The 233,870-nt window shown below is 43.6% G+C and overlaps 4 protein-coding genes and 2 pseudogenes across 15 annotated transcripts in view; 5 read left to right on the top strand and 1 right to left on the bottom strand.

The window, feature by feature from the left end:
* Window positions 1-16,592: 16,592 nt before the first annotated feature.
* CFAP221 (cilia and flagella associated protein 221) lies at window positions 16,593-126,744 on the top strand. Of its 7 annotated transcripts, none has more exons than XM_074399856.1 (25): window positions 16,593-16,698; window positions 18,398-18,583; window positions 21,574-21,674; window positions 29,887-29,973; window positions 30,135-30,233; window positions 31,898-31,998; window positions 56,865-56,968; window positions 78,524-78,683; window positions 82,405-82,528; window positions 82,611-82,722; window positions 82,916-83,024; window positions 86,151-86,238; window positions 89,119-89,208; window positions 92,961-93,059; window positions 96,108-96,213; window positions 98,167-98,300; window positions 100,420-100,500; window positions 101,114-101,221; window positions 101,311-101,445; window positions 106,194-106,352; window positions 107,330-107,421; window positions 112,079-112,111; window positions 114,061-114,153; window positions 119,300-119,395; window positions 126,445-126,744. In XM_074399856.1, the coding sequence occupies exons 2-25, from the start codon at window positions 18,445-18,447 to the stop codon at window positions 126,551-126,553; spliced, it is 2,559 nt and encodes an 852-aa protein (XP_074255957.1). In that variant the 5' UTR covers window positions 16,593-16,698; window positions 18,398-18,444; the 3' UTR covers window positions 126,554-126,744. The 7 variants fall into 7 exon arrangements, with proteins under 7 accessions (XP_074255957.1, XP_074255962.1, XP_074255961.1 ...); XM_074399855.1 differs by lacking the exon at window positions 16,593-16,698 and adding an exon at window positions 16,750-16,887; XM_074399857.1 differs by lacking the exon at window positions 16,593-16,698 and adding an exon at window positions 16,944-17,115.
* Window positions 126,745-133,090: 6,346 nt separating this feature from the next.
* LOC101049172 (heat shock cognate 71 kDa protein-like) lies at window positions 133,091-135,383 on the top strand. The gene is given in 3 exon segments (XM_039479873.2): window positions 133,091-133,539; window positions 133,541-133,842; window positions 133,845-135,383. Coding segments are annotated over 3 exon segments (1,947 nt in total). The 5' UTR covers window positions 133,091-133,171; the 3' UTR covers window positions 135,122-135,383.
* An 8,023-nt stretch (window positions 135,384-143,406) lies between these two features.
* TMEM177 (transmembrane protein 177) lies at window positions 143,407-152,844 on the top strand. Of its 3 annotated transcripts, XM_074399854.1 has the most exons (3): window positions 143,453-143,480; window positions 144,281-144,452; window positions 145,070-152,844. In XM_074399854.1, the coding sequence occupies exon 3, from the start codon at window positions 145,092-145,094 to the stop codon at window positions 146,025-146,027; it is 936 nt and encodes a 311-aa protein (XP_074255955.1). In that variant the 5' UTR covers window positions 143,453-143,480; window positions 144,281-144,452; window positions 145,070-145,091; the 3' UTR covers window positions 146,028-152,844. The 3 variants fall into 3 exon arrangements, with proteins under 3 accessions (XP_003931607.2, XP_074255955.1, XP_010340467.1); XM_003931558.3 differs by lacking the exon at window positions 144,281-144,452 and having other exon boundaries at window positions 143,407-143,480; XM_010342165.3 differs by lacking the exon at window positions 144,281-144,452 and having other exon boundaries at window positions 143,453-143,862.
* An 11,386-nt stretch (window positions 152,845-164,230) lies between these two features.
* Window positions 164,231-165,429, top strand: LOC141584476 (large ribosomal subunit protein uL22-like; annotated as a pseudogene).
* A 49,072-nt stretch (window positions 165,430-214,501) lies between these two features.
* On the bottom strand, window positions 214,502-216,499 carry LOC101050565 (NEDD8-activating enzyme E1 catalytic subunit-like; annotated as a pseudogene).
* An 11,978-nt stretch (window positions 216,500-228,477) lies between these two features.
* Window positions 228,478-233,870, top strand: part of PTPN4 (protein tyrosine phosphatase non-receptor type 4) — a 227,740-nt gene continuing 222,347 nt past the window's right edge. For 2 of the 4 annotated variants that reach the window (XM_074399850.1, XM_074399853.1), the window contains exon 1: window positions 228,690-228,895. In XM_074399850.1, coding sequence (XP_074255951.1) covers window positions 228,871-228,895 — 25 coding nt within the window. In that variant the 5' untranslated portion in view covers window positions 228,690-228,870. The other 2 variants (XM_074399851.1, XM_074399852.1) reach the window with 2 other exon arrangements.

The raw sequence follows: 233,870 nt of genomic DNA, 5'->3' as shown, positions 1-233,870 counted from the left end.
CTCTCTGTCCATTCCTCTGTCGCGCATATGTGCACACATGCGTGCATGCATGCACGCATGTATACACAGGTGAGGCCAGCTTACATGATCAGTGCATTTGGAATAAGGAACTGGCATGAGTTCAGTCCCCTCCTCTCTCCTTCCTTTGACAGTGTGCCCCCTACAGAGAGTCTGTAACTGGATTTCCCTGGGCCAGGCTGTGATTTGTGGTTGAGGCTCTACTGGAACTCATCCAGTACCACCAGTGACAGGATCTATCTAATTCTGGGGTTTAGTTAGGAAACCCACTTGCCTACAGTATAAACCACATTCTACAATACTGACTTTATTACTAATAAAAGTGATATTTGGCTCTACCTGTCTTGATCTCATTTCTCAATTGGTTCAAGATTCAGGCTAGAAAGAAAAACGTTATTTCCTAGACCCCTTGAACCCCAGCACCCTAAATGTCCATCACAAAGTGCCTGAGGTAAGGACTTGCAGTTTTTACTCTACAGACTTCTGTGTTGTTTGAATGTTTTCTGTAATAATGCTGTGTAGGGCTATTCTGGGTTGAGATAAATAAAAAGAAAACAATACCAAAATGCAATCTAGGCTTTATACCAGAGCCTCATGATCTCTGATGAAAAAGCAAAACAACATTAGTTCTGGGCAATTCAATAAATTTCTGGCCGGTAGCAAGCCATTCTTGCTTAAATGGGAAGCTCTGCCTCTCAAGGAGAGTTGAGAAAAGGGATTGAAGTGCTCCTTGAAAGGTCGTTAAAACCTGCCTGAGACAACAATTTTACAATCGGGGTAGAAGAGAAGAGGTAGGAAAAGTAACCATATATTTACCACCTGTCGCGAGCTGGGGAGTCTGTTAGGAAGCTCAGATGTGTTACCATATTCAGTCGTCCAAGACCATATAGGAGATGGGAACTGGAGGCTTAGGAAAGATAAATCCTTGCCTCCATCAGCGCAGCTAATAAGGGGAGGAGACAGGATTTGAATCCAGGACTGAGCCCAGGCCTGTGTCATAAAGGAAACCATATATTTCACCCCAAAATATACTTATTTGACATAATTTGAAATGGCTGTTCAGAGGGCCTCCAAACAGAAGTAGCCTTGCAAAGCTGTCTTTTGTTGGGGGGACTGCATTGGAGATGAAGTCTCCCTCGCCCAGGCTGTGGTGCAGTGGTGCCATCTCAGCTCACTGCAACCTCCTCCTCCCCTGTTCAAGCAATTCTCTTGCCTCAGCCTCCCAAGTAGCTGGGATTACAGGTGTGCACCACCACGCCCGGCTACTTTTTGTATTTTTAGTAAAGATGGGGTTTCACCATGTTAGCCAGGATGCTCTTGAATTCCTGGCCGCAAGTGATCCTCCCACATTGGCCTCCCAAAGTGCTGGGATGACAGATGTGTGCCATCACCCCCAGCCTATATATTAATCTCTTGAAATCACTTGCTATTGCCACGAATAGCTACAAATTAACCTAACAATGCCACACTGGACACTATAACCCATACACTGTAGCTTACCACGTATAACCAAACACTAATTAATGTTATTCCTGTAAACCAATGAGAATTCCTGACAAACAACTTTGTATCAGCCCGTTCCCTGTCCCTCTTTTTTGCCTCTAAAAATTCACTTGTAACTGCTGCTAATTCAGAGCAATCCATGAATCTGTGCTCCTGGATTGCAACCCTCAAGCTTAGCCCAAATAATTCTTCTACTTATATTAACTTTGCCTCAGTTTCTTCCTTTGAGGCTGACATATCTGGCATAAGTTGGCAGGATTCAGCGTGACTCCCCCAGACCACCTGGTGTTTCTCTCTGAATGCAGCACTTGGTACCACCATGAACATTTCCTCTTCAGAAGTCCCACTGAGTGTTTCAGATGTTCTCCTGCTATTTGGTTGGTAGTTAGACTTTTGGGGTCTGTTTTTCAGACCCTCTCTTTCCTTTAAGAGTGAGGGCTTCAGTCCGTCTTTGGACAAGAGGTTTAGGTAAAGAACTCTGCAGAGAACAGCCTTTTACCTGCCTTTGTCTCAGGACTGGGGTCAAAGTTTTTCTGCCTTTATTTCGCAGCGGAGGTTTGGGCCAAAGGATTGGCATTAGGCACCAGCGGTCTCACTTCACACAGCATACTTTAAAAATTGCAGCTGCTTTCCTATTTTTGAAATTTGCGCTTGATTTTTCATTTATGACCAACTGCTTTGAATTAACCAGCAGCTGGTTTTATGTACACTTAGGGGGCACTGTCTTGTGGATGTCTAGGAGAAGGGACCCACCTAACCCAGGATGGTCATAAGCAACTATGACCAAAAGAAAAAGTGGGAAGGGAATCTCTTGAGACACCTAAAGCAATTTATTTGCACACACAATCAGAAAAAGCTGGCTTTAGAACTAGGCAACTAAAATTGGAGACAACTAAAATTGCCTCCAGTGGCACCCAAAAGCCTTCTAAAACAAATTCTGAGAAAAATGACCTTCACTCAGGAGGTAAACCAAAGATGTCCATCACCAACACCTGAAGAAAATCTCCAGGTCTTTGAGCCCCTCCCTGAAACTCCTATTGTTTCAGTTCCAGAGTCACTGTGAATCACATCTAGTTCTGAACCGCGTGCTCAGTTAAAAGACTACTCAGTGAACAAGATGAGTCTCCAGAACATGCCTTTGTTGCCAAACTGACAATTGCATAGGGTAATAAAACAGTTAATTACAATATTAATGATCTTTTAAAGGGGAAATGAGTGAAAATAAGAGTGTTGAGCTTATAAAAATGCAGGGCCAACAAATTTTTTCTAAACCAGAAGTAATCCTTGACACTTACGTTGAAATACTAATATTCAGGGAATTTGCTAAGAAAGATCAGATCTGAAACAAGTAAAAATCCTTTAACTGCTCAAACTATCTGCTTTGTATCACCTGCAAGATTTACCAAAAGAAAAGAAATAAACAAAAGCATTCCACCCCATGGTCTAGTGGTGAGACTCTGGAGCTCTCACTGCTATAGCCGATGTTCAGTTCCTGGTCAGGAAACCAGTTTCTTTTGGTTTGATGTCTGCATAAATTTTGATTTTAGGGATATTACTTTACCACTTGGGAGGGTGTCTTTGGGAAAAAAAAATTCAAAAGCCAGAAATATCAGTTGTTTGTCCTGGCTAAAATCTAATAATAAGAAATTTGAAAGGATTTTTTTTTAAAGGAGCTCTATGGCCAGACTGTTAAACACACACACATACACATACACACACGTACACACATGCACACACGCGCACACACGTACACACATGCACACATGCACACGCATGCACACATGTGCACACACGCACACACGTACACGCATACAGACACACACACACATGAAGGCCTTTCTGCTTTTTGTCTTTGGAGCTTGTTTTTAGAATTTTCTTTTCCAGTGGACTGAAATCATGTGCGTGGTCCTCGTGTTTACTTCCCTTCTTAAGGGTTGTTCTCTTATTTTCTTCTACTCCTTCCTATCCTTTCTTTCTCTTTGCTGCCTTCAGTACCACAGAAGAGTCTAGGGGTGACATCTAATGATTCCAACACTTTAAGGAACAGAGGAAAAGTACCACTGCCCTCTTTTGGTGGCCTTCTGTCTTCCTGCAGAATCTAAAGAGCTGTAAACAGATTTCTCTCACATCTAAAACTCTACTCTCTTTTGTATTATGTGACCTGATCTCTTTGGCTTTTGAAGATACCAGAGATTGCTTTGTAGTGTGAGAGAGAACTTGACCTTGGTGTGTGTGATGACGGGCAACAGCTGTAATTTTGGAAGTGGCGGAGAGCACTTGTTTACAGTAAATTGTTGTTACTATAGGAGGCTACTCATTTCTTTGTGATTAGATAAGAAATAGCAAAGAGCACTATAAAAGCGTCACATGTGCTTCCCTCTCTTGGAGGTCCTGGAAATCAGTGTAAAAGTGAGATCCTTGATCTTCAAGGGTCTAAATGTTCTGCCTTCAGTTGTGCCTGCTTTTCACATATCTAAATCATTAGGTCCTAAAAACTGTAAATGCTTCCTTGGCCCTGTTCCTTAATGGGCTCCACCCTGATCCCAGTGGTCCAGCTGGAAAACAGACACTGAAATAAAAGCCACATATATAAATAAACTGGATCTCTTTATAAAATTCTATGGTAAATTCCTATAATATTATATTACCTTAATATACCTAGACTCCTTGAAAACACTTAAATACTTAAATTGTGCGTGTGTGTGTGTGTGTGTTTGTGTGTGCACGTGTATGCATGTTTGGAATGTAAATTGCTGCCTTGCTTTCTCTAAAATTTGGTAAGTGCCTGGACCATGTGGGACAAATAACCTTTAACTTGTTCCATTTACAAAGGCATAGTTTGAATCCAACTGTCCTTTTAAACCAGTGAATTTTACTGGTCTTGTGGCCAAAATTCTAAAATTAATGCTATAAAGTTTTTGTGTCTATCTGTATCTTTACATGTATGTGTATAAGTCTGTCTATAGACTGTCTACATGAGTATCAGATTGACTTATAAATAAATGAGTATTGATAAGTTAATAAGCCAAAATGCTTTTCAAGTTCACATGGCTTTAATATCTTCAGTAAATAGAGTTTAAATGCTGTTGGTGGTAAAATAAAATAGAAATGCATTCAGATAGTAATGTAGACATTTTTGCCTGGATTTCGTGGTCAGAAAGGTTTATAATAGCTCTGCTAGATATTTTATTCAATTCCCTGGGTTTACCAGGAACTGCTTTTGATCTTCTGTCTTCTGTGTGTAAGGGGACACAGGGACTTGGGACTGTGTACATAGACACTCAGCTGAGACCCTAGAAAATAAGGCCAGACAGAAATGTGGCTTGTACTAACAAAACTTTGCTTTCTTTTTTCTGAGCTGTCTCCCCATGTGTGTCCTTGGTTAAGTCATAACCTTCATTATGGCTTACTGGCTTTGGCAAGTCACTTAAAAGGTAACTTTGGTTTTTTAAAAAAAAGTTCAAAAGCCATAAATATCAGCTGCTTGTCCCCACTAAAATCTGATAATAAAATATTAAAAAGGATTTTTTTAAAGACCTCAATAGTCAAAAGTTTACTTAAAAGTTTACCTTCAAAGGCCAAAAGGGAGATTTTCCCTTGGCCCCTACAGTTTGGCATAGCTGGTAGGATCAAAGCTCTGTTCTTCTGGAAGCCACAGTTAAGAGAATCCAAGACCTGATTAGCCCTCTGAAAGTTCACTGAACAATCAACTCACAAAGCACAAATCATTTGGAGAAAAGGCATGCAAAATGTATTAACATGTACACAGAGAACCACAGAGTGATTGCCTACTCCCCAAGAGAGTACAGAGGCTTATATAGTGATCTAGTGAGTAGGCTTATGATATAGGGAATAGGGTTCATCAGTGACTGAACTCTAGTCACTAGATCACAAGCTAGAGTGGCCTTTATTGTTGATACCACAGGGAATCCAAAGCAAGAAGTTGGAGGATACAAAGGATTTTTAATTTCATTTCTGGTCAAATTTTTGCTCTCTAATTTAGTAAAGGGCATTTTTAAGGCTAGCCATGACCCTATTATGTGTCTTTCTCTTAATTTAATCTTATCAACTGTTTAGAATAAAAGATTTCTAAAATTTGTTTTTAAACTTAAGAGTCTAATTTAACATATCTTTTGGTCACTGATTAATTTTTAGTGGTATACTTATTCCAATAGCAACTCAATCCAATACAATTTTTAAAGAGGAAGGAATCCTCCTGCCCTCCAGAAAACTCACTCCCAGGAATAGGCTGAGATGGCAAAAAGCTCCTGTTGCCACAGATGGTTAAGAATGGTGTTTGCCTCCAGTAACCCACAAATTTGTGGAGGGTTCACCAGTCACAGACTCATTAAGCTGTGACACTGTGTAAGTCCTCCTGGGACTGGACTTTCCCCACAAGAGTTGAGACAATGAAAGCCACTTATGGATGGAACTTACTAAGGCAAATCTCCCAAGAGCTTAACATACTCACAGCAAAAAGTTTCCAGTTCTCAGCCATTTTCAGACTGGCCACCTGATGGGACCCAAAAATCATGCCCCCCAAAGGGCAGAGACCAAGAGAGAGTGCTCCCACTTGGTCACAAGTCAAGCTCTCAAGGACATAAACAAGACAAGAGGGGACTTTATCTAGTACCCCCTTTATGACAAACAGAAATACAAAAACAAAGGAAGACTCTTTCTCGGGAAAAGGGATCAAACGATTTGAATATTCATACCACAAAGTGCCAAAAAGTAAACCAGACCAAGACCAGCCACACAAATCCTTTTCTCTCTGTAATAAAATTTTTGCAGAGGAAACAATGATTTTTACCTTCTGCTCAACCTAATTGCATAGAGAGAGAGGCTGGGAGCCTGGCTGGTAAGAAATTCTGACCCTTATGCCTGCTGATCAGGTGCTGGATTCCCTTCACTATGGTTTCCAGAGGAGCAAAGTGGCTTTGATGATTCTGCTCACAGAGCCAGACTGTCGGGGCCAAGGGAAAATTTCCCCTTTGCCCTCAGAAGGATCACTGAAAAATCAACTCACGAAAAGACGGATTAAATTGGAGAAAAGGCATACAAATTTATTTAGTGTGTATACATAGAAGCCTTTAGAATGAAGACGCAAGCTACCAGGGAAATTGTCCGTTTTTATGCTCTGGTTCCACAAAGTATGGACAGCCGAGTAGAAATATGATTGGACAAAAAGGGTATGAACTCATGTTAACAGACTGAGCGGATACGACCAGCAAGGCCTATCTACCTGGATTCTTCTTGGCTTCTGTGACCAGCATTCCTTTCTCCTGGGTACGGGGCAGAGAGTACTCTGCAGAATGGGGGCCCTATGACCTACAAGCAAATGAGTAGGTCAGATGGTTTCTTTTTTTTTTTTTTTTTTTTTTTTGAGACAGTCTCACTCTGTTGCCAGGTGCCAGGCTGGAGTGTAGTGGCACAATCTCGGCTCACTGCAACCTCTGCCTCCCGGGTTCAAGCAATTCTCCTGCCTCAGCCCCCCTGAGTAGCTGGGACTACAGGCACATGCCACCATGCCCAGCTAATTTTTGTATTTTTAGTAGAGATGGGGTTTCACCGTGTTGGCCAAGATGGTCTCCATCTCTTGACCTCGTGATCCGCCCACCTCGGCCTCCCAAAGTGCTGGGATTACAGGCTTGAGCCACCGTGCCCAGCCCAGATGGTTTCTTTATGGCCAGTTTTTACACAGAAAAGCAGAGGAAAAGTTAGAGTAATATTTTTAGATTTTGTATTTGGCTTTGGGGAAAAGGGGTTCTGGTATCTATGCTCTGCCTTGGGGAAGAGGGCCAGTTTCAGTGGCTGACCTTTGGAGAGAACAGGACTGAGAGACAGGCGGGCAAGAGAGGGTCAGAGAAAAACTTCTGCTTCTGAGGCCTTCATTTTGGGGTATTGTTTTCTGAGTCCCCAAATCTTGTATATTCCAAAATAGCCAGAAAAGAGGAATTGAAATGTTCCCAACACACAGAAATGGTAAATACTCGGTGTGATGGGTACCCCCAAACCTCAACTTGGTGATTATGTCATCTAAGCATGTTACAAAATGTCACACGTACTCCATAAATATGTACAAATATTATGTATCAATAAAAACAAAAACAGAATAAGGAATCCTTTCTCTGTGTTTTTGAGATGTATGCAAATCTTTTTAAAACCTGAACACGCCCACTGCCAGTCTGCATCCCAAGAATGTCTTTCTTGGAGGCCTTAGATCCATCTCACTGAAATGAGAACACCCAGGAGATGGCCCCCATCTCCCTGTCTCTGTGGGGGTTCGCCTCGGCGTTTGGCTCCTCGTTGTAATTTTCTGCTTCTTAACAATTAGGAAATCGGAAACATCTTTTTCTCTTTGACAAAGACGCCTACATGTTTATAAAATGTTGTACCTGCCTGGCTATGTAAAAGGGTGAGATTTCTATCTGTCTTGACAAATTCTTGTGGATTGCCAGTGATGCACATCACAGTCTGGCTTGATGCTTCTTCAATAATAAAACAGCTTCATTGTTTTCCTCATTTTGTGGAGCAGATTCACCAGGTTGGCAAAAGATCTTATTTTAAATTATTTTTCCGATCACGACTTATGTTTCTTTGCATTTTTCCAACAGCGATAAACACTTGTTGAAGAACTAATTTTCAATCGATGAATAGTTACTGAATGCCTACATCTGCGCTATGCTGAGATGATAGAGACGTGAGGAAATTGCCTTTGGCAGCCCCAGACCCATATAAAGCCAGGGTGCTATGATAGCACCCCCACCCAGGAGGCCCAGAAAGATGACTGAGGCTAGTGTTCAAGATTTAAGAGACTTGCATAATCACATATTTAGTAAATCTAATGGATGGCTGACATTAGCAACTGCAGAATGTATGGTGGATGATATTGCAAACTGTGATAAATTCTAAAACAGCATACAAAAAGAGACCAGGCCAAGTTTGGAGGATTAATGCATTAGCTTGAGTCATATCAGCCATCATTTTTGCAGGTGAAATACATTTGAATACCAACAATGTTGTAAGGTTCAAGTTAACAGAGACATCTCTTGGTTTTACTGTCCAGCCTTCATTCCCCCTTCTTCCGGTATAAGAACCTCCTTTCTGCCACTCTCAGACCATGTAACTTGGGTGGGGCTTTCTCCATGAGCAAGTCCAGGAGTGAGCACATGACTCAGGCCTGGTTAAATAGCTTCACCCCATCCCCTAACCAAGTAACCACAGTGATTTCCTTAAGGATGGGCACAGGACTCAACCTGGATCAACAGGAGTAGCACCAAGAAAACCTGTATGTTAGCATTCTGATCAAGCTAAAAGCAAGATGGTAGCCTTTTCTATAGCATGAGGGGATCCTGGCTGAGAATGAAGCCATCTTGACTGGGGAGAACCAAGAGATGGAGTGGAACAAAATCCTGATACCTTCATGTGGCACCTAGATAAAGCTGTAACTGAAGCTTCTCTCTCTCTCTCTCTCTCTCTCTCTCTCTCTCTCTCCCCCGCCTCCTACTCTGCCCCCTTCCCATATATTTCAACTGTTTAAATCAATTTCCATAACTTGTAACTGAAAGAACCCTGACTTAGAGAAGGCTTTCTGGTGAAGTGATCTTTGAGCTGAAGGGGCTGATTTGGGGCCAGGTGTGAGAGTAGGGGGTGGTGAGGGGGAAGGAGAGCTCTGGGGAGGAAGTGAGAAATTGGCTTCCCCTGCGTGTCTGGGCCTAAGGTCTTCACCAAATGACTACACAGGTGCAATGAACTTGCTCTGCCCCTTTGGGTTTTGAACAAACCAAACAAAACGATCTGCCCTCTCCTGAATGTCAGCTTTACTGGGAGCTGAGCTAATGTATCATTGATAAGCCATAAATAATGGGACAAGCATGATTTCCTATTCAGTCCTGAAGTACAAAGGTATAACGCTAACATTTTAATGAGGTTTTTATGGCCCAGGCTGACTGTTTACACTTTGGAGTGGACTGGCTTTCTCAGGAAAGCAGGTTTTTCTTTACCCTTCTTATTTCCCTCCCCCATTTGTCAGCATCCTTCTGAATATTTATATGCATTATTATAGTCAACACAGATCAAATAAAAGAGAGCAAATAAAAACCATGCCTGCAAGACACTGTTACTAGTCCTCCCACGGCCTTATCTTCACTGGATGGAGCAAAGAAAGGTCAGGTGCACCCTCTCCACCCACAGACTTCCCACATTTCTGTCTGATAAGACCTTTGAAATAAAGACAAGAATGGTGACAGCAGACAAAGCTCGTTTCAAAAGTCCTGACCCAAACTGGCTTAAACAGCAATTAAGCTGTGTCTTGGCTCACACAATGAGAGTGCAAACACAGAGCATATTTCAGGGTGGACTCATGCATGGACCAGCCTCTGTTTGACCATGGCTCTCTTGGCTTTGCCCTCCTTGGAGTTGGATAACCTCAGGTTGGTGACCAGGTGGCTACAGCAGTTCTGTAGCCACACATCCACAATTACCCCTAGAAGAACAGAGACTGTGGTATTCTCTTAAGATGCTTACACTTGGTTGGGCACAATGTGGCTCATGCCTATAGTCTCAGCACTTTGGGAGGCCAAGGCGGGCCGATGACCTGAGGTCAGCAGTTCAAGACCACCCTTGTCAACATGATCAAAACATGTCTCTACCCAAAATATAAAAATTAGCTGGGTGTGCCAGCACACACCTGTAGTCTCAGCTATTTGGGAGGCTGAGGTAGGAAAGTTGCTTGAACCCGGGAGCCAGAGGTTGCAATGAGACAAGATCATGCCACTGCACTCCAGTCTGGGCAACAGAAACTCTGTCTCAAAAAATAACAACAACAAAAGAAATGATGTTGACCCTCCTCCATCCAAAGGTAGAGTCTGTTTCCTCTTGTTAGACCTGGGTGGGCATTCGAAACTGCCTCAACTAATGGATGAGGTGGGCGTGAGGATGCATGGCTGGCTTCCAAGGTTAGATCATAAAAAGAAATACAGCTTAAGCCTGGCTCTCTCCTGGGACGCTTGTCCTTGGGACCTGCGGCCAGGTTGTGAGGAAGTCTGGCCACATATGACTGTGTTGGCTAAGAGCCTCGTCAGGCTTCCAGCTGGCGGCTTTAGTATCAACCACCACATGATGCTGTGGGCAGCCAGAATATCCTTTTTTTGCCATATTTCAAGTTGATTATTTAGAGAACTGCATATAGGAATAGTTGTGAATGCTGTCCTTTTATAAAGGAAATTTTTATCTATCTCTGATAGTAAACAGCAGATGCAAGCAGAGGTTTTTCTCTGAAGCCTCTTTATCTGCCTAAAGATGGATGAAGGTTTGTTACCTTCCCAAGACAGGTTAACATAGGCAGTCACCTATTCTTTTGATGACTGTTACCTGAGAGACCTTATCTGGATAATAAGATAACCTTTGCTCACAGTGCCGTGCCTCCCATAGTTTGTCACCAGCATTTCCCAGGAGCCTTTAATTCTCTTTATATAACTCAAAATACTATGTAAGTTTCTAGACCTCATTGGGTTATTGGGTACTCACTTTCCTGTGATAACTCTGTGCATGTAAATAAATTGGTATGCTTTTTCTCCTCTTAATCTGTCTATTGCCTGTCTATTTCAGACCCAAATCTTCAGAGGGCAAAAGGAAAACATTTTCTTTGCCTTTTTGATGGCTTTAGATGATTCTACCTTCCAGCTTTCATATCTTCCACCTGGAGCCCCAAACATCCATGGAGCAGAAACAAACCATCTCTGCTGTGCCTTGTCTAAATTTCTATCCCAGAAAAAAAAAATTAAAAAAAAAAATAAAGCGTTATAGTTGTTTCAAATCATTAAGTTTTTGAGTAATTTGTTACAGAGTAATAGATAGTAAACACAACATAATTTTTTAATTCTGCAAGGTAAAACCTGTTAACAACACAGTCAAATGACAAGCTGGAAACAAATTTTGCAACAGTTATCACAAAAGAAAAGATGAATGTTTCTTTTTTTTAAAAAAATTTTTTATTGCATTTTAGGTTTGGGGGTACATGTGAAGAACATGCAAGATTGTTGCATAGGTACACACATAGCAGTGTGATTTGCTGCCTTCCTCCTCCTCACCTATATCTGTCATTTCTCCCCATGCTATCTCTCCCCACCTCCCCACCCCCATCCCTCCTCCATTTCCCCCCAACGGACCCCTCCACGTGTCCATGTGTTCTGTGTAGTGCTCCCCTCCCCGTGTCCATGTGTTCTCATTGTTCAACACCTGCCGATGAGTGAGAACATGCGGTGTTTGATTTTCTGCTCTTGTGTCAGTTTGCTGAGAATGATGGTTTCCAGGTTCATCCATGTCGTCCCTACAAAGGACACGAACTCATCATTTTTGATGGCTGCATAATATTCCATGGTGTATATGTACCACATTTTCCCTGTCCAGTCTATCATCGATGGGCATTTGGGTTGGTTCCAGGTCTTTGCTATTGTAAACAGTGCTGCAATGAACATTCGTGTGCATGTGTCCTTATAGTAGAACGATTTATAATCCTTTGGATATATACCCAGTAATGGGATTGCTGGGTCAAATGGGATTTCTATTTTTAGGTCATTGAGGAATTGCCACACTGTCTTCCACAATGGTTGAACTAATTTACACTCCCACCAACAGTGTAAAAGTGTTCCTATTTCTCCACATCCTCTCCAGCATCTGTTGTCTCCAGATTTTTTAATGGTTGCCATTCTAACTGGCATGAGATGGTATCTCAATGTTGTTTTGATTTGCATTTCTCTAATGACCAGTGATGATGAGCATTTTTTCTTATGTCTGTTGGCCTCCTGTATGTCTTCTTTTGTAAAGTGTCTGTTCATATCCTTTGCCCATTTTTGAATGGGCTTGTTTGTTTTTTTCTTGTAGATCTGTTTTAGTTCCTTGTAAATTCTGGATATCAGCCCCTTGTCAGATGGGTAGACTGCAAAAATTTTTTCCCATTCTGTCGGTTGCTGATTCATTCTAATGACTGTTTCTTTTGCCGTACAGAAGCTGTGGAGTTTGATTAGGTCCCATTTGTCTATTTTGGCTTTTGTTGCCAATGCTTTTGGTGTTTTGGTCATGAAGTCCTTGCCTATGCCTATGTCCTGAATGGTTTTGCCTAGGTTTTCTTCTAGAGTTTTTATGGTGTCAGGGCTTATGTTTAAGTCTTTAATCCATCTGGAGTTAATTTTAGTGTAAGGTGTCAGAAAGGGGTCCGGTTTCTGCTTTCTGCACAGTACTGGGAGATAGTACCAAGGTGCAGGGCCTGATATAGAAAGAAACCCAGGAAAAGCCTCCCTGAGGAAGAAATCCTTAGTAGAAATCAGACAAGTTTCGGGTTATTTTGTTGCTACAGAATAACCTACTATCCCAAAACTCAAAGTCATGAACCAACATCATTTATTATATCTTCACAAATTCTGGTGTCAAGAATTCAGGTAGGACTCTACTGGGCAGTTAAAGCAGTCACAGACCCACCAGACTCAAGGGGAGGGGACAGAGATCCTGCCTCTTCATGGGAGCAGTGTCAAAGAATTTGCAGCCAGCTTTCACTCTCTATGCCAGGCAAAGGGGAGGTGGGGGAGCAAAATGAAGCAGTGGGAGGAGAATGTGGAGTAAGGGGCCAGCAGCCAGGTCCTGCAAAGCTCTAAAAGAGTGTTATGGATTTTTTTGCCAGCCACTGTGGCTTGCACTTATAATCCCAGCGTACTCGGGAATTAAGGCAGGAGGATAATTTGAGTCCAGGAGTTCAAGACCAGCCTGGCCAACATAGCGAGACCTTGTCTATACAAAAAGTTTTTTAAAAAATTAGCCAGGCATGGTGTCATGCACCTATAGTCCTAGCTATTCTGGGAGGCTCACTTGAGCCAGGAGTTCAAGGCTGCGGTGAGCTATGATGGCACCACTGCACTCCAACCTGGGCAACAGAGAAAAACCCTGTTTCTGTGGGGGAAAAAAAGTGTTAAGGATGTTAAATCTTATTTTCTGTACAATTTGAAGCCACCAAGGAGTTTTAAGCAAGGAAATTAATGGCTCGCCCTGTACTATTGAAGCTTAAATCTTCCATGCCTTTTATCACACTTGTCTCATTGCACTCATTTGGCAGATGCTGGGACACCTTTGTGTTCTGCTATTGTGAACTCTAAGTGAAATAAGTGTAGACCACATAAATAAATGGATTAATAATTGATTATCTAAAACAGCTATAACTGTAGGGCACCATCAGTTTAATGATTCTCAAACTTTAATGTGCCTATGAATCTCCTGGGGCATCTTATTAAAATGCAGGTTTCGGTTGAGTAGCCTGAACAAGGTCTGGTATAGCCCAAAACTCTGCATTCTTGACAAACGCCTGTGCCACAGTTTACACCTTGAGAAGTAAGTGTCCAGAAGTCATTATGTGACAGATGGAAGAAAGAGAAAATGAAAGGCAAGGACCAAACAAATAGAAGTGAAATGATATTATCCAGGCCCAGGGTCTTTCTGTCTCCTTGTTCTCCTGTCCTTGTCGCCTCTTAAACACTCAGACTCCTCATGGTCTCTGATGGAATAATCACTTCCTGACACTAAGAAGTCCAGAAGGAGAAAGCTACCGTGTCTATGTGTGTCTTTCTTAGGCGAAAGAAAGTCTTTTCCAGAGGTCCCCAGAAATATTTTCCTGTCCCTATGACCAGAATGGGGCTACATACCCAGTCCTTACTAAGTCATGGGCAATGTGGGAAAGGGATTGGGAATTCCATGATTGGCCTGGATTGCTTTGCTTTGTTTTGTTTTGTTTTGACACAGGGTCTCTCTCTGTCACCCAGGCTGGAGTGCAGTGGCATCATCATAGCTCACTGCAGCCTCCAACTCCTGTGCTCAAGCAATCCTCCCACCTCAGCCTCCTATGTAGCTAAAACTACAGGTATGAGCCACCACATAGGGCTAATTTTTAAAATTTTTTTTTAGAGATCAGGTTTCGCTATGTTACACTGCCTTGTCTCAAACTCCTAGGCTCAAGTAATCCTCTGCCTCAGCATCCCAAAGTGCTGGGGATTACAGGCATGAGCCACCACATCTGGCCTGGCCTAGATTAATCAGGGTCTACCTTTAGAACTGGGAAATGGGGAGAAATTTAAGTAAAGCTGTGGTTCCATTAGAAAACAAGTGGAAGTAGGCAACCAGCAGTGTCCACTACACTATAATATTCAATTGGGTTAACTGCTTATATAGAGACCTACGGGTTATCTATATACAATAGGAAATTTGGTAATTTTTCTTAAAAAAAATTAAGTACAAATTAAAAAGTGTTACCAAATATCCATTAAGAAGCATATGGAATCTAAGGCAGGAAAATTGCTTGAGGCCAGGAGTTCAAACCCAGCCGTGGTAACACAGCAAGATTCCCATCTGTATAAAAAATAAAACGAAGTATATGAAAACAAATACCTCATGATTTGCGCTGGATGGAGAGGTCTGGGACTGTGGGAAACATAGTACCTGTTCTGAAATCTGCAGCCTTGGGGCAACAAAACAGAAAGAACTAAAGCGACCTACTCTATAAACAAATGAGTTGTTTCACCCCTTGGCCAACAGTTACTGAGTAATCAATATGGACAAAGAATTGTATCAAGGTAGGCGGGCGCGGTGGCTCACGCCTGTAATCCCAGCATTTTTGGATCACCTGAGGTCAGGAGTTTGAGACCAGCTTGGTCAACATGGCGAAACCCCGTCTCTACTAAAAATACAAAAAATTTACCAGGCGTGGTGGCAGGCGCTTGTAATCCCAGCAACTTGGGAGGCTGAGGTAGGAGAATTGCTTGAACCTGGGAGACGGAGGTTGCAGTGAGCTGAGATTGCGCCACTGCACTCCAGCCTGGGCAACAGGAGCATAACTCCGTCTCAAAGAAAGGAAAAAAACAAAACAAAACAAAACAAAACAAAACAATTTGGGAGGATCCTAAGACAAAGTGACAAAGTACAGTTCCCTCCCCTAAGAATTCTGCAGTTTCAGTCACAGACACGAATCATGTTGGGTGCAATACAGAAAGAGATAAAGATGGTGGAACAAAGTGTTACAGAAGCCCAGAGGAGGAAAAGAGTCCTTCGGGATTGGAGGGTTAGGAGGAGAGTGGGGAGGAAACCTTATCTAGAGCTAGCCTTGAAAGATGGGAAGGTTTTTAGTAATACTGGTGGAGGACAGAGAGGAATTGAAGAATGGGAAGATGGAAAAAATGAACATTTCCCATTGGGAAAGAGCAGCGAAGGAATATATGCATCCAGCACAAGTGGCAATGTAGGCAAGACTGGACTCTTACTATATCATCAGCATGAAGCCACAAATAACATCAAGTAAGTATCAAAGCCGGACAAGGAGGGAGTGAGATAAGGACAGCTCCTGGGAAAAGAGAAGTCTGAGCTGTCTTTGAAAAAAAATAATGTTCATGGATGAGCAGGGTGGAATGGACAGGTTAGGAGGTCGGGGGAGCAAGGGCGGTTTCATGTTTACAACCCCTAAATATCAGTATCCAGGACAGACACGGCTTCTTCAATGAATACATTTGCACCAAGTAAAAAAGAGATGGAGGAAGAATCTGTTGATGAAAAGAGACCTAAAAGATACATCAATCTATTCCAACGTGTAAATTGCATTTGAATTCTGATTCAAACTTGCAAATTCTAAAAATAAATATGACATCAGACAATTGAGTACTGGATATTTGAAGATGTTAATAAATTATCATTTTTTAATGTAATTCGGTTACTTTTTTTAAAGAATCCCTATCTTTTGGAGATATATTTTGAAATATGTATGGATGAAATGATATCTGGGATTTTCTTCAAAATAATACAAGGAGTCAGGGAAAGATACGAATGCCACGGGTGTGGCCAGGATTTGATCATCGTTGCAGCTGGGTGTTGGAGGTCTATTTTACCATTAGGTCAGCCTTTGCTTGTGTCTGAAATTTACTGTAACAGAAAATGTAAAACAAACTGCAAGAAAGTGGCGTCTTGAGTGATGCCTGTCAGGTGAAGCCCCGCCCACTGGCGCGCGCGGCTCCGCCCCGTCCGTCCTCGCTCCCGTGCTGCGCTCTTGCAGGGTACCAGTGTGTGGTGTTTGCAACTTTCTCACGTCCCCTCGGGAATCCATTCGCCTCCCAAGCCATAAGTCGCGCTATTGATTCATCGCCAGACCAGGTAAACTGCTCCGAGCTCCCAGAAGTCACCCGCCGCCTCTGGTTCTGGCCCGCAGCCTCCCGGCTCCCCCCGCCCTAGGGCGTTTGGTCGCGCCCGGCCTCTAGCCCTGGGAGCGCGTCCGCGTCGCCATGGCGACGGTAGGAGCCGGCGCTGGCGCCAGCAGAATCCCTCCCGGGAACTACCCCCACGGTGAGCGGCCTGGGACCTGGGGCCGGGTGGCTCAGGGTCGGCCACGGGGGCGCTGCAGCTGAGCTCCTGAGGCGGCCGAGCCCCGCAGGATGTCCAGCCGCAAGTCGGCCGCGGCCGGGGTCCGAGGAGAGGCCGGGCCCAGAGGGTGACAGAAGGATAGGGGGCGGTGCGCGGGCCTTAGCAGGCGTGGGGTGAAAGGTCGCGGAGGGAAGGAGGCGCTTGGCCGGGGTGAGAGCGCCTGCAGGGTAGAGGATGGGGCGAGGGGACGAGGGTGCTGGGGTGCGACCCGTATCCAGGCTTACCTGGCGGTGGGCGAGCTGGCGTGTGGGCGGCGTGGAGACGGCCTAACTCCTGGGCCTGCCTGAAGCACAGGGGATGTGAGGCTTTGGGAGGAGCTGGGCTGTAGGGTGAGCCTGGGGCGGCGTAGAAGGGCTGAAGGGAAGGGGAGCAGGTGAGGAGGGGCCCTGCAGCCTTCAGAGATGTAGGAAAAGTGGTGCGAGGGGAGGGGAGGGGGAAACTTCATGCTGAAAGTGATGGTTAAGCGCCTCCTTCCCGAGATTCACTGCATGCTGCGAGATGCTGTCTGTCTTCTCTGGAGTCTGATGCTGTGGGCCAAAAAAACACACAATGATCCACACTATTTAACATTCCATTTCAGGGGCTTCACCGACCAGCCCCATGGCCTGCACAAGGGCCCCAAGTTAAGAGATTTAGTTGTGGAATATATAAAGGAATGTGAGATGTAAACTGTTGTTAGAGGGCAATAAATTATTAACACCAAATGAGTAGTAGAAGCAGTGATTGCTAAAGAATTAACATTCTTTATGTGTTGGTATCGCCATCAACTTCATGAAGAAAGTGGAACTTAAGATGAGTGTGTTAATGGAAGGCAGGTGGGGACACAGGGTTTAGCATGAACTGAGATTCACAGAGCTCCTGGAATGTCCCCATGTCTATGTGCCTGGACTGCCTTAGGCTTCACCACCTTCTCATCACCCCCTCCTCATCACCCCCTCATCACGCTGTTAGCAGAGGGATGGAGGAAGGTGACTCTGAAATGCCAGTGTTGTGTCATCAGTGCCTCCACGTGTTAAAGGCTTCCATAGTCACATAGTCTAAGAAACTCATTTGGAGAAATCTCTCAAAGAAGAGTCTTACTTTATGTTTACATCATTATTTTCCAGACTTGTTTGACTGAGAGCCTTTATTTTTCCCTTCTAGAGCCCCTGCAATGAGCTCAAGAAGCATCTCAGACATACATTTCAGTAAGAGCTCTTGGGGAGAATCAAGGACCACAAAAGGGTTTGGAGCAGTGGCACAACATTGGGTTGTGATGGGTTAAGTAAGAAGATTAATGGGGCAGCCATGTGTGGGAATGGAGTGAGAGGAGAGACAGGGAGGGCATGAGCCACAGTAAAGCAAACAGAGACGAGGTGCATTTATCAAAGAAAGAGAAAAAAATGTGCATAGTTTCTCATGGGTGATTATACTGCTGCTGTTTCCTCCCCAGGACATGACCTTTGGCTCTAAAAAGAGGATTCCATTTTTCATGATAAAATGGCAGTGGTGAAAACCCCCAGCAGAGGACTGAAAAATGCTAAAGAACCCTTTAATAATGCATCGCCCCACCTCTTGAAGAACCTAGTGGAGGAGCCCAAGAAGAGAAGAGAAGTACCTAATCACCTCCTGGAATCAAGTAAGTGTCTAGAAGACAGGTTTGATTTACAACTCACATCTTCCGGAAAGCATAATAGAATTTTTAGAGCTGATTTAGCTATCTCATTTTATAGGCTTCTACTAATTTTTACTACTAAGAACAGTAGTTCTGCTTAGATCCATCTGCCTAACTGGTAGATTTTTGTGGTTATGTAAATTCATCAAGTTCTGTTGCTTCTACTTCCTCTAATGTCTTTCCCGTCTGCTCCCCCTGTCTTGTTTCTCCTGTTCAGCAGGCCACTGGGACTCCTCCCCAGCCACAGTCTCCTCCTGTCAGTTTGCTTTCCAAAATCCTGGCTGGCTCTTATCCCTAATCTGCTCAAACTCCCAACAGTCCCCTTTGCATGCAGAATAAAGTCACAATTCCTTTGCTTGACACCCTTCACTGTCTGATCTGAATCTGCCCACCCAGCACCATCCCCATTGCCATGCCCCACTCATTTCTAGATCTGGCTACGTGAGGTTCCTTCCTATCCTTTGGACCACACACATTTTAGACCTTTCTGCCTTTTCATGCACGTATCGTGTGGCCTAGAAAGCCTGGGAAATCCTATAGCTATTATGGAAAAGGATAACTATTTTGCCGACATTTTTCCCATTCAATCCACACAACAGTATGTCATGAGGTATTACAGAATACTCCTACTGTTTATTTAACTTTTACTATTTGATTTCCTCTAATTAGAAAAACAATGTGATATAGAGTAATATTAAAACTTAAAGCTCTGAAGATTTATCACTCTGAACGGTAAGTCTCAAACTGCTTTTGGTATGATGTCAATGTCCCTTTCAAATGGCTGAGCTCACAAAAGTGTCCAGGTCTACAGGAATTTTCCCAGCTCTTTATTTATTTACATTTTACTCTTGAAGAAGGCGAAACTCAAAGAGACCACATGATTTCCCCAACATGGTACACCTAGTAGGTGGTGAGCTGGTGTTCAGCCACCAGAGCCCTGGGTCCAGCTCTTGACCAACATGCTTGGTTGCCTTCCACTCATCTTTCAAAGCACATCTCAAATGTGAGAACATAATATTGTATTTGGATATGGTTCTTTTGTCACTGTAGAACGTGTCAAGTGAAAATTGGTATACTTGACCATTTCTGAGCATTAGCAGAAAAATGCCAGTTTTATATCTACTTCATGGCTCTAAAATAAAATCTTTAAACATTTTTTAAAAAAATTACAGAATAGGCTGCGTGCAGTGGCTCATGCCTGTAATCCCAGCATTTTGGGAGGCCAAAGCAGTTGGATCATTTGAGATCAGGAGTTTGAGACCAGCCTAGCCAACATGGTGAAACCCCAACTCTACAAAAATACTAAAATTAGCCAGATGTGGTAGCAGGCACCTGTAATCTCAGCTACTTGGGAGGCTGAGGCAGGAGAATCACTTGAACCCAGGAGGCTGAGGTTGCAGTGAGCCAATATTATGCTACTCCAGCCTGGGCTATAGAGCGAGACCCTCCCTCTCAAATGAATAAATAATTTAAAAATTACAGAATATGGTAATTTCGGTGCTTAAAGATGACCAAATAATAACCTGTAGAGATTATCAATGCCCCTGCCACACCAACCTTAACCCATTCTAGCTGTTCAGTTTGGTGCAAGTTAATGTCAGTGACAGCTCACCTGGCGAGAAGAAAAAAACACCAAATGTTTCCCAACCACTTCAGATGTATCCTAGAATCATAATGATCAAAGGGATGGGGTGAGGGGTCTGTGCCTCACAAGATTTGATGTAGTCAGAGTCAAAAGGTTATTTGTAAGAAGGTGGACAGTACATTCATAAGGAAGGCAGATTACTGGTTGGAATCAGACAGACCTGGGCTTGATTTTTGGTTTTTGTTGTTTTTTGTTTTGTTTTTTTTTGTTTTCTTGAGACAGAGTATTGTTCTGTTGTCCAGGCTGGAGAACAGTAGTACAATCACAGCTCACTACAGCCTCCATCTCCTGGGCTCAGGTGATCCTTGCAGCTCAGCCTCCCATGTAGCTGGGACCACAAGTGCACACCACCACACCCAGCTAATTTTAAAATTTTTTATAGAGATGTGAGCTCACTCTGTTGCCTAAGCTGGTCTCCAACTCCTCTGCTCAAGTGATCCTCCTATCTCAGCCTCCCAAAATGCTGGGATTACAGGTGTAAGCCACCATGCCTGGCTTTGATTTTTGATTACCAGCTGTGGGTAAGTTGCTTAACCTTGTTAAGTCATACCTCCTTCATCTGTAAAGTAAAAATAATACCTACCTCATAGGACTGGAGTGAGGATTATAAACAAATGTATGCATAGCACTTCCTAGCACAAAGCACTTCCATATAGTGGGTTCTCAGTATCTCCTCCACATGTCTGCTCCTGCCTCAATAAGAGCTGGGAAAATTTTTGTAGACCTGAACACTTTTGTAAGCTCAGCTGTTTAAAAGGGACATTAACATTACACCAAAAGCAGCTGAGACTTACTGTTGAGAGTAATAACTATTCAGAGCTTTAAGTTTTAATATTACTCTACATCACATTATAATTCTAATCAGAGGAAATGAAATAATAAAAGTTAGATACACAGTAACCAAATTAAGTGTGTGGTGTTTGGATACTTTGAGTTGCGTATTCATTATGTAATAGGTCATCCAGTGCTAGGCAGAGCAAAGACAGGTCATATGCTTTTTATGAGCTGACATTTTATGACAAAGACATGTACAAAACGTGTGAAGAGCAAATTATTTTAGTAGGTAACAGACAGTCTACCTGAATTTGTATTGTAATGAGAGTATCTCCTAAATAATGTTTAAAAATAGAGAAGGAGTTCAGTTTATTTAGAACAGATAATTAATCTTGTTGACAGCTAGATTCAATATCTGTAACTTTCATATGCTTCAAATGCCCTAAATCAAAGAAAGCTATGTTAATAAGGATCAACTGTAATTTAATATTTTCTTTGATATCTCATGATGTGCTTATCTACATTGTTTTTATAGAAGTTTATGCGAAACTTGTAAAAAATAAGGTCATACAGGCAAAACCTGGCATAATACATTTTGGAGGCTATCAAGTAGAAAAACAACACCAACAGATTCTGGTAGGTACTTTTTAAATGGGATAATTAATCATCATAATGAAATGACACAAATGTTCTGCATTTATATTATTCACTTATCTAAGTAACAGCATAATCAGCCATAGTGCAAGTATAAATTGGGCCAGAAAGGTAGTTCTATGATGAGAAACTTTAAGGTTGCATCAGTGTCTTGGACAAGTTATTTTACCTTCTGCTAAAGGCTCCCCCTATACTCTTTCCAAATAGGTGTCATTGCTGAGTGAGTCTTAGGGACCAGGTTCTGTGCTTTGTGATTTACATGATTTAATTTCATCCTATGCTAGCTCTGTGGAGGCTGCATTATTGCTCTCATTATAGATAGATAGATAGATAGATAGATAGATAGATAGATAGATAGATAGATAGACAGACAGACAGATAAGGAAACAGATATTCCAAAAGGTTAAATAATTTATTCAAGGACACAGAGCTGCTAAGTGTCAGGCAGAATTTGGCTCTTGGGCTGCCTTTCTTCAGATGACTCTTGCTCCAGTCCTGTAGCACCAGGAAGAGGGGTGTCCCTTTCCTATGTAGCTCCAGCCAGGGCTTTCTTTTACCTGCTTGGGTCAGATGCTCATGCCTAATCAGTCACTCTGGCCAGAGAGGATTTGTCTAAGTCCAGGGCAGTAGGGGTCAGCCCCAATGAACAGACTCCTGAAAAGACAGCTGAAAGGCTGGACTGCAAAGTAGCCAAAACCTATAGCAACTGCGGTTTAGCACAGAGCCACACTGAGGCCCAGCCCTTCCTGGGTCCCCTTCATTGATCTAGATGTTGACTGGGGTGGGCTCTGCCATATTACATGGTCCCACCTAAGCATCCTGTGCATAAATGGACCTGAACCACCTCGGTGACTTCACCATGATCCCCTAGTCATGTCTGGCAGGACTTCTCAGAACTACTCCAGCTGGGCCCTAGATCCGGGCCACCCTGGCCCCATGTGTTGTTGGGGAGGGGTGAAGGTGGGCTCTCTTTACATGCACCCTCTGAGACTCTGCCCTTGTGTGTGATGCCCCCCTGCTGGCCCTGTCCTCAGCCACCACAAGACTCTACTTTTAGAGTAGAGCATTCTTAAAAGCCGTATCTTAAGGTAGATCATTTTAAGAAAGTTCTAAGTATCACGTTCGATTGTTTAGAGTAAAGCAAAACCCTGGAGGAAACTGACAAACAGTAAAGCTATTGGGAAGGAAATTTCTGTCAGGCAGACCCCAAAGAACAGAGGAGAACACGGTTTCCATGAATCCTTACACAATGAAATAAGTAGTGAGAATAGATCAGGGGAGGAAGCTGTTAGGTGCCAAGTATTTCCTCTTAGGAAAAGGGTTAGGATTTGAAACTGTTATTAGTAACTTCACCCATCAACCTCCAAGGTCACACTTTTTACAACACAGCATCAAAGACCAAAGTTAATGATTCATTTTGAAATCTACTGTTCCTGGTTATGAAGTTTGCTGTCTGTGTTGCAGTAGGATAGATCTAAAATAATTATGACTCATTATTGCTCACTCTTTATAAATGAAATACATGTCAGAAGCTAAAATAAAATTTTATTACTTGCTCCTTATGCTTTCTTTCTTTTCTTACTGTTTTATTATCATTTATTACTATAAATTTACCCATTTACAGTATATATACAATTCAATAATTTTTAGTATATTCTCAGAGTTGTGCAACCATTGCCACAATCTAAGTTGAGAACATTGTATTGTTGTGAAAAGAAAGCCCACATCCACTTTCAGTCATTTCTCATCCCCCATTCCCATCCCACTCCCACCCGGGGCAATCACTCATCCAGTTTCTGTCTCTATACGTTTGCCTCTTCCTGGACATTTCATATGAATGCAGTCATACAATACATGATCTCTTGTGACTGACTTAGTTCACTTAGCATAGTGTTTTCCAGGCTCATCCAACCTATAGCATGTAGCAGTACCTCATCCGCTTTTATGGCTGAACAGCATTCCATCATGTGGATAGATCACATTTGGCTTGCTTTTGTGGATGTATTTTCAGTTCTCTTAGAGATATACATAGGAGGAGCATCGCTGGGTTGTACGGTTTATTAGCTTTCTGTAGCTACCATAACAAATTACCACAAATTTAGGATATTAAAGAAATAACTAACAACAAAGTCATAAAGCCTTACTCCTGTATTTTCTTCTAAGAGTTTTATAGCTTTAGCTTTTATATTTAGGCCTATAGTTTATTTTGAGTTAATTTTTATGTATTGTGTGAGGTAGGGGTTCAATTTCAATCTTTTGCATGTTCTACTGTTACTTATTGAAATGACTATTCTTTCCCCATTGAATAGTCTTGACACTGTTGCTGAAAATCGATTTATTTTAAATGATTTATTTCTTTTTTTTTTTTTTTTTGAGACGGAGTTTCGCTCTTGTTACCCAGGCTGGAGTGCAATGGCGCGATCTCGGCTCACCGCAACCTCCACCTCCTGGGTTCAGGCAATTCTCCTGCCTCAGCCTCCTGAGTAGCTGGGACTACAGACATGAGTCACCATGCCCAGCTAATTTTTTGTATTTTTAGTAGAGACGGGGTTTCACTATGTTGACCAGGATGGCCTCGATCTCTTGACCTCGTGATCCACCCGCCTCGGCCTCCCAAAGTGCTGGGATTACAGGGTTGAGCCACCGCGCCCGGCAAGGGTTTATTTCTGAACCCTCAGTTCTACTCCATTGATCTATATGCCTACACTTAAGGAAGTACCACACTTGATTACTGCAGCTTGTGGTAGGTTTTGAAATCAGGAAGTGGGAGTTCTCCAGTTTTGTTCTTTTTCAAGACCATGTTGGCTATTCTGGGTTCCTTGCAATTCCAAATTAATTTTAGCATCAGTTTTCAATTTCTGCAAAAATATTTTTGGGATTTTGATGGGAATTGCATTAAATCTATAGATTAGTTTGAGGAATACTGCAACCTTAAGAATATTAAGTCACAGTTCTTTTTTATAATAAATGTTTTATAACTTTTACTACTAGCCTTAGGATATTTTCCATCTGTGTGGGTTCAGAAAAGGAGGGCTCACCCTCCTTAAAATAGACTCTCCTCAAAATTATGTAGTCATAATTAGCTTGCTAAGAGTCCCGTAGTTTCAAGAAATATTGAGGTTTTTTTCTTACAGGGTGGCAACTATTAAAGTTAATAATTAACTGTTAAGTTTAAAAGTTGCTATTCCAAAAAAAATTAACAATATAACACTTTTGGGTCACAACATAGCTTTTTGAAACTGGCCTCTTTTATTTTTTTTGCTTAGCATAATGTTAGTGATTCCAATAATGTTACTAAACTTAAAATTATTTTAGCCTTCTCATAATTTTAATCATATTATTGCATACTTTACTACTTATTTCTTTAATTCCTCTCTTTTTATCATTTATCATTTATCAGAATATCATTTTGTTTTCTCTAATGAAGTTGCAATATCTGGTTGATGTTACCTTGTTTCTAATAGAGTTAAGGGTTTTCTTCTGTTTAATTCCACCCACAGTTGGTGAGAGTCCCCATTATATGCCAGACAAAAGTGTTGAAGCATTATGGGAAATGCTAAAGTGAACAAAATCAAGGAGTTTTCCAAGTAGCAGAAAGGGTTTCAAAACCACCAAACAACTTGAACATGAGACTAGGCAAGCAAGGTGGCATGAGGAAGTCAGAAGAAAATGTTCTGTGGAGAAAAGGCACCCTCTCGCCTCCATGGGAGGGTGTTAAAAAGGCGTATGGAGGAGAGGCCATTGGGGATAGCCCAAAACCAAGTAGGAGGTGGGGAGAAGGCATTCGGGGCCCAGAGGAAGACATGCAGGGGCTGGAGTTGAGCCACGGCGTATTTGGAGGCTGGTTTGCCTGGATGGCAGGGCTCTGGAGTGGGTAATGGAGAGGGTGGGACATGCGGGTTGGGAAAGCAACATAAATGTAAGGAGTGTGCATGTGATTCAGAAAGCAGCAGGAAGTTAAGGAAGCATTTTTGAGAAGGGTTATGATGCACTTGAGGAAGATCAACTGAGTGGAATTTTAGAGGATGGATGTTGTTCTCAACCCTTTCTTTCATTAGCATCCTCTAGGTAGACATCAGTGAGAGAAACTAAAAACTAAGGAATAATGTTTTGTCAGGTAGGATTGAGCTTTGGCAGGTTGCGGCCATCGCAATGTCTAAGATTGCTTTGTCCTCCCAAGAATCAATTTTCACTTCCTTTCCTTGTGTGATTTCACCTCTGTTGAGAATGCGTGGGGAGCAAGGGAGTATGGTTTAGTTATTAAAAAAGATATGAAGCCTGAGCTCAACTTCACTCTGCTGCAGAACGGAGGCATGCCTGTCTTTCATGTTGCTGCTTCCCCAGCACCTGGTGCAGTGTCTGACATGCAGAAGGCACCCAACAAGCACTTGTGAGTGAAGGATGTGGAATTCACTTTATTATAAGAGTTGTGAGTTTCCTAGAATAATGGCAGAGGCTCACCAATTCCAAGTAAATACAATGTTAAGTCTGGGTGATCATGCTGCTTCTATCAGACATTAAATCAAGCAGAAATAGATAAAAGTGATTTCATCTCAGTAACATTCTGGGAAATCTTACGAGGGCCAGTCCCCAGTTTCTACCAGCAAAGTGAAACGGAAGCCTAAGGCAATTACCTTGAAATTCTTGCCAAACAAGGGGGAGAATCCAACACCTGCTTTTATCTTGGTTTTGCTACAGGAAGCTGCAAATTGTCCAAGAATGAAATGACGGACTGTATGTTTAAAACCACAATAAATTGTTCATTAACATTTGAGATCAATCCAGATCGGATTAAGGATCTGAAACATTTTGCTTGCATTCATATTGAAATCAGTTTTTCAGTTTACCTTAAAATTTGAAATAAGGGTCTTTGGTTTTCCCAAAACCAAGTCCCCTTAAATTTGTTTTTACCTTTGTGGAGTGATTTGGTCTGGGAAATAATTATTAATACTCCATCTGCTGGGCACAGTGACTCACACATGTAATCCCATCACTTTGGGAGGCCAAGGCAGGCAGCTCATGAGGTCAGGAGATCGAGACCATTCTGGCCAACATAGTGAAACCCCATCTCTACTAAAATACAAAAAAAAAAATAGCTGGGCATGGTGGCACACACCTGTAGTCCCAGCTACTCAGGAGGCTGAGGCAGGAGAATCACTTGAACCCAGGAGGCAGAGTTTGGAGTAAGACCAAGATTGTGCCACTGCACTCCAGCCTGGCAACCGACTGAGACTGTCTCAAAAAAAAAAAAAAAAAAAAACAAAGTAAAACCACATCCATTTTCCTTCAAGACAACCAATGTTGCAGTTGCCAGCCCAAAACAAAATTGTTAGCCTAAAAAGTCTTATCTTAAATAAATGAACAGTTTCTTCTGGCCTTCTCAAATAATAATATTTGTTTTTCCATTAGTTTACATTAGAGACCTATTGTATTACAGCCTTAGAGACCCGCGAGATCTTGCATCTCAGAATCATGGCCATGATTCCCAATGGCTTCTCCTCAGTGTGTGGGGATGGGGGAATTGAAGCCATGGTGTAAACATAGTACGTTTTTCTAGAGCATCAATTTTATGCTTACATTTTAGAGAAATGCAATATAGAGCAAAGTTTTAGAGCAAATGCATGACCAAGATGCATTTAAAAATAAAACACTTTAAAAGAACTTACGAGGCTGCTTGAATTTTGTCCCCAGATCCCTCACGTATGAACCTTCTCTGAGAAGCTGTGGCACTGAACTTGCAGGCAGAAGTGTTGTGTTTGAAGGTTAGCCCCCATCCACTCCAAGCCAAGCCTTCACTAGAAGGCAGGTTCTGCCGTCCCCTCTACAAGGGGAAGAATAGACTCTTGTGAGGAGACACAGAAGGGAGCTTGAAGCAGCATGGGACTGGGAGCGAAGAGAGCTGTGAACCCTCTTGGGGAAATTCCTACAAATCCTGAGTAACGGCTGTTAAACTTATGATTACCCGATGTGTGGTTGATGGGTTTTGTGGGGTTTTTGTGGAGCCAGAAGCAGTTCTGAAAAACTTTAGAAGGGGCTGAATTTCACATTGGAGTAAATATGGTGCCCTGTGGGGGCAGCACTGAGGAAACGGGGACCCCCCCTCCGCCAGGGCCAGCAGAAGGTCAGCTCCCAGGGGAACAGAGATCCTGGAGGGACTAGGAGGTCTACCGATCCAAAATTGAAACACAGGGTAGGATTTTAGGCGATTTTTATGTTGCCTGAGAGTAATGCTGGGTTACCTGTGTTTTGTTATGTTTTCATATAAACTTTTCATATTAACTTAACATCCACTTTCTAAGCACGTTATTCATTTTCCCAAGGTTTGTTTTTTCTTTGGATGATGATGATTTTTTCCAGTTTTAGTTATAAATGGAAAGGCAGGACAGCCATTTTATCCCTGAAAGGATATTATTTATAACGATCTAAAAATAAAACTGATCTGCTGATAAAGTATAAAAAGCAAGATAGGGAATGCAGGCTGGGCACTGAGATGCACTGAACTGTGAGACAGTAGGATGTAGTAGAAAGAACCCTAGCCCGGAGCCAGAGACCGGGTTCTAGGCCCTGGTCTTCCACTCACCCTGTAGCATGGACAGTACCAGGCCACCCACTGTGTCTTCATGAAATAAGAAGATTGCACAAAATGGCCTCTGCAGTCCTCCTGGCTCAGACAAATCTTTGACAGGACACAGAGCATGGATGATTCTGAGAAGCAATGAGTACTTGCAACCAAAAATTGAGAACTACAAAATTAATACAATCTTCCTATTTTGGAAGTCAGTCTTTTGGATGTTGACTTCGTTTTCTAAAGTGTAGACACTGAACTGTTCATTTTTTGCTATAATTTGTCATGTTTCGTTGTTGTTTTAAGTTCGTTGAAAAAGTTCATTGGCACGATGTCCCCCTGGAATTGTCTTAGGCATTATTTGGTTGAAATATCCCTGCCCGCACCATCACTATGGTCTGCTGACTGCCTCCTCTGCCATCTGCCACGTGGATCACAGCTCACTGCAGCCTCAAACTCCTGGGCTCAAGTGATCCTCCCACTTCTGCCTCCTGAGTAGCTGGGGTTACAGGCGTAAGCCACTGTACCCAGCTCTTCAGGTCTGCAGTCTCCACCATTCTCCAGTTCACTTCAGATCTCAAGCAGAAGCTGAACATTTTCTTCCTATTCCTGAACTCCTATTAACTAAATTTACATTTTTGTTTGAGTTTGTTGTTTCTTATTTCTCTGTTGATGCAAATGAACAATTCCAGATCAAGAATCTTTTAAAGGTGGATGTGGGAAACTATAGTCAAATAATGTATCTTTTACTGACACAAATTGGATCTATGTTGTTTTATTCTTTAAGAAAATAATCTAGTATTTTCTTAGTACTTTTTTTGTGGCAGAGTTTCGCTCTTGCTGCCTAGGCTGGAATGCAATGGTACTGTCTTGGCTCACTGCAACCTCCACCTCCCAGTTTCAAGTGATTCTCCTGCCCCAGCCTCCCGAGTAACTGGGATTACAGGCACCTGCTATCACCTCTGGCTAATTTTTATATTATTAGTGGAGACAGGATTTCACCATGTTGACCAGGCTGGTCTCAAACTCCTGACCTCAGGTGATCTGCCTGCCTCAGCCTCCCAAAGTGCTGGGGTTACAGGTGTGAGCCACTGTGCCCAGCCTTCTTATTGCTAATTTTTTACTCACTTGACAACATAGATATCATGTCATGAATTCTAGCCTGCCCCGTTCGTGTTCAAATGGGTAGTGGATAGATTTGGATTTGCTCTGACACACTCAGGTTGGAGGAAGGGTCAGTTCTCTTTGTTTGTCCATAGGTGTTAACTGGATCTCCAGTCTTGGGAGTTTAGGTTCCTGTCTTCCTTGGGACCACTCAGGAATGCTGGAAAACAGAGCCAACCCAGTAGCTTTGAGGACAGATCTCTGTTCTGGTCTTCTGCCATAATGTCATTTGCTGGAAACTGACCTAAGCCAGTGAGCTTATTTCTAATTATAATTATTGAAATGGTGTATGCTGTGTTTATTCTTTAAACGGTATATGATGTAGTTCACATCTTTTAAAAAGTTAAAAAATACAGGATATCTCCTCAAATCCTTTTAGAAATAGATGAAGTCTACATAAATGAGATGAATATGCAAATAACTAAAGTCATGTATTTCCTCTAAATACTTCTTTTTCTCTCCCAGCACCTGATCAATATTTCCAATGAAGACACAAGTGTTCATGTTTTACCCCCGCAAACCAAATACTTTGAGATCGATTATGTAAGAAAGGTAAGCATCACTGGTTCCCTGTCCTCCCACAGTGTTTTGCTGGCTTGTGGTTGTCTATGTCTCAGGCCTGTGTGGGATGGGTGTGTGGTGTGTTGTCACCCCTGCTGCTGCTCTCTGTGCAGTTCAGGGTTTGTCCCAACAAGAGCCCACCTGTCTTCCAGGAACACCGCCTGGTCCCTGGCTTGTCCCTCACGGTCACCGTTACATTTTCTCCAGATGAGTGGCGATACTACTATGACTGCATCCGCATTCACTGTAAGGTAGGTCTCTTACAATTGCTTTTTATTTTGATGGTGGTTTAAAATTTATATTCTCCAGGGTGGAAGAAAGAGAGATGGAATAACCACAGAGAGCTTTCTTGGCCCAATGCCGGGTGTTCTCCAGGTCACCAGTGTGACTGGCATGCAAGGCTTGTTGCCCAGTAACATGGCCCCAGCTGGGAAAGCGTTAGACTGCAGAGGACCTGGACAGAGTCAGGAGACGCGGTCTGCTGCAGGCTTCCCACTGCCCTGTGCCTAAAGCCTCATCTATCATGTGGTGCTGGCAGTTGGTGAAGCCCTTTTCAAATAACTTTAACATACTCCCTTAAGTGTAGGTTGAAAAATTAACAACCATCCGAATTGTGATTATAAACACCAGCTACTGGCCTATGCCTGGGACTGCCTGCAGAGGCAGCCCTGGTGCAGGGGATGGGGGTGGTTCTGGGAGGTGGGAACTGTTTAAGTTCTTCTGAGACCTCCTTCCTAGGTCACCTAATTCATCCTTTGGCCTCCAGCCAGAGCAGCTGTCATTCCTTCTCTTAAAGCTGTCCTCTCTGCTCCTTGCTTTGCTGCGTAGTCCAGACCCAGTCTTCAGCTTGAGAAGCCCTTAGGTTAACTAAATTCTTGATATTTCAAAGCCAAAACAGAAAGTATACATGAGTAACAAATGAGTTTCTACTTTTTTTCTGTTCAAGCAATGCTTTTATTTCTTACAATCTGTACAATAAGATGACTTACCTTGAAAGCATTTCACTTTTTCTTTCCAAAAAAGTCATAAAAATTTGCAAAGTTAACTTATAAATTGCATATTGCCTCTGACTCACATCATCGTAGAGCTGCATTTCCACAGAGGGAGGGAAAGAACCTCACGCCCAACATCCCCACAATCGTATTTTAGATCCAGAAGCGCATTTCCTTAGGAGCGGGGTAGACCATTATTATTTTTTGGAGTTTCCATTAAAATAAAAACAAAATCAGAATCTTGCTTCCAGAAGGAATGTTCTGCACTGAACAAGAAAAATCCCTTGAACAGGCATTGTATAAATTGCCAGGGTGCATTTCCTGCTACTCCCCAATAATGCTAATAATAATACTTCACTTTTGTGCAATCCTTTTGACTTTTTACTGCCATCATCTGCTTTAAGTCTTAAAAATGCCTTTAAGGAAAGATGTGATTATCTCCATTTTGCAAAGAGAGAAACTATGCCTGGAGAGGTTAGAGGTCCTTCTGAAGGTTAACGTCATATGAGACAAGAAGACGCTTTCTGTGCTCTCTTGCCAATGCGTTGCCTTCCATTCTGTGCTATCCAGATCGGATGATTCTGTGCAGGTTTCTCTTTTTCTTGGGCCACTAAAGATTGTGTTTCTGTATAATTTTCTGAAATAGAAGCAGATAGATTACTGTCTTCATATCTCTCGGAGGCATCATTATCTTCGGCTTCTTTGGATAATAGTGAACCTCATTTCAATAAAGAGTACTTAAAATTTTCTATACTTTGTTTATGGCTAAGAAAACTCAATATTTCTCATGTAGTTAAGCACTGAAGTTTCTTAAGGACATATTTCTTAGTGATAGTACACGAGAAGAAATAAAGCATCTACAGGTTTGTCTAAAAGTTGTGGTCTTCAGAATGTTAAACTTGACTTTTTCTGGTTAATTTCAGGGAGATGACACTTTGCTCATTCCTATTCATGCTTATCCAGTCATGAACTCACTGGACTTTCCTTCATTTATAAATCTGTCAAATGTTCTACTTGGTGAAAGGTGAGCTACCAAAATATATAGAATATAAAAAATTAAGAGATACTCATATAAAAACTTAGACTTGTGTTTTTCCTAAAGGAAATGCATCCTTCCACCTGAAATAGACTGGATTTGTCATTGTAAAAGGCCAAAAAAAAAAATCCAAAACAAAAACCAAACGTGAGTCAAAATATCATAAGCAAGAAAGGAAATTTATTGGTTCAATTAACTGAAAGGTGCCAACCAGGTAGATCTTCAGGTGCCTCTGGGTCTAGGGATTTAAACCAGGTTGCAGGAGCCTGACTCTTCCCATATGTCAGTTCCACTATTCTCAACAGGTCCCCTTCATGGGGGCAAGACAGCCTCCAGAAGCTCCATACACTAGCCTGGGGATGGGGTGATTGGAGAGGGTGGAGGGGTTGGGGGCGTTCAAGCAAAATCCCAGGACTGAGGCTTATCAGACCAATCTGGATTATATACCCATCCACTAACCAATCTGTTTTGAGATAAAGGCAAAGACAACAGAATTTCACCACAGAAGCTAAGGCTCAGATTCTCTCCTTCTTTTTGGGAAAATGGTGAATGATTCCAATGTAATTAAAGGAGCATCTTGTTCTTTCAGTAAATACTGAATGTCTGCTACCAGGCATGGTGCTGTCTGTCCCTAGATGGATATTGAGCTGTTAGACATTGATATATAGTTGCCCTTTGATATCCATAGAGGATTGATTGGTTCCAGGACCCCCTGCAAAGTCCATGGATACTCAAGTCCCTTCTATCAAATGGCATAGGCTGGGCTTGGTGGCTCACACCTGTTATCCAAGCAATGTAGGAGGCTGAGGCAGGAGGATCACTTGAGCTCAGGACTATGAGACCAGCCCGAACAATAAAAAGAGATCCCATCTCTACAAAATAAAAATTAAAAAGTTAGCCAGGTATGGTAGTGTGTGCCTGTAACCCCAGCTACTCGGGATGTTGAGGCAGGAGGATCGCTAGGGTCCAGGAGTTTGAGGCTGCAATGGGCTGTGATCACACCACTACACTCCAGCCTGGGTGACAAAGTGAGACCCTGTCTCTAAAAATAGAAAAAATAAAATAGCATAGTATTTGCATATAACCTATGCACATTCTCCTGTATACTTCAAATCATCTCTTGTAATGCTGATATAATGTAAACACTATGTAAATAGTCGTCATACTGTATAGTTTAAGAAATAATGACAACGAAAAACGTCTATACACGTTCAGGGCAGACATAGCCATCCATTGCTTTTTCAAATATTTTTGATCTGTGGTTGGTTGAATCCATGGATATGAAACTCATAAATACAGTGGGCCGGGTTTATAATGGCCATGCCAGTTGTCAAAGTATTTAAATACTTCTGTACAGGTTGGAAAATACATACTGTCCTGAGTCCTCCATCCCTCCACCCCACCTACCTGGACCCTTCCCTGCCCCCACCTGCCTCCTCCCAATGATTCAGCAGCTAAGGAGTTAGTACCTAGAAGTTTGGGAGTGGAGGGGGACTTCTGCAAGACCTGGCTCCAGCTTGATTGATTGCTGTCTGTGAAGTGCTGATGGGTTGATAACCGTGTAATAACCATTCCCTGAGTTTACTTGAATAGTTTTGAATTGTGCATATGTACCCCTAAATTATACATTGCTTAGCTTTGCCAGTTTTTGATCTTTATGCAAATGGAATCCTGCTGTGTAAGTTCTTTTGTAACCTGCGTTTATCATTCAACCTTACGTTTTTGTGGTTCAGCCACGTCAGAGGACAGAATCGTAGCTCGCTGCTCTATTGTGTCCACTGTATGAATTCACCACAATTTTTTATCCACTCTACTACTGATGGACCTGTGGATAGTTTCCACTATTTTATTTTGTTTTGTTTTTGCTATGCTGAATGCCTCTGGGGTACATCCTTGTAAAGTACATGGCTCCTGGGCACATGTTCTAGAACTTCTCTGGGATATATACCTACCTGGGAATTGCAGGTCACGGCACAGGTTGGGTTACTACGTAATGACAGTCTGTTTTCTAAAATGGTTGCCAGCCTTTACACACCCACCTGTGATGTGTGAGGATTTCTGTTTCTCTCACATCGTTGCTGACAATGGGGGTGATCTGACTTCTGCATTTTTGGTGACTTTCACATTCGTGGCCCCATGCTCTTCCATTCTCTATTTATTTTCCCCAAACAAATTCTGCAAGAACTCCACCCCAGTACTTCCTCTCTCCCATTCAGCAACCCTCCCTGTGTTCGCTCACTCCTCCTCTATTAAATGGTCTGTACAAGGACCCCAAGAGTTCAAAAAGGTGAATGCTTCTCTGCAGGGCCCACTCACTGTCTGAATTTTGAGAACGGATATTTCCTTTGAGTGAGTAAATAGAGCAGTTTTTACCAACATTGAAGTGGCAGGAAATAACTAACTCTATAGTTCATTAATTCGCTTTTATTTTCTTCTTTTTCCCACTCCACAAATCACTTTTTGTTTGGATCATAAGCCAGGGTTATGAGTTGAAAATAATGATTTATAAAACTGGTGAAAATAATATGCCTAATAATGCAAACATCGGTCTTGGGTTTTTAAAACAAAAGTCTACCAACCTCCTTAGAGGCTATTCCCTAGCTACTTGGTATATAACACCCTTCGTTTGTAACCAGAATGAAAAGGTCAGCTAAACAATTTATTTAACTGACTCATTGTATATAATGATGTGGTATTCTTAAAAAATCTTTCAAAAGAAAAGCACACTGCTGTTTTCCTCCAAACATTCTGGCAGCAGGCATTGCTTTTCAAGACTTTATGCCCTTAATGTAATGGCTTCTAATCAACTTTTAACTACTCAAACTGTCCTATGCTACATTCAATCCAAAATGTGTGGTAACAGGACAGGGGGTGGCTGCTGGAAAAGGCTTTCACCTAAGATGTTTTCTGCTAATCCTAGGCTACCTTGGGGTTGAAGGTATCATTTGGGTGGGTTTTTTGTTTTTCTGTTTGTTTGTTGTGTTTTTTTGTTTTTGTTTTTTTTGTTTCTGTTGTTGTTGTTGTTGTTGTTTTGAGATGGAGTCTCGCTCTGTCACTCAGGCTGGAGTGCAGTGATACTATCTTGGCTCACTGCAACCTCCATCTCCCAGGTTCAAGCAATTCTCCTGCTTCAGCCTCCTGAGTAGCTGGGACTACAGGCACACGCTGCCATGCCTGGCTGTTTTTTTGTATTTTTAGTAGAGATGGGGTTTCACCATGTTGGCTAGGATGGTCTTGATCTCCTGACTTTGTGATCCACCTGCCTTGGTCTCTCAAAGTGCTGAGATTACAGGCATGATCCACCGCGCCTGGCCTGGGTGCGTTCTTTATCAGTATTCATTCATTCCGTCAGTCAACAAACCTTTATTGAATGTCTGCCATGTGCCAGGCACAGTGTTAGGTTCTGAGGATGCAGAGATGATCAAGACCTGGTATCATAATTAAATAGACAGTTTCCCTTCCTAAGTCAGTATATGCTGAGAAGAGGTGATTCCCTGGCTTGGTTGAGGTGAACTGGGGGCAGGTAGGATGCGAAGCCCAGGCAACATATCCAGGAGGAGAACATGCCTGCACTGAGTTTGGAAATTTGACTAGAAATTAGCCAGCAAAAGGAGGATATGGAATAGAAAAGAAGAGGAGGTGTTCCAGGAGTCATCATCTGTAGAAATTTTTTAAACAATCAACTCTACTAAAAGTGAGTTGGCTTTTACATGTTACCATGCACTAACAATTCTTAATATTGCCAATGATCAAGTACTCCTCTCTGCAAGGGCAGACTTGCTCCCAGCCACCACTTCTGATGCGTGAGAAGTTAACACTTTACATGCCGATCTCGCCTGTGGTCTCCAAGCTTGCCACTCTCATTTTTGTTCGTGTCACAGCACTTTGTTTCCTGTGAGACCCACCGAGCCATCCCACTCTGTGTTGACTGCGGTCCAGCCTTGTTCCTTCTCTGCCTTAGCATGAGCATCTCCCAGCCCCTACTGACATGAGCACCCCCTACATGGCTCCATTCCTTTCTGCAGGCGCAGCTTGTCAGATCAATTATGGGCCTAGAAATGTGTACCTCTAAGTGCTGCCTCTCTGCTCGTGTCCCAGCTACCTGGTGGCTTCTGGGTCCTACCTCACTGGTCTCTCCTACCTGCACACCCCACTCAGGGGCAGCTCCTGGGGCAGCACCTCTTTTGGATTAACTATCTACTTGTCATGGGTCTTTTCAGAGGTGGGACCTCTGACTCTGCTTCCAGGGTTTTTTTTTTCTTCTAAGTTTTAGATTTTATTTTTATTGTATTGTATTAAAAATACACATAGCATAAAATTTACCATCTTAACCACTTTTATGACTATGTATCTTACCATAATAGGGCCTGAAGTTTTTTGAAGACTTTATATTCTTAGAGAAGTTTTTAAGTCACAGAAAAATTGAAAGAAATATACAGAGATTTCCCATGTCTCCCTGCCCCACGCATGCAGAGCTTCTCCTTATCAATGACTGCCACCCAAGTGGCATATTTATTACAGTCAATGAACCTACACTGACACATCATTATCACCTAAAGTCCATAGTTTAGGGTTCACTCTTGGTGCTGTATATCCTGTGGGTCTGGACAAATGTATGGCATGTGTCCACCATTATAGTATCACACAGAGTATTTTCACTGCTCTAAAAATCTCATGCTTCACCTATTCATTTCTCTCCAACTCCTACAACCCCTGGCAACAGCTTTTTTTTTTTTTTTTTTTTTTTTTTACTGTCACCATAGTTTTTCAAAATGTCATATAGTTGGAATAATACGGTATTTAGTCTTTTTCTGATTAGGTGCTTTCACTTGGAAATATGCATTTAAGGTTCCTCCATATCTTTTTAGAGCTTGGTAGCTGATTTCTTTTCGGTGCTGTATAATATTCCATAGTCTAGGTGTACTACAGTTTATTTATTCATGCACCTACTGAATGGTGTCTTGGTGGCTTCTAAGTTTTGATAATTGTGAATAAAACTGCATTAAACATCCATGCACAGGTTTTTGTGTGGACATAAGTTTTCAATTCCTTTGGATAGATACCAAAGAACATGATTATTGGATTGTATGGTAAGAGCATGTTTAGTTTTAAAAGAAGCTACTAAACTACCTTTCAAAGTGTCTATAGTGACCCGCTCTGATGATTTCTTTTCATTGGTGCAGTTAGATTACTGATGTTCTGAGTGATTATTGATATCATTAACGTTACTGTATTTGTTAGTTTTGTATTTGTTGCCACTGTACTTTATTTCTCTTTTTGTCTTCCACTATTTATCTTCCTGTAGTTTAACCACATATTTTACGTGATTCCATTTACTCTCTCTTTTTAATAACATATCAGTTATATTTCTTTGTTTACTTTTTTTAGTGGTTGCCCTAGAGTGTGTAATATGTATTTACAACTAATCCAAGCCACTTTCAGATAATATTGTACTGCTTCACAGAGTGTGAGTACCTTATAACAGCAAAATAATCCTAATTTCTCCCTCTCTTTCATGTATAATTGCTGTCACCTGTTTCATTTATACATAAGCATTATGTATACACATATATGTGAATATTTGTGCATATAAGAAATATATACAAGAACACACAATTTAAATCATTGTTGCTATTATCCTGAACAAACTGTTAGCTGTTAGATCAATTAAAAATAAAAATATAAAAGTTTTAATTTTACCTTCATTTATTCTTTCTTCAGTGTTCTTTATTTTTATTTTTATTTTAAGTTCTGGGATACATGTGCAGAATGCATAGGTTTGTTACATAGGTAAACGTGTGCCATGGTGGTTTGCTGTACCTATTAACCTGTCATCTAGGTATTAAGCCCAGCATGCATTAGCTATTTATCCTGATGCTCTCCCTCCCCGCACCCAGCCCTGACAGGCCCCACTGTGTGTTGTTCCCCTTCCTGTGTCTATGTGTTCTCATTGTTCAGTTCCCATTTGTATGTGAGAACATGCATTGTTTGATTTTCTGTTCCTGTGTCAGTTTGCTGAGGATGATGGCTTCCAGCTCCATCCATGTTTCTGCAAAGGACATGATCTCATTCCTTTTTTTATGGCTGCATAGTGTCCCATGGTGTATATGTACCACATTTTCTTTATCCAGCCTATCAATGATGGGCATTTGGGTTGATTCCATGTCTTTGTTCTTGTGAATAGTGCTGCAATGATTGTTCTTTCTTTCTTTATGTAAGTCCAAGTTTTGACCCAAATTATGTCAAGTTTCTCTAAAGAACTTATTTTAACATTTCTTGTAAGGCAGGTCCACTGGCAACACATTCCCTTGGTTGTTTTTGTCTGAGAAAGTTTTCATTTCCCCTTCACTTTTGAAGGATAATTTCACAGGGCACAGAATTCTGAGTCAGTGGTTTTTTTCTCTCAACACTTTAAATATTTCACCCCCCTGCCATGTGTGTACCTATGCGACAATCTTGCATGTTCTTCACATGTACCCCAAAACCTAAAATGCAATAAAAATAAATAAATAAAATTTCTCAATTCCTAATATAAAAAAATAATAAAATAAAATAAAAATAAATAAATATTTCACCCCCTGTCTTCTTGGTTCCATGGTTTCTAAGGATAAGTTAGATGCAGTTCTTATCTTTTTTTCTCTGTAGGGAAGATTTGTTTTTTTTTTTCTGACTTCTTTCAATATTTTTTTCTCTCTCTTTGGTTTTCTGTAGTTTGAAGACAATATGCCTAAGCATAAAATTTTCTTTGCCTTTTTTTCTTTTCTTTTCTTTTCTTTTCTTTTCTTTTCTTTTCTTTTCTTTTGCATGTATCCTCTTTGGTTTGGTGTCTGACATCGATGTATGGAAATTATCAGTCATTACTTTAAATATTTCTTCTATTTCTTTCTTTCTTTCTTCTCCATCTGGTAGTCCCATTACATGCATATTATACCTTTTGTACTTGTCTGACAGTTTTTGGATATTCTGTTTTTGTTTTTGTTTTTCAGTCTTTTTTCCTCTTTATTTTTCTGTTCTAGAAGTTTCTATTGATATATCCTCAAACTCAGAGATTCTTTCCTTAGCTGTGTCCAATCTGCTATTAAGTCTTTCAAAGGCATTCTTGATTCTGTTACTATATTTTTGATCACTAGAATTTCCTTTTGGTTCTTCCTATTTTTTTTTTTTTTTTTTTTTTTTTTTTTTTTTTAGACAGAGTCTTGCTCTGTCTCTAGACACCAGGCTGGAGTGCAGTGGCCCGATTTTGGCTCACTGCAACCTCCGCCTCCTGGGTTCAAGCAATTCTTCTGCCTCAGCCTCCCAAGTAGCTGGGATTACAAGTGCACGCGCCACCACACCCGGCTAATTTTTGTATTTTAGTAGAGACGGGGTTTCACCATGTTGGCTAGGACGGTCGTCATCTCTTGACCTTGTGATCCACCTGCCTCAGCCTCCTGAAGTGCTGGAATTACAGGCATGAGCCACTGCACCTGGCCCCTTTTGGTTCTTCTTTAGGATTTCCATCTCTCTGCTTACATTTCCCATCTGTTCTTGCAGGCTGTCTACTTACCCATAGAGCCCTTAGCATATCAATCATAGTTGTTTTAAATTCCCTGTCTTATAATTTTGGCATTTCTGCCGTGTCTGGTTCTCATGCTTCCTTTGTCTCCTCAAATTGTTTTTTTGCCTTTTAGTATGTCTTGTAATTTTACCTTGATAGCCAGACATCGTGTACTGAGTAAAAGGAACTGCTGTAAACAGACTCGTGTAATGTATTGGTAAAGTCAGAGCAGGGGGGTATTCTACAGTCTTATGGTTAAGTCTCAGTCTTTTGGAGAGCCTGTACCTCTGGATTGTGAACTTCACGAGTACTTCTTAGTTGTCCCCCACCCACTTAGGTGAGACAGAATGACCAGTGGGTTGGAGCTGAGTATTTTCAGAAGACTAGAGCTAGCCAGAACTGGGTATTTCTCTTTCTGATTTCACAACATGAACCAAGACACACTTGTACTTTCCAAAAAGTCTTATTCAGGTATAATTCACATATTATAAAATTTGCTAATTTAAAATGCATGATTCACTCTTTTTTAGTATATACAACTGTCACCACATGCAAGTTTAGAATGTTTTTATAACCCCAGAAAGAAACCCATATCCATAACCCATATCCCACCCTCAAACAGCATCAGGCAAACACAAATTTGCTTTCCATTTCCATAAATTTGCCTATTCTGGACATTTCATATAAATGACTGACTGACGTGCATTACCATACCTGGCTAACTTTTTGTATTTTTTGGTGGAGATGGGGTTTCACCATTGTTGGCCAGGCTGGTCTTGAACTCCTGAGCTCAAGAGATCCACCTGTCTCGGCCTCCCAGAGTGCTGGGATTACAGACATGAGCCATCACACCCAGCCTAACAACCACTTTTACAGCTAAAAAAGAAATACTGTACATGATGACAAAGCCCAAAGCTGATGGGAGACCATAAATTCAGCAAAGGTGAATTCAGAAGGGTTTGTTTTCCCTTTCACATAGAATCAATTTGGACAGAATTGTCAAAGGTTGTAGGATTTGTGTTTAATACCACTAATTCTGCTTTCTTACTTTGGGGTTGCCCCATACTTCGGGGATGCTGTTGCAGTCTGGGTAGAGCCTCTCTTAGGGTAGGATGAGACCTCAGCACATTTTCCACAAGGTCCTAAAGTGGACTGGTATGTGTTCATCAGCTGCATTTTCAGTGGCTGGATTTGGTGGTTGTAAATTTCCCTTACTGAGATAAAATTCCATGTGGACACTTGCAAGCCACCTATAAACAACTTTGGTGGCTTAAGATCTGGTAAAATGTGTTTTGACAGACTCTGTAAATAACAGAATGTTGCATTCCAGTTTCTGTCCAACATTTCTAAGTCAAACACAGCACCTATGGCGTACAGAGGACTCTCGGTTCTCTTTCCCTTCTGTAGGTTGAAACTGTGCTTTATAAGTAGATATCCTAACCATTATGGCTTGTTAACATTTGTAATCATTCAATATCTTAAAGAGTATTGTAGGTAAAATACAATCTCAATCTTCCTATATCTAAGTAAATATGAATATGCTTTTATTAGACATGGAAATTTTCTATTTTTCCATTCACATGGTTCTAAAAAGATGCATATTAATTAATTCATCATGCTCTGTAGTTTCTGCAGCAGCATCTTCCTGGTACCAGATAACGAGTCAAAACTTGCAGGTCCAGTCAGTTGACCAGTTGCTCTCCCATCAATTCATTTTCCTTGCACCAAGCTGACTTTGTTAACCAATTGGTTAGTATGCTCTAGAAACCTGCCTGAAAGTCACCTGGGGAAGTGATGAGAAATCCTGGAGAGGATCCACTGTGGATCTGGTAGCTGAAGATCTGGTAAAATGATGCCATGGGCAAGGCAGCTGTGGGCTCCCACAGCAAGTGGAGCATGTATTCATCCCAGGGCTGTAGAAGCTGTGTAGACTGCAGGGCCACATTAACGACACTTGCAGAAGAGATTCCTGGAGACTCCATTCCAAAGACAGGATACTTTAGCTTCTTGAAGTTTTATGTCATGAGTTCAGAAATTTACCGAAGCATGCTTCTCCTTACTTAGCGAATCTCATGGCTCCTTTTAGAAAGCATGGGAACAACCAAGGTCCCAGAATATGATGTTTGAGTGCAACCAGATTCTCTCACTGCCCCTGGAGCCTAAAGCATCTGGGCCACATGGGAATGTGCATTCTTAAGCTAGTGCTGAGAAGGAAGATTGATGGGAGAGTTTACCCCCACAGAGACAACAGCCAGTCTTGAATTGTGCCACTAAAGAGCCTCTAGGAGAGGGGGCCGAGAACCAGCTGTAACTGGGTTAGAATGCAGATGTCTGGGGAAGACGGTCAAGTTGATGTTCATAAGTGTTTTTCGAAGCCCTCCCTACTTGAAGAGAAAAAATTCACTTTTTTCAGCTCGTCAAGGGAAACATTGCTTACTCATATGAGGGACTCATTTTATGTGCCCCAAGCTTGAAGTTGATGGGAAGGAGTGCAGCGTTTCATGAAAGCATCTGACCAAGGTGACTTGAGCTCATGACACAGTTGTTCTTTACTTTCACCCCTACTTGAGTGTAGGAATCCGTAGTGAGCTTATATTTCAAACTGATATTTGGATAAAACAATTCTTGTCATTTAACAACAGCCTAACTGGGTGCACCTGTAATCTGAGCTACTCAGGAGGCTGAGGCAGGGGGGATCACTTGTGTCCAGGAGTTCGAGGATGTAGTGAGCTCTGATGGGGCCACAGCACTCCAGCCTGGGCAGCAGAGTGAGACCTCATCCCTAAAAAGTAAATAATTTTTTAAAAGCCTAAATGTTTATTATGTGAAAAATTCTTCCATACATTGTTGTGTAAAAATTCTTTAATTTAATATACCTTTGCTGACCTAATAGCAATCTAGTTACTCATCTTGACCTAGTCTCTTTCATGAATTTTAGCAGGAAAAGGAAATCATCCAACCTCAAAATTGTAGGGATCTGTAATGCAATAATAAAAGGGTATACATACTCCTTCCTTTCGTTTAGCAGAAGTGGATGCCACCTTGAGATAGTCAACAAAGGGACATTTTCAGTGAAAGATGTGGGTTATTCTTTTAAAAATTTTCTCACAAAATGTTAAATTCTAGACTTGGGATTCCTAGATAAAGCAAGGGATAGACTGAAAATCTAAAATGAAGAAAGCCAATGTTGACCTTATAAAAGCCTAGCTTGAAAATTGTAACACTCTTCTGTCCTCTCTTAGACTATGTGCAAATGGGTAAATTGGTTTGCATGAGGCCAAGGGGTGGAGTGGAGCAAATTTAGGAACAACGTCTAAAGCAGATGTATGTATGTGCCAAGGGAGTGGTGACAGGTGGAACTTTTTCTTGTTTAGGGTTTTCTATCTAGTCTGTATAAATTCTTGGAATGATTCATTACATTCAAAAGCATGTACACATTGTGGCTTCTGTGAAACTGCACTTAGGGAGGCCGAGGCGGGTGGATCACGAGGTCAAGAGATCAAGACCATCCTGGTCAACATGGTGAAACCCCATCTCTACTAAAAAAATCCAGAAAAATTAGCTGGGCATGGTGGTGCATGCCTGTAATCCCAGCTACTCAGGAGGCTGAGGCAGGAGAATTGCCTGAACCCAGGAGGCGGAGGTTGCGGTAAGCTGAGATCGCGCCATTGCACTCCAGCCTGGGTAACAAGAGCGAAACTCCGTCTCAAAAAAAAAAAAAAAAAAAAGAAGTAAGAAACTTTAAACTACTATTAGAAAAAATGTTCATGGATGAATTCCCAATTCTAATATTTAAGAATATAACATAGGGAATTTCAGTGTCTACCCACAGTACATTCCCGGAAGGAGCAAAGCTGACAATTGTGGATGGTTTTTGGCCCTGGAGAGACACCCCTGCACTGAGAATGCTTTCTGGGTGCTCTTCCTGCTTTCCTGATTAATACAGCTGTCAAGCCTCACACCTAAACACTGCACAAGTAGCCACCTTTGGTCATTGCTGCTGCAACAGCGGCACAGATTTGTAGTATCTGCACATACAAGCATGCACACACATACTCACATACATGCACTTTTAATGTAGTTTCCAGCATGTGATTATGTAATGCTTGTCAAAAATATTTAGAATAGAGTAACTACCAACTCGTTCACTGAACTGTGACTATAATTTCTTAAATAATTTTTCAAATTAAATCTGCCCCAATTTTCTCACCCTAGATTCTTATATACTGCAATTTCAAAACCACAAGTATTTGAATTTAAGTTGCTTTCTTTAAAAAAAAAAAAAAATGATGTCTTACTCCAGCACCAAGTGAGCTTCTTGTTTTAATTATTGCTGGTGGGTAAGCCTTTGGGACCAGTGAACTGGCAGCTGGGGATCCTGCCGGCTGTTTCAGGTCAAATATTATTATGGTTCATTTAGCTCTGAGGACGTGTGGTTTGAAGATAGTCAGCATGTGGTTTTTTCTGCCTCCTACTCTAAGAGAAAAGAATAGCAGCAGTTTTTAGTGTGTACTCTTATCTTTCCCCAATAAATGCTATATTTTTCTCAACCAAAAAGGAGATTAGTCTGCAGGATGCTTTTCATCTCCCTTCACATCCACCTTAGCTGCCTCCTTACCTTAGACCACGGCTTTCACTCCTGCTGCCAGCTTGCCCTGTTCTCCGGCCCCAGCCACAGACCCTGCTACCATCTCCAGTTGGCCCCCCGAATCTCCTTCGTCACCCCACCTTCCTCCACATTATCTGCAACTCTGGTGGGGTATAAAGAGCTATTTTCAAATGTGTTATATTAATACTTTCATTTTAAATGAAGTTAATATTTACTTTTTAGTAGGCATTTTATACTGTACAATTTCATTCATACGAAGTACTTAGAGTAGTCAAATTCATAGATACAGAAAATGAAATGGTGGTTGCCTGGGGCTGTGGGGAAGCAGAATGGGGAGTTGGTGTTTAATGAATATAGTATTTCAGTTTTGCAAGATGAAAACATTTTGTGGGTGGATGGTGATAATAGTTTCACAACAGCATGACTGTACTTAGTGCCACTGAATGATACACTTAAAATGGTTAAAATAGCCAATTTTACATTATATATATTTTACCACAGCTGTTTTAAAAACCTGTGCTTTTGAAATATGAATAGGGCACATATGATCTTACAGATGACAGATATCATGTCATCTCGTCACCTGTATCTTGTTCTGAATTCAGTTCCCGTCCCTTTCCCCAGAGAAATGCCTTAACTTCTTTTACCAAGTATGAAGAGGTGGCCTTATTTAACTCAGGACTTTCCCTGGTGTTTTCAGAATTCTTCCTTTTCTTAAACTGCTGGGCCAGAGGCGAAGGTGGAGGGGTGGGAGCGGCTTTACCAATAGGTGGGACTAAGTCAGATTGAAGAGGGAACTGAACTAAGGGCTCGGAAGTCAGAGGTCAGACTGGGAGAGAAACCATCAAGCTCCCTTGACTCTTTCATTCCACCAACTTTTTTTTAACCTTAAAGTTTTATTTGATAAATTTAACTTCATTTCTTTTTCTTCAACTTCTATTTTAGGTTCAGGGATACATGCACATATTTGTTACATGGGTAAACCCATTTCGCAGGGGTTTGTTGTACAGATCGTTTCATCACCTGGGCACTGTGCCTAGTACCTAATACCCAATAGTTATTTTTTCTGTTCCTCTCCCTCCTCTCACCCTCCAGACTCCAGTAGGCCCCACTGTGTGTTGCTGCCCTCTCTGTGTCCACATGTTCTCATCATTCAGCTCTCACTTGTAAGTGAGAACATGCAGTATTTGGTTTTCTGTTCCTGCATTAGTTTGGTATTTGATTCCCTTTACCTCTAATATTGATCTAAGCTTAATCTAAAATGAGGGTGGTGTTTAATTCTCTAAGTGTGAAAAATAATTAAGTGCCTGTTACTTGCACATTTCTTTATGTAAATTTGTGATTATCCTTATTTAACTATATCATTAAAAATTATGGGTCTACTGTTCTTCTGATCTGAGGCCCCACTCCCAGTGAGATTATGTCTTTGAAAATAAAATAAGCAACACATGAAAGTTCAAAAGAACATAAATTGTCTTAGGTAAAAGAGCATTCGTTGAAAGTTGAAATCTATTATTACCCTCAGTTCTTTATAGCTCTTCAAATTGTTGCCCGTTTCTTTAGGGATTGAGGTCTAATCAGACAGCTAATATTGTGCCTTATTTCCTTCTATTTTTATTGATCACATTCCTAATACAGCAAATTATATCTAAAGCTTAAAGGAAAACAACTGCCAGTTCCCTGATTTCCTTCCATCTCTCTATGTGTATACTGGTACTCGAGAGGAGGTTGCTAACATTTTATAAAAGGTCTTGGCATTTGCCTCAGCTCTGGCTGCCATAGCAGATTCCCATAGACTGGGAGACTTAAAGAACAGACTTTTCTCACAGTTCTAGGCTGGAAAGTGTGAGATCAGGGGCTAGCATGGCTGAGCTCTGGTGAGAGTCCTCTTCCAGCTTTCCTCACATGGGGTGGTAGGGAGGGGCTCCAGTCCCTTCCTCTTCCTAAAAGGACACAGATCCCACTGGGGGTGCCAACCTCATGACCTCATCTAAACCTAATCACCTTCCTAAGTCTCCACCTCCATCATGGGAATTGGGGCTTTGACATATGAATTTTGAGGGGACTCAAATAGTCTATAGTGGGATGTTATAGTCCTTTCTTGATGGTTGCTTATTAGAAGAAATGTCCTCTGAAAAGCTTAACAAACAAGGCACAGAGGGATCAGTTTCAAAGAGAGCGGCAGTAGGGAAGGGGACTGCAATGCAGACAATGCAATGCCAGGAGCTGTTCTGTAGTATTGCAGACCTGTGAGAGGGGCTGTAGTATAGCAGGTAAGAGCTCAGGTTCTAGAGACCTGGCTTGAAACTCCGCTTCACCATTTATTAACCATGTGACCTCGGACCTCTCTATAGATTAGTTTATGTATCCATAAAATGAGGACAAGGATAGTACTTACCTCATAGGGTTGTTAAGAGAGTAAGATGAGATATAAGCACAATAGCTGGTACATATTAAGAGATAGTACAAAAAACAAAGACTTCAACAGATGCTGGAAAGGATGTGGAGGAAAAGGAACACTTTTACACTGTTGGTGGGAGTGTAAATTCGTTCAACCATTATGGAAGACAGTGTGGCAATTCCTCAAGGATTTAGAAATAGGAATTCCATTTGACCCAATCTCATTACTGGGAATATACCCAAAGAATTACAAATCATTCTATAATAAAGACACATCACACATATGTTTGTTGCGGCACTGTTTACAATAGCAAAGACCTGGACCCGACCTAAGTGCTCATCAGTGATAGACTGGACAAAGAAAATGTGGCACACCTACACCATGGAATACTATGCAGCCATAAAAAAACGAATTTGTGTCCTTTGTAGAGACATGGATGAATCTAGAAACCATAATTCTCAGCAAACTGACACAAGAACAGAAAATCAAACACCACATGTTTTCACTCATAGGTGGGTGATGAACAATGAGAATACTTGGGCACACAGAAGGAAACAACACTCATTGGGATAGGTGGAGGGGAGAGGAAGGGAGGGACAGTGGGGGACAGGGAGGTTGGGGAGGGATAACACCAGGAGAAATGCCTGATGTAAGTGACAGGTTAGGGATGGAGACAGCAAACCACCATGTCATGTATGTACCTATGCAACAATCCTGCAGGATGCAGGATGTACACATGTACCCCAGATCCTAAAGTACAATAAAAAAAAATTGCCGAATTAAGATTGCATCCAGAAATGGGGTAATCATTTGCTGAAGAAGAAATGAAGCAGGAAAGAGAAAATGTTCTTTGGTTTCCTTTTTCTGTATAAAAACCACCCTGAAAGTAGTAGCTTAACATATTATAACAAGGGTTATTTATTTTGTTCATGGATCTATAACTTGGGTGTGGCCTGATGGGGAATGCTCCTCTCTGCTCCATGCACAATCAGCTAGGGCTGCTCAACTGGGAGCTGAAAGACCCATTTCCAAGATGCTCCTCTCACATACTAGCTATTGTACAGAATCTCAGATGGCCTAAGGGCTGGGAGTCTGGTTCTGTCCTCGTAGGTCTCTCCACATGCTGCTTGGGCTTCCTTACAACATGGTGTGAAGGCTCTAGAGTGAGCATTCCAAGAGAAATGGAAGATAACAGTTGCTTAGGCCTTGGCCTTAATAACAAGTACAGCATCATTTCCACTGTATTCTATTAGTTAAGTAGTCCTAGAGCCCAGAATCAAGGAAGGACACATAGACCCCACCTCTAAATGGAAAGAATGTCAAAGAGTTTGTAGACTTATTTGAAACCTGCCACAACATGTTATCCCAAAGCTTGCCCAGGCTCTGTATTATTTCGTGAGTCTTCTGTACCTTCAGAGGGGAAAGAATGGCACACAGATATATCATTGTTGTCCACATCCTTTGATCTGTGAATGATTCTCTTATCAATGAGCAGTTAACAATGGAAAAGTCCTGCTAAATGGATTTAACCCTAAAATGAGATCATTGAGCCTATTAACTCCAGGCTTCACTTGGTATTGATACCACCACCTGTTGTCGTCTATGTTGTAGTTTACCTTATCCATACATCTCTATGGGAAGGCTTTCTTTTATCTTGATATTTCCCTCAAATTTCATACAAGTATAGTAACTAATGATTAATTTATTGTGCCTTCTGAATCTAGTCATCATGGAAAAGTTATCATTTGTCAAGCTTGTTGTCAGTTAACCTCTTTTTCCAGAAAAGAAGCCAAATCCTGTTAAAGTGGCCTGTTCACTCTCCTCTCTAGATATCTGAATTTTTGACTTAGAGAGTATATTTGATTTTGTGTTATCTAAAGTAAGTTCAAGGTCATTTGTTCTAGAGAAAGGACAAGCAATAAATTTGAATTTCTATTAAGTCATTTTATATATGTAGTTTCTATAAGGCAAACTTGTACTCTCTTCTAATAGACATACAATTTCTACATGACTGTAATATAAAATCTACTATTTAAAAGGTTTGGGTTCAATTTTATTCAAATAGGGAATAATTATTTTAAAGTACTTAATATGTTTTTATGTATAGCCTTAGCATAATCGATAAAATGTGTAAATAATAAGGTAACAGGGATAAAAGTTGTGGTTACTTCCAGAAGCACTAACATCTGCTTGCCTTAATATTTTAATTGTCTACTTCCTTTAAGTTACAGAAGAACTCTAATTCAATATCCTATTTGGTTCTGAGAAATAACAGGCATGAGATATAGAATTTAGTTTAAAATGTTAAATTCCACCCAGATTCTAATAGGATTCTGTCTCTTTAAATATCAAAAACTTCTAAATAAACTTCATATTAGATAAAATTCCTTTTGACTCAAATTCATCTGGACTGTCTTTGATTTATGATTATGGAGACTATACAAACTAATTTGACATCCATAATATGCATAACATTAGTGAAAGCAAAAGTTCAGCAATTCTACTGAAAATTGTACTACTTGCACTGCTATATCTGCTTCTGAATTATGGTACTTGGAATTTTATGCCCTTAAGGGATTGTTTATTTTTCCAGACTGGTTAATGCATCAGGAACTTGGCTTCAAATAATTATTAAACAAACACCCTGGCACCTTTTCCATGGGACTTAACAGAGCTGTGAAATTAATTGAAAATTGAGTATAGATAACAAATGGGAAATGCCCCAGGAGTTTTTGTTTGTTTCAATTCAGGAAAATGCAAACATACAGCTTTTAGCAGAGGAGCCCTGAGCATCAAACTTTGCCTTGCTGGGACAGCTTTGAGCATACCCCTGGGTTACTGACCTAGGGCAACACAGCCTGTGTGGCTGTGTGAGTCACTGGCCTCATCTTCAAAGACCATATTTGGGCAGTTTAATACTTCACATTGCACATTACCCAAGGCCTACCTAGGTTCTGAGGGGCATAAATACCTCACATGCATGTGTAATTGTAATGTTAGTTTTATCTACCCAGCGCTGGTAGAGTAGCTGACACTCTGTGGGGTCTGAGCATCTATTAGGATGAATTGCCTTACCTTCATATATTCTGTTTTTCAGAATTAGGCAACATCTCAGAGAGTGAAGATTGACTGCATACCTCTAACAGAGCCTGATTTAAGACAGAATTTGTGAGTTTGGTAGAAAATCCTATGAAGTATTCATTTTACCTTTGACTGAAGACCATACTCTGTATGGTGACCCTTATTCAGAATTTATAGCAGAAACCTAGGGCCCCTGAACATGAGTATATTAAGTCTATATAGGCCTATACCCTATTGGGGATCTCATGTGCTCACAGTACAGCTACACTCCTCTCAAAGAGATGCCATAGCTAAGGAACAATGTTTTAAAAACAAATACCAGTGCATATTAATTAGAAACAGGGTACTGCCTGATATTAGGAGCTCTGCATTCAGAGTGTGGAGCTCTGGTCAAGATGAAGCAGCATGCTCACACTTCAATGAACATCTTTTGTGTGAAATACCAATTAGTGACAAACAAAATATAAAAAGAGACCTCCAAAAAGACAACCTCAGGCTCAGAAACAAGATGGACAACTCCACAGAGCAGGAACAGCATAGAAATGCTGAGTGGGAGGTAGGGTGCAGCCACAGGCTTGCAGGCTCCAGGTTTTGAAGCAGTCAGGCAGTGTTGGAGACCCCTCCATGGGGTAAAGGAGACCGCAAGTGTCTCACTGATTCAGGGGATCCGCACCTGACCTAATGAAGAGGTGAGCTGCCCCACCTTTGCACTACCCATGAAAGGAAGTTGGAAACCCTCTGCTGACCTGCTGCCTGGGCCTGGGGTTTTGTCCCTGGTTGTGGACAGAGAAAAGTGTAGAGGGCAGTACAAATCAGCTTGTGGTGCAGAGGTGAGCCATGTTACCTGCTGGCCCAGTGACTGAGTTCATTGTAGCACTAAAATAGCTAGCTGGCAGGAGCCCCAACATGCAATTATAAAATTCAATATAGATTAAATCCTTTTATTCAAAATGAGCCTGCAAATCCAAATTCCAAAGCACATGAATAAATCTTGTGCCAAGAAAGACAGCCAAAACTCAACAATCAGAATATAATTGAATGAAATGAATTTTTAGAAACAGCTTAATAAAACTTTAAAATAGATGCACTTTGGATTCTCAATGAGATGACTGAGGGAAACTTCCATTTTAAAATATCAAGGAATTATGAAACAAAAATAGGTGGAAATCTTTAAAAGGATCAAATAAAAAGAACCAATTAGAAATCTTAGAAATTCAATAAAGACACCAAAAACTTAAATCTCAATAGATTGAATAAATTCTGCGCTGAACATAAGAAAAGACTGATTGGAAGATAATAATATAGGAATTCACCCAGCATAGAGTATATAGAGGTTACATTTTACATGAAGGGAAATTAGGCAGTATGGAAGCTAGACTGAGAAGCTCCAAGATATATGTGTCTCATAAATTAGAGTTCTGTCAAGACAGGTGGAGGAAATGGTACAGAAAAATATCAAGTTTTTCAGAATTAAAGATAATTATGAAGATTTGATAAGTGCATTCAAATATTAATATTTAGCAGGATAAAGATAAATTTCTACCTAAACACATAAGAGTCAAGCTGCAGAGTGTCATGAATAAAGAGAAAACTTGCTCGTAATCCAAGCACTCTGGGAGGCCAACGCAGAATCACTCGAACCCAGGAGTTTGAGAGCAGCCTGGGCAATAAAGTGAGATCCCATCTTTATAGTAAATAAATAAATAAGAAAAAAAAAGAGAAGGAAACCTTAAAAAGCTGCCAGAGAGAAAAGAGTGATAATCTACAAAAAAAAAAAAAAATGACAACAGTTCTTCATCAGCAACAAACAATTGAGGAAAGATGTGGAGTAAATATTTTCAAAATGCCAAGGGAAAATAAACAGTCAACCTAAAATTTTTCCCAAGGAGGAAAATAAACAATAAGTTTATATACATAAGAATTTTCCACACAAAATCCTCACTCAAAAAAAAAAAAAATTAAAGCAGCAAGAAGAAAAACATATTCAGAACATAGCCATGGGAATTGAAGGAGAATGGCAAACACCAAAATTAATTATATAGGTTGGTAAATTTAATTAATGAGTAACCATTTTTAAAAATCAGTATTTTTTGTTGTTTAACCTAAAACTGCAACTCAGCATATACAATATGGAGGGATAAGAAAGAGTTTTTGATAGGCAGGTAGGGCTGACCACACTGTATTTGGAAGGATAGAAATATGAGATACATTTAGACATTGTTGGAAATTTTCATAAGTAAGACATATCGTTTTGGGATTTGGGGGTTTTTTTGTTTGTTTGTTTTGAGACAAGGCTGTGCTCCAGAGTGCAGGCTGGAGTGCAGTGGTGCAATTTCGGCTCGCTGGAACCTCCACGTCCTGGGCTCCAGCCATCCACCCATCTCAGCCTCCTGAGCAACTGGGACTACAGGCACATGCAACTGTGCCCAGCTAATTTTTGAATTTTTTTTAGAGATGGGGTCTTGCTACATTGGCCAGGCTGGTCTTGAACTCCTGAGCTCAAGTGGTCCACCAGCCTCAGCCTCCCAAAGTTCTGGGATTACAGGCATGAGCCACAGCACCCAGCTGTCAATAAGACATATCTTTCAAAAATTTACAGTAATAATTAAAATTATAGAAATGCAATCTAGAGCTGCCAAGTCATAGGAGGAAAAAAAGTAGAAACAAAAAAGCAGTCAGTCCAGGAAGAGGCAAAAGAACAAAAATGAACCAAAGATGTTTTTTAGAAAACACGATTTTTGTGTTAGAAAACGCAAAACAAGGTGATAGAAATATGTTCAAATATATCTATGATTAATTATAACAAATGAAAACAGAGTAAACTCACCTATTAAAAGGAAAACATCCCATCTGCTAAATAATTTTTAATCCAGCTATATGCTGCTTTCTGGAGACACATCTAAAATAAAACTTTTCAGGAAGTTTGAAAATGAAAGAATGGAAGAGGTACATATACCAACCAAACTTTAAGAAAAAGAAAACTCATTCATGATTCAATGAAATAAAAGCTTAGAAGCAGAAAAGAATTCCCTTGACCTTATAAGGCATATCACAAACTTTCTAGAAACATCATTCTTAGTAGTAAAAATTAACATAGTTCCAATAAAGTCAAAATAACAAAAGAATGCCCTCTTCACTTCCATTCAGTATTATACTAGAAGTCATCAGTACAATGATCAGAAAAATATATGAGAGTTATAAGAGTTGGAAAAGTAAGAAAGTCTCTCTTTTTTTTTTTTTTTTCAGATTATATAACTTACACTGGGATTATAGGTGCAAGCCACCATGCCTGGGCTAGACTGTGTGATTTTCTACATAGAAAATCTAAGGAAATCTACAGATAAACTTTTACAACCCATAAAAGACTTTAGCAGGGTTTTGGAACAAAATCCAAAAGTAGCATTGCAATACACTAGTAATAATGAATTATAAAAGAAAAACATTCTATTCATTATGACAGAAGCTATATTCATTATGACACAGAAGCTATTAGATACCTGGTGCTATGTTCTGAATGTTTGTTTCCCCCTCAAAATATATGTGTTTAAATATAACCCCCAAGGTGATATATTAGGAGATGGGGCCTTTGGAAGGTGATTAGGCCATGAGGGCAAAGCCCTCATGAACAGGATTAGTGTCCTTATAAAAGGGCTCCATGGCCCCTTCCACTATATGAAGACATAGGGAAAAGATGGTCATCTGTGAACCACGAAGAGGGCCTGCAGCAGAAACCGAATCTGACAACACCTTGATCTTGGACTTTCCAACCTCCAGAACTGTGAGGAATAAATTTCTGTTGTTCAGAAGCCACCCAGTTTATGGTATTCTAACAACCCAAACATACCAAAACACAGGAAAATACTTAACCAAAATGTGTAAGCTCACTATGGAGACACTTACAAAACTTGATTGAGGACATAAAATTAAACCTTGGCCAGGTACAGTGGCTCACGCCTGTAATCCCAGCACTTTGGGAGGCCAGGGTGGGCAAATCACAGGAGATAGAGACCATCCTGGCTAACACAGTGAAACCCCGTCTCTACTAAAAATACGAAAAAATTAGCTGGGCATGGTGGCACACACCTGTAGTCCCAGCTACTCGGGAGGCTGAGGCAGGAGAATTGCTTGAACCTGGGAGGTGGAGGTTGCAGTGAGCCAAGATTGAGCCACTGCACTCCAGCCTGGGCAATAGAGCGAGACTTCATCTAAAAAAAAAAAAAATTAAACCTTAATAAATTAGAGATATGCTGTGTTCATAGTTAGAACAGATTTCAATTTTCTCCAAAAAAAGATTGATAAAACTGACTACCTTAAAATTAAAATTTTATGTTCAACACAAAACACCATAAATAAATCAAAAAGTAAACTATGGCTTGGGAAAGATACTTGCAATACATATAATTAACAAAATTAATATTAGAATTTACAAATGAGGCCAGGCATGGTGGCTCACGCATATAATCCCAGCACTTTGGGAGGCCAAGGCAAGAGGATCACTTGAGCCCAGGAGTTCGAGACAAGCCTGGGCAACATAGTAGAACCTCATCGCTACAAAAAATTTAAAAATTAGCTAGGCATGGTGGTGCACACGTGTGGTCCCAGCTACTCAGGAGACTGAGATGGGAGGATCTTGAACCCGGAACATCAAGGATGTAGTAAGCTATGATCATGCCACTGCACTCCAGACTGGGTGACAAAGTGAGACTCTGTCTCAAAAAAAAAAAGAATTTGCAAATGAATAAGAGAACAAAACAACTGAATAGAGAAATGGGCAAAGGCTATGCACAGGCAATTCACAGGAGAAAGAACCCAAATGAATACATAGTAATAGAAGCTGAATCTCAAAAGAATGAGAATGATAGTGGAATGAGATTTCACCTCCATCAGGTTGACAGAAATTAAAATGCCTAAGAATCCTAAATGTTGGCAAGCAACAGAATCTCTCCTATTCTGCCAGTAGAAGCATAAATTCATAAAGAGCTTTGAAAAATATTTTAGTCCTATCTACTAACTTTAATATTTTTACTTTGCTACTAACCAGAAATCCCATTTGGGGTTATACCTAAAGTAATTCTACTGCAGGTGGACATGGAGTCATGTAGTAGGATCTTCGCTGCAACATTGCAATAGTGAAAAAATGCAAACAGCCCAAATGCCCATCCACAGGAGAGTGGGTGAACAAAGCGTGGTATAATTATATAATGGAATTCTCTTCACTAGTTAAAATGAATGAACAGGCCTTTACATATTTCCATGGACAAATCTCAAAAACATACTGTTGAGCAAAAATAGCACATTTCAGGGCAATATTGTTAAAAACAAACAATATACTACATATTTTATGCATACCACATATTTTATGCATACAAATATAAGTAGTAATATTACTAGAATGCATGAGAGTGGTAGAACAGTGAATACAGGGTAGGGGTCACATATAAAATTTGATTAAGGACATAAAATTAAACCTGAGTAAATTAGAGACATGCCATGTTCATAGCTTGGAAGAGATTTTAATTTTTTCCAAAGTAAAGATTGATAAAACTACCTTAAAGCAAGGAAGAAGAGGGAGAGAATTGGGGAAGGAGCTACAGGGAGCGTCAACTCTTTTGTAATGTTTTCTTTCTTTAAAAACATAATGCTGACATACTCAAAGCAAAAGATTTGTTAGAGCTCGGAAGTAGATAAAGGGATCTTTATGTTATTGTTCTTTACATTTTCCTTTATATTTGAAATATTTCACAGATTTTTTTTAAAGACAATGACTGTTAAATCCAAATGAAAATATTTGGGACATAACTTATAAAGCCACATCTGAGCTATATCATATCCCCAAAGTTGCTACTGAAAAAAGGGTTATTTCACTTCACACCAACAAATATTTGTTGAGTTTTGGTCTGTGTGATGCTCTGGGATATACTAAAACCCAAATGGACTTGGTCTCTGCATTCATAGGACTCTGAATCTCCAGGGAAGATAGACACTGGGCAGGTAGGGAAGCCTGTCCTTACTGGAGAAGTCCACAGACAGATGGGTTTAGATGGGTCCTGCCCAGAAGGTAGAGCTCATCAGCTGGCCTTGCAGCTCTGCTCAAACCAGATTGCAACTGTTCTCCTGGGAATATGAACTGGGAAATGAGAGGGGATGGGCAGTTGGCAGGGAGACCAGCAGCTAAAAGGATAAGAGGCAGGGCCAGCCTCGCAGCAGGAGGGCTGTGATGGGATGAGGGCTCGGAAGGTATGGGGTAGAGAAGAGATGTTCAGAGTCGAAGATGAAGCTGGCTGGTGGCTGAAGCAGAAGGGAAGGGTTGCAAAAAAAAAAAAAATCAGGAATGCAGGGAGTGGCTGGGTCACTTGAAAGGAGGCGCTTGACTTCCTACTGCTGCAAGGGGGCCCGATAACCTGCCCCAGCACTGCATAGGATGCCGAATTACCCTGGAGAGCTCTGCTTCCCTAGGCAGTCGACTCTGGCTGACTTGGGTTGCCCTGACAGGAGGAGGGGACATTATGGGAAGCATGGAGCACTCCAAGAAATGCCACCGCTGCCACAGCTCCTGTGGTGCTGTAAGTGACGAAGTTCGCCTTGTCTTGTGGTGCCAGACCATTTCTGAGTACTCAGACCTCCTCCACATTCTAATAGTTGCTGGACTTCTGATCAAATGAAGAGTACCTGCCCTCTTTCCATCAAGCACAGCCCAAAGTGTGGCTTCTTCCACACTGTCCCGTGCAGGCTCTATGAAAGGCCAGGGGTCCCCAGGCTTTCTATAAGCCCGTCTCTTTGGCCTTTTCTTGGTTTGGTGAGGCCAAGCTGTGTGGTACAAATTGCCTTTTCCCTATCACGCCAATTCTGGAAAATAGACCTAACAGTACTCAAGAGGTAGCAAGGACAGTGGTGTGAGGCGTATGGACACCCAGCACGATCAACTGTGCTACATCCCGGGTCTGCCACTAACTAACTACGTCACCTTATGTGGAACACATACCCTCCCTTGTGCCTCAGTTTCCTCCTCTGTAAGTGGGGATAATCACAGCACCACCTTGTAGGATTAAAATAGTTAATACATGGGAAATGCATGGGATTACTCCTGGCACACGGGAAGTGCTAGATCAGCACTGGCAGTCATCATTGTTGTTTATTACATAACTTGAGTCTCCATTCCTTGCTACCAAAAGAACTAGTTATAAAGAAAAATAATATTTTTGTTTTCTTTTTTGTTTGTTTTGCAGCAAAACTTATGTTATTCCTTTGCAGTGCAGCTGTCCTGTAGATTTTGAGTTCCATATCACTTTGATTCAGTCTCATCAAGCCTTTGCTATTGAGCCAACATCAGGTAAGGAGTGTCACGATTTCAAGTTTCCAATTTCTTCTGAGTTCTCAGATCAAAGAGAGGATTTGAAAAGTAGGTGTCAAGTTCTAAAAACAAGAATAAGCTGCGTTCGAATATTATGTTTTCAAACATGTAACAGTAATGAATTTTACACATATCTGACACGATATAAATTGGAACTGGACATTTCAGAATAAAAACACTTTGGGATAATTTGTATCATGTAGATAATTTTTAATAATGTTCAGGTAAGTTTCTTCCAAGATCAAAACTTGAAATCAGAAATCGATCCATTCCCATTCTAAGTTTGGCTCCTGGTACATCCTTGGTTTTATATCAACCTTACAATTCAATTTCAGATAAAATATGGGCTGTGCACAGTGGCTCATGCCTGAAATCCCAGCACTTTGGGAGGCTGAGGCAGGTGGATCACCTGAGATCAAGAGTTTGAGGCCAGCCTGGCCAACATGGTAAAACACCGTCTCTGCTAAAAACACAAAAATTAGCCAGCATGGTGGTGGCACCTGTAATCTTAGCTACTCGGGAACCTGACATGGGAGAATCACTTCAACCTGAGAGGCAGAGATTGCAGTAAGCCTGGATTGCACCACTGCACTCCAGTCTAGGCAACAGAGCATGACTCCATCTCAAAAAAAAAAAAAAAAAAAAAAAAAAAAGGAATCTTCTTTCCAAAGCTTTCAGAATCTTAGTGAAGGGTCTGATGAATTTGTCTCATTTGTGGTGTGGACAGAATGTCTTTGCATGCCCCAGAGGACATAGATCTCTAGGCTGCTAAGGACATTTGAAAGTGAGATTTTACACCTAAGGTAATCTCTGCTACCTAGTTCCTGTCTCTTGATATTTAGGTTTGGGATTTAAATATCTGTCCACAGTGGTCTACTGTGGACAAATATTTAAAATTGTTAAATTTAAACAGTTTAATAATTGCTAAAATTGTTTTAAGTCTGGGTATTCATTTGTTTACAGCTCTTTCAGTGCTGCAATTACATATTTTTTCCAACAAATGAGTGTTTAAAATAGAAACTGTGAATTAATTCTACATTATGAACTGTACATAGATTATTTTCTAGAGGACCAGGAGCCATTCTGAGATTTTTTTAAATATAAGGTAACCACTGTTTATATTGCAAAAAACAGGACTTGATTCTCTTTCCAGAGAAAAGAGGCTTATTATTTTCAGCTGTTTGGGCCTAAAAAAGAAAGGAAAGTAAATGATCACTAAAATTATACTAAACAAGATAATATTTCAGATGTTAAGTATAGCTGATATTCTCACAATAGGCCTTTCTGTGGGTCCCTGCCCCTCTGATGGTCCATAATTCTATTAAGTTCCATGGGTAGGAGGGACTACTACAATTTCTGAGCAGTCATGATGGGAGCTGCTCTAGACAGGTCAGCGTGCAGGTTTACAGGTATGACTGAGGTGGGTACTGACAGGAGGCCAGGAATTTGTGGTGTTGGAATGAACTCATGAAGGCCTTGACACCTTCAACTCAGCTGACATCAGTAGCCAGGAAAAGGAAGAAAAGCTCAACACGTTATGGCCTAGCCATACTTCTTTAAAAATTGTGAAATAAGACTCAGAATATTAATTTACCCAAAGGATTTTGAAACACAGCCTATTCAAAACAGGGTACTCTATAGATATGGAAATATAGCATTAAGCAGAATTGACTGACACCTACGTATGACACAGTTTAAAAAATCATGCAGGCCTCTCCTCCAGTGCTCAGATTATAAAATGCACAGCCACATAATTCAGACAAATGCATGATATGTGAGATACTTTGTTTGATTCATCAGATAAGATTTTGTGGTTGTTTTGGTATTTTATTAATTAATATTTTTAATTTGTCTTTTAAGTGAAATTAAATTGAATATACCAGTTTGTAGTTGAGAGAGGGGGGAGTCCTAGGGACATAAATTTGGGTGTCACTGGGTGTTGTACATTTGTACAGCCATTGGACTGGACATGAGGTCACCTTGGGAGTGAGTGTGGATAGAGAAGTGGACTGAGGATCACTCAGGCACTCAGAGGACAGCAAGGGGAAATGGATCCAGGAACAAAGAAAGACCAATGAAGAAAATCAGGAAAGTGCAGTGCAAGAGAAGAGAATGAAGGAAAGAGGGAAGGAAGCCTGGCCAGCCGGGGGTCTTGAACTTTGGGATCCCTATTTTGCTGTACAATGAATGACCATACAATGGTCCATCCAAAGAAAGATGTGCATTGTACGGATAGTGTTGCTGATGTTGCTTTTCAAACGGGTCTCATGGGCTCCACCCGTCAGCCTCCTTGGTAGCTATTTTATGAGTCTCAGGGCATGGCTGGTCCACCAGTCTCAGGAACATTCTTGGTTTGGCTTCCCACTTTGTTGATCTATCAGTACATCTTTAACTATTACACTTTTGAGGTTCCAGAATTCCACCTGCAGTGGAGAAAGCCTTGGCTGCATGGAGAGTGAGTGCAGCTCAGGCGGTCTTGTGCTCTCTGGTCTCCTGACTTGCCAGGCATCTGGCCTGACTCAGAGGCTGCACAGCTGACCAGTCATGGATGGCTTTTTGGCCACAAGGCATTATTGCCTCCATTTTGCAAACTGGGTTCAGATAGACTGAGATACTGGGCTAATTTTAGACAATGAGCATGTATATTTGTAGACACTGTTTCAAGCACGTGTTTGGGAACCAATTTCTAAAAGACGTCAGAACGTCTTTAGTCTGTTAGGTTATGAAGCCACATCTTCTCTAGGAACTAGAAGCATCATCTATGCACACCTTCCATGCATTTTGTGCTCAAGTTTGCCAAATGAAAAAAATTTGAAGCAAGCTATTAATAATTCTGTTTATAAGATATGCTCTCAGCTTTGACTCAACTGGCCATCCTTAAGATGCAGGTGTGTGCTGTAGCTGTCAGAAGCTGGACTCGCTGCTGGTGGTGCCAAGATATTCCTGAGATTAGGGAAAATGAATAAAGAATTTTGTGACCTTCCTGTACTGCTGACAAGAAATCATATGCAACCAAAACTTTAAGAACACTCTGTTGATAATTTTGAAAGAGCCAGCAATACACAACTTTGGCCAAGATATTTAATTTTTCTGGATCCGACTTTCAAGATGGCCGCCTAAGAACAGCTCAGGACTTCAGCTCCCAGTGAAAGTGCAGAGGGTGAGTGGAGGCCGCATTTCCAGACGAACTCTTATTGCCCACAGACCAGGAGATACCCAGGCAGAGGGGTCGCCAGCGTCGCAGTCCCAGCCGGTGCGGCTGTTTTGGCCCCCGCGGGGCTGATTCCGCCCGCGGCTGCTGTGACCACTCCCTGTTGCTGCTGTTCTCCGTAAAAAAGCCACTGGTCTGGGAGCCCTCTTAGCTGGCGAGCAGAGCCTTGAGACGGCAGAATAGCCCATTCATCTGAAATAGCGAGTCAGGCCAGGAGATTCCTAGGCAAAAAATCCGCCAGGAGCCGGCGCCGCGGTTCGAGCCAACTCCGTGAGTCGCAGCACGGGAGATCCCGGCGCCTTTTCAACAAGCGACCGGAACGCGGGGTCGTTCAACTTAAAAGAAAAGACTCTGAGTCAGGGAGCCAGGTGATCAGGCTCGGTTGGTCCCACCCCTCCACCCCCAACAACAACGAAAACAAAAACAGTAATTGGAAACCCTCTGGGTTGAGCCCTTCAAACCAAGCACAGCTGAACCCGGACAGTCCGGCTCCGTGGGGGAGGGGCTTCCGCCATTACTGAGACTCTCCACCACTACGGAGGCAGGCTGCCGTTGCCGAGGCAACCCGCCGTTGCCGAGGCAACCTGCCACAACAGAGAGAGTCCGCCATAACAGAGGCGGGGCCACCATTGCCCAGACAGTTCTAACTACGCCCATATAAAAAGGACTACAGGGAAGAGCTCAGGGCAGCTGAGCGGAGCCCACAGCAGCTCAGCAAAGCCCCTGCGGGCAGGCAGAGGCTAGGCTTGCTGCTAGCTGGGCGGGTCCGACCTGAAAAAAAAAAAAAATCAAAAAAGGCAGTAGTGCAACGGAAACTCATAAAGCTCCAACTCCCTGGGACAGAGACAGACAACAGGTGGATAAACCCACAAAAATGGGTAGAAACCAGCGTAAAAAGGATGAAAACTCCCGAAACCAGAACACCTCTCCTCCTAAAAGTGATCACAACTCCTCACCAGCAAGGGAACCAGACCGGATGGAGAAGGAGGGTGATGAAATGACAGAATCAGACTTCAGAAGATGGGTAGTAAGAAACTACAATGAGCTAAAAGAACATGTTCTAACCCATAGCAAAGAAAATAGGAACCTTGAAAAAAGATTGGACGAACTGCTGACGAGAATGGACAGCATAGAGAGGAGAATAAGTGAATTGATGGAGCTGAAAAACGCAACACGAGAACTTCGTGAAGCATGCACAAGCTTCAACAGCCGAATTGACCAAGCAGAAGAAAGGATATCAGAGGTCGAAGACCAACTCAATGAAATAAAAAGAGAAGGCAAGAACAGAGAAAAAAGCGCAAAAAGGAATGAACAAAATCTTCAAGAAATGTGGGACTATGTGAAAAGACCTAATCTACGTCTGATAGGTGTACCTGAATGTGATGAAGAGAATGAATCCAAGCTGGAAAATACTCTTCAGGATATTATCCAGGAAAACTTCCCCAACCTAGCAAGGCAGACCAATATTCAAATCCAGGAAATACAGAGAACACCACAGAGATATTCCTCAAGAAGAGCAACCCCAAGGCACATAATCGTCAGATTCACCAGGGTTGAAATGAAAGAGAAAATTCTAAGGGCAGCCAGAGAGAAAGGTCGGGTTACCCACAAAGGGAAGCCCATTAGACTCACAGCAGATCTCTCAGCAGAAACCCTACAAGCCAGAAGAGACTGGGGGCCAACATTCAACATCCTTAAAGAAAAGAACTTTCAACCCAGAATCTCCTATCCAGCCAAACTCAGCTTCATAAGTGAAGGAAAAATAAAATCCTTTGTGAACAAGCAAGCACTCAGGGATTTCATCACCATCAAACCTGCTCTACAAGAACTCCTGAAAGAGGCTCTACACATATAAAGGAACAACCAGTACCAGCCACTCCAAAAACACACCAAATGGTAAAAAAGCAGCAACACAATCAAGAATCTGCATCAACTAACCAACAAAACAGCCAGGTAGCATCAAAATGACAGCATCGAATTCACACATAACAATACTATCCCTAAATGTCAATGGACTAAATGCCCCAATCAAAAGACACAGACTGGCAAATTGGATAAAAAGCCAAAACCCATCAGTGTGCTGTATCCAGGAAACCCATCTTACATGCAAGGATACACAAAGGCTCAAAATAAAGGGATGGAGGAAGATCTACCAAGCAAATGGAGAGCAAAAAAAGGCAGGAGTTGCAATTCTCATCTCTGATAAAATAGACTTTAAAGCAACAAAGATCAAAAGAGACAAAGAAGGACATTACATAATGGTAAAAGGATCACTGCAACAAGAAGAGCTAACGATCCTAAATATATATGCACCCAATACAGGAGCACCCAGATACATAAGGCAAGTTCTTAATGACTTACAAAGAGACTTAGACTCCCACACAATAATAGTGGGAGACTTTAACACCCCATTGTCAATATTAGACAGATCAACCAGACAGAAAATCAACAAGGATATCCAGGACCTGAACACAGACCTGGAACGAGCAAACCTAATAGACATTTACAGAACTCTCCACCCCAAATCCACAGAATATACATTCTTCTCAGCACCACATCACACCTACTCTAAAATTGACCACATAATTGGCAATAAATCACTCCTCAGCAAATGCAAAAGAACAGAAATCATAACAAACAGTCTCTCAGACCACAGTGCAATCGAGTTAGAACTCAGAATGCAGAAACTAACTCAGAACCGCACAGCTTCATGGAAACTGAACAACTTGCTCTTGAATGTTGACTGGATAAACAATGAAATGAAGGCAGAAATAAAGATGTTCTTCGAAACCAATGAGAATGAAGACACAACATACCAGAATCTCTGGGACACATTTAAAGCAGTCTCTAGAGGAAAATATATAGCAATGAGTGCCCACATGAGAAGAAAGGAGAGATCTAAAATTGACACCCTATCATCAAAATTGAAAGAGCTAGAGGAGCAAGATCAAAAAAACTCAAAACCTAGCAGAAGACAGGAAATAACTAAGATCAGAGCAGAACTGAAGGAAATAGAGACACAAAAAACTCTTCAAAAAATCAATAAATCCAGGAGCTGGTTTTTTGAAAAGATCAACAAAATAGACAGACCACTAGCCAGATTAATAAAAAAGAAAAGAGAGAATAACCAAATTGATGCAATAAAAAACGATAAAGGGGATATCACCACAGATTCCACAGAAATCCAAACCATCATCAGAGATTATTACAAACAACTCTATGCACATAAACTAGTAAACCTGGAAGAAATGGATAAATTCCTGGACACCTGCAACCTCCCAAGCCTAAACCTGGAAGAAGCCGAAACCCTGAATAGACCAATAACATGGTCTGAAGTCGAGGCAGCAATAAAGAGCCTACCACCCAAAAAAAGCCCAGGTCCAGATGGGTTCACAGCTGAATTCTACCAGACATACAAGGAGGAGCTGATACCATTCCTTCTGAAACTATTCCAGACAATCCAAAAAGAGGGAATCCTTCCCAAATCATTTTACGAGACAAACATCATCCTGATACCAAAACCCGGCAGAGACTCAACAAGAAAAGAAAATTTCAGGCCAATATCCATGATGAACATAGATGCAAAAATCTTCAATAAAATACTGGCAAACCGATTGCAACAGCATATCAAAAAGCTCATCCACCATGATCAAGTAGGATTCATCCCGGGGATGCAAGGCTGGTTCAACATACGCAAGTCCATAAACGTAATTCACCACATAAACAGAACCAAAGACAAAAACCACATGATTATCTCGATTGATGCAGAGAAGGCTTTTGACAAAATTCAACAACCCTTTATGCTAAAAACCCTCAATAAACTAGGTATTGACGGAACGTATCTCAAAACAATAAAAGCTATTTACGACAAACCAACAGCCAATATCATACTGAATGGGCAAAAACTGGAAGCATTCCCTTTGAAATCTGGCACTAGACAAGGATGCCCTCTCTCACCACTCCTATTCAATATAGTACTGGAAGTTCTAGCCAGAGCAATCAGGCAAGAAAAAGAAATAAAGGGTATCCAAATTGGAAAGGAGGAAATCAAATTGTCTCTATTTGCAGATGACATGATTGTATATCTGGAAGACCCCATCATCTCAGCCCAAAATCTCCTGAAACTGATAAACAACTTCAGCAAAGTCTCAGGATACAAAATCAATGTGCAAAAATCACAAGCATTCCTATACACCAGTAATAGACTTCAAGAGAGCCAAATCAAGAACGAACTGCCATTCACAATTGCTACAAAGAGAATAAAGTACCTAGGAATACAACTAACAAGGAACGTAAAGGACCTCTTCAAGGAGAACTACAAGCCATTGCTCAACGAAATAAGAGAGGATACAAACAGATGGAGAAACATTCCATGTTCATGGTTAGGAAGAATCAACATCGTGAAAATGGCCATACTGCCCAAAGTAATTTACAGATTCAACGCTATTCCCATCAAGCTACCAATGACCTTCTTCACAGAACTGGAAAAAAACACCTTAAACTTCATATGGAACCAAAAGAGAGCCCGCATAGCCAAGTCAATTCTAAGCAAAAAGAACAAAGCGGGAGGCATCACACTACCGGACTTCAAACTATACTACAAGGCTACAGTAATCAAAACAGCATGGTACTGGTACCAAAACAGAGATATAGACCAATGGAACAGAACAGAGGCCTCACAGGAAATACAACACACCCACAACCATCTGATCTTCGACAAACCTGACAAAAACAAGCAATGGGGAAAGGACTCCCTGTTTAATAAATGGTGTTGGGAAAACTGGCTAGCCATGTGCAGAAAGCAGAAACAGGACCCCTTCCTGACACCTTACACCAAAATTAACTCCAGATGGATTAAAGACTTAAACATCAGACCTAATACCATAAAAACCTTAGAAGAAAATCTAGGCAAAACCATTCAGGACATAGGTGTAGGCAAGGACTTCATGACCAAAACGCCAAAAGCAATGGCAACAAAAGCCAAAATAGACAAATGGGACCTAATCAAACTCCACAGCTTCTGCACGGCAAAAGAAACAGTCAGTAGTGTGAATCGGCAACCAACAGAATGGGAAAAAATTTTTGCAGTCTACCCATCTGACAAGGGGCTGATATCCAGAATTTACAAAGAACTCAAGCAGATCTACAAGAAAAAAACAAACAAGCCCATTCAAAAATGGGCAAAGGATATGAACAGATACTTTACAAAAGAAGACATACAGGAGGCCAACAAACATATGAAAAAATGCTCATCATCACTGGTCATCAGAGAAATGCAAATCAAAACCACATTGAGATACCATCTCACACCAGTTAGAATGGCGATCATTAAAAAATCGGGAAACAACAGATGCTGGAGAGGATGTGGAGAAATAGGAACACTTTTACACTGTTGGTGGGAATGTAAATTAATTCAACCATTGTGGAAGACAGTGTGGCGATTCCTCAAGGACCTAAAAATAGAAATCCCATTTGACCCAGCAATCCCATTACTGGGTATATATCCAAAGGATTATAAATCATTCTACTACAAGGACACGTGCACACGAATGTTCATTGCAGCACTGTTTACAATAGCAAAGACCTGGAACCAACCCAAATGCCCAACGATGATAGAATGGATAGGGAAAATGTGGTACATATACACCATGGAATATTATGCAGCCATCAAAAACGATGAGTTCACGTCCTTTATAGGGACATGGATGAACCTGGAAACCATCATTCTCAGCAAACTGACACAAGAGCAGAAAATCAAACACCGTATATTCTCGCTCATAGGCGGGTGTTGAACAATGAGAACACATGGACACAGGGAGGGGAGCACTACACACTGCGGTCTGTTGGGGGGAAATGGGGGAGGGGCGGGGGGGTGGGGAGGTGGGAAGAGATAGCATGGGGAGAAATGACAGATACAGGTGAGGGGACGGAAGGCAGCAAAGCACACTGCCATGTGTGTACCTATGCAACAATCTTGCATGTTCATCACATGTACCCCAAAACCTAAAATGCAATAAAAAAAAAAAAGAAGAAAAAAAAAAAAAAAAAAAAAATTTTTCTGTGAACTTTCAGAGAAATATTGACCAAGATCTTATTAATGTCGGAGATCAGGCAAATGCCACAAAATGTTTTATGCACTTGTCTACTTGTCACTATGTTGTGATCCTGGACATTCCCTTGTTGTCACATATGCAAAGGATCTAACTCATATAAATGGTGAATTGCAGCATTAAGTGGCTGGCTAAGCAAGAGTTCCTTGGGGCTATTACTTAGAGTTCTTATATAACATTTCAATAAGTTCATTCTCTCTTTTTTTAATTGTGAGAAATATATAAGCCGCTTACAAATAATTCTATATTTTGCATTTTCTTCTGAAATCCAGCTTTCTTACAACTTTATATCGGTTTGGGAGTAAACCCAGAGCCTCTGCCCTTGCTTTGACCTCAAACCACTTTTTGGTTCTAGACGTTACCTGGGGGCCACCAATCCAGCAGGTAGCACCTTCCAGCAAAACATGAACCCCCATCCTTCAGTGTGAGCACAGGGACACCAAGAGCACTGTACCCTGCCTGTCAAGGTTCAAGGCTCTTTCATGGAGGGCCTGCACTGGGCAGCCTGTCCGGACTCACCCGTAGTCCAATCATGCCATCTCAGCTGAACTCAGCCAAACTCCTGGCCGAAGCTGCCACTGTGCAACCCATTTAGATTGCAAAAAGGAGCACACGCGGGCTCCTTTTTGCCTCTATTTTCTCCAAAGACCTCTTGGCCCCTGGCTGAGGTAGTTTATCACATAATAAGCCCTACCTGCAGGGTCCAGCAGCCTTTGGGAGTCCAGGGCAGAGCCATTACATCCACAGAGGAAAATGATGAGGGGAGGTTGCCCCTACTTCTCTGCCCTGCCTCACTGTACTCCTGTGGACAGCTGAGACAGAATACCCCCAAAGCCCAACACAAACTGTGCAGGGGACAGATCAGGATTGTCAAGGGGATAAATGGTAAGACCACATCTCCAGCAGACAGTGCAGGCCTGCGTAAAATGCTTCTTGCTGGTAGTTAGGACCATGATAAACAGCCTCATCCCAGAAAACGCATACTGGCTATATGACTGCTTAGAGCAGGCGTCCCCAAACTTTTTACACAGGGGGCCAGTTCACTGTCCCTCAGACCGTTGGAGGGCCGCCACGTACTGTGCTTCTCTCACTGACCACCAGTGAAAGAGGTGCTCCTTCCTGAAGTGCAGCGGGGGGCCGGATAAATGGCCTCAGGGGGGCCACATGCAGCCCGCGGGCCATAGTTTGGGGACGCCTGGCTTAGAGAAATGACAACATGCATGTCTTTGGCCAGGTTCACTTCCAACACGTGTTGGAAATTAGTGAAATAACCAGCAGAGGGCCTCTGACAACCTTCCAGGTCAGCAAATGGAAGAACAGCCGGGGGCCATATGCAGGGTTGGAAAAGAGTGCTCATGAGAGGTAAAATCGAGAGATCAAACCTTTAAAAGATTTTCCAAAGCACCAAACCCAGTAGTGAGGAAGGGAGAATAATTAGGGACACTTACTATATGGTATGTAAATGAGTTCCCTAGCTTTTAGAGGATATAGGTAAATTAATTAATAATGGCACACTGAAGAAGTCAGGAAAAGCTGGACAGGCAGGTGGCAATTTTCTGTCACATTGGTAGCAATACCCAGTTTTACCTGGTGCTCAATACACCCTTGATGGGTGGCAGTGGTTGCAGACAGTGTGGCTGGTATAATGTTCATAATTGCTTCTATTTGCTAATCGTTAGCCACGTGCCAGGTGCTGTGCTAAGCACATCACATACGCCATCTCATTTAATTCTACAACCTTGTCCAAGAGGACCATATGATGGGCTATCTGTCTGGACTGGTTAAGCTCAGTTGACCACAGCAGCAGTCAGTGAACTTGACCCAGAGGACCATGCCTGTACCTTAATGAAGCTCTTACCTCACATCTCTACTGCCCATCCAGAAGTGCTTGTTCCAGCAAGGCCAGGAAGAAGTCAGGGATGGTTTGGCCCAGCCTCTCACCCTGCTGGGAAATACAGTCTTCCAGGAGGCTGGAAGAGAATGTGGCTTTCGTGATGAACAGCAGACCCTTCTGCGGATCCCACAGTGCTGGTCTGGGGTAGGTGCTATGCCAGAAAACAGGCAACAGCAACAACAGAGGAAACAAAAGAGTCACTCTAGGTATATAAATAAGTATTAAGAAATGAGGGTAGCAAATGTAAATATTTCTTTAAAAATGGCTTTATAAAAAATGAAATGTGTTTGTTATTTTAAAAATTAAAACACTGAAGAAAAGTATGAAACCCAAGTGGAAAAAACATTACCAAGAATCTCACCACTCCAGAAATAACCATCACGAACATTTAACTATACCTGAAGATACCTCTCTGTGCTTATGAACAAAGAGGAGAAAGAGGTAGGCTGGAGGCATATGATAATGCAGAGACACAAAAAACTACAAGAAAACTTGGATCATATGATACGTAAAAATGTTGTTACTTGATATTGACTGACGAAAAAGTGAAGCTAACAGGAATTGGTGAACTTCCTTGGTATACGAAATACTCATTCCCAAAATTTGTTGCTAAAATTAAGAAAAGAGATAATGAGGCCAGGCACAATGACTCACACCTGTAATACCAGCACTTTGGAAGGCTGAGGTGGGCGGATCATGAGGTCAGGAGTTTGAGACCAGCTGGCCACCATGGTGAAACCCCATCTCTACTAAAAATACAAAAAATTAGCTGGGTTTGATGGCACGCACCTGTAATCACAGCTACTTGGGAGGCTGAGGCAGGAGAATTGCTTGAACCCAGGAGGCGTAAGTTGCAGTGAGCCGAGATTGCACCACTGCACTCCAGCCTGAGTGAGAGAGTGAGACTTCATCTCAAAATTTTTTTTTAAAAGGAGATAATGAAAGCATTAAGAGGTCAGAGCCACTGTCTTCTTCAACTGTGTGCTTCACCTTCAGCTGGAATCTTGGCCATGGAAAACAGGAAACGGGCCAGCCGTGGTGGCTCACGCCTGTAATCCCAGCACTTTGGGAGGCCGAGGTGGGTGGATCAGGGCTCATTCAAGACCAGCCTGGCCAGCATGGTGAAACCCTGTCTCTACTGAAAAGACAAAAAAAATTAACTGGGCATGGTGGCGCAAGCCTGTAATCCCAGCTACTCCAGAGGTTGAAGCAGAATTGCAACCAGGAGGCAGAGGTTGCAGTGAACTGAGATTGCACCACTGAACTCCAGCCTGGGCTACAGAGGAAGACCCCATCAAAAGAAAGAAAGAAAGGAAGGGAGGGAGGGAGGAAAACTGAACGTGTGTACTTTCTCCCTCCCCTCCCAACTTTGTTGAATCCTTCTGTGTTTTCTATAGCATTTGTATTCTCTTTTGTAACCATAAATGCTGCAACTATTTCATTTCTATTGAAATGGAGCCACAGATTTCACCTTTATTCTTTATCGTTAATTTAATTATTAAATTAATTAATTCTTTATTTTATTCTTTATTCTTTATTTATTCTGTACATTCCCAAATTATTCACTTCAGTTTTTCTGGCTGGCTGGATGCTGTCACCTAGTGGCTTGTTAACCAGTGGCCCCTGGGGCCACATGCCTGAGTGCTGGCATGTTTGACAGTGTCTCTCTGTTGTCTGCAATCTTGAAAGACAACCTGGTGAGGTGTAACAGTCTTGGTTTGCAACTTGGTCTATCTCAGAACTTAGTAGACATTGCTGATTGTTCCCAGCTTTGACTTTGCTAGGAATTTGGAGGCTGGGCTGAGTTGTTCCCCGTCAAAGGTGAATTCTGGATGCCCTCAGAAATTTTCTTTTCAGTCTTGAGGTTAAGCAGTTCTACAGGATATGTATTGGTGGTGCTCTGCATCATTTTTGTCTCCTGGAACATGGCATGTTCTTTTGATCTGGAGAAAAATGACTTTGGCTGTTTTGGGAAATGTTTCAACTAGTAAAACCTTGAAGGTTTTCGTGTTCTATTTCCTTTGTTCTCTTCCTCAGGAATACCAATTATGTGTGTATGTTGGTCCTCCTTTGCCTTCAGTATCTATGATCTGCTTTAAAATCATTTCATTTCATGTGGATTTCCCTTTCCTACCTGCTACATCCTTACCTGTGTTTTCAGCATGTGTGTGTGTGTCTGTGCATGTGTGTGGTATTTGTGTGAGTGTGGTGTATATATGTGTGTGTGTGTTTATTGTGGTTCCTTTGCTGCAGTTTCCACCTCGGTGATTGTGCTACTCTATGTGTTGCTATAAAGGAGTATCTGCAGCTTGGTAATTTATTTTTTTAAAAAAAGTGGTTTCATTGGGTCATGGTTCTGCAAGATGTACAGGAAGCATGGTGCTGGCACCTGCTCCTGGTGAGGCCTCAGGAAGTTTCCAACTATGGCGCAAGACAAAAGAAGAATAGGTGGTATCAGATGGTGAGAGAGGGAGCAAGGGAGAGGTGGGGAGGTACCAGGCTCTTTAAACACCAGCTGTCATGTGAACTCAGGGCACGAACTCATCATCAGGAGATCCACACACATGTCCCAAGCTCTCACCAGACCCCACCTCCAGCAGTGGGAGTTACATTTCAAAGTGAGATTTGCAGGGGACAAACATCCAAACCATATCGGTGACAGTTCCTTTGTGTTTGTTTTCTGAGCTCCACCAATTCTCTTTTCATCTCCTTCGAATGTGTTCTCACATTGCTTCCTTGAATTCTGACTGTTCCAGTGTCAAGGCCACGCTGTCTGTTTTCTGTAAGACTCTGATGAGCTACCTGTGTTCTGAGGTTGTCCTCTTATGTGTATTCTTTCTGTGATTTTGTTTCTCTTCCTCTCCGCCTTCAAAAAGTATTAATTTTTAATTTTGCAGTTTACATGTACAGTACCTGTGGTGTTCTATTCAGCAATCTACTCAGTGTCGAATAGAGCCTGCTGCCAGCAAAAGAATAATGTGGAAGAAGGGATAATCATTTGAATAGCTGATGTTTTCATCATGCTTACCATGTGCGGGACACTACTGTAGGAGATCAGTCAGGGTAGTAGGAAAAATTATAGGAAAGACACAAACCTTGGAAGGTTAGGAGGTTTTGCAAAAGCTTTGGGAAAGGGTTATGGCTGAAGGCAGCTGAATCCTCTTAACTTGAGCTAATGGCAGAGGGCAGATAACAAGGGAATGCAAAGGAATTTATCCAGATAGGTTTGTTTACCTATTTCTCTGGAAACCAGTCTTTGATCATCCATGTGCAGGACTGCCCCTGGATGTTAATTACCCACAAATGGTGTTTGCTTCAGGCCTTTGTCATTAAATCTGTACTGAATAAATGCAAGCATCTCCAGCTTACTGGGCCACACTTCAGACTGCACTCAGCTGTGCTAAGCCGTGTAGTCCCCCAGCCAAGCTCATAGGCAAAATACCTGTGTCTGTGAACTCCTTTCATCCGATGCTCAGCCAGAGTCTGCAGGATAGACTGGGCACACTACTCTGGATGCATAACTCATTTAATAGCCCCAACAACTCTTATGAAGTAGATTCTATTATTATGTTCACTTTGCAGATGAGGAAGCTGAGGCATGGAGTGTGAGGTAATTTATATAAGGGCACACAGTTAGGAAGCAGCAGAGCTGGGGTTGTAATGCAGGGAACCCGGCCAAACAGTCTGTGTTCAAGCCCGCTGGGAGAATGTCTCCCATCTCTGCTCAGTGGTCACCAGGGCTGGTGGCTCCCAGGAGAGTCGTCTGTGCTGTGTGCTGCTGTGCAGTGGTCACGACTTTCCTCCCTCCCATCAGGTTACTTCCAGCGCCTTCTGAACTGGGTCCGAGGTCGCAGACAATGGGCATGGTGTGGCAGCATAGCTGCTTCCTCAGCCACCTCTCCTGCTGGTCTGTGATGGTGGGGTTTGGTCTCTTTTATCTCTGTCCTTGCTCAAGGCCCAACTATACTCCTACATTTTGTCACTTTAACCAAAGAGTAGTTGGAGACTTTTCCAGGGCTAGGACTCTTACTTTAGGGGAAATCTGCACCTCTTGGTTCTCAACATGTTCCCATGCCTCAGTTTACAGGATTTGGTAGTCATGCTTTTTATTTGTGTTTTAGGGTTGCAGCCATTTCCCTATTGAATAGATTTTTTTCTTGCCATTTTTATCCTTTTCCTTACTGTTTTGTGATTTTGAAGGAGGGTAGTTGAGCTGAAGCTTTACTTCACCATCTTTTGCCAGAAATTCTCTGCACTTGGTTTCTGCAGGGCTCACCTCCTCGCTGTGGTCTTACATTCTTCATCCATCCATTTATTTCATAAGTAACTAGTGAGTGCCTGCTGGGCATCAGACACTGGTATAGGCATTGGGTTCCACAGAGAGCAAGACAGACCTGGTCTGTGTTGGGACCGAGATGCTAGTCGGGGGAGAAAGGTGGGCCTGCAAACAAAAGATGTTGTCCAGAGTAAAAATGGTTGTGAGAAAAATAAGACATGGCGATGTGACCAGGTGACTGCTCTCGACTGGGTGGTCAAGAAGAGCCTCTTGGAGGAAAAGTCATGTCGGTTTAGACTCAGTTGACAAAAAGGCACCAGACTTGGGAAGAGGGTTTCAAGCAGAGGAAGCTACCCACACAGGGCTACAAGGCTGGAGCAGACTCAGCAATGGTCACATTCAAGGGAGAGATGAGAGCCCAGTGTGACCAGGTGTGTGAGCAAGGGGAGGAGTGTGCAAGGCCTGCTGGAGAGGCCGGCAGTGGGTGGAGGAGGGTGGGTGTTAGAATTGGGCTCTGAGTCGGGTGGGAGTCTACTGGAGAGTTCGAAGCAGAGGGTGGCATAGCCTGATGATAGGTATTTTAAAAGGTCTCTTTGGCTCTGGAGGGGAATGTGGGTTGGAGTGGCACAAGGTGGGCACAGGCAGCCCCCTCAGGAAGGAGCTAAGGTTGGCTCGGTTGGGTGGTGACCTTAGAGATGGTGAGGGACGCATGGTGGAGTGGACAGGCACCAGCAGTGGGTGGCTGGCAGGGTGTGCTTTGCTTCCTGCAGCTCCAGGAGCAGGCTCTGAAACCCCTCCCATCACCCTGCCCTCCGGGGTGCCGTCTCTGCGATGCTAGGCACCAATGCCTGTGCACTGCACGTGTTGCTTCTGGCCAGCAGCTTATATGCTTGATGGAAAAGGAATTCCTGGCCTGGCTTAGTTTCTCAAGCACCCTCCACTCAGACTCCTTCTCCACATTCCCCGTTAGCACAGGCACAGCCCTCAGGCTGTCTGGTCTTGCTGCTGAGGTCTGCATTTTGGATATTTGATGGATGGGGATGAAACAAAAAGTAGATTCCAAAAGACTTAATTTTACCATGTGTTTCTAGTCCCAGTCAACAAAGCTTGCTGAAGGGAGAAAGGAAGAAAAGAATTAAAATAAGTGCTGGGGATTGTTAGTGTCTCAGTATCTGTACCACCTATGTCTACAATTGCTGTGAATGAGCAGGAGCTATTCTTCCTGGGAAATTTAGAAGTGAACATGTACCCAAAAGCCCTTGGGGCTTCCCTTTCACCTCTTGCCGATAAGTCTCCAGACCTATGCTTTAAAGCAGACTTTGCAGAGGCTGCTGTGTCCTTGTCTTCTGAGCTGTAAATTCACCTATGCTTGGCCTTTCTGTGGAGTAAAAGGAAGACCTGGTGCTCTGGGACACTCATACGAGTGGTTTGGCATCGTGAGGCAATTGCCTCTTCCTTTGTAAGAACTCAAATGGGTCAAGTCTAAGTTTTCAAAGAAATATTTCTTCTTGACCGGGCGCGGTGGCTCAAGCCTGTAATCCCAGCACTTTGGGAGGCCAAGGCGGGTGGATCACGAGGTCAAGAGATCGAGACCATCCTGGTCAACATGGTGAAACCCCGTCTCTACTAAAAATACAAAACATTAGCTGGGCATGGTGACGCATGCCTGTAATCCCAGCTACTCAGGAGGCTGAGGCAGGAGAATTGCCTGAACCCAGGAGGCGGAGGTTGCAGTGAGCCAAGATCATGCCATTGCACTCCAGCCTGGGTAACAAGAGCGAAACTCCGTCTCAAAAAATATATATATATATTTCTTCTTTTGGACATTTTAATGATAATTCACAATAAATTGTTACTTGTTTTATTTAGCACAAGGATTGGGAAAGCCACATTTATAGGACACACACTGTGTGCCAAGTATTATCCCAGATGCTGTACATTATTTTCTCCTTTCAGCCTTGTCTCATTTTACAGATGAGAAAGCTGAGCCTCGGCTAAGGTAGCCAAGCTGAGTTACACAGTTCATGTGTAATCCAGCAAGATCTAAGTCAGGGTCTGTGCGTCCCTGGGGTCTCGCTCTTGCCCACAGTCCTTGGGCAGCAGCAGAGGCTGGGGACTGGGGCCACTGTGAGTGGGATGGTGGTACCTCCCTTCTGTAATCCAGTGAATCAAAAGCCTTGTTAGAATGTGGATGATTTTAAAGCTATATAGCTATTAATTTCCCAACAGAAGCTTTGAGAGATTAAGTAGTTTACCCAAAGTCACCCAGCTAGAGGTACCATAAATCTTAGAATATTAAAATCAATACTTATAATGTTACCAGTAGCGGATGTCCAGGTTCTTGGCAATCTGAACAAGGAATTGGACAAAATACACAAAGCAAGGAAAGAATGAGGCAACAAAAGCAAAAATTTACTGAAAGCAAAAGTACACTTCACAGGGTGGAACCAGCAAGCATAGGGGCTCAAGAGCTGCATTATAGAATTTTCTGGGTTTAAATACCCTCTAGAGGTTTCCCATTGGTTACTTGGCATACACCCTATGGAAATGAAGTAGTGGCCCACAGTCAGGGGCTGACGTAAAGTTCCAAACTCAGACTCTTATGGTTTGGTTGCTTTCTACCATCAATCAGAGATACTTTCAGTTTCCCATCTGCCACACCAAGTGGTGGGGGGTTTTACACAGGGAGTAGCCTCCATTTTTTTTGTTGTTGTTGTTACCTAGGTGTGGAGAGTCGGGGTTTTCCTTCTGATTTAGTTCTAGGAAGTCAGCGTGAATCAGCCTTATGTTCCCTGCCTCCAGACTCTATTCTGCCTCAATAACACCTTAAGTATGTGAATCTAATGGCTCTGTGACAATTTAGACAGAGTGATCTGTACTTTCTGAGATCTTAGACGAAAAACTTATTTTAAAATCTAATAATTTTACAGTGTCAGTACAATGTTGTGACACTGTCTGGACATGGGAAAGAAGAAATTTTAAAAAACGATCCCCATCCTGGGCCTCATTGCCATTCAAGTTATGTGCTTTTATTTTTCCATCTCCTTTTAATAACTTTTCATATTTAAGCACATGCTTCATGTAATTGTAGTTTCGGCGAAGACACAGTGGTAGTTCCTCGTGACTTGATTTACCATGATATTATTTTCCAGTGCTGTTACTTTTTCTTTATGATACCCATCATATTGATAAACTACAGTTCTCTTCAGTTGATTTCTGAGTTTTTTCCTCTCCTCTCTGTCTCTGCTCACCACCTTCCATGTTGTGACTCAACATTACCCCTGGTTATGTTAAGAATGGTGATCTGAAATTGACCAGATGAAATTGACCTGAAACATAAAAGAGCAATTTGGGCTTTTTAAAAATGAGGTAGTCATTGTTGAGGATAGGGGGTACCCTTCTCACTTTAAAAAATATGAAACATACTCTCCTTTGTCCCACTGTTCGTTTCTGCTGAGCAGTAAACTGTAACTCCTTGGCACACCTTTTACAGCTGCTAACATTTGATAATCCACTGCTCCCTGTGTTAACTGGCATACTGTTAGCGGAAAAAGCAGTGTATTCTGGTTGCCTAGACTACACCTTAACAGTGTGCTTTATGTATTAGGTCTGAGCTGGCAGCACTTAAAAATAAATCAGTCAGGTCAAGGCAAACATTAATCCTTGCTTCCAGAGCTTGTCCTTGTTTTTTGTTTTTTTGTTTTTTTGTTTTTTTTGTTTTTTTGTTAATGAGCTAGAGCAGGAGCAATAGAATGTTCTTATTTTAGAGCCTCACATGAATATATAGATTAAAGGGGGCTATTTTCTGACCAAGTGGGTGGTCAAAGTATTGAAGCCCCACACATGATGGAGAATCACATTTTCTATCCAGCTGGTCTTAGGTTGGCTCACAGACCCAAGCTCTTCTGCTGATTCCCTCCTCCCTGCAGTGGATTCTAGGGTAGCTAGTGGGTATCATTGAAAGAGTTTGACTTCTGCTCTCAGGAAATTGATGGAGACCTATTTCTGAAACACTGTGCTGGGGATCTAGGAAGATAAAGAAGGTATGGGGCTGGTGTCTGCCTTCCGGGCTTGTGATCCAGTTGGGAGACGGGGAAACTTCAAAAGGTTACAAATCCGGGTACACGAGTTCAGTAGGGCTGATAGAAGGTTCCTGTGGAGGGAGAGGCAGGGGGACTTTGTATGTAGGTTGATAGAGGCTTTCAAGTTTGGGTTCATTCACTCATTCAACAAGAATTTATTGAGCTGGGAATGCGGTAATGAGCAGGTGCCTGCTTTCCTAAAATTTACACTTTAGAAGAAGGCAGATGGTAAATGTGATAATTTCAGAGAGCAGGATGAAGCTAAAAGAAAATCTGGAGAGAGAGCTCTTCAGGCCTAGGGAATTGCAAGTGCCTAGCACAAGGCAGCAGGAGCCAGGAATAAGGGGTTCGAGCCAAGGCCCTCTCTTTCTCAGATCCCTGCTCCCACCTCTCCTCACCAGGGGGTCCTTTCCACACGCTTGCTTTCCCATGCCCTGTTGGTATTCATGTCCTGACTTTGTATTTTATGTTCATTTGTTCATTTATTTATGTTTTGCTGTCCCCAAATAGAATACAAACTGTGAGATCTGGTATTTGTTTTGTTTGCTGTATCTCAAGTGCCTAAAACAGTGCCTGGCACACAGCAAGCACTCACATGAATGGGTGAATGGAAGGCCCATGTGGTTGATCACTGGGAGAAGGGAGGGGAGCACAAGATTCAGGAAGCAGAGAAGCGGGTGGATGCAAAGGAGGGCATGCCAGGCACTCATGGGGCACTGTGCGAGGCCTCCACAGGGACAGTGGGAGGACCAGGTGCACAGGGGCACATGGTCTCATCTAGAAAGCAAACCTAGGAGCCTTCAGTGGAAGTCAGAGAGAACATTCGTCCTCCAGTTTACATTCCAGTTGGGGACAGCAATAAGTAAGTAAGTAAGTAAATAAATAAATAAATAAATAAATAAATAAATAAATAACATTGATCCTTTCTTCTCTTTTTCTCTCCAAATTTGTTAGCACTTACTATGTTTCAGGCCCTGTTGGCACCAGAGATGCAAAAGAGGAATTAGGCATGGTGTGATATTTGACTCTGGGGAGAATAGCAGTAGATTCTAAAGATTTGAAAGGAGAGAATCAACACAGAAAAGAACTGAATCATTTGGACACAAACTTGCATGTGTGTTCCTAGCTTTTCCTGTTGCTTACAGCATTAATATTGACATCTGGTAATTTGCTTACAGATGATAGTTCTGGGAATTCATGTCTGAATCACTAATGCAGATTGATATGTATATATTTATAGAAGTGACACAATCAAATAATGACTGTCAAGGATTAATGTAGTAGTAAATAAGATCATGTAAACATGGAGAAGTTGATTCACAGGCATTTAATGAAAAAGCTACATAAGGATAATGGAAATACTGTACTTGTGCTTAGCATGGGAAGAATATACAGTTGACCCTTGAATGACATGGGTTTGAACTGCATGGGTCCACTTATATTCAGATTTTTTTTCAATAAAAGTTAAACTGAGTGTGCCTCCCTCTTCTTCCACCTCCTCCACCTCTTCTGCTGCTGCCACCCTTGAGGCAGCAAGATCAACCCCTCCTCCTCCTCCTCCTCCTCCTCCTCCTCCTCAGCCTACTCAACATGAAGACAAAGAGAACGAAGACCCCCTTTGTGATGATCCACTTCCGCTTAATGAATAACAAATGTATTTTCTCTTCCTTATAATTTCCATAATGACATTTTCTTTTCTCTGGTTTACAGTAAATAATACATATAACACATAAAATATGTGTTAAATGACTTTATGTTATCATTAAGGCTTCTGGTCAACAGTAGGCTATTAACTTTTGGGGGAGCCAAAAATTATATGTGGATTTTCAGCTGTGTGGGGAGTCAGCACCCTTAACCTCCACATTGTCCAAGGGTCAGCTGTATTTGTATGTGTGTCAGCCTCTGTGACTGGCCTTGGCAAGAAGAGAGGGTATCACATTTTCTCATTTCTTTCCTCTCAGGAATAATTCCAGCTGACGGGAAGAAGACTGTCACTGTTACGTTTACACCCTTTCAGTATGGGACTGCACAAATCAAAATGCAGTTATGGATTTCACAGTTCAACTCTCAACCGTACGAATGTGTCTTCACCGGAACATGCTATCCCAACATGGCCTTACCGTATGGCGTCTTTGCAATGTTTTTGTTTATCTGTACCCCTTTTTCAAAATCCAAGTGTTCTTTTCTTCCATTCTGTCTTCCTTATAACAGAATGTCATCAAAAACTTATTTAAAATGATGAGCCGACATAAAATATACTTTAAAACATAACAGAAATATAGAACCAAAAACTTATTTTAAATGATGAGCCGACATAAAATATACTTTAAAACATATCAGAAATATAGAAGCAAAAACTTATCTTAAATGATGAGCCGACATATAATATACTTTAAAACATAACAGAAATATAGAACATGTCTATGCTGGTAGCAGGAGTTGCTTCTGACAAGAAGGGAAGAAGTAAGAAAAAGGGATGTTTGAGGGACACGTTTTTCCACTGATTCCTACTGGTGCACCCTTGGAATTTTTTACTGCATACATGTCTTATTGCCTGTTCCAAGATTTAAACAATAGGGCTAGAACAACATAACTGTTTTTAAGGTTTCCATGTAGCCCCTGCCGTGTGCAATGTCCACTGCAAAGCTCAGTGGAAAATGGACCGCAACCTCAAGAGACCAAAATAAATCGTGTAACAAGTGACTTCACATGAGGCAGAGACAGAAATGTGCCACACACAGGAGGGTTTTCAAAGCACCGCCAGACTTCATGTCAGAGTGAAGATGTGGAATGGGATTAACTTGTACTTCATAACAAATCCTTTCTGAACTTCCATTTCCATTTGAATATGAGCTTGTACTTTTACATCCCAGTGCCTCTGGTTAACATCGTGGTTTTTTCTTATCCCCAGGATTTTTATAAAAGTTAAAAGTTGCTGGGTGTAGTGACTCACGCCTGTAATCTCAGCACTTTGGGAGGCTGAAGCGGGCAGATCACCCCTGGTCAGGCTTTCAAGACCAGCCTGGCCAACATGGTGAAACCCCATCTCTACTGAAAATACAGAAATTAGCCAAGCATGGTGGCATGTGCCTGTAGTCCCAGCTAATCGGGAGGCTGCAGCAGGAGAATCGCTTGAACCTAGGAGGTGGAGGCTGCAGTGAGCCGAGATCGGCACCATTGCACTCCAGCCTGGGCGACAGAGCGAGACTTCATATCAAAAAAAGAAGTTGTCACAGTGTAAATATCAATCTTAGAAGATTCTGACAATGATTTTGAAAATGATAGGGAAATATCTTGGTTTTCTTCCTCTTTGCACATGGATACATGTCACATATTAACATCATTAAGCGTATTATAAGTGGAGTAGCAACCTTATACCAAAATATGAAATCACTCCATGATATCGTATATATTTATATCATGATTTTCTTCACAAAAATTCAAAGCAGCCTAAATCAATTGTAGGATATTAGTGTGGCCTGCTGGTCCCAAATCCTGCAAATAACCATCATTGAAATAAAATTGCTCAGGCAACAAATAAGTAGAACTGAATATGAATTTTTAAACTGCTGATTTTTCTGCTGGCCAGGTGAGCAAAATGCTTTTGTCATTTCACATCAGGTGCAACAATACTCAAATGACTTTCTTAAAGCCATCACATGAGTGGGATTTTTTTTTTAATATCCTTTCATAACTGTGTGGGGTTTTTGTTTGTTTGTTTGTTTCGTTTGTTTGAGACGGAGTTTCGCTCTTGTTGCCCAGGCTGGAATACAACAGTGCAATCTCGGCTCATTGCAACCTCCACCTCCCAGGTTCAAGTGATTCTCCTGCCTTAGCCTCCCAAGTAGCTGGGATTACAGGCGTCTGCCAACAAACCCACCTAGTTTTTTTGCATTCTTAGAGATGGGGTTTCTCCACATTGGTCAGGTTGATCTCGAACTCCCAACCTCATGTGATCTCCCCACCTCAGCCTTCCAAAGTGCTTGGATTACAGGTATGAGCTGCTGCGCCCGGCTCCCATAGCTGTGTTTTTACATGTACGACAGCATTGTATGACAGAAGCACCATACAAATGCAGGCGTACGCTACTTCTAAATTATTATGTTAATAGCTTGATTCGTATACTCTTGACATTTTCAAGGACTATGTTTTAAGATCTGCATGTCTCTCCGAGCTGCAAATAATATTATAACATATAAATTCTACCATGAAGGGAAAAAAACTGTCTGTAGTTTCTCAACAGGGAAGAATACTGGCTGTAGCGTTCTCTGACATTGTCATAGATTGCTTTCTTCATTTCACTGTCGGGTGTGTGATAGACTTACTCTTGTCTAAATTTGACACTGCCAAATTCCAGATGTAATTCGTTTATCATTTTCTTAAACCTCTTCATTTCCATCATCAACGTTGAGGATGTTCTTTAGGAGGCTGCTTTTTGTTGCTCCCCGGTATTTAACAGCAGAGGTGGTGTCAAAGCTCCACTGAGACGGGGATGCTGAACTGCAGTTCACTACCTGGCTAAGCACCTCACCCTGAACATCAGAGCATGTCGGTGGGTGTGAGTCTCACCAAGGGACAGATTCTCCCATGCCCTGGATTATAAGGATGCTGTTACATGAGAGACATTAAATTAGAGGTTGCTAACATACGTTCCATATAATGCAACAGGCCTATTCAGTGGGTGCTCAGCAAATGCATATTAACTGTCAGAGTGAGTAAATGTTCACCTATTTTTTTCTTATTTTTATAAGGTCATGGAAAACAAGTGTTTATCCTATAAAACAATTGTCCACACATCCTTGCTTAAAGAAATGCTTGATATGTAACATCAGTTTTACCTAAACTATTATGCCAAATTGGTACTGAACAAATACATTTTTAAATGGTGATTTTCAAAATCGTAACTTTGCCTTGTGTTGCAGAAAAATAGAACTATTAAGATAAAAATAATTTCTAAAAACGAAATGCTTCATAAGTAGCATTTCTGAATAGAACATAGTTCTACTGCACCTCATAATAGATCATCTGAATACCTTCTGTGGGCTGTTAGCTGCAGTGTCTCTCACTACCCACATCCAAAGTCAGTTTCTAGTGACAGAAAAGATCCCAAACCTTAGTCTGAATCTCTTTTTGAAACATCTTGCTACAAACAATTGGTATAATCATTCTTTTACTAGGAAGATAAATCAAGGTAAGGTTTTTTTAAAGTGCAATAACTCAAGCTATTGAAAAACCAACAGGCTAGAAATGGATTATGCTAGACCATGAGACCATTTTCAGCATGTCATGTTTTCAGTCATTATGTTCTTTAAGAATGTAAGGCAAAACAACCATTGGTGGGCTATTTTGATAGCTCTGATTATACTCTAATACAGTGACATCACATTTATTTTAGTAGACCACTGTTGAGGTACACATTTATTTTCAGTTTAGATATAATAAGGGACTTCAAGTTGTGGTGTTATCAGAAGGAATATAAAAAATTAAGGACCCAGTGGCTCACACCTGTAATTCCAGCACTTTGGGAGGCCAAGGCAGGCAGGTCATGAGGTCAAGAGATGGAGACCATCCTGGCCAACACGGTGAAACCCCGTCTCTACTAAAAATACAAAAAAAAAATTAGCCAGGCGTGGTGGCACACGCCTGTGGTCCCAGCTACTCGGGAGACTGAGGCGGAAGAATTGCTTGAACCCAGGAGGCGGAGGTTGCAGTGAGCCAAGATTGGGCCATTGCACTCCAGCCTGGTGACAGAGCAAGAGTCCGTCTCAAAAACAAAAAAAAAAAATTAGGGACCTTGAGATAATGACTTATTTACTAATTTAACATTTGTTTTAACCTATAGATTAGAAGAGTTTGAAAGGTTGAATACTCTTTCTAAAAAAATAAACGTTCCTCCAGAAAAAGCAATGCCGCATATATATTTTCACCGACGACCGCCAGTGAAGCCGAAGCTTCAGAAGGTGAAGGTATGGCGGGCCTTGTCCTCAGTGTGATGAAGGGGTGACAGAGAGCAGAGTAACTGACTTCCCTATTGATTTGGTCTCTTAGGAAATTGAGTACCAGAACCTGAGATTTCCAGTAGATTTATCGAATCCGTTTGCCGTGGCAACTGTTTTAAACCAAGAACCAGGAAAACTGAAGATTAAAGAATTAAGAGAAGGTAACCAGTTGGCTGGCCATAAAGCAGCCCCTGAGCAGAATATGAAAGAGTTATTGCTTGTCCCATTGCTTACCTACAAACAACAAAATTCAGTTAGACTGCCCTTATGCCTCAACATTAGAAATGTGTTTTTCTCTCTGCAAATGCTTCCAATTTGATTACTGGTATAAACATTGTCTGCTCCTGCCTTCAGTTTTGGATCAAGGCACTGAAATTTCAAAAACAAGACAGATGAAGGAGGCACTCTTTGAACAGAAAGTCAGACAGGACATTCATGAAGAGATGGAAAATCATCTTAAGTGGTAAATATTGAGCAATTATTTGTATCAAGTGGCAGTACAGTTGTTCTTAGATGATATTTTATAAATGAGAGACAGTGAAATGTAATAACCTTTTAGGTACTTTGGAGAATTTGATGATTGTTTCTCTGCCAGTGGTCCTTCTATTTCAGTAGGAAGTTTCTGTTACGAATAAATACATGTGACCAAACCACGCTCTTTCCTAAATGTGACCAGACAGCAGCAGAACCCGAGTAAATTGTGGGAGATGCTCCCTGGTCCTGCTGGTTGCTGCTGCCAGCACCCCCTCACCCCAGGACAGATCTGGGTGGCTTGGGCACCCCAAATCTCACCCTCATCACCCTCCACCTTCCCAGGAGCCCCTGTGCCTTGGGCTGTGTGCCCCAGACGCCTTCTTGGTAGCCCAGTAGGGTAAGGCTCTGGGGGCTCCTATTGGAGGTTTTAAAAGTCAGATGTGAGAAGTCTTGTGCTTCTCTGCCCAAATTAGAACATTTTTCCAATTTTTTTTTAGCAGATCAGACCAAGCTTATGCATATGTACAGATTTAGCTGAAAAGTAAACTCTTTTTTTTTTTGAAAAAGGGTGTCACTCTGTCAACCCAGCTGGAGTGCACTGTCACATCATGGCCAGCTGCAGCCCCAGCCTCCCAGCCTCAAGTAATCCTCCCACTTCAGCCTCCTTGGTAGCTGGGAGTACAGGTGCATGCTACCATGCCTGGCTAATTTTTTTTTTTTAGACATAGGGTCTCACTATGTTGTCCAGGTGGGACCCAAACCCCTGGGCTCAAGTGATCCTCCTGTCTTGACCTCTCAAAGTGCTGAGATTACAGTTATGAGCCACTGTGCCTGACCTAAAGTAAACTGGGCTAAAAAAAAAAAAAAAAAGACTCTTGGAGAGTTCATTGAGAGGCTGCCTACTCCAGGACCCAGCCTCAACCCTTCCCGATGCATGAGAGCATTCCCTCAGCTGGAGCCCTCTGAAGTTGCCCACTGGGTTCTCCCCTATCTCCAGGGGAATGGCCCTTGTTTCCATCAGAAGTCCCTTCTGCTTCAGCTTAAGTCTATAGATATGGCCCCTCCTCAGTTAATGGGAAGTACTCCAGGGAACTGAAAATCTTATTTTTAAAAATACCCTGTCCTTATTATGAAAAACAGGTAGGTCATCATTGTAGGAAACCTGAAAACATGGGTTTTTTTTTTTACACATAGAGAAGGAAAAAAATCACAGTGATGCCATGACTCAGCAATGATCAGTGACCACTGTCAACACTGGTGTGTTCTTTTCTATGCATCTCTGTATCAGACTTGAAAAAGTAGTCTAGTTCTTCAACACAGCATCCCAAATCCTATTCTGAATGCTATGTTGTTCCTTAAATATTTTTCCCAACTTTTTATGTTGAAAGATCTTAAACCCACATACACTTGACCTCGGTTCACTAATTGTTCACATTAAGACTCATGCACTTCCCCTACTCCTCATACATGCACACGTACACCCACATGCACCTTTTCCCCCCTGAGCCATTTACAAATAAATTGCAGACATCGGGCAGCTTCACCCTAAAATACTTCAGCATGTAGCTACTGAGAGCAAAGACATTCTCCAACATTACTATAATCACTTCCAATGGATTTCACACTGATACAATAATATTATCTAATAATCAGTCTATAGGCAAATTTAGCTAGTTGTTCCAAAATGTACTTTCTACCTGGTTTTTTAAAAATATTTACTTTAAATATTTAAAGTATTTTAAATATTTATTTTAAATTTTATATAAATAAAATAGAGACAGGGTTTCACCATGTTGCCCAGGCTGGTCTCAAACTCCGGGCCTCAAGCGATCCACCACCCCTGGCCTCCAAATTTCTGGGATTACAGGCATGAGCCACCAAGCCCAGCCTATACCTGGTTTGTTTTTGTTTTTGTTTCTGTTTTTGGAGAGAGGTATCTAGGGTCCAAAGATCATACCATTTGTATCTAGTTTTCATGTCCCTTTAGTCTCCTCTAACCTAAAACAGTTCTCCAGAACATCCCTCCACCTCCACTTTAAAAATCATAACCGTAACTATTATTTATTTAAGACATGTGCTGGGTCTTGTGGTGAATACATTGCATATTAGTTTCTTTAAATTGTGATAGAATTCATCATTGTAACCAGTTTAAAGTATATAGTGCAGAGGTTTTTTAGCAAATCCACAGTGTTGCATGACCACCACCACTACCCAATTCCAGAACACTGGCATCAGTAGAAAAAGAAACCCCATACCCATTATCAGTCACTCCCCATTCCCCAGTCCCTGGAGCTGCTGGCAACCACTAATCTACTTTCAGTCTCTATGGATTTGCCCACTCTGGACATTTCACATAAAGGGAATCACAGAATACATGGTCTTTTGTGACTGACTTCTTCCACTTAACATGTTTAAGATTCATCCACATCATAGCATGTGTTAATACTGCATTCCTTTTTACAGCTGAATAATATCCCATTGAATGGATGTGAGACATTTTGCTTCTTCATTCATCTGTTAGTGGATATTTCAGTAGTTCCCACTTTTTGACTATTGTGAATAATGCTGCTATGAACATTTATATGCACTTTTCTATGTGACCATATCTTTTCAGTTCTCTTAGGTATATATCTAGGAGAGGAATTGCTGGGTCATATGGTAACTCTATGTTTAACTTTTTGTGGCACCACCAAACTGTTTTCTGTGGTGCCTGAACCGTTTTACGTTCCCACCAGCAACATCTGAGGGTTACGGTTTCTCCACTTGCTCCGCAATACCTGTTATTTTCCATTATTATTATCATCACCGTCATTGCCGTCCCGATGGATGTAAAGGGGTGTATTGTTGTGGCTTTGATTTGTATTTCCCTAATGACTTAGGAGATTAAGCACCCAGATGTTGTTATTCATAAATATTTAAAGTAAGTTTCACTTTGTAGAACACATTATTCATCTTCACTACGTTGCTGAAGCCTCTGTAACTTCTCTCTCCCATGTGTTCTCTCTCTAGCATCTCAGTGTTCCTTTTCGGTTGTGGAATATAGTGAAGATGTTCTATCCTAACATTGACTCTGATGTTCTGATGGGTTCTGGACACTGTTTTTTTTCTTCCCCAGGCAGGTGCACCTTGGTAAAGATCCTATGTCTTTTAAACTTAAAAAAGAGCTTACTGAGGAGTGGCAAAGAGCATGCGCCAAATATAAGGTCAGAGTTACTGCTAATTTGCTGTCTTTTGTTTCACTAGATGTTTTTAAATTCCTACTATATGCAAGATGCCAGGTGGAAGAAAACCCTCAGTTAAATTGGGAATGGGAAAGGCTGATGACAAGTAAATTGTCAACCATAAATCAAGACTGACTATAAATGTCACCAGAGACCTATACTAAGTATTGTAAGGCTTCAGAAGCTAGAAAGGAGAGAGAACTCATCTGATTGGAATGCTTCCTGGGAGACATCATATAAGTTTTTGAAAAGTAGCAAAGAGGACAAAGGCATTCACATGGAGGGAATGGCTCAAATTCGAGCTGGAATTTTGAATTGGGGTCCCCTGTGCCATGATCACCAGAGCATGAAAACAAAAGAGACCCAAAGTTGGTCACCAGGAGCCACATCAGAGACAGCTGCAAATGACAGTCCCAAGTCAGAGATCCTCAAAGGGGCTATGCAGAAAAAGGGAAACTGGGCTGAGGGGAGTGGGGCCACACCTGGGGTGCTACGGTAGCACCTGTAGGTTCAGGGATGTGAACTGTGGGACTGTGCAACATCCATGGTCTCACCATGCTTTGAATATGGTTGTTACCTACACAGCAGGTGCAGAGAACACTGAGGACAAGTCCATTGTGGCTAAAACACAGGATACACATGGGCCAGAGGAGACAGGAGTCGGCTGGTGCTCTGTGTCTGAACTTAATTGGTAGGACTTACAGAATGATCACATATTTATTAGTTGGCTCAGGCTGCCATAACAAAGTATCACACAGACTGTGTGACTTAAAACAACAGAAATTTATTTTCTCATAGATCCAAGATCCAGCATGGTAGATTCTTTTCGAGAGCAATGAGTGAAGGATCTGTTCCTGACGTCTCTCCTTGGCTCATCGGTGGCCACCTTCTCCTCACATCTTCATGTGGTCTTCCTCTGTGTCTGTCCTAATCTCCTCTGTTATAAGGACACCTGTCATACTGGATTAAGACCCACTCTAACAGCCTCATTTTAACTTGGTCACTTCTTTAAAGATTCCATTTCTAAATACCATCACATGCTGAGTTCTGGGGGTTAAGGCTTCAACGTAAGAATTTTGAAGGAACACAATTCAACCCATAACACAGATATTTCAGCTAGGGAATGCAAGGTTCATGTAGACCGACTTCACAGCAGTGAGTGGGAGGGATTGAGGAAAAGTGTTTCTTGTTAGATATGAACATGTTTCTCATAGAGAATATACTTCTCTTTCTAGATTTGGAGTCCACCTAGATATTTAAATAAATTTAAATATTTTTTCTTATTTTTCTTCATTTTTCATAAGACAAACAAAAGAATATAAAATCATTACATTGGTAAATCTTGGCATATAAATTTAGTTCTCCCTGTTCAGATTCTTTGCATGCTTTCTTAAAAACAAAACATCAAGTATTTTCTGTCAACCCCACAATGCAATGCTGTTTTCTAACCTTTTTAAAGGTGAAGTTGGCACAGTCATCCCAGATCAGTCATTGTGGGCACTGAGGCTGTGGCTGCAGGCAGTGACAGCCAAGAAGCAGTCCCATCCTTAGCATGGCTCCTGGGGCAAGGAGGATGAGCAGGCAGCCCAGACACCCTGAAATATGGGAGACCAAGCATCTCAGGGACCCCATTCTGTGTATCCAGGGGATTTCATCTGAGAGCTGAGTCCTGGCAGGTGACCCAGTGGCAAGGAACTCCTGGAGGCCCCAGGCACATGGCAGAAACAAAGGGAAGAAATGGTTGGGGAAGGAGGGAGTTGGCCTCAGAGTGGCACAGCCCTCAAGGATGGTGTGCTTTTACTCATCACCAAATAAGCAATGTCTTCATAAAGATATAATAAATCTCCCTTGTCATTATTCTAGCTAATGACCTATTTGCCAGTCCCTTCTTTAAATTGCCTATTTTATTTTACTCTTAATGCTGGTGGGGGTCTGGGGCTCCCCATGAAATCTGTCTCTTGAACTTCATGTGCACAGTCTCAAACTCAACTTCCCAATATGTGCCAATCAGAGCTAGGCAGCTCACCACCCTAGTGACAATAACGTACCTCTCTTATTTCTGAATAGGGTATTAATGTGATGATCAGAATAGATTTTTTCCAAATAAGTCTTTTGAAATGATTATAAACAGTGTACTTAAGAGCCAAGCTGGTTTTTGAAGTTACCAAACAAACAAATAATAGAACACATAGATAAGCAAAAACTAATACCATCTGTGATATATGCAAGTCCCCTTTCCCACATGGGCAGGCATGTATAGACACCGACCCCAGCCCAGCCAGCCTACCCGAGGAGTCACTGTTGGATCCTGGGAATAAGAAAAATGACCTAGGCACCATCAGGGAAGCAGGCAAGTGAGCCAAGGGGAGCAGCCTGGGGTCACTCACATCTGAGGAGCCGCAGGTTGTTTTCCGGCCCAGGAAGACCTGTCAGCTTCCACTACCCAGGAGAAGGGAGGAATCTCCACATTCCTTCCTTAAAACCTGATGCCTGAATAATCAACTGTGAGGAGCTTAAGACTTTACTGGAACATTAAATGTATTTTTTATGAAATCTGTATACTGCCATAGTTACACAGTTTCTTAAAATTCTTTCTTTGAATGTTAGGTGTCTTGGCAATAATTTCCAAAGACACTACCTTTTAGTTATAAAAAAAGATATCGAGTCTGTGCTTTAATCAGAGCTCCCTGTGTTTAAACAGTGTGATCATAATGATCTTTTTTACCTACTTGTGTTTCACCACTTTCAATGGGAACGTCACAGGTGGATTTGGCCAATTGCTTAATGGGTTTCTACAAGTTTTAAAGACAAAGTTTTATGCATTTATATTCAACTTAATTATTTTGATGATTAAAAACCCAGGTAGATAGAGGAGATCCTATTTCGGATGAGGAATTTCAGCGACTTAAAACAGAAGTTAGCCAGAAACGGGTCATTCGCAATCGAGAAGAGGTGGGTAACTTTCCTTTATTTAGAATCTGATTATCGGCAGCTCTTTAGATGCCTATTTTTTTAATGCTAAACAATTTTATAGAAATCCTTTACCAAGAGATATTTAATACTTTTTAATTTGCATACATTTCAGAGTGTTTTTTACCATGTTCTTGCAAGTAAACCATCAAAACTTGTAATTCGTGTTTCTCTTGAAATGAGCAGCATTGCATACTTTGACCACTCGTTTTCATTCTTCTACTTTCTCATTTTGGGTCTCCTTCTTTGTTTCCCTTCATTCTCTAAGCCCCTGTCCGCAGGTCCTCAAGGTGGGTCCCTGGGCCTCTGTTCATTGTCTCCCGTCCCTTGGTAGAAAGGATACAAAATCAGAAGTAAGAAGCCAGAGTTCTAGTTCCAGCTCTATGACAGATAGGGGACCTTGGCAAGCTTCTTGACTGTGGTGACTTAGTGTGCTCAAATGTAAAATGAGTACAGTGGTCCCATCCACCTGATTATCTCTATCTTGTAATACTAGTTCATTTTTACACTGCTATGAAGAAATACCCAAGGCTTGATAATTTATAAAGGAAAGAGGCTTAATTAATTGCAGTTCTGAATGGCTGGAGAGGCCTCAGGAAACTTATAATCATGGCAGAAGAGGACATTCTTCTTTACATGATGGCAGGAATGAGAAGAATAAAAACCAACCCAAGAAAGAAGCCTCCTATAAAACCATTAGATCTTGTGAAAACTAACTCACTATCATGAGAACAGGAGATAGTAAGTTAGTGAGTCAGTTTTCACAAGATCTAATGGTTTTATAAGATGATTCCATTATCTCCACTTGGTCCCTCCCATGACATGTGGGCATTATGGGAACTACAATTCAAGATGAGATTTGGTTGGGGACAGAGCCAAACCATATCATTCCACCACTGGTCCTTCAAATCTCATGTCCTCACAGTTCAAAACACAATCATGTCCTTCCAGCAGTCCCCCAAAGTCTTAACTTATTCCAGCATTAACTTGGCCTCAGTCCAAAGTCTCGTCTGAGGCAAGGCAAGTCCCTTCAACCTATCAGCCTGTAAAATCAAAAGCAAGTTAGTTACTTCCTAGATACAATGGGGGTACAGGCAATGGGTAAATATACCCATTCCAAATGGGAGAAATTGGCCAAAACAAAGGGGCTACAGGCCCCATGCAAGTCAGAAATTCAAGAGGGCAGTCATTTAACTTAAAGATCCAAAACGATCTCCTTTGACTCCATGTCTCACATCCAGGTCATGCTGATGCACGAGGTGGGCAGGTGGGTCCCACAGCCTTGGGCTGCTTTGCTCCTGTGGCTTTGCAGGGTATAGCCTCCCTCCCAGCTACTTTCTCAGGCTGGCATTCAGTGTCTGTGGCTTTTCCAGGTGCTCAGTGCAAGCTGTCAGTAGATCTACCATTCTGGGATCTGGAGGGTGACAGCCCTCTTCTCACAGCTCCACTAGGCAGTGCCCCAGTGAGTACTCTGTGTAGGGGATCCAACCCTACATTTCCCTTTGTGCTGCTCTAGTAGAGGTTCTCCATGAGGGCTTCACCCCTGCACTGAAATTCTGCCTGGACATCCAAGCATTTCCTACATCCTCAGAAATTTAGGCAGAGTTTCCCAAACCTCACTTCTGGACTTTTGTGCACCCACAGGCTCAACACCATGTGAAAGCTGCCAAGGCTTGAGGCTTTCACCCTCTGCAACCATGGCCTCAGCTGTACATTGGCCCATTTTAGCTATGGCTGGGCCACAGGGCATTAAGTCCCAAGACTGCACAAAGCATCAAGGCCCGGGGTCTGGCCCACAAAACTGTATTTTCCTCCTAGGTCTCCAGACCTATAATGGGAGGGGCTGGTGTGAAGACTTCTGACATGCCCTGGAGACATTTTTCCCATTGTCTTGGCAATTAACATTGGTTCCTCATTAATGCAAATTTCTGCAGCCAGCTTGAATTTCTTCTCAGAAAATGGGTTGTTTTTTTTTAATATCACATTATCAGGCTGCAAATTTTTCAAACTTATATGCTTTGCTTCCCTTTTAAGCATAAGTTCCAATTCCAATTCCAATTCCTTGTGAATACATAAAACTGAATGCTTTTGACAGCACCCAAGTCACCTCTTGAACACTTCGCTATTTAGAAATTACTGCCAGATACCCTAAATCATCTCTCTCAAGTTCAAAGTTCCACAGATATCTAGGGCAGGGACAAAATGCCCCCAGTCTCTTTGCTAAAACAAAGCAAGAGTCACTTTCATTCTAGTTCCCAGCAAGTTCCTTATCTCTACCTGAGACCAGCTCAGTCTGAACTTCATTGTCCATATCACTATCAGCATTTTGGGCAAAGCCATTCAACAGGTCTTTAGAAAGTTCCAAAGTTTCTCACATTTTCCTGTCTTCTTCTGAGCCCTGCAAACTGTTCCAACCACCTCTGCCTGTTACCTGGTTCCAAAGTTCCTTCCACATTTTTTAGTATCTTTATGGTAGCACCCCACTCCTGGTACCAATTTACTGTATTACTTCATTTTTACTCTGCTATAACGAAATATCTAAGGCTGGGTAATTTATAAAGGAAAGAGGTTTAATTGTCTCACAGTTCCACATGGCCGGGAAGGCCTCAGGAAACTTACAATTATAGCAGAAAGGGATGCAAACACATTCTTCTTCACATGGCTGCAGGAGTGAGAAGAATGAGAACCAAGCAAAGGGAGAAGCCCCTTACAAAAACCATCAGATCTCTTGAGAACTAACTCACTATTATGAGAACAGAATGAGGGAAACTGCCCCCATGATTCAATTATCTCTAGTCCCTCTCACAACACATGTTGATTATGAGAACTACAATTCAAGATGAGATTTGGGTGGGGACACAGCCAACCATATCACTTGTTAAAACCCTAACTTTTGATTTTAACAATGAAAAAATTCTTTCTAATCTCCCACTTCCATCATTCTCACTTTTCTCTGCTGGTTTTGCCATATCTGAATTATTTTTACCTCATTTATCCCTATCCTTCTCCTCATCACATTTCTTTTGGCCACAAAGTCTTGCCAATAGCTCTTCCATGGGCCATACCAGAGTCCATCCTTCTGGTATCTCCTATGACTAATCCAACAGATTTTTCTGTCTGTATGCCTGCTTCTCTTCTCTCTACTCTGCAGCTCATGGCATATGCCAAAGTAAGACTGATTCCCTTCTGATGGTTTTTTTTATATCATTTCCTTATTCAAAAACCTACAGAGACTGAACCTCAAGCTCTGGCCAGCCTCACTATACCCCCAGGCTCTCTTTCCTCCTTATTCATTTACTAATTTAGACACATTGGTGCCCAGGACATGCAGGCACATGTGGGACAATACATGTGTCAGCACTAGGCATGCAGGACTGAGTAAAGCAGTCTTTCTTCCCAGCCAGGGGATCTCACAGCCCACACCTCTCAATTCTGGATGCACTGCCAGCACCATCACATGGGATTGGTGAGTTTATTATTTCTCAAGGTCACATGTGTTTGCTTGAGCATTCCTAACTAGACTGTAAGTTTCTTAAAACCCTAATCTTCCACTTTGTTGGCCTCCAACTCAAGAAGCATTCCTTATAATGCTGTGTACACTAAAAGTGCTTAATAAATAAATGCTCACTAAGTAATACAACAAATAAATAACAATTTGGGATGAAACTCTATTAAATGTTTATGACAGGAGTTAAAATTTAAATGTAAAATATGCCTATATTTTATATTCACAGAAAATCAAGGAATTTCATCCTAATTTTGATCCACTCATTAATAACACTTGGCTCAGCAGATCCAGGGCACAAAGACGCTTTCAACAAGTAGCACGCAAGGTAAGTCTCAACACCGGCTGGAAATGTTGATTTGTTTGCCTATCAGCATAAGGAAATCAAGCAATGGTGGTTTGATAACATTTTATTGAGATACAATTTACGCGCCATAAAATTTACCCTTGTAAAGTGTATAGTTCAGTCGTTTTTAGTATATTTGTAGAACTTGGCAGCCATCACCCCTATCTAATTTTAGAACATTTTTATCACCTCAAGAGGAAATTTGCTGCCCATTTTCAGGCACTCCCCACACCCTCCTGGCAACCAATAATTTACTTTCTGTCTCTATGGATTTACCTTTTCTAGGCATTTCATATAAATAGAATCATACAATATGCAGCCTTTTAAAAATTCAATTTTTAAATTTATAATTAACACATAATATTTGTACATATTTATGGGGCACAGTGTGATGTTTCAATGCATGTATATATTATATAAGGATCAAATCAAGAAAATTACCATATCCATCACCTTAAACATTCAATACATGGCTTTTGGTAACTGCTTCTTTCATCTAACTTATTTCCTAGGCTTGCACATGTTTTAGCATGTATTAATACTTCATTCCTTTTTAAGGCTGAGTAATATTCCTTTGCATGGATAGACCGTATTTCTTTATCCATTCATCAGTTGATGAAAGTTTCAGTTGTTTTCACCTTTTGGCTATTATGAGTAACAATGGGATATTGATCAGTTACTTCTAGGGAGAACAATGGACAATGCCTGAGAGATCATGCCTCTAGCATCCATGCTTAATGCCTACCTTTCAGAAGTGTCATCTCCTTCTGTGGCTTCCCCACTTCATACTGGTCCTCCAGTGGCTTCCTGTTAACAGGATAAAATGAAGACTTCTGATCCTCTCATGCCAGTAAACGGTGTCATGTGACCCCTGGTCTGGCTGCAGCCACACCTCTCTAGCTGTCCTTGTCCTCTCATGTCCCTGTCTGGTCTGCCACACAAGTTGTGCTCATTCCCTGCTACTATCCTGTGAATCTGCTCTCAGCTCTGACTACAGTGCTTCCCCAGCTCTGCACCATGGGCCCGCATTTGTCCTTGGGCCAGCCTGAGTCCACTTTTCCTGCAAGAGGCTGTCTTTGCACGCTTTAGTACTTAGGGATCTCTGTGGTGCCATGTGCTTCATATGCTGCCTGTAAGTCTCTCATCTCTGTCACTTGTGTGTGGCTTCCCTGGTAGGCAGGGCCACACCCAAAGCCAAGGATAGCAGTAGATAGAGCCTGGGCTGTGAAACAGACTGCCTGCACTAATTTCTGGTGCTGCTTCCTTGCACTTTCTGATCCTGGGCAAGTCACATAACTACAGTGCCTTAGTTTCCTCACCTGAATGCTCAGGAGAATAATGAAACCTGTCTCGCAGGGTTGTTGTGAGGATCAAATGAATGAATATGTTTAAGAGACTCCAGATATTTGTGTTACAGCTTATCTTTCATGCAGTCTTCTCATCCTGGACTGGCAACAGTCTAGATAGAGGGAGGCAGAGCTCACTGCCTTAGGGACCTACTCACCAGCCTCCAAGTCCCCATGTCCCTGCTTATCTACCAGTCTCCAAGGCCCAAGAGCCAGTGTCCCTGGTGAGGCTTTCCCTGGGTGGTCTCTGCATATGTGCAAGCAGGGACCACCACAACAGGCTCAGGGCAGGGAGGACAGTGGTAAGAGCCAACGCAAAGCTGTGCTCCCCGGGAAAGCACAGCCATTGACAATAGGCAAAAGCAAGAGACTGGCCAGGCTGGCTTGTTGCTAATGGGACCATCTTGGTCCTTCTGCATCAAACCCTTCTTCCCGAAAAAGTGTGTCAGCAGTGATGGACTTTGTTCTGAGTGATGGCTCAGCCTGTTCCTCACATGCCACAGCAGGACCTGTCAGTTCTATGTGCCAATGTGTACCCAGCCTGATGCCTCGCCTAATCTCCTCAACTGCAGCCACAGACCAGGCTCCCACCATCTCTCCCCTGGAGCATGGCCACAGGTCCCCCTACATTTAGTGCCACATGGCAGCCAGAGTTGTATTTGTAGAGCTAAAAGATGACAGTACCTCTCCCCTACTGAAACCCTCCAAAGATGTTCTGTAACAGTTAGAATAAAATACACAATTTTTATCAACGCTACCAGACCACAGGGATTTCTCTGTCCCTTAAACATGTCTCCTGTGTTCCGGCATCAGGACCTCTGTACTGGCTGTATCCTCTGCTCAGAAGTCTCTTGCCAACATCTTTCTGTTGTTGTCCTGTCATCATCCAAGCTCAGCAGAGGCCTTCCCTCATTATCCTTGCATAAGAGAGCCGGCCAGTCATGGCCTCAGGCACTTACCCTCTTATTTTCTTCAGGATTCTTATCATAGTTTTTTGTCTTGGTCTTTACTGTCATCCCACTCCGCCCCCTACACACACTTGGAATATCAGCTCTGTGAGGACATTTATTTGCTCCTCACCGTGTCTCCAGTGCCTTGCACAGGACAGGGCACTGAGTAGCGACTTTATGTGTTAAATGAGTCATTTACAGAATGGAAAACAACATAAATTATGGAATAAACAATCCCTGCAGCTGCAGCTCTGGGCTCAGGTAGCATTCACCTGCAGCAGCAACTGCTCTGAAGGCAAAGCTCAGAGGTGCGTAGTTAGCATTGCCCGTAACCCACAGTGCTATTGCTACAGAATCACCCAAGCCGTTTGTCCTACAACTCTGAAAACAGCACAGTGATAGCATTACTATTCAGATACATCCAGAAGAAAGAACATAGAACCAGTCATTCTTTCCACACTGGAAATAGGAGAAAAATCAAGGCTCATAAATTGGGTGGGACACGGCCAGATGACAACTTGGTCTTTTTTGTAATCAGGCAAGTCAGTATTGCTCAGACCTTGAAGTCCCTGTGGCTACAGACTAGGGAGAGTAGCATGTCGTGCTCCCTGTGAATTCTGACTTAAGGTGGTGATCTCAGCTCTTAGTGTGGTTGGGTAAAGTGAATTAGGTTGAATGTCAAAATGAGCATGTGTTGATTAATAATCTGAAATCATTATTCGCTCCAATTTCAGGTCATGATTCAGGGACGATTATTCAATATGCTGAGTGCTGTTCGTGAAATGGACAAAGAGAGTGTCCTGAGAAAGATCGACCAAGCAAAACAATCAATGGCACAAGGTGAGGTATGGCTGCAAAGCACAGCGATGCCGAGACTGATCATACCTCTGAGCGTGAGCTCTCCTTAGGATGAAGTGAGCTCTATGCAAATACAAAATTTTCACCAGCACATGTATTAGTTTCCTGTCCCTGCTATAGCAAATCACCTGTGCCCTCTGCTTTCTCTTGTCACCAGAGACTAGGGTAGTTATGATTTATACTTGCTGATTGACTGGTTGAGCCTGGTATTTTCTCAACCTAGCATTTGCACATTAAGCCTTTGAAACTTAATGGCTTAAAACAACACAATTTATCATCTCACAGTTCTAGAGGTCAGAAGTCTAAAATCAAGGTGTTGGGAGGGCTGAGCTCTCCCCTGGGGGCTTCAGGGGAGCCCATGGCCTTGCCTTTTCCAGCTCCTGGCACCCACCTGCATTCCTTGTCTCATGGCCCCTTCCATGATCTCTTGCTTCTGTCCTCACAGCTCCTTATGTGATTCTGACCCTCCCCCCGTTCTTCTTATGCACACTGTGATTAGAGAAGGCCCACCTGTCTAGTGCAGAATAATCCCCCATCACAGGGCCCATCTGCAGAATGCCTTTTTACCATGGAAGGTGACACATTCACAGACTCCTGGGAATGGGATATAGACACCTCTGGGTGCCATTATTCAGCCTATCTCATGATATAAAATGAATCTCCATGCCAGGTTTGGCTGAACTACCTACCCAGTTGATAATGAACAAGGTCACCTGACCCCAAACCACGCTGGAATGTCTGTGAAATTTCGCTGTGGCTCGACCTCCTGTTTTGTGCCCTCTGCTTCCTCTTGCCACTAGAGACTAGGGTAGTCATCATTTATACTTGCTGATGAACCAGCTGAATTTGGTATTTTCTCAGCCTAGAATTTGCACATTAAGCCTCTTAATCTTGTATTGTCTTTGCTACTTATAGAAATTTCCATGCTGGCCACTGAGGCCACCATAGCTCATGCCAGTAATCCCAGCACGTTGGGAGTCCAAGGTGGGAGGATCACTTGAGTCCAGGAGTTCGAGACAGGCCTGGGCAGCATAGAGACCCCTGGATAATTAAAAATTATCCAAGACTAGTGGCATATGCCTGTAGTCCCAGCTACTCAGGAAGCTGAGGTGGGAGGACCGGTTAAGCCCAGGAGTTCAAGGCTACAGTAAGCTATGGTCGCACCACTGCACTCAAGCCCAGGTAATAGAGCAAGACCCTGTCTCTCAAAAAACAAAGAAACAAAAAAAAGCAAAGAAATTCCAATCCTCTGATGCCCAGCTTGGCTGGGACTGTTGGAGACTCACCTTGGTAGCTTCTGGGACCCAAACACCATGTCACCATCTTCTTCCAATACATGTATTTTCAACCACAGTTTGTATGCCAGCCCTCAAGCAGCCTTGATCTTTCCAGACTTTTCCTCCCTTCCTGGCCTGAGCCTCAGAGCCGGGTTCAGGCTTCACCATCCTCCCTGGGCAGCAACCACACTCCCATCTGCTGCTCCACTGAGACCCAAATGTATATTTTGTTTTTCAAAACATTGTATAACATAATAATAATTCTCTTTCTTCGTCCTATATTATTTTTTATCTCTGGTGTTGAAGTTTCTAATAAAGAAACTTTTTTTTCTAAAAAACTGTAAAATTCACCTGTGAATTGTGTAGGGATGTATAGAAAATGTCTTCATTTACTTCTTTAATGTTTTTCTTTGCTTAATTCATCAGAGATATTTTAATGATGAATTATAATTTTTTTGGAAATAAAGGCAAAATCTTTTTAACTGGAAAAGAGGTTGAGGTAAGAAACCAAGGAAACACTAAAAGTGGAAATATACACATATATAAACACGCACACACCAACTAATTGGTATATGGCAAATATGCAAATACAGGTGGTGATTTCCCGTAAAAATACCTTTAGTACCCCCTAAAAGTGCTGGGGTTTTTTTTCCCATAGAGACAAATTTCTTCAAATTCTTCCTGCGGCGAATCAGTCAGGATGATTATGCCACCCGGTTCTCTGTGTCACCCAAGGAGGTGCTGCCCTTCGCTTTCCCAGACTGCAGTCCACCCCAGGACTCCAAGGAGTTGGTAGGTGCTGTCAGGCTTGGGGGCGGGAAGTGGGCAGGATCATGCTCGTGTTGGGCAGATACAAGGCAAGCCCTACCTCAGTCTCAATCCCTTCACCTCCTCCCTGAGGCTCCAAAGGAAGACCAGGAAAGTACGACCAGTGGGAAACCCGGGATCATCTCTTGCCATCTGCCTTGCTCCTGATATACCTGCACAGAGCTCCCTTGTAACCTGATCTGGATCTTTCCCAGCCCGAAATCCAGCATGAGCACTGAACCCCTCCCCATCTCCCACCTAACTGCCCTGGAACTGGGCCTGAGTGCAGAAGGTCAGAGAGAGGAACCAACAGGGCCCCACCTGGCCCAGGGAGGCAGGCTCTGCTCAGCTGGGCCCTTCTGCTGCCTGGGCAGATGGTGGAAGTCGGGAACAGAGAAAGGCAACCCTCAAGTCTGGGTCTGACATCCTAAGAAGGGGCTGCGACCCCAGAAACTGAAATCTAACCCATCAGACTCACAATCCGCTTCTCCTCCCTTCTCTTTCTCTCTGGTGTGTGTGTGTGTGTGTGTGTGTGTGTGTGTGTGTGTGTGTGTGTGTGTCTTTGTCTTTCTTGGGGTAGCAGGGGGTATAATAGCTCATCCTTCTTCCCTTATGGGCCACAATGGCATATGATTAAAATTAACTGCATATTGTTAATTAACCTTATGTTGCATTTACCATACGTTAAGCTAGTGTCTTAAGTCCTTCAAGTGTGTCACCTCATTTAATCTTCAACAAATCTACGTGATAAGTTTATTATTTTACAGATGAGGAAACTGAAGCACGCATTCACATGGCCAGTAATAAAATGTTGCTCGAGTTCACATCGTTAGTAATAAAAATTATACTTAAATCAATATTGCAAGTGCATGTGCAAAATATTCTGTTAATTTCAAAGGATAAACTTGTCATTCTCATTCTAAAGTATTTATTAAGCATTGCAGGTAATCTACTCGAGAATTACAGGACTGAATTTAGAAATTCCTTCTGTTTTCTGCTTTTGATACTTGTGTGATTTAAAAGAGCAGAATAATTAGTTCCTAAGAAATAAAAAAAAAAACAGTGATTTTCAAGCAACAATAAATGTCTGACACTCGATAATTAATGGGGTGAAGAGGTTGATGGGGTGGCAAGGGATCCTCATTATGCAGTGGAGCCCCTCTCATTAATTTTTAATAGTTTGAAGGTGATACGTTTCATTCGATATTTTAGCTAGTGCTACAAAGACTTTTCTGCTGCTCAGGGTTGTTGAAAAATAGAGTGCTCAGCATTCCTGTCTATAAAAAAGAATCTATTAATTTATTTCATAAACACTGTGTTTCATCGGTTGTAACTTTTTTTATATATATTTATCATCCAGAAATTGGGAAATGGTGTCATTGTGACATGTTAACGTTTCATCATATTAATTTAGTGATGGTGTATTAGATTAGGAGATATATGCTATTTTTGGAGTGCCCATCATATTCAGGCACCATCCAGATTCTCCGGGTGTCTGAGGCAGACTACCATGCAGGAAGTGTATTTGGTAGTGCCTTGGGGGTTCACACCTGTGGAAGGCAAGCTGAGGGGACAGGATTGGGTGGAGTGAGAAGTAGGATTGGGGTCCGCCTCAACAAAGGCCTCAGCTGTGCCCATGAGAACTTAAGCTAGCATAGGGTGAGAGGTCACAGCATGTTTCCCATGGCTTCAACCCACCATGGAGGTGAGCTGCCTGGGAGGAGCACTTGATCCTGACTGAGCAGCTCCCTTCAGATGAGGCAGCTCCTGAAGAGGGCTCCCCTGCCCCGCAGAAGTGTTTCTGTCCCTAAACTCCTGGCAGCTGGGGGGCTGAGTCCTTTAAGCCTGAAGAAGCTTCTGGGTGACACACTGTAGTCTCCAGAACCGCAGAAAATGAAAAAGACTCACATCCACTAGGAACATGGAAGAGGGGGTGGCCAGGGCTGCCTTCCTGCCCTGCAGATCAAGTGGCAACTGTGGTCGCAGGAGGAGTTGCTCTGAGAGTAGAAGTGGTCATTTAATGTTTCGAAACGTAATGAAAACAAGCATAGCCACTCTTGCTCAGTGTTAAGTCTCTGTTCTTTTTTCTTCTTTCGCATTTTAGGCTCCTGATGGCCTTGGACTGGTCCCAATTAAGTCTTCAGAAGTTCAAATCAAGCAGAGTTATCCCTTCTTCAATCTGCAGGTCAGACCTGTCACATAGAGTTAATTGAGTTTCTTATTAAGTAAACAAAATATTCTCAAATTTAATTGCTGGCGTTTTCTAGTTTTGCTTTATTGTGGATGACACTGTGTAGCACACTCTGTTGTCATTGCATGGCATATGGTAGGTACAGCAGATTCTTTTCTCACAGTATGGCTTATGCAAACCAGGATAACTATTCTGTGGATATCCCTATGTCATGTATATATGAAGCTACCTGAACTATGTATATTAGAAACCTCAAGAAAAAAATATAAGATAAAGTGAGCAAAAATTAGTCAGCCTTTCTTGAGGTATATGACCACTTCTGGTTTTGAAACTGAAAATATTTTGGTGTACTTCTACACTTAAGCCATATGGTTTGGTTGAGTAATCACGAACACTCACATGTGCTGAAACCCAGAACAGGGCTCAGAACTTGCACTAAAGTCTGTCCAGTGCTGGTCCAAACTAACAACAGCCACAATTCGATGACTACAACGTGGTGCTTGTCTTACTTTTACCGCCAGGAAGCTCAGAAATGCTGTTGTTGAAAAGTAGATCCCACCAAATGGCAACCAGTTTTTAAGGATTTTCAATCTTCTTTCATCTCCAGGTTCCTCAACTGTACAAAATTAAAAGATATCAGCCGTTCTCTGTCCACAAGTCTTCAACAAGTTACAGACCTCAAAAGCTTGCCCGAGCCCTAAGGCAAGGAGCTGAGGTAACACATCCTCACCTTCCAGAATCGCTCTCATCTCTTCCCTCTTATCCTGGCATAAAAACTAACATCCTACCTTCGGCCCTTGTTAGGATGAAGTCACCACCATCATAGCCCTTCCAAAACAGGACTCTACATCTCAGCTCTCTGACAAGACCTCAATCTTGAGCATGAAGCCACCTGAGGCCTTAGCCACATCCCTAGATTATGATCCACTGTATGTTTTTGTAAGTGACAACTGGAAGAAGCCTTGTTTTCTGTGTTCCTTTATTTCAGCAATTACGCTATAGGAAACAGAGCATTCATTGGGAATATTTTTTTCTCTTTGGAATTTCAAGTGTTGAACAGTACCTGACCTTTAAAATTGCTTGCCAGCCTTTATTTATTGGAGAATATCAATGATTGTGCCTTTTAGCAATTCCTGCACCTTTAAGGAAAATAATTGTATGATCTTTTCCAAACATCTATACTGTGTACATATAGGCCAAAGAAGAAATTTAAAAAGAAATTACAAATTATTTTTAAGTGAATGAAAGTGAAAACAAACAAAAAATCTGTGGGAAATTTATAGCACGGCATATCTCAAAAACTTAAATATAGAACTGCCATATGATTCAGCAATCAGCTAGATGTGGTGGCACATGCCTATAGTCGTAGCTACTTGGGAGGCTGAGGCAGGAGGATCCCTTGAGCCCCGGAGTTCAAGGTGGCAGTAAGCTGTGAGTTCACCACTGCACTCCTGCCTGGGCAACAGAGTAAGATCCTATCTCAAATAATAGTAATATTAATAACAATAATAATGTGATCCAGCAATCCCACTTCTGGATATGTTTCCAGAACTATTAAAATCACGGCCAGGCATGGTGGTTCATGCCTGTAATCTCAACACTTTGGGAGGCCAAGGCAGGAGGATCATTGGAGCCCAGGAGTTTGAGACCAGCCTAGGCGACATAACAAGACCCTCTTTCTACAAAAAATTAGGCAGGTGTGATGGCACAAGCCTGTAGTCCCAGCTACTTGGGAGGCTGAGGTGGGAGGATCTTTTGGGCCCAGGAGGTCAAAGTTGCAGTGAGCTATGATGGTGCCACTGCACTCCAGCCTGGGTGACAGAACAAGACCCTGCTTCCACAGAAAAAAAAAAAAAAAAAAAAAGAGAGAGAGAGAGAGAGAGAAAGCAAGATATTAAAGAGATATTAACCCTCCTATGTTCATTGCAGTACCATTCACAATAGCTAAGATGTGGAAACAGTCTAAAAAGCTGTCAACAGCTGAATGGATGTACAGAAGTGGTGTGTTCAGACAGTGGAATACTATTCAGCCTTTAAAAAGAAGGAAATTATGTAGTTCGCAACAGCATTGATGAACCTTGAGGAGGTTATGCTGAGTTAAATAAGCCAGTTATAGAAAGACAGATATTGTATGATTTTGCTTATATGAGATATCTATAATAGCCAGATTGACAGAATCAAAAAGTGAGTGGTGGTTATCAGAGGCTGGGAGAAGGGGAAAATGGGGAGTTACTAGGCCACAGGCATAAAATTGCAGCCCAGAAAGATGAATACACTCTCACAATCTGTGGCACAACATGGCACTTACAGCCAATAATGCACATTTAAAAATTTGTTAAAAGGGTAGCTCTCATGGTAAGTGTTGTTACCACAATGTAATAATTTTTTAAAGACTTATCAGATCTCAATAATAAGAAAGCAAACAACCCAATTTTAAAATGGACAAAAGATTTGAACAGATACTACACCAAAGAAAGTATAGAGATGGCAAATATGCACATGAAAAATGCACAGAATAATTCATCATTGACACAATGCAAATTAAAACTGCAATATCTTTGTTAGAACACCTGCAATTTGAAAAACTGCTGGTGGGAATGTAAAATGGTACAACTACTTTGGAAAACCATTTGGCAGTTTCTTACAAAGTTAGTAGTTAACATACACCCACCATATGACTACCCATTCCATTCCTAGGTATTCACCCAAGATAAATGGAAGCATTAAACTTGTGCAAGAATATTCATAGCAGATTTATATGTTTCCCAAAATGGAAAATAAGTGTCTATTAGCAGGTTAATAGAAAAATTGTGGCAGAACCATACAATTGAATACTCTTCAGTAATAGAAAGGAATGAGCTCTTCATGTGTGTAAAAATGTGGACGATACTCAAAATAATTATTCTGGGTAAAAGAAATCAGACAAAAAAGATGCTGTTTTGTTCAATTTAGATAAAAGTCTAGAACAGGCGTCCCCAAACTACAGCCCATGCGGCCCCCTGAGGCCATTTATCCGGCCCCCCGCTGCACTTCAGGAAGGGGCACCTCTTTCATTGGTGGTCAGTGAGAGGAGCACAGTATGTGGCGGCCCTCCAACGGTCTGAGGGACAGTGAACTGGCCCCTGTGTAAAACGTTTGGGGATGCCTGATCTAGAACATCTAATGTAATCTACAGGGACAGAAAGATTGGTGGCTGCCTGTGGATGGGCTGGGTGGATGGGTGTGGAGGGGCAGGACCTGAGGATGGGGGAATGATGAAGAGCATGAAGTAATTCTTGAGGGTGTTGGAAATATTCATTATGTTTATGACAGCAATGGTTTTGCAGGTGTAACAAATGTTAAAACACATCAAACTATGTAATTTAAATATGTGTCACTTATTGTACATCAACTATACATCAATACAGCACTAAAAGTAAGAATTAGGAGACCCTAAGGAAAGAAAAGAAATACTGTAGTGGTTACAACCAGGGAGGCATTACAGTGAAGTCTTGGGCTTACCTCTGGGCATTCAGCCTGGAGGAGGGACGGTAAAGGGCTCTGGGAAAGAGCTGTCTGGGAAAGGGTAGGCTCCAAGCACTGACAGTACAGTTAAGAGGATGGAACGCTCAAGGATTGTATAAAGGCACATCGCGAAAAGAAGAAGCAATTATAAACTACAAGGGGGGAAGTCAACTGAGTATCAGTATGTGCTCCAAATAGAAAGCCAAACTAAAATTTGACATGATTTTTAAGAGCTGATGGAAGATCTAAAAATATAATCCATTTGGCCTTGATAGCAGAACACTTCTCTAACAGTGGCCCACAGGTCCTGATACTGAACCTTTAGCCAAAAAATAAACAAGTAAATAAACCAAACCCATAATTCGAGCCTCCGCGTGGGCTGGCGGAGAAACATATTTACATAGTTGAGAGAAAGTAAACGCTGCTTATTAGTTTTCAACTTTTGGAGAAAACCTGTGAGCAAAGCATGAATGACTTGGCTGTAGTTCTGGAAGGCAAATGTTAGGAATCTCAACAATATCAGAGGAAAATTGTGCAAGCAAGAAGGAAAGGTACAGGAAAGCAGAGGGATAATGTTTTCATTTCACCCGAAGGGAAGTTGAAATACTCAACAAAAGATGAACAAGTTATAGGAGTATGTGCGTATCATTTCGAGTCACAAGAGTGACCAACAGCAGAATCATCTTCAAAACAGGAAAGAAGTTTGGAAGGAGCATTTGTGTGCATAAGCAGGAAGGGCTCGCAGAAGACCACTGCTTTTCCTCACAAATCCTTGCAGCCTACGTGAGTCGCTACCATCTGCCTCGTTAGTTTAGGAAAATTAAAATTAAAAGCATCATAAGGTGACCACTCAGACCAGTTACTCTGGTAGCAATGGGGATCTGAAGGATGACAACTGTGGGAGACAGTGCTATTGCCATTTCCGAAAAGACTGCATTCGTTACACTTGGCCCAAGGCAGACCAAGAGAGCCAGCCACATGGCAACTTCACATGCCCTCAGTCAGCCAGAGTAGAAGACACTCCTGAAAGCCACACAGGTCATTTCCCCTCTCCTGGTGTTGTGTACCCTCACACTATCCCCTAGGGTGGGCCCAGCCCCACCCGCCATATCACTGCCTCCTTATATATGTTCCTAAATCCTGCCTCAACCACAAGTGCTTACCAAGGTGTATGCTTGTTTCCACATTACTGTAGGCATCGCAGACCCCTCAGTGGTCATTGTCGCCTTCCTGTCCTTCCCACTCCTTTATATCCAGGAGTTCAATCCAGAGCCAGCCGTCTTGACTCACCACCGCTGGGCCCTCCCCAAACTTGCATCTGGGTGCTGGAATGCGTTTCAGGTCCAGCTGCCTGTCGTTTAAGTTTTGGGGGGGCATTTGTTCCTTGGCAGTGAGATTGAGTTTCTATAAGCTAAGTAGATGTGGGGGCAGGGGGGTTACTTGTTAAAGAAAGTCATTACAAAGAAACAGCAGAATCTCATCTGAGATTAAACAGCTGGAGGGGGGCTATGTTGTTGTTTGGGACAAGAATAGGGTTTTTGGTGTACAAGCCCTTGAGAGAACAGTAAAAGGCTCTGTATTTTAGAATTTTGGTATAATTGCTCTGTGCCTCCATTAGTTCTGCTGGAAAATTAATAAAAAACAGGATCTCCCTTAAAACCAGATACAACTTCCAAATGGAGGCTTCCTGAACTAAACACATTACCAAAACAATGTTAATGTTGACATTTCCTGATCCATCAAATGTCATCCTCTTTTTTGTCATCTCTTTAAAGTACCTTTTAAAAGCCGATTTTTGCTTTCAAAACCAGAAGCTTATTTACTTTTTTAAACCAGTTTGCTTATTTAATGACTCCTCTAACTCATCAACATTAGAAACAAATACTGGAAGCTATTTTAAGCTTCGATTGTGCTTGTTTTCCTGTGAGTTTAGCAAACCCATATGGTATATAATGAAGCTCTTAAGCCAGAAAAGTGACATTTATGAATGACTATGATTTTTTAAACGCTGCCGACTTGAAGACACCTCTGCCTTCCTGCTTCTCTTTTCCAGACAAGCTGACATGGAGTCACAGAGTGTTCATGCTATTGGGAACCACAGACAGCATTAGGTGACACCTATCCTATGCCTGGCTTAGAAACTGGTAAACAAAAAAGAATATTTTTTTCCCTGTCTTCTGCAGAATCCCAACCCAGGATTATTTGCAGTAATGCATCCTCTGACCTACGCAGAAACGTTGATAGATTACCACCTATGCTCTCACCCCAAGTACAAATTCACCAAAGAGTCTCACCACGGGTCCAGCATCCCCGTCACCCAAAAGCAGTTTCTCCATCACACGGTAATGTCATCACCAGGTTAACTGGCCGAGTGGCCCTGGGATGCAGGGAGGGCAGGGGACAAGGACACGGTCACAGCCGGAATTGAGATAAAGGTTTGCCACCACAGCTGAAGAACAAGAATGGTAACACTGACCCTCATACTGCCAGCCCTAAAGGGGTACGGGTGAAGAATCCACACTGCCTTGTCCTGACCACGCGTGCCTCTCGGGCTCCTGCTGCCCTTTGTCAGCATTCCTCTGGAAGGCCGCACCCAATGTTCATGTGTTCCTATTTCAACCAGGTAAAAGCGGCCACATGGTAGGCGTGACCCCTTGGCCTGACCTCCTCTCTTTTTGGCCCCAAATGTAAAAACTAGAATGGACAAGGTGGTGGTGTGACACATACAAAGTGGCTGCAAAGAATTACTTCCCACCCCACCTCCCGGGGAATCACCCTGACCTCCAACACCCCTTATCCTCAGCCCCTTCAAACTCAGTCAACCCTTAACTTGGATTATGGTCTCCCTCCCCACTTCTACCAGCCACACCCTTAACTGCCTCCTCTTCCTGTGTCTCCTACTTGCCTTTCTGTTTTATGGACTTTGTACAGTTACCCATGAGACCCTTTCCCTCGTTCCCCTCATTTAACCACTCCTAGGGGCCTCCAGTCTGCACTGGCACAACAAACAGATTTGCAGACCTCCCTCCAGTCTAGCCCATCGCTGGCCGCTGCTGCAGTCAGCCCTCCCTCCAGAGAAATCTTCCTTAGGCACGAGTGGATCCTGTCCTTTCCAGCTCAAAAACCCTCCATGGGTCCCGCTGCCTGCAGCAGCAGCTCCAAGTTTCAGCAAAGCACATGGGGATTGCTGTGGGGGTCACAGTGAATAAGCCCCTTTTAAGACTGAAAAATAGTTGACTAAAACAAAAGTCCTTCTGAACGTTTGCCCCACCAAACAGTTGTTTCCCATGTCACACCCCTGTGCTGGCTTTTCTTGCAGGACATTATTCCCGGAATCATGCACTGGAAAAGCTTCCAGTCCCTGGTTCTCTCCTCCCTGCCGGACCCCTTCAAGAGAGAGACCACAAAGAGGTGAGCACGCTCGTCCATTTATTCACAAGTATGTGTGCCCCACAGATTATAAAAGCAATGATCCCCGAAAGTTAAATGCCAATAATATGCCAAACCATGCTTCTAAAGCATGAGGGAAGTCTGGTAGGCAGAGAAATGTGACGATGTGTAACTGATTTTTATATTTGGAATTTATCTTAATTGAGATACACTTTTTTGAAAAGTAATGTCCTAGGTGACTAACTGGCAATGCTTGAGTACAAGTAGACAGCCGATCCATGTAATTCAACCGAAGTATTCATGGTCAATCTTTTTTAAAGCCATAAATTGACGCCTGCGTGACAGAGAGAGACTCCATCTCAAAAAAAAAAAAAGAAAAATATGATAAATTGCCAAGATTAGCCTTCCACACCCTCTGTATCCAGTTCCAAAGGATCCACGGCCCTCTCATGCCACAGGCTGGCATTCCCTGTGAGCCCCACGGCCATCCCTACGCAGACACAGCCTTGCTCCAGATACACAGACAGCAGATCAGAATATTGTTGAATGATGAAAGAAGAAATTTAGAGTGACTACATTTTTGCTAATTTGCTTATATCTCTTCAAAACCTTAAGATACCAAACAAGTAGACTGGTGCCTTTTCGTTAGACTCTGTCTGGCCAGTCGCTCACTCCTGAGCCCTTGAATTTGCTTCTTCAGTCCACTGTCCTTATAAATACATCTAAGTGAGTGATTGGTGAGCAGACATGCCTGGTGTCCCAAAATGATTGTCATCAGCTGTCAAACAAAGTCCCGATCCTGTAATCCAGAATGAGGCCTACCCCAAGGTGGCAGAGGCCTGGCATGCCCCCAAGAGTGGCCAAGAAACCTAAGCTCTACCACCAATCAAGAGCAGCAGGTGATCTTTACACACCCCCAGCTCCCACTCGTGTAACCTGGATCCTCTGACTCAGAAACTCACCAGGGAGGCTACATGACCTCCGGGAGCCATGTGGCCTCAGCCACGCCCCTTGGCCAGCCTTTTGGGTCCAGTACTCTTGTCAGAAAGCCAAGGGGATTGGACTTGTTGCAAAGGCCCTTCTCAGCACTGACATTCTAATTTTAGTAGGAGTACAAGAGCTCACCCAACGTGCAGCCGTCCCATGTACACCACACATCCACCCACGCCTCCCCAGGGATTCAAGGAGATAGTTGGAATCGGGTTGCAACTCCAGAACACTGAATTTGACTTCCTCCTTCATCGTCTTCATTGACAGGCTTCATTGGAAAGCTCTTCCTGAACTAAGCCAAATGCAGCTGTCCGTCCAGGCTTTCCCGTGCGCCGTCCCCTTTGGGTCACTTCCTTAGGGCTTCTCTACTCCTCTCCTTTGCCTGAAGATTAACATGCAGTAAACAGAGAGCAACCGGCATAGGATTTGGGACATGGCAGGAGCTCAAAAATATGATTCTTTCCAATTATTATACTTCATCCATTCCTCATCCACCCTGTTGCCATCCCAAAATCAGCATCCCTGTTCTACATTTTTAGCATATTTCTAGAATGCCAAATCTCCAGAACTGGCGAGAACAATGGCATCAAAGAAAGAAGGAAAGCTTTGGCATGGGAGAGACCTGCCTCCATTGTACACTGGCTGTATCACCAGCTCTGTCCTTGGGCGAGCTATGTACTAAAGAAGCCCTTCGAGCAATCGTCTCCTCCTCTCGGAGACAGAGGCAGTGATGGCATCCTCACATTTGTGTCTGTGTGAGGATGAAAGTGTAATGCTCCTGTGAAGCGTCTACCATCATCCCTGCTGCAGGCTTAGTAACTCCTCTCCTACCCTCCTTTGCCGCCCACTTAGCATCGCAGTCGCTCTGTCACCACCAGATGGCGACAGTCCATCACCACGTTGACAGACTGCCTCATTTTGCTGTGGGGTGAGAATACTTCAGAACTGATCTAGGCAGTCAGCAAATGGGGTTTGGGGGCTGAATAAGAAAAATGAGGAATGGTGAGAAGTAGCGACCTGCTGACCGTGTCTTGTCAGCATGTAGGCTTCTTAAGAATCAAGAAAAAGCATCCAATTTTCTTTCCAAAGCAATGAAAAAAAAAAAAAAAAAAACTCCCGAGGCTGTTCTTTCAACAAGCAGTCAGAACGCAGTTACCTTGGGCTTGAATACCATGAATTAAACATGTACTCTCCATGAATTAAAGAAAACTCTCAAACCATGAGTTGTTACTTTCAGCTTCTGTGCCTGAGTGCTCTGTTGGACCAGTTTGTTTCAAAATAAACTGCAGTTGCCTAACAGCTCATAAAATCAAGAGAGGATTCTGTATTTCCTTAGCATGGATTACCACTGGATGTAAGACTGTAGGTCTTGTTTTTATTTCTGAAAACAAGTACAAAATAAGAAGTGTAATTCATTTTTTTAAGTTCTGTCTTAGTTCGTTTGGGCAACTATAATAAAATGCCATAGATATAATTTATGAACAACAAACTTATTTCTCTCACAATTCTGGAGACTTTCCAATCCAGGAATGGCAGAAAGGGAAAGGGAGCTCTCAGGCTTTTTTTTTTTTTTTTTAAGATGAGATATATTATCTTCCACACTGGAGTGCAGTAGCATAATTATAGCTTCCTGCAGCTTCAAACTCCTGGGTTCAAATGATTCTTCTTCCCCAAACCCCCAAGTAGCTGGATTACAGGTGTGCGTCACTATGCTCAGCTAATTTTATTTATTGTAAAGATAGGGTTTTGCTACGTTGTCCAGGCTGGTGTTCAACTCCTGGCCTCAAGCAATCCTCCCACCTCAGCCTCCCAAAGTGCTGGGATTACAGAAGTGAACAATGGCTCCCAGCTTTTCCTCTTTTATAGGCAGTAATGCTATTCATGGGGCCTCTACCCTTATGACCTAACCACCTCCCAAAGGCTCCACCTCCAAAAACCATCACATTCGGGGTTAGGTTCTTGGTATTTTTAATGTAAATAGGGATAGGGTCTTGCTATTTTGCCCTGGCTGATCTTAAATTCCTGGCCTCAACTGATCCTCCCACCTTGGCCTCCAAAAGTGTTAGGATTACAGGTATGAGCCACTGCACCTGGCCTGGAAGTTATGTTTCAACATGAATTTGGGGGCAACACAAAATTCAGCCCATAGCAACTTCCTACAAATGATATTCCAACTTTGCAGCCATGTTGCTTGAATAACTTAGCTCCTATTACTTATAAGGTTTCCCTTGTATCTTTGGCCCCTGACAATTGTTTGTTGTTAAACCCTGCAATACACTTATTTAGTGTTTATTTATTCCAAGCCAGTTTTGTATTTGTAATAACTGAAGCAGTTAATTTATTTCTTTGCTCTTCAGTAAATTCAGAAAGAATTCGTTAACTCTCTATGGACTTCCATAAAATCTGAGTGTCAGTGACAGCTGAAGCACTTATCTATACCAATAGTTTCCAGACTTTCTGATTTCATAGATGAGCAAAATGTCCAGAATAACTTTGGAAACTGCTTTGGGTTTTTCAGGGTTTTACTTTATCAAGTAAAGACATTAAAATTAAACAAAGCAACAGCCGGGCACAGTGGCTTATGCCTATAATCCCAGCACTTTGGGAGGCTGAGGCAGGAGGATCATTTGAGGTCAGGAGTTCAAGACCAGCCTAAGCAACATGGTGAAACCTCATCTCTACTAAAAATACAAAAATTAGCTAGGTATGATTGTGGGCACCTGTAATCCCAGCTACTCAGGAGATTGAGGCAGGAGAATCGATTCAACTCAGGAGGCAGAGGTTACAGTGAGCAGAGATTATGCCACTGAATTCCAGTCTAGGTAACAAAGTAAGACTCCATCTCAAAAGAAAATAATTAAAAATTTTAAAAATAAATAAAACAAAGTAAAACAAATTTTACAATGCCCAACCACCATCTACTGTCATCACCATTTCAATTTTAAATGAAAATATATTAACACACAAAAAAAGTGAGAGGAATATGATCTCAGAATTTTAAAAGTGGGTAAGTTTTGCTTCATGAAAAACTCCTGGTTGTGGCCATTCCATTGTCCTAGCCCAGCCTGGTCCCTGGCGAGTGGCCCAGACCCTGAACTGGTCAGTCCCTCTTCTTAGTGGGAATTCCCTCTTACGACACACGTTCTAATGTAAAGTTTGGTAGAATTTTCTAATAGAACCTAGATTATCTGTCATGAAGTCAGTTACTAATAGGACTAATCTCTGTCTTGGGGCCCAGCTTCCTTTTTGTGGAAAATGGGATTAAAGACCAAAATCTGGGTACTATGTGTACCCATTGCTACTGGGGAATGTTGTTTCTTGGCCTGTTCAGCAGACAAAGTCAGGGATACACACAAATACACACACACACAAAGAGTGTACACACAAAGATATAAGCAACATACATATATATGTAATGTATATGCATATAAACACACATATACTCATACATATCAATATTTTAGAAATCATGAATTCACACCAGTGCCTACAGTTCCAGTCCATATCCATGGAGTTATTGCTTGCTTTCTGCCATTCCATATTTGTATGCCCCTTATTCCACTGTGAGAACCGTGGCTTCTAATACATTTACTTACTCAATTTTATAATACATCAAAAATCATTTCAGAATTGATTGATCCATAGCCACCTTTATTAAACATGCAAAATAAGTTTGATTTGTTTGCAGGTCTCCCCTACCCGCTTCCACCCAAGTCTGTAGGTATGTAGTCAAATGCTGTAAGTTACTGGGTGATTTCTTTTTCTTTTCTCTCTTCTCACCCCTTTAGCACTCTCTCTCTCTCTCTCTCTCTCTCTCTCTCTCTCTCTCTCTCTCTCTCTCTCGTTTTTCTTTCCTTCCAATGTAATTATGGAATTTCTGTGAAATATTATTATTTATTTCATTTGTTTTCAGTCTCTGTTTTTTATTTCACTTTCTTATCAATTTAATTTTATTTTTTTAATGTGTTGAACATTAACATGTTTTCCAAACTCAAAACTACATAAAAGTCGTACTCAGAGAAGTGTCACTCCCTCCAGCCCCTGGCAGGTAGCCAGCTTGGTCTTCTAACATATCCTTCCTGTGTTTCTCTTTGTGATGGTAAGCAGAATATTTTTTTTTCTTATTTTCTCTTCTTTCTTATAAAAACAGTGGCATTCTAGATATGCTTTTCTGCATTTTTTTCAACTTAATAATATCTCCAGAAAGTCACTCTATATCAGCTCACAGATTCTTTCCTCATTCTTTTTTCCCATTAGTCAGAACGATGGTGCTATATATTTTTTTTTTCAGCCAGTCTTCATACTTGGCAAGCAGGTGCATTTTTGCACAATAACAAAACAAAGATAAGAATCTTATCTCAAAGACAAATGTGCACACACAAAGGAGCTGTCAGTTAATCCCTGCTTTCCATTCCTGCCTCCTGCCCTCCCTTCAGCCTCAGCCTTTCCAGCATCTGTGAGGAGGTCTGTTTCCTTCCAAATGTGCTCCAGGCTCTGTCGTTCTTCACTGTTTTTCATGAGACAGCATTCTCCAGGCTTCTAGAAATGTAGTCCAGAAAATGATTGAAAATTTTTATCCACTGATGTCTCTTCTCCTGTTCTCTTTGCTGATGTATGCTCAGTTTTTATTCCTTCTGTATCATCTGAAATGTGTGTGTGAAAGGAGTCGAGACCCCGGAAAAAGTGCTCATTCAATCCACTTGAAACAAAAGTCTGCTACCAAGTTTTAAAATAACAATATATTTTTTCACCCCATCTCAATTCCTTTAACATTCTCAATATCCAGGAATTTTTAAATAAAGCTCTAAAGTTACATTACTGAACAATGCATAGGAAGGTGGGGAGGAAAGATATGAAATGGAATAGAATGTCTAAGAAGGAATACAAAGGAGGGAGGAAAGTACTAGGACCAAAAGTAATTATCTGTATTAGCCTGTCCTTGCATTGCTATAAAGAAATACCTGAGACTGAGTAATTTATTTAAAAAAAAAAAGAGAGAGGTTTAATTGGCTCACGATTCCAAAGGCTGTACAGGAAGCATGGTGCCTTCTGCCTGGCTTCTGGGGAGGCCTCAGGAAACTTACATTCATGGCAGAAGGCAAAGCGGGAGTCAGCCCTCACATGGCCAGAGGAGAAGGAAGAGTGCAGGGGAGGAGCCACACACTTTTAAACAACCAGATCTCACGATAACTCACTCACTCACTGTCATGAGAACAACAGTGTCACAGCACCGAGGGGATGGTGCTAGCCCATTCCCGAGCACTCCAGCCCCATGATCCATTCACCTCCCACCAGGCCCCACCTCCAACACTGGGGATTAGCATTCGACAGGAGATTTGGTGGGAGCACAGATCCAAACCATATCAGTATCTAACTATACTCACCCCAGAAAATAATACAATTTTAGACACTACAAACTGAAAAATGCTATGATTCTCTTTTTAAACTCCAGGAAATGTCATACTTGGCAACATTCTCCCAGGTTTGACTGGGGCCTATTGCATCCCCTGCCTTTGCCTCTGGAAACCATAGATGGCTTTTCAAGAGTGAGGGAGAGAGTAGCAGAGGCCTCACCAGTGGTAAAATAAAAATGCTTTAGAAAATGATGTAAAGACCACAGGACTTCCATGTGATTCTCTGTCTTTGACTACTTGTGTGGTTTTTCCACAGCTGCGACTCCTTCAATTCATTTATGCTTCCGATAGAAGTCCCTGCCATTCTTGATGCCTTACCAGAAGAAGACAGACTAGAAACAGTTGAAAGGTATTTTTTTTAACCTTTGTCCTCTAATGTGGTCTGTTTTTCAAAAATATGTGAGGTACTGTAAACAACTTCAGAAGAGCTCAGAGTTCCTGAGCTTGCAACTTCAAACGAGAAGATAAAGCTAACGCCCATTCATACCTCCACCCAGGTAAGATGTTAAATTCATGGTGGAGAATTGACAGTCTCTAAACTCTACGACTTACTCATCTTCAGCTGTTCCAGGAACTCAAGGGAGAGGCGACCTGAGGTGGTGCTAAATGGCCTTAGAAGGCTTCAGTGGTCACATGGACTTGCGTTAGTATGTGAAAGATGGGTGGGACTTGAATGGGCATAAAGAAATCCAGTCCAGCAGCCTGGCTCACGGCTGTAATCCCAGCATTTTGGGAGGCTGAATCGGGCAGATCATGAGGTCAGGAGTTTGAGACTAGCCTGGCCAACATAGTGAAACCCTGTCTCTACTAAAATTACAAAAACAAGCTGGATATTATGGCATGCACCTGTAGTCCCAGCTACTCGGGAGGCTGAGGCAGGAGAATCACTTGAACCTGGGAAGCAGAGGTTGCAGTGAGCCGAGACCATGCCATTGCACTCCAGCCTGGGTGACAGAGTGATACTCAGTCTCAAAAAAAAAACAAGTCCAGAAGCAAGGCCCTTACATTTTATTTTACTGATCAGCATCCAACAGCCAACGAAAATGGTCTTGAATCTCCTGTCGCTATGATCATTTATACCTGATGGCTGCAGACCCAGCAGCAGAGCTACGAATGGGAAACCGGAGCCAGGCAGAGCCCATGTCCTTGTCCCAGGACAGCTTCTCCACCGCGAGCATCACAGCATGCAGCATTCACATGTCCAGCTCACACGTGTTTCCAGCTGGCTCACCTGGCATTGCCCCATTTGCAAATGACTCTAGATCTGAGTCATTACTTTCTCCTTTTTAAAAATATACTTAGCTACTTATTATATCACCACATAATTTCAGGAAGAAAATTAGAAGTTCCATATGTTTTAAAGCAGATACTTTCTACCAGGCAAAAGTAAAATTCATTTACGTTTTCTAGTTTAATTAACCAACGTAGAATAAAGTTGTATACAAACTCATCTCTCTTTAAAATTAGATTCCATTAGAAGACTATAGAGCACCCAAGATGTTGTATGGAATAGCGTGATGAAAGGCTAGGCGGTGGGTTCAACATCACCACCCCCAACCACTCACTCACAGTACACCTTGGGCAAGTGACTTCACCTCTCAGTGCTCCAGGGTCCTCATCTTCAAAACAGAATGATCCCAGGACCCATCTCATGGGTGGCTATGAAAAGCAAATGAATTAACACATGTCAAATGTTTAGTTCAGTGCCTCATACATAGTAAGGTTTTGATAATTAGATATACTACCATTAATGACCCTGGTATTCCATACCCCCAGCCCCGTATCTGACACTTGGTAGGCAAGCAACAGATCACTTTAGAATAAAGTTGTACCACCCAGTATAAGAATAAGTGAAGATACATGGTTAGATTTCCTAAAGAACAGAGGAAGACGTATTCATGTCCCAAGAGGTTTTCCTCCATCCATGTTATATCTCAAGTATAGAAGATGAACAAATATTTCTGATATTTTTAAATTTTGATTTTTCATGTCTTTGGGGGTGTAAAGGAATACTTGGATTTGCTGCTGTACCTGGGACAGCAGAGTCGGGGATTAGCACAAAGAGGATCACCAGCCCTGCATGACAGGAGCTCCGGCACATTAGGAAGACTCGATCCCAGAGTTCCTCCCTTCCCACTATTTACTGAACTCCTATTACTGAAGACCCATTTCTTTAGCTTTGGGCTTTATTTCAAGTACCTCTGGGGAGGGAACATTCTGAGTCTCACTTATAACTCAGTATAAATTCACCGGAGCCTTTTGAGAGTTCAGCTTCAGGGGCAGTGGCAGGAGAGGTGATGGGAATGAGAAGACTCCTGGTCCAGTGGGGAGGCCCTGGAAAACACAAGGAAGGGACGGGTGAAAAGCTGGAAACACGAACAGCCAGCTAAGCTGCTTTAACAAAAGCCAGATGCTCCTGCGTGCTTCTGTTTGACTGGTGTGAAGTACTGGCATGAAAGCTCTGGACTCTGATCACTGTTCAGGCCAAGTGCACAGCTCTGTGCCTGCCTGATCATCCTGCATTTGGTTCTGACCCCTGTGCCGGTAGCAGTTACCTGGGATTGCGTTGCCTTGAAGTGAGTGGAGGCAGTGTTCTGAAGTATAACCATATTTCTGTGGCGAGACAGATGTCTTCATTTTTATTTGAGATGTGGCTCATGAATGAATTGTGCCTATACGTGGTCTTTGCTTTCTCACTTTGCAAATGAAGCTCTCAGTATGTAACTCCTGTCACTTATCAAAATATTATAGAAACTACAGATGGTACCTGGTTTGACTTATGATTTTTCAACTTTACAGGAGCATGAAAGTGACTCTCATTCAGTATACTCCTCGACTTATGATGGGGTTCTGTCCAGATAAACCCATTATGAGTTGAAAATATCATGAGTCAAAAATGCACTTTCAACTTGTGATATTTTCAACTTATGATGGGTCCAATGAGATCTAACCTCATTGTAAGTCAGGGAGCATCCATATTTATCAATATATTTTTCTGACTGTTTCTTTGACATCTGCAAAGGGTCTTAGGTCTAGTTTAGTGAGACAGAACACAAGGACAGTAAATAAGGCAAAGCAGATGTATGACTCACAGATAGGCAGCAAGAATAAACAGAAGCCTAGGATCCGGGGTGAGCCCACCCACCGAGGCTTAGGAAAGGTACCCAGGGCAGGTGCAGTCTCATCTGCATGTGTCCCACATTGCATCACAGCTGAGGGACCCCAAAAGCGCTTTACTTTGGGTTTCATTCCCTGAGTGTCACAGGGATCGCTGAGCTTCAGCACTGCAGAACATTCTGTTCTGGGAGGAACAAGGACACAGCCGTGTCGTTTATCTCAGGATGTTGCATTCTCAGTACGTCCTGTTCAAGAATTGCAAACCAGAGAGGGAACAGCTGGGTTGACCAAGGCCACCTGAGGACCTGGCCTCCCATGGCAACCCTGCCAATCTCCACTCCTTACCTCCATTGTTCAAAAATGTTTTCATTCTTAACATATCCAAACTTTTGCATTCTAAATTACACCATAGCGTTGATAAAGCAAAGAAATCCTGATAACTCAAGCACTGATAGCAAATTATCACTGTCATGGTCAGACCAGCATCACTGCCAGCCTGCTTGTGATTGCAGGAAATGGTTTATTACACACCAGAATATGGCATCTTTCATACCAAATATACACAAAAATAACTATTTGTTGATTACTATTTCTTCTATTTTTTCTTTTATAAACACATACTCTGTGGATAAAGTACATTTTTACAAGTGAGTAATCAATTAGTGGAATCTTAAATATGTGAGGCCAATAAGACCTGCTCACATGCAGTGATACCTGACAACACCCGAGCTTCTAGACCTTGGACTCCAGATCGGAAAAGGAATGCTCAAGTGCCATCTACTCAATTCACTGCATGATGGCATCTCTCAAGAGTGCTGCAGCCAGGGTGGGGTGATCCACATTTGCTTCAGCTTCTTTCTGGTCAGGCCCACTGGGGAGATGTTCAGCAGATCCAAACATACCCAGCTCCTCTATTCAGCACTGATGTGCACACTATTTTGACTCAATTTCCTCGTCTTTGAAATGGGAATAGCCGTACCTACTTCATAGAGGGTTGTCAGAATTCAAGGAGATGCTGATGCTGATGAGGAGAATAGTCATTATAATAACTAACACTCACTGAACATTAAATGTGTGCCAGGGAGTACTTTGCAAACAGTCTCATTTAATCCTTATGATGAGGTCTTATTATTATGCCCACCTTTGAGAAAAGGAAACTGCTAATGGGAAGATAATGTTTGCAAAGCACCAGCATAGTGATTTGCATACAGTAGCTACTCAGTGAATATTAGCTTTCAATCTAATGAGGCTAGAACAACTTTTGCAGATTTCAAGAGTATTTTTCTTAATAGAAAATTGCCATGCCCACCTCTTTTTACTTATATCTCTGCTGAGTGAAGTGCCCCTGTTTGTAATTACAGACTTTGAAGCATTTGTTGCCTTTTGTTGATCTTGGAAGCATTTCTGTAATTGAGTGTGGTGGAGATGGGTGCTGTCAAAAAATTTCTTTTCCTGTTCTTCCAAAGTCCTAGAATCAATGAAACTAGAGGTTAAGTTTCCCAGCCTCCCTTGCAGTTAAGTTGTTCATTTTACTAAGTCTTTGCCAATGGAATGTTAACAAACAAGATATAGTCCACTACTGAGATCAGCTCTTAACAGAGTGGGTATGCCTCCTGCACACCCTCCCTCCCAGCTTTGCTCTAGCGGAAAGCCAAACATGCAGTGGCCCAGCTGGAACCATCAAACAGCAAACTATGGCTCAGAGAAAAATGTGGCCAACCATCTACGTTTGTAAATAAAGTATTATTGCAACGCAGCCACACCCATTCACTTATGTGTTTTTCTATGATTTCTCTATTGCTACAACAGCAAGAAAAAAATTATGTAATTGTAACAAAAACCATATCACCCATAAAGTCGATAGAAAAGTTTACTAACTCCTGCTCTAAGGGATAGCAGACCACAAAATGATTGAAGAAAAAAAAAAACTAGACTATTTAGAAATATATTGTTTAATTTTAAAGCCATTGTGGGCTTTCTAGTTACCTTCTTTGCTATTGATTTCCATTCTAATTCCATTGTGGTTGGAGAACATATTCTGAATAATTTCAGTCTTTTGAAATCTTTCAGGCTTTCTTTTATAGCACAAGATATGGTCAGTTTTGGTAAATGCACCATGTGCACTGGAAAAGAATATGAATTCTGTAACCTCCGTTTTTTAAAATTACTATTTATTCTCTGGTTATAAATAACTACCATTGCGCCTACCATTGTTTGTTGGTGGAAAGCAATTTGTCAGTCTTATGCTTCTTTTAATGTAAACTACAAAACTTGAATACCACAAGAATTGCATAACTCCTAGATGATCATAGTATTTCATTCTGTTTTTACATTGGGAAGGAAAAGCAGGTCCCACTAAACATCTTATTACTTTGCAGTGAGCTCTGTGAGCAAAATATAGAAGTCGTGTTGACTCCAGAAATGATCAAAGTGGAATTTCCCATGTTGAACTGCAAGGACATCAGGAAGGAGAAGTAAGTGGATGCTTTTTTATGCTTTATTAAAAGGTAACCTCGGATGAAATTATTCTGCATAAAGTACAAAATTATCATGTAGTCTGAGTCTAAATAACTCAATCTTTGAAAGAGATACATTTCTGGTGCTTCATATATTTAGATGTGTATTTTATTTTAGGCACAAGTACACTCCCTGAAATCTTGTTAGCAAGGAAGCCTTTAAAAACTGAAATCAATTTTTCCATGTACTTATCAACCAATTTCAGGGATATATTTGTTTCTTATTAATAACTGATTGAGTTTCATTCAGTATAAGGAACTGGCCCTGGAGCCAGACCATCTGTAGCTTGCAATGTTTATCACATCTACAATCTCAAGCTAAGTTATTGTCCTTATCAACTCTGGACCTCAGTTTCCTCATCTGTAGCATGCAGAAAATAAAATCTCCTTGTCACAGGGCAAATGTAAAAATGAAATGAGATGCCAACCATGGAAGCACATAGCCAGTTGCGATGTGAACCAGAGCTCAGTAAATGTTCTCTCCTCCTCTCCATGAGGGGCTGACGAGCCAAGCAAGCATCATCCTTTGAAAAATTAATTTCAAAAGCACAGTAAGAAGCATATATAAAATGTGTTCATCTTCATTGTAATGAAAGAAATCAAAACTAAAACAAAAAAATGGTTTTGAAGAATATTTTTTAATGTAAATAGTCACCTATAGTTCATATGGTTTATAACTTTGAAATTCCATGTATAAACTTTATTTTTATTCTTTTTCTTTGAAAAGTGTCTTTATATTATTTTAAAAATTAGAAACAATCCTACTACCCAAAGGCAGTAACATGCATTTTGATGTATGGTCTTCCAAAAATATAGATATATATTTATATGTATATATTATATTATGCATGTATTTATATTTTTAACCATGTATATGGTTTAAATATATGGTTAAATATATAAAAATATATTTATAATATTAAATATATATAGTTAAATATATTTTTCCATATATACAGAAATCATCATACATGGTTGAAAATATAAATATATATGGTTTTAACAAAATTCAATCATATTATACATATTGTTTTCTCTTCTGCACTTGTATTTAACAATTTATCATAAGCACATACTATAAATATACATATAAATTATTATATTTCCCTAAGTGGATGTACCATAATTTATTTAACCAAGAATCTGAAAATGAACATGTAAACTCTTTGCAGTGTTTTCTGTTATCAATAGCGTTGCAACAAACATCCTTGTACCATAATTCCTTGAAAACTTACCAGACTGCTTCCTGAGGATAAATTCTAGATCAATGCACATTTTAAAGTTTTCATATATATATGGTTCAATGACCATCCAGACATTGTATTACCATCTCTTCTACTAGTAGAGGTTAGAACCGCTTGCATTCAAATGCCCTGGACAACATAGAATAGTGTCATATTTATTTTCATCTTTATCAGTGAGGCAGAACTTTTTTTTAAATATATATATTTTATTGCACTTTAGGTTCTGGGGTACATGTGAAGAACATGCAGGATTGTTGCATAGGTGCATACATGGCAATGTGGTTTGCTGCCTCCATCCCCATCACCTATATAAGGCATTTCTCCCCACGCTATCTCTCCCCAACTCCCTTCCCCACTGCTGTCCCTCCCCTAGACCCCCTCCAACAGACCCCAGTGTGTGATGCTCCCTCCCTGTGTCCATGTGGTCTTATTGTTCAACACCCGCCTATGAGTAAGAACATGCAGAGTTTGATTTTCTGTTCTTGTGTCAGTTTGCTGAGAATGATGGTTTCCAATTTCATCCATGTCCCTACAAAGGACACGAACTCATCATTTTTTATGGCTGCATAGTATTCCATGGTGTATATGTGCCACATTTTCTTTGTCCAGTCTATCATTGATGGGCATTTGGGTTGGTTCCAGGTCTTTGCTATTGTAAATAGTGCCACAATGAATATATGTGTGCATGTGTCTTTATAATAGAATGATTTCTAATCCTTTGGATATATACCCAGTAATGGGATTGCTGGTTCAAATGGAATTTATATTTCTAGGTCCTTGAGGAATCACCACACTGTCTTCCACAATGGTTGAACTAATTTACGCTCCCACCAATAGTGTAAAAGTGTTCCTATTTCTCCACATCCTCTCCAGCATCTGTTGTCTCCAGATTTTTTAATGATCTCCTATATGTATCCTTGCACACCAATGGGTTTTGACTTTTTATCCAATTTGCCAGTCTGTGTCTTTTGATTGGGGCATTTAGCCCATTTACACATGTGTGAATTTGATACTGCCATTTTGATGCTAGCTGGTTGTTTTGCCCATTAGTTGACGCAGTTTCTTCATTGTGCTGATGCTCTTTACCATTTGGCATGTTTTTGGAGTAGCTGGTACTGGTTGTTCCTTTCTATGTTTGGTGCTTCTTTCAGGAGCTCTTGTAAAGCAGGCCTGGTGGTGATGAAATCTCTCAGTAATTGCTTATTCGTAAAGGATTTTATTTCTCCTTCACTTAGAGCTTAGTTTGGCTGGATATGAAATTCTAGTTTGAAAGTTCTTTTCTTTAAGGATGTTGAATATTGGTCCCCACTCTCTTCTGGCTTGTAGAGTTTCTGCTGAGAGATCCACTGTGAGTCTGATGGGCTTCCCTTTGTGGGTAACCTGACCTTTCTCTCTGGCTGCCCTTTGCATTTTTTCCTTCATTTTGACCCTGGTGAATCTGACGATTATGTGCCTTGGGGTCACTCTCCTTGAGGAATATCTTTGTGGTGTTCTCTGCATTTCCTGGACTTGAATGTTGGCCTGCCTTGGTAGGTTGGGGGAAGTTATCCTGGATAATATCCTGAAGAGTGTTTTCCAGCTTGGATCATTCTCTCCATCACATTCAGGTACACCTATCAAATGTAGATTAGGTCTACTCACATACTCCCACATTTCTTGGAGGCTTTGTTCATTTCTTTTTACTCTTTTTTCTCTAATCTTGCCTTCTCATTTTATTTCATTGAGTTGATCTTCAATCTCTGATATCCTTTCTTCTGCTTGGTCGATTTGGCTATTGAAACTTGTGTATGCTTCTCAAAGTTTTTGTGTTGTATTTTTCAGCTCCATCAGTTTATTTATATTCTTTTCTAAGCTGTTTATTCTCGTTAACATTTCATCAAGCCTTTTTTCAAGGTTCTTAGTTTCTTTGCATTGTGTTAGAACATGTTCTCTCAGCTCAGAGAGGTTTGTTATTACCCACTTTCTGAAGCCTGTTTCTGTCAATTCATCAGACTTATTCTCCATCCAGCCTTGTTCCCTTGCTGGTGAGGAGTTGTGATCCCTTGGAGGAGGAGAGGCGTTCTGGTTTTGGGTGTTTTCATCCTTTTTGTGCTAGTTTCTTCTCATCTTTGTGAATTTATCTACGTGTGGTCTTTATAGTTGGCGACTTTCAGATGGGGTCTCTGAGTGGATGTCCTTTTTGTTGATGATGAAGTTATTTCTTTCTGTTTTTTAGTTTTCCTTCTAACAGTCAGGCCCCTCTGCTTTAGGACTGCTGGAGGTCCACTCCAGACCCTGCTTGCCTGGAGTTCACCTGTGGTGACTGAAGAACAGTAAGGGTTGCTGCCAGTTTCTTCTTCTGTTATCTTTGTCCCTGAAGGATACCCACCAGATGTCAGCCTGGGTTCTCCTTTATGAGGTGTCTCTTTGGATATACAGGGGTCAGGGAACTCCTTGAGGAGGCAATCTGTCCTTTATAGGAGCTCAAGTGCTGAGCTATGAGCTCCATTGTTCTGTTCAGAGCTGTGGGGCAGGTAGTTTAAGTCTGCTGCAGTGGAGCTGATAACCACCTTTTTTTTCCCAGTTGCTCTCTCCTGGGAAGGTGGGGCTTTATTTATAAGTTCCTGATGTGCTGCTGCCCATCAAGGAGGTAGCCTAGTCACAGTCTGCCAGCAGAGGCATTGCTGAGCTGCCGTGGGCTCTGCCCAGATGCCGTGTGAACTTCCTTGCAGTTTTGTTTATAGAGGTATAGTTAGAACTCCCTCAGTAATGGCGGTCTGCCTCAGTAATGGCAGACTGTCTCTGTAATGGTGGACTGCCTCGGTAATGGTGGACTGCCTCAGTAATGGCAGACTGACTTGGTAGTGGTGGACTGCCTCGGTGATGGTGGATGCCCTCCCCCCCACAAAGCTGTACTGTCCCAGGTCCAGCTGTGCTTGCTGTGAAACACTCAATCCAGAGTGTTTCAGATTGCTGGTCTTTGTGAGAGTGGGACCCACCAAGCCAGATCACCTGGCTCCCTATTTCAACCCCCTTTTTCAGTTAAATGGGTGACTCTGTCTCCCAGGCATTCCAGGCACCAGCTGAAACAGCACCCAGATTTGTGTGAGTTCTTGTGCAGAGACCCGCTGCACCAGCTGAAACAGCTGTGCTGGAGACTTGCGGCACTTTTCCTCCCAGGAATCTCCTAGTCTGTGGGCAGTAAAAAGGAAATGCGGTGATCACGCACCCTCTGTGTTCTCGCTGGGAACTGCACTCCAGAGCTGTTCCTATTCGGCCATCTTTGAGGCAGAACTTTTTTAAAGACCATCTCGTTATTTTACTTTTAATTTCTTTGTTTAAAATTTATACTAAAAAAATCTGTAAATGCTTCTCTTCTTTGAAGAGGGACTTTTTTGGCCTATTTTGCCTGTATTTCTTCCTTATTTGTAAGCGTCTCTTATTTATTAATGATAATTACCCTTTCTTATATATGTTGCAAATTTGTTTCATCAGTTTGTCTTCTACTTTGTTGTGGGGGTGGCTGCCTTTTCAGAAATGAATGCTCACATTTCTTAGAGCAGTAAGACGTCTTTCTGGTTTGTCTGTGATAGTTTCAGAGACCTGCAGCAGCCAACACTGCTCAGAAAATAGACTGGCAGTTTCTAGTAAAAGAAAATGTAGGAAACAAAATTTTAAGTAGAATTCCAGTAAGCCTCTGTTTTGATCAGTTAATTAACTCAATGGAATATTGTGTTATACTACTCAGCACATAAAACCTCTTGCACCTCAACACAGATGCCCTTTGTGTCCTGCTTCAAGTTTCAAATAACTGACCAAGGTTTTTAAATGATTAATTTAAATATTACCTCTGGACATAGACTGGCTTGCCCCAGGAGCAAGGTAATATTCAATAGCTATCTACTCACTTGCTCTTTTACATGAGTCTTCACTCCTTATACCATGGAGCTAATGTTGAATGGCATTTGGTTATCAAATTATTATGAAATGAAATAGAATGTATCACTTTACATATTCACCCAAAGTGGTATATCATTTTTTACATATTTTTAGTACTTTACAGAAAAAGAAACTAACAATGAACTGTAAATTTTCTGCACACCAAGTCAGCTTCTAATTTTTTCAAAAAATATGTATACATTTCACACATTTGCAATAATTGGCATTTTTAATTTACCTCTTTTGGAGGTAAAATTATTTTATGTGCATTTTTTATGCATCAAAATTGTCAACATAATTGTCATTTTATTGGCTGCATAGTATTTCAGCAAGTTGATATTCCACAGACCATTTTCAAAAGTGATTCGGTTCAGAAACTCTCTTCAGCTTATATCCAGCCTAATCCTGTGCTCAGTTTTTTCCTCCTCTTTGTTCTTAGTTTTTCCCTTCCTCACCTCCTTCTCTCAGCCGGAAGCCAACAGAGTCCTCCCTGCCAGACACACACGTGCCCAGAGCCTGGACAGACAGGGACAGAACAAAAAGAATACATTAACAGTGTCCCATTTCCACATGAAGACCGTTCTTTATTTGGTGTCTGGCCAACATTTATTTTCATGGATGCAAAGAATCATCTGCTCTCACTCAATGACTGAAATTAACCAGAGAGATTCTTTGCTGCCTGGACAGCAGTCTGGGCCCTCTCAAGACCCACAGGTGAATCACATTCCCCATAAAATGTTCAAGGAACTGTGAGACGGTGACTTCAGTTGCTGACACATCATTCAGCACTCCTTAGATCAACACGATGTTACTCAATCATCATTATATGTAAGGGGAGACAGGATCTACATATTTTTAAACATGATTCCATAAAATGATACCAACTAATTTCTTTAATTATGTGCATTAGGGAACATTCTAATTCTCCACTTTCGGGTATTTCTAGTTTTCCAAGACTGTCGGGCATTGGCCAGACATGTCACACTCTTTAGAAAATGTCTCAGAAGCACTTTATTTTATATTGGATTCTTCTATTGCTCAAGCAGATCATATAGCTGAGTTCACAATCTTTGAACAAGACATCTGTCCTTTCAACTGAAACATTCATCATTTCCTCGCAGATATCTGGATGCTGGTGAGCACCAGGACAGCCTCTGAGCCCGGTCTCCATCTGCATCCTAACCCTTAGCCCTGGCCCACCAAGAGGCAAACTGGCCCCTAAGAAGCCCAAGTCCTCCTCATCTCTCAGCTCTCTGTCTACCCCCACTGCACCCCTCAATTGATAGCCTCATTTTACACCACATCCAGTCAAAGTTCTACCCAGCAACCCCGGCCACACCAACATCAGCCTTGGCTCCATGTCAGCCACTACTTGGTCCAGGGGCACAACCCTCCCTTTCGGTGCCCACTCTTCTGAAGCCATTGCCAGAGTCAGAAACAGTGTGTATCTACCTCATTCATAAAGATGGAAAACCAGCCAGCACGGACTGAGCACTCAGAAGACCTCATACTAGGATCTCTGTAAATAAGGTCTCATCTCACCTCCGCTACAGTGCTGTGAGATGGGAATTACACCATTCGTACTTAAGGAAACAGGGGCTCTCAATGCTTAGGTAACTTGCCCGTACTCAGAAACTGATGCAGCTGAGACCAGAAGCCAGGTCTGAATCATTCATAAGCTGAGTGCTTTCTCTGGTAACTAGACCATCACTAAATGTGGTGAAAACCTTCTTTATATATTAAAGAAAACGCTCCTCTGACCTTCACCAGCAGTGCTCAGAGGGTGACTTGCATGGTATTATTAAGTGTCCTCATGTTTCTTTGTTGGGTTTTTTTGATACTCAGAGAAGTGAAAGATCAAGCACAACCAGCAGAGAAGGCAGGAGAGAAGGTGCTCGAGGAGATGAAGAATCTGCGGGGCAAAGCTCTCAACACATACCTGATTCTAGAATGAAAGTCACCAGTAGGTCAGTCCCTTCCATTTGCTTTCTGCAGGCCTCTGTGGCCCCTTGCGTCCATTTACATGGCAGTCATCTCTGCAATTAAAGTTTCTAGAGAAAACAATGAAATATAGAGGATGTATATATCTTTTAAGTGATCATTATAAAACTTATATTTAAAAATAAAATGGCGTTAGGATGATGACAGCGTTGTTAGCTTCTTGGTATGGAGTTTAGTGCCGGAATGCTTCTCAGCAAGGCATGATGAGAGGCTAAGACCCAGGCACTGACAGCTGCTTCTGAGGGTGTTTTGGAGGTGTGGTGGGAGAGTGGCTTTGGGGAAGGGATGCCATCCCACCTCTGCAGAAGCAGCCCCTTTCATCCCCTGGGCACCACGAGATTTGGCTTTGGAAGGGCAGCACTGGTATGAACACTGGCTCTCCAAGTAGCTGTGCAGGTGGCAGATGCTGGCAGGGGGCCTGGACCTGTAACGGGCACTGCAAAGTGACTAGAGCTTGCAGACCAGTTTCCCAGGAGGATACTTTCCTCCTGGGAATTCACAGAAGCACCTGGAGCAGGAGGGCATTGCAAAGGAGCCATGCGTTCCAGTTAACACGTGTCAGTAAAAACCAGGCCTCGGCTGTGTCTGTGAACATGACTGCTTTTATATTGACAGGCCAGGAAGGCTGATGACATTGGGTTGTGTTATAATAATCCATAATTATTCAAATATATTTGGATGGATTCCCTACACTCATTTTTTTATGAACACATTTAAATAGCTGGTATCAGATTGTATGTTTGTAGTCTTCATTAACTCATTGGTTCTGATGTTTTTCTAGAATTTGTTATTTCGTCATAAAATCTAAACTCTTTAGGGACAAGAAACCCTATTTGAGGTAGGTCTTCACATTCTTTAAACAAGTAAATGTTAAAGACCATTTCCTTGTCATTCAATACAATAGGTAAACAAGTGAGCCTGGGTCTCTGAAACCCATTTTTACAGCATTTGTCTTGGACAGTGTCCTAGTCTAGGTGCAGAAGAGGAGTTTTCATGACTCAGTTATGCACTGAGTCTCTGGAAAATGCCCTGGGGTTGGGGGAGGGGGACACCAACGGTACAAGCAGAGCCCGGTAGCCACTGGGTTGCCAAATAAAACACAGGATGCCCAGTTAAAGTGGAATTTCAGATATGCAGCAAATAACATGTTCTTGTATGTCCCAATCGTATATGTACTATATGGAACATGTGGCACTACAAACTTAGTCATCGCTTCTCTGAAATTCACATTGGACTGGGCATCCTACATCGTCATTGGCTGAAGCTGGCAACCCTGCTCAACACTCAGTGGTGTTTGAGAGACAACGTGTGAATGAATGATGGAAGGCCGGAATGATGGAATAAGGTAGGAGCCACAGTTAACACAAGATTTGTGGGTAAGGCACCAGGCAAGCTTGCGGATCACTAGAAGCATGATTTGTTTTTCCTGGGAGTCTACCAAGTAGCAGACCCTCTGTGGACTAGAATGAAGGCTGCTCCTCCAAGTCTTCTTGCCCTTCCCTGAAAGAGACACTGTGAGTCCTGTGTGACAGCGGAAACCCCAGGGATAGAAGTTATGTGACTCCTGAGCTGGCGAAGACCCTGACACTTGTGTGACTTCAAGGCCTGGAAAGAATCCAAGGGACCCTGCGCTCCCAGGACACAGAGCTAGTTGGTAGTGCTGGGCAAATGGGCTTGGGCTAGTGACAGGGACACTGCCTGCTACAGCTTGAGGACAGCAGAGTTCTCATTCCAGAGTCACCCACAGCGGCCTCTGTGTTTTCTTTCTCTGCTTCCTACCTTCCTCTTCCTCCCCCTCCCTTTCTGCTCCTCCTCCTCCTTCCCCTTGCCCTCCTCCTTTTCTAAACTACCAATTGGCCCACATCATCAGCTTTGGGGATAAAATAAGATTGCATTAATTTAATACTCAAAGTTCACAATTTGTCTCATCTCACTTTTGACAAAAATAGCATGCTTACCTTCCACAAGTTGCTTTTCCTTCCAGGAGAAGTCCAGGCACCACAAGGGAGTCTTACTTGTCCCAAGAGACTGGTTCTGATGACCATGAAGGAGCTGTGGGCCTTTGGTTGTGGTTGCTGCCGTGGCACAGTGGTATCCCTGCAGGCTGGCACCCGATGGGCATGCACTCGCTGTGGGGACTGAGATTCATGCCACCATGGCTGGCTGGACAGTGGTACAGAGGGAAGGAGCCACCACTCCATGTTGGTGCAGGCCTAGGAGGTGGCACATGTGCATACACCCACACACGCACACACACATGTGCACACACGCACACACATATGCACACATATGCGCACACACATATGCACACACATGCACACAAAATTCTTAAGAGTTGTTGAGTACCACTCAGGAGCCAGCCACAGATCCAAGTCTCAGAGGGGCCACTACCCTAAGTCGGCCCCGTGGCAAAGCAGACACACCATCCACAGGAAACAGACATGCATGAATAGCGTAATGTCAGGTTGTGAGCACTGCCACAAAAGAATACTCAAGCGTGGCCTTTGAATCCCAGGCCTGCTGTTACTCACTAGGTGGCCTTCTAAACACTTCCGAATTTCATTTTTCCCTCATGCAAAGACAAGCTTCCGTGCTCTCCTTACATGGGGTTGTGAGGATTCAATTAGGAAATGTACAGAAGTATACCTGGTGTAAAATGAGCTCAAACATGAGAGTTTCCCTTCACTCACAGGCCAGGCCCTAAGCATCAGTCATTTTTTTTTTAAAAAAAACTTTTTATTTAGAAATAATCTTAAACTAAAGGAAACTTGCAGAAATAGAACAGAAAGTTGCCATTTATATTTTATTCAGGTTCTTCTAACATTAGAATCTCCTGTGAAACAATGAGCAGAAACAGGAAATTATGACTGGTACAGCTCTACTGAGTAATGTCCCTTCAGTGTTCCAGGAGTCCACACTGCAGTTAGTCAGTGTGTCCCCTTCTTCTCCTGATCTGTGACCGTCCGTCAGTCTTTTCTCTTATATGTGACCCTGACAGGTTTGACAGTTATTCTGTAGACTGTGCCTCCGTGTGTGATTGTCTAATGCTTTCCCAAGACTAGGGTGAGGTTATGCCACGTTTCTCCACTGGAACATTAATATAATCATGGGGGGAGATACTTTGAAATTATGCCAACATCCTATTTCTCCTCAACGTTTTTCCCACTCCGTATCTACATAGCTGTATATGAACTCCCACTTCAGCGTCCACCAGTGAGTGGGTCTGGTCTGCAACAGCCATTACCATGTCTGCTTAATGCGAATGTCCATGAGCTGTCCCCGCCTCATGTAGTTACCTTCTTTCTTCAGTAGGGTTTTATATTAGCGTGGAATCATGGACATTTATTTCATTGCACAGGTTATAACTCAACACTACCATTGTTTATTTTGTTACTCATACTGTTCCAGCTCTGGCCAGTGGGAGCCCCTCAGGTTACGCCTCTGACATTTCAGTGCATCCTCCACCTTTTCTAAGCATATCTTTAGTTTCCAGCATCACAGGCTATTCCAGACTCATCTGTATCTTTCCCACCTCAGCCCTGGAATCAACCATTTCTCCAAGGAGCCCTGGTTCCTTTCCTTGGAGAATGGCACTTAAAAACCAAGACCTCCGACTGCAACTGGTACTTGACGCTACTGAGATCCAGCTGCTTCTGAGCCCTCTCAGTGGCCAGAGCTGGGAAATACAAGCATTTGTACTGACACACACATGCATTTTCATCTATCTTTATGTCTGTATATAAATTTAAAAAACATGAATTATGGCCGGACGTGGTGGCTCACAGCTGTAGCGCCAGCACTTTGGAAGGCTGAGGTGAGCAGGTCACTTGAGCCTAGGCATTTGAGACCAGCCTGGGCAACATGGTGAAACCCCATCTCTACTAAAAATACAAAAATATAAAAAATATAGCCGGGCATGATGGCACACACCTATAGTCCCAGCTGCCTGTGAGATGGAGGCAGAAAGATCACCAGAGCCCAGGAAGTCAAGGCTGCTGTGAGACATGATCATGCTACTGCACTCCAGCCTGGGTGACAGAGTGAGACCCTGTGTCAAAAAAAAAAACACCAAAACATTGATTCTGAGGCCTCGGATTCCAGCCCAGCACCTGGGGTTTCTTTTGGCCTTCCTCCTTTCCTTACTTGTAACTTCTTTCCCCTACAGTGAGAAACTTAGCCCCCATCCTCGACAATGTATTACCTTATGTGTTCAATCTTGGTGTATCCATAAAGTAATATCCCATTTGCTAACACATCTCCTTGCAAGAAACACATTTACTAACTGGATTACAGTATTAGTGTCTTTTTTTTTACTTTAGCTTTACAGAGTCCAGTTAAAATACTGGTTTCCAAATTTGCCTGGGCTGGTTCTGCTGCTTTTTGTCTCCTGCTCCCGTCTGTGTGGTTGTGTTTTCACATGGGTTAGGTTCATGGGTTACTGTTTGTATTCCATTCTGGGTTCCCCTTCATCCTAGTTGGGTTTAATTATTTATTTTAGGGTACACGGACCATGACTATGGCTCTAAATGCAAAGGTACTCAGAGAGTATCATTCCTTCCCATTCCCAATCTGTCTCCGTTCCACCATCTTCCTGCCCCATGGATACCCACTCCTCCCCCACCATGAGTAACCACGTCTTTGGTTTCTGGTTTATCTGTCTTGCAGGTATTTTTAAGGCCCCCTACCAAGGGCTCCCATGTGCTTCCCCCTGCATTCCTCCTCCACATGCACCAGTTGCTGGCCTAGCCTACCAGCAGTTTCTGAAGCATAACCCACTCACTCACACCCCCGGGCCTCTGCATGTGCTATTTACTCCCTATGACCCCACCACCTTCTTTCCTTAGTGTCCTTCTCACCTAAGGTTTTCCCAGGCCTCTGCCCCTTGGCTCCTGTACTGAGCACTGAGGCAAGGTCTTCCAAGTCCCTGCCTCCGTGGAGAGGAAGGGCTCAGGCAAAGTTTGTTCAGGGAATTGCTTTCCTGGGCGCCCAGGTTTAACACCAGGCTGTGCACATTGCTTCATTCATCAACACCCCACCAGCAGCTGCTGAACCCCTGGTAATTCCACCCACCCAATCTCCCTTTCTTGCTGGGCACCCCACATTGCACTGTTGTTGTGAACTTCCTGGGTCCAGACTTTAGGACTGTTCCCATGTCTGTGCATGTACTTATGTCCATTTCAGTTTCCCCACTTATAAACAAAAGCCAGTTTATCTTATTCCTCTGCTCCCACCGCATTGGAAAGGTTGGCCCCTTGGAAAGGTTGTATTGACTGTGTTGGGGATCTGGTGCCACCTGGTGGATGCCACGAGAAAGGCCTCTCCTGACTCCCGAGTTGTAACCTATTCCCACCAAATTGACTTCCAAATAATATTTAACAGATTATCAACTGTGCTTTTCTTCCTTGTTTCAGACCACTTTGGGGGGGAAACACAAAGAAACCTTATGTGATTTTCTTCCACAATCAGTCTCTTAGAAAAAGTTCCTTCAGTGAACTCATTGACCACATGATGTTTAGGGACTCCTTGTGGGATCGATCCGGGTTCCTTAGGGATTGTGGCCCTAATCAGGGGCTGGCCAGGGGAATGAGGATCCCTGGCTTCAACAGCTGTCTCTGAAGACCTGCGAGCTCCCCCTGTCCTGCATTGACTTGAGTTATCACACCATTCTCCTAAGGTGGAGTCTTGCTCTACCATCCAGGCTGGAGTAGAGTGGCGCGATCTCGGTTCATTGCAACCTCTACCTCCCAGGTTCAAGTGATTCTCCTGCCTCAGGCTCCCAGGTAGCTGAGATTAGAAGGACCCGCCTCCATGCCTGGTTAATTTTGTATTTTTAGTAGAGACGGAGTTTCACCGTGTTGGTCAGGCTGGTCTCAAACTCCCAACTTCAGGTAATCTGCCCTCCTCGGCTTCCCAAAGTGCTGGGATACAGGCATGAGCAAACATGCCTGGCCAAGTCCCTTCATTTTAGAAGTGCTTATCGTCGCTTTCCTTTCTAGAACTTCCAGTTTGTGAAGTATTTTCTCAATGATCCTCAAAACATTTTGAGACATAGAGTACGTATTATTAGTGTGACTTTATGCAGAAACTCAGGTCCCGAAAGCTTCATGGACTTATCCAATTAGCAGAAGAGCTAGGTTTGGGCAGGACCTTGGTTTCCTGCAAAGGTTTGGTTGTCTAGCCGGGCATGGTGGTATGCACCTGTAGTCCCAGCTACCTGGGGGGCAGGGTTGGGAGGCTTACCTGAGCCCAGGTAGTCAAGGCTGCAGTGAGCTATGATCCTGGTACCCAGTCCACTCTTCTACTGCATGGTAATCAAATATTACAGATTTAGATGTTTTAACTTTTTAAACTTTCAGCTTTGGGGGTCTCTAAGAGTAAAGATATTATGTGATGATATTTGTATTTTACTTAACTATTCTTTAAATAGTTAAGTAAATAATAATGGGAAACAAAACAAATTAGCAAATGTGCTTTGTTCTAAAGAAATCAGCTGCTCATTGAACTCTTCTGCAGCTCTCGGGGTTACTGTAGTTTTCTTCGTTGTCAGGGCCAGGCCTACACACCAGCAACCATGTCGAAAGGACCTGCCGTTGGTATTGATCTTGGCACCACCTACTCTTGTGTGGATGTTTTCCAGCATGGAAAAGTAGAAATCATTGCCAATGATCAAGGAAACCAAACCACTCCAAGCTATGTTGCCTTCACGGACACTGAACGATTGATCGGTGATGCCGCAAAGAATCAAGTTGCAATGAACCCCACCAACACAGTTTTTGATGTCAAACGTCTGATTGGATGCAGATTTGATGATGCTGTTGTCCAGTCTGATGTGAAGCATTGGCCCTTTATGGTGGTGAATGATGCTGGCAGGCCCAAGGTCCCAGTAGAAGACAAGGGAGAGACAAAAAGCTTCTATCCAGAGGAGGTATCTTCTATGTTCTGACAAAGGAAAGGAAATTGCAGAAGCCTACCTTGGGAAGACTGTTACCAATGCTGTGGTCACAGTGCCCGCTTACTTTAATGACTCTCAGCGTCAGGCTATCAAAGATGCCGGAACTATTGCTGATCTCAATGTACTTAGAATTATTAATGAGCCAACTGCTGCTGCTATTGCTTATGGCTTAGACGAAAAGGTTGGAGCTGAAAGAAACGTGCTAATCTTTGACCTGGGAGGTGGCACTTTTGATGTGTCGATCCTCACTATTGAGGATGGAATCTTTGAGGTCAAGTCTACAGCCGGAGACACCATTTGGGTGGAGAAGATTTTGATAACCGAATGGTCAACCATTTCATTGCTGAGTTCAAGCGCAAGCATAAGAAGGACATAAGTGAGAACAAGAGAGCTGTAAGACGCCTCCATACTGCCTGTGAGCGAGCCAAGCGTACTCTCTCTTCCAGCACCCAGGCCAGTATTGAGATAGATTCTCTCTATGAAGGAATCGATTTCTATACCTCCATTACCCATGCCCAATTTGAAGAATTGAATGCTGATCTGTTCCGTGGAACCCTGGACCCCACAGAGAAGGCCCTTCGAGGTGCCAAACTAGACAAGTCACAGATTCGTGGTATTGTCCTGGTTGGTGGTTCTACTCGAATCCCCAAGATTCAGAAGCTTCTCCAAGACTTTTTCAGTGGAAAAGAACTGAATAAGAGCATCAACCCTGATGATGAAGCTGTTGCTTATGGTGCAACTGTCCAGGCTGCCATCCTCTCTGGAGACAAGTCTGAAAATGTTCAAGATTTGCTGCTCTTGGATGTCACTCCTCATTCCCTTGGTATTGAAACTGCTGCTGAAGTCATGACCGTCCTCATCAAGCGTAATACTACTATTCCTACCAAGCAGACACAGACCTTCACTACCTATTCCGACAACCAGCCTGGTGTGCTTATTCAGGTTTATGAAGGTGAGCATGCCATGACCAAGGATAACAACCTGCTTGGCAAGTTTGAACTCACAGGCATACCTCCTGCGCCCCGCGGTGTTACTCAGATTGAAGTCACTTTTGACATTGATGTCAATGGCATCCTCAGTGTGTCTGCCGTGGACAAGAGTAAAGGAAAAGAGAACAAGATTACTATCACTAATGACAAGGGCCGTTTGAGCAAGGAAGACATTGAACATATGGTCCAGGAAGCTGAGAAGTACAAAGCTGAAGATGAGAAGCAGAGGGACAAAGTGTCATCTAAGAATTCACTTGAATCCTACGCATTCAACATGAAAGCAACTGTCAAAGATAAGAAACTTCAAGGCAAGATTAATGATGAGGACAAACAGAAGATTCTGGACAAGTGTAATGAAATTATCAACTGGCTTGATAAGAATCAGACTGCCAAGAAGGAAGAATTTGAACATCAACAAAAAGAGCTGGATAAAGTCTGCAACCCCATCATCACCAAGCTGTACCAGAGCGCAGGAGGCATGCCGGGAGGAATGCCTGGGGGATTCCCTGGTGGTGGAGCTCCTCCCTCTGGTGGTGCTTCCTCAGGGCCCACCATTGAAGAGGTTGATTGGAGAGGTTGATTAAGCCAACCCAAGTATAGATTTAGCATTGTTCCACACACATAAAACACTGAAGGACCTAAATTTGTAGCAAATTCTGTGGCAGTTTTTAAAAGTTCAGCTGCTATAGTAAGATACTGGGCATTCTCAATACTTGAATATGGAACATATGCACAGGGGAAGGAAATAACATTGCACTTTATAAACACTGTATTGTAAGTGGAAAATGCAATGTCTTAAATAAAACTATTTAAAATTGGCACCATAAAAAAAAAAAAAGAAATCAGCTGGTAGGGTGGGTGCAGTGGCTCATGCCTGTAAACCCAGCACTTTCAGAAGCCAAGGTGGCTGAAGTCAGAAGTTTGAGACCAACCTGACCAACATGGTGAAACCCCATCTCTACTAAAAATACAAAAATTAGCCAGGCGTGGGCACATGCCTGTGATCCCAGCTACTCAACAGCCTGAAGCAGGAGATTGGCTTAAACCTGGGAGGTGGAGGTTGCAGCGAGTCGAGATTATGCCATTGCACTCCAACCTGGGTAATGAGCGAAATTCCATCTCAAAAAAAAAAAAGAAAGAAAGAAAGACATCAGTTGATAAGTTTGCCCCACCCATCAGCAGCCATGTCTTACTCATTTCTGTATCCCCAGCACGTAGCAAGATGTTTGGCACAATGCAGACCCTTGGGAAACAAGACCAAAACTCCATATCAAAAAAAAAAGAAGAAAGAAAGAAAGAAAACCGGCACAAGGCAAGGATGCCCTCTCTCACCACTCCCATTCAACATAGTATTGGAAGTTCTGGCCAGGGCAATCAGGCAAGAGAAAGAAATAAAGGAAATAGGAAGAGAGGAAGTCAAATTATCTCTGTTTGCAGACGACATGATGTTATATTTAGAAAAATCCCATCATCTCAGCCCCCAAATGCCTTAAACTGATAAGCAACTTCAGCAAAGTCTCAGGAAACAAAATCATTGTGTAAAAATCACAAGCATTCCTTTACACCAACAATAGACAATCAGAGAGCCAAATCATGAATGAACTCCCATTCATAGTTGCTACAAAGGAATACAGCTAACATGGGATATGAGGACTTCTTCAAGGAGAACGATAAACCACTGCTCAAGGAAATAAGAGAGGATGCAAACAAATGGAAAAATATTCCATCCTCCTGGACAGGAAGAATCAATATTGTGAAAATGACCATACTGCCCAAAGTAATTTATAGATTCAATACTATTCCCATCAAACTACCATTGACATACTTCACAGAATTAGAAAAAAAAACTATTTTAAATTTCATATAGAATCAAAGAAGACTCTGTATAGCCAAGGCAATCCTAAGCAAAAAAAACAAAGCTGGAGGCATCATGCTGCCTGACTTCAAACTATACTACAAGGCTACAGTAACCAAAACAGCATGGTACTGGTACCAAAACAGACATAACACCACACATCTACAACCATCTGATCTTTGACAAACCTGACAAAAACAACCAGTGGGGAAAGGATTGCCTATTCAGTAAATCATGCTGGGAAAACTGGCTAGCCATATGCAGAAGACTGAAACTGAACCCCTTCCTTACACCTTTTACAAAAATTAACTCAAGATGGATTAAAAAATGTAAAACCCAAAAACCCTAGAAGAAAATCTAGGCAATACCATTAAGGACATAGGCATGGGCAAAGACTTCATGACAAAAATGCCAAAAGCAATTGCAATAAAAGCCAAAATTGACAGATGGGATCTAATTATACTAAAGAGCTTCTACACAGCAAAAGAAACTATCATCAGAGTAAAAAAACCTGCAGAATGGGAGACAGTATTTACAATTACTCATCTGACAAAGGACTAATATCCAGAATTTACAAGGAACTTAAATTTACAAGATAAAAAAAAAATGACCTCATTCAAAAGTGGGCAAAGGATAGGAACAGACACTTTTCAAAAGAAGACATTTATGCATCCAACAAACATATCAAAAAAAGTTCAATATCCCTGATAATCAGAGTAATGCAAATTAAAACCACAATGAGATGCCATCTCACACCAATCAGAATGGCAATTATTAAAAAGTCAGGAAATAATTGATGCTGGTGAGGCTTTGGAGAAATAGGAATGCTTTTACACTGTTGATGGGAATGTAAATTAGTTCAACCACTGTGGAAGACAGTATGGCAATTCCTCAAGGCTCTAGAACCAGAAATACCATTTGACCCCACAGTCCCTTTACTGGGTATATACCCAAAGGAATAAAAATTATTGTACTATAAAAACATGTGCACATGTATGTTTATTGCAGCACTATTTACAATAACAAAGACATGGAACCAACCCAAATGCCCATCAGTGGTAAAATGAATAAAGAAAATGTGGTACTATACACCATGGAGTAATATGCAGCCGTAAAAAGGAATTAGATCACGTCCTTTGCAGGGACATGGATGAAGCTAGAAGCCATCATCCTCAGCAAACTAACACAGGAACAGCAAACTAACCACATGTTCTCACTCATAAGTGGGAGTTGAACAATGAAAACATGGACACAGAGAGGGGAACAACACATACCAAGGCCTGTTGGCAGGTGGGGGGCAAGGGGAGAGAACCTAGAGAATGGGTTAATAGGATGCCACAAAAAAAAATAGCACTTGAAGATAAATCCTCTCAGCAAGGCAGTTTACTTCTATAGAAGGGTGCAGGGCACAGATGGAGCAGTGATGGCTGCTCCAGCTTGGACGCGAGGACACGGGGTACTTATGCCTGACGGGGGTAGTCCCTACTGCTGTGTTGCCCCCTATTGGCTAGGGTTAGACCACACAAGCTAGACTAATCCTGATTAGCTATTTTAAAAAGAGCAGGGGTCCAAGCTGGAGTGGCAGGGTGGGCATTTTGGCAGGAAGGATGGTTAGCGGCACATCAGAGCAGGTAGCTGGGGGAGACCTAGCTGACCTGAATGAGTCGGGTTGGAGCTGGCGGGGAGGGGAAACAGATGTGAACTACTGATTAGAACCAGTGGAGAAGGCCGTTTACTGGAATTACAAGGAAGTTAAACTTTAAAATAGAGAATTAAAGAATAAGAGAGCTGAACATATTGACATACTGATTCTTTGAAGAGAAACTTGGGATTCACTATTAACACAAGACAGAAGGAGCTAGGGAAAGGCATGGCCCAGAGGCTTCATTGTCGTTTCTGGAAGGAACAGGCAAGGCAGGGTGGTCACACTGAAGCAAGTGTAGGATTGGATAGTTAAGATAATTTCAGTGGGCTCTGGGATATAGGGGTATTCTCCAGTTGTCCAGCATCTAATCCTGAGGATATTTAGAGCAGGGAAAATATTGACTTAGAGCAGGTGTCCCCAAACTACCGCCCTCGGGCCGCATGCGGCCCCCTGAGGCCATTTATCCGCCCCCCACCCCCCCGCAGCACTTCAGGAAGGGGCATCTCTTTCATTGGTGGTCAGTGAGAGGAGCACAGTATGTGGCAGCCCTCCAATGGTCTGAGGGACAGTGAACTGGCCCCCTGTGTAAAAAGTTTGGGGACACCTGACTTAGAGTGTGAAAACTAAATAAAAGAGGTGGTTAGTGTATGGGCTGTGGATTGGTTGGTTTGCGTATGAAAGGCATGCTCCTGGGAGAGTCATTTGCCATCACTAGGGCCTAGCTAGCCCTAGGAGTGGGAGTCTTTCCAGGATTAGCAAGGCCTTCCAGATGCTAAAGCTTCATAAAATATAGAAAATTAAAAACATGATTAATACACCCCTCAACTCTTCATCTTCTTCTCTTCCACCCCACCTCAGCTCCCACAGACATGCATGCCCTTGACCTTGTCATCACCAACATTGATACCACCTCTGAAAGGTCCATTTCAAGACTCCCACCCACCCCGTACTCACCTCCTTATACTTCTACTTGGCTTACCACGGTGACCCCATTAGAACATTCCTTATGCTCCACCAGGCCAATGATCTCACCATCTCTTCCTGCTGCAAAGTGTCTAGGAACAAAGTGCTTAGAGCAGTGCAGCACACATGGTGTGTAACATTTAGGTGTCAAGTAAAATAGTCACCCCACAGGCCCTCACTGTCCTCCTCTCCAGCTGAGAGTTCATGTCCATCATTACATAATCACCTCTTTGCAAACACCCTCACCAACCTTGTCCCTTACTCTCCACTTTGTACCTGACTGGCAAATCCAGCTCTAAGTAAACCCAACTATCCCATCTACTCATTCCTGTAGCTGAGCACCCCAGCATTGTTGGAAAGAATCACACAACCGTACTAACTTGTCTCACGTTGTGGTTTTGTCCCAGATCCCAAATGGGCACTCAACTTCTCATCCCCTCCTCTCTGCTATTTGCAGATTTGACCAAACTTTCAGTAAGGGTTTGCTTATTCATTTATTTTATATTTTGAATTTATTCAGCACTTGCAAATGTAAGAAAATAAGATATTTTCCAGTAAGGATAAAGTCTTATCTTTTTTTTTTTTTTTTTTTTTTTTCTTTTGAGATGGAGTTTCGCTTTTGTTACCCAGGCTGGAGTGCAATGGCACGATCTCGGCTCACCGCAACCTCCGCCTCCTGGGTTCAGGCAATTCTCCTGCCTCAGCCTCCTGAGTAGCTGGGATAACGGCACGCTCCACCATGCCCAGTTAATTTTTTGTATTTTTAGTAGAGACGGGGTTTCACCATGTTGACCAGGATGGTCTCGATCTCATGACCTCGTGATCCACCCACCTCGGCCTCCCAAAGTGCTGGGATTACAGGCGTGAGCCACCACGCACGGCTTTTTTTTTTTTTTTTGAGACAGGGTCTCACTCTGTTACGCAGGCTGGAGTGCAGTGGTACGATTTCGATTTCAGCTCACTGAAGTTTCCACATGCCAGTTTCAAGCGATTCTCCCACTTCAGCCTCCCAAGTAGCTAGGATTAGAGGGGAGCTCCTGAGGGCTGTGGCTTTTTCTTATCCGTATTTTTGCCCCATGACTTGGCACTGGGTAGGAGCTAAATGAATAAGTAAAAGAACACGTAAGAGGGAGCGTTTCAGATATCCAGAAAGTGATGAGGGAGTTGTTGGAGCTGGTTGTACCCAAGCACTGGATGCAGATGACCACACACTCTGATTGGGAAGCTCAGCCTCAGGCAGAACGTCTGCCTACCCACAGGTCCTCACTCCTGACTCCTGAGAAATAACTCTTCCAGGCACTTCAGTTGAACGATTGATAAATGTTCTATCAGCTCTGCAGTAGGATTGGCCAACCTACATATATATGCATTTTTAAAATTGAGATAAAATTCACATTACATAAAATTTACCATTTTAGCTATTTTAAAGGGTAAAAATTCACAGGTTTTAGTATATTCACAAAGTTGTGCAACCATCACTACTATCTAATACCCAAACATGTCATCACTGTGAAAAGAAGGCCCATACCTGTTAGCAGTCACTCCCCATTATCCCTACCCCATCCCTTAGCAACCGCTAACCTGCTCTCTGACCCAGTGGATTTGCCTGTTCTGGACATTTTATATAAATGGAGTGATACAGTCTTTGTCTTTTTGTGTCTGGCGTCTTTCACTTAGCATGCTTGTCAGGTCATCCATGTTGTAATATGGCTCAGTATTTATTCTTTTTCATGACTAAATAAAATAATACTCCATTGCATGAACTATGTCATAATTTGTTTATCCATTTATCAGTTGATGAACATTTTGGTTTCTACCTTTTCACTATTGTGAATAGTGTTGCTATGAACATTTAGGTCCAAGTATTTGTTTGAGTAGCTGTTTTCAATTATTTTGGGTATATTCCTAGGAATGGATAGCTGATTCACATGGTAATTCTAAGTTTAACTTTTTTGAAAAATTATTACCATTATTTTTTAGAGAACAGTGTCTCACTATGTTGCCCAGGCTGGCCTCGGACTCCTGGCCTCAAGCAATCCACCTCAGCCTTCTAAGTAGTTGAAACTGCAGGCACAGGCCACTGAGCCTAGCTTAAGTTTAACTTTTTGAGGAACCTCTAAACTGTTTTCTACAGTGGCTGCAGCATTTTACATTCCCACCAGCAATGTATGAGGGTTTCAGTTTCTCCACATCTTCTCCAACATTTATTATTTTCTAGGTTTTTGTTGTTGTTGTTGTTGTTGTTATAGAAATCTAGTGGTTGTGAAATAGTATCTCATTGTGGTTTTGATTTGCATTTCCCTAGTGACTGATACTATTGAGCACATTTGTGTATGCTGTTTGGTTTTTTGTTTTGTTTTTTTTTTGTTTTTTTTTTTGAGAAATATCTACTCAAGTTATTTGCCTGTTTATTAATTGGCTTGTTGTTGTTAAGTTGCTAAGAATTCTTTATATATTCTGGATCTATACCTTTATCAGATCTATGATTTGTAAATATTTTCTCCTATTTGTGGATTTTCTTTCCACTTTTCTTGATAGTTTGCACAAAAGTTTTTCATTTTGATGGAGTCCAGCTGGCCAGCCTACTTTTAAAAAAAGTTTTTATACTTTTTATTATGGAAATTTCCAAACATACACAAAAGTAGAGCATGGTATAATAAAGATCCCTGAATCTGTCATGCAGCTTCAGTAACTAATACTTTGTCAATGTTTCTTCTGTGCCCCTGTTTTTTTGTTTTGATTTGGTTTGGTTGGAATCTTTTGAACCAAATAGTAGACATTGTGTTGTTTCATCTGTAAATACGTAAGCATGCATCTCTAGTAGGAATTTTTTGGTTTATATAAACTCCATGTTGTCATCCCATCTGACAAAATAAGCAATAATTCATTCATATCCTCTAATATTCAAATAATCAAATTTCTCCGTGTCGTGTGTGTGTGTGTGTGTGTGTGTGTGTGTGTGACAAAGTCTCCCTCAGCCACCCAGGCTAGAGTGCAGTGGTGCGATCTTAGCTCACTGCAACCACCGTCTCAGATTCAAGCGACTCTCCCGTCTCAGCCTCCTGAGTCGCTGGAATGAAAAGCACCCACCATCATGCCTGGCTAATTTTTGTATTTTAATAGTGACGAGGTTTCACCATCGTCAGGCTGGTCTTGAACTCCTGACGTCACGTGATCCGCCTGCCTTGGCTTCCCAAAGTGCTAGGATTACAGGCGTGAGCCACTGCGCCCGGTCCAAGGTGTCTTTTTAGTTAGTTTATTTGGTTCAGGATCCCAATAAAAGTCACATATTATATTTAACTGTGGTATCTCTCTCAGGTCTCTTTTCTTTTGAGTCCCCCTCCTTCCCTGTTTTTTATGCCATTGATTTGTTGGATAAACCACATCATTTGCCCTATAGGCTGTCCCACATTCTGTCTTTGGCTGAGGTCACATTGCACTGTTTACATACAAACAACTGAGCAACTAAAGTTGGGGTCTCAGAAACAAAACAGACTTTAATAATAATAGCTAATGGCTAGGCGGCACAAACCGTGAGGCACGGGATGCAAGTACACGAACCCATTTTATCACAAAGTTAGTAAGGGGTGGAGCCAGGCTTTAACCCTGGGCAGTCTGGTTTCACCTTCTGTCAAGGATTGGGCACGGCTGTGTTCCAATAAAACTTTATTTACAAAAGTAGGTGATGCGTTGGATTTGGTGCACGGACCGGCTGATCCCTCATCTATCTACCTCACAGAGCGGCTGTAAAGAAGTGACAGATGCAACGCTGCTCTGTGGACTGTACAGTGTAAAGCACCTGGGAGGAGCCTGGGGGGCAGCGGACTTGGTAATAAAAACATAAAGCTCAGAGCTCCCCGCAGAGGGTGAGCCCTTCCAGACGGGAAAGTACACGGGCCGGCCAGTCAGATGGGCATGGGCTCTGATGGCGGCTCTACCATAGGCCGCCTCGTGACCCACGCGGGGCTGCCGTTCCTTTGGGGGTTCAACGGCATTATCAAAGACTCCTTTTTTTTTTTTTCCTGGGGACAGAGTCTTGCTCTGTCGCCCAGGCTGGAGTGCAGTGGCGTATTCTTGGCTCACTGCAACCTCCACCTCCCAGGTTCAAGCGATTCTCCTGCTTTAGCCGCTCCAGCAGCTGGGACTACAGGCGCCCACCACGCCCCGCTCATTTTTAACGACGTCTTTCAACGCAGAGGAGGCAGTGCTAGCGGACCCACCCCAAGGTGCACAGCTAGGGGAGGAGCTTCTGCGGCGCCTGGAGCAGCCCGCGGGCAGTCCCTGGAGCTCCCCAGCTCCGCCCCCAAGAGTCCCGCCCCCAGCCCGCTCCTGGTTCCCGCCCCGAGACCCGTTGAGCGAGCTCCGCCCCCTAAAGTCCCCGCCCCCTGAAGTCCCCGCCCCCAGATCCAGGGCCGGCATGCTTTGCGGCCTCGCTCCCCAGCGCGCAAGTAGGCGTCCCGGGCGGCGGCACAGCAGGTGAGCTCGCAGACCCGCGGGGCGGGACCCTTTTCCGGCCTCCTGCGACCCGGTAGAGGGTTCAGACTGCGGAGTATCCTGTGGGGCCCAGGAAAGCATAGCGAGGTTCCGTGTGCGGAGCTCCTGCAGCCCCTCCTCGCTCAGCCACTGGCGGGCTGCTTGGCACGGCCTCCTAGCCGACCCCGCAGCGCGATGGCCCTAGGGATGTTGGACTTTGGCCAGGACCCTTCCTTTCTTAGCCTCACTTTCCGCATTGGGATAAAAAGCCCGAATGACAATGATTCTTACAGGAGTTCTTGATTAAAATAGGCCAGGGGGTACCCTGCATTTTTGTTTGCGGCAACTCATTGCTAATTAAGCACTTTTCACGGACAGGAATACAGTAAGTTTCAATCAAAGTTCAATAATTGTGAATTTTTACTGACATGGTCACGGATGAAGTGATAGAATGCCTGGGATGTTTCTAAATAAACCAGTTGGATGGAGGTGTGAGTCGGAAGAGAAATGAAACAAGATTGGCCATGAGTTGATAGGATTGAAGTTGATTGATGTACTATTTTGTCTACTTTGGTATATGTTTGTAATTTAGCATAACCAGTTTTCTAAAACAAAAAGTTTGCTGTGGACACCTGACAGCCTGTGTTCAAATACTATGCCTGTGTTAGTCTGCTGGAGCTGCCATACCACTGGGTAGCCCAACCAGTAGAAATTTATCCTCTGGGAGTTGTGGAGGCTGGAAGTTCAAGACCAAGGTGTTGACAGGGTCGGTGTCTTCTGAGGCCTCCCTTCTTGGCTTGTAGGTGGTAGCCTTCTCCCTGGATCCTCATGTGATCTTCCCACTGTGCCTGTTTGCATCTTAATCTCTTCTTATAAGTACACCAGTCAAAATGGATTAGGATCCATACTGACGACGTCATTTTATCTTAATTACCTCCTTAAAGACCCTGTCTCCAACTACAGCCACAGCCTGAGGTACTAGGGGTTAGGACTTGAATATATGAATTGGGGAAGAGGGGAGGAGGAGGGGTGCAGGGTTCTGCCCATAATGTTGTCACTTTACTAGCTCAGGATTTTGGCCAGTTAAGTTTTCACAGCCTTGAAATAGGGGTAGGTCGTGGGGTTGTGAGGGTTCAATTGTTAGAGCGCTCAGAACTGAGTCTAGCATATAGTAAGCACTCAATAAATTGAACACGTTTTTCTTATAAATTAGTAATCATAGGGCTTTACCATGTGATGAATGCAATGTGGCAGTTGGAGTGCTGTGCCCAGCAATGGGAATAAGTCATTACAGCCAGTATCATAAGGTATCTGCTTCTGTGCCAGGCACTAAATGTTTTATATATGTTCATTCATGTGCTTGTCACAGCCACCCTAGAAGTGGGCCATTGTGACACACCTGTTTGGCAGACAGGGAAATGATGTGCAGAGATGGGGCTGGGGTTTGAACACAGGCTTTCTGGCTTTAGAGCCCACACTCTTCACCACTATGCTGTGTTACTTCAGTTTAAAAAGGTGAAGTGGCCCCTGGAGGATGTTCAGTCTGCACGCTGACCCAGAGAAACCAGCTGACTTGTTTTTTCTTGGCCCAGATTGTCCGAGGTGACCACACTCATGGCAGGTCCTCTGTCGCGGGCCGCAGCATTTGTGCAGAGACACAGGACAGGCCTCTTGGTGGGTTCCTGTACAGGCCTGTTTGGAGTTCAAATCTCATACCATGTCTTCCCGGATCCCGTCATCCAATGGCTCTACCAGTACTGGCCTGAGGGCCAGCCAGCCCTGCTCCCTCCACAGCTGCAGAACCTCTTCGAAGAGGTGCTACAGGACATGGGCATCCCTTCAAGCCATTGCTACAAGTCCTTCACCACCTTCACCTTCCAGCCTGTGAGTGCAGGCTTCCCAAGACTCCCTGCTGGGGCTGTGGTGGGCATCCCTGCCAGTTTCTTGATGAACGTAGTAATCAGCAATGGCCATCCTGTGGTCATACATGGGCAGAGTGTGGACTGGCGGACCCCAGCAGGCGCCCGGCTGAGAGACGCCCTGACCTTGTCCCATGAAGCCCAGAAGTTCGCCTTGGCCAGAGAGGTGATATACCTGGAAAGCAGCACCGCCGCCCTGCAGGCCCTGCTGGCGCCAGCTTACCTGGCAGGGACCTGCGTACTGGGTGTGAGTGCCAAGTATACCCTGAGGCTCTATGGAAGCCCCATGAATTTACGAGCTGCCTTCAGCTTGCTGGTAGCAGTGGCAGGCTTTGTGGCCTATGCCTTGTCCAAGGACTCTCTCACCCACGCCCTGGAAGCCTGGCTGGACCGCCGCACAGCCTCCCTCTCTGCAGCCTATGCCCGGGGTGGAGTGGAGTTCTATGAGAAGGTTCTGTCGGGCAACCTGGCCCTGCGCAGTCTCTTGGGCAAGCGTGGGGAGGAGCTGTATACACCCAGCGGGAACATCGTCCCCAGACACTGGTTCCGCATCAAACATTTACCCTACACCACCCGCCGGGACTCTTTGCTGCAAATGTGGAGGGTGATGCTCAACCCAGGCCGCTCCTGATGGGCTCATCACAAGGACAGTTCCCGCGTGTGCAGACACCACCCTGCCACTGAGTCTGGGGGTCCTCCTGAAGCCTTTGCACCTATAGCTCCAGGCTAGAAAAATCACAGCCTTTGGAATGAAATAGCTTAGGTTCTACCATAACCACTACTTATGAACTTAGGGACTTTGGGCAAGTCTCTCCATGACTCTGAGCCTTGGTTTCTTGAACTGTAAAGTGGAGATTATGTAAACTACCTGGCAAGATTGTAGAGTCGGGTAAGGCCATGAACATAAGGGCCCGGTGCGAAGGGTACACCGCAAATAAACAGACGTCCCTCCTTCTTGGTCTTCGTTTTGAGAGAATGTCCTACTCTGTCACCCAGGATGGAGTGCAGTGGTGATCATAGCTCACTGCAGCCTCAAACTTTTGGGCTCAAATGATCTACCCTCCTCAGGCTCTCAAAGTGCTAGGTTTACAGGCATGAGCCACCGTGCCCAGCCTCCTTCTTGGTCTTAAATGCCACCACCAGGCTGTGGGAGTCAGGCCACACCTCACCACCAGAGGTACTTGCGGTTATGTGAATCCTTTCCTACAGCGAAGAACTACCCCTCAGTTTACCTGGTGGTCAAATCCCAATTTTCCTCCACTGTGGTAGAGGTTAAAAGACTAGAGAACCCAAGATGAAAAGTTAGCGTGTGCCTGAGAGGCTGTTTTAAGGCAAGGGCCTTGAGAGTGTTGTATCCATCAGGGTCTTGTGGATGCAGACGGCACACTCAGGGAAAGGGAGACCAGCAAGGGATAGAGGGCACCGGAAAAGCCCCTGGACCTAAGGGGAGGGGAGGTATCCTGGAACTTCAAGATACCTATGGCACGGGACACTTGGCAGGAGCTTCACCCAAAGGTAGAGGAAGGAACAAACCATTGCAAAACAGGCACTGCAGGGAAGGAGCCCACTGGCGCCATCCAGAGCGGTCAGCCTCCCCGGGCACAGCATGGCCAGGTCTTGGAGAGGAAAGGCAGCAAGGTCAGGGTGAGCTTGACTCTCAGGGCCAGCAAGTAGAGCAGAGGGATGGAGGTGAGCAGTGGGTCAGGCCTGATCCCACTCGGGACCCAGGGGAGACTGCAGTCCCGCCCTGCTTATTTCCTTGAGCGCTCCAGTTGTGGATGGAGCCGGCCCCTGAGTTAGACAGGAGACCACGGCAGGGCAAGGTGAGGAAGGTTGTCATCAGGAAGTCAGCCCAGTTTGGCTTCATGACATCTTTTAGTTGGACATTATGATTTCCCTGGGACAGTTTTTGAACGCAGTGGTGGCAGTTCCTGACAGGGGACTTTGACAGGATAGTGAGCCAGTGGGGGCTGCAGATGCAGTGGGAATGGCACACCTCCCTGCTGGGCCCCTCAGTGTGGACTGGGGCTCCGTGTGCTGGGCCAGCTCATCCCACACTGGACCTGGACAGGCTGAGTTCCTGAGGGCAGCACATCCTTGCTCATTCCCCAGGCCCTGGTACCTAGGATGGCATTGGGCACAGGCTTGGAGTACATAGGTGGATGGATGAGGCAGTGGCTGTGTGAACCAGTTTTCACTCAGGGACACACCATCTCACAGGGCCCCTTGGGGTGTCATCCATCTGCTGCTGTTGTACTTAAAGGGCCACAAGGCCATGTGAGGCCACCTCATTCTTGAGAAGTATGGTTTGGGGCCTGGATTTGATGGGCTCCCCCTTCTCACTACTCCCACCCCCAGCCCATCTGCTCTAAGTACTGCAGGAACAGCCAGTGAAGGCAGCCCTTCGGTGGAGAGAAACGGCTGCTTACCCGGCTCCCTCTGTTCCAAGTCACAGACTTTGTTGCCACTCACAGGCTGTTCCCAGTCCTCACACAAGCTTTACATGCCACCCTCCAACCTTGGCACATACATCTTCCAGCCGTGTGTGTGTGTGTGTGTGTGTGTGTGTGCATGTTCGTGTGTGTGCGTTTGTGCGTGTGCGTGTGTGCATGTGTGTGTGTGCGTGTGTGTGCGTGTGCTTGCATTGCTCTGCCGTGCTGCACTCTGCGCATCCACCGTTCCTCTGCAGTCTGGCTCAAGCCGTCTCGGGCCCTCCCACTGAGAGCCCCACAGCAGGTTAGCTGGGCTCCATGTCTATCCTCCCTCCCACCCTCCCACTGCATGGCTCACCCAGTACCCAGCCTTGGTGCTTTCCCTCCCTGTGGCTCTCAGCTCCATCTCCTTTTCTTCATCTCCACTGGGCCTCCTGACTCTTTTCCCACTTCTTCCAGTTCCTAGAAGTGCAGGTTTAACTAGTTGACACTCCTGCTTAAAGCCCTTTAGAGACATCCCCATATTTTCTGGTGAAAACTGCATCTCCTGCCCATCCCGCACCCCACTTCCTCTTGCTCTGGATTCTAGCCTCACTGCAGTTTGGCTCCTGAATTACTCTTCCCTCCTCCCCATACAGCCTTCATGTTCGCTGTGTCCTTGATCCCAGCTGCTGTCTCCCAGCCTGCCCGGTGCTCAGTTATTTAGTGTTCCTCCTGCTGGAATGCCCAGGGGCACCTATTCACTCACGCGTTGCTTCTCCCAGGGAAGCCTCCCTGTCTCATGTCAGATCCCCATTTATGCTCTGTCATGCACCCAATACCTCTTCCTAGCCCTACTGCTAATGACATTATCATGGAGATAGCGGTTTAGCATCTCCATTGAAATGTGAAATCCGCAATGGCAGGATTGTGTACCTTGTTTACAGCTCTGGACTGAGGCTCTCTATTATATATATATATTTGCAGTTTCAGTGACTAGAAACAATATTTTTTCATAAATGAACAGGGCTCGAAGCTATAACAGACACAGCCCCAGCTTCCTGAAGTCTCTGAGCAATTATAGCAAGGCTGGCTGCATTCCCTGGACGTGGCCATTCTGAATCCTATCTGACCCTGTCTTGTCGTCCCACCTTGGGACTTGCCAAGGACAGGGCCTGGCCCTAGTCATCCACAATTGCTGACAGCAGTGGGGAAACCAGGACACTCATGAGTCACTTCCTGTAGGGCACAGATTACTACCTAGGGCACCAGGGACCCTGCAAGGCTTTAGGAGGACTTTGTGATAATATTATGTCCCTACACACAGGTCAGAGGTGGATCTCAGAAACGTTAAGAAACATGCTCTAGGGCTTTGCCGCCAAGTCGGGTGGTAAGCAGCTCCCTGTAACTGCCACCCTGCACCCTTCTCCATGCCTGCTGTGTGCCAGAATCATTAGCACTCTGTCCTAGGTCCCGCGTGAACACTGTTCTCCTGGCCTAGGCCTCACTTCTCCCCATCCCAGGCTGATGGTTCTCTGGGTATGAACTTCCAAAGATGCCTGACATCCCAGAGCAATCACAGAGCCAGGACTCGGCCGACTTGCAGAAAACTACATCAACACACAAAGACTGTGCCCCCTCAACCGCCACCCTCCATGCACGCAAACACACACACACACACACACACACACACACACACACGTGCATATCTGGATTCAGAATACAGGGAGGGGAGTCTTAGAGTCATGGCACTGATGTTGGCTCTGCCCTTCACTGACCCTCCTAGCCCTGTTGCCTCAGACCCCACCAGTGTCCACAATGCAGGGCTCCACTCAGCCTTGCCTCGAGCTGGGTGCACACACACCTGATCCCCATGTGTGTGTCAATCACAGCCGGAGTTCCATATCAATGCGTGGGTCCTCACCCAGCAAGGCCTCCTGCCTGCCTCCTGCCCACCATGTCCCTATAGTAACACAATGGGGCCTTTATTATCCTCCAGACACAGTGCTAGGTTCTTAGAGAGATTTTCTCATTTATTCCCAATTGGAGCATGTAGCTGGTAATATTATTTCAGTTTTACAGGAGAAGGAACATCACAGAAAGGTGAAGAAATTTGCCCTAAATCATAAAACTTTGTAAGTGGCAGAACAAGGATTTGAAGCTGGCAGTCTGGTTCCAGATACCAGTCTCAAAACACTAAATTTATACTGTCCTATTTAGCCTGAAAGTTTCATGGTGCAAACTTGTACTGTGTAATATAATTATAATATTATCTTATAGCCCTTTCCTCATGCTGGGTTAGAAGTAACTTCTTCAGGCTCACTATTTTTATTAGGAAAAAATAGTCACTGAGCAGAACTTCCAAGGAGACCCCTGCAACTAACTGAAGAGAAAGGGACAATCAGCCTACTATGTTTGGTGCCACAGTGGGAACCAGATGGAAGGGCAGAGTGTCATGGAGCCCTAGGAGGCACCAGCTGAGGAAAGGGGACCTCAGGAGGCAGGAAGAGAGCAGAGTGGGCAGCCAGCCATGGGTTCAAATCCTGGCCTACCACTTACCAGGGCCCTCTGGAATGAGTGAGTCACATCTCTGCTCCTAAGTTTCTACCTGTAAAATAGGTGTATTCCATGTACCTTACAGGATGGTTTTGATGAAGAAAGTGAAAGAAAGTTGGCAAAATGTGAGGGTATATATAGTCAGCTTTAAAAGAAGATTGATTTTCGAAATGTTAGTGCTTCTAAATGGCATAAGGTGTTCAGATCTTGGAGTTTGCTGCCCAAATACCAGCAATTTCCAAAGAACCCACTGCTGCCTAATATAGCTTTACTTTAAAGCTTTTCAAAGACCCGGTTCAGTTAGGACAATTCTTTAGGTTGCTATCAGTTGGCATATTTTGGAGGTTATTTGGCAACAACTGAAAGCAGAGGACCCACGTGGCCCTAGGGGAAAACACCAGGCTGGAGAGGAGGGCATTGGTGTGGCAGGTGGTCCTGTATACAAGAATTTTTTCTTTCTTTCTTTCTTTGTGTGTGTGTGTTTTTTGTTATTTGGTTTTTGGTTTTTGGTTTTTGGTTTTTTTTTTGAGAAGAGTCTCACTCAGCCTTGGCCTCCTGAGCTCAATCAACCCTCCCACCTCAGTCCCCCTAATACTGGTACTACAGGTGTGTGCCACCATGCCCAGCTAATTTCATATTTTGTAAGATAGGGTTTTGCTATGTTACCCAGGCTTGTCTTGAACTTCTGGGCTCAAGCAATCCACCTGCCTAAGTCTCCCAAAGTGCTGAGATTACAAGTGTGAGCCCCTTCACCTGGCCCATACTAGTAATTTTAAATGCTAAAACATTCAGTGTTAGGTTGTGGTAAAATTGATACAAGCATATGCCCTTGGTGACATTTGTGTTAGGAAGCTTCTAAGATGAACCTAGTGATCCCTGGTCCTAATATTCTTGGCCCTGGTTAATAATCCATTCCCCTTCCTCCTGTTGGTTCTAAACAATAGAATACAGCAACATTGAGGGGATGTCACCTCAGTGATTAGATTACAAAAGATTGTGACTTCCCTCTTGCTAACAGATCCTTGGCTTCTTGGATTCACATGTTTTGTCTTGAAACAAGTTGCCATGTTGGAGAGACTCACATGGCAAGGAACTAAAGACAACCGCTGGCCAAACAGCCAGCTGGCAGCTGAGGCCCTCAGGCTGCAAGGCACTGGATCCTGCCAGGAACCATGTGAGCCTGGAGGAGAATCCTCCCCTACTCAAGCTTTCAGATGAGACCCCATGTATTATTTCATTCTCATGCCACTATGAAGAAATACCCAAAACTAATTTATAAAGAAGAGGTTTAATTAACTCACAGTTCCACATGGATGGGGAGGCCTCAGGAAACTTACAATCATGTCAGAAAGCACCTTTTCACAGGGTGGCAGGAGAGAAAATGAGTGTGAGTAGGGGAAATGGAAATATAAAATCATCGGATCTCCTGAGAACGCACTATCACGAGAACAGCATGGGGAAACCGCCCCCATGATTCAATTACCTCCTACCGGCTCCTTCCCATGATACATAGGGATTATGGGATTACAACTCAAGTTTTGGGTGGGGACACAAAGCCAAATCATAGCACCCAGCCTCTGCCAGCACCTTCATTGCAGCCTTGAGAGCCCTTAAAGCAGAGAAGCAGCTAAGCTATGCCTGGATTCCTGACCCGTAGAAACACCGAGACAATAAACGCATATTGCAGTAAGCCGTTTGGCGTGGTAACTTGGTATGCAGCAATAGATAACTTACACTCTTTATTAATTGGCATATTTTTGGAAATTAGTTTGGCAAAACTTGATAAAATCATAAAAGTTTATCTTTTGACCGAGTAATTTCAAACCTACATATATCCTAGGGCTATAACCCAATAGAAACCAAATACTGCATCCCCAAAGAGGTATGTAAAAGTATTATTTATAAATACAACAAAATAACAATAATGGAAATGTTTAAAGGCATTGACTTTGGAAATATCCCCTTGTTGAACATTGTTCAGCCATTAAAAAGTATGATTATGAAGACTATGGTAGAAGCATGGGGAAATATTAGTTATAAATATCAAATCTGTTTTTAAAAATGAGGTACAATCTGCGTGGTGATTTCAATAATGTAAACATGTTAAGACGGAGGAAATTCACAAAATGTAAAGTAGTTGTGTTACAGGGGAGTTTTGAGTGACTATATTCATTCAAGTAATAAGGACTTAGCACTATATATATTTACAGTCATGCATCAGTGAACAACAGGGATATGTTCTGAGAAATGCCTTGGAAGGCAATTTCATCTTTATGCGAACATCAGAGTGCACTTACACACACCTAGATGGTATAGCCTCCTGCACACCTAGGCTGTATGGTGTCGCCTACTGCTACTGGGCTGCGAACCTGTAAGGCATGTTATTGTGCTGAATACTGTGGGCATTTGTAACGCAATGGTAAGGATTTGTGTATTCAAACATAGAAAAGGTACAGTAAAAATATGGTAATATTAATCTCATGGGACACTGTCATGTACGTGGTTCCTCGCCAACTGAATGTCATTATGCAGCATGTGACTGTGTGTGTATGCATGAAGGCCTATTCAGAGGTACCCTGGACCTCCACCCTTTCCCTGCATCAAGGTGACAGATTCTGGCATCCCTGCGTCTGGCCCTGCATTCTTGGGGTACGGCCAGCCTTCTGTCTGTCGGTTACTGTGGCGGCCATGAAAATGTGCCACTCAGACCTGCCACAGAGCGGACTTGACTGACAGCCCCAGCTGCTGTTTCTCTCTGTCCACCCAGACTGTGCCTCCACAGGCTACTTTCTGCCAGTGACGGAGCGTGGGGACAGTACTGCTGCAGGTGGATCGTGGGACTCCTCCAGTGGGTGACTGTGGCTCAAGAACTCCCCAGTGGCCTGGGCTAGCCTTTCGCAGAACTGCTCTGAAGCCTGAGGCCCATCCTCCCTGCTGCTCCGTGAGCATCAGACTTGTACTGTGGTCCAAAGCCTCTCCCTGCCTTCTCCTATCCCCTTCTTCTTTGTCCTTCACAGGCAGTTCCCCCAGTGGCTCTTACTCATGCAATCCTGTCTGTGTATCTGGTGCTCAAAGGACCTCCACTAATACGGTACCCCTCACTCAGTCAGGTGCAGTGTGAGGTCCTGGGGACACCTGCTGTGAGTGCCCTCAGTGAGCTCAGAGTCTTGCAGAAGAGACTGTCTGACAAATACACCTGCAGTGACAACACGTGAGTTCAGTGCTGTGGAGATGTGTGAAGGAGCATGGGAGGAGGGCAGCCAACTCAGCCTGGGATGGGAGGTAGTCAGAGAGGACTTCCCAGGAGAGGTGACCCGGTTGCCAAAACACCTATGAGTGAATGGAAGGAAGTCAACAACAATAATACCAAATACTTATTTAACACTTATTTTGTGCCAAATGCTTTACATATATGAACTCATAAAGTTTCCACAACAATCCTATTAGCCCCATTTTATAGGTGGGGAGTCAAGGCATAAAGAGGTCAAATGGCTTCTCACCAGCCAGTGCTGGCCTTGGGAATTAAACCCAGGCAGTCTGTCTCTTATGTCTGTGCCCTTAAGCACTCCACCCTCAGTTAGCCAAGTGAAACAGGCCATGAGAACAGCCTGTACAAGGCCAGCAATGAGATAATTTATGTGGGCTTTAATCAGTCAGGGTCCAACCAAGAGACTGAAACCACACTGTATTGTGAATAGAGAGAATTTTCTGTAAAGAATTATTCTATGAGGAATTATTATTACTGTTATAACAACAGAGGATTGGAGTGAAGAGGACTGACTTTTAAGAAGTCCAGAGCCACCCTAGCTTTGCATTTCTTCCAGTCTCAGCCCCCTGGAGCCTTTGCTCCCCAGAGGGCCTTGCTCCCCTCTAGAGGTCAAGGATAAGTCATAGCAATGGCCCCAGACTCGTTATTACCCATGGCATGGTTTGGATCTGTGTCCCCACCGAAATCTCACGTTGAATTATAATCCCCAGTAACGGGGGTGGGGCCTGTTAGGAGGTGATTTGATCATGGGGTGATTTCTAATGGTTTAGCACCGTCCCCCTGGTGCTGTTTTATGATGGAGTTCTCATGAAATCTGGTTATCTAATAGCATGTGGCACTTTCCCCTGTGCTCTCTCCTTCCAGCTCTAGTCATATAGGTCTGCTTCCCCTTCACCTTTCACCATGTGTGTAAGTTTCCTGAGGCCACCCCAGAAGCCGCCATGCTTCCTGTATAGCCTGTGGAACCATTAGCCAATTAAACCTCTTTTCTATATAAATTACCCAGTCTCAGGTAGTTCCTTATAGCAATGTGAGAATGAACTAATACAACCCACCCCTACCCTATACCTCTCCTACCCTCTCCCCAGCAGGCTGTGAGGACAGGCTGCTCATGCCAACCCTGAAGGCATCACAAAAGCTACAGGGCCTAAGCTGGGGCCTGGGCCTGAGGAGCAAACTGAAGAGCAGAGCCCACATGGAGAGAGGGAGGGAGCCAGCGTCCACATGCCACACGGACAGCAGCGTCATTGTGCTATCATCAGACCCTGCATGTTTATAGACTTCACTGTCGTCATCAAATGAGACCTTCCAGAGTCTAACACCTTGACGCTGGCTGGCTAGTTGAGCATGGACAGCTCACAACCTGGCTGGAATTGTGCTTGCTTTTACCCAGCCCCATCAGGTGGACACTTTCAGCTCACTGGCTCAGTTTTCCAAGACCTGAAATCAACGTCAGTGTTGAATTTTTCCTAATTCCATCCACATGTGAAAGGCCAAGGTCCTAGCCCTTTTCCCCCGCAGCAGGGACTCCCTCACTTTCCCAGGTCCCTGAGCTGGTCCACTTCAGAGTTAAGCACAGCAGATTGGGAAGGCCCTTCTGGTTCCACAGCTGAGCAGTCCTGCAGGCCTGAAGCATGTATGTCTTTGTTGATTTGCTAAGACAGGAAGGATCTGGAATCAGAGTCCTGGAAGCCTGGAGTGCATTGAGGTGCCCTTGCCAGGGGGCAAATCAGTGGTGCCTCTCCAGGCAGCCTCTGGACTCAGAGCCAGACCACCTGGGCTAACATCCCCGCTCTGCAACTCACTGCTCTAGGCATGTTCCTGAGCTTCTCCGTGCTTCACCTTCCTTCATAGGTAAATGGGAATAATGACAGTGCCCAGCCCTTAGGGTTGGTTCACAGATTAAATGAGTGAATATGTGTAAAGCACCTTGGACAGTGCCTGGTGCAGTCAGAGCCTGAGGAAGCGAAGCATAGTCTCTATTCACCGGTTATTGCCCAAGGTGCAGTTGTCAAGCAGTGACTGAATTAGAGCTGGCCCAGTGTGACACTTCTGGAGATATCTCAGGTGGCTGTGAGGTGAGTCAGGGTTGGCAGCGCTGCCCCACACAACATTCTCAAACCCGCAGCACAGTTTCTTTCGTTTTGTTTTGTTTTTTTGCGATGGAGTCTTGCTCTGTTGCCCAGGCTGGAGTGCAGTGGCATGATCTCGGCTCATTGCAACCTCCGCCTCTAGGGTTCAAGCAATTCTTCTGTCTCAGTCTCCTGAGTAGCTGGGATTACAGGTGTGCACCACCACACCTGGCTAATTTTGTATTTTTAGTAGAGATGGGGTTTCACCATGTTGGCCAGGCTGGTCTTGAACTCCTGACCTCAGGTGATCCGCCTGCCTTGGCTTCCCAAAGTGCTGGGATTACAGGCATGAGCCACTGCACCCACCACCCCAGCACAGTTCTATTGATGTTTCTGACTCCCCTGCCAGCTGGGACCTCTGTAAGGGCAACATTAGGGCAACATTAGGCCACATCTACCTCATTCCTGGCACTGGACCATGTCGCTGTTCAGGAAGGGTTTGGTGGATACATGGCCCGTATGAGAGAAGGGAAGGGAGGGAGGCATGTGGGCAGGCCCCAGAGGTCCTGGCCTGCCAAGGTCAGCTCAGCACACACTTCTCTGGGACCACATGGGAGAGGCTGTCATGGCAAGGCCTGCAGACCCCAGTCTTGTCCCCTCTGGATTAGGCTCCTCCGAATGGTCCCCCTCACCTGGTGTGATTGCTGTGGCAGCAGCTGGAGGCTGCCCTCAGCCACCGATCCCCAGGTCCAGAGCCACCTGCCCATGTCCTGACACCTGATTGTTCTGTGCTGATCCCTGGAGAGGGCAGATGGCCCAGCCTTGAAGTCTGGACTCCACCCTGCGGAGGAAGCACACACACACCCATGTCGCAGGTGCAGAGACCACTCGGCACTTGGGCCGCAGCTGCTCACCCTGGCCCATCAGTGCCTCCCTCTCCTAACCCTGGAAACCCTTCGCTTCCTGTACCTCCTGACAACTCCTGTTGGAGCCATTTTGAATGCGGCCCTAAGGCTCTCCCTGTCAGCCAAATGGATGTCAGAAGCCATCTGTGCCTGAGCTGGTGGCAGCTGCTAGGAAAATGCTTGCATCCGTATGAATCGATTTTGTTTTGCCTCCTAAGATCTTGAGTTAAGCAAGGGGAGATTTGCTGAATTATTCAGAGGTTGCATTAACCTGGGGAAGGCTGAACTGATGGCACAGGGAGGGGCAGGAGGAAGAAACCTGGACACAGCTAGGGAGGTCAGTGCCACGGGAATTTCTGTGCCCCAAGGCGGGAGCGTGGAGGTATAGCCCAGGCTGTGGCCCCAGGCCAGCAGCAGCCCCCGCCACCCTGACAAGGCCGGTGCTGGAGTGGACCTCAGCAGAGGTGGCAGAGCTGGCTTGTGGTATCTTGCTGAGGTGAAGCTTCCCTTTGGCCTGTTCTGCCCAGCTCCACATTGGAACTTCTTCCAGGGAACAGCATCACAGCTCCCACGCAGTGCCTCAGGCTGTCTCCTCACCTTCCCATTCAGCCACCACGAATCCTTTAGAAAAAGGAAGGTAGGGGCGTGGTGGCTCAAGCCTATAATCCCAGCACTTTGGGAGGCTGAGGCAGGTGGATCATTTGAGGTCAAGAGTTCAAGATCAGCCTGGCCAACATGGCGAAACCCTGTTTCTACTAAAAATATAAAATTTAGCTGGGTGAGGTGGCAGTAATCCTAGCTAGTTGGAAGGCTGAAGTGGGAGAATCACTTGAACCTGAGAGGCGGAGGTTGCAGTGAGCCAAGATTGCACCACTGCACTCCAGCCTGGGCAACAGAGCGAGACTCTGTCTCACAGAAAGAGAGACAGAGAGAGAGAGAGAGAAGCAGAGATTTGTCCTCAGGTCCACATGGAAAGGAGTGGCACAGAGAGTTTAGGTCCATGACATAAAGCCGCAGGCGGTGGGGCCAGCATGGGGACCTGAGGCATCCACACGTAAAGCCTGTTCTGTTTCCCTGTCAAGGCTGTGTCCTCACTGAGAAGGTAGGGGGGTCACAGATCAAGGTTGTGGCCGCAGCAGGGAGGCAGGGGCCGCCACAGGAGCACCTTTTTGTGGAGCAGCAAAGCCCCCTGGAGACCCTGGGGTGCCCCACCCTGTAGTAGGGTGCTTTTGGGGAGTGGGTTTGATGCAGTAGCATACAGGGCACCCAGGAGCCCTGAATGGGGCATCTCAGTCACACAGGCACTGCTCTGAATTGGCCAGAGGCCTCGTTGCTAATGATGTGGCTCTCCTAAAACTTCCTCCCAGGAGAAGATGAAGAGGAAAGTTGGGTCAGCTTTTGGAGAGGGAACGTCTGGACCACCTGGCTCTTGTTAAATGCAGTCTCGGGCTGGCCTGGGAGCCACTCAGACTGTCCATGGGCAAGACCCAGAGGCTGCTGTCTACACAAGCTTCTCTCTGAGGTGACCCATGTGTGCCCTAGAGGGCAAGATTCACTACTTTTGGGGAAGCCAACACTGAGGCTGACATTCTCTAAATACCCGAGGGCAGAGCCTCTCAAGCCCACGCAGCCCCTTCTGAGGGAAAAGGCCTCTGCCACACCTGACGCAAAGGGCTCCTGCAGGTGCCACGTGACCTGCCCACATCACCACTGCCCACCAGCTGGAGTCACAGAAGACACACATATGCCACACACAAACATACCACATATCACACACACACATCATGTACCCCACACACATACAATACACAAACACCGCATACCATATGCCACATACACATGACACATACCACACACATACGATACACACAAACATACCACACACCCCACAGAGCACATATACATCACACATACCACACACATCACATACCACACACATCACACACCTCACCCACATATAATAAACATGCCACATACATACACCACATACCACATAGACATCACATGTACCACACACATCACATGCCACACACACAACACATAAACATACCACATATATCACACATCACACACACAACACACATCACATACCCCACCCATGTATAACACACAAACACACCACATACATACATCACATACCACATACACATCACACATACCACACACATCACATGCCACACACAAACACATCAGACACACAACATACCACACACAGAGCATGCAAACACATGCTGTATACACCTATCACATAACCACATATGCACACTGTATATCACATATACATCACACATACCACACACATGCAACATGCCATACACACATAAAACACAAACCACACATGCAACATACCACACACATACAGCACACACACCACATACACACAGCACATACCACATACACATCACACATCCCACACACATGCAACATGGCACACACAGCACACAAATACACCAAACAACATACGACACACACACAAACACCACATACACATCACAGATACCAAACACATGCAACATACCACACACAAACACCCACACCCACATTACACACAGCACACACACATCAGATATCACACAAGATGCCACACACACAGCACACACATGCAACATACATACACATATACACATACAATACAAACATATATACATTTGTACATATGTATGTATACACATATACAACACACGCACCACACCTACCACACAAACATATCACATCACACATACCACACACGTGCAACTAACACAGACATCAGACATCACACCTGCAACATGCCACACACACCACACACCACATACATGCAACATACCACACACATATATAACACAAACATACATACACATCACACGTATCACACACATGCAATACACCACGGACATTACACATGCAACATGCCACACACACCACACACCACATACATGCAACATGCCACACACATATCTATAACACAAACACATATCACATACACATCACACATATCACACACATGCAACATACCACACGTGTGCAACATACCATACAAACATACACACCATACCTCCACACACATACTACTCACCTCACACCTCACCTCACACACACACGCGCACACACGCACACACACAAACACACACCCCTCAGGTGGCATTTGAAAGTCCAGCCTAGGCCGGGCGCAGTGGCTCAAGCCTGTAATCCCAGCACTTTGGGAGGCCAAGGCGGGTGGATCAAGAGGTCAAGAGACTGAGACCATCCTGGTCAACACAGTGAAACCCCGTCTCTACTAAAAATACAAACAATTAGCTGGGCATGGTGGCGCATGCCTGTAATCCCAGCTACTCAGGAGCTGAGGCAGGAGAATTGCCTGAGCCCAGGAGGCGAAGGTTGCAGTGAGCCGAGATCACGCCATTGCACTCCAGCCTGGGTAACAAGAGCGAAACTCTGTCTCAAAAAAAAAAAAAGTCCAGCCTAAATAAGTTAAGGGTGATGCTAATTCACTGGCCCCACCAGATTCTTGGCATACTGAAGCAGAGGTGCAGGGAGCGTGGGTCAGCTCCCAGTGAGTCAGCTCCAAGACAGCGTGGCTGGAGTCAGTGCAGGAGCGGGCTCTGCCCTGGAGCCTGTGCAACAGTGCTATTGGCTGGGCACTGTCCCCACCCTCCTCCTGGCCCCTTGGAAGGTAGATGTGGCCACGTGACTGCTCTGGCTGGTGGATTTGATACATGCAGGGGTCACGTCCCCTCGAAAGCATTTGAGAACCAAGGTGCCGTTCTCCATCTTACATGTCCCTCATAGGGGCCCAAAGTCTGGGGGATGGCAGGGAGCAGAGCCCACCGCATGATGGACCTACGGCAGGGTGATAAATGAGCCTCTGTACTTTTAAGGCCCAGATTTGTGGGTTGTTACCACAGCACCACCTACCCCAGCCCGCTCCTAAGCCACACTTAGGAGCCAAACCACCACGAGGGCTCACTCACTCTATTTGGACAATTCATGCCCTTTGGGCGCTAAGCTCAATGCAGGTGGAATGGCCCATTAAGCAGAGGTGAGAGTTCTGCTCCTAGGAGACAGTGCTGCAAATGTGTAATGCTTGGGTGTATACAGCCCAGTTTCAGCGGATACGGCAAAGCCTTTCTGAAAAACAAACATCAAACAATGATTGTGCAACACAGAGTTGCTAAAAATGCTTCAGTTACGGCTGGGAAAGAGTCTCATTGTGTCCTTCTTCCTTCTTGTCCATTGAAAGAGCATAAGCTCCACAAAGGTGACAGCCCTGGAATGTGGGGAGAATGGGGCTGGGAAAACGCCAGGTCTTCATTTTCTATCCCTCCCCCACCTTTCACACCCGTCCTTTTGAAAAGCGGAAAGCAATGCACAGATGTAAGGAGCTGTTTTCATTCTTACAAGCCCTCCCCTCTGTTCCCATGGCAGCCTGGCACGCTCCGCCAGGCACTTTTCACACTGCATTTTGTCTGGTTCCTTGTCTGTCTCTCCCAACTGGGCTGTGAATGTCTCGCAGGCAGGGCCTGGCCTTCCTGCTTGCACCCCAGGCACCTGGCTGGGCACCTGGCCCTCTAGAGATGCTCGGTGACTGGTGAGTGGGTGGAGGGGGTGGGAGATGGAGACAAGGGCAGAGAGGTGGGGAGGAGGCGCCGTGCGGGGAGGCCTGCGGGCTGAGAAGCCAGTCCGAAAGCATTTTGTGAGCACCTGCTGTGTACAAGTCACAGCGCAAGGCTCTGGGGAAAAGTCCAGATCTGTAAGACATATTTGTCAGTTTACAAACACTCTCATATATGTTATTTGTTGGAACTTCACAGCACTCTAGGGTAGTAAATTGTACAAGTTGATCCCCTTTTGAGAGTGGATTTACAGAGTTTCTGTGGTGTGTAGCAAACATGGCCGTGGCCTTGACTGTGCAACTTGCCTTGAGTCCTGGCATTGCCCCCATCCAGCTACCTGGCCTTGGGAAGCCTCAGCAGCACAGGAAGCAGACTGGCTCTGCAGGGGCATGCTGTGGGCATGGCCTGGCCTGACCTGAAACCTACGACTGTTTGATCTACTAAACAAAAGGACTGCAGCTGCCCTGAGTCTATGGGCAAGCTCAGACCTCAGGGGCCAGCCAGACCAGGAGAGGTGCCAGGGCCATGACTGCCTCATCTCTGTATCTGTAGACCATCCTACAGAGCCTGGCCCAGGAGGCATGCAGTTGAATACACCCATGAGTGAGGTACAGGCAGCCTGGGTGGGGACAGTGTTCAAAAATCCCAGCTGTTCAAGAGCATAAGGGCAGAGATTAAACCAGAGATTAATCCTCAGGGATTAAACGAGAACCAAGGGAAGAGAGTAGCTGGGTGGCAGCCGTTGAGGTCATTATGGAGGGTACCGTAAACCCCAGTAGGACTGGATCTGGGGAGGTCTATTCCTGGTATGTCATTTGTCACTGACCTCATGGCATGGGGCAGTGCTTGACACAAACCTGCCACATCTCCACCAACCCTTTATTAGCACATGTTTATTGAACATCTACTATGTGCCAGGCTCTGTTCTAGGCCCTGGAGAAATGGCAATGGATGAAAACCCCTGGTCTTATATTCTAGTGAGAGGCACAGCCAATAAAGAAAGAATGAGTCATTATGAGCATACAGGATGATGAGCAGGGCAGCAGTGGGGCAGCGGATGGAAAGACTGGATATGGGGGGCAGGTGCTTTTCTCAACAGAGTGGCCAAGGATAGCCTATGCTGAGAAGGTGACGTTAGAACAGAGGCAGTGAACGAAGTGGACATCCGGGGAAAGAACGTTCCAGCCAGAGGCCCTGAGGCAGGAGCGGGCCTGGCACATGTGAAGTTGGAGCAGGGAGAGGGACAGGGAGAAGTGGGAATGAAGTTATGGAGGTAGGGGAAGGGGTCAGATTGCATAGGGTCTTGTGAAGGATGGACAGTGGTTTTCCCTGCCTTTATCTGGAAGCTTCTGTTCTAGCTTCACTCTGCTGTTGAAATCCATTGTCTCTCCGACTACCCCTGTCTCTGAGGGAAGCAACCTGCCCTGGAGAAATTCTCACATGGCCAGACATAGGCCTAGCTGACCAGCTGCAGGCTGGTGCTGACAGGTCCCGCACACCTTGGCTTCTTGAGGACATCCAAAGGTACAGTTCCCAGAAGCGCCCGTCACACTCCACTTGCCTTGAATTGAACCACAACATAATACAGAACCAAACTCCTTAACAGAACTGCAGGGTCAGGGCCTGCCTCTGCCTCCTGTCTGCACGTGGGCCTGCTTTAGGCATCCAGCTCTGTAGAAGTTCAGGCTATTTGGTCAGGTGTGGTGGTTCACTCCTGTAATCCCAGCCCTGGGAGGCCAGGGCTTGTGGATCACTTGAGCCTAGGAATTCAAGACTAGCCCAAGCAACATGGTGAAACCCCGTCTCTAGTAAAAACACAAAAATTAGCTGCGAGTGGTGGTGTGTGCCTATAGTCCCAGCTGCTCAGGAGGCTGAGGCAGGAGAATCACTTGAATCCAGGAGGCGGAGGTCACAGTGAGCTGAGATGCAGACACCACACCCCAGCCTGGGCAACAGAGAGACTCCGTCTCAAGAAAAAGAGGATTCTTTCTCACCTCCAGATATTTGTACGTGTTGTTACCTCCGGCTGAAGCGCTGCAGAAAACTGCTCGATTCCTCACCCCTCCCCTCTGTCTGCACCACGGTGGCTCCCTCAGCTTCCTCTCTCTCTTTCTCACTCTGATTCCTTGCTTTCTGTCTCCCTCCTCTTCACAGCAACCCTCCCTGAGGGCTTTCCCTCCACCCTCTGAAGGTTCACTGAAATGAACCGACACTAGACAGATTAAAGGCATGCAAATGTATGAATGTGCAAGCATGCATGGGAGCCATACAAAATATGAGGCTCAAAGAAGGGCCAGATGGCTGGAGTTTAAATAGCACCCTCTTCATAGGGGAGAGGGAGGTGGGGGAACATAGGCAATTTTGAGGCATAATAAATTATTTTTAGGGGAAATGAATGAGCCTAAAAACCAGACAATAGCCTGGGATGAAGTTCCTCCGAGCTCCAGAGGAGGCGATGCCAACTTGCAGGAAGGTGAGGGGCGGACCGTCGCTGTGAACAAAGGTTGCCTTATTATGCAGGCGAAGTCTCCCGGTAATCTCTTGGAGCGGACCTCAGAAGAATAGATGAAAAGCCTGCCTGGGTGTGGTAGCAACTTTTATTCTTTTCTCTTCTCCCATGGTTAATCTTTCTGGTTATTTGATGAGATTCCTAGGAAGGGGGTCAAAGTGTTCCTTCTGGAGGGAACTTCAGAGAGACCCGCTCCGTGTGCATGTGGGGGAAGAAACAAGAGAAGGCTAGAAAGTCTTTAGTTCTGAGACAGCTTCTAAGGCCTTCCAACTTCCTTTAATTCAAAAGCGCTCAGCACACTGAAGCACCATGCTTTGAAGTATGATGAGCTCAAAGCAGCTTGAGCCCCAGCGGCTTGCACACAGGTGCCAAGACATTCTGGCTGAACAACAGGAGGTAAGGAAGCAAGTTATTGGCTCACTGGTTCTAATGACCAAACTTCAGGGTAAAGAGGAACCTGGGATGGAAGTGAAACAGCAGATGGGGCTCTTCCCCTAAGTGGCTTGACATGGTCTGTGAAAATGGCTCATGATGCAATTGACCCAGAAAACCCCACAAAATCAAGAGGTTTCAATGTTTGTGTTCATTTTAAAGACACTTGTGAAACTGCCCAGGTCATCAAGGGCATGAATATATGAAAAGCCACAAAGCATCTGAATGATGTCACTTGACAGTGCATACTTGTATTTGTTCATTTTCACACTGCTATAAAGAACTGTCCCAGACTCGGTAATTTACAGAGGAAAGAGGTTTAATTGACTCACAGTTCAGCATGGGTGGGGAAGCCTCAGGAAACTTACATTCGTGGCAGAAGGCAAAGGGAAAGCAAGGACCTTATTCACAAGATGGAAGCAAGGACAGTGCCAAGTGAAGTGGGAAGAGCCCCTTATAAAACCATCACATCTCATGAGAATTCACTCACCATCACGAGAACTGCATGGGGGAACCACTCCCGTGATCCCATCCCCTCCCATTGTTGCAGGACTTTTCCTTAGTTCAGCTAAAGACAGGGTTCTTTGTCCCACGACCATGAAAATTCAGGCTCGCAGACAATCTGAAATGGTGAGTCAGACAGGGTTCTATTGTCTTGCTAGGCTACAGTCCCTGCTAGAGCACCTCAAGCCCGCAGCTGGAATCCCAGGTTCCACACAGGAAGAGGAGGTGCCAGGCTCCTCCCGGCTCCAAATGGAGCAAAATTCCTGAGGCTGGCGGGGAAGCCGGTTGGAGCTTTTCCAGGCACCCCCTCCCACCTGACTGTCTCATCACGAGGACCCTCCCCTCAACACGTGGGGATTACAATTCAAGATGAGATTTGGGTGGGGACACAGCCAGACCATATCAGTACCATTCTGACGTTATAATAGGAGAGTTGGTAGTGCCCAGACCAAGCAGTGAGGCTGGACACGAGGTCAGTGGTCCAAACAGAGTCCTGAGTTTTTGTTGCGCTAGCTTAAAAATGCAGAGAGCAATGCTGAACGAAAAGGTTTAGATGTAGATCTTTGGTCATTGAGCACATTCAGGTGAATAAAGAACCTAAGGTGGCCCGCCAGACTGACAGAGCTCATGGTTGATTAACTCACACGTGAGCTCTCCCTGCCCCATCCAGATAATCCTTACTGAAAAGGAAGGAATTGTTCCTAAACCAGAAGAGGAGATTGCTTGGAAGAAAAAGGTATCGCAGAAGAAACTGAAGAAACAAAAACGTGTGGCTCTGGAATAAACTCAGCATAAAATAAACACAGTTTAAAAGGAAAAAGAAAGAAAGTAGAAGCAGGAAACAGGAGTGGGAACAGGAGGTGGGTGTACTTAGGGCATGGAGCATGGGAAGGAACAAGCAGGAAGCTGGGTGCTGTGGGAATCTGCAGACCAGTGACTTTCAAGGTGAGGCCAGTATCATCGTTTCTTTCCGTTCACTCTTGTTGGGAGCCTAAGAGTTCCCATGGCGTGGTCTTGGCTTTCTGGGACATTTCAAGCAACAGTGAATTCAAGCTTGTCCACATGGAGAGAAAGCCGCATCTCCATGTACCAGGCAGGTACTATGTTAGGTCTTCTGATGTCTCTTCTCCTTTAATCCTCACAACACTGCAATGGAGAGAGTCTCTGCCTTGCAGATGAGAAAAATGAGACTTATGGAAGGTTAAGGGTTAAGAACTTACCCACAGCTGCCACCAGTGGGCCACGTTCCAAAAGGCAGCATCAGCTGCAAAGACCATGGCCTTTTCTCTTTACTTCTGCCTCCCAGATTCAGTGACAAGACCCGGCCTGTAGCAAAATGGAAACACCATCATGTAGGTCTCCCAGCTCCTAGGCAAGGGCTCCCTTCACTAAAGGCAGTTATTCCTGCAGATGTCTGTCCTAGGAGATCCACATGGCTCTGCTTTTCTCTGCAGCTGTCTTGGCCTCCTTCATGAACCTTGTTTTTTCTGGCTGTGTTGAGATCTTTACATGCATGCATTTGCTGTTTCCTCAGGCTAGGCCTGTGCTGGCAAAGGGCATCACAAGGGGGACACTGTCCCTAAAAGGCTCACAGCCTTCTCTTCTGTGACTCCAAACCTGACTGATCCTGAGGACCAGAGAGCCAAGGACAGAGGTGGAGGCAGGAGGGCAAGAGTGCGTGGTGGCCTGATGGTTCTGAAACAGCAGGTGATCTCTCCCCATCCATCACTCCAATCTCCTTTTCCCTTGATTCCTTTTAACTTCCTGTTTAAGCTGCTGTGTCTCTTGCCCCAGGGAAGAGGTATGAGAGCAGAAGGCAGAAAAAAAGCAGTTGCTTCCTGGCTTTTGTTTTCTGAGCCTTCCTAGAGCCCTAGGGGAACAGAAAGTCACTTGGGCTTGGACAAAAGATCTAAGAGAAAACAACAGGAGTGAGAGAGCAGAAGCTGAGCCCAGGCTACCGCTGAGTGAAGGGAAGAAGGTGAAAAGCAGGTTCTAGGCCCGGCCTCCTAACTGAGGCCCTGGGAGATGGCAAGACCACGGGTGGGTTGATGGGACGGAGGGCAGAGGGAGCCCTTATTTTCCTAGCAGGTCGGGGGAGCCAGAGTAAGGGTTGGGTGGGGAGAGCTGAGTTCTCTTTACCTGTTCTTTCAGAAAGTCTGGTGTCCCAGTGAAGTGACAAGGCCACAGAGGGGTTCCAGTGAATCCTAATGTGACCCCCCACTGGGTTCTCCTTGCCAGCCACCTAGACAGAGCCGATTTATCAAAACAGGGGAATTCCAATGGAGAAAGAGTAATTCACACAGAGCTGGCTGGGAAGGAGAGCGAGCGTTTTATTATTACTCAAATCAGTCTCTATTAAAATCAGAGTTTTTAAAGATAATTTGGCGGACAGGGGCTTGGGAAGTGGGGAATGCTGATCGGTCAGGTTGGAAATGGAAGTGAGTTTTTCTTGCTGTTTCCCCGTTCCTGGGTGGGGTGGCAGAACTGGCTGGGCCAGATTACTGGTCTGGTTTGTCAGCTGATCCACTGAATGCAGGGTCTGCAAAACATCCCAAGCACTGATCTTCGGTTTTACAACAGTGATGTTATCCTCAGGAGCAATTTGGGGAGGTTCAGACCCTTGGAGCCAGGCGCTACATGACCCCTAAACTGCAATTTCTAATCTTGTAGCTAATTTGTTAGTCCTGCAAAGGCAGACGGGTTCCCAGGCAAGAAGGGGGTCTTTTCAGGAAAGAGCTATTACCAATTTTGTTTCATAGTCAAACCATGAACTGAATTTCTTCCCAAAGTTAGTTTGGCCTATGCCCAGGAATGAACAAGGACAGCTTAAAGGTCAGAAGCAAGATGGAGTCGGTTAGGTCTGATTACTTTCACTGTCATTGTTTCCTTGGTAATGATATTGCAAAGGCAGTTTCACCAATGTAATAAGTGAAGGGGGTCCCACAATCAGGAAGGTGGAACCTTTCATGGGGCCTCCCTGGCTGCTGCCCAGGAATATCTCAGCAGTAAATGAGAGGGTCCTTGTGAGGACAGTTGACAAAGAGGATTGGTGGCCTCTGTGTCTTGGCACTACATAAGAGTTCCTTTGTTCACCCACCTTACTCTAGGACATAATCCCAGGGAAAGGGCAGGAGAGTACCCTGAAATCACTAAAATTAAGTTACTGCCATTTTTGGTGAAATCGGAGTTCAAAATAAAAATGTAAAAATTAATGCAAGATTAAGTTACTTTTCTTATTCACCTGAGTCAGAGACAAGCAAAAATGCCACAGAAGCAGGGGGAAAGGGCATAAAGATTGCACTGGGTGGTTGGGGAGTGTGATTGCAGAAGGCTTCCTGGAGGAAGTGAGGCCAAATTGAACATTTTAAAGTTCTTGATATGTATGCCAATTTGAATTTCCAATAGTGTCAGAGCTCCTCCTCTAACCAAGAGAGCCCTCACCAAGGGGTGACATCCCCCCTTGGATGCTCAAAGCCCTGTGGGAACTTCTCAGGGGACTGGTCCCAGAGCCTGGGTGCATGCTATTGACTATCCTCAGGGTGGCAAATTCCTGTGACCAGCAGGAGCCCGCTGACCGCTGTTTCCTGCAGATGCCTTGTCTGGCCAGCAGGGGGAGCAAGCTCACCGTGGCCCAGGGTGTGGCCGGCTCAGCAGGAGCCCCCAGGAGAAGGGTCACTTTACTAGCTTGCTAGGGAGGGGCACCTTTGTCACAGGCAGACCCCCCCTGGACTTTTTTCCCTCAGCTGTCAGCCCTGGGGCCAGCCCTGTATTTTCCTCTAAACAGTTATTTTGGGTGCTACTCCTGACATATAACTGGGCAAAGCAGGTAGGAGTTGATGGCGCATCATGGTTTCCAGGGACCTCTTGGGAGCAGGGCTGGGCCTCTGGGGTTCCTCACCTGAACTCTCCAGGCCTGTGGGCTGTGGAGAGGCACCATCCACCAAGTCAGGTAAAATGGCAAATGTCAACAAATAATTATAGGCGAAGATGTCTGTTGCACTCATTGAACAGAGGCCATTCCAAATGTCCCTCATCTTGTAGTCTCACCATATGATGAAATCTTATTTAGCGGTTAAAAACACTGGCATCTAGGAACATTTAATGACATGGGATAGTGCTCATATATAATGTGGATGTTTTTCTCCATTCATTAGTCCAGAATCACATGCTGCCTTGCCACGTGCCCTAGGAGATTGGCCTCATGCTCCACATCACCCCGACTCCCTTCCCCTCTGGCTCCAAGCCGGGTTCAGCCAGCAGGAGATAGCAGCAGAAGACGGGAGGCTGGGGGGAGAGGCTGGGATCTGTCTCCTCTACTCTCTCCCTATCTCAACACCCCCAAGACTGCAGCTCCCACTGGGCAGCCTCCCCCTGGACTCTGTGACCACCATTTTTCGCCATGACCCCCTTGGTCCTAAGGGTGGTAACAGCTTCCTGCTATTGCCAACTCCTGGGTGCCTCAACATCCTTTGTCGGTTTCCCTAAACTTGTCCACATCTCTGTAAATCATCCTTTACTAAGTAGCCCTTCATCTGAAGCGTCAGTATGAATGCCGTTTCCTGCCAAGACTCTGCCCAATGCACATGTTAAGTGAAAAAGAAGAATACAGAACTATGTATTTTTTTTAAAGGCAAATACTTTATCTGTAATTTCACTAAACCCTTACAGCAATGAAGTGGAATGCAGCTGAAAGGAGTGTTGACACCAGATTCAAATTTAGAAAGCGTTTGAAAGCATAGTCTAATAATGTCTCCATGGAAGAGGAATAACGTGCTGACAAAGGAAGAGTAAAGAAGGTACTCTAAACATTTATTCCATTTAGAAGCTGCCATAAGTTATTACCAGATGGTATTTTTAATGCATAATATTTTAACTCTTAAGAACGTGTTTCTGGGCCGGGCGCAGTGGCTCATGCCTGTAATCCCAGCACTTTGGGAGGCCAAGGTGGATGGATCATGAGGTCAGGAGATTGAGAACATCCTGGCCAATATGGTGAAACGCCGTCTCTACTGAAAATTTAAAAATTAGCTGGGTGTGGCAGTGTGTGCCTGTAATCCCAGCTACTCAGGAGACTGAGGCAGGAGAATCGCTTGAACCGGGGAGGCAGAGGTTGCAATGAGCTGAAATTGCGCCACTGCGCTCCAGACTCTGTCCCCCCCAAAAAAAACAAAGAACAAAAAAAAAAGAATGTGCTTCTGATAAAGAAGAAGGGGAGGAAAGGAGGAGGAGGAAGGTGGCTTGATAAAGTAGGACACATTTTCATCGTTGTGCAAACACAAGAAAACAAAGTAGGCCACATGAGCTCAGATGACCTGGTTTTTCCCTAAGCCAAAAACCCAGCTTAGAACGGAAGAAGCTGACTTAATTTCTCAGAATCTCAGCTCTACCACTGTGTGACCTCAGTTTTAAATCTGTAAAATGGTTACACTAATCCATACCTTGTGGGCCAATGTGATGTTGATAGAGTCAATATATGGAAAGTATCTGGCTCCGTGCCCAGGTCCTGTGGGAACTCAATATCGTTTGAATTCCCCTTCCTATCCCTTCAACTACATCTGGAAGGGAAAGTTGCAGCTCTGGCTGAATCTGAAAAATGGAGTATGGGGCAAAAGCCTCATTTGGTGATATAGTGCCTGGCACGTATTAGCGGCCCTTATTAAGCAACTGACAAACCAATGAATGAACAAATGAATGTTCTGCCCATATCGACCCTTCCCAGGCCGGGTCCCAGGCTGACTTTTCACAGCCTTCTTGCACCAAAGCATCCCTATTCTCTATTCTATTGCTGTGTATGAGGTTTCCACAAACCCAGTGGCTTATACCAGCACACATTTATTATCTCACAGTTCCTGGGCACAGCCTAGCTGGGTCCTCTGCTCAGGGACTCACAAGGCTGCAATCAGAAGACCAGCTGGGCTGCATTCTCATCTGGAGGCTGGACTGGGGCTGGTCTCAGAGCCTGGGCACATGCTGTTGACTAGCCTCGAGGTCTCCCAAGTCTCACAGACTCAGTCAGGTTGTTGGCAGAATGTGTCACCTGACAGTTGTAAGACTGAAGTCCCTATTTTCTTGTGGGCTGTCAGCAGGAAGCCCTCTCAGTTTCTCCAGGTTGTCCACAGTTCCTTGCCATGTGGCATTCTCACAACATAGCAGCTTACTTCCACAAAGTTAGCACAAAAGAGTTTCTCCCTTCAGCCAACTCAGAGACATGTGTGCATGTACATGTATAAAACCCCCTTTCCCATGTAATATAACTTAATCAAGGGAGTGACAGTCCATCACTTTGGCCAGGCCATATTCTGTTGATTAGAAGCAAGTCCTAGTTTCCTGCCACACTCAAGAAGAGATGGTGGCCGTCATCCAGGGTGTGACTCATTGGGGGCCATTTTAGGGAGGGTGTGTCCACTACACCTATCCCTTTAGAGTCCTGTGGGGTGATGAACAAACTTACGTATTTTCCTTCCATATAATTGACTTGCATTTTTACCCTGGCACTCAGGAGACAATTCTTTAACCCCCAGTAACAGTGACAATGCCAGGAATTGTGGCAATAGTTGTTGCTGGTTTCCTGTGGGGAAATGGAAGGGGTGGCCTCACCACCAGGAGTCTTCACGCTTTTCAGATTCACTGCTCAGATGGCCGCTCACTTGTCCACGTCTGCTCACCCACTCGTCAGCATATATTTCCTTTGCTGAGTGGCTAGCACTGTGCCATAGAGGTAACGCTGCTAGTCTCTCCCTTGGTAACTTACTTTATTTCTTTCCTGTTACTTCCTTGAAAGGCCTTCTTCCTTTTTAAAAAATTTTGTTGACTAAAAAACATATATTTTGCTTTGATTCAGGTACATATGTATTCACCTGCAAATAACAACCCAACAAACGGTGGGTTAAATAAGTACGAGATTTGTTTTAATCACCTTACAAGAGGTCCAGGGTAAGGCGATCCGGGACTGGTGAAGCTGCTCAAAGATGTCATCACTGTCCCAGCCTTCTTCTTCCAGCATCTAACATTAGTCCTCATGGTTACAAGGCTGCTGCTGCATCACCAGGCATTGCACCCATGTTTCACATAGGAAGAAGTGGGAGAGTAAAGAGACTCGCCTGTTGATTCTGGAAGGACCACCCTCCCCAAGGACTTCCATCTACATCTCATTGGCCAGAACTGATCACGTGACTATCAGTAGCTCCGAGACCACTGGGGAAGCAAATTTGTTTAGCTGGGCACATTATCAGCCTGAACAAAATCAAGGTTCTGGTGGCAGGAAGACAGGGAAATGGATTTGGGTTAGGTCACCACTGGGACCACTGCGAAGAATTAGGCCAAATCTCCATGGTTTCCCAAAGCTGAAGGTTCTGCAGTGACAGCAGCAGATTCTTTCTAGGTCCTTGTCAGCAGGCGAAGCTGACACAGAAACCGTTCTTGGTTTCTTTGCCAGAAAGGTGTTATCTGAGCTTCCAGCAGCTGCTATAAAACAGAAATAATGTTCTTCTGCCCCAAGGGCCCTGCTGTCCAGAGCTCTCTGGAAAGTGGCAAGAGGCCTCCATGGCAAGCCTATGGGATGAGATGCTCATGTGCAAACGATGCTTCAGGGTGGAGATGAAACAAACGAAAATGCAGAGAGAGAACAGAGTCCAGGCCCCGACCTCTCTGGCTTCACATCCACTCCCCTGGCCCCTCCCCTCCTCCGCTTCGCCGGTGTGGCGCTGACCCTGATGACTTCGTTTTGGTTGGCGATTGGGTTTGGCCAACCGGGAGCACTAGCGAGAGACCAGGAGCGGGGAGTGTGGGACAGGCCAGGGTTTTCCCTCACTTTCCACCTCGGGTAGTGTCTCTACTGCATCTGTGGTTCCGCCATGGCTCCTGCCTCTCACAAAAGGCCTGCTGTGGTTTCTGCTTTGCCCCTGGACCACAGGCCCTGTTCGCCAGCGACAGCGCCTTCCTGGCCTTGCCCCCCGCCCAGGGTTGTCACATCTGACACTAATTTCAGGGTTGTGTGTTTGGCTGCTCCGTCTCCCGTCCACTGTGTAACCAATACACTGTCTCACAGTCCTTCTGATTTAGACTCCAGCGGTCTTTGTCCCCTGGTTAGATCCTGACTCACACAAACCATACAAGAAAAACCCAAACACCCATCTCTTAGCTTTAACAATGATTACCATTCTGCCACATTTGTTTCATCTATTTTTATTTTTGTGGCAAAAAAAAATCTCAGGCATCATAATGTTGCTAAATGATTTCAGCATGTATCTCTGAAAAATCAGGACATTTTCTTACATAACAGGCATATTTAGTTGTTCACACCCATGTTCACAAATTAACACACCTAACAACATGAGCAAAACTTCCTTATGGCCATTGAATACGCAATCCATATTCAAATTCCCGCAATTGTTCCAAAGATGTCTATTTTACAGTTGGTTTGTTCAAATTATGATTTAAACAAGCTTCACACATTGCATTTGGTAGATATGTTTCCTGAGCGCCTTTTAATCTTAAGCAGTCCTTCCCACTAAACAATGACACACGCATACACACACACACACACACACACACACACGCACAGTCACACTGGCACACCCTGCTCATGTCCATTTCTCACAGAGCCCTTTGTAAAAACTATTCCTTCAGTTTTGGTTCACAGCCCTTCCCCCACAGGGCATATACCCTCCCCTCCCTTCTCTAGACTCCTAGAGTCTCCAAGTCACTGCACCACAGCTTGGTACTGATCCTTTTATTTTTTTTCTACATTTTTTTGTTTCATTTTCCTGATAGCAGGTAAAGCCCCACAGAGGCAAGAACTAAGCCTCGTAATTTAGCATCAAGGGAAACTTAAATATTACCTATTCTAAGACTTGATTTTTCTTTTTTATTGTTTTACAATTTGCATAAATAATATGTCATCACTCATCTTAAGGATTAAAAAAACAGAGGCCCAGGGAAGCTAAGTAATTTGTCTGAGAACGCACAGCAAGTTGGCATCAGAAGAGGCAGGCGTCCACTTTGGGTGGATTTTCCACTGTACCACGCACGTCTCTTTCCATTTTTCAGTGGCACCTAACGCTGTGTTGTGACAGCAGACAGGGATCTCACTAAGTGCCTGTTGCCTGACAGATGATTGTGGCTCTGAGGTCATACAGTTGTGGCAATTGAAAGATGGTTACCGAAAGTTAGTAATTGCTGGTTCCTGCCTAAAAATTCCACCACATACTACAATCACTTTGAATTATCAAGAAATATTTGATCTATGGAGGATATCAGAAGCCTTTGGTCGGCCAGACATGGTAGCTCATGCCTGTAATCCCAACACTTTGGGAGGCCAAGATGGAAGGATCACCTGAGCCCAGGCGTGCAAGATCAGACTGGACAACACAGTGAGACTCTGTATCTACAAAAAATAAAATGAAATAAAAATATTAAAAAGAACCCTTTGGTGATTATTGATAGAGTCATCCAGCTAATCTTAGGAAAAGCAGACCCAAAAGAAAGATGTCAAAATGCACGCGCTTCTAAACCCATAGAGATGGAGAACAGATTGCTGACCGCCAGGGGCTGGGGAAAGGGGAATTGCAGAGCAACGGATTGATAGGTGCAGAGTTTTCTTTGGGAGTGATTAAAATGTTTTGGAACTAGATAGAAGTGGTAGTTGTGCAACTTTGTGAAGATCCTAAATGCCACTGAACTTTCACTTTAAGATGATTAATTTTATGTGATATGGATTTCACCCCAATGAAAATAAATACATTAAACTGGTTAAAATGCCCCACCTCAGCTCTGCTAAACCCAACCACACCCCAGCTTTACCATCTCCTCAGACCGTGTAAGCTGAAGATCAGATTCCAGGGGGAAATTCCCTGGAGTTTACAGGGGCGGTGTACTGGGGAGTATTTTGGCTCTCCCCTCCTCAGTCAAGGGATGCACTGCAAGAAATTTTCCCTTCCAGATGGTGGATGCCCATAAGAAGCACATTTGGGCACCCACGGGGCAGGATGGAACCAGAGTCTTCGGTGGGGCAGCTAAAGCCCGAGCCCTACCCGTGAGTCTCATCGGGCAGCACGTTTCCTGGCCTGCCTACCAGCACTGACTCCAAGAGCCCACCCTGGGAAGAGAGACTCCAGCTGTCAGAGGGAGAGGCTGAGGGTGGGGCCCAAAGTCATTCCCCTTGGGAGATGGCACTTGGACACCTGCTATCTTGAGAACAGCAGCAGAGAACCCGCAAAACCCACGAAGAAGAGGCTGAAATCAAATGCTCAGTGAAGCAAAAGATTCTCTTACCCATTGCACTCCCTCCTCTCCCCCAAGTCCCCAAGCACTGGAAGAGAGGGACCAAGAGGAACGACCACCCCACCCTCACTCCAGGCTGGTCTGGGGGAAGCGCACACAGTAGCTATGACATCAGATTCAAGGTGTGAGGCTTTGAAAAGGAAATGGACTGGACCGTAGGGGTTTTTTTTAATACCTAAAAACAACCAAAAAGCCATGGAATTGTGAAAAGGAGATTTGGTATAAATCTCTAAAAAGATCTGGAGAAAAAATAGAATCATTTCATGTTTGTGCCCCAGGGAGTTCAAACAGTTAAGTAAGTTGTTTAATCTCTGTTTTCTCATCTGTAAAATGAGGGTAATAATGCCTTCTTGCTGGGTATTGGGAATTTCAGTGCAGTAATATTCACAAAGCCCCTGGCACATGGGCAGTCAATAAAACCAGGAATAGAGCCGCAGCCTTCAGAAAGCAGGAAAAGCTTGCGGGCAGAAACACACAAGTCCTAGAGGGCTGACACTTCCAAACAAAGGCTCAGTTTTTCTCATCCTCTGGGGCTTGAAATATTGACAGGCTTCTCCCCAGGCTGTCTTCCTTCCCTAACTAAAAGCCACCTTTGTCATTGCCGAAGAAGGCCAGGCATGACTCAAGCCGCACTGAACATACCAAAACCTGGGACATCCAAGGAAGCTCGACAAGGCGCTGGGGAAAGGCAAACTGAGGACTCTTGGCAGTTACTTAATGACTCCATGGAACAAAGGAGTCCAGGCCTTTCCAGAAGTCACCAGAACAGACTCCCTAAGACGAGGGCCCTGGGGTGGAGAACGAGCAAGCTACGCCAGAGGAGCAGGAACACAAATGCTCTGTTATCCTGGCACCCACTGGCAGCTGTCACTGGGACCTGATAGGGGAGTTTCTTCCAAAAGCTTTGGGCTGGCAGCCCCGGCAGCAGAATTTCCACGTACAGGGTCCTGAGGATGGAGACAGGTCCAGAGCCTGGGGGTTGAGAACAAGAAAAAGGTGGAGCAGCTGCATTCCAGGACAGCAAAGAGACCTGGATTTGTCTGAGGCATTGGCGTTGAGGCACTCCTTGATGAGGCTTCCTAGATATGCGGTGGTTGGCTCGGGGCTGGTCTTTGGGTCTGTTTCTTTATCTGTAAAAATAGAGATAGCGCCTGACTTTGCTAAGTGGATTGCTGCTCTCAATTCTTTACTCTCTCCTGCCCCTTGGTTCTGCGTTGCCCAACAGCAGCAGAGTATATTTCACCTCCATGGACTCTGGGCTTGGTGACTGTGACGGGTTGACTAGTGTCCCCTCTAATTCATATGTTGAAGCCTGAACCTTCAGTATCTCAAAATGGGGCTGTATTTGGAGGTAAGACCTCTAAAGATGATTACATTAAAATGAGGCCATTTGGGTGCACCCAAATCCAGTGTGACTGGTGTCCTTATAAGAGGACATTTGGACACACAGAGACACCAGGGATGCACTGGCTCAGAGGAAAGGCCACGTGAAGACATGGTAAGAAAGTGGCATCCACAAGCCAAGAAGAAGGGCCTCAGGAGAAACCAACCCTGCCAACACCTTGACCTTCAACTTCCAACCTCCAGAACTGGGAGAAAGAAATGCCTATTGCTTAAGCCACCCAGAACATGGTACTTTGTTAGAACAGCCTCACACTGAAAGCTGGTCTGGTTTTTATTACCAGCATGCATGCACCAGCAATTCTAAACAATGCCACTGACAAAATGTTCCTTCCTGCAGCCTGGACGGCTCCACCACTCCCATCCTTAATACCTCACTGACTGGTATGACTCTTGTTAAGACTGTAATAAAAAGGTTATGACTGGTATCAGCAAGAAAGCAAGGGTTAGTTTGTTGAGCAGGGGATAAATCTCATAAGGATATGTACGGTAGGTCAGCATTTACATAGTGTAAGGCCACAAAACAATGCTGTGTATTATTCAGGTATATATACACGTAAAGCACAAAGACTTTCCTAGAAATACTAGACAACAAACTTATGATCATTCTTTCTTTTTGAGACAGAGTTTTGCTCTTGTTGCCCAGGCTGGAGTGCAGTGGTGCTATCTCAACTCACTGCAACCTCCATCTCCCTGGTTCAAGCCATTCTTCTGCCTCAGCCTCCCGAGTAGCTGGGATTACAGGCATGTGCCACCATGCCCAGCTACCTTTGTATTTTTAGTAGAGACAGGGTTTCTCCATGTCGGTCAGGCTGGTCTCGAACTCATGATCTCAGGTGATCCACCCACTCTGGCCCCTCAAAGTGCTAGAATTACAGGCATGAGCCGCTGCACCCAACCTGAGTTTTCATTGGTGGGAAGAGTTGGAAGGGTAAAAAAAGTTCCATGGATATAAAGGTAACTTGTCATTTATTAGGCTATTGTGTTGTTCATTGTATTCATTGTATTGTATTATATTCATTATATTATTCCCCATGACTTTTTAAATGATTTAAATATTTCATTTAAAAACTGTGCACCATTTGGCCTGGCATGGTGGCTCAAGCCTGTAATCTCAGCCCTTCGGGAGCCTTAGTCAGGGGGCTCACTCAAGGCCAGGAGTTCCAGGCTAACCTGGTCAGCATAGAGAGACCCCATCTCTTAAAACAAAATTAGCCAAGTGGGATGGCTGGCACCTGTAGTCCCAGCTACTTGAAAGGCAGAGGTGAGAGGATCACTTGAGCCCAGGAGCTTAAGTCTGCAGTGAGCCATGATTGTGCCACTGCACTCCAGCCTGGGCGACAGTGAGACCATGTCTCCAAAAAGCAAAACAAAACATAGCTGCGTGTCAGTCCAGGAGCCTGCTCTACCCTCCACACCAGGGCAGACCCACCACCAGACTACATCTCTGTTTTCTTTTTTTTGGCGGGGGCACAGAGTCTGGCTCTGTCACCCAGGCTGGAGTGCAGTGGTGCAATCTCAGCTCACTGCAACCTCCACTTCTCTGGTTCAAGCAATTCTCCTCTCTCAGCCTCCCAAGTAGCTGGGATTACAGGCACGTGCCACCATGCCCAGCTAATTTTTGTGTTTTTACTAGAGACGGGGTTTCACTAGGTTGGTCAGGCTGATCTCGAACTCCTGCCCTCAGGCAATCCACCCGTCTTGGCCTGAGATTACAGGTGTGAGCCACCACGCCCGGCCTCCTACTCTGTTTTTTATGGACTGTCTTCCCTCCTGGCCTGGAGGCATGACCTGGCCTGCCACTTTAGGGAACAACAGGTAGTTCAGGATGACTGAGCCCAGAAGTGGTAGCGACAAGACCAGGGATGTGGCTAAACAGGTGAGTGGTGGCTAATTCACTGAGGGCCTTGTGCGCCATGTTGGAAAACTTGGACTGTTTATGAAGAGAGGAGTGATTGAAACAGATGGGTGGCTTGGTGACAGGGACACAGGGTGGCATTGGAAGCATACAAGAGACAGCGAGGTGGGGTCTGCAACACAGGGAGGGATGTGCAGAGGGATTTGGTCAAGAGAAATGGGGACAGATCTAGCCCCATGGCTGGTCTGCTGTAGGATGGCAGCCAGTTCCAGCTGGAGGTGGAGTTTTCCTGGGTAAAAATGGAAGCAGCCAGCGATTGCTATTTATAAAAATAACTACAAAGGCTTGACAACCCAGAGAGAATGCTGAAAAAGTAAATTGAGGGCTGTTGGGAAAATGCTCAGTGTTTCTCATCTTCAAAGCATTTCTGAGACATGAGCTCATGAATCCTTTCTCCATGGCCCTGAGAAAAATATAGAAAAGAAGGAAGGTGGCAGGGGTGGGACAAAGCATGAGTGACTTCCCCTAAGCAGCAGAACCTAGCTGCTGGTGATGTTATCACAGGATGCTCCTCAAATGGCCACGCCTTTAATCCACTCCCACCCTGTTCCTCAGACCTAGCCTGGTTAGGGGCTTGGCTTTGAACAGCAAAGGGTAGGGCAAGCAGAGCTGGCAGGCCATGACAGCAGCTGTGCTGGGGGGTCACTGCAAGCCCCAGGGGGGTGCTTAGATCCTAGTGATGAAGGCAAGAAAACAGCCAGGGGCAGCCTGAGCTACTGGTCAGGGGTCACACCGGGTGGGCATCCAGGCACAGCCCTGGCTGAGGCACATGGGACTTAATCGTGAAATTGGTACAGGCAACAGCTGCCATGCAAGCTTAGGCAAGGAAGAGGGTTTGAACCCAGACAAGGCAATAGGGATGGAATGAAGGGCAGAGAGCAGACAGGAAGTGTATGCCACCTGGTCACCCGGAATAAGAGCTACCTGCTACAAGTGCCAGGAGCCAGGCGCTTGAGCTCCCGTTGTTGTGACCCCCAAAACCATGGAGGCTCTTATTCTCTTTCACAGAGAAGGAAATTGGGAAGGCTGGCTGCAGTGGCTCACCCCTGTAATCTTAACGCTTTGGGAGGCCAAGGCAGGAAAATCGCTTGAGGCCAGGTGTTCAAGACCAGTCTGGGCAACAAAGTAAGACCCTGCCTCTACAAAAACTGAGAAATAAAAATTAGACAGGTGTGGTGGCTTCCAAATGTCTTAACCCCTCTGGAGGGTGAGGTGGGAGAATTGCTTGCCCAAGACGTCAAGGCTGCAATAAGCTACGATCTCACCACTGCACTCCAGCCCAAGCAACAGAGCAAGACACTGTCTCAAAGAGAGAGAAAGAGAGAGAGGAGTTCTTTTAGGGAGAGGATCTCGCACAGCAGCAGTAACGGGATTTGCATTCATCTCCTCACCCCTGGCATGCCCCCACTCATTCTTCATGTTTCGACTCAAGATTCCCTCCTCTGGAAGCCTTCCCGGGCTGCCCTCAGAGGGAAAGTGCGGTTTGCTTTTCTGTGCCCAGCAGCCCAGAGCTGGCCCTGTGAGGGCACCATGGTGCTGAGCTGTAAGGGCTCATTGCTTCCCTTCCACTAGACAGTGCCCTGAGAGGTCCCGTGGAACCTCGGCTTCCCTTGCTGTTGTCCCAGTCCTGGCAGGAACCAGCTTCCTCTGCCCTCTTGTTGTTTCAGCTCCCCAGGACCTGGTGCAGCCCATGTTTCCTGCAGGGTGACCTCTAGCTAGCAAAGCCTGTCCCTGTGTTGTAGGTCAGATTCCCCAGAGGGAGAAGCGGACAGGCCAGAGGCTTGGGTCAGGTAGACAACCCCACAGCAGAGGGGTAGGGTGGCCCAATGCACAGGTGCAGCGACCCATGGGCGCAGAACAAAGACACACTTTACCCATACCCAGGCATGTGACGGAGTGGATTGAGCATCTAAGTCCACTGGGGGAACAGCGGGAAGCAAAACAGATGGTTGGGCTTACGTTCCAGTGAGGAGTTGGACAACACACGAGCAGATCCATAAGGTGATCTCCGAGCGTGATCTGTGCCACAAAGAAAGGAAGACAACCCTGAGATGGGGCTGACTGTGGAGCCTCCTTAGCCAGGCTGGACGGGGATGCCTCTCCCAAGAGCCTGCACTGGAGACTAATGTGGCCCACTAGACTTCCACGCAGCCTGCGAGTGCTCAGCAATGGTGACAACAGGGTCGCCACTCCATGAAAAACCATCCCCAGACCTGAAAGCACTGCTTTCATTTCATGGTTCTGCACATTTTCTCCAGCCTCTGCGGTGAAAGATTATTTCATTGCCTTCAACAGAAGGCGTATTTGTGTGTGTACATATGCTTGGGAGAAATTTACTGAAAAGATGTGGGTACGAGACCAGCTGGCTGCACTTGCCACGCCAGGATCCTCGCTCAGCAATATGCCCAAGAGCTCGTGTTTGCAAGTCCCAGCCAGGGGAGAAATGGGTGTAAGGGACCCACAGGGGAACATTAGCACTGACTTGGAGTTTTGCCTGCCCCTTCAAAGGAAGGGGGAACCTTGGAGAGAGGAAGTGATTGAAGACTTTCCAGAGAAATATCAGAGTCTCGGGCAATTCGTCAGATCCAGAACATAGCTTCCATATTCAGAAGCAGAAGAGAGAAATGCTATTATTTGGGGATCTCGCTCTTCTAGTCTCCTTCCAAAAAGCCCTTTTCTAAGACCTCAATTCTTATACCTGCTCAATGGGCATGATTCCTACCACCTTTCTCATAAGTAGATTTTTTTCAAACTTTAAAATTTTTAGATCTCAAGTATGTCAGACATAACAGTGCTAAACAGAGGTGGAAGTAGTGAAGGGAGTTTTGAACGCAAAAACATAAATCGAGAGGTTATGAACATCTTTACCTCTTCCTTCACTGCTCTTCCCCCCCACCCCTTTTTCTCTTCTTTTTTTCTATCAGTTTCTCTTTAAGGTTAATATAAAAGAGCTTTAAACAAAATATTTCAAGGGGCCTGATAAAAGTGACCCCCCACTCCAAAGATGTCCCTACTTAAATGCCCGGAATCTTTAAGTAATTAGTTTACACTGCAAAGGGGAATTAAGGATGAAGATGGGATTAATCAGCAGACCTGCAAATAAGGAGATCATCCAGGGTCCTTGCAAGCAGGAGAGGGAGGCAGAAGAGGAGGCCAGGGGAATGTCGGGAAGGAAGAATTCCACCTACCCTTGCTGGCTTTGGAGATGGAGGAAGGGGCCATAAGCCAAGGAAGGTGGGTGGCCTCCAGAAGCTAGAATACGCAGGGAGACAAGTTCTCGCCTCAGAGCCTTGAGGAGATACTTTTTTTTTTGAGACAGAGTCTTGCTCTGTCACCCAGGCTAAAGCACAGTGGCGTGATCTCGGCAACCTCTGCCTCCCAGATTCAAGTGATTCTCCTGCCTTAGCCTCTCAAGTAGCTGGGACTATAGGTGTGTGCCACCACACCTGGCTAATTTTTTGTATTTTTGGTACAGACAGGATTTCAGCACATTGGCCAGGATGGTCTCAATCTCCTGACCTCATGATCCACCTGCCTCAGTCTCCCAAAGTTCTGAGATTACAGGCATGAGCCACCATGCCTGGCCAATACTTTGATTTCAGCGCAGTGAGCCCCAGGCGGTACTCCTAGCCACAGAACTGTCAGATAGTACATTCATATTGTTTAAGCTACCAAGGTGGTGGTGGTTTGTTATGTTTGCAGCAGGAAAACAATACGTACTGATAGCGAGGAAAGGACTGAAAAGGAGACAGAGAAGGCATTAAGCCGTGAGCTGGAGAGAAAGGCCATTCTGTGGGCAAGAAGACTCAGGACAAGTTGGATGCCATTCCTCGTGGGGCACCATGGGGCTCGGGGTGGGGAGGAGGCAAAAGACATCTCCCCTCACTGGCCATTCTGGCATTCAGGACCAGCTACATAATTTGGGAAGCCCAGTACAAAATGAAAATGCAGGGCCCCTTGTATAAATTTATTGAGTGGGAGGATCACTTGAACCAGGGAGGTAGAGGTTGCAGTGAGCCGAGATCGTGCCACTGCACTGTAGCCTGGGAACAGAATATGACTCTGTCTCAAAAAAAAAAAAAGACAAAGAAAAAGAAAAAAGAAAGAAACAAAGTCTGAGACAGCGACAGGGCTCTTGTGAGTGTGGGGCCCCATGTAACTGCACGGGTTGCACCCAGGAAGCTGGTCCTGCCCATAATTATGAGTGTAGATGTGGGTTACCCAGGAGCTTTTATGTGGGCCCCTGGGTGGTGGATACACCCTTTGTCTGATCACTAGGCCACAGCTCCCTGGAACCTCTCTCGGTTCCCCTATGGGTGACTTTGCCATTGGCTGGAGTCTTTTTTTTTTTTTTTTTTTTTTTTTAGACAGAGTCTCACTCTGTCACTCAGGCTGGAGTGCAATGGCACGATCTCGGCTTACTGCAACCTCTGCTTCCCAGGTTCAAGCAATTCTCCCTCAGCCTCCCAGGTAGCTGGGATTACAGGCACACACCACCATGCCCAGCTATTTTTAAAAATTTTTTTTGTATTTTTACCAGAGACCGGGTTTCACCATGTTTGCCAGCCTGGTCTCCAACCCCTGACCTCAGGTGATCCACCCACCTCAGCCTCCCAAAGGATTACAGACATGAGCCACCATGCCCAGCTGACTTGAGTCTTTAAAAATTCAGGTCTTCCCCTGCTCCTGCCTCCCCGGTTCCCTCTCCGAGCTGGTTCATTCTGCTGTCCCCAGAGGGTCTTCAGCACCAAGGGAGGGGGGCACAAATATGGGTCTGAGTGAGCTGAAATTGCAGGCAGGAATCAGAGGCAGATTTGTTATCTTAAATGAGAACAAAAGGAATAAAATGGACAGTTCCTAAAATGCCTGTGTTTCTGGAGTTTGGAATCTCAGTTTATGTTCCTTCTGGCAAACCATATACAAAAGATTGTTGCAGAACCAATGTTCCTTACCAAGCCGTATCAGGCTGAAATCACCATTAATCTAATGGACATTTTAAGTCATTTCCCCTCCCCCGCCATGGGGGGGCATAATGAACCCCACCTCTGTGAACATCCCCTTCCTAACTGCTGAGCTATTTCAATGGGGACTAGGAGTTTGTTTTCAAGCTATTATCTCCAGCTGAGGTGAGGGAGTGCTTGGTTACAGGCAACGGAGCAGGTTAAGGGAGGCCTTTGGCATTCGTTCTTTCTCAACAGAGGCAAGATTTTCTCTGGATAATCCTTTGCTACTTTCAAAGGAATGAGGCTCGTATTTCAGAGGAAATTGCTATCTCACTCTTACTTAATGTGGCTGTCCTTACCCCGACGTGACCAGTTCGGAATCCAGTGTGTTTTGAGCCCCCAGGTGCTGCCTGAGCCATTTTGTGAAAAGCAGTTCACTCTGCCTGCATGGGTTGCACTCCCAGGAAGCTGGCCCTGCCCATAGCTACGCATGTAGATGTGGGTTACCTGGGAGCTTTTACTCGGGCCTGTGGGTGGTGGATATGCCTTTTGTCTGATCTGTAGGCCAGCTCCCTGGAACCTCTCTCAGGTGAAGAACAGTTGAAGAGATGAACAGCGGCAGAAACAGCTGCCACTGAGTAGGGATTGGTGAGGCTACCTTGTAAACCCTGTAACCAGCTTCAGAGTCAGCACTGTTCCGTCTCTACCCAAACCCAATCTCCCCACTTTCATTGCTGGCAAAGTCCCGATATTTTCTATAAAAGCAGTTTTTAAAAATTGAAGCTCTTACGTGGGCTGTTGGGTAACCCACAACTACACTCATAACTATACTCAATAAATATATATACATATATATATAGTATATATTATTTATTTATTTATTTATTTATTTATTTTAGAGACAGTGTCTTGCTCTGTCACCCAGGTGGGAGTACAGTGGTGCAATCATAGTTCACTGCAGATTCGAACTTCTAGGCTCCAGAAATCCTCCCACCTTGGCCTCCTTAGTAGCTGGGAGTACAGGCATGCACCATCACACCTGGCTAATTTGTATCTTTTTTGTAGAGGGTCTCCCTATGATGCCCAGGCTGGTCTTGAACTCCTGACCTCAAGCAATCCTCTCACCATAGCCTCCCAAAGTGCTCAGATAATAGGTATGAACCACTGTGCCTGGCCTAGGATTAACAGTTTTAAAGATAAAAATAATGCAAATATCCAAAATTTTGAGAAAATATCAAAATTTTAAATAAAGACAGGATTAGTAACAGCGCCATGTTGAGCGATATTGAAGCCCAATGTAAAAGAAAAATCAGTAATGCTGTTGTCTTTACTTAAAATTTTGATCTTTTGTTCACTGTCAATTTTGCATTAATTTTCATCTTTAAAATATCACCATACATATTATTTTTCTTGCTCACTGAATTTTTTTGGACTCTGGAAATTTTGAGCTAGCCTCGTCCCAGCCCTGAGTGAAAGTGAAAACTCTAGAGCCATTTTACCTCCAGACTTTCATTTCATGGAATAATAGAAGTTCTAATTAAGTTATTTTTTGTTGGGTTTTCTGTTTCTTGCAGTTCAAGGTATAATAATCAATGTAAGATCAATTAGCTACAAGTGACAGAAACCCAACCGAAACGGGCGTAAATAATGAAGATAGTACTAGCTTATATTTCAGAGAATGCAGAGCAGTGTGGGCTCTGACTTTGCTTCTATCAGTATTTTCTCCATACCCTTCAGCTTTGTCTGAAGGTCAGGATTGTATAATAAAGAATTTGTCTGGTTCTGTCCTGGGTTCCTGGCACAGAGCTTCTTAAAATCTTTGGAATGTCCTAAGGGATAGGAGTCTTTGTTATTCATGAGCTCCGTGGATTACACCTGAGTTTATGCTGAGATGGTTCAGGATTAAGACTGGTCACCAGAAAGATCAACCACATAATTAGAGGGTTGGGGTTGTGAGCCAACCCTACCTCCAAGGAAGGGAGGAGAGCTGGAGATTGAGTTCAATCCCATGGCCAATGTTCAGTCATGCCAATGGAATGGCACTCTAATAAAAACTCTGGATGTTGAAGCTCTGTGGAGCTCCTGGTTAATGAACATGCTGATGCAGTGGCAGAGTGCTATGCCCCGGTTCCATGGGGAGAGGGCCCAGAAGCCCTGCGTTCTAGAAGCTCTTAGACCTTGCCCTGTGTTCCAGATTGATATTCTTTATAATAAAACTGTAATCATGTAGGCTTTCCTGAGTTCTGTGAGTCGTTCTAGTGAATGATTGAACCTGAGCGGGATTGTGGGAACACCCAGATTTGTAGCCAGCTGGTCAGAAATGCTGGTGGTCTGAGATCCCGCCTTGTGGCTGGCATTTGAAGTGAGACAGTCTTGCAGGAGACTGTGCCCTTTAATGTGTGGAGTCTGCACTAACTCTGGGTATTTGTATTTGCATTTGGGGACTCATATTACAGTACACCAGTTGGTGTCAGAACAGTTGGTATCAGAAAAGTCAGCTTCCTCTAGAGTCACAGAAGGGCTGCCAGCAGCAACATACCTACTAGTTTATTTCCAGAAAGAGAGAAAGAAAAGCCTTTCACCAAAACATGGAATTGATGACCATTCCTTCAGTCTTATTGTGCCTGCTCATGTCATCATAGACCTAAGACAATCACCAGGAGAATGTCACATAATTGGTTTAAGCCAGATTCTTAAACCAAGCACAGGGGATTATTGTGATTGGCTAATCAATCTTCCCATCTTGCCCACAGAGTTAGAAATAGGGTAATTGACCCTTGGCCCATGTTAGCTATTTTGAGGAGTGGTAAATAATTAAACAAAGCTGACGTTCAGTTAGAAAGGGAACAGGGGGCCAGCTGTGGTGGCTCAAGCCTGTAATCCCAACACTTTGGGAGGCCATGCTGGAGGGATTGTTTCAGGCCAGGAGTTTGAGACCAGCCTGAGCAACATAGCAAGACCTCATTTCTACAAAAAATTTTAAAAAATAAGCCGGGTGCAGTGGCACACACCAGTAGTCCCAGATACTTAGGAGGGGATAGGTGGGCAGATCATTGAGCACAAGAGGTCAAGGCTGTGGTGAGCTATGATCATTCCACTACACTCCAGCCTGGGCAACAGAGCAAGACCCTGTTTCTGAAAAGGAAAAGAAAAAAAGAAAAGGAAGGGAAAATGAATGATGCAAGTTAGAAAATAAATAATGCAACCATTCAGGATATAGGTGTAGGCAAGCACTTCATGACCAAAACGCCAAAAGCAAGGGCAACAAAAGCCAAAATAGACAAATGGGACCTAATCAAACTCCACAGCTTCTGCACGGCAAAAGAAACAGTCAGTAGAGTGAATCGGCAACCAACAGAATGGGAAAAAATTTTTGCAGTCTACCCATCTGACAAGGGGCTGATATCCAGAATTTACAAAGAACTAAAACAGATCTACAAGAAAAAAACAAACAAGCCCATTCAAAAATGGGCGAAGGATATGAACAGATACTTTACAAAAGAAGACATACAGGAGGCCAACAAACATATGAAAAAATGCTCATCATCACTGGTCATCAGAGAAATGCAAATCAAAACCACATTGAGATACCATCTCACACCAGTTAGAATGGCGATCATTAAAAAATCTGGAAACAACAGATGCTGGAGAGGACATGGAGAAATAGGAACACTTTTACACTGTTGGTGGGAATGTAAATTAATTCAACCATTGTGGAAGACAGTGTGGCGATTCCTCAAGGACCTAAAAATAGAAATCCCATTTGACCCAGCAATCCCATTACTGGGTATATATCCAAAGGATTATAAATAATTCTACTACAAGGACACGTGCACACGAATGTTCATTGCAGCACTGTTTACAATAGCAAAGACCTGGAACCAACCCAAATGCCCAACGATGATAGATGGATAGGGAAAATGTGGTACATATACACCATGGAATATCACGCAGCTATCAAAAACGATGAGTTCACGTCCTTTGTAGGGACATGGATGAACCTGGAAACCATCATTCTCAGCAAACTGACACAAGAGCAGAAAATCAAACACCGTATATTCTCACTCATAGGCGGGTGTTGAACAATGAGAACACATGGACACAGGGAGGGGAACACTACACACTGGGGTCCGTTGGGGGGAAATGGGGGAGGGACAGGGGGGCGGGGAGGTGGGAAGAGATAGCATGGGGAGAAATGACAGATACAGGTGAGGGGACGGAAGACAGCAAACCACACTGCCATGTGTGTACCTATGCAACAATCTTGCATGTTCTTCACATGTACCCCAAAACTTAAAATGCAATAAATAAAAAAAAAATAAAAATAAAAAAAAGAAAGAAAATAAATAATGCAACAGTCTAGCACCATATGAAAAAGAGAATGGCCTTGATTTGAATCCTAACTTTGATACTTATCAGCTGCGGGAAGAGGCTCCGTTTTCTTATCTGTAAAAAAGAGATAACAATGTCTATTTGCCATGAGTGCTTATGAGGGTTAAATGAAAATGCATGGTGTCTGATATATAGCAGGCACATAATTAAATGCATAGTGTCTAATGCACAGTAACTGCATAACTAAATGCATAGTATTTGACACATAGCAGGCACACAAATACAGTTCCTTCACCCAGTCCCCTCAGACACTGAGTTCCTGGAGGGCTGAGTGCAGCGCTTTCATCTTTGATTACCTGGCATGGTGCTTGGCATATGGTAGACCTTTAATAGATACTTATTAAAGGAATAAGGCGAGAGAACATTCTTCTGAATAAGTGGAATCTTGCCCTTCTCCCTAATACTAAGCATTATGCAACTGTGTGGCCCATTCTGCCTTCGACATTAGAAACATTTTAGCTAACTGAATTTGAATTTCAGCTGTAACAACTACTTGGCCTTCCTAAACTACACATCTAGCTCCTTTTTATCTAATCCCGATTCTCTACTCCTAGTTTGCTCAGGCCTAAACCTCTACTTCTCTGTTTTTGTTTTCGCAGCATCGTTCTGTTGTCAGTATCCTTGCTATAAGCCATCTTTGTGGAAAGAGATGGGACAAAAGCTGACAAGTAGACAAACCAAATGCTTTATAAAAAAGCCACTGAAGACACAGTAAGGAAGCCACTTTCCACCATTTATTAAATAAATTCTTTCCCAGGCCAGTCTGAGTCGCACCCAGACTTTACATCGGGCTTTGTTCCAAGTGGGTGGGGGTGCCAAAGGGAATACTTCGGCCTGAAAGACGTCCAAGGAAAAAGGCTTCTTTTAGAGGCAAGCCCACATTACACAGTTGGCAATGCTAAGCTGAACGTCCTCCCAGCTTCCAGGGGGAAATGAAAGACATTCCCCCCATAGCTTCGCTTTCAAGCTCTTACAGCTGGCAGGGCAGGAGAGCCCAGTTCCGCCTTTTCAATGCAGGTTGTCACTCGGGTGCCAGGATCCGCTGATCGATTAGCCAAACATCCAACGTGAGAAAAAGGCCCAGCACACATCTTTTTGCTTAACCTTCATTAAATGCTCCATTTAACCCCAAAGAACCTGACTTTCTCTTTTTTTCATCTGCCGTAGCCCAAGAACACCAATGCCAAAGAATTTTTCTTGAAAAATTACAAAGGGAAGCAAAAGAAAGAAATCTGATTTCTGAGCAGACCTCTCATTTGCAGTTCACACCTGAGGCTATTTGTTCTTTGTGGGATCTGGCGACTGCAAGGGAACTTGGGAATTCTTGAGAGTCACCTCCTCACTGTACAGACTGCGAAGCAGCTGCCCTGAGAGGTAAAGTGACTCACCCAAAGTCCCACAGCTGGTTAAGGACAAAGGGAGGGCTAGACCCACATCTCCTGACTCCTAATTCTCTCTCTAAACCACACGCTTCTTCAGTACCATACACTTAGCCACAAACTCTTTGAAGAGACTGAATAATTCAAATAGATGACGCCCTTGCAGAAGGACAAACTGTTGGGCAGCCTCACTTCTGTGTTATTCTAAACCAACAACCCAAGCAGCATAATGAAAGAGCCTAGTATATTTTTCTTGTCGCACAAATTAAAATCATTTACAGGCAGACATTTCCTAACTCACAAATAAGCCGTGTCCTAACAGTGTGTTTGGAATTTGCTATTTAGAACCCAGGATGTGTTTTCTTCCTGGGAAATCACGTGATCGAGTGTGGTCAGAACCCCAGGCTAGGTCACAAAGGGTGACTTAACCAATAAGTAACCACTGTGCAGTGGACGGAACCCTTCATCATATTGTTTCCATGAAATAACACATTCCAGGTTTCAAGTAAGAATAATGGAAACACAGCTATCCCACCAAGGTCCCGGTGTGAAGCTGTCCCTCCCAGGTGCCTGGTGGGGAACTGGGAGGTTAGGCTAGGTGAGAGCTAGGAAGCTGTGCAGGATTGTGAACTGAACATGTGCTTTGGATGGAGACAGAACTGATTTCAAGTCCACTCTGCTACCTAATAGCTGGGCAAGTTTCTTAACCTCTCTGCACCTCTGAAAAATGAGGATGTTAACAATACCTCACTGGTAAATTAAAAGGACAAAAGAAGACAGTGTCTATGAAGGACCTATTTTGGTGTCTCATATGTATCAACAAGCTGTCACTTATCATTGTGGTTGCTTGGGAGGAGAAGGACAGGCTCCAGCGGTTTGGAGAGCTGGGATGCCCCATTTGAGGAGGCAGCATCCGGGGTGGGGAAAGGCTCCGGCCACAGCCTGATGGGCAGGGGTCAGTGAGGGGACCCTGGGTTCTTACCTCCCACCCCTGCCCCTTAGGCAGTAGAATGGCAGCAGCTGCGGTTCCACCCCTGGCTGGGAGGAGGTGGCAAGGCCCGGGTGGGGCCCATAGTGGCCACTCCAAGCAGCCTGGGTGTTGAGAGGGTCACCCTCTGCAGCGTTGGCTCATAAGCAGCTTCGGCCTTCCCCTGCCCTCTGTGATCATTCCTCCCCATCCCCGGGGGACGTCCCTGGCAGCTCCCACAGTGCTTCTTGGCCCTTTCAAGTCTCATTTCTGTGACAAAAGTGTCCAAGCCAGTGTAACATCAAACTTTAAATGTTGTTAAGTTTGGTCTCTCCCCACAATCTGAGTGAGGCTTGCTCCAGGCTTAGAAGCGGCCTGAGGAGGAGCAGGAGTCTGTGTTGCTAGTTTCTTCTCTCTCCTGGCTCTACTCCCAGCCCCCATTCTCACTAACGGGTTTCAGACCATCTGAAGCCGGACCCAGAGGGAGAAGGGAGGAAGGCAAGCGCAGCAGTGTGACCTGGCATGGGTCCTTTGGGTGTCTGATGCATGGCTGTTAGCTCTGTCCCAGGCCCATGGCTCCCTCAAAGCCCCTCGCACCTGTCTTGAGCTGGGAAGGAAGTGCCACAACCTTCCCCCAGAAATATGGTGCTCAGCTGACCCAGTTTGCCCAGGACTAAAGGGTTTCCCAGGATACAAGACTTCCATTGCTAAAGCCAGGTCAGTCCCAGGCAAACCAGGAGGAAACAGTCACCTGACCCAAGAATGGCAGGCACATCGTGACACAGCTCTCTCACTTTTCTCATGACCCTTCAGCCTGAGTGACCAGTGGGCTAGAGCTGGCAGGCCAGGGTTACACCTTCCTGGCAGGTGCTGTGCAGGTGGCCTACCTCACGCTAGTAGGTAGAGTCTTGGCATCTTCTAAATGGTTGTCTCTGGGTCTCTGCCTAAACTAAGACTCATCCTTAAATATGGACTAGAGGACTTTCCAGTGCCGTGATGTATCCTGAGCTGAAAGGTTCACTGCATACTTAGGAACATCTCAGCAGGGACTAAGAGAAGCTGTACAGTTTGATGTAAGCTGTGGCTTGGGTTGAAATCTTAGCTCATTCCCTCATTACCCTGGACTGTGTTACCTTTAGCACCTCTGTGCCTCATTTTCTCACATGTGAAATTGATGGATGATGGCCCCCAGCACATGGAGTTATCTGCAGCACTATGAGAATTAACTCATGTCACACATTGCCTGGGACGTGGTAACTGCAATGGATGTTAACCTAGCAACATTTTTATAGCAAGCCAGGATTGTGTAATAAAAACTTTCATGCATTTAATAAGTTTCAAATCTATTGCAGGCATATTTTCTTGTTATTTTCTTCATTTTAAAGCAAGTTGAAGAGTCAGCGTTGGCAAAGGCACCAGAGAAAGGCCATGCACTCCTATGCTGCTGGTGGAAGCATAAATTTATAGTCTCTTTGGAAGGTCATTTAGCAATAGGTTTCAAAAGTCCTAAAAATGCTTTTGATCTAGCAATTTCACTTCTAGGAATTTATCCTGAGGAAATAATTGGAAAACTGGCTAAAGATTAAGGTACAAGATGGTTCATTGTGGTGTACTTAAAACAGAAAAATATTTGAAGCTGTCTGAATGTCTTAGAGTATCAGAAAAATTTTTGTTCATGCATACAGTAAAATACTATACAACTATTAAAAATGATATCATAATCTATATTTGTTGGCATGGGAGGGTGTTTATTATATATATATATATATTTATACATATAGTATACTTATATAGAGTGCACATTTTAAAATAAGTATATTCCAGGATTTTTTCTGAGCATGGGGTTTAGTATTAACCTAGCTGAGATCAAAATGAATATACACTATTGTATTTTGCTTTTGTTTTGTTTAATATGATGTAAGAAACATTTTCTAACATATAACAAACCTTCTATAAACTTCAGTAGTAAAAATATTCATCAAGTTGATGTTTTCCAATTAAATAACCAATCATATATTGTTGGAGCAACTTATTCCAAAAATATCTTAAGAGGCCAGGCATGTTGGCTCACACCTGTAATCCTAGCACTTTGGGAGGCCAAGGTGGGCAGATTACTTGAGGTCAGGAGTTCGAAACCAGTCTGGCCAATCATGATGAAACCCTGTCTCCACTAAAAATACAAAAAAAAATTAGCTGTGCATGGTGATGCCTGTAATCCCAGCTACTCAGAAGGCTGAGGCAGGAGAATCGCTTGAACCTGGGAGGCGGAGGTTGCAGTGAGCTGAGATCAGACCACTACATGCCATCCTGGGCGACAGAGCAAGACTCTGTCTCAAAAAAAAAAAAAAAAGTTTAAGGAATATATTGTTAATATTTTCTTAAGTTTAATATACCTAAATCAAATTACTCAGTCAAACTATAGGAAGGTGCATGTACCTGAAGGGGACATAAATATTTTTAGGGCTTGCAATACATATCGACAAACTGCTTTCCCACAAGTTATACCAATTTATCCCAAGAACTGATTTGGAAATTGGATGCTTGTCCACTTTTCTCTGCAAAGAAAGAATATTCCACTGTTCATATGATGTCTTCCACAGATTTATTGTGCCAACTGAACAGATTACCCTTACAGTGTCTGATCCTCCTGTCCTAATGAAGTCTCACAGTTCCTGATGAAACTGCGCACCAAATTACCACAGAAATAGAAAGAAAGGGTAAAAAAGCAAAGACAAAGTACTCCAGGGTAATGAAACCCCTACACATACTTACCAATAGGTCAGTCTTTGTGGCAAAAAAGTAATTTGATTATGCGATATGTAACTCAATACATTTCAGCAATTTTCAAGTGCATCTGAACTGCTCTTGAGACTATCTTTATTTCAGAATTATTAACTATACAAAAACCAAATGTGTTGAGAAGAAAACACCCTAGTAGAAGCCTCAGACAAAAACCGAAAGATAAAAGACTGGAAGAAGTTATAAAATGTCCAAAACTCTTTTGTTCTATCACAACAGACGCTAAAAAATCTGATAGACAAAAGCATGAAATTGAGAAGAATCATAATAGCTAAGAAAATATAAAGAATGAAGACAAGAAGAGAGAATAATTATAAAAGTCAGATCATGCCAAAGTAGTACTTCATTAAAAGGAAGAGATAAATTTGCAGCATAATTAATTGTTTGAATAACCCAATTTAATGAAAGAGAGTGAATCATATGAATATGTTGAAAAAAAGATTTGCAATCTTCATGATTTGATCACAAAACATAGACATCAAGAACAATAACAGGAACCCTTGCAGTAGGCCACTACTACAAAAGCATTGACCAAAAAGTATAGGAAAAAAATATAGCCCAAAAATGTAGAAAAAACATACTATACTGATTATCCAAGTTAACCAATGAAAATATTGTTATGCTTCTAGATTTTGTGATGTATGCAATATTTGTTACCTTTTTAGGATTTGCAATTGTTGTGATTTATCCTAAATTAACATTCATATTGATGCCTTATTTTGTCTTCATCATTTGATATTCTTTTTTTCTTAGAATGAATCCCAGTTCCTGTAAGCCTCAGGTTCCTGGAAACCTAGATCTGCCCTGCTGTGAACATTGAGTGCCTGCAAATGTTCTCAGAGAAGATTCTAAGTCCAGCTCAGCTGATCTGTGTCCTCATACCTGGCATGTTTTAGAACAACAAGGCTTACCACAGCTAAAGTACCCTTGGGAAGGCTTATGCAATGCCACAAAGATTCGGTCTTCATAAGTCCCGTCGGTGAAAAGAGGGTCAATTCACTGAAGCTGTCAACATTTAACACTCAGACGTGGCCAGGCACAGTGGCTTATACCTATAATCCCAACACTTCGGAAGGACAAGCTGGGAAGGATCACTTAAGGCCAGGAGTTGGAGTCCAGCCTGGACAATAGAACAAGATCCAATTTTTTTTCTTTTTTGTCTGTACAAAAAAAAAAAAATTAAAAAAAAAAAAAACATAAAAATTAGCTAGGCATGGTGGTATGCGCCTGTAGGCCCAGCTACTCGGGAGGCTGAGGCAGGAGGGACCACGTGAGCCCAAGAGTTTGAGGCTGCAGTGAGCTATAATCAATCACACCACTATACTCCAGCCTGGGCAACTGAGTGAGACACTGTCTCAAAAAAACAACACAGTCAGACATTTATTGAGCATCTACTACACATGCCACGAACTGGAGACCCAAATGCTAAGATGCTAGTGAGAAAGATGGCTCTGCAAACAAGCCATCAGTTTGGGAACCACTGCTACTCAGCTGAGCACACTCTTGAAGCAACTCTCCCTTCATCCACTGTCTTTTCCAAACAGCTCCAGGACCTGCTTCCTTCCCCACCTAAAACATGATGTCTTAGGTAGACATATAGGTCCCTTAAAGTCATAAGAACAGTAGTTGTACGTCTGTGTCTGATCCAGGTAATAATTAAAATGTTCAATTTCATTTAAAGTTAAAGCATCTTCTCTCTGGCTCAGAAGCCTGCAGTGATGCAGGTAGCCATCTCTTCTCCCGTCCCCTCCCACTCCCTATCCTGATGAAGGGTTGAGGTGGGGGGGCCAGGATGAGGGAGTAGAAAGGATGCAACTTGACTGCTTCGGTTGTGAGCTGACATTGGGGCTGAATTCTCTTTGGCATGCTTCCTTGGGTTTCTTGGAGAAGCCACTTGAACTTCAGCTGTAAAGCTCCCAACTTAGGGTTGCCAGATAAAATTACAGAATGCACAATTAAATTTGAAGTTCAGATAGCTAAAAATTAAAAATGTTCTAGTGTATGTCCCAAATATTTCATGTAACATATACTAAAAACACACGTGTTGTTTACCTAACATTCAAATTTAAATGAGTGTCTTGTATTTTTATTTGTAAAATCTGGCAACCCTACCTCAACTACAGTTTTCATTATGAGGTTGGGTGTGTGTAGTTGTCGGGCAGGGTCACAGCAGCCCTTGAGGGTTTTCCGGGGGGCCCACATCTCTGTTGGGTCCCATTGCCCTTTCAGGCAGCCCACTTGGGTGGAGTCCCCTTCAAAAAGGCTTCAGGAAGTCTCTCCACCACCCACATCAGGTCCCCAGGAGCCACACACCTTCACCCCACTGCCCTCTGGGGCAGGCCACTATTGGCCACAGCAGCCCTGACTTCTCAAACCAGGAGGGTGACAGCTCCCGGTGCAGCTCCTCACTTTCTTGAGGTGAGCGGGAAGCACTAGCTGCCCCAGCCCATGGAAGGACAACAGGGGTAGTGGGAACACACAGCCCTCAGCCCACCCTCTTCAAGTAAACCCTCCCTGACGCCTCAATCCGAGGCTGGAAGTGGGTGAAGGGCTGACAGAGGAAGTCAGCCACTCACCGAGCTCGTCCTGGGCAGGGTTTGAGAACTTAGTGCGGATGTGCGCCTCCTTGCACGTATTTATTTTGTTCTGTCTTTGAGGTCTCTGCTGAAATGTCTAGATAACAAGAAAGTCCCTTTTACCATCCAGTTATACTCCCTTGTTAAGAATGAAGTCCAAAGGGACACAGCAGAGCGGGAAGAAGAGTTTACTTGGCTGGGCCTAGGGTTAGTGAGGAAGGAGAGCAGCAAAGACTAACGTGCTTATGAATCTCCAGGGATCATGTTAAGCAGAAGATTTGGTTTCAATAGATTTGGGGTGGGGCCTGAGATTCTGCATTTCCTGCAGCTCTCAGGTGATGTCCTCAGACGCACTTTGAGCAGAAAGGGGCTAGAAGGCTGGGTAGGCAGGGCTGCTAGGCCTTCTGGAGAGGTGGGAAGGGAGGTGCAGGCCAGGGAACAGCAAACGCAAATGCAGGGGAAGGGCTCGGGTCTGGTAACACTGCCTCTGCAGGTCCAGTCTGCAGTCAGAGGCCAAGAGGGGCCACCCACAGTCGTGGGAGGGGAATGCAGGAGCTGGCAATAGATGAAGTTCCATCCGGGGTCCTGACTGTGCCTAGAAAAGCTGGAACAGGAAAAGCAAGCTGAGTGGGTTCCATTGGTGTCAGCTCTTATAAAAACGCTTTATGAGCTAGCCTGCATAATTGTATTTCACAAAGCCATGTGAACACTAATTACTCAGGGCATCTGATGGTTCGACCACAAAGTGCGTGTGATAGACACATTCAAGTCCTGCTTTGCACAATGCCCAGCTGGCACTGGTTTGCTGCAGTTCACATGACTCTGTCTCCTGATGTGCACAGGTGGTATGAGTCACCTGAAAAAGGTTTGCTGTCTCAGTGTAACATCTGCAGAGGGTCAGCAAATCACATGGCCTAAGCTGCCGGTGGGCGGCAAGGTAGCGGCTTCCTAAAGATGTCCACTTCCTAATGCCCAGAACCAGTGAATAGGTGACCTTACATGGCAAACAAAAGGGCTTTTGCAGATGTGATTCAGTTAAAGATTTTGAGACGGGGAGACTACTTGGGGTTGTTTAGATGGGTCTGATCTAATCACACAAGTCCTTAAAAGTACTGGCCAGGCACGGTGGCTCATGTCTGTAATCCCAGCACCAGCCAGGCACTGTGGCTCATGCCTGTAATTCCAGCACTTTGGGAGGCCAAGGCGGCCGATGGATTGCTTGAGGTCAGAAGTTCGAGACCAGCCTGGCCACGGTGGTGAAACCCCATCTCTACTAAAATACAAAAATTATCCAGGTGTGGTGGTGGGTGCCTGTAATCCCAGCTACTAGGGAAGCCGAGGCAGGAGAACTGCTTGAACCCAGGAGGCGGAAGTTGCAGTGAGCAGATATCACGCTACTTGCTCTGTCACTCCAGCCTGGGTGACAGAGCAAGACTCCATCTCAAAACAACAATAAAAGTAGAGAACCTTCCCCATTCGTGGTCAGAGGGAGAGTGGCGAAAACAGAGGAATGGTAGATAGATGGCAGTGTGAGAATAGGCGCTGCTGCTGGTTCTGGGATATCAGGGTCCATAGACAAGGACTAGGGAGAGGCCTCCAAGAAGGAACTATGCGATCCTGCCATTGACAGCCAACAAGGCAATGGGGACCTCAGTCCCACAACCTTGTAGAACTGAATTCCGCCAACTGACAAGAAAATGCATTCTCCCCTAGAATCTCCAGAAAGGAATGCACTCTTGTGGCCAAGTGAGGCTCGTGTCTGACCTGCAGAACTATACAATGATAAATTGTTGTTTGAAACCGCTACATTTGCAGTAATTTGTCACAGCAGCAATAGAAAACGAATCCCCTGCCCAGAATGAATTCCTCCTTTCCTGTCAGAGGAAGGCTCAGGCCTTCTGCTGAAAACTCGCTTCCCTAAGTAGTCACACCCAAGGCTGAATACTCCCCAGTAGCAGCTGCTATTTTCTGAGAACAATGAGTTGCATGTAAGCCTGAGAACAGGATGAAAACCCATTTTGCAAACAGCCCTGCATGTGACGGGCATGCCCTCAGAGGGCAGGTTGGTCTTTGCTGTCTGCTTTCTGTCCTGTCTTGGCCTCCCATGGCTTCTGTCTGGCTCTTTTGCTTTCTCACTTTGTGCAGAAAGCCATCTCAACTCTTCTCATAGGAGAGTAGCTGTATGGACATAGCAGGGGGAGTTACCACATGCCTTCCTCAGTGGTTTCAGAGAGGGGCCCCTGCCCAAATGTCTCAGTGGCTACCTTCATCAGACCATGGAGAAGTCAGAGGGGGAAGGGATTCTGGAGTTAGTCCAGTCCAACCATCTCATCTGACATGGAAGGAGGGAAGGAAGTGAGGGAGAAAATCAGAAAGCTGAGGTCAGCCCTCTTCCAGAGATGGGCCTGGCCAACAGGATCCCAAGGGATGATATGACACTGAAATTAAGAAACCAAGGAAAGCTGAGAACTAAAGAAAACTGAACCCGGTCAGCCAAGAGGCATCCTTGAGGACTAACCAAGCCATCAGAACCTGAATGCCCCGGATGAGTCAGAAAATCGGGTGCCTTGAGAGCCAAGAAGCCAAAAATGGGGGCTGGAACTGGCACTTTGGTCCATCTCTGTGCACTCACCCAGCAAGGGTGGGAGGGACCCTGGGACTAAGCGATCAAGGTCACACAACAGATAAATAGAACTGCTGGACTTCAAACTGAACCACGCCATTGCGCTAAAGCAGTTGTCGCCTTCCATGAATCATAACGTTTTTCAAGGCCACATATATACACTCTCTTTCTATGTATACAGATTTTTTCTAAAGGTTAATGTCTAAACAAATCAATTAAGGTCAGCCTTGATTTTTGAGTGTTTTGGTTAAAGTTTCTGAGTCACTGAGAAAATTCAAGTTTCTTGCTTTCTCCTTTCTTTTTCTCTCTTCATTTAAAACATGACCTCTAACCTGTTGGCTGGTTAAAATTTGAGAAAATTCGACAAATGCCTATCTTTCCCTTTTTGGTTGACAAATGAAGGCTCAATGAGGTATCCTCATCTGTGGGGATTTATCTCCTTTGTGAGGGGCCTGCTTCCCCCTCAAGATGGAGTAAAAAATCAGGGGTGTCACTCGGGTTCAAAAGGACAGAAGACTTGACACTGGAGTTTGAGGGCCCCAGAGGGGCTCAACCACATAGATCTTCCTGCCCCACCCTTCCTACCACAGCCCTTTTTAGGAGCCACCCCTATCCCCACAAGACTGTCCTTGGTTGCTGAACTATTAATTACTTCAACAAATAGTGATTGATCACCTACCCTCTGCTAGGCATAGGAGTCCTGTGAGATGGATTCTTCCCTTAGTCCTCATCCCCACTGACTATTGACACCATCCCCCCAACACCCCCAATTCTACTATCCCCTTCTAGCCTGACACAGGACCTGCATCTCTGAGCCTCTGACCTTTGCTTTCTCCCAGCATCTATTCTGGTTCTTCCTCCTTGGCTCAGTAAGTACATGGACAATTCTAGACCAGCCTTAAAGGCAGCCACCCCCACATTGGCCTCAGCCTCAGGGGCAGGCAGGATCCTGGCCTACAAATCATGTACTCAGACCTTCAGTCCAGTCTCTGCAAGGGCTGGCAGCAGACGGCGCTCACCCTGGGAGACCAAGTCCAGACACCTGTTCCCTGGCACAGCAGAAGCCCTCCACCAAGCCCCTGGGATGGCAGCCCTGACTTTCCAACACTGATCTCCTGACAGCAATCTCGATCTGTCCACCTTCCCTGAAGCCCAGTCCATCCCTTGCAAAGCCAGTTTCCGCTGTCCCATGATGATTGATGCTGAAGCTCTCTTTCCAACCTTTGAAATGCCTTTTCATGCCGTGCATTTAGAGAAAGGGCTTTGCCATCTGCAGAGGACCGGTGCGGAAATGTGGGGAAATGACCGTGTATTTATTTATGTCACCCATTGTTAGCTAAGAATATCCAGGTGTTCTAATAATGGAGGTACCAAGAAAGGAAACAGTGTTGGATGGTGGGAAGGACGCTGGGCTCGGGGCAGGAAAACAAGTCCCACAGCCCAACCTGAGTGACCTTCAGCAAGTTTTTGTTCTATAGCCTCAGTTTCTTCCTCTGTGGAAAAAAAGAATGAGTCTACAGTACTTGCTATGCTGACCTCAAAGGGATATAACAAGAATCCAATGAGAGGATGTATGTGCATCCCAAATTTGCTCAGGCCCAGCACCACAGGGACAAATGAATCCACATGAACAGATGTCACCAGGGCCTCCCACCTGCTGACACAGGCCTCCAGCACTTCCCCATAGAAGTTTCACTGAGATATTTTTCAGAGTGCCTAGATGTGTCTCACGAGGACCCACACACAACCTTCTCTCCCAGTTCCCTGGCTGAGAATATCCTCCCTATACCTACTATATCCCAAGCAGGGTTGAATCTTGGGGTTCTCAAAGCTGCAAAAGACAAGAGGTGTCAGGATGGTCTATCCCCTCTAAGACTGCACCCTTACCTCCTAGCAGAGGGACACCTGAAGGCTGGGACACACTCAGGAACGTCCAAGCTACAGGTTAGTTCAGGAGAATATCCCTGTACAGAGAGGGCAGGGCCAGGCTGAGGGGTTTACGCATGTTCCCACTGGATCCACACAGCTGCCTGGAGACAGGGATTGTCCTCCTCCTCAACTGAGCAAGTCACACAGCTAGTAGTACTAGGTGGTGGGACCCTGTGGTGGGCATTGGTCATTCTGGCTACTTAGCATCTAGATACACTTATTCTATGCTTTCTCCTAGAAGCTGTGCAGTTTTCAATCTTACAGTTAGGTCTATGTTCCAGCCTGAGTTACTCTTTGTATACGATGTCAGGTAAGCATCCGCGTTCTTTTTCTTTGTATTGGATGTCCACTTGTGGATATACAGTACTTCTTACTTGGGAGGAACATCAGGATAGGTAGAAGGAAGATTCCATTGCCCACTAGAGAAATCCAGCTGAAGGGGACGCTTCCCACTCTCTGGTTGCTTAAAGCTTTGACCCATCAGGGAGAGAAGCCAAGGCGCACAGGCATTTAGGGATTAGATGAGGTGGCAGTGAACAGCAGGGACAAGTGCTCCTCCCAAGTCGGTGGCTCTCGAGGCGGCCTCTGGACTGTGCCTGTCCTCTTCCACATCCTGCCCCAGGCAAGGCCTCCTGGCAGCCCCATGATTCTATGTGCTTCCCACTGCTCCTCACTTAAATTCCTTCTCTGCTGAAGTTAACCAGAAACAGTGTTTGCAACCAAATTCGCAGCTGCTACAAGGCAGAATTCAAACTCTGACAATGTCTTGCTAAAAAAAACCCATGTGCGTTCTAAAATACCGTTCTTGGTGCACTGTTAAAGCTTATATACATATAGGACATAATTTTTACAATGCATTAAATTGGACAATATCCTAGTGAGATAAGTGGCAGGGTGGTGGCAATCGTGGAAGAAAGAAAGCTCAAGCCATCAAGGCTAGATGCTCTCAATGTACAGGCTCACAGAAAGCTCTGGAAGGAAAAGAGCTACAAGAGTCAGGAAAACAACAGATTACATAGGAAGCACCCAGCTGGGTAATGCGATTCCACCGCCTCTTTCCCAAAGAACTAAATTCAGCTGTGGCTTAAAAAAAAATAATCTGTATGGTTTGTGGGTGGTCATAATCATGAAACCTAGAATTTTAAAGCCAGGAAGGACCTTAAAAATCATCTGACCTTCAGACCCGCCTGGGTTTCATAAGAAAAAGAAAATCATCTATTTTACTGGCCTCATTTCCTAGATAAGGAGACTGGTTCCCAGTTAGGCTATAGGACTTAGGAACCAGACGAGAGGGAGGCTTTCTCTCCACATTGATGCATGCCCTACGGGAAAGGATGGTGAAAACAGTCCAAAAAGTCAGAGGGGAACAGCGCTTACATAGCGGGAAACTAGGCATTAGTTTAAGTAAGAAATCAACTTGCAAGTTTATGCCAGTCTTGTTGTCTCTGTGAAGTCACTGATTCGGTCTCAAAATCATCACCCTGAGACGTGCCCACTCTTTCCTTTGGTTCTACTGGGGAACTATCTAGGTAAACCTCTCCTGCTAAGGTCCTCCAGAGTGTTCCTGAGGCCTCTACTTTGATAAATAAAACATGTGAGAGCCAGGATGTACTTGAAGTTCTACTTCAAAGTATGTGTTTTTCTGCAATTCACACAGGCTGCCGTACATGTATCACCTGGGAGGAGTGATAGGCTGTGGTGTTATCTTAGTGCTATGGTGTTAGCTTACAGACGATCATTCCTATTAGTCCCTACGGAAAAGGGATGTCGCAGAAATTCAACAGAAGACCTAAAGTCTCTATCGAGGCATTTTCACACAATCAGCCTACACTCTGAGTACAATTTAGGGAAAAGCTTTCTTTTCCCAGAATACATTCTGGAAGTTAAGAGAGATGTTAGAAAGCACTGACCACCTACCCCTGTGGAGGGGCCACTCTCCAGCTCATCCTCCCCAGCAGCCTGAGCTTCGTGGTCAACCGGAGAGCTGAGGGCCCCACGAACAGCAAAGTGATGTAAGCTTCAGGGAGAATGAGCTTGCTCAGTTTGTAGCGATGTGGAAAGTTCTCCAAGGTTCACTGGGGACGCAAAAAGCAAGTGTGATCATGTGATCACATGGGTATAAAAAATACACATACATGATTTAGCAAAATACACAACTTCTGAAAAGAGACACATGAAACCATTACCAGTGTTTGCTCCTGAAGCGAAAGACTGGAATAACAAGGAGGAAGGGAGAGGATATTTTTGCTTTTTTGCTTAAAACATTTCTGTGATGTTTACCTTAACAGCAATAACGAGAACTATGAGTACAGGTTACCTTCATAATTAAAAGTGGAAACTATTTTTTAAAATCCAGTTTCCAGGGCATTAACCCTCAGATCTGGGTGGATGGGGCGTAAACATTTGTATCTGAATAAGTTCTTTGGATGATTCTAATGTGTGGCCAAAGTTGAGAACCACTGGCTCAAGGCATTATGGGCCCTGGTAATGTATGAAGTGGGAGAGGAGGTAATATATGAAGTGCTGTGGTGTTATCTCAACAGGAATCTCTCTGTCAGGTTAGCTTCTGGAGGGAAATCGGTGCTGGCAAAATTCAGCAGAAGAGCTAAGCAGTGTGTTTCCTGGGACAGAAGTGGGTTCCTCAGGTGGGCATCTCAGGGGGCAGCCAGAGATCACTTGGGCTGATGTCCAGGAAGCAGAGAAGAGAAAGCAAGAGAAGGCAGTTCAGGCCCATGCAACAAGCCTCCGAGGCCTCCTGGGTCCCCAGAGCCATTGGCTCCATGGCCTCTGTTCTCCCCACCACCAAGCAAGGACTTGTAACGTAGGAACCCACAGGCAATTGGAATATTTGTTGTATTTGGAAGCCTCCAAATTCTGTTTAAAAATAATTCTGGGTTTCTTTCAAAAGGCAGGTTGGGGAGAAACATCTGGAATAAAATAAACCCACAGACCACTTACACAAACCAAAAGGGAAAGAAAAAGCATCCCACTCCAAATTACACTATTCCCCACAAAGCCAGAAAGACATGAATGGGGGAAGGAAGAGCAAAAAACAAACTTCTAAATGATGTGAAGAGAGGCTGAGGAAAAGGAGAGTGGAGGTGGGTCTGGCAGTACTTTGCTCTCACATTTTGGAAAGAAAGAAGTTTCATTTCAGCAATTTTGAGTCTTTCTTTTAAAAAAGTAATGTTTCTGTGCAGTTCTAAGTGATACACTTGAGTCGACTTGAGGAGCTTCACGTACAACTGGGATCTACATTCCCCTCCCCCACCACAGACCTGGCTAAAGAGTCTGTGTCCTGCCCCATTAATAATGGTTGTCGTCTCGGAGAAGGCATATTTCTGACAGACACTGTTCTCAGCAGCAGGGCTGGTGTCTGCATGTTCCACGTCCTGAGTTGAAAAGGAACTGGCACCCGCAGGATCTCTTTCAGAAGGGCTGATGAGGGGCTTCCAGGCCATCAGCTGCAGTGCCCTTTGCAAATCAGTTCATCTTGGGAAATGTCTGCCATGGGGACAAATCTTTACTGACAGCCAGCATCCCAGTGGCTTATGTTGATTCCTTTAAGATAGCTGGGGGAGTTAGCATTGCTGAGCATCTAGCAGAGACCCTCTAAAAGTGATATCTCTTATTCTCACTCAGTCCTGTGAAGTCATTTTTACTGTTCACATTTCACAGATGAGGAAGTTGAGTCCCAGAGAGTCTGGGTTCCAGAATCAGGCAAATCTAGCTCCTCTACTCAGCAGTAGTGACTTTGGGCAAGTTACTTAACTCTCTGTGTCCTCTTTAAAGTGGAGAGAACAATGAAACCTCTCTCATAGTAACAGAGAGGATTGAGAGAATGCCTCTCAAAGCGTTTTGCCGACAAATTCACAACCAATAAATATTAGGCGCTATTGTTACTGTTGTCATAATGATTTAAAGGGTTAAATCACTTGCTGAAATTAAGTAATTCCGCACTGCAATAAAGCGCTGAAGCTGGGATTTTTGTTGTTGTCTTAGCCCCAGCACAAACTCTCATTACTCACACTGTGTCTCTAAGCTGAGGATGAAAGAGACACAGACGTCGGACAGAGCCACCTGTCCTCTTCCCCCATGGGATAGCAAAGTAGTTAAGGGTATAGATTAGGTAGGTGTTGCCTTCAGGACACAAGGTTTATTTTGTGGCTTATTCGTCACCAAGTGGGACTGACCGTCTGCACCTGCTGTAACGCAGGTCTGGGATGTGGCCCAGGAGATTTCTGCTGACCAGGCAGCAGGCAGGGCCAGAAGCTGGGAACAGGCTGGCAAGGGATAGAGAAACTGGGCACCATGGGCACTGGTGCAGAAAGGGGACACAAGGTCTGGGCACCGTGTCTGTGGGCTCAAAAGGTTGACCATTTGGAACCATCTGGGGCACGTGGTCAGCCAAGCAGGTCGTGGGTGGAAGTGCCCAAGTCAGCAGGCTGCAGCTGAACTTGAAGAAAACTGGCATGGATCTGGCAGCCAATGGGTGACCTGCAGCTGTGGAAAGTGGGATCCTGGTTTCTAGGGTCCCCTGGGGAGGGCACTGGCTATCAGTAATTTACCTGTACCCCTGGCCATTCCCAGTCTCTCCTAGCGATAGTGTATGATTGGGGGGTGACAGTGTATGTAAAGAACTCACAGGAAAATAGGAGCCAAGCACTATCATTGCTATACTAGGCACTTTGCACGTCCCATCTCTGTTCCCACAATAGGCCCATGTGGTAGCTATTCTCATGCCCCGGGTTGTCAAGGAGGAAACTGAAGCTCATACAAGTTAAGAAATTTGCTTAAGGTCAGTGTTGTCTAAAAAGCTGAATAAATGTCTGCCTAGGATACTCGTAAAACAAGAGCACTGAAAATCTTGTTTCTGAAATAATTTGAAAATCGATTTCTCAAAGAATGCATCAAAGGGTTCATTGTTGGAAAAATAACTTTGTTGAATTTCCTTACAGTTACTTTAATGCCCTAAACAGAATGGAAAGGGATAGGTGAAAACAAGTCTTTCTCCTCACTTCCCTCTCCTTTTATAATGGGGGAATGAAGTGATGGGGAGAAGAGGGAGGAATCTTTTCTAGAAGGCCTCAGAAAATGTCCTCCAACATCCCATTGACTAGGACTGGGTCACACACACCCCTGGACCAGTCACTGGCAAAGAAAAACACATTGCGTTGATTGTCTTAGAACAACCACAGTTCATACCATGGTGCTGGGCAAATGGCCACATCAACAACATTGGGTTCTGTTAGCAAGAAGAAAGGGACAACGCAATGGTGGTTGATAGGCTATGGATGGAGCTATTGCAACCCTTCAGGGTGCTCCAAAATCCCAAAAGAGCTAGGAAAGCACAGACGGTTCATTTACCAGATGGTTACATTGAGTTTGGGGTTTATTAACTCCAAAATTATTTTTCTTTTTTTTTTTTAAATTAGAGACAGGGTTTACCACGTTGGCCAGGCTGGTCTTGAACTCCTGACCTCAAGTGATCCGCCTGCCTCAGCCTCCCAAAGTCCTGGGATTGCAGGTGTAAGCTACCACGCCTGGCCAACTAAAAGGTTTTTAAATGAGAATATCAATTGACTTTTATGGAGACTTGAATCCCATGACATAGTATTGTTATTATCATTATTATTACTATTATTTTGAGGTAGAGTCTCACTCTTATCACCCAGGCTAGAGTGCAGTGGTGTGATCATGGCTCACTGCTGCCTCAACCTCCAAGGTTCAGGTAATCCATCTCAGTCTCCTGAGTAGCTGGGACTACAGGCATGTGCCACTATGCCCGGATAATTTTTTGTATTTTTAGCAAAAATACATGGGTTTTGCCATGTTGCCCAGGCTGGTCTTGAACTCCTTGGCTCAAGCAATCTGCCCACCTCAGTCTCCCAAAGTGCGTGAGCCACTGCACCTGGCCAGACACGGTATTATTAGAACTATGTATGTTCTAACAAAAGCTTCCCCCAAATTCTGTCCCGTTTCTATTTCTCTCACCTTCTTTAATCAGCTAAGTGCCTTATCACCTGTCTTCATTTTAAGTCGCCACTTCCCACTCCCTCCTCAACTCCCTAATATCTGGCTTCCACCCCAGTTTCTCCCTTGAAACTGTCATGGCAAAGGTCATGAATAAATATTAAGCTCCCCACTCCCTTGCACACTTTTCCACTCACAGATTACTCAGCTCGGTGGCACATGGCACTGTCACCCCCTCCACAGTCTTCCAAGGCTCTCCTCCATTGGTGCCTGGGGCCCTCTCTCTTCTCACCTTTTTCTGAGCTCTCTGGCTGCTCAGTCTCGCAGCTGGTTTACTACAGGGGCCTATTCCCAAACGTTGGGGCTTATTCCCAGGGTTCTTCCCTTTATTTCCTTTCTCCTCTCTCCAGACTCTATCCTTATGACATACACTATCATCTCAGATCTCTAACTCCAGTGCAGGCTGGAGACCTGAGCTGCAGATCTGTATGTTTAATCAACTTTTGAGTAGAATTTCACAGGCTCCTCAAGTTCAATTGCTTCTACTTATAGAGCAGATCTTACTCATGCCAGGATGGTTCTAGGTGTTTTACGTTTGTTAGTTCCTTTGATCTTCATAAAAATCTTTGGAGGTAGATACCGTTATTCTTATTTATTTATTTATTTATTTATTTATTTATTTAGAAATAGGGTCTTTCTCTGTTGCCAGGCTGGAGTGTACTGGCACCATCATAGCCCACTGCAGCCTCAAACCCCTGTGCTCAAGCAATCCTCTAGCCTCTGCCTCCTAAGTAGCTAGGATAGAAGCACACACTTTCATGCCTAGCTTTTTTTTTTTTTTTTTTTTTTTTTTTTTTTTTTTGTAGAAATGGTTTTTATATGTTTCCCAGACTGGTTTCGTAGCCCTGATCTCCTGCCTCAGACTCCCAGAATGCTGAGATTACAGGTGTTATTCACCATGCCTAGCTCAATTTCTTCTAAATGAACGAACTATACTCTCTTACTTGCCTTTTCTCTTGTGGCTCCTGATCCTAGTGAATGGCGCTACCAGCTATTCAGCCACTTAGCCAAGCCAGAAACCTGGGTTCCACCATGTAATAAATAGATCAAGTCATACTGTTTCTATTTACTTAGTATCTCAGGTATCTCTGCTCTCTTTTGTATCCACAACTCCCACCCAGGCCCAAACACATATCATAACTCTCTGGGTTATTACAAGGGTCTGAAACTGATCCCCCCACCTTTATGTTCACCCTTCCCCCCAGCCTGTGTCACCATCATCATGGTGATCTTTATAAAATACAGAGACCATCACTTCTCCACTCTTTAGAAGCCTTCTATGGCCCTTCCCTGAAGCCAACACAAAATTCATGACCCAGAAATCCAAAGACAGCTCATCTTTTTAGCCTGATTGGCTCACGCTCTCGCCATCCTAGCTGGAGACAGAAAGACATGACATTGCATTTTAATAGGTGAAATGTTTTACCTTTAGTAACTTGGCTTTCTTGCATTTTTATAACACTCTTTGATTTATCCAGCTCCATTTTGGGAGACGATTATGTAATGATGTGACTAAGCTTCGGTCTGAAACACCGTGTGTCTGATTTGAATTGTTGAAATCTCTAAATTCAAGTTTCCTTATATGCTAAATGGGGATACTAATACTTGCTCACAGGGGAGTTGGAGGTGTAAATTCAGTGATATATATAACAGACGTGGCATATGGTACGTGTCCAATCAATGATAACAGCTACTACTTATAGAGCAGATCTTACTCATGCCAGGATGATTCTAGGTGTTTTATGTTTGTTAGTTCCTTTGATCTTCATAAAAATCTTTGGAGGTAAATACCGTTATTCTTATTTTATGGATGGAGAAACAAGCACAGGGGTTTCGCATAGCCCATCCCAAATCACACACATAGTAATGGCAGAGGGAGATTTGAATCCTTGCAGGGTAATGCCGGAAACTATACTCTTTTTGTTTTGTTTTTTGAAACAGAGATTTGCTCTGTCACCCAGGCTGGAGTACAGTGGTGCAGTCTTGGCTCACTGCAACCTCTGCCTCCTGAATTCAAGCGATTCTCCTGCTTCAGCTTCCCACGTAGCTGGGATTACAGGAGTATGCCGCCATGCCCAGTTAATTTTTGTACTTGTAGTAGAGATGGTGTTTCACCATGTTGGCCAGGCTGGTCTTGAACTCCTGACCTCAAGTGAGCCACACACCTGGGTCTCCTAAAGTGCTGGGATTAAAGGTGTGAACCACCACGCTTGGCCCAGAAACTATGCTCTTACCCACTAGGGGACCCTGCCTCTTCATGACTGGTGATTGTTTAAATTAATGAATTTATTTTAACTGTATGTACCAGAAAGTATATTCGGAGTTTCTAATAAATACACGTTACAAATGATTTGGAAGGAACATAAAATAAAAAGACTAATTTCTAGAATGTTCGTATAAAAGCAATAAGATGTCTCCTACCACACACACACACACAAACAAAAAACCAACCTCTTGATGCATTGAAGATGCTTTTTCTTCACTGAATTGATCCAGGAACAAATGGCTTTGATATCATTGATACCAAAATAATTCAGACCAAAATTAAATCTATCATTCTGTAAATTAAGGAGTTTAGAAATTACTTCAAAGAGATTGATATTTTTTCTCTTTATAAAATTGTTATTTTACAATGCCTTGATTTTGGAAGAGCTTCAAGCCAGAGGCACTTGTGGCTGCCCTTTGGGTAAACTTGACTTTCAGCTGGAGCAAAGTGTTCCATGCCCACAGCGTTTACCTAGTTCTTGGTTTGGATTTTTGCCAATCTGGCAACAACCAGAGGTGCCCCAGGAGAACTGTAGTGGTGTATCTCAGGGTCCAGAGTGTGTGTTTTATGTCAATACAGACCATCTGCTCATTGCTTGGTCTCATTTCCATGAAAACTTGGAAATTTTACCCCTTGCAAAGTGGGAGAATAAGTGCACAGGCTTTTAGATCATCCCTTCTCTGGTCTCCACAATCCTTTAGGGCAGGGACTGTGTTCTATTTATCTCTGCAAACCCAGATCCTGGCATGGCGCCTGGCACAGAGAAGGCACTTAACTAAGCCAAGTGCTGGTGTGTTTAGAGGTCCTAGTTTATCATCTTCTTCAACCAGGATTGGTTCAGAATCGGGTTGGGATGACAGAGTACCTACAAGGGACAGATATTGGCACCCTCCCATACAGGAACCTGGATGGTAGTGATAAAATATCAGTTGATAATATCTGAGAAATTGTCAAGTTGTTGCAAACACATGTAACTTCCCCAAATAACTAAGCTGGAAGACTATACTGGTAGGAATGTGTAGAGTCTGGTATGCTTGTAACAACAATAAAAAAGGAACACCATTTTTTTAATATAGTGCACCATTTTATATAAAGATCACACTTTATAGTGTCACATGCTCCCTCTTCCCTGTAAACCAGATGAAGATGTGGGTCCAATTTTCTCCTCTTTTGGTTGATATTTCTCCTGCTCTTTTCCCATTAAGATTACATCTGTGATTCTGTAAAATCTTTCCTTCCCTTTCTTATTACCTAAGCATATAAAACATTCCTATGTGGAAAGATTCTGGTATATATGATAATTCCAAATGCTGCAAGCCCAAAACAGACTTGGAAAAATTTTCAATTTACTACCAAAGCATACTTAAATCAGAAATGTCTTAAAGCACTAAAAGGAAAAGGGAAAAATTTTAGGGCAAAGACCCAATTGTAGCAGCAAGGAAAACCAGTGGCTGAAGAGAGAGCATGTGGAAAGGGTATTTCCTCCCCACCCCAGGCACTCTGCAATGAGTTGATTGAGTGCTGGGCAGGATCTTTAAATAATCTACTCTCGCATCAGACACTATTGAATTACTTTTCATAAACAAGTACTGCCATTAATTAGTAACACTATGTACCAGACACTAGGCTAAGTGCTTCGTATGCTGTCTCTTTTAATGTTCCTCACACTTTGCAGGTGTCAAGAATCCATTTGCAGAGGTTGAGTGATTTGCTTGAGAACATTCAACAAATAAATCTGTGGGACTCCACAGCCCAACTTTCTTCCACAGAACCAGTATTTCCAAGACAGGACCAGAGCCTGGCATTGTTAGCAAAGCTGTGCTTATTAGCTGTGTGGGTGAGAGGAGCAAAGGACTTAAGACTTTACGGCGCAGAGAGCAGCGCCTGGCAGGGGGCAAGCACTCAGTAACTGCTGCTGGTGTGCAGATGCTGTCCTTGCTGAGAAGGCAGCCCAGTTCGTCCAGGTGGAAAGGGAGGCTCGGCGCACAGGTTACGATGGCGCCAGGGCATGTGTTATCCTGACAGTTGCCTGGTAAAAGACCTGATCCAAGAAAAAGAAATGAAGGGGGAAGCCTGCTTCGACCAGAGCAACTGGCCCAGATCTTTGAGCTGGCAGGGCCATGTGAAGATTCAGTGAATACCAGGAGGGTTGAGAGAAGGCAGCAAGGAACAGGTAGGGGGATACTGTCTGGTGGTTTAAGTAACTAACTGTCTTTGTACACCGGGCACAGGGTGTGAAGCCCCTTCTGTGGAGACCTCAGACCTCTCCTCAATGCTAGCAGCAGCTCTTCAAGGCATGCCTGATAGAAAGAGACTGGGAAGAACACACACCAACCTGATCACAGCAGTCAACTCATGGCCAACAGGGAGGGCCCAAGCTTGGGAGTAGTCACCAATGAAGATGCTTGCCTTGTATGTAATATATTTGTAATATGCTAATAAAGTCAAAATGCAATACATTTAAAATGGGTCCCATACATGGCAGCTTTTTGTCAACTGTGACACACAGTGGAGATGCTATGGGTGAGAGGGAGATGGCGATGTGCTGGAATGGGGAGAGGCCTGAGGCCTGGACTGCCGGTGATTCCTCATTCTCCACTGTGGCAGATGTTGCTACTGGTCTCCCCCTCCCTCAGTATTAGAGGTACAGAAGCCCCACATTTCAGCTGGGAACACTGAAACCCTGCAGCAGAGGCCACACTTCTCAGGCTCCCTTGCATCAAGGTGTGGCCACACGACTGAGCCCTGGCCAATGATGAAGTAACATGTGCCAGCTTCAGGAAACCCTCCTTCCAGCTGCAGATCCCTGCTTTTGCCCCCATTTCTTTGTCTCTTTCTCCAGTGGTCACCTAGAATATGGATGTATTGGAGACCTAATCACCAATTTAGACCATGAAGACAAGAGTCGCACCCTAGGGATTGCAGAGCAGGAGCTGGAAAGAGCCTGGATCCCTGAGGACACCACAGAGCAGGGCCATCATGCCAGCCCAGGAGTGCCTCCCTCAGTTATTCACAGGAAAGGGACATGAATCTCTCCTTGTATGAGCCACTGTATTTTAGGTTTTCTGCCAAATGCAGAAGGGACGATCTCACTCTCTTGGATTCTTCTGTTAATTTTTGCTTCTTCTCTGCCTATGTGCATGTCTCTTAGAAGCCCCTCTGTTGAACTGGGAAGGAGGCTGAGGCTGACCCGTGTGTTTCAGCTATTCCCCTTTGTGAGCCCCTAAGTGCCTTGCAGGGGTATTTATTAGTGGTCTATCATTAATAATCATAGTAACCTATCCAAGATGACTTTTTATTGAACTTTGGAGTTTTATAGTTATAAGACAATAAAAACCTCAGAATAAAATATTAGGCTCTTTGATCTGTGTGAATAGGTCCCTCTTGAGCTGTTCTGGGTGTGTTTTTCTGTGATTTCCCAGCTATTGTGCTAAGCACCACACTCAGTCTCAGCTGCCTGTTAACAGGAACATGCGGACTGATGCATTAGAATAACAAGGGATCTGTAGCTAGCCTAGGCTTTCTGAGTTACTCCTCGCACAGATGGGTGGAGGGTGGGCAGAGACCAGAGCTGAGGTGGAGGGTAGAGGAGCATCTGAGAACAGGCAGGCCTAAAGGGCAAGGGCAGGAGGGCCGGGCAGACATGGCTCGCTGGCACTTAATAGGTATATAATAAGCATCTCTTGAAAGAAAGGGAGGAGGAAGAGAGGGAAAAAGGAAAGAAAGAAAGAGGTTGCTAGGACCAAGAGCTAGGCAGCCAAAAAACATTGAGTTTTTTTTTTTTTTTTTTTTTTTTTTTTTTGAGACGGAGTTTCGCTCTTGTTACCCAGGCTGGAGTGCAATGGCGCGATCTCGGCTCACCGCAACCTCCCTCCACCTCCTGGGTTCAGGCAATTCTCCTGCCTCAGCCTCCTGAGTAGCTGGGATTACAGGCAAGTGCCACCATGCCCAGCTGATATTTTGTATTTTTAGTAGAGACGGGGTTTCACCATGTTGACCAGGATGGTCTCGATCTCTTGACCTTGTGATCCACCCGCCTCAGCCTCCCAAAGTGCTGGGATTACAGGCATGAGCCACCGCACCCAGCCCTGAGTTTTTTTTTTTTTTTTTTTTGATAGAATATACAAGACAAGAATGTCCATGCAAGTGCACTGGCCTAATCCTTCAGTGGGGTGACGAATACACGCACACACAGACATGGACACATAGATATATACAGATATACACATATGTACATGTGCGGTAGCCAGCCTTCACAATGGTCCTAATCCTTGCCTCCTAGTATTTCCACCCATGTGTCATTCTCTCCTACAATGTATAATTTTTTAAGGCCTAGCCTTGGAAGTCACTCACCATCAAGCCTACAATATTCTATTTATTACAAATAGATGGTGAGTGACTTCCAAGGCTAGGCCATAAAAAAATTATGGAGGCTTCCACCTTGCCCTCTCTGGGATCACTTTCTCTGCAGGAAGCCAGCCCTCATGTTGTGAGGACTCTCAAATAGCACTATGGAGAGTTTCACCTTTTGCCAAAAGCCCATACCACCCAGCCAGCCATGCGGTGAGCCATCTCAGAAACAGATCTTCCAGCCCCATTCTGGCCTTCAGCTCCGGAAGACAGCAGCCCTGGCCGCAACCTTACAGGAGACATTGTGCCAGCACCACCCAACTAAGCTACTCTCACTTTCCCAACCCACAGAAACTGTCAGGTAACAGTTTACTGGGGTTTTATGCCAAGATAACTTGCTAAGCAGCAATAGACAACTAACACAAACTATATACACACATATTTTTCCGTATATATAATTCATAATACAATGCATATATAGTTTTTCATAATTATCAAAATAATATGGATTTACTGAAGAAAACTTATAAGTACTATTATGATTCCCATTTTAATAGACATGGAAACTGAAACAGACAGTTCAAGTAACTTATCTAAGCAATAAGTAAAGGAGACAGAATTTGATCTCAGGAATTCTGAGTCTATCACTATCTCATAGGATGGCACACTCTGGCTGACATTTTGTTATATTTCCCTCCAGTCTTTTAAAAATTCAGTTTCAAAAAATTAATGGACTTTACTTTCTAGAGCACTTTTAGGTTTACAGAAAAATTGAGCAGAAAGTACAGAGTCCCCATATATTCTCTCTCCCCTCCCCTTCTCCCCTTTTGCCTACAGTTTCCCCTACTGTTAACACCAGGCATTAGTGTGGTGCATTTTTTACAACTGAGAAGCTGATATTGATGCATTAAGTCTGAGTTGACATTAGGTTTCACTCTTTCTGTTTTACATTCAATGGGTTTTAACAAATGCATACTGCTGTGTAGCCACCATTACCATAGCATACAGACTCGTTTCCTGCCCTCAAAATCCCCTGTGCTGCAACTGTTCATCCTTCCTATGCATGCCATTCTTAAGCAGAGCTAATACTACATATACTAATTTTGCAGTTTTTAAATTAATATTGCATAACAAGTATTTTTTCATGTCAGTAAAACTTACTTATAAACACTATTTGTAATGCTTGAACAACATTCTATGTGTGCGTGGATGAACCATAACTAAATTTATCTATTCCCTATTGTTGGGCATCAAAATTGTTCTCCTAGGATTTTTTTTAACACAATATATGATTTTATTAATAAATAGTGCAGGCCAGGCGCGGTGGCTCAAGCCTGTAATCCCAGGACTTTGGGAGGCCGAGGCGGGTGGATCACGAGGTCGAGAGATCGAGACCATCCTGGTCAACATGGTGAAACCCCGTCTCTACTAAAAATACAAAAAAATTAGCTGGGCATGGTGGCGCTTGCCTGTAATCCCAGCTACTCAGGAGGCTGAGGCAGGAGAATTGCTTGAACTCAGGAGGCGGAGGTTGCGGTGAGCCGAGATTGCGCCATTGCACTCCAGCCTGGGTAACAAGAGCGAAACTCCGTCTCAAAAAAATAAAATAAAATAAATAAATAAATAGTGCAAAAACATCAGTGATAACTGTTTGAACATGAAATTTTTTAAACAGCCATGTCTTGGTGTTAATTTTGTGCATATTGGCCTCTATGGCACTACAAGTAAACAGATGAAAATATTGCCCATTTTCATGCACAGGTATTCAGCTATAACACCGTTTACAAATTACGGATAAGATCAATTCTGCAATAATTAATATTCATTTGGATGGCCACAATTAAATGAATATTAAATAAAGGAATAGCCTATGTTCAATACACTCCAGATGACAGACTGTAATATCTAATATTATTTAAAACTTACTTCTTTATTTTATTTAAAGGGACATCTTTTGTGTATCTGGGTGCTCAAATGAAAACTAGGAATGCATTCTATGACCATAGTAACAAATTTCACATAGAAGAGGGTGTGTGCTTCCACCTCTAAAGGAAGCAATACATTTCCTCATAATCTCTCTCTCCAGGTATCATTTCCCATATTATTAATGAAAATGCTTACAAGCACCAACACCAAAATCCCGTCTTCAAGGGAAAGTTACAAAGTTAAAAAAGAGTGGTTCATTATACAAAAAAAGTCAAATCGCAGCAACACTATTGCTGAAAATGACATCAATTAAACTTCTTAGCATCCACAAAGTATATTATTTCCATGAGTTTTCTATTATGTGCAGATTTTCCTTAAGAAATAAAATGAAGTTTGAATAGTACAGTCTGCGGTGTGGTGACATCAGCAACGGCCAGTTCTTGTCCATCAACGAGCCCCAATTCTTTCAATGTTTTGGAGAGATTTGGCCTTGTTCATTCTTCAATAGAGGTTGCGGACTGAAAGTAAAGTGTTCTATTTTGTCCCTCTAGGGTGGCTGTGATGGCTGGAGATTTCATTTGCAGAGAAGCACTATTGGTTAGATAATCCAAAACTTCCTGTAGTTTAGCTGATGGAGAAAACTGAGTATTTTGAGGAAGCTGGCTACAGGCTGGGCAGTTTTCCTTTCTCTCCACTTCAAATGTGTATGTATACAGCCCATCTACATCACTGAAACCCAAGTAATTATTCAAGGGAATGTATGCATTTGTGGCTATTTTAAAAACCTCAGTGGCACACACAGCTGCAATGACTGCATTTGTGGAAGCTACTGCAGGAATGATTCTTTTTACTACCCCTTGAGTGAGTCTATATGTAACACCCCTAATATTATATTGTGATGCTCTCTCTAGGGATTTCGGGAAAATCCATTGTATATGTTCAGGATCATCTCCATCTAATGGAACACCTTCTCCAAAAGGCTGCTCCTTAGGCCACTGCAACATCCTTGCATACTCAATATAGTGCTCTGGTAGCCTGGGCATAGATGCAATGGTGCACATGGGAAAATTAACCTGTGCTGGATAAAGTTCCAGCGTGCATTCGATACAAGCAGTCATTCCAGGCAGAATCACCCGGGCATTTCCTTTAAAACCTTCTGTCCCTCCATCTATCAAAGGGATAATGGAGCTTGGATCTAAAACACCATCTTCATATTTTAGAAGAGATATCAGCATGCCATTTATCCACCTTCTGGCTAGGATACAGTCCAGTCCACAGACAATAATATGAAATTGTCGATAGAAAGTGTCATTAAAGGCCAGGCACGGTGGCTCAAGCCTGTAATCCCAGCACTTTGGGAGGCCGAGGCGGGTGGATCACGAGGTCGAGAGATCGAGACCATTCTGGTCAACATGGTGAAACCCCATCTCTACTAAAAATACAAAAAACTAGCTGGGCATGGTGGCGCGTGCCTGTAATCGCAGCTACTTAGGAGGCTGAGGCAGGAGAATTGCCTGAGCCCAGGAGGCAGAGGTTGCGATGAGCCGAGATCACGCCATTGCACTCCAGCCTGGGTAACAAGAGTGAAACTCCGTCTCAAAAAAAAGAAAGAAAATGTCATTAAAATCTTGAATCTTGCTGAAATGTGGAACTATATTGCAATTAGGAACTCTGCATTTAGAAATTCTGCAGCAACTTCAGCCTTAGGTCTTCCAACATCTTTAGGCCTAAATAAAAACTGCCTATTTAGATTGGAAACATCTATAGTGCCTATATCTATAACATGAATCTGTCTAAAACCAGACAAGGCCAGATTTTTCAGGAGCGCACAGCCTAAGCCGCCAGCTCCCATGACTAGAACTTTACAAGTATCTAACAAGAACTGGAGAGATTCAGTGCTCGGTTCGAAATCAGGGTGTGTGAAGGGTCCAGATTGCTAGAGGAACTTCTTTACATGGTTCTAGCGACCTTCCCAGTCTCCAGTGTCCCCACACCCACCATCAACAGCCGTTTTCTCAGCCAGCAGCTCCCCTATTCTCCTTTTCTTCTCCGGCTCCTCGCCATCCACCATATTGTTCTCCCCTCTTCCCTCCCAGGATTTTAATTTTTTTTAGTCCTGGAATGGGGGACCCTTGACAATTCAACTCAGCAGCCTTAATTTAAGTGTGCGTTTGTCTAAGGATGTGTGTGTCAGCTTTGGCAAGTAGGTACAACTGCTGCAATTCCAACATCTTTAACCTGGCTCTGTCAGAAACTTGAAAACTATTGATTCTAAGTTATTCGTAGCCTGCCAGAGCACTTGTTCTTATTCTCTCTCCCCTGACCCCAACTTGGCTTTTAGAGTAAGTTTTCTTCAGCTCCCAAAAAATGAATCACTGTGAACATAAAATGACTAAGAGCGTATCTTTGGACCCTACACCCCACAGCAGACACAGGCTGACCCAACTGGGGCCCTTCCAGGATTAACAAGGATCTGAGAACAAGGAGCACAGAAGTAGGGGCAATAAAGGAAATGGATGTTCTCTGAGATTCATTTGTCAAATATTCTGTATATCTTTTGCCCATTCCCAAATTCCTTTACTCAATTCTAAATTTGATTTTAACAGCCTACAAACTCCTATTGGATTAAATCTTTATGATTTATCTGTACTTTTGAGTTCCTGTAATTGAAAATTCCATTTATGTATGATTTTCTTCTTATTGTAGTATCTTTTTTTGTACACCAGAGGACACCTGCATCTGTATTTCAGGAAGGTACATAAGCCTGTCTGGACTGGCCTAATAGTCAGATTGTCATTAATAAGAAGGAATGAAGCACACAAAATGTAAGCCTCAGGTTTAAGCCTTGCCCTGCCCTCCACCTACAACACTCTCTCTCTCTCTCAGTCTCTCTCTCTTTCTCGCTCTCTCTGAAACCTGATGCTCAGATAGAAAGTTGGGTTCTAAACTGTGTGACTTTGATAATCCTTAGTGCTAGTACTAATAGGAGAAGAACGTAAAGAATTTAGAAACTAGAAGTGGCAAACCTGAACTGGCAATTGCAAGACTTTGTAAGCCACTTCTTTTGATTAAAGAAACACTTATCTCACTCATAATGGGCAGTTTGTCTTCTAATTCTGAGAAAGTTAACCTAAAAAGAGTGAAGCACAACCTTACTTTTCATTTTAATGTGTTCCTGGACATTCAGATTGAAGAATAAAAATGTATATAACCTGCTGAATGCCTGCAGTATAGTTTAGATAGCACAGTTGGTTTTTCCAGTGAAAATTATTAGACCACAATAAAATGCTGGGTTTATCTGTCAAACATTCAGTAGAAAGTTCAGGAACTCGGCCAGGCGCGGTGGCTCAAGCCTGTAATCCCAGCACTTTGGGAGGCCGAGGCGGGTGGATCACGAGGTCAAGAGATCGAGACCATCCTGGTCAACATGGTGAAACCCCATCTCTACTAAAAATATTAAAAAAAATTAGCTGGGCATGGTGACATGTGCCTGTAATCCCTCCTACTCAGGAGGCTGAGGCAGGAGAATTGCCTGAACCCAGGAGGCAGAGGTTGCAGTGAGCCGAGACCATGCCATTGCACTCCAGCCTGGGCAACAAGAGCGAAACGCCGTCTCAAAAAAAAAAAAAAAAAAAAAAGTTCAGGAACTCTAATAAATAGGGGGGGCAACAGACTTTACTGAAAATTAATACAAATTTTAGTCAGGTGACTAGCAATAAGCTTTTAAGGTCATCATTTGTTACAATCTATTATAAGTTTTGCTCTACCTCCAGCAAAAGTTCACATATAACATTGGAATCATTATTTAAACTGGTTAAATATGTGATGATAACACATCAAGTCTCTAGTATCTCACATCTAGAAGATCACAACAGACTTCTGAATTCCCTTCCCCTACACCTCAGGCATAGAACAGACTCTCCTCAGCGTAAAGGTTCCCATGGCAGTGATTATTAACCAGGGATGGGACCTACAAGGGTGTGGCTGACATATCGGAATTGGGTGGGGAAAGGAGGAGTATTGATGCAGCATCTCAGGTGATTTTTAGACGCCCCTCATGGTGGGCTACTACCACTGTTTTAACAGGTATGCCAGGTTCAATCCTGCCCAAATATAATCACTCCTTCCTCAGTACCATGATATTAATTTTTCTTAAATCATTTACTTTATCATCACACTTCTTACACACCTTCATCATCTACCAGTTAACGCACATACTCTTCAGCTTGACTTTCAAGAAACACTGTACCTCGCACTCCTACCATCATCACAAAGTTTCCTAAGATTAGAAGTTCCGTATATCTCCTACTACCCCTTGCCATAACATTACCTTTTGAGAATAGTGCTAGAAAATCAGTTTATGTCAACAATTTTTAAAAAATTTTAAGCTCTAACATGTACGGCTTTGGGGGACCCAAGAGTAAACAAAAGCCAGGATCACTGTTCTAAGGAGTATAAAAGTCAACTGGAAATAAGAGAGGAAACTGGCCGTTGCAGCTTCATGGGCTGTGTGCTTTGCTTGGGCACAGAGAGTTGAGCCTTGAGTGATGGGAGGTCACGGTGGCTTCTAGGAGAAGCCAATCTGAGAAATGAAATCCGAAAGGTGAGCAGGAGTTTAGCAAAGAAAGGGAAGGCAGGACATTAAAGCCGGAAGGAAAAGACTGCCTATAAAAAGGTGAGAAAAAGTGACCAGTTTAGGATGGATGAGTCATCTCTGGATAGTTGATATATATATTGCTGATAATAATCTGGGGATCACTCAAGTCCAGTCACAGTAATGTGGGATATAGTCAGAAATGCTTTAAAACCAGAGAAAGTGTTGACTCAAGTCAGTATATTGAACATGCCTGCTTGGTGGCAATGGACAGAAGGGAACATCCTAGAAGTGTGACAGGCTTATTAAGTACTGTCCACGGGATAGACACATGCATCAGTTGGGCACGAGTACTGTCACCACTAGCGGGGGATGCTCCATGGTGGGGCTGGGAGAGATCTCCATTCTATGTTCCCTAAATAACCTTCTCATGCATGGAGACCTTCATACTGGAAAGAGGCTATCATTACAGCAAACATCAGTATCTAGTCCCTTCCAAAGGTGATTTGCTTTAAAAAAGAGAGTGATTTTACTTTATAACCAGTTTCTTTAAAAAAAAAAAATTTAGCATATGGACAGTGCCAAGTGACTGATTAATGTGTGTACTAAGAAGAACAAAATTTGGGCTCTGTAAAGCCAAGGATTAGGCTCTGGGCCCCAGTGGCTCCATGGGGCTCTGCCTAATGGAAGGCACTAACTAAGAGGTCAGCGAGCCTCCTTTTTTAATGCAATAAGAACAATCTATGTGTCCTGCTACTACTATTACTGGTAGGTTTTGCATCTCCTCTGTCTTCTTGCCCCCATCTCCATGCAGAATGTAATAGAAAGCAGTGTGACTCAAAGTACCATGATGCAAATGGTTTGTCACCTGTCCAAAACAAGATACATCCAGAAATTGAGAGTAAGAGTTAGAACATTTTTGACAAATTTGACAGAGTAATTAATTTCTGTTGAATGTAATAAAAATGTGGGGCTTTTAAAATATGCTATATGTCTTTGTTTATTCACTTCATTTTATAGTAATTTATTTCTACAAAAATACTGGTCCATGGTGGATTGGCCTTTCACCCCAGACAGTTTGGGACGTACCAATATAGAGGATAGGGGATTCCCTGTTTTACATTGATAGTGTATGACATTCAGTGCCTGTTCAAATGTCAACCCTGCTGCACAGCAGAATCATCTTGAGAACTAAAAAAAAAAATCTTTATCTATATCCATCTATAGAGAGAAGCTTCAGCTCCACCCTGACTAATTAAATGAGAATTGAGGTTGGATTATGGTGTGGCAAGGGCATCTGCATTTCTTAAAAATTTCTGTGGTGTTTCTAACATGCAGCCAGGAATGAAATCCTTAATGTGGGTGGTATCCAATCAATGACCACAGGTTGAATGAATGACTAAAACATGTCAGCCAGCCAACAACAGGCATTTATTAGACACCTGAAAGCATACCTGACAATGCTGTACCAGGTGCTGAGTAACACATTATAAAGTCATGAAGCTTAATCAAGAATTTACAATCTGATGATAAAGCTCCTATGGACAAAGCCAATACATAACAAAGGGCACAGATAAATAAACCTACAGATAAATTCACCCACAAATAAAATAACATTTATACACTATGAATGGATGAAGCCCAACTCTCTCTCTCTCTCTCTCTCTCTCTCTCTCTCTCTCTCTCAAAAGCAAACAGCATATTCAATAATATTTCACCTAATGGGAAACAGATTTCCTTAGGTTGGTGTCTCCCCGTTGGTCAAAGAATCCACTAGATGTCACTCAAGGTCCCTCAAGGTTCCCTTTCACAAGATTTGCACGGTCTTTAATTTTATATCAGGTCGTATTCCTCACCAAACTTTGTCTCCACAGTCCAAGATTCTTAATGGAAACCATGCAAAATGTAAGGCACAGAACGTGCTGGTTGTTTGATCTCCTTCCACGGCTTCCCCTAGCACTCTAGGGCCACACCATTCATGCATCTATTGAAGAACAGTAACTAAGGGCTGATGGTCTATGACACATTAGTTTAGGCTACGGTGGAATCATGATGAGTTAAATAGTCCTTGGTTCTGTCCTCATGGAGTTTACAGTTTAATCTGTGAAAGCACTCTTCATTCTAATTTGTGTTGTTTACTTATTTATTGGTTCTCCCTTCAGACCAGAAGCTCTCAAACTTTCTGGCCACCACATCCAAAGTAAGAAACAGATTTTATATTGCAACCCATATTCACACTAACACCCAAACACATAACCAAAGTTAAAAGTTTCACGGTACAATGCTTATCTTCATGTTGTGCGATACACTGATATTTTCTAGTCTATTCCAGTTTCTTTTCTTTTTTCTCAAAATGCCAGTCATGATCCACCAAACTGACTTCACAATCCACTAAGTCACAATCCTAAGAATAGAAAATACTTGACTTGAGGGCAATGGCCACCTCTTGTGTCTAGCAAATTGCAAGTGAGCAATATATTTTTTTAAGTGAATGAAAATTTGGGGACTGACTTGCATTAATGTTTACATTAGGAAGACAGAAAATTAAGTGGTTTATAACATGCATAATCAGCATCCTAAGAACACATTTCTACATACACATTACATTCTATAGACACAATTATAATGGATTTTTTTTTTTCAGATTATCCATACATGCCATACCAGCTACACTATATAGGCTGTTGATGTAATTTATTATTTCAGTCACAAACAAGGACTCACAAATTTTAAATTCACATAATTAAAAATATGTTCAGCTGGGCGCAGTGGCTCACGCCTATAATCCCAGCACTTTGGGAGGCTGAGGCAGGCGGATCACAAGATCAAGAGATCGAGATCATCTTGGTCAACATGGTGAAAACCCATCTCTACTAAAAATACAAAAATTAGCTGGGTGTGGTGGTGCATGCCTGCAGTCCCAACTACTTGGGAAGCTGAGGCAGGAGAATTGTTTGAACTCAGGAGGCGGAGGTTGCAGTGAGCTGAGATCACGCCATTGCACTCCAGCCTGGCAACAGAGCAAGACTCTGTCTCAGATAAAAAAAAAGAAAAAAAAAATACATTATCTGGGAAAAAGAAGTTATAAGCAGCAATGAACTCTTTTGGATATTAAAACTCATTATATAATAATTCCAGTAGTAAAAGAGCCTGGTATTAGAGACCATAGCAACAGAATAATGGCCTCCAAAAATCCCTAATCCATCACACCTATGAATGTTAGCTTGCATGGCAAAACGGATTTTGCAGATGTGGTTAAAGATTTTGAGATGTGGGTATTATCCTGGATTATGTGGGTAGACACAATGCAATCACAAGGATTCTTACAAAAGGGAGGAAAGAGGATGAAAGAAGGCAGAAAAGATGATGAGAGAGATTTGAAGATGCCATGATACTAGGTTTGAAGATGGTGGAAGGAGCCAGGAGCCAAAGGATGCAGGTGACTTCCAGGAGCTGGAAAAGGCATGGAAAGAAACTCTCCCCTACAGCCTCCTCAAGGAACACAGCTTGGCAGCCTATTTTGCATTTTTGATGTCCAGAACCGTAAAATAATACATTTGTGCTCTTTTAAGCCACTAAAGTTATGGTAATTTTATTTGTTGTGTTTTTTTTTTTTTTTTTTTTTTGAGATGGAGTCTCACTCTGTTGCCCAGGTTGGCGTGTAGTGCCGTGATCTCTGCTCACAGCAACCTCCGTCTCCTGGGTTCAAGCAACTCTCCTGCCTCAGCATCCCGAGTAGCTGGGACAACAGGCATGTGCCACCACGCCTGGCTAATTTTTTGTTTTTTTGTTTTTTTTTTTTCGTTTTTTTTTTTAGCAGAGATGGGTTTCACCATGTTGGCCAGGCTGGTCTCAAACTTCTGATCTCAGGTGATTCACCCACCTCAGCCTCCTAAAGTGCTGGGATCACAGGCATTAACCACCACACGCAGCCAAAGTTATGGTAATTTGTTACAGCAGCAACAAGAAATGAAAATAGAGATGGAGTAAATAGTTCAATGGCATGAAATTTAAAAAAAAAAGTCCAGATCAAAAAAAAAAAACTTTTGAGAATTTCCTATCTGATAAAAGCAATTTTGTGCGCACATGTGCACACATTTGTGTGTGTGTGTGTGTGTGTATGTTCATTCCATAAGGTGGTATTAGGACAACTGGACAGTTATTTAAAACAAAAAAATAAATAAAGCTGCATCTCTATCCCCTTACGCCAAAATTATTTCCCAGATAGCAGCAGAAGACCCATTAGCAATCCTGAGATCAGGATCATGGATTTTTAAGTATTTTAAACATACAACTAAAAGCACTAGAAGAAAATACGGAGTTTCTTTTTGGATTGTGAAAAATACAAAACCCAGAATGATAAGGAAGAGGTGGATTATAGTAGTAATAACTCTCACACAGTGAGTGCAATCAGTAGTCAATTTGGCAGCATTTATCAAAGTAAAACATGGCCATACACTTCAACCCAGCAATTGGATTTCCAGGAATTTGTCTTAAAGAAATGCTTTATTACGCGTATGAAATTTTAGGATGAAAATGTTCTTTGGAGTATTATTTGTAACAGTAAAGCACTAGAAACAGCCCAATGCCTATTAATTAGAGAAAGTTAAATACATTATGGCTCAACCCTTAGAACGACATGTATCTATATGTTTTGTTAAGTAATGATTTCCACACACGTTTGTAAGTGAAATATGGTATGATCCCTTGTGTGTAGGGAAAAGAACTATAGGCTTAGCTTATATATTCAGAGAAAATCCTGGAAGTATACACAAGAACTGTCAATAGTGCCTACCTTTTGAGAGAGGGACTGAGAGTAGGAGGAAGTCTTAGATTTTTAAATTTTTACATTTTGGTAGATTTCCTGATATCAGGATTGCTAATGGGGCTTCTGCTATTCAGCAAGAAAGGAAAGAAAGGAAAGAATTGCTGAAAATAAAGAAGGAAAGATCTTTCTTTAGGATCTTTCCTTCTTTATTTTCATGCTGACATGGTGACAAATCTGGGTCAACTGCCTCAGAGGTATATGGTGTAGGATTTTTAATTTTTATAAGTATATTTAACACAGTTCTGTGATTAAAGGAAGCCCAAGTCACAGAATCCTGAACTTATTAGAAACATGTGTGACACCTCTTTAAATATTTAAATTATTTAAATTTGCTTATTTTTGCTTTTAAGTTATGCATAAAGATTCCAGGCAGGTAAAAAGATGAAATTCTCCCTTAATTGACTAGCTAAGGCATACATGTATCTAACTAAGGTCTCCTATCGGAGACCAGGTTAGGATTCACATTTGACCAAAAGCCTAAATACCTTGTATGTCTCACCTCACCAGCGTGGGTGCAAAATCAAGTCACTTTAAGTCATGTGCTTTCTGAAGTTAAAATTCATACCACTCTGAGCTCTACCTAGCAAGTAGAGTCCAACTTTCCCATGAGGTTCTTCTCCCTAAATATCCCCAGTGATCCCAGGGTTACTCATTTCTTCCAAAGGGGTCCTCTCCAGTTACTGACAGTGGGTGGCTGGTGAGTCAGCCATAGCGCCTAGTCAAAGCTGCTTCTCCACTGCTGCTGCCTGGGGTCACTGCCAAGGCCCATACAGGCAAGAACAAATCCCTGTTCCCTTCTGGCTATAGCTACCCAGGGTGAAGAGAGGTCCTACCATCCACCACACAGTGCAAAAAGGCCAGTCCTTGCCTGCCAACATTCTCCAAGTGTGGATATAACCTTTGCTCTTATTCTCCCAAAGCACAGTCAAGGGCAGGGGGCAGACAAGGAAAAAAATCAGTCAATAGTAGTGTCTGCCAATATCCAGTAATGTTTGAGGCCTCTTTTAAATGAAAAAAAAAAAAAAAAAAAAAATTCTTGCTAACTTCCAACTGTTAAGCTCTTTTAATTATGTCTCTTAATTATGTAAACTTCAGGTAATAATTTCTTATTCTTATAGCTCACATCTATAAAACTAAGACAATTTTAGAAATTAAATTCACAAAACTAAAAAGTTCAATTAATATTATGTCTGTAACGTGGTGAATGATATTTGTTGTTTTGCTGAAATTAAATTGTCCTTTGAAATGAGAATATGGAACTCACTGCTATGGCATGAGCTTTTTTGCTTGGCATGCTTATAATTGACTTAATTATCCCAACATTCTTCTCTATTTGAATTTCTGTTAAACTTTTGTGCAGTGTACCGTAAGGATGCATGACCTTCACTTAGCCAGAATGCTGTCCTTTCCACAAGAAGTATTCCATTCTTTTCCCATTAACCCCAGAAAATTAAATCTGTGGTTGGTGCCAAATACAAAATCAAGTGCAGTGTTTTGTTACAAGGTGGTCATCAAATGATCCAGCATAGCGACTAGAATATATGAACTTTAAAAAGAACATAATTTAAGTAAGAGCAAAATATTTACATATTTTTGTAGAGAATTTGCAGATATATTTTCTTAGACTCCACTTTAAGGAACAGTAGTTTACACCCTTGCTCCTCCAGGGTGGTCCAAAAGCCAGGGAGCTTATTAGAAAGAGTCTCTAGGCCAGGTGCAGTGGCTCACTCCTGTGATCCTAGCACTTTGGGAGGCCAAGGCAGGAAGATTGCCTGAGGCCAAGAGTATTCAAGACAAGCCTGGGCAACACAGCAAGACCCTGTCTCTACAAAAAAAAAAAAAAAAAAAGAAAAAAGAAATGCAGAGTCTGAGGGCCCACTCTGGACTTAATGGATTAGAACTTGCCATTTAATAAGAGCCCAGGTGATCAGCATGTACATTAATGTGTGAGATGTACTATTTTATTATTTCCCAATTCAATTTTCTTCCTTTTTTTTTTTTTTAGATGGAGTTTCGCACTTGTAGCCCAGGCTGGAGTGCAATGGCACGCTCTCGGCTCACTGCAACCTCTGCCTCATAGGTTCAAGACATTCTCCTGCCTCAGCCTCCCAAGTAGCTGGAATTACAGGCATGCACCACCACACCTAGCTAGTTTTTTGTATTTTTAGTAGAGACAGGTTTCCCCATGCTGGTCAGGCTGGTCTCAAACTCCCAACCTCAGGTGATCTGCCTGCCTTGGCCTCCCAAAGTGCTGGGATTACAGGCGTGAACCACTGTGCCCCGCCCCCAATTCAATTTTCAATCCGCCCATGTGAGGCTGGGGCACAGTTCAAAGCTCCCTCTCTTTTTTTAAGGACAAAGGGTTGCAGGCAGGGAGACCCAAGGTGAACTCAGATTTTTCCAGGAATAATGGTAAGTACTGGTAACTTCAAAGGGTCCATTCTGGTGACTTGTAGGGGAAGTTCCACTCAGGAACTTTTGTGTCATGCTTCACACCAGAAACAAGACTACATATAAGCCAGGTGGCTTGCACCTGTAATCCCAGCTACTGTGAAGGTTAAGGCAAGAAGATCTCTTGAGCTCAGGAGTTGGAGACCAGCCTGGACAACATATCGGGACAACATAGCGAGAACCTGCTTCAAAACAAAAATTACATATTGTAGCCAGGTGCGGTGGCTCATGCCTGTAATCCCAGCACTTTGGGAGGCCAAGGCTGGCGGATCACCTGAGGTCAGGAGTTCAAGACCAGCCTGACCAACATGGAGAAACCCCCGTCTCTACTAAAAACACCCAAAATTAGCCAGGCGTGGTGGCTCATGCCTGTAATCCCAGCTACTTGGAAGGCTGAGGCAGGAGAATCGCTTGCACCTGGGAGGTGGAGACTGCAGTGAGCTGAGATTGCACCCTTGCACTCCAGCCTGTGCAACAAGAGCAAAACTCCATCTCAAAAAAAAAAAAAAAATTACATATTGTATGATTCCATTTATATGAAACATTCAATTTCTGATGGAAGTCTCATATGATCTTTGGTTGGAGGATGACTGGATGTTGGCAGATGACAATGAGGTGAAGAGCATTTTAGCAGAGGAATGGCATGATCAAAGACAAAATGGAGAGTCAGAGGCAGGAATGGATATTTAAGGAAGGAATGAATGAACACTGGCTACAAGAGATGTGGGAAGAAAATTAAGTGAAAGAAGCACAGCAGGAAACATGGATCGACAAGTTGTCTTTTCCAAATGGAAAAACCTAACAGGTGTGAGGGAGAAGAGAGTCAATACGAATTGCCATCTTTTCCAGATTTGATCCAATTCCCCTGATTTGTAGTCATTTTGTCGCCTTGGAGGGAACGCGGTCTTGATAAAGGTCAGTTCCGATAGGATGCTCAAGCTAAAAGCAAAGAAGGCGCTTGGCGACAGAAAAGGGCGCTTACCAAAACTGGGCAAAAAGTTACTGTGGTGGTCCCCAAATCCCTTCTTTCCCCATTTCAGCTGAGGTCACCCGCCAGTAGGCAACTGTTCAATGACCAATAAGTTTGTATCACCAATAAAACATTATAACGCACCTGGCTAAAATCCCTGCCGTGATAACACCAAATTCATGTTATTGGAGTAAATTAAATTTTAAAAAGCAAACCACCGTCCAGGCACACAGAAGTCACCGCCAAACGTTTGTTTTATAAACGAAGATCGGTTGCTGAGGCTTAGTTTTGGAGCCTATGTTTAGGAGGGGAAATGATTCAAAACTGCCCCCAAAACCTATATCCTCTATGAGCACTGAGGTTGGGGCGACTTGGTGCCAAGAGGTCTGGTTTTCCCCTTTAACAGAGGCTTCTGGTCCCACCATCAGGTCCCTCAGTTCAGAGGGTGCAGCAGGGGTCGCAGGCCAAGCAACCAATGGCGACGCGGCTGCGGGGCGGGGACCCGGCGCTCCGCCTCTGCCTCCTGTCCGCCCTCCCAATCCTCCTAGGCCGGCCTCTCTCGCACCTGCGTGTCCCTCTGCGCTCCCACTGTTGCGACTTCTCCCCGCGCTAGCGGGGAAGGGTTTTGGCCTCGCCTCTCGCGAGATCGTCTCCTGCCGCGGCCGCCGCGGCTCCTGGACGCTGACTGGCGGCGCCTGCGCAGCCGCCATGTTCGGTTGCTATGCTGCGGCCTAGGAGAGGGGGTGTGCTGGAGGGAGGAGGAAGAGACAGGGGGAGGAGGGGGAGGAAGAGGAGGTGGAGAAGGAGGGGGGCGACTGAGCTCCTCTTGCACTCTCACACACAAACGCTGCCCAGGATTGCCCGCCCGCTCACGCCGTGCAGCGCGCTTTTCCGCTCCTCGCGCCCCACCACCAACATTGTTCTCTCAGGACTCCTGGGTCCCAGCGGCCGGAATTGGGCCTGAGCCGGGGAGAAAGAGACTTGGCTTTGGCCGAGGGGTCGGAGGATTGGGGCCAGGCCCCCTCCCCCCCGCACTTTTGTGGGGGGTGTGGATTATCTCATCCCCGCAGGGAGGTAGGCGAGGGCGCCGGCTGCCCGCCTCCCTGCCACCTCCCTGGCGGCGCCGGCCCGCGGCTGCCCAGCAGCATGAGGTGGTGCTGGCGGCTCCGGGTCGTGGCGCGACCGCAGCGGCGGCGGCTGCTCGGGGGGCACTGAGGTAGCCCCCCGGGGCGGCACGGCGAACGCGGTTTCCCCGGCGCGCCGGGGCCTCGAGGCTTTTTATCTCCAGCCGAGAGGACGCGGCTGTGATATACGAAGGTAAGAGGTTCTCCGGTCCCCGCCGGCCTCTCGGCCCTGCACGTTGAACGCGAGGATCTTACCTGCATGTGTGGCTCCTGGGAAGTGAGCCAGGTAGGGCAAGTCAGAGGTACAAGAATGATTTAAAAGGAAGGGGAAACAAAACAAAACAAAACAAAACAAAACAAAAAACCACGCTTTCTTACTGAGACCTCTGCTCGTGGGGCTCTCGGGGGTTATAGTTAAAATCTCTGTTATGGTTCAGCGAAGGGACGAGGGATGGAATAGAGATGCGGAGATGGAATGTTCCCCGGCACCTACACTCCAGGTAAAGCTTTGGAATCTTGAGTTTTCCATTGCTGGTAGAATTCCTTTTGTAAAAAAATGGGCTCAAATGAGCCCTTTTTGCACGCTGCATAAGCCAACTATTCCTACCATTGAAGTTTTAAGCCTGTTATGATTCTACCAGTATATACCTGTATTTGGGAATCTGTAGTTGAGGGAAAAAAAAAAAAAAGTTGAGATGTAGGTAAATGCCTAAGCATTTCGCAGGGTTTCCATCAAATGGAACAGCTTACAGTTGCACAGATTATGTGTGGATGTTTCTGCAAAACTTAGGATGGATTTTATGTCTGGGCTTGCATCATTTAGTGACATCAGTATGTACAAGGACGATTTGCAGGATTTTTCGAAACGCTTGTTCTAGGATAACTTGTTATACATCTGCAATATGCCAGCTGCTTTTCGAATAAGAGATTTCAGTAATAATAAGTTTCTGTGTCCAGATCTTGGGCTCAGTTGAAACAGTACAGCTGATTGGCCACATTTAAAACATATTTATGGAGAAAGATAAAAACAAAAGGCCCATGTATCCGACTTGTAAAAGGCAATTAGAGTAAAAAGAAGACTGGAAGAGTAAAAGACAGGATATTTTTAAATCTTGGTTTTCTGAACTTTAATGTACAAGAGGAAAAAAAATTTTCTTTTCAATTTTAAGGGGGAAGGAGATGGCCTTAAAATAAAGAACTGTTCAGAGCCTAAAGTGTGCTTAATGGAATAGAGCTAGATATATTATTTAAATCTTGAATTTGATTAGTATAAATTCAGCTTTCTTTTAAAGAAAACTTGTAAGCAAAAGTTTGTGTATTGTAGAGAACCTTTTTATGCACTTATAAAGTGTGATCATTTTGTGGACAAAACCATTTTTTGTCAGAATAAATTTATGCTCCAATTACCACAAAAGCAATTTTTATGTCTTCTCATTTTTTGTGATACACATATCTTTGTTACATTTTGGATTGAAACACACACGGTCCCATAATATGATCTTGAGTGATTTTTAAGAGAAACAGTCTTTTTTGTACATGAGAGTGTTTGTGATTTTGCTAGTCTCTTTAAAAAATTTGGCAAGAGATTTCTAAAATCCAAGGACGCATCAGTATTTTGTAGTTTTTAAAAATATTAAGTGAGTAGGTTGACGTTTATTAAGTTAGAAAATCACAAGTTCCTCAAAAGTAGTAATAGATGAGGATATGATTTTCTTACTGCCTATTTTTTAGCATCTTAGCTTCAGAGCTGTAGGTATTGAATTGAGTCAAACTTGTGTTTTTTTCTTATGTTCTAATTAAATATCTTTAAAAATGACCCTAGTAACATTGTTACTTTAAATTTATAACACCCAATTTCTAATTTAGGCTAGGTATAAAACCAGCATTGATTGAACATACTTGCTAAAAATACTTTCTGGGTCGGATGTACTTAGAATGCAGCCTCAGGAAAATTCATTTGAACTATTCTACTGTGACCAGTGTACACTTCATTATTGTTGAAGGACTTTTAAAAAATTGTAGATCTCACATACTTGATTTAATGAGTTTGGGCATACATGCCTAACTTTTTAAAAAAAAAAGTATAATAGAGATAGTAATACAAACTTTTCAGTTTTTTTTTTTTTTAACTTGTATGACTTCCTTAGATTGTTATTAAACTGTGATTTGTATTTTTTTTTAAAATAGTTTTGTCTGTTAAACGTAATTGAGGTGTAAAGAACAATATCCATTGTTAACTGTTAGTATGTATGACTTACAAACTCTAAAAGCAGCATCAGTGATCATGGCTTTTAGAAAGTTGTCTTTAAGGAGCAAAATAAGAGACTACCAGATAATTGCAAGGAGGTTGGTTATTGAGAGTACTTTTGCCCATGCTTGAGAGTTAATATGGTCACTTTTAAAGAAGAAAACTTTTCTAAAAATATGTGGAAATCTTGTTTGGTGTGTGTTTAAAGACAAATGTTTAAAAGTTCTGCCTGAATTCTTTGTTAGAATACAAAATTGATCAATTCACTAGGAATGAATGGTTAGTGACTTATTGTGGCTAAATATGAATTGTTGCTCCTATATAAAATTTAGTTATTGGTAGAAGTTTATGAGCTGAGTTGAATTTTGTTGGTTTTCTGGGTTATTGCATGTTATGAAGTTTTTGATATACTGCAGTCCAGATTTGCTGAATTTGCCAGTTTACTAGAATAAGCTGTGAAGCCTTGAAGATTGGCTTAGCATTCTGAAAATCCTTTTTATTGTTTACCAGCGAAGTACTATAGGAAGGAGGTGTTATTATCTCATTTAATATTTACTCAGTAGTACAGATGGTGAGATGGGATATAATGTAGAAATGCCGTAGGATCTTCCGTATTGATAAGAAAGTACCATTGTTTAGGAAGAGCATAATTTCTTATCTTTTGCATGAATGGAGAAAAAGAGGAGGAGAAATTTATTAGACTCTCTTTTATTTCATTAGGGTCATTTTCCCTCACAGTCATTCTTCATTTCATTATTCCTAAGTGAAACATTGGAAGAGAGATGCAGGTATTTGAAGAAATTAGTAAGAACAAAATGAAAATTACATCCTATAGACTATCTTGAAGGGAAGATACCGATTTGGGTTGGTTACTGTGTTTGTATCTTTTAACAAGGAATATATAGAGAGTAGTAGAAAGAAAAAAGGATCCAGAAGGGAAGAGTGTTAGTATTTGCCTGTTAAGTGCCAGACACCGTATAAGGGATTTTTCATGTTATCCCACTCACCAAGTATACTTTATGAGGCAGGTATTACTAATCCCCTGTCCTCTCCCTGCCAAATAGAAGCTAAGGGAAATGAAATAACTTGTCCAGGCTCATACTTCTAGTAAGTGTAATTCTCTAAAACTTATTCTTTAGATTGGTTCTGTCCAACTAAACTTTCCGCAGTGATGGAAATATTCTCTTTTCCTTCAACTTTATTGAAGTATAATTGGCAAGTATTGATAGAAATATTTTTTGCACTGTTAGATGTGGTAGCCATTAACCATGTGTGGCTATGGAGCACTTAAAAGTTGATGAGCATGTCTGAGAAACTAAATTTAAAATTGTATTTAATTTTAATCAATTTAAATTTATAGCTAGATGTGGTTAGTAGCTATAGTATTGGACAGCATAACTGTAGGTCTTGCTGCTTAGAAAATCTGAGTTCTAGTATTTAATCTTTCACTAGCTTATTTATGTGTGACATTAGGCAAGTTATTTAGTTCTGGACTTCAATTTAATCTGGTGTGAAAATAAAAGGGTTGCCACTAAAAGATTATCTCCAAGGTTCCTTCTTGCTCTAAAGTTCTGTGATTCTTATTAAAATGTACAGCAGCATTTAATATTCACAAGCATTATATCTAAAAGGATCCCCTCCCCAATATGCTCACCCATTACCTAAGGATTTTTGTTTAGTCAGTTTCTCTTTTTGAGAAGAGTATGTGTAAAGCACACATAAAGGATAATAGATTATTCCCTACCTCCCGCAATTGTTTGGCAAAAACACTGTGTAACTCAAGGCCGTACTTTATGTTGGAACAAAGTTTAAATCTTTAAAGGCCATATTTTAACATGCCACTGTCCCGTTTAAAAATATATAGGAGTTCCTTGTTGCTTATCAAGTTCATTCCAAATTTACCTGTTTGGCCTTGAAGACTTTCCACCAACTTCATCTCATTAACCTTGTTTCTCATTCTTGCTTAAAAAGGAAAATATTCTTGTTTTTTCCTTTGTCCTTGTTTTTTTAATTTAAATATCTCCATCTCCATCCATGTGCATCCTCTTTAAACCTTTTTCAAAATTCACCTGTTTTTGGAAGAATGCTGCTTAATTCACTCACAGGATCAGTTAATGAACCCTTAGGTAATAAGTACCCTTAGGTAAATATATACTTGTTTAGATATAGTTCAGTACATTCTTCTTAAGCTTTTTTTTTTTTTCCTTCTTAAGTTTTTATGTTACTCCTCTGTTTCCTTAATTTTCTTAGGTTAAAAAAATTAAAACAGGAATTGTTTCTTTTGTATTGCCTCATAAATTTAGTCAATTTTTCAGCAGTGCTTCTTTAAAACGTTGCTAATTTAAAAAAAAGATAAATACTGTGACAACATTTACCCTTGATACTGTAATAGATATTTTTTGTTTCCTTCCAGGTAATTGTTCATATTTTTAAAAATAAAGTTGTGTGATAGAGATAGAATTTTGAGAGTAATGTATTGGGGACATTGTATAGTAGAGGCTGTGAATGTAGGGAAAAGATCATAGACTTTGGAGTCAAACCTGGTGTGGAATCTAGCCTCAAAAACCTTGGGCAAATTATATAATTTCTGAGTCAGTTGGCCAGTTGGCCTTGAATTGTTGTGACGATTAAGATTACATTATATGTAAGGCATGTAGCAGTGTGCTTTAAATAGAAGAGATGGTCAATAAGTGATAGCTGGTATTATTTCTTCCATTTTCCTATTCCCATCTTCATGAATATTATTTATTTTAGCTACCCAAAGCCACCAAAGTCAATGAATGTAATTTAAATGATAGTTAACATTCACGTGATATACCGTAACTGATTTAGACATTTACCTTTTGCTACCAATTTTTTTGTTTATTTCCTCAGTTTAAAACACCCAGGACTGGGATAAGGTCAGGTGTCATGAATATTTATTTCTATGCCAGATCTCTGTCTTACAAAAGTACCTAGGTGGGTGTTGCCCCTTTGTTTTGGGGAAAAAAATGCTAATATAATTGTGTTTCATTGTTTTAGTTAATGTAATTTGAAAATTTTGGTTTATTTGGGGATGACGTAGTGAACATTCCTTTATATATAGTTAAGCAAACATTTGAAATGCCCATTGTAGTGGGAGCAATGGTATAAAGGTAAATAAGACGTGATTTGTGTCCTTGAGCTCAAATTCTAGGATGGTAACACATGTCAACAAACAATTACAATTCATAGTGACAGTGTAATAA

Source organism: Saimiri boliviensis, chromosome 5, assembly GCF_048565385.1.
Source record: "Saimiri boliviensis isolate mSaiBol1 chromosome 5, mSaiBol1.pri, whole genome shotgun sequence".
NCBI lineage: Eukaryota > Metazoa > Chordata > Mammalia > Primates > Cebidae > Saimiri > Saimiri boliviensis.
This window is presented reverse-complemented; position numbering and strand designations above follow the sequence as displayed.

Bases quoted from the DNA above. Each gene is read 5' to 3' on its own strand.
- CFAP221 (XM_074399856.1), top strand. From the start codon at position 18,445: ATGGCAGTGGTGAAAACCCCCAGCAGAGGACTGAAAAATGCTAAAGAA. The intron at 18,584-21,573 runs GTAAGTGTCTAG...TTGTTTTTATAG, and splicing joins TAATCACCTCCTGGAATCAA to AAGTTTATGCGAAACTTGTA. The intron at 83,025-86,150 runs GTAAATATTGAG...TTTCTTCCCCAG, and splicing joins ATGGAAAATCATCTTAAGTG to GCAGGTGCACCTTGGTAAAG.
- TMEM177 (XM_003931558.3), top strand. From the start codon at position 143,422: ATGCTTTGCGGCCTCGCTCCCCAGCGCGCAAGTAGGCGTCCCGGGCGG. The intron at 143,481-145,069 runs GTGAGCTCGCAG...TTCTTGGCCCAG, and splicing joins CCCGGGCGGCGGCACAGCAG to ATTGTCCGAGGTGACCACAC.